Source organism: Rattus norvegicus, chromosome 8, assembly GCF_021556685.1.
Source record: "Rattus norvegicus strain SHRSP/BbbUtx chromosome 8, alternate assembly SHRSP_T2T, whole genome shotgun sequence".
NCBI classification, from domain to species: domain Eukaryota; kingdom Metazoa; phylum Chordata; class Mammalia; order Rodentia; family Muridae; genus Rattus; species Rattus norvegicus.
Genome location: NC_141541.1, coordinates 51,925,089 through 52,168,881, shown reverse-complemented (window position 1 = coordinate 52,168,881; position 243,793 = coordinate 51,925,089). Strand labels below are relative to the sequence as shown.

The window sequence follows — 243,793 nt, the reverse complement described above, 5'->3', positions numbered from 1 at the left end:
TTTTTTTTGGTTCTTTTTTTCGGAGCTGGGGACCGAACCCAGGGCCTTGCGCTTCCTAGGTAAGCGCTCTACCACTGAGCTAAATCCCCAGCCCCGAGTCATTTTTTTAAAAAAAACAATTGTAACAGAGTTCACCAGGTTGTGACTCCTTATATGTGTCAGTAGGAATTCATCAAGACCTATAGAATGTATGATACAATGGGGTTGGGTGAGTGGATAAACTCCGGTGTGTGTTATGGCTTTCAGTTACTAATAATGAATATTAACGTATCAGCATTGACTCATTAGATGGTGGGGGAAAAGCAAATGTAATTTTAGAGTTTGTTTTGCTTTTTTACACTTTAAAATTGTTCTTAAAATGTGCTTATTATTATTGCTTTTTTGCACTCTTTAACATATTTTATTTTTTTCTTTTCTTTTTTTCAGAGCTGGGGACCGAACCAGGACCTTGCGCTTGCTAGGCAAGCGCTCTACCACTGAGCTAAATCCTCAACCCCAACATATTTTTTATTAGATATATTTCTTTATTTACATTTCAAATGTTATTACTTTACCATATTTTTAAAAAATTTTGTTTATTGCTGTTATTTTGAGACAGGATCTCACTGTGTAGCTCTGGCTCTTCTGAAACTCACTCTGTTTTGCCTGAAAATATGCATGGGAACCATGTATGTGAAGAGGTCAGAAGAGGGTGTTGGATCCCCTGGAACCATCTATGGAATCACAGATTGTTGTGAGCGTCCATGCAGGTGCCTTTATTTTTTGAGACAAGGTCTCAAATTTCTTTTTTTTTTTTTAAAGATTTATTTATTCATTTATTATATATAAGTACACTGTAGCTGTCTTCAGATACACCAGAAGAGGGCATCGGATCTCTTTACGATGGTTGTGAGCCACCATGTGGTTGCTAGGAATTGCTAGGAATTGAACTCAGGACCTCTGGAAGAGCAGTTGGGTGCTCTTTTTTTTTTTTTTTTTTTTTTTTGGTTCTTTTTTTCGGAGCTGGGGACCGAACCCAGGGCCTTGCGCTTCCTAGGTAAGCGCTCTACCACTGAGCTAAATCCCCAGCCCCCAGTTGGGTGCTCTTAACCGCCGAGCCATCTCTCCAGCCCCTCAAATTTCTTTTTTTTTTTTTTTTTTTTTTTTGGTTCTTTTTTTCGGAGCTGGGGAGCTGGGGACCGAACCCAGGGCCTTGCGCTTCCTAGGCAAGCGCTCTGCCGCTGAGCCAAATCCCCAACCCCGCCCCTCAAATTTCTTATGTAGTCAAGAATAACCTAAAGCACTCGGATCTCCAGCTTCTGTCTCCTGAGTGTTAAGATTATAAGCAAACACCACCAAGCCAACATGAAGATTTATTTGGTGTTGTTTGGGGGTTTGTTTTAAGACAGGGTTTCTCTGTAGCCATGGCTGTCCTGGAACTCTCTCTGTAGGCCAGGCTGGCCTTGAACAAGTTTTTTTTTTTTTTGGAGCTGGGGACCGAACCCAGGGCCTTGCACTTGCTAGGCAAGCGCTCTACCACTGAGCTAAATCCCCAACCCCATTGAACAAGTTTTTTGTTTGTTTGTTTTTGTTTTAGAACTGGCAAGATAGCTTAGTGGGTAGAGAGGCCCTGAAAGACTATCAAAGTGTACTTACCTGGGAGGCTCATGCAGGAAGATTGCCTCAAATTTGAAGCCATTCTGGGGTACATAGTGAAACGCTGTCACAAGACAAAATGAACCAAAATATAAGTACTCAAAAGTCAATAGTGCTTTCAATAACACCCGAGGAACACTCTCACTTCATAACACTTCTCTTCAAATGCCCATGCATTGCTAGTCAGAGTGAGGAATCCAGTAATCCCAACACTCAGCAGGCAAGTCAGGAAGATCAACAGTGCAAGGCCAGCCAGGGCTACCTAGCGAGACCTGCTCTCAAAAAGAAAATACAGGAGCTGGAGAGATGGCTCAGCGGTTAAGAGCACTGACTGCTCTTCCAGAGGTCCTGAGTTCAAATCCCAGCAACCACACGGTGGCTCACAACCATCTGTAATGAGATCTTCTGGTGCGTCTGAAGACAACTACAGTGTACTTATATAGAGTAAATAAATAAATCTTTAAAAAAAAAAGAAAGAAAATACAATTAAAAATTTGAACATACATTTTAAAACAGAAAAAAACACATATATTTTTGTAAATTTAATTTTTTCAAATTTTATTTTTAATGATAGTTCTTAAATCCTTTGACTTCCCCTATAGCCCGCCCCCCACCAGAGGTAGTGGAAAAGAAAGGATATGAGGTGGGGGTGGGGGAGGAAAGGGGATCTGTTTAGAAAGGTTCTTTGGAGCAACGTCCATCTATGTCTGGAAACTGGCAGTTCAGTTCACAGGTTAGCAGCAGCAGCAGCTCGATCCACTGGCAAATACTTCATGGATTCACCAGCAGTCCAGTTCAACAGAGTCAGCATAAAACAGCAATGGCGGCACTACCTAGCAGAGACAGCCAGGCCTCAGTCTCAGCACAAGTCATCAGGAGGGAGCAGCAGGGACATCAGAAGTTCTCAGCTGTGCCTCTCCAGTCCCCATCCCTGTCTATTTTTGTACTCCCTCCAAACATCATGTCTGTGTCTTGCCTCAGCACATGCATCTCTCTGAGTTGACATCACTCTGTCAATCAACCCAAGTCTGAGCAGCACATCACTAGAAGTTGTTTTGTGTGTTTCTCTCTATAGGGTCCTTTCAAATGGAGCTCAGCTCTGCAGTGTAAGGCAGACCAAAGCATGTGTGTTGTTAGCAAAAGATCCTTCGTCCCAGGTGGATGCTTTCATGTGCTTGCTTTAGCAGAACATCTTTAAACTCATCTGTTTCAGTCAAACATTCCTTCAGGCCTGCCTTAGCCTTTCTCCTGTGTCCACCCCAGAAAACACTCCTTCACGTGTTTGCCCCAGCAAAACACCATCCAACAGACTTTCCAAAGAACCCTTAAGTTTCCACTTCATATTTTTGTGCATGTGTAGAACCCAGGCAGGCATCAAAATTCCTGACTCAGCCTCCAGTGCGAGTGCCTCCAATAGGAGACGAGAGGGACAGATAAAGGCTCTCATATTCTTTGAGGATACGTTTATACTTCCTTCTACAGAATGGCATCTGCAGGTGCATTTTGCAAATAGTTCAACAGGGAGACCACCAATGATTTGCCTATGAACCCCTAGACCAGGTGAAGGAGCAGGAAGAGGGACATGCCCCTGCCCCCTTGGGTGTATGCAAACCCAGCTGCACAGAGATGGGGAGAAGAGAGTGCCAATACTTCCCCAATCAGAGACGAGGCTGGGAACCTGACCTACAGGTGAATCTCTAGGATTTCTTTCTTTTTTTGAGATGGTTTCTCATTATTGAGCCTTGGTCACCTATAACTTGCTCTGTAGAACAGCCTGGCCTCAAACTCACAGACCTGCCTGCCGCTGTTTCCAAAGTGCTGGGTTGAAAGGCATGGATTGGTACATCTGGCCTGACTCAAGGAATCCTTTCTTCCCAGATTGCTGGCTCTCTGAAAAAGCATAGCTTAGAGTCATTTCCAATCTGGGCATATTAGCATCTGTGGTGGCAGGCAGTGACTTGTGCTTCTGCAACCACAGACTGGAGCAGAAGAACATCCAAGTGTCGCTCTTCCCACGCAACCGCAGACTTCTGTGGCCTTTGTATGCACTGACTTCATGTTTCAAGGACATGGGCTCTGAGTTGTGCTGTCAAGTAGAAAAACTTGAGCTCGTGGTGGTTCAACGAATACGCAGCCAGCCTGGGGCATGCAGAGCCAGCCACAAGTGCTTGCCCAGAGGGAAAGCTTCCTCAGGAGATGAGGCACTGCAAACAGAGCTGCCACCTTCCTGGCCTCCCTTCCTCTCATCTGTCACAATCCATGCTTTTCACCCAGAGATGACCCCACTCCAGCAAAGTGTCTTTTACATGTGCAGAATTAGGCCTATCTTTTAAAGAACAGACACAGACCCTTCCCCAGGTACAAGTCTGTTGAGGTTTTCCCCTAACGTACTGTAAAAACTCCTTGCCCTTTTGAAAATGAGGGTTTTGAGATGGAGAGTTTACATTTTCTGCTAGACCTAGGTTGGAATAGAGACTATCTTCTTAAACAAACATGCATAGGGGCTGGGGATTTAGCTCAGTGGTAGAGCGCTTGCCTAGGAAGCGCAAGGCCCTGGGTTCGGTCCCCAGCTCCAAAAAAGGAAAAAAAAAAAAAAAAAAAAAAAAAAAAAAAAAAAAAAAAAAAAAAAAACCACATGCATAAACTGGGAGCCTGAGGCAAGAGGATTGCCTTAAATTCATGGGTAATTCCTGCTTTAAAGTTTTTTGCTTTGTTTTTGGTTTTGTTTTGTTTTGTTTTGTTTTGTTGTTTTTGAGAGAGGGTTTCTCTGTGTGGTCCTAACTGCCCTAGAACTCACTCTGGAGAACAGGCTGGCCTCAAACTCAGAGAGCCATCTGCCTCTGCCTCCCAAGTGCTAAGATTATAGGCATGAACCATCACCACCTGGCTTGCTTTGGCTTTTTTTTTTTTTTTTTTTTAAGATTTATTCATTTATTAAATATAAGTACACTGTAGCTGTCTTCAGATACACCAGAAGAGGGCATCAGATCCCATTACAGATGGTTGTGAGCCACCATGTGGTTGCTGGGATTTGAACTCAGGACCTCTGGAAGAGCAGTCAGGTGCTCTTAACCGCTGAGCCATCTCTCCAGCCCCATTGTTTTCTAAATTACATTTATTTATCTATTTGGGGTGGTGGTGCTGTGTGTGTGTTTGCACACGCGCATGCATGTGTATGCAGTCACAGAAGACAGACTGCAACTTTTGGGAGAGCCAGGACCCATACTCCCACAGAAAGCTTTGTGGCTCCCAGGGATTGAAGTCACTAGGTTAGGCAGCAGGCCCCTTTTACAGGTGAGCCAAGTTGTTGATCCTAGCTGGCTCTTTAATTGCAACCAATGTAGGTGTGGCAGGTGTGATTTTGGGTATAGGGAACGGAGTCCTGGCTGTGGGTAATTCGGCCAATCCTAGAGAAAGTTTAAATTGCTCCAGGATCCACACCTGACTAATTGCAGGCTGAAGACACAGGTTCAAAAACAAAACAAGGGGCTGGGGATTTAGCTCAGTGGTAGAGCACTTGCCTAGCAAGCGCAAGGCCCTGGGTTCGGTCCCCAGCTCCGGAAAAAAAATAAAAAAATAAAAAATAAAACGAGCGAGTCCTTCAGGGATGGTTCAGGCACTTCCTGTGTGTGCAGTAAGAATACCGGAGTTTGAGTCTCCAGCAACAGGAACTGACTGGCCAGAGAACATAGTCAGAATAAGGTGGGAAGTGATGAAAACACCTGACATCCTCCTCTGGTCTCTAACATGTGCGCACTCAGGTCGGCATGTATCTGGGGAAGCCCGTCTCTCTTCTGCTGGGAATTGGGTGCAGGTCACCAGGCTCTCACACAGCAAGTGCTTTTACCTGTATAAGCAACGGCACAGAAAAACTACTGACCTAGATTGCTCCGTGGGCGGAAAGAAAGATTTTATTTGAAACCAGACTGTGAAGCCCACCTCTAGATGTGTTTGGGGGATGGGGAGACAGGCAGGGACAGGAGTAAAATGACTGAAAAGCAAGCAGACTTTACGTGACAGTGAGGTGGATATGGGGGTCTGGGCTGTCATGATTGAACTGGAACTAGCTGCCCTTGGCAGAGGTAGTTGACCTTTGGGAAGGTTAAGAGAACTTCCGGGTGAGCAGAAACTGCTTTGAGAAATCTGCGTTTCTAATAAACAGTAACCTTTAGGGTTGTTTACCGGGTATCAACCCTTCTGCTTACCTAGCCCTGTATCTGTCAACAGCTCTGCTACTCTGGACCGGACAACCTGCTCAGCCATCTCGCTGGTTCTTTTCTTTTCTTGAGACAGAGTCTCTATGGAGCGTTGGTCCTGGAACTTGATACATAGACCAGGAACTTGATACATGATTCAGACTAACCTCCAATTCACAGATCTGCCTGCCTCTGCCTCCTAGGTGCTGTCCTTAAAGGTATAGCTGTTATTTACTTACTTATATTTTGAAAGACAGGGTTTACAGTAAGCAAAACTGTCTTTTCTTTCTTTTTTTTTTCTTTCTTTTTTTTTTTGGAGTTGGGGACCGAACCCAGGGCCTTGCGCTTGCTAGGCAAGCGCTCTACCACTGAGCTAAATCCCCAACCCCCAAAAACTGTCTTTTCTTAAACGGACTAAATATCTAGGAAGCTGACCCTTCTGTCTGTACCTCCCAAGTGCCCCACAAAGCCTCATTTATGTACTGCTGAGGACTGTACTTCAGGTGATGCGGGGCAAGCGGCACGTCCTTCGTGGAGGAAACACAGGGCTTATGCACATTATGAGTTGGCAACAGAGATTTTGAATTCCAAACAAGCAGGAAATTGAAAAAACAAACAGCGCTGACCAGGGGAAGGATAAGTGTCCTGTTTACTTTCTGTTGCTGTGATAAAACACTTTGACCAAAAGCAACTTGGGGAGGAAAAGGTTTGTTTACCTTACTGTCAGGCTAGCTAGCGGGTACAATTATTGGTTCACTCTCTGCAAGCTTTCTTCTTACACAGTCCAGGACCCCTCCCTTCGCCTAGGGAATGTTGCTTCCCATGGTTGGCTGGGTCCGCCTATATCAATTAACAAAAGAATCCCTCACAGACAAGTTTACGGTCCAAACCCACCTGAGCAATTCTGTAAACTGAAGTTTCTCTCATGATTCTAGGCTGTGCCAATTTGACAATTAAGGCTAACAGAGACGATAGTCACGAGAGAGATGGGTAAGTAGAAAATACCAGTCTCTTGATGTATGGGGCACAGATGGCCTACAAGCTGATGGGGTCAAGGTAGAAATCAGAGCGCCTTCATTCTGTGGCTCCTTTTCTCAGTGACAAGGGATCCCCCCTAACAATCTTTTTCTCTTTGTGAATAGCTTGAGACAGATGATAATCTTAAAAAGGGTTGTATTTCCAAAGCATGGTACATGCTTAATAAGTGTTAAAAATAAATGATGAGGGCTGGAGAGATGGCTCAGCGGTTAAGAGCACCCGACTGCTCTTCCAGAGGTCCTGAGTTCAATTCCCAGCAACCACATGGTGGCTCACAACCATCTGTAAAGAGATTCGATGCCCTCTTCTGGTGTGTCTGAAGACAGCTACAGTGTACTTATATATAATAAATGAATAAATAAATCTTTAAAAAAAATGATGAATGAGATGAGGCAGCAGGTCCCAGGGGGACGTGGAGAAGGTACTAAACCAGAGTCCAGCCCAGACCTCGAAGAACGCATACTCCAAGACCGGGAGCAGGGTGGAGTTGGGGCTTCGGGGCGATACCACTTAAAGACAGTCTCATTAAATTGTGGCTCTGGCTCTTTAAGGGGCGGGGCGGGGCGGGGTGAGGAAATTATACCGACACGCTAACGGACCTATCACCACCTCAAAGAGGAGGAGCTTTATAAATATATTTCTATTCCTCTCATTGGAAATTATGTCTTTGGGCGCTGTTCAAAAACACCAATGGTTTGTCGACTTTTCTGCCATTGCCCCTCACTGATTGGCCATGGGCTATAGTCCCGCCCCCTGCTTGCCCCGTCCCTTAGCACACAAGATGGCGGCGCCCAGTGGAGTCGAGACCGCGCTTGGGGTTTGCTGAGGCTGACTTTCTGTCCTGCTTTCCCTTTGGGTGCCAGTCGCCACGAGCAGGAGGACAGGGGCCGGGCGGGGACAGGGGCACTTGCGTGGCTGGACCGCGAGCCCGCGCCCAGCCTGCGTCGCCCCCACCCGGCCCCGGCCCGGCCCTTCCCGATCCCGTCCTATCCTTCCCGGTCTTCTCCCGGTCAGACCCGTTGCCCGGCCTTGAATACCGCTCCAGGCTTCTAAAGCTGAGGTACTTCCTCCAGTCCGGGCTCCCTATCATTTTAGAGATGTTTTGCTTCTTCGCTCCCGAACAGCCCGCCTTCCAAACCGGGATTCCTTTCCCTCTTGTAAAAGTCTTCTCTCCAACCCACTTCTGTAGATCTTGGTTCTCCCTTGGTTAGACGTTCACATCCCTTCCAAATTAACTCCGAACTCTCCGCAGTATTGGCAACCTTGACACCATCTTCTCTGAGGAGCCAGCCTTTCTTTTTTTGTCCTGAACTCCACAGCCCTATCATGGAGGCTGTCTACCTGGTGGTGAATGGGGTGGGCCTGATGCTGGACTTGCTGACCTTGGTGTTGGATCTCAACTTCTTGCTCGTGTCCTCCCTCCTGGCTACCTTGGCCTGGCTTTTGGCCTTCATCTACAATCTGCCACATACAGTACTGACGAGTCTTCTGCACTTGGGTCGAGGATTCCTGCTCTATTTGGTGGCCTTAGTTGAAGCAGTGGTCCGATTTACCTTCGGGGGATTGCAGGCCTTGTGTACTCTTCTCTGCAGCTGCTACTCGGGCTTGGAGAGCTTAAAGCTGCTGGGGCACCTGGCTTCTCATGGAGCTCTGAAGAGCCGGGAATTACTGAACAGGGGTATCCTGAACATGATCTCTAACGGTCATGGTTTGCTACGCCAGGCCTGTGACATCTGTGCCATTGCCATGAGCTTGGTGGCCTATGTGGTCAATAGTCTGGTCAATATTTGCCTCATTGGCACTCAGAACTTCTTCTCCCTGGTGCTGGCCCTGTGGGATGCCGTGACAGGGCCTCTTTGGAGGATGACAGACGTGGTGGCTGGTTTCCTTGCTCACATTTCCAGCAGCGCTGTGGCCATGGCCATTCTCCTGTGGACCCCTTGCCAACTAGTCCTGGAGCTGTTGGCCTCGGCCGTCCGCGTCCTGGCCAGCTGTGTGCTTTTCCACCTCACCGGTTTGGTGTTGCTGGCTTGTGTGCTGGTGGTGATTCTGATTGCGTTGCACCCAGAACAAACCCTGAGGTTGGCCACCCGAGCTCTCAATCAGCTTCACGCCCGCCCATCCTACCACCGGCTTCGAGAGGATGTTGTACGGCTGTCTCGCCTTCCACTAGGTCTAGAGGCTTGGCGCAGAGTCTGGAGCCGAAGCCTACAGCTGGCCAGCTGGCCAAATCGGGGAGGAGCACCGGGAGCCCCCCAAGGTGGCCCCAGGAGGGTGTTCTCAGCCAGGATCCAGCCCCAGGATCCTCTACCTGAAGCAGATGAGGAGGTCATCAGAACAGCAGCTGCTAGAGGCCGGGAGAGACTCAATGAGGAGGAACCTACAGCTGGTCAAGACCCATGGAAGTTGCTGAAGGAGCAAGAAGAGCGGAAGAAGTGTGTCATTTGCCAGGACCAAAGCAAGACGGTGCTGCTTCTGCCCTGCCGGCACCTGTGCCTGTGCCAGGCTTGCACCGAGATCCTCATGCGCCACCCCGTTTACCACCGCAACTGCCCGCTCTGCCGCCGCAGCATCCTGCAGACCCTCAATGTCTACCTCTGAAGACTCCCTCCCTGCCTGCCCGTCCTTTGTGCTCCACACACCAGGACAGCATCAACATTTTGCCTCCGGGTTCTGGCCTGAGTCCTCTTTGCCCTGAAGGTGTCTCTGCCAAGCCTCAAGCCATATATCCAGGACCTGTAGCTGGAATACTCCGGAAGACTCCAGTCTGGGTGGGACAGAGTAACACTTTCTCTAAATGCTGTGTGGGGCCCTGAGATGCTGAGGGTGGTGAGTATGTCACTATGCAAGGGCCCTGAGACTCTGTGGTGGGCTCTTCTGCACCTGCCCACCCAGATGCCTGCCTCTAGGGCTGTCTTTCTCTGCTTCTGGCTTTTTTTTGTTGGGAGTTTTTGGTCCTATTCCCCCAAGGCCACGCCACATCAGTGTCATTTGAGGATTTTGGCAACTCATGGACCTTGGAGTGATCTTGATTTTCTCTCTCTCTCTCTCTCTCTCTCTCTCTCTCTCTCTCTCTCTCTTTCTTTCTTTTGTTTATTCTTGGTTTGGAATGATCTTGGGCCTTTATGTTCAGCCAGAACCTCTGCCCTGGTGGGTGTGGTACTAGAAACCCGCAGGTGTCCTTAGAGCCACTTCTGCCTGTCATTGTCTTTTAAAGACTCCCAACTTGACTAGAACCTGGGGTCAAGAGTTTATCCCTGGGTACAGGGGTGCAGCTACACCTGGCTTTGGGACCATTTACCCTCAGGCACCCCAGCTCTATGGGGAGCCTCAGAAAGAACAACCAGATGTCTACTCATTCCCTACTTGGCATAGAACATAGCATTCCTCCAGGGCTCTCTCCAACAGTGGAGAGGGCATTCTGCACTTTTCACTAGGGTCCGAACAAGGGGCTAGGCCTCAGGGGTCATAGCTCCAGTAAGTCGGAACGCCCAGTTTCTATGAATAAAGTTCTGTTGACAGCTCTAAGTGTGGTCCTTGCAAGTGCCGGCAGCTGGTCAGCTGGTCTTTGACACTGGCTGGAGTAAGAAGTGAGCATCTGGATTTTGAGCTCTAGGGGTGGGGATGAGGGGAGAGTGTGACAGGCGAGAGCAAAGCAAGCATGGCTGCTTAATGCTTACCCTTCTGATGTGCCCTGCACTCCGTGGTTCTGAATCACCTTCTCTGTACCGTACCACATTAAGTCCCTTTGAGCAGAATGTGAACTTGTCCTGTTCTTCCTTTGTTCCTACTGTGCTGATCTTTCCAGGGGACATAGTGGAGTCTGCTGCCTGGAGGCCAGTCTGTGTCCTCCAGTTCCTGGAGGGGCTGGTACTTGTCTGGTTTTTGTTTGTTTTTTTGAGACAGGGTTTGTCTGTGTAGCCCTGGCTGTCCTATAACTCACCAAGCTGGCCTTGAACTCAGAGATCACCAGCTTCTGCCACCCAAGTGCTGGGAGTAAAGGCATGTGCCACCATGCATCTTGGTACAGGGCCTGGTACTGTGATGGGCTGGAGTATAGGTGTGAGTTAGAGCCTAGAGCCTATGGGCCTATCTGGAAGACACGGGAAGCCTAGAACCCTCTGATACAGTTGCCCTCCCACTGCCAGCAGGAAATTAGGGCATCATCCCCATAATTTAATGTCACCTCTAGAAGCGCTGTGTCTGAGACCGTTTTCTGGATGAGGGAGAAGATGCTGGTCCTGAAAGAAGTCTCTCCACTCTGCATTGAGAAGTTGAGCAATTAGGATTGGCAAACCTGGGTGTGTTATCATCAGTCCCAGCCTGTTAAACTGAGTGTCACCAGAGCTGAGCCCTCAGGGGGCCTGTGGTCAGCCTCAGACTTAATGGCTTGGCCCACCCAGGCTGTGCCTAGCACAGCAGAGACCAGTTCTCCACCTCAGAACTGGAGGCCCTTGGCAGGGCTTGCCTTCCCCAAGGAGTTGAGTAGGGCGAAGCCTGGCTCCTTCCAGTCTCTGTTTAATGTGGAGGATAAACATTTTATTAGGGAAGATAAACTTCCTGAGCCGGGGCCAAGGACCTCCTTTTCTTTTACTCCCATCTGGAATTCTTTCTGCAGACCTTTAATATCCTTTCCCCTGACCACCTTGGAAGCCCAGACCTTGAACCATTGTTGCAGTCCAGAGCTTGGGCACCCCCTTGTGGCCATCTCAGGAACTACAGACCTCTAGATGGGGTGACAGCGATGGCTTTCTAGGTATCCAAGAAAGCAGGTGTCTCTCACTATCTGGCATGCAGCCATGATTGACAGTCCCTGGCTCTTTGTTACACAACAGTGGCTGTGAGTGGCCATAGCCCTAAATCAGAAGTTACCCCCTAGTCAGGCTGGGGTTCACCATCTACACATGTAGGTGGAGCCAATTACTCTACATCTGCTTGCTTGTCTCTCTGTATCATGGCCCCATCCCACCCAGGAACCCTCAGAAGAAAGAAACCAGTGGGAGGATTGTAGGTTTATTAAGTGACCTCTGAGAAAAAGGCCTGCCTTGGGAGCAGGAGAGATGGAGTCAAAGACCTAGAGGGGCACAGGACTAGGAAGGGAGCATCCCATCTTGGAGTCCTGAGCCAGGATTCCACAGCTGCCAGCCTGCTGCATTCTAAAGTCCTGGGCAGAAACCCAGCAACTGCTCCACGCTGTCTGTCCTGACCTCAGACAGCCTCTGACTATTCATTGCCAGGAGGGGGACCAGAGGTGGCTCCCTCTCTTCTTAGTCATTCACAATAGTCCAGGGGGCCAGCCCTCCTGGTATGCGCGCTGGTCAGTGTCACACCCTCCACTAGGAGCAAGTGCCAGCTCCGGGTTCACTGTATTTTAAGCGAAGACTGGGGAGCTGTGCCAGTCAGAATAGACGAGAAATCCAGAGAAGGTACTGTCTGTTTTGATGCTGGCATAGATGCCAATGTAATCACCCACACCCACCTGAACCCATACCTGGTCCTCAGGTTCTAGCCTCACCATTGCACCCCCTGAGAGCGAGGCTGGCTTTGGCCACCCCCCAAAAAACTGGAAGAAAGAAGCTATGGATTGGCCATTTTTGACAAGATCAAACTGTAGGCTGGCCCGGTAGACAGTGGCATGGACAGCAAAGTAGTAGACACCAGGCACTTGGCAGGTGAACTTGCCGGTAGTGGCATCGTAATGTCCCTGCTCATTGAGCAGCACACGGTCGAAGGGTAGGGGTGTGTCGGCTGGCGGAGGTACCCGGCTCTCTGATCGCTTGGCACTGAAGGCTGATCGTGGGGGCACCGAGCACTCCCCCGCAGGCCCGATAGCCCCCACAGGTCCTGCCTCTCCACGCGGCCCGGGCTCCCCACGTGGCCCAGGTAGTCCTGCAGGGGATGGAGAGGGGAAGGGGAGAAGTCAGAAGCCTCCCAGCCTCCCAGGCTGTTACCTCCTGCGGGGAGCAGATCTGAAGTGCTGAGTAGAGGGATCAGGGTTTCTGATTCCCTGGGGCTGACTCACCCCTCCACCCGCAGCCCACCTCGCCCCGCTCCTGCTGACTGGAATGGAGGGAGAGTAGCGCCCCCTGGCGGGACCCTTGACCCCCAAAGGATCCATCAGAGCAGGGGCTGTGTTCACCAGGATGCACCCATGCACTGCAACGAAAATGAGTTCTTACCCGGTCTCCCGCCCTCGCCTTTCTCTCCCGGAGCTCCGGGTGCACCGTCGCGGCCATCACGGCCGTCACGGCCAGGCAGGCCTTGGCTGCCGTGGTGGCCTGGTGTGCCTGGGAGGCCGGGCTGCCCGGGACACAGGCTGGGGATCTTGTTGTCGTCCAGAGGAGGAGAGCCTGATGCCAGACCCAGAAGCAGCAGGGCAAGAAGTGGCCTCATGGTGATGACCCAGGAGGCCCAGACGCCAGGATCCTCTCTTGTAGTCTGTAGGCTGGGCAGGACCAGAGTTGGAACCCAGAATCTTAGGACCAACCTCGCGCCCCACCCAGGTGGAACCCAGTAGTTCCCCGCCCTACAAGCATGCCTTTGGGGTTGAGCACTGCGATGGGATGAAGATGAAGGTGCCCCAAACCAAGAACTGGGAAAGGAGAGACAAGCCCTCCTCCGTCCCCTAGCTGAAGCCCAGGCTTTCTACAGTCCCCTCCCCCACTTACCCTCTTCCTCTGCCAAACTCACCCCTTCCCGGCTCCCCAGCTCTCCCAGCTGCTCGCTTTGAATGGCTTCCTCAGACCCTCCTGCTGGCCCTGCTCCCACTCCTACCCCAACCAGGCAGCCCCTGCCCTCGCTGACAGACTCCTAGCTTCGGGTTGCTTCTTGCCGGCTCCACAGCACTCCTCCCAGACTCCTAGAGGAAACCAGTTGTTCAGAGGCCAAGAACTCCGGAGCTGGGAAATAGCAGGGAAATAACTCGTGGTGTCGCCCGGCGGCCGGCCAAAGTTGTGGGGATGTAGGGGGTGTGGAGAAAGGAGGAGGAGAGAGTTGAGCCAGCATTACAGAGAGGCTGAACTGTAAGTCAGACACTTGGGGCTCCAGTTCCCAGGGGCCTGAGGGGGAGGGAGGAATGGGATAATGATGGAGTCCAAGGTCAAAACTCTTGTGTGGGGGTAGGGCAGGGGTGGAGAACTGGATTAGTAGTGGGCCCAGGGTAAAGGATTCCAAAAACAGCCAGTTGGACCCCCAGGCCTAAGGTCCCAGCACACCAGCCATCACTCAAAACAGTTTTATTGACTACATGAAAAAGCTTGAAGGTCAGCTGATGGTGAACTTAAATGAAAAGGGGGAAGGCAGAAGACAGGGAATCAGGGTCAGAGACTTGGATAGGAAGTCTGCTAGGCCGTCCAATGGTACCAGGGCTGTCTTGGCAAATAAGAGCTCGAGGACGGTAGGGGAAAGATGATGGGACAGTCCCGTTAGTCCTGGGCAGGATCAGAGTAATAACTGTTCTTTTTCCTCTTTGAGAAGCTCCAGAGAGGATGGGCAGAGTCCCATGTCCAGGCCACCCTTGTTTTCTGCCTGCCTTGCCCACCCATCTTGGGAGAGGAGGATGGGCAGACAGAGGGTGGGGGCTGGCTTGGGGTCAGGGCTGGGAGCAAGCTTCCAGGCTAGCCAGCACAGGCAGCCTGTTGCAGTTGAAAGGCCAGGGGATGCCCAGTAATGCCAGGCTAGACTGGCACTGTTGTTCTGCCTCCTGGCAGACAGAACGACAAGGGGGTAGGATAGTGCCCAGTGAGGTGCATCGAGGTTCAAGCAGCCCACAGAGGAACCTCCGGAAAGTCTGGTAGCAGGGTAGACTTGTCAGGCTCTGTTGGAGGAAAGACGGCCATCAGGTGTCCCGTTCTCCATGCGCCCACCCTTCCTAAGGTCTCCCTCCTCTCTGTCCCAGCACCTTGTAGCCTCTGAGGATATCTGTCACCTCCATCTGTGTGGCCAGGCCCACCCAGATGTTAGGGAAGGCTGTGGTATTGTAGCTTAGTCCAAGGCACATCTCCACCTGGACAGGTTCACAGGTCAGGTCTGTAGGGGAGAGGGCTGAGTCACTGTGCTGGATATGACACTGCCTGGCCATTGTTTCCACACTCATAATAAGCACTTCTGAGTCTCTCAAGAGGCAACCACACAATGGTTTCACACACTCCAAGGAGCTGCTTTCCAGAGGCTGTTTGCCAGCCTGTGCATCATGTAGGCCCTTCTGATCTTAGGGAATGTGGAGCACCCAACTGGGGACCACTTGGGACCACTCCTGTCATGTAGTCTGTGAAGTAGGCTGTGGAGAGGGACTCCGAGTGCCACAGGATACATCTCAAAGCTCCTACCATTGACTCCTACATTCCTGCGTCCCTCTCAGATGACACCAGTGTACAATGCTACCACCAGCTGAGAGTCCTATCAAGACTCCTTGAAGTGGTCACAGGATGAAGAGAGAGGGGCCCAGCTATGAACTATCAAGGAGGAAGGAAGGGGAGTTGAAGAAAGTGTGGTAGGGAACCCTGCCTGTTCTGACTGGCGGGACTTGCTCAGAAGTAAGGCTCCTTACCCAGTTGTGGGGACAAGTGGCTGTTGCAGTTGTCATTGCTGTCATTTGCACAGTCTTTCCATAAGTCACAAATCCGTTGCAGTTCTCTACGTACTCTGCTCTGGCAGAACTCTCTGGGTCCACAAAGGTCTGTGGGCACAGGGGCATGACTATACCTACCGCCCTCCAGGGTACCCTTTAATGTTCCTCGGAGGACCCTCTGTTGCTCACACCCACCTGCCCAGGGGCACCCACTCTCTGTCGTATTGATGGCCTGGTAGGTTGCTAAAAAGCCCCCACTGCTGATACCAAGATCAGTCTTGAAGATTACAGTCAGCTGGTGCTGCGAGGAGACGAGGTGGGATGGTGGCTCTGCTCCACAGAACCTGCCCAGAGCAGAAAAAAAAAAAAAAATCCTGGGCACAGGCCACTGGCCAGCCCTTGGGGCTCTGGGCTGGGCTCTTGGCTATGCCAGGGGCCATAGGGCCCAAGATGGCTGAGTCATGGAGCTTAGGGCCTGGGGACTCATGCTATATGTTACAAGAAGTATGAGACGACATCTTAAACTTAAGCCACTTTGAGAAGGGGAGAGTCGGGGAAGATACGGAAGGCAAAGGCCCTTCAAGTGGGAAGAGTGGACTAGGTGACTGCAGAAGTGAATGGGCTTGCGTTGAGGAAGTGTATGCTGTCTCAGGATGCCAGGAAAGAGATCTCTTGTCTATAGAGCGACTGAAGGCAGTGAAGCTGGGGACTCCCTTGAGCCTCGCACATGGAGCCCGGCCTGCCAGGTTGGCGATGGGTTGCCCACCACTCTTGCCCTGGTTAGTACCTGCCCAGGGAGCTGAATGTTCCTGAGTTGCTGGCCTCATACACCTCCACGTAGTCAAACTTGCATTCAGTTTGTTCTTCCAGGCTGAAGTTGTGGAACTCTAGTCTTATCCTGTATCCCACGGGCACTTTGATATACCAGGTACAAAGCTGGAGGACATACGTGACATAAGTCATGGGAACAGTCCCCTGCCGCAGCCTGGACATGTAGGGGCTGCTTTGCCCAGAGCAGACTAGGCAAGGTGTAAGTGGCTGTTGCCTACCTCACTCCCATCACTGGTGCCTCTTAAAATAGGAAATGCCCATGAGGCATGGTGCCGTACACCTGTATCCCAGAGCTGGAAGGCGAGTTCAAGGCCAGCCCAAGCTATGTGTCAAGTCCCGCAGCAGCCTCCTGAGCTACATATAGAGACTGTCTTAAGAAGCCAAGGACCAGCCAGGGGTATAGCTCAGTGGTAAAGAATTTCTGTGACCCTGGCATTGATTCTCACCGTGGAAACAAAACAAAACAAAACAAAAAAACAAACAAAAAAACCCAACCCAGCAGATGTGGGGTAGGGGTGCCGGCCCAGGGTCCCGCCGCACACCTTTTAGTTCCAGGCAGAAGCGGGTGGATCTCTGTGAGTTCCAGGCTAGCCATGGCTACACAGTGAGATCCTGTCTCAAGACAAACAAAAACCCAGGCCTGGCATAGTGGCTCATACTTAAGAATCCAAGTACCCAGGAGGCTGGGGCAGGATTCTCACCAGTGACAAGAACAGCAAGGGCTGTAGGGTATGACATTGTCTATCCGTAAATAAATGCCTTTTCAAATCGTCTGGTCTCAGAAATAGATGTGCTTACCCCACCTGGAAATGCCTGGTATACAGTCGGTACTTAACAATGTCTCCTTCTGGCCTGCATCAACTTGTTTTATCAAGTGCATTTCCAGGCCCACTGTTCCCAGGCACACTGACCTAGCCACTCTGGTGTCTCATGAGTACTACACCATCCTGAGGGCACCGTACTTACCTGTTGGTGAGGGTAGTGCTGTGGGTAGTTTGGGGTAGAGAACACCCCAGAGAGCTCAGTCAGGTTCCCTCCACACCCTGTAGAGAAGTCAAGTGGCTCATGAGTGGCGGGGAAGAAAGCTCTGGGCCAGTGCAGGGATCCCAACCTGAACCTGGGACAGAAGCCTGAAGATGTGCCTGCCCTGTCCCTCGCTGAGCCCGTACCCAACGTCTTGGCACTGCAGTTGGCCTCATCACTGCCATCGATGCAGTCCTTAATGCCGTCACACACAGAGTCTTGCTTCAGGCAGAGGAGCAGGTCACAGTGGAACTCGTAGTGGGTACAGCTCCCTGGAGACAGGCAAGAACCATCTGCAGTCAGAATTCCCAGAGTTCCCATCCCTTTTGCTGGGAGGAGCTGCAGGAGAGGTGGCTAGGGATATGGAGGGAAGCCACTTACAATGTCCAGGGGCCACTGCTTGGTACCAGGCCTGGAAACCAGACCCTTCTACATCGTTATCAGAGACGAAGGACACACGGAGGTGACTGGTGTTGGTGTTAACTGTGGCAGGAGGTGTTTTACCACACATTCTGTAAGAAAGCCAGGTAGGAATGATGCAGGCTCCGAACTCAGGTAAGAAACAGATCAGAGAAAGGGAAGTGAGTTTCCAGAGGCCACACAGCAAGGTGCTGGCAGGGGAAGAGTCCGTTCTGTTAATTTTTCTTCTAGTCCAGATTTTTGTTTCATTTCCCAGCTTCTGTACCCTTCAGACATGTGGGGTTCCCTGGAAGCAGAGGGACCCACCTGAGCAGAGGGCCTGTAGGCGCTGGGCTAATTTCCAAGCGATCAAAAAGACAGGCGAGCATGCTTTCTGTGCTGAGCACTTGAATCTTGAGCTGTATTGTCTGGCCTGTGGCTACCTGGATATGCCAGACGCAGTGGCTGTGGGGTGGGTAAAGGTCTGGGTAGTTGGGACTGCTGAAGAAACCACTGGGACCAGGAAGGAGGCCTCCACAGGCTGCAGGGGATGGAATGAGAGTTCAGAGGTCAATAGGGGAGAGGCCTTCCCCTACCTGCAAGGTTCCCCTTCTAGGCTTTCCTCCCCAACACCATCTCGGGGCTTCTCTAGAGTTCTCTTGGGACTTACTGGTTTGGTGTGTAGGGCTCATGGCTGCCTCTTGCCGCCCTGTGATTGCTGGGGTGGTGGTGGTGGTGGTGGTGGTGTTAGGGGTGGTGCTGGGAATGACACCTGTGGGGGTGAGGCCTCCTCGGGTGGGCAGTGGGTTCTTGGTAGTCCTGGGGAGAGATGTAGCCTGCAACTCTGGAGGCAGGCATAGAGGAGTGTCATTTAGAGGAGTGGGTTCCTGGGGGGCTGGCAGAATAACTCATGGGCTCTCCATGGAAAGCCCGTCCATTTACTTACGAGCCAGGATGACAGCCACCAGCAGCCCCAGCAGTAGTAGCAGCAGGCCGCTGAGCAGCAGGATACAGAGCCCGGAGAAGTGGCAGTCTGGTTGTAGCCCCCGGAGACGCTGGACTGCAAAGAGAACACAGTGGGCTTTTGAGAGGCACCACTGTGTGGGGTATCCCTCACTCCACCTTAGTTCCTGGGTTCCCTCTTATGTTCAAGCAACCCCTGATGGTTACCATGCCAGGGACCTTGGAGGCTGCTGCTGACATTTTTCTGTAATGCTGGTGGAGGGCAAGAAGGCCCGGCTTCCAGGTCGAAAGCAGGATTGCAGAACTCTGTCTGGAATGGAGGGCAGAACCTTAGGGGCTGGGACGTGTGGGTTCACTTAGGGACATCTGGGAGGTGGGTTCCATGTAGACCTTACCTTGCTCAGCTCAGCTGCCTCTGGACAGAGGGTGACATCGGCATAGTCCTTCATGGCTCAAGGCTCTGCATGGCTTTCTGGAGTTCCAGTGATAGCCTAAGACCCCCGAGGGTCCACTCCCCGGTCACAAGCCACCAATCAAAGAAGCGAACTTTGCTCTTGAGGGACCAGGCTGTCAGGAGACACTGGTTCTCTGGCTGCCTTTGGCAGAATGGCCAGGGCCCCAGGCTACTATGGTCCCATGTGGGGGAGGGAGCTGATGCGAGAAGGAATTCACAAAAGGCACGGAATGGTCCTTAATCCAACTCAGCTGAGGATGCTGAGGTCAAGACCCTGGCACTGACTACCAATCCTTAAAGGCACAGGCGGTGGCTGCAAACACCAGCAGAGAAAACCGGGTGTTCTGTGGAATGTGGCTAAGGGGGTGATCACCATGGCCTCCTTTTCACTCAAAGTATGGAGGGAGTTCCTGGGGGAGCTGAGCTTGGTGAATATGACTGAGGTGCAGGCATTGGAGCCTCAGGTAAACAGACAGAGGGAGCAAGTACTGGGGTAGAGGCAGGCTGCTTTCTAAGGGTCACAAAGTGAGCAGCCCACTACTCCCCATCCGAGTGGCAAAGTTATTAGCTTTTTCTTTTCTTTCTTTATTCTCCTCCTCTTCTTTTTTTTGGTGAGATGGTTTCATATTGTCCAGGTTAGCTTCAAACTCTTTATGTAGGCAAGATGACCTTGAACACTTTTTTGTTTGTCATTATATATACATACATATGTATACCATATACACACACACATATATACATATATATATACACACACATATATATACATATATATACACATATATGATTATATATCAAGACAAAGTCTATCACTTGAACTCAGAGCTTGCTTGATTTTGCTTGTCTAGTCAACTGGCCTACTCCAGGTATCACAGATGGAGCTGCTGTCTGACTGGCAAACACAGTGTTTCTGTGATTGCCGGACATCTGAATAGCAAGTGCTTTTTACCCGCTAAGCCATTTTCTCGATAGGTTCTGGAGCTTCTGAGCCTCCTGTCTGTAGTCCCCAGTGCTGTGTGAGCACCATGGAGGGGGGAGGGATGGGAGGGGGGATTGGACCCTTCCGTGTGGTGTGTGTGCGTGCTAGGTTAGCACAGCTACTGATGGATCTACAGCCCCAAGTCTATCTTTTGCTGTTTTTGTTGGCTAGCCTCAACCTTGGAGCCATCCTCTCACCTCAGCCTCCCTGGGAGTCGGGAGTGAGTCTTCACATGTGGTTGAGAAAGGCCTCTGCTACAGTCATCATCTCTGTTGGAACTGGCATGGGATCGAGGGCTTGGTTCCCACGTCTGGATCCCCAAGCCTGCAGGAGGGAGGACAGGTGGGAGAGGACTCCCTGTCATTGTGGCCAGGTCAGGTATGGCTCCCTCCATGCTGCATGTCCCAGGCTGGCACGGCTGTTCCAGGAATAAAGGCAAGGAACCACCAACCTGTCTTGTTTATCACAGTGCTGGGCAGGGCTGAGAGTCTGCAAACAACTTCCTATTCCCAGCTACTACTGTAGAATGTCTATAATGCGTTAGGCCCTGGGCAAGAGGTCTTACACATTGTTTACTCTCCTTTCACACAAAAATCAATGAAGTAGCCATTTTACAAAAGGAGGTATTAAAGCTCTGAGATGTTAAGTAACTTCCCCAAAGTCACACAGCCGAAAAACAAAGAGAAGAATTAAACAGCACGTTTCTGCCCTCAGGAAAGAGCCTTTCCCCAAATTCTCCATCTGCCCTCTCAGAGGCCTGGCTGCTTCTTCCTGGACTCTAAACACCAACCCAGCAGCCCTGGTCTTTAGAGAAGGCCAGCTTTGGTAGCTGCAGGGGCAAGTGTCTTAAAGAGGCTGTGGTCCCTTGGACCATTTAAACCCACAGGAAGAGTTTGCAATAGCTAAACACTGTGGTGCACAACTTTAATCCCAGCACTTGAGAGGCAGAGGAGGGAGATCTCTGTGAGTTTGAGGCAAGCCTGGTCTACAGAGTGAGTTCTAGGATAGCCAGGGCTACATAGAGAAGTCCTGTCTCAAAAATGAGGAAAGAAAAAAGAGGAGAGAGAGAGAGAGAGAGAGAGAGAGAGAGAGAGAGAGAGAGAGAGAAAGAAGAGGAGAAGAAGAAAGAAGAGGAGAAGAAGAGAAGAGAGGAGAGAAGAGGGAAGAGAGAGGGGAGAGGAGGGCGGGAGAGAGAGACTGAATTAGAACCTGTGGACTGCCCTGCACTGGTCTGTGGTGATTTGGGGAGTGGCTGAGCCCCTTGGTGTGATTATTTGCTGGAGTCTGCAGGTATCAGGCCTGGCTGGGTGATGAAGTATGCTGATGGAGCTAGTCACCCTCATCTTGGCATAGGACTTAGCAAGAGTAGTTTCAAAGTGGGGCTCAGAGGCTCCTTAGCCTCCCCCCACCCCCAACTCGGATTGGATAGAGTTTACTACAGTTATGACTTGGTGGGGAATGGGACAGAACAGTGGAAGCCCTCTGTGCACAGGACCCGTCATTCGTCTAGAGGACTGTGACCGACCCCAGAGCCATCAGGGATGAGCTACGTCTCAAGTTACCATGTCTTCGAATTCACCAGTGTTAGGCTCAATCAAGTCCCACTTCAGTAAGATAAGAGTCTTCTGGCAGCCAGGGGACTTGAACTTGGCTGCACGGATGGGCTCAGTGACTTGTTTCTTATCCTACTGGAGTAGGTTTCTTGTTCTATTGGTGTAGATGGGCTAGATGACCTGGCCACAGTCTGGGACTTCTATAAAACTTCCATGGACCTGTCTGGAGCTGAGGTGGGAGGCCATGAAGACCACTAGAAAACCATCTCTGAGGTCCTGCGGGCAAGCTGTGCAGTCTTCCAAGAGCGGTGCCATCTCTGTAGCCTTTGCCTCCTCTTTCTTCGCAACTTTTTTTTTTTTTTGAGACATGATCTTGGGGCTGGGGATTTAGCTCAGTGGTAGAGCGCTTACCTAGGAAGCGCAAGGCCCTGGGTTCAGTCCCCAGCTCCGAAAAAAAAAAAAAAAAAAAAAAGAGACATGATCTTTTCTTTTTTCTTCTTTTTAAAAAGATTTATTTCATGTATGTGAGTACACTGTCACTGTCTTCAGACACACCAGAAGAGGGCATCAGATCCCATTACAGACAGTTGTGAGCCGCTATGTGGTTGCTGGGAATTGAACTCAGGACCTCTGGAAGAGCAGTCAGTGCTCTTAACTGCTGAGCCATCTCCCCAGCCCCAAAACACGATCTTTTATTTATCTATATGTGTGCATGACCTGTATCATGTGTGTGTCCATGCCTATGGAGGCTGGAGGGAGCCTCTCCTTCAGTCTCGTGGGTTCCAGGGATTGAATTTAAGTTGCTAGGCTTGGTGGTAAGGGCCTTGACTTCCTAAGCTATCTTGCCAACCCAGTTCCAATAAAAGATTGCATTATTCTCTAAGAATGCATAATTAGGTAGTAACATTATCTAATAAAAGATGTTATGTGTCTCTGTGTATGAGTGGACATGCAGGTGTTAGTGTGGAAGTCACAGGTCAACTTCTGGGAACCAGATCTTTCTGCTGTGAGGACTGACCTCAAGTCCACTTGTACAGTGTGCGCTTTTAGGTGTCCATTGTGGACCTAGCCATAAGTTCTTCCTTGTCAGGTATTTGGTCACTGTGGGCCACACTTTTTTCTAAACAGCCTCATGATGAGTTGGAATCACTGTTAGCTCAGAGATGATGCTGGGCTCAGAGAGGTCTGGGGCTACGGTTGCTGGCCACTTCCCCCTGCCCTCTGCAGCTGACAGAGTTGTATCCACGAGTGTTGAAGGGTGGGGACTCTTGGAAACATCCAGCTCAAACAGACCTATCAGGGCTCAGCTATCGAGTGCTGGCTTTGCTGCTGGTTATGTGTATATGTTACATGGCTGCTCAGTTTGCTTCCTTTTTTTTTTTTTTTTTTCCTTCGGAGCTGGGAACCGAACCCAGGGCCGGGCCTTGCGCTTCCTAGGCAAGCGCTCTACCACTGAGCTAAATCCCCAACCCCTCAGTTTGCTTCCTAATGGAGTAGGAGAATTCTGCCAGAGTCCTGCCAAATGCTGTCACCAATTCAACCAACATCACTTCCGATGGAGCCAGAACTAGGTGAGATCCCCTGCTTTGGCCACAGCCAGGTGGTGCAGCCTTTGACAGGTCTTGAACTCTCACTGTCAAAACAACAGTAGTAGGGATGAGGCAGCCTCTAAAAACCCAAGTATAAACATTCAAGACATATGGATTGGGCTGAGCATTGATCAGTTAAAAGTTAATTCTGGGGATGGAGAGATGGCTAGTACTGTACCAAATCCCCAACCCAAGGTCTGTCCCTGCATTAAAAAAAAAATTATATGCATTGGTGCTCTGCCTGCCTGTCTCTCGTGTGAGGGTGTCAGATCTTGGAGTTAAGAGCTGTGAACTGCCATGTGGGTGCTGGGAATTGAACTCATGACCTCCGGAAGAGCAGTCAGTGCTCTTAACCGCTAAGCCATCTCTCCAGCCACTACATCTCTTTGTTACGGCTTTGGAAGGGAATTTGCTACAAAACACGTGACTTGAATTTCATCCTTGAAAATGGTGGGAGAAGAATTGACTTTCAAAAGTTCCCTACACGTCATGGTGTCCACATGCTGTCCTTCTAGAAAAATGTAAAAAAAAAAAAAAAACAAACAAACCCCAACAAAACAAACTATAAACCGGGTGAAGGAACCATGGGTGTGTAAGTCCCAATTCAAATCAAATGTGTGTTTGGAGGACATGAACAGGGACAGCACTTCGGTTCTACCAGGCCTTGGTGGAAGGTTCTTGTTCAAGGTCAACTGCAAAGGCAGCACCTTCTCTCAGTGAGGGCCTGCAGGAACACCAGCTAAGAACAGGCGAAATAATCCAAGTTGCTAGGAGGCGAGTCAGATCTCAAAGAAGTGCCTGCGACAGACCTGCTTGTGTTTGGGGTTTGGTGCACTGCTAGGGGCTGTTGCCATGGGGATGAGATGGAGCCACAGGCTCAGGAGGGAAAGGAAAGCCGCTAGCCAGGGCAAGGGCTTGACTTGCGTCTGTTCTCTGGAGAACAGAGTGCACAGGGCGGCACCTACCACCACTGAAAAGACAAGGCATCTCCAGCTTGGAAGTGAGCCAGTTCTACTTAGGAGAGAACATTGTTTATGCTGTCGCTGGCTGCCAGAAGCCACAAGCTTTGAGATATCTCATCCTTGGTCCTGCCATTCCTAGGGTGGGGAGGGAGAGTCCAAGTCCCTCGGAGAGAAGTCACAAGGTTTGTTTAAATCTTTCTTCTTATGTACAAGTGTGATTTGCTCCAGCCTAGCATACCAGAGGCCCTGGGTTCAATCCCAAGTACCAACTAAAACGGAATGGAGGCACATGGGCCTAAACTGGAATCCCAGCCTCTGCATAAGCTGGAGACTCGACTCACTTAGCCAGCTGGAGGGCCACCTGAACTATGTGAGATCTCGTCTAGAATAAAGGTTACCTTACTCCCCCACTCTCATGAAATTTCCAGCTTAGAAAGCTGTCTTCATGAGGTGGGCCACCCAAGCCCCAAGCGACAGCAGGTATCTGTGCCACAACAAGGATGGCTAGACAAGACTTTGCTGTTTCAGTGTCCACAGCACTGGAGCCAGCTACGCAGAAAAACCCTGCCGGTCTGAGCTACCACCAGACCTGTTTCCCCAGGTGTTGACTGTGCTCTTGGCAGGTTAATGTCTGTGGAAGACGCTGCTGAGGTCTTCGAAAGTGTGATGTGTGAACAAGTGGGTAATAAGCTTCTAGGACTCAGAATTTAGGGCAGAACTGTGAACTGTGTGGCCCTCACTTTGCTGGGAGCACTTCCTGAATTCAAGGCCCTCCCAAATCAAGACCATCACACCAGCTTCCTTCTCAAAGCTACTATTTATTCTGTACAAGGCTCCACTGTAACTAGACATTCTACTCTTGCTTACATAGTAAACAAGTGTACACCAGCCCTTGGGCTCACGTCACAGGTCTTCCCTAGAGAAGGGGATCAGGCCAGGCAAACTCGGGGTGTCTTTTCTAGGGTGCCTTGACCTGGGACACTCAAGCACTCCAGGTTCTGAGGGCATAAGCCAGGCCCACCAGTGGGTGTGCAAAATGCACTGTGCAAAATGCCGTAGTGCTGAGTAGCCTGACTCTTGGGACAGCATGGAGTTTTTTTTTTTTTTTTGTCTAATGTCAGGGCGAAATCAAGCCCACGGCAAAGAATTATGAGACATCCCCAGGCACCAGGCTCACACTCCCAGGGCAGGACCAAAGACTGATGCCTAGAGCGGGTAAGGGGTGTCGTGGGTGTCCCTGAGAAGCTCAGTCCAGAGGGCCTTTGTCTAAGAGACTCTGAGAAAGGGATGGGTGGCAGGAAGCTTGGGGAATAAGGGTATTAAGAAGAGAATAAATTAAAGGGGGGGCTTGAGGGACAAGGGGCCTGTGCTGTCCTTCAAACAGCTGGGAGCAGACCAGGGGTGGGAAAGAGGGTGGCGGGAAGAGCTTGATACACTATCTTAAGAAACACCGTTTACCCACTTCCCTCTTAACCACTGCAGTGCACAACGAGCCAGGGCACAGGGCAGGAGCCCACATGCCCCAGTGGCTTTCAACATGGCACGGGTATAAAGGGAAGCAGCTGAGGGATATCTCAGGAAGGGGAAGTTATCCCCTGGTCCCCAAATGCTATAAGGCACAATTCTTGGAGGCAACTAGATTCCATCCAAAATATTAAAGGAAAAAAAAAAAAACAACTTCAAAACAGAAAACTTTAGATCCCAGGTCTACTGTGACTTCGCTTGGGCCTGGTCAACACTCACCTAGCACCACAGGGGGCTAGCATTAGGAAAGTTGTATTTGGAGAAGAAACAAACAAAAACAGAAAACCTAACAAAAACAGAAACAGGGAGCCAGCCCCACGTCCCAGCTGTGACGAGAGGTGCGAAGGACCACATCTCCAGTCGGAACACGTTCCGTTAGTTAATTAAAAAAAAAAAAAGACTTGGGTTTTTGAAAACCCAAACCAGCTTTCTTCAAAGATGTCACCCTCATTTGTACCCCTGGGCTTAGCAGCGTTAAGAGGGCTCTTGGCTCATGGATGTTCCTCTCTGGACTGACTGGTGAGCAGGTCCAGGCAGGGCGGCCTCCGGGCAGGCTCCTCCCTAGCTCCATCCAGCAGCGACGCTCCCAGCAGGCTCCAGATGGCGCTGTCCTCCCAGAAGGAGTGGCACTGGGGGCAGCAGGTGAACTGAGGATCCTCGCCCCACAGACCGCGGCCGTTTTTTATTACACACAGGTAAAACCACAAGCTTAAAAATGCAAACAAGAGGAGCCGACCAGGGAGCTGAGGGACGCGGCTGACTCCATCCATCTCTGCACCAGTCGTCGTCCCCGACAGGCTCCTCACTCCAGACCCTGCCCAGGCCGCATCCACGTCTGCTCCGCAGCTTTATTTTACTTTATTTCTCTCACGTGTCAGGATTTTGTTGTGTTTTTGTTTTTTTTTTTTTTGTGGTGTTTTTTTTTCTGAATTTTTAAAAAAAAACTTAGGACGTGGGGCCACCACAGGGAAGAGGGAAGGGTTGTAGCTCCTCAATGCTACATACGGGAGGGTGGACTGGCCAGTTCATAGAAGAGCAAATAGGCGTCGCTGGTGCGCACTTGGCTGGAGGACATGGGTGTGACACTGTGGAAAGATCAGGGAAAAGTCAGAGCCTGTCAGGGAAGGCAGGGGACACAGTAGAGTACTCAGTTTGAAGAGATGTCCCTAACGTCTCTAGGCCAAGTTAACCTCTGCCTCTGTCCTCTGAGGAAGGGTTTTATTATTTTTAACATGTGTCTGTGCTGTGTGTGTCTGGTGGCCAATGGCAGTGAACCCCTGTTCTCTGCAACAGCAGTGGGAGCTCGTAACTGCTGAGCCATCTGCTCAGTGCCAAACCCTTTTTGGAAACGGGGTCTCCCATAATCAACGCTGACTTCCAACTTTCTAAGTAGCTGAGGATGACCTTGAAATCCTGACCTCCTCAGTATCTGGTTACAGTCATGTGCCATCATACCTATTTCTGACAGTCTGGGAAAGGGCAGCACACACACGTGTATGGTGGAGCTCTTGGCCCCGGCTTTTCCGTCCATTCAAGATGGAAGCCCTGTGAGGTGGGCTGTCCAGGAGCCCTGCCAGAATCCCATCTCACCTGGAGTCATTGAAAGTGTGCCATTCGCCCGTAACCGGACTTCGGCAGTAGGCTGTATAGTGACCTCCCATGGTGGTTCCGGAGTGATTGGACACAGCATACAGGTTGTAAACAGCATGGTCTGAGGCGGTAACACAGGTGTTAGGCATTCCTGCCCCAACATCCCTTCCCTTCCGCCCTTTTATTTCCCAATCTTTCCCCTGCCTTAAAACCATAGCTTCTACTAAGAGAGAAAAAAATTGGTTTATTTCCTCAGAGCGTATGTGTGTGTGTAGTGTGTAGGTCACAGGGACACCTTGACAGAGTCAATTCTCTCTCTGTGTGGGTTTTGGATCCATCTCAGGCCATCAGTACTTTACCTGCTCACATCCTCAATCTCTTGACCTTTTCCTAACTCTCTTGCTTCCTGCCCCTTTTCCTCCCGCCTTCCTTCTTCCGTCCTGCCCAAGTATACTCACTGGTGTTTTCTGAAGCAAATTCTCTCAAGTCCAGGTCTCTTAGTGGGAAATTCACAAATGTTGTGAGCTTGCTGGTTCGTATCCTGGATTCTGAGAACCGCTTCAGGTCTGTGATTGCTCTGAGTCAAGGACAGGAAGCATGAAGAGACTCCTTGGAGAAGCAGCTCTTCTCAGGAAGCAGGATCGCAAACAAAGAAGTCTATCGAGTTTTTTTTTTCCTTATGCTGCTTCCCTCCCCTTTTGGTCCCTTGTCATCAGTCACCCCAAAAAGTCAGCTCCCCACCCTGGGGGTTAAGGATACGGAGCACCAAGATCTTTGGGAACCTCTGGACAGAGAACTTCTTTATACATCGTTTTCTGGCCCGGCAGCGGCAGCATGTCTGAAAGACAAGACAAACAAGGATAGAAAGAGCTTAAAGCCTGAGGCGGTGAGACTTGTGGCCCTTCCCCACAAGGGGTACTTCTGTCACTGTGGAGTGACTTACTGGTTTCTCATCCCCATCCAACACATCCTCTTTGGTGAAGAGCCTCATACAATCCATTAACGTCACTTCAGGATAGCCTCTCTGCAAGGAAAAGATCCAGGTTAGTGGTCACAGCCTCACTCAGCCTGGAGAGAGGCTGGCGCAGGGCTACAGCTGAGCGTACCTTTGCAATGGGCAACGAGAGGTCCCAGAAGGGATCGAACACTGTAGAGCAGTAGCCGCAGTCGGTGCACGTCAGGGAGCTCTTTAGCTGCCCAACGAAGAGATCTGGGGAGAGGAAGCCAGGGCATGCTGAACATGTGAATGCCTGTCTTTCCCCACCCACTCTGGCCTTAGGTTTGAGAGCCACTGGCAGAAGCAGGGTCCCCTGGGATAAATGATCCCCACAGCTTCTCAAGCAAAAGCGGGTGAAGAAGCAGATGTTTTCTGTTCGGTATACTTACCCCCAATCCGACTGTCTTCCCTTTCTAGATACTTCCTCCACATCTGTCGCCCTTTCTCTTCATCACTGGGAACCACAGACAGGAAGACAGCTAGGTCAGAACTCAAGCCCTGGGAGGCTTACGGGGCTACCATCTAGCATCTTCGTATATTTACATGTATGACTTCTGTGGTGCTGGGCATGGAATCCCTGGCCTTGCTCCTGTTCACACAACCCTCCCAAGCTGCAAATCCTGAGTCGAGGTTCACCTGAGCCAGGATTAACCCAGGCTGCTCTCAAGTTCATCATCCTTCCTACCTCAGGCTATCTATCTATCTATCTATCTATCTATCTATCTATCTATCTATCTATCTATCCATCCATCCAACACATGTACAATGCCCAAATAAAAAGTCTGGGCTTAAAAACAAAGCAGGGGGTTGGGGATTTAGCTCAGTGGTAGAGCGCTTGCCTAGCAAGCACAAGGCCCTGGGTTTGGTCTTCAGCTCCGGGAAAAAAACAAAAACAAAAACAAAAACCAACAACAAAGCAAATCTGATTCTCCCCAAATCAGTACTTGAAGAGAAGTAGGTACAAATGCCAAGTTCACAGAGACGTCATAGCGGCAGCGCCTCTCTTACTTACGGGAGATGATCAAGGCTCTCAGGGCTGGGCTTAGGCCTTGCTGCCACCCGGTTCACCTCGTTGTGGAGGCCATCCAGAAGGAAACGGAGGAATTCCTGAGCATCCTGCTGACTGAACCCAAACAGAGTGAGTGAGTGGGTGAGCAGCACCCACCGGACCCCGCTTGTGTACCACACACCTTGGGAGGACATGCATGTCAGGCCCTTACTTATAGCCAACGAAGCGTGGTGCATATCTCTGGATCTGGGTCTTGAACTCAGATGGGCTCACCACATCATTGGGGGATGACGTCCATATGGTCTGGATTAGTTTTGCAAACTCTGTTGGAAGGAGCCATTAAAGAGGGTGGAGAACAGGTGAGAGAGGTCCTCTGTGTGGCACTGGCTGTCCTGTACTAGCTCTGTAGACCGTGTTGGCCTGGAATTCAGAGATCTGCCTGCCTCTGCTTTCCGAGTCCTGGGGTTAAAGTTGTGCATCACAACTACCCAGCTGAGATGTTTTCTTTTTTTAAAAAGTTATTTTAAATTGTGTTTGTGTGCATGTGCATGTGTAGGTGTATGTATATGCTTATGAGTGCCCAAAGAGGCCACAGGCGGGAGCTGGCTCTGGAAACCAAACTCTGGTCCTCTGTGAGCACACAGGCACTTTGGCAGTACATGCCTGTGATCTAGTTAAGGTAGGAACATCAGGCCAGCTTTGGCTACATGAGACTGTGTCTCAAAACCAACAAAACAGGTTGGGGATTTAGCTCAGTGGTAGAGCGCTTGCCTAGCAACCGCAAGGCCCTGGGTTCAGTCCCCAGCTCCGAAAAAAAAAAAAAAGTTAAAAAAAAAACCCCAACAAAACAGAAAAACAAAACCAAGACAACCAACTGAACCAAGCATCCCAAAGATCACCAACCAATGAACAAGTAAGAGGGAACACGGAAACGAGTCAGACATGATGTTGTACACCTTGATCCCAACGCCTGGGAGGCCAAAGCAGGAGAACCGCAGCTGTGGCTCCAACCATGCTTACACAGGAAGGCTGTGCTTCAACCACAGATTCTGACACTTGAGCCCCAACCAATAGGCAAAGAAAGAGAAATGGAGGGGTGGGGGTGGGGTGTCTACCACACAACATCAGTCCAGCCTGGTGGACCAGGAAGAGCTGAGAAGGGCAGCAGGATCCACGCCCATACGGGGCTCCTCACCTTCCATGAGAGCTGTGTGTGCACTGCTGGTATGGCCGAGGTCCCGCATGTACAGCCTCTGGAGGCAGTAATCTCTCAACTCGCGGGTGTTGCTCAGACACTGAAGAATTGAGTTCATGAAGCACTAAGAGAGATCATCCGGCAATAAGTGGGCGTGCACGGGTCTGGGTTTTTCCTAAGCTGTGTATTCCCAACTAATGGCACTATTGGGATGTGGTGGCAACTTGGAAGAGATGGGGCCCAGTGGGAGGCTTTCAGGTATCGGGGGCTTGCCCTGAAGAAGCCTGAAGGACCCCACTCTCTTCCTTTCCCTTGTATCCTGGCCACAAAATGGTTTTGCTTTGCTATACATGTGCTGTCTGCCTTGTCACAAGCCCAACCATACAAACTCAGTCTTCTTTAGGTGTGCTTCTCTCGTGTATCTATCGTAGGGGAAGCTGACTAACAACACTGTGATGGGGTACAGACCCTCACACAGCACCTCTATTACCTGCATCTAAAGGTTCTCTGTTTCTTCTACCCAAAAATGAACTCACTCACAGCTCCGGGTTCCTCCTTCCTGAGTGAAGGCAGGGCAGAGTGAGGCAAGGCCCCAGTATGTGGCAAGGCCATGTAATTGGCTATTTCCTATTAAGGTGTACAAAGGGGTGTGGGCACACACACTGGTCAGCAGTGGGGAGGGAGTGATGGGAACCAGGAGGAAGGTCCAGGAGAGCAGCAAGCTCGCAGTGACAAGGGCAACTTCCTTTTAGCTGTGCTTCCTGCTGGGGGCGGGTGAGACAGAGTCCTGCTATTCACTGAAACACCAGCCAGGAAGGGCAGGTGCTGACTGCCCTCTAGGATAGGAAGCTACCTTGTGGAGTCAGGGAGGCCTCTACTAGATTATCCCAGTCAGGAGAGGAGGGGAGGGCTTCAGGAAAGAGCTGAGTTGGGAAGAACTTACCGTGTTCCCAAGGTTTCGAAGACCAGCCAGACCCTGGGCACTCTTTGAATTCTGTAAGCAAAAAACAAGTCACATGAAGGTGAGGGTACAGCCCTGGGTCTGTACAGTTCTCACCCAGACTTTTCTTTCAGCCTCGGTCTGGGCCTTGGAGAAAAAAAGCATGGAGGAGTGCCTATTTTCAACACACAAACTTTTCTTCGGGGCTTTGCGGTTTTTATGTATTTCCCCATCTTTTTGTTGTTTTGAGAGAGGGTCTCACTAGGTAGCCTAGTGAACGTGTGGCAATCCTCCTGCCTCTGCCTCCTGAGTGCTGGGGTTACAGGTATGAGCTACTACACCTGGTTTCTTTATATTTTCTACTACACTGGAGACTAAAGATTAGAACTAGAGGCTAGGGGCTCATAATTTCAGGAATACAGTCAAGTCCTTGTTGAAAGAAAGTCCAGGTCAGACATGGTGATGAAGGTCTGCAATCCCAGCACCTGGGAAGCAGAGTCAGGACAATTAGGAATTCAAAGCCAGCCTCAGCTACATCATACATAGTGAACCCAAAGGCTAGCCTCAGCTATATGAAAAAAACAGGGGTTGGGGATTTAGCTCAGTGGTAGAGCGCTTGCCTAGGAAGCGCAAGGCCCTGGGTTCGGTCCCCAGCTCCGGAAAAAAAAGAACCAAAAAAAAAAAAAAAAAGAAAGAAAGAAAAAAACAAAGAGGTTTCATAGCTCAAATCCAGGTACTATTTCAAATGACCTACATTTATACCAGATGTTCAATATATAAAGGAACCACCATGATTTGCACTTTAAGAAGTTTAAATGACAAATCACTGAGTTTCCATCTTCAGCTGGGGAAAACTCAAGCTGCCTGCCACTCTCACTTGCCAGAGACAGGTGGAATTCTTTGCAGCTGAACTCAGCCTCTAAGGGCTGAGCCCAGGCGGGAGGGAGGATCCTCCCTGCCTGTCTCAGGTTTCAACATCCCGGACTAGCCACTGGCACCAAGCTGAGGAAGCACCTGGCTGAAGGTGCCACTCTTGTCTCTACTGTGGAGGCTGGTGAGGGGGTTGGAGAGAGAACAGGTGTGAGACTGCAGGCACTCAGTGTTATTTGTCAAGGTCTCTTAGGTAATCCTGGGCACACCTCCTGAGAATCAGAAAACCTTCAGGCTCAAAGGGTTAAAGAAGCAGTAGCTGAGTTTGTGGTGAGTCTGCCACCCCCTCTTGGAAAGGGGGCCTCGGAACAGGCAACTCTGGAGCAACACTGGCTGGGGCATGCGTGGGGCCGGCTCAACCCTGATCAGAACAGGAGCCTGAAATAACTCAGCTAAAATTACTCATGCCATGTGCTGACAGCCTATGAGGCTGTCAGCGGCTCAAAGCTCAGGAGACTGTCAGCTTGAAGGGAGGTGGGGAGAAGCAGGCCGAGGGAGGGCTTTTCTCAAGCAGAGCCAGGCCCCTCCCACAAGTAATAGGATCCCTCTCTTGGTCAGTTGTCAGCTCAGACTCTAGCAGGTAGAGAAAAGGTACCCAGAAGAGACATACTTTAAACCTTTCGCTGGAGGGAAAGCCCGGGGCAGCATACAGGGTGTAACATCCTCCACTGCCCTGGCCTGCAGTGCTAACCTGACTTGGCCCCCAAATAAACTGTGAGTCCCACCACTGGGTGTCCTAGTTCGGCAGTAGACGGCTTGGCTAGCATTTGTAAGGTCTTGGGTCTGACCCCTGGCAATGGCAAAACAGCAAAATGCTGACACCTGTGATGGGCCCTATAAGTGGGCTACCACAGAGATAGTCCCTGGGGTCAAAGACCTTATCAGAGATTTGGATGAAATGTTAAAAGTCTCCCTTTTCCCCAGAGCCCAGCAAGAAAGCACCACAGCAATCTTCTTCATGTTGCCCGCTTGGAGGCACCCATCGAGGTGTGCCCACACACGATGCCCACTCACACCTGGTTTCGGTAGCTCTTTACTAATCCTTACCCCCTGTGCCCGAGACGACATCGGTCTAAACAGGCTGTAGAGACAGAAAGCATCCTACCACCGGTGAGCATGTCCACATCCACCAAGGCGGGCTCTCAACTCAGGTACTTATCCCAGCACTAGTGAGGGTGGGGAAAGGGAGGGGTCACCAGTCCACAGAGGCACTCCTGCTTCCAGGTGGGAAGTGTATTCACCCTCCATGGTTAGTACTCTAGTCCCAACGCTTCTATTGGCTTGAGGGCAGAAAGGAGAGCCCCCCCCCCCAAACACCATAGGACCCTCTGCTTTGTGTGTGTGTGTGTGTGTGTGTGTGTGTGTGTGTGAGGAGTCATGTTCTTATCTTAAATTTCCTCAGCTCCAAAACACTTGGCAATTTCTTCCTTCCTTTCTTAGACATGGGGTCTCACCATACATCCCTGGCTAGCCTCAAAGTCACTATGTAGACCAGATGCCCTACCTCCCAAGGGATGAGATTATAGGCATTCAGCACCATGCCCGACCCTACTTCTCACCACCTTAGTTAGTGCTCTATGTAGGAGGTGGGGGTTTGCGGGGCTTGGGGGTGGGAGTGAGTGGGGGGAGCCGGGCTGCTTTAAAGGCCAGGCCAAATCTTCACCATGAATAGGAAATCAGGAGCTCCAGGGAAAGTCAGCACTTTCCATTCCAGAGAACAAAATGTCCCAGGAGTGACCTTTCTCACAGGGCAAACAATCCTACCTCTGGGCTGGCAGGGAAAGAGAGGCTAGGATTGAAAAGGTGGGCCAGGAACCCTGCACAGCCAGCCGCTCGCTCACAATGCCAGCTGTTTGGCTGGGACTCACGGGCAGAGGTGAGAAAGTTTGGACCTGGCGCTGCCTTACACCTAGCCATCAGCAAACCTAGCTTTGACTCAGTAGCAAGCACTGTTCTAGAGAGCAGATGCCACCTCCATAGCACTCCTCTGCCAGGGCAGGAGCGGGGGCTCAAGCAGCCTGCCACTGGATAATGTGGGTGGGCATCTGTGCATGGGCCTGTAAGAAAGGTGGGCTGAGATTGTGACTTCACACTGGAGACCCCAGCTGAGAGGCATTCTTGCTTTATCTGCATGGTAAGGGTCAGCCATGTGTCCTGGCGGCAAGCAAGGAGCCCGGTGTAGCCCTGGCACGGGGCAGGGCACGCACTGCCAACATGGGAGCTGGTGCCTGTTACATAAGACCTGTCAAGCTCAGGCCCCTTCTCTTTCCCAAAGGGACAGTGCCCAGCCTTAGCTCCAGAGCTACTCAGGGAGCCGCTTCAATCAAGGAATCCACTGCCCACTCTACACAGCTGAAGAGGACCAGGAAGAGAAGGGCTCATTCTCTCACCTGTCTACAACCTCTGCCCTTCACAGGGTCAAAGTGCTCTGGCAACTGACCCCTGGGAAACAACCCATTTGGGAACAGAGAAAGGGAGGCACCCTTTGATCCACCTTCCTTGTAGTTTGGTCTTGAGTCACCGCCCCACCCCCGCGCGCGCAACCCCCTCCCAAGTCCAGTGTGTTGCCCATTCCCTCTAGTCACACACCAGCCCTAGTCAAGGTTACTCTAGCCTGCACCTGTCTTGATATAGGTGACTGGGATTAAGAGGCCAAGAGCCACCAGGTGCCCGGGTCATCCAAGGAAGCGGGTGAGGAGGCCTTAGGGGCTTGGATATCAACAGGGGAGGGGTCTGCAACAAGCCTGCGATCTCTAGGGAAGGGGGCATCCCTTGCCCGGAGACTCTTGGAAAAGAGGGGAAAAAGCTGGCAAGGAACATCCCGAGGCTCAGAGACTCATGTTAGACTGGGGTTGATCCCGGGAGCAAGCAGGACCCCAGACCTTCAGCATGGGAGGTCCTAGAAAAGGGCCCGCGTACCTTGGCTTTGTTGAGCAGAAGCCCCACGAAGGTGGAGAGCAGCAGGGACGGGGACAGAGGGGAGCGCGGCCGCAGCTCCTTGGCGAGAGCGGGAAAGGGGGCGGCGGGGGGCTCTTCGGGCAGGGTCACGGTGTAGGAGGTACGCATGCTGCGGAGCGGGCGGTGGGCTATGCCCCAAACCCAACGCTGCTGGTCAAGGGGTTACGGGGAGTCCCCGCGCCTTGCTACAACCGTGACACCGAAGCCGGCGGAGATCCCACAGGACCCCGTCGGCGACGTGGGGCAGTAACCGCTACTGAGGGGCCCAGCGCGCGCTCCTCCGCCTCAACCTCCCCACCGCGCGCAGCCAACCGACCGGGCCCGGCGCTCGCGCTCCGGCGGACTGGCTGACCCGCCGAGCTTCCAGCTTTGCGACGTCAGCGCGGGGGAGGGGCGGGGCCGGACCGGGACCACGCCCCGCCCCGCCTTCGCCCCGCCCCGGGAGCCGGCACGCGGACGCCGGCGAGGTCTTTGGGCCCGCCCAAAGCCGATGACCCTGGGGCCACAGAGACGCGGGAACCCTACTGGGGCAAAGTGAGGGCGTGGTTTTACTGGCCGGCCCGGGGATTGAACTCCACAATCTTTGGGGTTATTGGGAGACTCCCCACTTAAGAACAAGCGTCAGTCAGCCTGGGGTGCCTCTGCCAGGGCAGCAGGCAATTGTGAACTTGGAGTTGTGGACCCTTTTGAGACCCTAGGGGCAGCTAATTATTTTTCAGGGCAAAATGCACAAGCTCACACACTTTCATCTAGTATGCGGGGAACCCCTGACTTCGTGACGGTCTGCAGGGGTCGAGGAGCCCTGGCTAGAAAAGATTTCTAACCGCTGCCGGGGCTAAGTTCCACTCTACCTCTAGACCTGGCCTAACCCATTATCAAGAGAGGCGGTGCTCATTTTATCAGGTACAATAGGTCACTGACCCTTTTGGCTCCAGAAAAGAACCATTTCTGGGTCCTCCTAACCAATTACCCAAATCCATCTCGTCTAGAATCTTAAATTTAACTTTTTATAAAGAGGATGGGAGGAAGACACTCGTCTTGTACATTGGGGGTGGTCTTGTGTGTGTTTGGTCTCTGGCCCCTACGTGGGCAATGATTAAAGGCAGGGGGTCTAGGGAGGGGGGTTTGTTTTTGATGCTCCGCCCCCTCACCTAACAGGGAAGCGCAGGAATCTGCGGAGAGAAAGTATCTTGTTTGGAGCTTGCAGGCTATTTTTAGCCAGTATTTTTAGCGTTTAAAAATACTCGGAGAGGCAGCAGTGTGCGCTGTTACTCATCTGTGGGCTGCTTCTGTTCCTCCTGGCATGCTCATCCCCTCATGCACACGCGTACCGCACACACGACCACAGCCACATGGGCATTGCGTCCGAGATACATGTGTGGGTTGTACCCTAGGCCGCCCACAAAATAGGCATTTGGTGCAAATAGGTGAGAGTACGGATAGTCTCTCACCATTACGTCCTCAGCAGTGGTGGCAGGAGGAGGAGGGAGCAGGAGCCACTGGGCAATGAGTGCTGTCGCGGTTGGAGGCATGATCTTCAGACTTTGACCCAACCTGGACCCTGGACACACTGCAACAGCTCTTTTCTCCAAGCTTCCGTGTTTGCAGCAACACCCTTTTCCAGGGGGCAGGTCCCACACTCGGTGCATCAATGCTTGCTCGCATTTGATCACAGCACTGCTGTGAGATAACCGGAACATCTTGCACGTGGTCCAGGAGGCTGTGAAGCTGTCTATCCATATAGCCTCTTTCCATTATCACTCCCTTTGTGTTTCTCTGATCCCTGCCACCAGCTACCTTGCTCCTGTTCTGCTCTTAAGAAATAGGACTAGAGCTGGACAGACAGCACAGTAAGCAAACATGCTTGCCTCCAAGACTGACTACCTGAGTTTGATCCCCACAACTCACATGGTTAAAGAAGAGACCCTGTTCGCACAAGTTGTCCTCTGACCTCTACATTTGCAAAGTAAAATAAATGCAATAATTTTATTTTAAGACAGGGTCTAACTATGTATCCCTGACTGGTCAGGAGCTTGCTATGTAGCTTCATGAAGATTCCCCTGCTTTTGCCCCCTAAATGCTGGGATTTAACAACAGAAGTAGGTTGCTGCTGGTGGTGGCAGCACATAGGCACGCAAGCCTTTAATCCAGCACTCAGGAGGCAGAGGCAGATGGATCTCTGAATACAAGGGCAGCCTGGTCTAAAGATAGAGTTTCAGGACAGCCAGAGCTACACAGAGAAATTCTGTCTTGACCAACCAACCAACCAACCAACTGGAAACAAAAACAAAAGAGAAAGAAAGAAAACAGACCTACCTGAGCATATTACCCTAGCATTCAGAAGGCTGAGGCAGTAGGATTGCTAGTTTGAGGCGAGCCTGGACTGCACAGTAAGACCCTGTCTTAACTCTTTTTCTCTAGCAGCTGGTGCTCATACCCCTGTAAATGACCTCTTATCCATGTTCCTGTAAGTGGCTCTAAGGAAACGCAGAGTCCCCAAAAGGGGGTGGGGGTAGAAGAAGGATTGCTTGGAAAAGGAAGGGAAGCAGCAGAAGTGAAAGCCAGATGAAAGAGGGTGGTGGGGAGACCTGGGGGGGTATCATCAAAAAACATTAGATGCATGTGTGAGGATGTCATAATGAACCCATTATTGTATATACTTTCACATGCTAACAGAAAACATGTGAGGGCTGTTGAGGTGGCTCATCTGGCACTAACGATCTGAGTTTGAACCCTGGGTTGCAACAGGTTGAAGGAGAGGAATGAATCTGGCAAGTTATTTGCCATGTGCTGAGGCAAGGGTGTGCCCGCACGCAATGAGTAAATGAATATAATAAGACATGCATGCTAGATGCAGTCCAGTTGGTAGAGTGTTTACCTAGCATGCACAAAGCCCTAGATTCATTCCCTAGCATTGCGTAGACTTACATATATGTAATCCTGTGAGATAAGAAGCTCAAGGTCATCCTTCACACACACACACACACACACACACACACACACACACACACACACACACACACGCACGCGCGCGCGCGCGCGCGCGCGCAGTCCCTTGAAAGACCAAGCACTGGGATATGGGCTTTATATAGGCTATAGGCTGGTTAGTTTCCATAAGTACCCCCATGAAACTTTAACTGTTACTTCCCATTTATAGGTGAAGGACTTTATGTGCCAGTGGGGTCAGTGTTCTGTCAGGACCTCAAAACTAATAAATGACTATCTAGGGCAGACCCAGACTTGTCTTATAGCCAAACTCACACTTTTAAAACAGGTACTAAGAAATTCTAGGATGTTCCTCCTTTTTTTTTGTCTACTTTTAAATTCTATTCAAAACTCGGGTTTTGACAGATGTGGCGCACACCTATAACCCTAGCGTTTGAGTGGCAGGGGTAGGAGGACTGTAAATTTGAAGCCAGGCTGGATTATGAAATAAGACCCGGTCTTAAAAGACACATAGACCTGAGCAGATGGAAGCCCCCGGGGGGCTCGATCCCTTGGACCATAAAAGCCAGACCGAATCAACTTCTGCTCATGATGGGGGAGGGGGCACAGTTCAGTGGAAGAGTTAAGCCTTGAACTTGATCCCCGGAGCTACAACAAACAAAACAACTCTACCCTTCTATAAAGCCTTCCCTAATTAACTCCACCCAGTTCCAAACACCCATTACTTCATCCCCTCAATTTGCACGCTGTTAATTTATCCCAATATATGTATCTTTGTTTTATAGCTGTAAAACTTGCAAACGGTCTGGGATGCTGTGTGGCTTGCCTTGGTTCCTCCAGCACCCTGGACTCTCCTCCAGGGCAGGGCTGGAGGTTCCTTAAGGAGGGCTTAGTGAAGAGGGCCAGACCAAGCTCTGCTGGGAATCCTGCAAGCTGCAGTTGTCCTCAAGGGGAAGGGGTGTGTCTGGTCTTACATGCCAAGCAAGTGTAGTGTACTGTGGGTGGGGGTTGCTGGCCAAGAGATGCTCACCTATTGGAGCATGACCTCTGCTCCCACGACTTAGACTTAATTACATGTGCACTCCCATCTTGGTGCTGTGCCAGCATGCTCTCCCTCTTTCCTGGGATGCAGGAGGTTGCCGGGGAGGTGTGGGTGTTTCTGGTAGCAGGGAGGGACAGATGGGGAAAGCTGCTGCATGGGTGTATTTTGAGAAATCTAGGGTGAGTGCAACAGATTCGCACAGCGTCCAGTCTTGTCCAGCAGGTCCTACTGCTGCTAAACGAAGCCAGGGAAGACCCATGGCTTATTCCTCAACTAGGCAAACTCCTGTGAGACCCGCTCTCTTCACAGCCATATCCTAAAGTAGGCTCCATAAAAAGGAGTCTGACCCCCTTGGGGTCTGAATCTGGCTAAGGTTCCATGACTTAAGTCTGAAATATACAGAGCCATATGGGTTAGGTTGAATCCTGCAGCCCAAAGCCACTATTTCTCTGAGCTATTTCCTGCCTCTGGTGTAGGGCAGGTCACTTTCTCTACCTCAGTGGGGGCTCGAACTACAAGATCAGGGACTGAAACTATTCTCCTGTTCTCAGATCCCAGTAGGCAGCTTTGTCCAGGGTTTGGTGATACTGCTTGGGTTCAGGAAGATGTCTCAGGGCCAGTGGTCCAGATCCTAGCAAGTGTCTATCTCCTGGCTTAATTGAGACCTGAAAAGGCAGGGGCTCTGAGTTTGGGGAAAGCTTTCGTGGGCTTCTAGCCCACGGTATCCTTTGCAGAGGAGAGTCGGTTTACCCTTCCCCCATCAGCGGTAGGAAACTATTTCCTTGTAGGAATTAGACCCCCACAGGTCAAATGTTCTGTGCTCTTTCAAGCCCCAGGAAATCTGGCCTGAACCAGCCTTATTCTAGAAGCCCACACACTTCCTTCTATTGCTTATAGCTCTGTCTCGGGTGCTAGTTTTATGTATCCATTGAGGTAAGAGGGGACGAGGGACCACGTGTGCAGCGCCGAGCTCTGAACATGATGTTTGTTTCTGAGGCTGATGGTCAGTGGAGCGGGTCCCCCAGGGGCAGGGAACATTTTGCTAGGCTTGGATTAACTTGTGTTGCTTTGCCCCACCCCAGCACTATATTAACTTAAAGTGACATCCTGGAGTGTGTGTGTGTGTGTGTGTGTGTGTGTGTGTGTGTGTGTGTGTGTGTGTGTCGGGGGGGTGGCTGAAGGGAAGAGAGGATAGATGGAGGGTTCTGGAAATCAATTGAAAAGTGGAGCTGGAAAGTCATGACAAGGACAGCTGCCAGGTCCCTCCCTGCCCAGGCGAGTCTTCGAGTGATGGAGAAATTAGCACTACGGTGATTCTGATAATCATGCCCAAATCCTCTGCTCTTCCTCCTTGATAACTAGGTCTTGTTCTGGTCATGGGGACTCACTTTATGTTTCTTCTGAGTGCCTTTTGCACAGGCTGAAACCCTCAGGAAGTTTGGTTTCCTTGGAGTGGTTGAGCCTGGCTGGGGTAGGCCAGGTAAGGATGGGCCCCAGGGTGTCAGGTTGTCAATATGGACAAGTAAGACAGGAGAGGTGCAGTCCAGTGAGGCTGAGTCAACAGAATGAGAAGGCAGGGAACAGGAGAGGAACGTCCGCTTTTTGTCCTGGAGTTCTTGGGCCCTCTCTGCCATCCTCCACTTGTTCAAGTCCAGAGTCCCACCCGAGAGGAGGATCACAGGACTCTGGCTTATATAATCTCCCTGTCACTGAACAGCTGGGACCCAAGGCTTCAGAACATGAGTCAGCAACCCCATCGGCAGACGGGACCCAGAGACTCACATTCCATCACTTCTAGAAACAGTTCCCCACCCCGAGCAGAGAGGAAGGGCGCATAAGATCCTGTGTGTCAGAGAGAACAGCCTCAGCCAGACCTGGTGCCTCAGTCCCTGCCTCCGTGTGGAAGAGGCAGGTTCCTAGCCTGCTGACTATGCTCGGAAGGGCCCTGGGCCAACCCGTGGCTCTTCTTGGGGAGAGGAGGCGAGGCCTGGGAGGGGCAAGTGCAAGGCCTGAGGCCAGAAGGCAGTGTGCCAGGGCTGGCCGGGGAGCAGCTGGGGGGGTGGATCACAGGAGGATTAGGAAGGATTGTAGGGTTAAAACACGGGCCTGGCAGTGCTCAGTGGGAACAGCTTGTCCTTCCATAGGCCCCAGGAACAGAAGAGGTGGGGCGGATCGGGGGGGGGGGGGGCTGACTGGGTTGGTGCTCTCTGGCTCTAGGCTCTCTGTGGGCTGAGCCACCTGCAATGCTCAGTGGGACAGTGACAATCCTTGGTGGTGGCTGGCTCACCACCCTGCATTTTCAGTGACAGTGGAGTCTCAGGGGGAGACCCTCAGAGACCCGGGGCTGGGTTGCATCCTCACTCACTGGCATGTTGGTGGTGCCTCCATTACTCATGCTCAGTGGAGCCTGTGAAGCGAGCTCCAAGCTCAGGTTGGCCGTTACTGTTTTATTGGCTGGAGATGACTCCACCTCCGTGGCTTGGTTTGGGCCTCGTGGCAACGCTGTGAGGTGGGCAGGGCAGGTGCCATCGTTCGCGTTTATAGAGGAGGAAATCCGTCTGAGCTGATAGGTATCCAAAGTTAAAGGGTCAGACCGTGCCTCTCAGAGGTCACGGGCAGCCTCTCTCAGCCCCAGATGACCTCTCCCTTCCCTACCGCTGGAGGAGGCACAAGCACCCAGGCCTGCCTCCTACTGTAGTCATATAAACATGGATTTCCTGAAGTGAACTGAAGGCAGGACTGGCTTGCACTTCTCTTGTGTCCTAAAGCCAGGAGCAAAGATGGCGGACCTTTATTGAGCACCTACTATGCGTCAGGCTCTTTCACAGTAATTTATGACGCAGAAACTATGAGCTCCTTTCATTTTACAGAAGAGCAAACAGACTTAGGAGTGAAGGAAACCTCCAGAGAAAGCCACACTCCTCAGTGCATGAGTGGTACAGAGAGTGCAGAGCTAGAAAACAGAGCACCGAGAGAAGAAGCCACGCTGTTTTTTTTTTGAAAGAAGCCATCCTGGGAGAACAGAGCTTACTGAGAAGCTTGTGACGGGGCAGGTTTCAAGGCACCAAAAAAGTTGCTCTCACTTCCTTAGGATACAATCAGCCCCAGGAAGTGAGCATCAAGAGGGCTGAGGTGAGGTGACGGTCTTAGGGTGGTGAGACCACAGAGCTCGCTCCTGATTGGTGGTATTGTACTGAGCAGAGCTCAGGATGAAATCCTAGCTTGGCTTTAGGGCACTCTTGACCACCTAACAGTGCTGTGCCTTGCTAGGTGGGAGGGATGCGGGTTCCGGTGACTGAGTTTGCTTGAGGTTCTTTCTGAAAACAACTCTTTTTGGCCCTGGGCTGGGGTAGGGCCAGGTGTCCAAGGAGAAAGGATGGGAAAGGGGACAGCAGGCTCCAGGAAGAGTCGTAAATAGTAGGCTTTGAGGAAGATGACAGATAAGAGCAGATCCAGTGGGAGTCTGGAGTGTATGTTGCCTTTGGCCCAGAAGGCTTCAGCCTTGGCTTAGACAACCTGAAAGGCTTCTAACAGGGCCAATTTTAAGGCACTGTCCTGGGAGCATTGGCTTCAGAGGGCCGAACTCTTAAGCCCATAGATGATTCGCCTGCGGACCCCACACACAAGCATGCCTATATGAGGAGAGTTCCTTTCTTCTGAGCAAAGGAAGAAGTCAGCAGAGGCTCCCTCCACCAAGAGGAGCCTTTCCCTTGCCCATCACCTCCGTGAACAACACTGGACATGTTCCGAATGGACTCTACAGCGTCCCAGGCTTGTAGCCAACCCTGACGGCTAGAGTCTGAATGTCCTGTGAGACATAGTTTTTGTATCTTCCATGGTACTTCCCAGGTGGCCCAGCAAAGCCAAAACACTTTAAGTAATACAATCAAAGCTGTCCCAAGGCCCTTCGTCATGACACACTTTAGCCTATGACCCAGCTATAGTCCCTAGTCCCGAACAAGCTCTCTAAAGCACTATCTCTTGCTGTGGCATACATAGCTCTCCATTACAAAGGACATATGCTCTATAAGGAGGGGTACATAAAGAAACAGACAACACAGCACTCTTACCACATGCTTGCCTACCCATGCGTTCTACTGCCCATCAATCCACCACCCCCACCCCCATCTATTCACCCATCCATCCATCCATCCATCCATGCAATCAGCAGGTCAGCTGAGCTCCGAGTTGCCAGAGGCACACGGGAGGGAGGTAGAGATACGATCATTTTAAATCTCGGAGAGCTCGCCACCTATTGGACACACCAATAACTACAGGAGAGGAGGAAAGTAGTCACTGCCCGAAGGGAGGCGTGTTCAGGGATTAGATGTGAGGGAGACCATGCCAGCCCTTGGTTAATCTCCAGCAGAGCCTCTCCCCTTATTCCAGTCCAGGCAGGCTGGAGCACCGAGGTATTAGATCATCCCTATCTCTAGACAAAAGACTCTACGCTATTTTCTCCAAAGATACAACCCTACTATCCGGATACCCTGACTCAAAGCCTGCTGGCATCAGGGGAAGAGCCTTGCTACTACTAATATCTCATGCCTGGACAGGAAGAGAATCATCCAGAGCAGGAATGGGGGTGGGAGGATGTCTCTCTTCACACAGGAAACATGCTGATCACTTCTACTATGACATCCAGCCCTGGCTGGACCAGAGCCCACAGAGCACAGAATGAGAAGAACAAAGTAGAGGGGTGCCTGGACATTCTAGAGCATCTTTGGACCATTCCCAAGTGTGTAGGTCTTTGAAGCATGGGACAGCCCTTCCCCATGGCTCTGTGTCATGGGGCCACCAAGTCATGCTTGATCATCATGGAGGACCTCCACTGCTTGTCCACCACCAATCATCAGTCAGATTGGGAGTTCTGTTCCTAACCTGGCTCTTTTTAACTGTCTTCCCAGCCCCTCACCGGATCCCCAAGAGTAAACTCACCATGGTGTCTCGCCCTGGAGAAGTGGAGCGGCTGGGCCCAGAAGCCTGGCCCTTGTTCTTCTCCCACAGTGTGTAGCGGCCACTTGGTCGGTAGGTGGGACTGAGGACTTCGGGGACTCGGGAGGGAGGGGCCTGTGTGAGCACCTGTGGTGCACTGCCCTTGCGGCCATAGTTCTCCAGATAGTCTGTTAGGTACTCAGAACGGCTGGCTGCTTGGTAGAGGCCCTGCAGGGCACAGAGCTCCTTACGTGTGCGGGCCAGCATGGGGCTGCGACCCAGGTTTCCGGGGTCTATCCTAAAGCCATCTGAGGCCCGGTAGCCATCTGAAGTCCTGTAGCTATCTGAGGTCCGGAGGCTGGAGAAATCCCGGGCCAGGTCTGATTGGCTGTTCGATTTCTTCTGGCCCAGGGTCACGCCCTGGTCTCTGGCATTCATGGGCAGGTAGCTGAGGGAGTTGCTGGTCACTCCATAAGGAAATCCACTGCCTCCGTTGAGTCCACTGCCTGAGGGCCTTTCATTGCCACGGGTCTGGCTCTCAGACCGCTTACTACCCCCAGTGATGTCAGATCTCAGCAGGGGGCGGCCCCTGTCACAGTCCAGGATGGAGGAGGGGCCGTAGGTGCGGGGCCGTGGGAGGAAGCTGGTGGGGGAGACCGGCTTGAAACCAAGTTTTTCCTTCTCCAGGAAGGAGGCGGCCAGGTTGGCCCCATAGGAAGAAGGGGTGTAGGTGCCATAGCCCGATTTGGCATAAGGGGCATCTGTGTAGCGGGACGATTCTGTATAGCGCTTCAGGGTGGAGGAGAGCTGGGACATCCTTCAGGGTGGTACTCAGTGGGTACTGGGAGCCTCATGGGCTGAAAGACAAGGAAAGCAGCTGTCAAAGAGCCCTGCAAGGTAGCAGGCCCACTCTGTGATTGTTTTTTTTATGCCAGGTGGGCCAGGACCTTAGGCTCAACAGGGGCCACTTGGGGCCTGTCTGTAACAGGCTGGCCAGCTTCAGAGAAACAAGCATGCAAAAAGGTCTGTCCATGGGCTTGGTGTACCTATCCGTGTACCCACAAGAAAAAAAAATTAGCCAAAGGCCCAGCCTCTCCTGTTTCCCAGCCCTCTGTGTCAGAGTCTCCAGCTGAATCCCATGTGGGTCTTTTCGTAAGTCTTGGCAGGAACTTTAGAGTTGGCAAGGGCTGGGGGGTAGGGGAGAGGAATCCCACCACCCTCAGTGCATAGACTGGGGGACAGTGAGCATTTCTGAGTTATAAATGCTCCCCTACCTTTGGCAAGCAATACTACCTTCAGGTATAAAAGACTCCCCCTTCCCCGCGGAGATGTCTGGAAGACTGAAGAAAAAGACGTCTCAGGAAAGAAAGGAAGTGGAGGTGGGAGGTGGGAGGGATTGTCTGGCAGAGGGGGCTGGACCTTGGACTCCAGTCCTCCCTTGTATTATTCTTGGACACAGGTACCTGCTGCTCTTTCACAAAGGGGACCACACCAGGGATAGGTAGAACCTATCTATTCTCTTCTGGGGTTTGGCCTTGTCTGTTTCGGGACTAATGTAGGTGACAAACTGATCCTGGAGTTACTTGACTTGTGTGAGTGGCGCCCCCTAGAGTCAAGATCCCGTACTGCAGACATTCCCAGACTTCAGGTTTTTGTAGATTAATCACGGAAAGTGTGGAGGTTGAACAGCTCTAGAGGCCGTGTATTTTTAAACCCATTGTACAGATACGAGCAGTGATGCTTGCTTGCCCAAGTTCACATGCTACAGAGAGTCAGGATTGGAACCCAGGACATGGCCCAGCAGCCTTTCCCATCAGCCCTGCTTTTACCTCATCTGGAGACTCCTAGAACCCCTCCACCATGTGGCAAGAGGGGAGAAGGTGCTTTGGAGAAAGAGGCTTGGAGGACCAGACTCCTTTCTTCAGGGACCCTTAAATAGAGGGCAGGCCTCAGGGTGGTGTTGGGGGAAGCGAACACACACGCACACACCCGACACACATATGAAAGTCAGAGGATAACTGGTAGGAGTCAGCTTCTCTTTCCACCATGCATGTTGTTTGGGGGTTTGTCTGTTGGTTGTCAGGTTTGGTGGCAAGGGCCTTTACTTGCTGAGCTATCTCACTGGCCCCAGGGCTGGTTTTGACTCCCCCTGTGTCAGACTCGTGGAGCAAAGTTACACTAGTTGTCAAACCTCTTCAAGCCCCGACTTCCTCCCGTGTAAAAGAGCATAATAACGATCAGGATTCCTATCTTGCAGGGTTGCTGTGAGGACCGAGAGATAATAACACGGGAAAGCACTTAACAATGACTGGCTATTATCTTCTCCCCAGCTAGCCCAGCTCCTCCCTTTGTAAGCTATAATAATGGCAGGGCTGGCCATCCCCTGGCCTGGCCGGCTCAACCTCAGCCCAGGCGCCAGGCTCCCCCTGCCACCCCCAGTGAGTTAAGTGGGTAGTGGGTAGACATCTAGCCATTCAGCAGACACTGGCTCAAGCAGCCCACAGCTTGTCCAGGCCAGCAGCCACACTCACTAGGGCAGGGAGGAGTTGGTGCCAAGCCCCAAATGCCGAGAGCTTGGCAGAAGGTTGTAGAAACTCAAGCCACTGAAGGCTGGGGATAGAGGCAGAGGTGGAAGGTGAGGAGGTGGCCGCGGAACAGAGTTCCTTAACTGTGCCAGAGACCTCTGGTAATTTTCAGTCCTGGTTGTCACCAGAAAGACTGTCCATCTGATTGTCTTCCTTGCCTGGCTCAGGGGACCCCAACACCCTGTGCATGGACACTTTCTTGTCCACTACACTCCCTCCTCCCATGGAACTTCCAGTCTGCTCTGGGAGATGGTAACTGGGTGAGAGTCTGAAGGACTGATAAGGGGAAATCACTGGGGTGTATGTGGGGGGCGGGACAGAGGCCTAGGGGTGGGGGCAGGGGACCTGTCCAGTTCTGTTCCATGTTGGAGAACTCCATCAATAATGCAAAGTCAAAGAGACTCCAGGCTTTGGGAGCTGGGCTCTGGGACACCCCACAGCCAATCAGATTGGCCCCCACCCTCCCTGTATGAGCTCATGGCTCCGCCCCACAGCTCTCCCTCCCTTCTCCCAGACTGAGGCTCCAAGCGAATTGGTATGCTGTGGGCACTGCCTCAAGCCTGTGACCTCTCTTAGCCCGGAGTATGACGCACAAGTGCTCAGGCCAAACAAGATACAGCCACAGGGACAGACAGCGCTGGCATTTTTAAGACCTGAACCTGAAGCCCCATCTTCTAGCTCATAGAACCCTGGGGAGAGCTCCCCAATCCCAGCTCTCTTGTCTGCTCCAATCTGGCAGGCAACCACCAGTTGCTCTATCACAGTCCCCTGGAAACTGTCAGTTCTAATGCCTACCTCACAGCTCCCAGGGTAGGAGAGGGTTTCTTTCTGGAGCCAGAACCTTGCACACATCTCTCCCCTCTACTAAGCAATACTTTTGTTGGACAAAAGTTCCAGCACCTCACAGGTGAGAAGACAGTTTACTACATTAGTATTTCTTGGCTTTACCTGGTCCTGCTGTCCCTGGAGGCTACTGAATGCACCATGGGCGGGAGCTTCAGTTGGGGAATCTGCCTATGGCCTTGCTGCGCAAGACGGGCAGCACTCTCATGGCTTTGAGTCTCCCTGTTGCCACAGGAACGCCTGGGACTGAATGGCTCTTTCATGGGGCAGTGGGAGGCCAGCCTATTGGCTGGGATTCCCCACACTCCTCCCTGTCCAGTGTGGGGCCCCTGCTGCCTGGCTTCTCTCATTGTTTTTCCAGAACTGGCAAGTTCAGGCATGTGGCTGCTGGCTGCACCTCCCCAGGGGCCTGCCACCTTGGACAACGGTGGCGGTGGTGGTGGTAGTTCCTACTCTTGCCTTTTTTTTTTTTTTTTAACAGAGATTTTGATGTCTCCCTTCTCTCTGAGAGTCTCCATCGCTTTGCAAAGTTTCCCCACAGAAACTGGCATGGTGGCATCATTTTGCACAGATGCACTTGGCTTCCTCTTGGGACAACGGAGCCATGCAGCTAAGGCTCCCAGCCAACTGGTCCCACACACCTACAGACCAGGCATAGAACTCACTGAGGACCTTGAACGCAGCTTTTGACTTTGTCTGCCAGATAGCCTCATCCTGTATGTACTTGGTCCTCCCTAGCCTTCCTGGCAGTGTCCTTAAGTGTAGAGGTCCTGAAAATCTCAAGGCAGACGAAAGCTTGAACTTTTTCAGATGCATACATTCTCAGGTTTAAGAAACATAATTGCAAAGGTTATATTGTTTGCGTTAAATGAAAACGAAAAAAAATTCGTATTTTTAAATGTACAAGAAATTTAAATAGTGCCTTGTTTTGCTTTTGTTTTTGTTTTTTTGGACGAGTCTAGGCTGACCTCAAAGTCTCTGTCTTGTCTCATATCCCAAGAGCTGGGATTGTTAAGTATGAGCCCCTAAGAGTGAAACTTAAGTAAAGTTTTATTGTCCATATTTCAGATCTTTTTTTTTTTTTTTTGCGTTCTTTTTTTCGGAGCTGGGGACCGAACCCAGGGCCTTGCGCTTCCTAGGTAAGCGCTCTACCACTGAGCTAAATCCCCAGCCCCCGATATTTCAGATCTTAACATTTAAAGATGCACCGACTAGGGCTCTAGCACACTAACTCAGTTCCCCCGGCAGCTTTAAGCGGTCATGCTATCAATGCGTCTATTTGTGGGTAAGGAAACAGTTCTTTTTTTTTTTTTTTTTTTTTTTCCGGAGCTGGGGACTGAACCCAGGGCCTTGTGCTTGCTAGGCAAGCGCGCTACCACTGAGCCAAATCCCCAACCCGAATCAGTTCTTTCTGCAAGTCATGTGGACCCTCTCCCGCTGTCAGGCTGCTGCAGTTGTCTCTGCTGGGTGGGAACTGAGCTCTGTCCACTGCAGCTACCCTGAAGCCATCCATCCCCTGTCCTGAAAGCAGGGCCATGGGCCTGTGAAGTCAAAGGAGGACCCCTCCAGGATGCCCACGCCTATTTATCCCGCTAGGAGAGAAGGCTGCTTGCGGGAGCAGCCCCTGGATTTTCCACTGTAAGTGAATGAAAATGAAGCCTGGTGTAACCTGAGCTGCAGCACAATACTGATCGAGGGAGAGATGGTGATCGAGGCCTCTATTTCATCCTCTCTGCCAAGCCCTGTGTGTCCCCTGGTACTGGCATCTACCCCAGCACAGGCTTCTGGGCCCCAGCTTGGTGGCAGACATATCCCTGAGCCTCCTTCCCACGGCTGCAGTTTAGCCCACTCCCCAAAGTACCCACACTAGGTGAGTCAGGGGTTGAAACGAACCCTGTTCCCTTGAGGCAACCAACCACCTGGCATCAAGTCACTGTCATCAGTCACTGTCATTTCCTGTAGCTCACGTGAAGGGCTCCCTAACCTGCCCAGCTGGAGGAGGGACTTAAGCCTCAAGAATCCCAGACACTCCTGGCCCTGGAGGCAGAGGACTGGTGATACACCACCTCTTAGCAGATTCATGCCCCTTTCTGTCCCGATGGGCTCATCTTTCTGAGGCATAGGCCTAGCCACATCTGTGGCTTTGTCACTGCCCTCACTTACGTCCTCTACCCTACAAGACACTTCATGGACACACCCAAAACACCACTAAGTCCCTTTCTTCCTACCCAGATGTTCAGGGCAGGTCAGCAGGGAGACCCAGTCAGTCTCACTAGGTGCTCGGGAACCTCCGCAGTAGTGACCTCAGAGCTTCCCAAAGCTGCCTGCTAATTGTATCAGAATGTGCTGACTGAGGACTAAGAGGGGGATAGACACCCTGTCACACCTATGACCCTTCCTCCTTGCTGCTTGGATCCCTTGCTAGACTCTCTGGCCACAAGTGTCCACCCTGACAGAGTGGAGAAAATGGCAAGAGCTGTACATTTACATTATACCATCGGCTCCTCTCAGGCCTCTTGAGCCCTGACCCTGACCCTCTGACCTGTTGCTAGCACTGCTCTCTATCAGATGCTTGCAGCAACCCACCTACTTTTATCACAGAATCCTCTCGCTTTGGGGAGGGGAGGTCCTGTAAAGGAATTTGTGCAGGTCTCCATTTCTCTTGCACTTTGGAGGTGCCCAGAACTTGGGGAGGGGATGGGAGTTGAAGAGGTAAAGTGAAGAGATCAGAGATGAGAGAGATCAGGACAAGTATCCTGGCTTGTGGAGAGGTGGGTGGGCCTAGGGGGGGATCACACAGGGTGTTTTTCGATTTGGGGTTGGGATGGATAGATATCTCTACAAGTCCAAGAAAAGGCAAAGAAACAGGCTTCCTAGAAGCAGAAGGTATCTTGTGATTTTCTTCTTCACCCCCCTTTGCTCAAGTACCCCTCCTAGTGCTCCCTGCCCTGGAGAGAGTCTCACCCCCCCACCTTTAGGGCTTCAGTTGTCCTCTGTCCCCATATCTTGAGGAGCATTTGGGTTTGGTTACAACGCTCACCAAGTCCAGCGGGCAGCCTCTCAAATGCTCTCCCGAACTCAATGAGGCTTTACTTAGCCATACTTGAAGCTCTGACACCAAAGAGAGGGCTACTGACCTGTGTCCGGGGGCACTGGATGGGATCTGGGGGCTTCTTTCCTCGCAGGGAAAAGACGGCTGTTGTAGAGTCTAGAAGCTGGAGTCTGACTGGGGCTGGGTAATCCGGAGCTCAGGTTACGCTAGCTAGATATATATAGTATCTTATCTGACCTCGCCGAGATGGCAACTCACTTGCATTCCAGGCCCCAGGAGAATTAAAGGGGCAGTGACAAGCCCACCTTCCACCCAATGCCTAGTGACTGGGTGGAAGCAGAGAATGAGCCAGAATCCTGGGAATACTTGGAAATAACAGGAAGGATCAGGGGTCAGAGCAGAGGGCTGGGGATGAGTCTGAGTCCCAGACATGGAGAAGGTGGATTCTCTAGTGCTGTCCGTCACAAGTTGAGCGAACACGAAGAGGCCAAACTGCTAACCCAGCTGCTGGTGTTTTAAGATAGGGAGGACCTAGCTCCTCTCTGGACACGGGCAGAGAAGAGTGGCTGGGACCAGCCCTTGGTTTTCAGTCCACTACTGTTTTTACAGTGGACTTCTAGGTCTAGGCCTGAATTCTTATTCTTTCCCTTCATGGATCTAAGATAACTTCTGAGGATACTTAAGTCTCTGAATCTTAGCTATGTAGTTTGTAAAACTGAATCATAGAGCTAGTATGGTGGCGCATGCCTTTTATCCCCAGCACTTGGGAGACAGAAGCAGGCAGATCTCTGAGTTCAAGGACAGCCTGGTCTACAAAGCAGACAGCCAGGGCAACACAATGAAACTCTGTCTCAAAACCAAACCAAACCAAACCAAACCAAACCAAACCAAACCAAACCAAAGGAAACCAAAAAAACCCAACCAAACAAATGCACACAAAGGAGAAACTCAAAGGAACAAATAAACAAAAACCATGAATAATAAGGTGTGATTACATCTCACAAGGATAAGGATAAAACAATAGTTTTAAGCTTCCTCAAACAGAGCCAGGGTTCAATAACGCCAGGCTTATTGGCCATGTCCATTCATCTATTCATTACTAATGGCAGTTGTAGCAGACAACCCTTAATAGAAGATAAAGGCTTTGGGCTACCCCCCGGGATTGCGACACCAGACACCAGCCCTGTGGTTTTCTGAACTAGTCCACATCTCCCAAATGGAAAAGTCAGACAGATTTTGCCACTTTCCCAAGGCGACAGGCCACACTCCTTTCCCCTTTGTTCAGAAAAAAAAATTATATATATATATATATATATATATATATATATATATATATATATATATATATATATATATATAAATCAAGTGTGGCTTCTCTGGGCTGCCAGGAGAATGCTTGGCTCCAGAGGGGCAGTTCCAGTCTACCTGTTGGAGGGCTCAGGCTTCCGGGGTATCAAGGGCAGGCTGGCCAGGGTCATGACAGGAGGGCCTCTCTGGCCTCGGTGCACCTGTCTGCTCCCAAGATGATTTCTTCTGTTTCTTGATGGCTCTCCCTGGAGACTGGAAGGCCCCGGGGCTGGTGCCTCCACCCTGTCTCAGCACACGGTACTGACTCAGACTGGGTCCTGGTGATGCACTTTAGAGGACGCCCTCATTCCAATCCTCATTCCAGAGCAGCATGCATCTACAGCATCAAAGAGTAGGGGACACCCCCACCCCAGCTCTTCCACCAGTTCTCCATGCCTCTTGTTTTGTGGTTGGGAAGCCCTACTAGGATCTTCAACTCTATTCTCAAAAGCTCTGGAGTTAAGAGCTAGGAGCTCTCTCTCCTCAGAAGAGCTAGAAGCAGTTGACCAGGACTCCTCTTGGTAAGTTGCATTTCAGAGAATATTGCATGGCTGTTTTTGCTTTGGGATTGGTGAGAATTTCAAAGTTGCCTCTTTCTGATTTGGGATTGGTGGAAAAATTTTCCCTTCCGCTTAACTGCTGGCTTCCCCCTAACCCCCTTCCCCCGCCTTGGAAAACTGACCAAGAGACAGCCCCAGGAGGTTTAACAACAGGGAGGGTGGTAGCTGCCCACACACGTGGGGAGAGGGGATGTCAGGGTCCAGACGTCATTCTCAGGCCACACAACACACAGGGCGGGGAGACCTGTACCCGCGGTTACAGTGTTTCCTCAGAACACACTGATCAGCACACAGATGGCTCTTCCTGGCACTCGGAGCTGTCAGCTGGCAGCCCCTCTCACACACTGGCACCCTCGGCTGGAGTTACCCCCTCCGCACAGCTGGCCCTCGTCCTACATTCCTCATGTCCAGACTGCCCAAGATGTCTTTGATACCCTACTTTCCGAGTCTCAAAGCTGGTACTGACCCTGGCTTTTCCCTTCCCCGACCTGCGACAGGTGGCACGTACCTGCCTCTTCTCGGAGGATGGACGAGTCGAACCGGGCACAAGCATGGAGCTGCGGATGAGTCCTGGCTGGTACTGGCGCGGCGCAGCGAGCAGTGGCTGACGCAGAGGGCTCCCTGGCCTCGCTCGGTGCCTGCCCGCCTCTCCCCCACCTCCGCCGGGGGCCCAGAAAGGACCTCCCCGGGAAATCGGCGCCACCCAGCGGGCAGCAGCCTCATCGCGCCCGGGCTGGCCAAGCCACACCCCGCGTTTGCGTCACTGATATACGTCACGGCTATTGGCTTGTTCCTATTGTTGCATCAGTAGAGCCCCGCCCGGCGTGGATCTCCAAGACAACCGGGTATATACAGAGAACCACGTGGAGCAAAAGCACGCCTGTTTGGAGCCGGTGGCGCAAGGAAAGAAGTGGACTGGAATCTGATAGGTCCTGGCGCTGGAAATACTGAGACAGAGGGTCGCATCACGGGAAAAGGCAGCATATCAGTTTTCAGATTTTAGGGAAGGCTTAATGTTCCTCCACGTTTTCCTACCGGGCTGGGAATATTCTATTCCATAGACTCTTATTCTGCCTACCTTTTAATTTTATTTATTTATATTTAAGAATGCATTTATTTAAACGAACAGCCAAGTATATCTCTTAGCAATATTTAGAGAGCCCCATCAATCAGGTAAAGAAGATTATGTCCGTTCAACATGATAATATTACTATTCGAATGATCCATTCATGGGCTACTTATTAAGTATGTTACTAGACGTGTGATAAGTACTTTGCATATATTAGTTTTCTCATTTAAACTTCTTAATTGTCCTGTAAAAGAACCACTATTATAGTCATCTATTGCACAATGTAGCTGAGGCCTAGAGAGACCATGCTCAGGTAGTAAAAGTCAAGCGTCTTTTACATTTCTACCAATGCAGGTCATTTAGGTGACTACTGGGAGGCTCTTATCCCAAGAAAGGATAGAATTTTATCTAAGCCGTCAGGTTTAGAATAAAAAAGAAGGGGCAATTTGTGTTTTCATTTTAAGCAAATGACTTTATTTTTAATGAACTAATTATTGTGTGCAATGGTGCTTTGCTTGCATATATGCCTGCGTGAGGATGTTAGATGACCTGGAATTGAAGTTTCAAACAGTAGCGAGCTGCCATTTAGATGCTGGGAGTTGAACCTCAGTCCTTTAGGAAGAGCTGACAGTGCTCTTAACTGCAGAGGCATCTCTCCAGCCTGCAAACCTGACTTCTTCTTCTTTTTTTTTTTTCTTTTTTTTTTTTCTGGAGCTGGGGACCGAACCCAGGGCCTTGCGCTTCCTAGGCAAGCGCTCTACCACTGAGCTAAATCCCCAACCCCATCAGTCACTCTTTTAACAAAATAATTTATTTTTATTTTATGTGCATTGATATTTTGCCTGCATGTATGTCTGTGTGAAGGTGTCAGATGTTGGAGCTGCAGACAGTTGTGAGCTGCCATGTGGTTGCTGGGAACCGAACCCAGGTCCTCTGGAAGAGCAGCCAGTGAGTGCCATCTCTTTAGCCTCTCTTCTTTATTTCCCCAAGACAAGGTTTTTCTATGTAGTCCAGGCTATCCTTGAACTCCCAGAGATCCACCTGCCTCTGCACCCACTCACATGGTCTGAGCTCCAAAAGTGCATGTGCACTCAAACACATAAACAAAAACCATAAAAACAAAATAAAACAAAGATGCAATGCTAACCCTGCTAGGTTTCCTTTAAAAAAAAAAAAAAAAAAAAGGCCGAGGCATATCTTGATATATTTCCTCCCCTCTTGATTATTTTTTAAAATTTTATTTAAAAAATTTTTTAAAAGGTTTAGTTTTATGTATATGAGTACTCTATCTACATATAGATTCCAGAAGAGGGTATCAGGTCCCACTACAGATGAGGTTGTTGGGAATTGAACTCAGAACTTCTGGAAAAGTAGCCAGTGCCCTTAACCACTGAGCCATCTCTCCAGCCTGCTCCCACTTGATTCTTTTTTTTTTTTTCTTTCCGAATTGATTCTTTTTTCTTTTTTCTTTTCTTTTCTTTTTTTTTCCAGAGCTGGGGACCAAACCCAGGGCCTTGCGCTTGCTAGGCAAGCGCTCTACCACTGAGCTAAATCCCCAACCCCTTCCCAATTGATTCTTATACCCCACCCTTCCTCCTCACTGATGAGGAAAACTGCCCAACCAAGTAGGCGGGTGTCAAGATAAGTCCCAAGACTTCAGTTTTGCCTGGATCATTAATTCTAAGCCCTTAGCTCCTCCCCCGCATTTCTCCACCAATATCACTATGTGTCCCCACTTTCTCCCCCAAACCCCTCTTCCTTCCCAGGTTACTTTTGGTCCTGGTGTTTCATCACAACAATATCAATCCTAACTAGGACACCCAGAAAAAAGATAAAACCATTAGAGTCATATAGGGGGCTTTATAGTCAGACCCTGCCTCCAGCCAGGCATGCACCTCCCTATGTCATGACCCTTAGGTAAATCAGGGATATTCCAGCTTATATCCTAGTCCACTAATATGCTCCTCTTTTGGTCAGTTCTCCATTCACTGAGATGGGAGACCTGGATCTGAATTCTTAATGGAGAATGGATCCAAAGACAGCCAGAGCAGAACAAGGTTAGCTTGGAGACATGAGTACTCGCTGGGTTTTTGGAAGCAGGAGAATTGATGAGAGGTGGCTGTAACCTGTGCTTTGACGTCAGCGTGAACAGGGTTTTGTGATGGGTTAGGTAGTAAAAGGGAAAGGCAGGAGTTAAGGAAGAGGGAAGCTGGAGGAAGGGAGCGGGTGGGGAGGAGCAGATAGATTAGGCCTGTCAAAGGACAGTTGATTATGGTACATAGAAAACCTAATTATTAGCAGAACATGAAAGCCTTGTTAGATACGACATTCGTCATTTGCAGTTAGGTGCGTCCTGAAGAGATGCAGTGTGGGTGTGCCTTTAAAAGCCAGGGTAGATAAGGACGCTAAAGAATGGAAAGCTCTTGCCTATGTAAGGGCAGATTGCTTGGGAGAGCTCTTGTGGTCTTTGCTCTATGATCCCAGGCAAAGACAGGTGGATGGCCTTGAGCTGCCCCACTGTTTAGGTACAATGGTTCTGCCTGGTCTAAAGCCCTCCGCCATGAAGCGATGTTGCTCAGGTGTGGGGGACGAACTAGAGACTTTTTTTTTTTTTTTGGTTCTTTTTTTTCGGAGCTGGGGACCGAACCCAGGGCCTTGCGCTTCCTAGGTAAGCGCTCTACCACTGAGCTAAATCCCCAGCCCCGAGACTTTTTTTTTTAAAGAATCAATTGGCTCCCTTTGGGGCGCTATCTTTTGGGCTGGCTCTGGATTTGGGTGCTCTTTTGGCTTGGAAGAGCTTCATGGAAGAAGCTCCTGGTCAGAGATAAGGATTCTCTTTCTGGCTCATAGGCTTCACAGAGAAGACAGCAGGCAGGACAGCGGTGAAACAGGATTCTAGGAAAGAGCGCTAAGGAGCCTTCTTGGGTTTGGAGGAGCTCAAGAGAAAGGTGGACTAGCTTGGTGGAATGACACAGAAAGATTTCTGAAGAGCTAGCAGTTTAGTGGTAGGATCAGGCCTGTAAATAGATACTTTGTATAGAGTTAAGAAAAGAAAGTTGCCTTGCTGAGTGAGCAGATTTTTTTTTTTTTTTTTTTTTAAATCCTGGGCTCCTGAGTCGCATGTCTTTATTGGGCACAAATATTAGTTAATTTAAAAAGACCAACGTTACATAGCCTGGTTTGTTATAGCACTTAAGGTGACTTTTAGGAATCCTGCTGAGTTATGGACAGAGCAGATGTTGAAGACTGGTATGATCTGGGTTGGGGGTTATAAATTTGAGAGCCCTCAGGTTATTTAAAACCATGATATGAAAAGAGATTGGCAAATGTAGACAGAGAAGGGTGTGAGGCCTGAAATCTGGGGTTCTCTTACATTAAGTAGCTTCAAAGATGCTTGGAACCACCCGAAAGACTGAAGAATGGCCGATGTGCTGGGAGAGAGTCCCAGGAGACAGCAGCAAGTAGGTTGGATGCTCAGGAAACTTACCAAGGAGAAGGGAGAGAGCAGATGTGTCAAATGTCAGTAGGTTAAGTGAGATGAGTTTCAGATTGATCTAGAGGGTTGATGAAATGCTGACTCAAGTTGGAGAAGCATTGATCTAGGCTTGCTTTCTTTCTTTCTTTCTTTCTTTCTTTCTTTCTTCTGTTCTTTCTTTCTCCTCCTCCTCCTTTTCTTCCTCCTCCTCCTTTGTCCTCCTCTTTTTCTCCTTCTTCCTCCTCCCTCCCCCCCTCTCCCTCTCTTTCTTTCTGGCCAGAATATATTTGATGGACTTTGGTAGAGATCAGGTGAAAATCTGAGTTTGCATGAGCTCAAGAAAGAATGGGGAGAGAGGGATGGAAACATTCCCTCCCCTTCAAGGTGTGTGTGTGTGTGTGTGTGTGTGTGTGTGTGTGTGTGTGTGTGTGTGTGTGTGTTAGGTGAACAAGAATGAGGGCCCACTGTGCCACAGTGCATATGTAGAGATCAGAGGACAACTTTTGAGAATTCTTCCTTTCCACCTTCTTTTAAGGCAGAATCTCTCTGGTTTCTGCATACTCCTGACTAACTGGCCTACTTTTTGGCTCCCATCTTGCTGTTGAAACAATGGGAGCACAGAGTACAGTGGCCTTCACTTCTTACTTGGTTCCAGAGATGGGGACTCAGGGTGTCAGGTTTGTACCACAAGTGCTTTCACCCACTCTTTGTTTATCCACTCTTGGCTCCTCCTCCTTTACAAAATTAATTAATTAACTAACTAACTAAATTTGAGACAAAGTCTCAACTATATAGAGTGCCCAGAGCAGTATCCTGATTAGATGAGGAGATGGGGTTGTTTAGTAGCAGAGGGACTGGCCTGGCTTAGGGGAGTGAATGGGTCACTTAAAGTGAGGGGAGAGAGGCATAGAACCTGGGGCCAGGCATAGGAGGTGGATGGATGTGGGGATCCAGGATGGAGGCTACTAAGGCTGGCTGAGGGAAGGCTAGGGATTTGCTGAACTAAGAGAAGTTAGAAGAAAATAGTTAAGTCGGAAGTGGGAGGTGCAGACCTCAGGTTTCAGCCACTCAGGGTTGAGTTATTCAAGTTCTTCTTGAACTTGCTAGAGTCTTGCAAGTTCAAGGCCTTCCCAGGCTACAGAGTGAAGTCAAGAACAGACTGGATAACCTAGAAAGATACTGTGTTAAAAATATGAAGTACCTATAAAAAATGCCAGAGATGTATCTCAGTGGTAGAATGCTTGCTTGAGGCCCTGGGTTTAAACCCTAGTTTAAAAAAAGGAAAAAGGAAAACGTAGTTACCTACATCAGTGGTTATTCAACTTGAGCCAGAACCCTCTAGAGAGGCGGATAGAACCCTCTCTCTGACTCAGGAGGTCTAAAATGACTTTGAACATTTGCATTTTCTATGATTTTGTGGCCACTGTAGCATCTGCTGGCCTGGGGACAAATGTCTGAGAAAATTTGGGCTGCGGGGGTACAGGGAGCAGGCTATGAAAAGACCTTGTGAATGGCAGATATTATCGAAGTTATGACCCCAAGGTGTCCCTGTTCTTTGTGCTTCATTGTTATGTAGATTTGGAGTCCTATAGCTTTGCAAACACTTTTTTTTTTTTTAGTGTATGAGTAAGATGTGTGTGTATGGGGCAAAGGTGCTATATTGGCACAACATGCATTTAGAGGTCGGTAGGCAGCTTCCTAGAGCTGGCTCTCTCCTACCAGGTGGGTGGAAGTTAAGGGCAGTGTACAGGAGTCATTCCTGCTAGTCTGCTTTTCTTATCACATTTTCGTGTGTGTGTGTGTGTGTGTGTGTGTGTGTGTGTGTGTGTAGGGGGAGGGGGCAGGTGCATATGTGTATAGATACATGTGTGTGGAAATCAGAAGGGAGCATCAAATGTCCTCCTCCTCCTCTCTCATCCTCTGCCTTATTCCTTTGAGATAGGATTACTCCCTGAACCCTGAACTTACATTTTTCTGCTAGGCTGATAGCCATCAAGCCCCAAGCTATCTCCCTGTCCCTGCACAGGGACGAGGTTACAAACTTTCTGAACACCATGCCTGGGTTGGTATATGGGTGCTGAGATCCTAATTGAGGTCTCATGGTGGTATAAGTGTTTGTAGCCACTGAGCCAGCTTTCCAGCCTCTTACCCTCACTGTGCACCCTTGAAAAGGGGGTGGCTGTTTGTTAGGGCCACCTTAAAAAGCAACCGTGGGGGCTGGGGATTTAGCTCAGTGGTAGAGCGCTTACCTAGGAAGCGCAAGGCCCTGGATTCGGTCCCCAGCTCTGGAAAAAAAAAAAAAAGAACCAAAAAAAAAAAAAAAAAAAAAAAAAGCAACCGTGACTGAGGGGAGGGGCTTAAGGTGACAGATGTATATTCTCTGGAGTATAAAAGTCCCAGTCAAAGTGTGAGCATCAGCGTGCTGTCTCCAAAGCTTGAGAGGAGGGGTCTTCCTCACCCTTCCCAGCTTCTGATGGCCCCAGGTGACACTATTGTTCAGTCTCTCTGCCCATTTTCCCATGACTGGTTTTCCCATTTCTCTTTGTCTTGGTTCCTCTGATTTTATGAGGCTGGGGGGTGGGGGATAATCTAAATGATCTGGTTGCAGTTGTTGAGAACATGTATCCAAAGATGGCCACACTGAGAAAGAGTGAGGATCAAGACTTGAATGTATCTTTTCGGGGGACACAATTTAACCCACTTTGGACAGTGTAAATTCTGCCCTCTCTCTCTCTTTTTTTTTTTCCTTTTCTTTTTTTTCAGAGCTGGGGACCGAACCCAGGGCCTTGCACTTGCTAGGCAAGCGCTCTACCACTGAGCGAAATCTCCAAACCCCTGCCCTCTCTTCTTTAAGACCCCCCTCTCCCCAGGCTGCGAACCTCTTGCCTCTGGGATGCTCTGCTAGGCCCGGCTGTTGCCTCCGGGACACTGGGTGTCTTATCCACAGCTAGCTCCTGGCCATTGTCTCCCACTGCACTCCTCTCCAACTTTCTTGCTGATATTAGCCTCCCTGTCAGCCTGTGGGCTTCTTGACCCCCACTGTCTCACCGTGCGTCATCTGCCCACCCACAGGCTTCTTCATATCCGTGCCCAGTTTAGTCGCTGACATCTTGCTATATACGTTTCTTGCCAGCTTCCTTGATTCTCCTGCCCCCTCCTGTGTTGCTCGTGTCTAGAGGCACCTGACCCTTGCTAAGCTGCCCTGCCCACCTCCTCAGTTCTCTTTCAGAAGAGTAAAAGGGACAGAAGACGATGAACTGATTAGGGCCACTCCAGGTTCAGGATCACACATCTCAGTGCTGTCCGGCATTTCTACCGTGTTTCCGGGCTTTGATGCCTTTCCACTGAATTAATTTTCTACTGCCGAATAACACACCCACACATAAAACAACACCATTCATTGCCGCTGGCTAAAGGTCAGAAGCCCTGGCTGGGGTTTTACAAGGCCGGGGTCTCATAAGGTCCAAATCAAGAATAGGACTGGGTTGGGCTCCTGCCAGGATGCTCAGGACAGACCCCCCCTCATACTTGGCCAGGTTGTTGGCAGAATTTAGCTCCTCAGATGCTGGTATGAGGTCCTTAGTTCCTCTTTGGGTCTTCCCTCTGTTCCTAGACACTGCCCATCTTCCTCTTGCTGGGACCAGATGTAGCCATGGCAACCCCTTGGTCCTTCCATTGTTTTTTCCCCCTTAGACCACTGGCCAGAGAAATTTCTCTGCCTTTTAAGCCCAGGTACGAGGTGACTGAAACTCATTCATGGGTTCTAAGGATTGGGGGTCTGTGCGACATCAGGAAGCTACCTTCAGAATTTTGCTACTGTTTCCGCTTTCTGATTACTGTGATTTTATCATTTCTTTTGTTTCTTCCCAACACAGTTGTGGCAGCATTGAGCTTTAACAAGTTACGGTAACATGGCAAGAAAAAAAAAAAGAGTTAAAACTTGGTCTCTTGAACTTCTGGGGACAGTGTTTAGACTCACTAGGTAGCCAAGGACCACCTTGAGTTTATTTGTTTATTTATTTAAGATTTATTTGTTTGTTCTATGTATATAATGAATACCCTATAGCTGTCTTCAGACACACCAGAAGAGGGCATCAGATCCCATTACAGATGGTTATAAGCTACTATGTGGATACTGGGAATTGAACTCAGGATTCTGGAAGAGCAGTCAGTTTTCTTAACCACTGAGCCATCTCTCCAGCCCCACCTTGAACTTCTGATTCTCTTGTCTCCCCATCACAGCTACTTGGATTATAGGATTATAAGTGCACTCCACAATACCCAGTTGGTGTGTGCCAGGACCGGACCCAGGCTTTGTGCTTGTCAAGTGAGCATGCTACCAACTAATCAGTGTCCCCAGCCCATCATGTAAGCTCTCTGCCACACTGCTGACTTTTCTTTTTCAAACTTCTCCATTTCCCTTCCACCTCTTCAAACTCCCACTCCTCAGCTTGACCATACCTTGTATTTGAGAAGCAGAGACCTCTTGCATGGAAAACCCCGTTGTAGTCCCTTTACTGTTGCTATAACTGAATCCCAGAGGCTGAGAAATTTATAAAGAAAATCTACTTATCTCAAAGTTCTAAGGCCAGAATGGTCCAAGAGTATGCTATTGGCATCTGCTTAGCATTTGCTCAGCATCTGGTGAGGACATTTTTTTTGTTGTTGTTGTTTTTAAAGAGAAGTTCTCATGTAGCTCTGACTGTCCTGGAACTCACTATGTAGACCAGGCTGGCCTCAAACTCATAGAGATCTGCCTGCCTCTACCTTCCGACTGCTGGGATTAAAGGCATGAGCCACCATTGCTTATCTAGGACTTTCTTGTATCACAATGGGGCAGAAGGCTCTAATGGCAGGAGAGGCAAATGTGCCACCCGAGTCTCTTTCCTCTGATTTAATTATTTTTATGATGTTAGGGATGGAATCCAGGGCTATTTTTGTACCACTGATCCACACCCAAGCTTCTTACATAAAGGCATTAATACCATCATAGGGACCCCATCCTCGTAGCCTTCTTTTTTTTTTTTTTTTTGGTTCTTTTTTTCGGAGCTGGGGACCGAACCCAGGGCCTTGCGCTTCCTAGGTAAGCGCTCTACCACTGAGCTAAATCCCCAGCCCCCCTCGTAGCCTTCTTAACCTTAATTAAACACACAGAAGTCTGTCTTATTAGTTTTATTACAGTTTTAGCAGCTGGTCACATCCACAGTCAACAGCAGAGGAAGAGTGAACGTATGCATGCCTAGTGCTCAGCTGCCTTTCTGCTTTTTATCCAGGACCCCAAGCCTAGGGAATGGTGTTGCCCATAGTGGGTGTGTCTTTCCATCTCAATTAATATTATCAAGATAATCCTGCATGGACATGCTTACAGGCCGGCCTAATGTAGACAGTCCTTCACTGAGACTTCCTTCCTAGGTGATTCTAGATTATATCAAGCTGATAATTAAAACTAATCAGTACAAGTCTTGCTTCCAAATACCATTATTTTGTGAATTTGGAGATTAAGCTTCTAATATATGAACTTTAGAGGACACATTCAAATCATTATGTTATGGCAGGTACCTTGAACCTTCCCATTCACAAGCCTATGCTTGCGTGCCATCTTTTTTGTGGGTATGGCTGGGTCTCATGTAGCCCAGGCTGTCACCAAGCTAGCTCTGTCTACATGAGATCCTTGAACTCTTGGTCTTCCTGCCTCTGTATCCCAAGTGTTGGGATTGTATGTAGATCACACCCAGCCCACACCTATCTTCCTCATCTTTATTTGACAAGGTCTAGATATCTCCTCTATTGCCTTTCCTAAGACTCCATTTTCTTCATTTTTTTCTCTTCAGTCTTCCCTGTCTTTAGGATCTTCAGTAACCAGAACATCAAAGGACAGTCATGATATAGTACTTATTACTTTTCTTTCTTTTTTCTTTCTCTCTCTCTCTCTCTCTCTCTCTCTCTCTCTCTCTCTCTCTCTCTCTCTCTCTCTCTCTCTCTCTTTTTTTTGAGCCAGGGTTTCTCTGTGTAGCGCTGGCTGTCCTGGAACTAACTCTGTAGACCATGCTGGCTTCAAGCTCAGAGATCCATCTGCCTCTGCCTCTCAAGTGCTGGCACTAAAGACGTGTGTCACCACTACCACCTGGCAGTATTGCCTATTTTTAAAGCTTTGCATGGGGGGGCAGTAAGGGAGATGTATGGGGGGAATACCCATATGGGGGAGGGGGATGAGAGGGGGATGGGAGCTTATGGACAGGAAACCGGGAAGGGGAATAACATTTGAAATGTAAGTAAAGAAATATATCTAATAAAAAATTGAAAAAAAAAGAAAGTTAAACTCCATAAAAAAAAAAATAAAGGTTTGCATGTGTTCCAGAGTGTGTACTTGGTTTCTACAGAGGTCAGAAGAGGGCAATAGACCCCTGGAGCTAGACTGACAGATGATTATGAGCCACCATGTGGGTTCCTCTGTAATAGCAACAAGTGTTCTTAATCACTTAGCCATCTCTCCAGCCCCATGACCGCCTGTCTTTAAAACACACCAAACCTCCGGACCCCACCTCTGACTCCACTCACAGCAACACTCCCTGAAAAACAAGAGAACAATCTCCGACTCACTTTTGCTCACCACTTCAGGAAGGCTGCTGCTACTACAGTTCCCAAGGTGACTCTTGCAAGATCATAAGGTTGTTGGAAGCTGGGCCTTTGGGCATCTCATGGCTCATGAGACCCAGATATCCAGGCGGCTCCCTGGAATGGCTGGCCGGTGATGGTGGCTGCTTAAGTTAGCTGCTAGTGGTGAGTGGAGTGCTACACATCTGTGTGACTGGGCTTCTCCATATGGAACCTAGGTTCCAAGAGGGAGTGTTCCTGGAGCTGGCATTCCTGGAGAACCAGTTGCAGGTGTCTCATGCTCCAGCTTTGGAAGGCAGAGCGTATGACCGTAGGCACTGTAGGTGAGACACCAGGCCATGCTGCAACTGAAGCCTATACACAGGTGAGCTGATTTAGGAGCTGTCTTTGGAGAATTACCTCTCCAGCCACAAACAACCTGGTCCACATATTGCTTCATTACTATTAGTAGTATTGTTTTGAATCAAGGTCTCACTATGTAGCCCAGGCTGGCCTGAAGCAGAGATCCACCTGCCTCTGCTTCCCTAGGATTGGAATTAAAGATATGCACACTGGTATGCCTGCCCTTCCTTCCTTCTTCCTTCCTTCCTTCCCTCCTTCCCTTTCTTCTTTCCTTCCTTTCCTTCCTTTCCTTCCTTCCTTCTTTCCTTTCTCTCCTTCCTTCCATGACAGGATCTTACTATGTAGCCCAGGCTGTCCTTGAACTTGGAACTCTGCTTTGGTCTTCCAAATGTTCCACCAAGCCTGGCCACAAGTCCTAGTTATGGACTCCATCTTTGTCTTTGGCCTCTCTCTTTTCTTCTTTCCAACTTATTCAGCTCAGGGTGACCTTGAACTCACGGCAGTCTTCCTGTCAGAGCTTGAAATGCTGGACTACAGGCATGAGCCAACACTTTTTTTTTTTTTTAAGATTTATTTATTTATTATATATAAGTACACTGTAGCTGTCTTCAGATACACCAGAAGAGGGCATCGGATCTCTTTACAGATGGTTGTGAGCCACCATGTGGTTGCTGGGAATTGAACTCAGGACCTCTGGAAGAGCAGTCAGGTGCTCTTAACCGCTGAGCCATCTCTCCAGCCCGAGCCAACACTTCTAACTCTTACTTTAATCTTCATAGCACTTAATCTAGTTGGTCCTTTTTGAAAGGTGGGGTTTCATGTATCCCAAATAGGCCTCCTACTTGCTATGCAGTTGAAGATGACTCTAAACTGACTCACCTTTCTTCACCTCCCCAGCGCTGGGATTATAGCCATGTGTCACCATGCTCGATCGATTTACGTAATGCCGGGGATGAAACCCTGGGCTTTATGCATGCTAGGCAAGCAGTCTGGGGAACCACACCCACATCCAGTTTTCCTCTCCATACTTGCACAAGAATGTCCAATGATGTAACAAACAGCCCATATCTGGTTCTCTACCTCAACACTTCCTTGGCCTTTTCTATCTTAACAAATATGATGATGATGTTGAAGGTTGAGATTCCTTCTCACTTCCTCTCAACCCCTCCCCCACAAAAGTGGCCATCCATAGGCAAATCCTCAAATAGAACTGATGGGGCATGAATAGAATTCTTTAAACAACGGGGTTGGGGATTTGGCTCAGTGGTAGAGTGCTTGCCTAGCATGCGCAAGGCCCTGGGTTCGGTCCCCAGCTCCGAAAAAAAAAAAAAAGAATTCTTTAAACATATTACTTTTTATAGAGATGAGAGTTATTAGGTTTAAAGCACTCCATTTCTCCATCCTATGGTCTTATTCCCCTAAGTAGCCAACCTGAACGACTCAGTTCTCTCTGCTTGTTTTATATATAATCTTTATATCAGAATTTAGTAAGCCAGCTTTTAGAAAACAGTGGGGGTCACACCTGAGAGCTGAGTATCTGGTAGTTACTTGGTCCTCGAGGCTGGAGCCTTGACAGTCAGAGTAGTGCTAGAATAGCTCTTTCTCACTGTAGGGGGATGACAATTAGTAGTTACTGCGTCTGCAAGGCAGGGTGCCTCAGTGGTCCCGGTTTGGTATCAGACCTGGAAGTTTCCTGGAAAGCGGCTATTGCTCAATGAAAGCTTGGGAGCAATGGCTCCGCTCTCAAGGGTGGAATCAACATCGTCGTCGTTATCATCATCATCGTCGTCATCACTATCATCATCGCCATCATCGTCCTCATTGTTATCGTCATCATCAGTCATCATCATCGTCATCATCATCATGGTCATCATTGTTGTCATCATCGGCCTCTTCATCCTCTTCCTCTTCCTCCTCACCATCATCGTCAGTGCAGCAGCTGCAGGGCAAGTCAACTCAGAAGCAGGCAGGAGGCTTCCTTCTGCAATATGCCTTTTACCTGGGCTGCAACCAGAAGGTGCCACCCACACTCCCAGTGGATCTCCCCACATCAATTAAGGGGATCAGGACAGTTCTTCAGGTGCGGCTTCCCACTCAGATGACTAATTTGTGGCAAGTTGACATGAAAACCAACCATGATGCTCATGTATTTAAATTTTCTGGGATGTACAAACATTAAACACTTGATGTGTTATCTATTGCTTTCAGCTTGTTTATTTGTTATGTGTGTGAGTGTCTCTGGAGATGGGACCCAGGTTACCAGGCAGTGTGGCGAGCACCTTTTCCTACTGAGTTATCTTTTGGTCTCAGCTTTAAGTTCTTTTATAGGCTCACTTCCTGCCTAACCAAATACATTTCCTTTTTTTTTTTTCCAGAGTCTCACATAGCCCAGCCGGGCCTTGAAGTCATTACATAGCTAGGGATGACATTGAACTCCTGATTTTATCACTAAGATTATATTTAGCTCATTTATTTATTCCCTAAAAATTCCTAAAAAATTTATTATCTGTATTATCTATCTATCTATCTTTATCATCTTATCTATCATCTATCTATCTATCATCCTATCTATCTATCTATCTATCTATCAATCATCTATCTACTTATCTATCATCTATCTATCAATCATCTATCTACTTATCTATCATCTATCTATCATCTATCATCTTATCTATCTACCTACTTATCTATCTACCTATTATCTATCTATCATCTATCTATCATCTTATCTATCTACCTACTTATCTATCTACCTATCATCTATCTATCATCTATCTATCATCTTATCTATCTATCTACCTACTTATCTATCTACCTATCATCTATCTATCTATCTATCTACCTACCTATCGTGTGTGCTCACATCCACATGGAAGCCAGAAGAAGATGTTCAGTGTCTTTCTCTATTTCTCTATTTTCATTATATTTTTAGACAAGTTGTTTTTTTTTTAACCAAACCCGATTCTAGCCATTTCAGCGAGGCTGGCTACATACTAGGTATTGGGATTTGCTTTCTCTGCTCCCCAACACTGGGGTCATAGGCATGGGAGCTGTACTTGGCCTTTACATGGGTGCTGGGAATTTGAACTCAAGACCTCTTGCTTTCACAGCAAGCACTCCAACCTACTGATGATTTACCTCTCCTCCTCCTCCTCTCCCTCCTCCTCCTCCTCCGCCTCCCCCCTCCTCCTCCTTCTCTGCCTCCTCCTCCTTCCTCTTCTCTTTTTCCTTATTATTATTCTTGAGACAGGGTCTTACTCTATATCCCTGGCTGCCCTAGAACTCACTACGTAGACTAAGGTGGACTCAAACGCCCAGTGATCTGGAGTGCTGGGATTAAAGCTGTGCCCACTGTGCCTGCCGCTTATTCATGCTCCCGTCTTTGCCAGACAACCTTGCTGTGACTTTTGGTTAAGACCATATTTAGTGTTATCTTAGTCCATTCTCTCTGCTGTAACAAATACCATAGACAAGATGGCTTACAAACACGCTCCAGCCACTATGCTAGTGTGTGTGTGTGTATGTGTGTGTGTGTGTGTGTGTGTGAGTGTGTGAGTGTGATTGTGTTTGAGTGTGTGAGTGTATGTGTGTGTTTTCATGAAATCTCTGTAGCAATTTAAAGAATGAATATAATGGAAAAGAAAAGATTACTCTGACCCCAAGAAAGTGAAATTATAAAGACAGTACAAGGGAGGCTGCAGAGATGCTTTCTGTCCAAGGATGAGGAAAGATTTGGGGCCATATAGTCTCTTGAGAGCAAGAGTGGTGGGCCTTGGTGAGGAGAGCTGTACCATTGTTAGCCTGAGTACTCTTGCACTGAGCAAGAGGGGGCTAGAGATGCTCTAGCCCATGCTAGCACTCGGAAGGAGCTCGCCTGGTGTTCCATCAGGAGTGTGCGTGGAAAGATGTACCTGCCCCACATCGCAAAAGCTATAGGCTCAGGCAGGAGTTATATTTTGTGCCAAGGAGGCAGGAAGACGCATGTCACCGCTCCCCTGTTGGTCAGTGAAACTCCCCACATTTAATAGTAATCTCCTTGGCTTTCCCAAAGGAGCTCCGGATGTCAGGGAGATGGCTAGTGATGGCCTGTGCAGTCTGTCTCAGTGGTGATCCCATTCAGATGTAGGGTACACAGAGGGGTGGTAGTAAAATACATTTTAAACAAACTTTCTGAAAAACGTGTGTGTGTGTGTGTGTGTGTGTGTGTGTGTGTGTGTGTGTGTGTGTGTATTCACAGGCATGAATACAAGTGTGCCATGGTCTAAGCGAAGAGCTCAGGACAGCTTTTAGTGTTTGGTTCTCTCTTTCCACCAATGTGCGTGCTGGGGATTGAACTCAGGCCATCCGACTTGGTAGCAAGTGATTTGCCCACTGAGCCACCCCACCAGCCCAAGGCAGGGGCATTGGATGCTCTTGAGCAAGAATTCTAGGAGTTAAGGTAGGGAACAAAGTGGCTGAAGGTAGAGGTTAAGCACACTGAGCAAGTGGGGGTTGGGGTGGGGCTGGGACATATGGGCAGGGGCCCCAGGCCTTTCTAAGTGATACCTCACAGCCTCTCTAAGACTTGCTGACTTGGCCAGAGAGACTGATGGGTGTCATGGTCAGCTGCTGAAAGCCTTTAACATTCCTGTTGGCATTATGGTTGTCTTGGGTTGGTTTAGATTGAAAGGCCTGCCTGATGGCTTTTCCTCCCTTACCCTCTTCTGCCCTTCTGGTCCATGGTCCTCTGTGACTTCTTAGGTTCACGATCTACTCTAGGCCTCAGAATCTGCAACTCTGAAACAGCCTCAGAGGACAGCTGCAGCTCCCTAACAACCGAGAGTGTGGCCACAAAGATATACAGGGAAGAGTACCAAGTGCGGCAAAGGCCACGTGCGGAACATTACCCGGGTGTGGGTGTCTCACACTGATCTCTTACCTGAGGCTTTCTATCTAGCTTCTCACCGCTCGAAGGGTGGGGCTCCCCAAACTTGCCTGGTGTTGTCACCCCTTCTCCCCTGGAAAGGTTTTCTTACAGTTTTCTCTGGCATGACACTTGAATCTCCCAGTTAGTGCTGAGCAGGGAGCCTGGGTCTTGAGAGTGTCCCTTTCCCGGACAGCTCAGACTTGGCTGCACCTGCCAAATGGCTGGCAGCCTCACGACCTGAGGTGGGTGGCTTCTCTAGCCTTCTTCAGGCGTGGTCAGGCAGGAGGCCAGTGCAAAGGCAGAGAGACTGGGAGCGAGTGGTGTTAATTTAGATATGGGTATTTAAGAAAAGTGTTCAGAGAATTAGTCTATTCATGCTAAACACCAAGTGATTCAGTCTCCTCCCCTGCATTGTCTGTCAAAGAACAACTGGGCTGTCTCCACAGTTCCTTGCAAATGGAACCCAATTACAACCCAAACCCAGGATGGCCTTTGGTGTCTGTTCATATTTTTACCCATTACTTTTTGAGGAGGGATCCAGGGATGGGACCCCGTGTTTCCTACTCCAGCCCATTCTCAGGTTGTTGCTTTTGGATTGAAGGCCTGATGCCTGTCATCCTCCGTTGCTCCTCCCCCAATCCCGGACTGTCCCTGCTTCAGGTCTCCAGGGTGTATCCTTTCAGCAGACAGGTCTTAAGGCTGCATTTCTCTAGAACTAGGACTATGAAGAAAGGGTGAGTTACATACTTCAGCCCCAAATCCCTGGCGCTTCCAGAGCCAGGGTTGGCTGCATGGCTGGGCCCATGTGTTGGCGGGCGAACTCAACTGCTGTCGCAGATGAGTCAGCAGAGAGAACACATATCGATTTGGGCAAAGATTTTGTGTCAGAGTCACTCTCAAGAGAAGCCCAGCTTAGGGAGCTAAAAAAAAAAAAAAAAAAGTGGGAGGCAGGAGGCAAGGGAATAGCGTGGGCTGGGGTACCCCAGAGTCCCGTTGGACCTTCTGCACACAGAAGCACTCAGTCAAACCATCCAGTTTGGGGACCTTGGAAGAGCGTAGGAGAGACAGACACTAGGACAGACTCCAGAGGCTTTGTTTTATTGTGCAGTTCTCTTCCTTGGTGAGGTGCCGTAAGCTGTGGTGGTATTACACATGGTGATGGGAGAGGTAGAGCTGCCCGTGGGGAAGAAGATGCTTGGAAAAACTATCTTCCAAAAAGTGTGCACACTAGACCTGCCCCTGAGACTAGGAGGTCCTGTAAGGGGCAGGTTGCAAGACTCTGGTTGTCTGGGGAATCAGGGACAGCAAGAGGGGCTGGCAGAGAGGGGCAAGGGAAAGAACAAAAAATCTCCATTAGCAAGTTGGGTCCAACTGGTTGGTTCTTGGACCCCCCTTTCCTGCACTGATTTAGATCCTGGAGTCAGAGTTCTGGCTCCTTGGAGGCAGAGAAGGGGGACTGGTCTGCTACCCTCACTGTAGGCAGTGTGGCCTTTGGAAACAGCAGGATCATGTTTTAGAGGGGGGGGGGTGATCTGTCCCTGACCTCCTACCCCTTTCCCCAACATTCCCTGGCTGGACCTGCATCTTTATTGAGTGTGCCCTGGCCCTTCTTCGGTGATAGAAGGGGGCTGAGAATGACCTGGTACAATCTAAGTTCTCATCCTTATTGTTTGGTCCACAAAGGCTCAGCAGCGCTCTCCTATCTTGAGGCCCCTCCCCCTCCCTGCCTACTGGGCGATACTTTCAACAGAGTATCACTATACCAGGCACAGACACAGTCCAACTTCCCTCATCCATATCTCTTTCAGGCATCTGGCTTAGAAGGCAAAGAGGAACTCACCCGGGGGGGTGATATCCTGCCTCTTCACTGCCCATCATACACCCTGGTGTTCCATCGGGTCTCCAGGACAAACTAATCAGAAGCAGCCCCGGAATACAGAGTACAAAATGGCAGCTCGTGGTGTGCACTGAGGGTGAAGTGGCGGGGGTGAGGGTGGGGGTGATGGCATGCAGCACTGGGGTTCCCTAGGAGGGACAGGGTCCCCATTTCTCCCCGCGTTTTGAGATATTTGAAGGTCTTGGGGAGGGAGTCAGCTGACCGGGAGAAGCAAGACCTCTTCAGCAGACCTTGAGGTTTCCTGTTTCTCCTTGGGCCCAACCAGTCACAGAGAAATGAAGTCCGTGGCTTGGAGGAAGGAGAGGGAAAGCAGGAGCAGCAGCAGCCAGGAAGTGTTTTGAACCAGCAGGCTTATGCCACCACACTTGACCAGCTTGTCTGTGGAGAGAAGGGGTACCAAACGGGAGGCAGGGAGATCAGACTCAGGCTGGCAAAGACTGTTCAAGGGAGAGAGCTGGTGCTTTTTGATGTCTTAGCAGCTCCACCTGATGGTGTAACAGAACCTCTACACTGCAAGAGCCGCCATGCTACCACCTTTCCCATTTGCAGTGTCCTCAGCTGTGTTTTTTACTGCAAGCTCTCTCTATCTGGCCCTTGATCCCCCCCACCCCACCCGCTCACACAGAGGGCAGCGGTTCCCCAGGGGACCAGCAGTTATGGCTAGAGCATTCCTCTACCCTCAGGCCTGGCTATCGGGAGCTGCCTGTTGTTTTACAGGCCCATTGGCTACCCCGGACTGGCTAACCTGGACCTTCCATTTTTCTGAGGACCAGTCTCACCTCTGATCACATTGATAGTTTTATTGGAGCTTGTGGGATTCTGGCCCGAGACTCGAAGTTCACACATGTAGTCGCCCTCATCCTTGGTGGTGAAGTTGGCTAGAGTAAGGACCTTGATAAAGCGGTCACTGAAAAGGTTGACGCGGGAGCGGTAAGTGTGCTCGGGAACCCCCAGGGTGCCTGACAGCACGTGCTTCTTCTTCTCTCGGGTCAGGCTGAACTCATGCTGGATGGGCAAGTTGGTGTTATTCTCATGACGGCAGTCCAGGCGAAGGTTCTGGTTCACCAGGCAGGCTGTCAGGCTGATCACCCTCTGTCCTCGGGACATCTGCAAGACTGGCACAGCAGTGCCTTCTCTGAATTGGGGGAGAGACAGACTAGGGGCCTCCCACCTGCAGGAAAGTAAACTTGACCTGGGAGGATTCAAGCTTTGCACTCATCCCTGGGGTATTGGTGGGATGTTCTACCACCTTCAATTTCCATCTAATCTACTGAAGTTCTGGGCCCCAACAATGTGTTTCAAGAACAGGAGAGCAAGAGAGGAGAGAGAGAGAGAGAGAGAGAGAGAGAGAGAGAGAGAGAGAATGTGTGTGTGTGTGTGTGTGTGTGTGTGTGTGTGTGTGTGTGTGTGTTTGTGTTTAAATGGTTTTTCAAGAAAGGGTTTCTTTGTCTTGCAAACAGTTCTGGATATCCTGGAACTCACTCTGTAGACCAGGTTGGCCTCAAACTTACAGACCCACCTGACTCTGCCTCCTAAGTGCTGGGATTAAAGGTGTGCACCACCACCACCACCCAGCAAGAGGAGTTCTTAGATCCAGTATGGAATTTCCAATATGTCAAAGACCACCACCAGCAGGTGATCAGTGAGGTTGAGGCTCGCCCCCACACTCCCAGTCACCCGAGTGTCTGAGACTATTGCAAAGAGGCTACTTCCCCAGACGGGAGGAAGCCAGATGCCCTAGAATGCCAGCCCTGACCCTTGCCCAGTACCTGAAAGCAGGAGAGTGATGCTGATGACTGGGTTCATGGTGCCAATAGCTCCGTCCTGGGTCTGCAGTGGGGAAAGCTGCATGTCAGCCCCGTGATAGGATGGATGGGTCCCCATTTACTGTGAGGGCTTGAGATCCAAGGATCACACAATGGACACCTCAGCCCCTCCCCTTCTCTTGGAGGGACACTTGCCACTCAGAGAAAGCCAAGGAGGTGGGAGCCCATGTCCTGGGTGTGTTGCTGTGTTGTCCCTGAGGACTTCCCTGCTGGGTGACTTCATTACTGGAACTTAAGACCTACAGGGCTCACACTTTTGATCCCAGCACTCACGAGGCAGAAGCAGATGGATTTCTAGCCCAGCCTGGTCTACAGAGTGAGTTTTAGGACTATACAGAGAGACACTCTTTTGGGGGAAAAAAGCCCCCCAAAATAATTTTTTTTTGATTTGGTAAGCTATACGTACCTTTAACTGTCCTAATCGGTCTGACTGTATGCTTCAGGGGTGTTAAGCTCAGCCACACTGCTGTGGAGCAAGTCTCCAGAACGCAATCAATCTTTCCAAGTGAAAACTTCCATATCCATTAAACAAACAAACAAAACCCCAAATACTTCCTTGTTCAGAAAGTGATCCTTCGGGGTTGGGGATTTAGCTCAGTGGTAGAGCGCTTACCTAGGAAGCGCAAGGCCCTGGGTTCGGTCCCCAGCTCCAAAAAAAAAAAAAAAAAAAAAAAAAAAAAAGAACCAAGAAAGTGATCCTTCATGTCCAGGTCAGCCCTAACATATAGTGGGTGCTCAAATACTTATTTATTTACTGACAGGGTTTAATTATGTAGCTTGGGCTGGCCTAAAACTCATTACACTACCCCCACCCCACTCCCATCTCCTGAGTGCTGGTCTTATAGGCATGTACCACCACCTGGCCTTTTGTTTTATTGAAATTGTATCTCCCCTTCCAATGCATCTCAGGATGTCCTGCCTTGGTTCCCTGAGCACAGGATGAAAGATATTTACTGAATAAATATTTACACTCAAATAGGATTGCGACTGGAGTCTAAGAAAATGATAAATACCCAGTAACTATGCGCCAAGTGATAAGTGATCCAGAAAGCTTAATGGTTAGGGATGGGATCAGGCAAGTGCCACAGAGGCCTGTACAGGACACAGGACACGAGTGAGAAGCCACAGCCCTCTGACTGCACATAAGCCAGAGATGCTTGCATATGGCCAGCTCTGAAGTGTTCCTAGGGCTGCAGTTTTCCGGTCTAGTGTTCATAGCTGCCCTGCACAGGTTTTCTGCCTTCCCTGCAGTGCCCCAGCTCAACACATTGGCAGGTAGTCTAGCCTGTCCTTGCCCAAGACAGGCACAGTCTGCTAGAGTTCTCGAGCTCCACCTAGGTTAGAAACAGCCATTGCGCAGGGTGGGCCATTCTGCTATTCTCGAAGTTCAAGGTCCATGGGGAAAGAGACTAGGGTCCCCAGGATGGGTTATGACAGCGAATGTCATCTCAGCCAGGGGAGGAGCTGCGGCCAGGAGCCGGATCCCAAGGCACTAGGGCAGAGAAAAGGGACTATTTATTTATTTATTTATTTATTTATTTTAGAGACAAGGTCTCCTTAAGAAGCCCTGGTGAGCTTGGAACTCGTGAGGTAGCCCAAGTTGATCCGTCTGCTTCCACCTCCTGAGGGTTGCCGGGCAGCTTAGGGCTTGGATCTGATAACACTGGGTTATGGAGGAGGGAGTGCGGATTTGGGATTCAGGGGAGGGAAGAGGGAACACTAGAGGAGAGATATGGGGCTGGGGCTGCAAAAGCCTGGCAGAACTAGATGGAGGGGTCGACGTCTGGCAGAGGCTCAGTTTGTTTCTGGCGCTCCTATCTTATACCCAGCCCACCTAAGCCCACATCTAGCCAAACTTTGCGCCCCTTTTCTGAGGGCCGCCTGGCTGACCCCACCCTGATGCTATTTCCGCATTTTAATTTTCCCTACCAGTTGAGGTTCTCCTCCCCCACCCCCGCTCGCTCGCATCCTTTCTAGCTTTCCCCTCCTCCGCGCCTGCCACCCAGTCCCCTCCCGCAACATTGCGGTTTCCTTACCTGCGGTGCCCCGCACCCAGCCAGCCACGAGGTCACCCGGCGGAGACTCCCTCCAGCCTGCCACCCACCTCCTCCCTCTATTCTCACCACTAAGGCGATCTGAGCTTGGGGACCTCTGGGTGGAAAGCAGAACCAAAGGCTGTCCTCGATGTCCTTCATCACGGTTCTCCTCCAACACCCACTCTTAGAAAGCGCCCATCAGCAGGAAAAAGCCCGTGACCCTGCACAGCCTCCCACTCCAGCCCCAGCCTGGGAGCAGGTCTGTTCCCCAGTACCCGTGTCCCCATACAGGAGCGCCCTGGTATCCTTTCCCAAAGCTGTCGCTGGGGAAGGCTTGCATCCTCGCCTTGCGGCTGTCCCTGCTTGCGCGGGTCCCCCCCTGGCTCCAGCTCTCACCTGGGCTCCCCTAGCTTGCAGCCTCCTCTTGGTGCACCAACGCCTCTGGTTGCTGCACCCAGCGCGAAGCCCGCAGTTTTCACCAGGGGTGGGGAGAGAGGGGGGGAGCAGGGAGGGACTCTAGATTCAGCCAATCGGAGGCTAAGGAAAAAGATGGAGGGGGTGGGGTGGTCGGTGAGGGCTGACTGGAGGTGTTCCATTGGAGAGTCCGAAGTGACTTGCTGCTACCAAAGAGGCACTTCTGAGCCCTGTGGTTGGGCTGGCTTGCTCAGGGAAAAGACCGTTAGGGACTCTGGGGATTGGGGTGGGGCAGCCTCCTTCTCATACCCCGGGATGCTCTTCTTTTAAGGTTGTAACTCTCTCTTTGCTAGAACCTTTAGAAGCCTGGATAACCAACTGGAGGGTAAAGAATGCTGTGGGGAGGCCGGCAAGCTTCCCCCTCCCTTTGCTTCTAGGCTGGAGACCTGCTCTTGAGCCTCCAGTGACAAGTTTTGGCTTTGGAGCCTGGTTTTTGAGCAAAGGAAATGGACTGGTTGTTTTCTATACTAGAGCAGCCCTTCGGAGGCAAGGCAAGGGGTGCGCACCTTCCTGGTCTGTCTCTGCTTCCCGACATGCCCACCTCCAAGTCCTCAAAACACTTAGCTCTGCGGGGGAAACATTGCTTTTTCTGCTTATGACTGCAGATCTTGAAGTCCTTCCTTCCTTCCTTCCTTCCTTCCTTCCTTCCTTCCTTCCTTCCTTCCTTCCTTCCTTCCTTCGGATTTTCCAGACAGGGTTTTTCTGTGTAACCCTGGCTGTCCCAAAACTCTCTCCACAGAGCAGGCTGCCTTTGAACTCACAGAGATCCACCTGCCCCTGCCTCCGGAGTACTGGAGTTAAAAGTATGTACCACCCCTGCTAGCTGAACTTGCACTTTCTGGTCCAACCAGCTAGAATGCTCTCACTTCCGTGAGTACTCTCCCATTTGGTCTTTAGACAAGGAAAGGAGACATGCTTTCTATCCACCATTGCCGGGGTCATTGCATCCTTGGTCACTTACTAACCCCACTCTCATCCCAACAGACTCATCCGACCCACTTCTTGTTACTTCATGGCTGGCGAGTAGCCAGGCTGACCAATTGTAGGACTTTGGAACTCAAGTGTCCAGTGTTGAGCCACTCCGCCCCTCAGCTAGTGGAAGAGAAAAGAGACTCTCACAATGGGGTTATATGACTAACCAGAAAGACCGAGATCCAGTTTCTAGTCCTCAGGGACACCCCATCTATACCATCAACTTGGTGTCACCAAGAGGCTCTTTCTAAAACCTGTGGTAATGATTTGTTTACATATTATTTTTAAATGAAATCTAAAATTGTTTATAGTGTGTGTGTCTGTGTGTGTGTCTGTGTGCGTACATGTTTGGAAGACAGAGGATAGATTTCCAGAGTCAAGTGGCTCCTTCCTTCTACCATGTAGTTTGTGGGGACTGAACCTTGGCCGTCAGGCTTGCTGGCAAGCACCTTTACCCACTGAACCTTCCTGCTGGTCCCTGTATTTATGGTTTCTAAAATTCTAAAAGGCTAGTTTGATTCCCGGGCTCTGAATTCTGGTTGGGGAGTCTTGTGGCCTGGCTCTGCCTCTCAGCCGTCTGCCTGCTTGTTCTCCTAGTTCTTCATAGACGTTGGCCCTGGCACAGTCACTGAAGCTTTCAATACAGTAATGGCACTGTTGAAGCCATCCCTGAGCCTGCAGATGCAATTTCAGTCCCCACCCTTGGGGAGCAAGGTGGTTCTTCAGTGTTGGAGATATTGGGGTATTCTAACAGGAGTCAGGGTTATTTTTTTCTGGTAAACCACTGAACTCCTGGGGTATATATGTAAAATTCCCCAGGGCTTGGGTGCTAAGGAACAGGGACCCTGAAAACCACCCCCTTCACCCAGCTTTCCTGGGTGGGCTCTTAAAAATTCATAGGGGGATTTCCGAGGATTCCCCGTGCCCTGGCCTCAGCCGCTCACCCACACTGTTCTTCCTCATTCACTCAGCCTCTTGTTTTTCTCACTCCACACATGCTGTATTCTCCTGTCCCTGAACTGCTGTGTGTTCCTTCCGGGTTAGTGGCTTCTGAGTCATGTTTAGGGATCTTTCTTATCAGATAACTATTGCTTTAGTTTGACACTTTCTCTTCCCACAGCTTGGGGCTGGAGCTGATTGGTTCTTTTATTTTGGGGCGTGTGGTGAACTACTCAGAAGGCTGTTAGGCTTGTAAGGGCCCAGGCTGCCTGAGGCCCTGGATGCTATTCTGCACGCCCATCAAGGCCTAGCTGCACTACTTTGCCAAGGTTTCCAGGCCCTGGCCTACTTTCTGGGTCCCCAGGCATTCTGCCTTCAGGAAGGGGAGGGGAGGGGAGAGTGGCTTGTGGAGAGCTTGCAACTTTGTATCTGCTTGAACAACCTCTCCAGTCGGATGAATCAAAGGCTTAAAGACAGCCCAGGATTCGGAGAGGGATGATGGATGGAGATGGGAGGAGACTAAAAATCTCCCATTTCCTAATGGACAAGTCAGACGCTGAAAGCTGGAAGGAATTGAATCAAGGTAAGATGTCCTCTTGTTGGTCACCTGGGTCCCTCTCCTTTGTCTCCAGTAGTTCCAGCTTGGGACACATTGGCAACAGACTCCTCAAGATTAAAACAACAGCAAAATACTTTGCTTTAGAACAGCCTAGGGGCAGTCACCCTATATAGTCATATAAAGGTAACCATGTAGGATTTTTGTCTTAAGGTCTTATTGCAGTGCTGAGACACCATGACCACAGCAACTCTTAGAAAGGAAAACATTTTATTGGGCCTGACTTATAGTTCAGAGGTCTAGGCCATTATCATGGCAGAAAGCATGGTGGCACAAAGGCAGACATAGTGCTGGAGAGGTAACTGAGAGTCTACATCTGGATCCACAGGCAGCAGGAAGAGAGAGTGAGCCCCTGGGCCTGGCTCGAGTTTCTGAAACCTTAAAGCCTGCACCCCCAGTGACACACTTCCTCCAGCAAGGCCACTCCAACAAGGTCAGGCCTCCAACAATGCCATTCCTTGTGACTCTACGGGGGTCATTTTCATTCAAACCACCACATTTTATAGATAGTATCAGACTGTTGACAGAGTAATTTATTCCCTTTCTTCTTCCAGAAGTGGTGAGAGCAGGAGGTGTGCACTGTGTCTTTAAAGATGAACCAGAGTTGCTCATGGGTGCTAGGTTGCCACATTTGTAGCCCCCAATGAATTAAGCCTTCAACATCTTTACCAACTCTGGGTGTGGCCATGTGACAAGCTTTGTGTGAGGCAAAGAAATGCCTAGGCACTGCTTTTGTGTTGCCAGTTGCTTTCTTGGAAATTAGTTTCTGTGTGAAGAAGTCTGAGCTACATATGTGGAGAGCTGATTATGAGTCACCCTTTGGGGTTGCCTAGCTCAGACAGCTCCCAGCTGACGTGCTTTTTGTGTATACTTGACCACAAAAGTACGTGTAATTGCAAGCGATCCAGTATACAATAGAAGGGAGGCCGGGGATGTAGCCCAGTGGCATGTTTGCCCAGAATGCATGAATTTCAGGGTTAAACCAGCTATGGTGCTACACGTCTGTCATCCCAGAACCCAGGAATTGGAGGCAGGAGGGTCAGGAGTTCAAAGCATTGTTTGTCTACATAGAGAGCTTGAGGCCAGACTGGTATATATGAGACCTTGTCTCAAAACAAACAAACAAACAAACAAACAATGAAAACCCCAAAAAGCAAAAACAAAAACAAAAAAAGAATGAATGAATGAATTTCTCAAAACAACAAACTACTCCAGACAAGCCCATGTTGATTCTAAAATATAGATGTAAATTGTTGTATATTTTTTCAATAAGAAATGAAGACTGGGGCTGGCTCAGCGGTTAAGAGCACTGACTGATCTTCCAGAGGTCCTGAGTTCAATTCCCAGCAACCACATGGTGCCTCACAACCATCTCTAATGGGATTAGATACTCTCTTCTGGTGTGTCTGAAGGCAGCTACAGTGTACTCATATACATAAAACAAATAAATAAATCTTAAAAAAAAAGAAATGAAAGTCTGGGGGCTACAGTTCAACTCTCAGCAATCACGTAGTGGCTCACAACCATCTGTAGTGGGATCTGATGTCCTCTTCTGGCCTGTAGGTATACATGCAGATAGAGCACTCATATATAAAATAAATAAATTTTAAAACAAAACAAAAAACCAAACCAACCAACCAAACAGAAATGAAGTCTGGACATAGGGAGACCTTGGTGTAAGAGAGAGAGAGAGAGAGAGAGAGAGAGAGAGAGAGAGAGAGAGAGAGAGAGAGAAGAGAGAGAGAGAGAGAGAGAGAAGAGAGCGAGAGAAGAGAGAGAGACAGAGACAGAGACAGAGACAGAGAGACAGAGAGAGACAGAGAGAGACAGAGACACAAGAGACACACAGACACACACACAGAGAGAGAGACAGAGACAGAGAGACAGAGAGAGAGAGAGAGAGAGAGAGAGAGAGAGAGAGAGGGAGAGAGAGAGAGAGAACGTCTCTCTGTCTCCAACTTGCTATCTAGCTAAGGATGGCTTTGAAATTCTGACTTTCTTGTTCATACCTCCCAAGTGCTGAGTATGCAGTGTGTACCACCACAGCCCTGTGTCCTCTTCTAGGCTTGTCAGGGGTTTCTGACAAGCCCTCAACAGATCCTGTAGAAGTGATGCTAAGAGATTCCTGCATATGATTATTAGAGAGCTATGTATTGTGTCCCTGATTTGCCAGAACATTCTCTCCTGGTGCCCACAAGGAAAAAGTCTGCCTGTTCTGTAGGTGAATGGTCCCAAGCTTTCTTACTGAGGAAACGGCATGGCATCTGGAATAAGAGTGCTTGTGCTAAGTCGTGGTTAAACAGTTGGGAAGACATCGAGTGTGGTGACCTAGAGGACAGGAAATAGTCTTGCTGTGTTTCAGATATGTGTGAGTCCCCCAGGCACTCATGCTAGAAGCTTGGTCCCCAGTACAGCTGTATGAATCTAGTGGTACTTTTAAGAGGTGGGGCCTTCAGGTAATTAGGCCACAGCGTTTCCATCTTCACGCGTGGATTATGAGGGACTGGGTGACTCTCATCTCATTTTTGGTTCCACTCTGCATGATCTCTTTTTTCTTCTACAAACTCCCCAGAAGCAGCTGGAAGGAAAGATCCTACCAGATGCTGACCAGATGGGTCTACAATCTTGGGCTTCATTTCCAAATCAGTGGGATGAACACATCTCTTTCCTTCTGCTTCTTCTTTTTTACTAAACCAAAACCAAACCAACCAACCAACGAAACAACCAAACAATCAAACAACCAAAACCCTTGTATTTAAGTATGTGGTGGTATGAATAGGAATGGTCCGGTCCCATAGACTCATATATTTGAATGCTTGGTCATCAGGGAGTGGTACTACTTAGGAAGAGGTTTCAAAAGCCCAAGTCAGGCCTAGCGTTTCTCTCTTCCTGCCGCTTGGGGTTCCAGATGTTCAACTCTCACTTCTCCAGCTCTATATCTGCCTGCATCTGCCAGGCTCCCTGTCAGGATGGTAATGGACTGAACCTCCAAAACAGCAAACTGGCTCCGATGGGAAATGCTCTCTGTTGTAAGACTTGCTTTGATCATGATGTCTCTTCACAGCAATAGAACACAGACTAAAACAAAGTTTTTTTTGTTGTTTTTTGTTTTTTTTTTTTACATTTTAATTTTTTATTGCAAGTGTTTGTCCTTTTGCATGCCGTGGCCCACATGTGGAGATGAGAGGACAATTTGCAGGAGTTGATTCTCTCCTTCTACCACATGGCACCAGGGATTAAACTCAGGTCATCAAGCTTTGTGGCAAGCTTTGAGTCAAAGACCCACCTCAAGAACCCTCTTTTCCTTTTTTGAACCGTGCAACCCAGGCTGGCTGTCCTGGCTAGTTTTAAGTCAGACACAAGCTAGAGTCATCAGAGAAGACAGAAAGGCAACCGAGAAAGATGCCTCTGTAAAAGCAGGCTGTAGGTAAGCCTGTAAGGCATTTTATTAATGAGTGATTGATGTGAAGGGCCCAGTCCACTGTGGGCGGTGCCACCCCTAGGCTGCTGGTCCCAGGTTCTATAAGAAAGCAGGCTGAGCAAGCCACGGGGAGCAATTCTGTAAGCAGCATCCTTCCATCGGCTCCTGCCTCTGGGTTCCTATTCTGCATGGGTTCCTGCCCTCACTGCGTTTGAAGATGAACAGATATAGGAAATTGTGAGTGAGAACAACAACATTAAAATGATGAGACACCATGACCGAGGCAGCTCTTATAGAGGAAAACATTAGATTGGGACTGGCTTGCGGTTTCAGAGTTTCAGTCCAGTATCATCATGGTTGGGAACATGGCAGGATGAAGAAGACATGGTGCTGGAGAAGGAGCTGAGAGTTCTGCATCTAGATCTACAGGCGGCAGGAAGAGAGGCCTGACTTGAGCTTCTGAAACCCCCAAAGCCTATCCCCAGAGGTACACTTCCCCTAACAAGGTCACACCTCATAATGGTGCTACTCCCTATGGGCCCATGAGAGACATTTTTATTCAAACCACCACATTGGCCTTGAACTTACTTTGTAGTCCATGCTTCCTTGCACTTCCAATCTCCTCCTCCTCCTCCTCCTCCTCCTCCTTCTCCTCTTCCTCCTCTTCCTCTCCCACCTCTTCTTCCGCCTCCTTCCTTTTGTTGTTTTTCAAGACAGGGTCTCTCTGTGTGGCCCTGGCTGTCCTGGAACCCATTCTATAGATCAGGTTGGTCTTGAACTCAAAGTTCTATCTGCCTTTGCAGTGGATCCCGCGTGCTGGGATTAAAGGTGTGCACCACCACCACCTGGTAAGACAGTGCTTTAATGAAGTTGTGAGTTCTAAAGGGATCTAGAAAGAGTGCTGAAAGTGTCATTTATATGCTTCTAGCTGTGTGATTATTGGAAGGGAGGGAGGCACTAGTTGAATAGGTCCTGCCCAGTTTATGCTTTGGAAAAGAAAACTGCTCCTCACTCTCAGTCTGTGAGGGAATGGATTTTTAAAGTAAGGAAATGGCCTAAGGAAAAGATTAAATCAAGAGTGTGGCTGTGGGGCCTTTGTGAAGACCCCAGGAAGTCTTGCATGGCATTTTTGCAGAATCTTTGAGCTCAACAGAAGGGTTTCTGAGAATATTAAAGATGTGTACAGCAGCCTAAGTAGAAGTCTTTTTGAAATTAATCCTGGGTGTGGCGTTTAGTGCACATATGGATTCAAGTTACAGTCACAGAAAGCCCACACGGTTTTAAAGAATATTATATTAGATGAAGCTGCAGAAATTTGGACCGCAAAGGACTGGAAATAGTTCAGGGTGAAAGTGGACCCCAGCTTTCTTCAGACAGGAAGCAGGTCTAAGGACATGTGAGTTTTTCCTCAGGGAAAAGAAGGGGAGTCTGGGAGATGACAGTGGACGTAAAGGAAGGGCCTGAGTTTGATTGACAGTACCCATTTAAAAAGTTGGGTGTGGCCTATGCCTGTACTTCCAACACTGAAGGGGTAGGTGGTCATGAGAGGACAGAGACAGGTAGATCTTGCGAGCTCAGTTTAGCCTAAATGAGCTCAAAGTTCAGCGAGAGACTCTGTCTCAAAACATAAGGGTGAGGCAGCTGGAGAGATGACTTAACTAAGACCTCCTGGCTACTCTTGACGAAGACGAGAGCTAGTCCCCAGTACCCGTGTCAGGTTACTTAGAATCACCCATACTTCCAGCTCCAGCAGAACTGACGTCCACACACGCACACACTTGAATACAAGTCTTTGAGAGCAATATGGTTGAGTGTAATTGAGGAAGACATCTGGACTCTACCTTTGGCCTCCGCATGTGAATGAATACCCAGGGGGAGCGTGTCCACACATACTCACATACACCACGGAAGAAGAGGGGAAGAAGAGGAACAGGAGGAAGGAATGGTTAGGAGGTAGGACCAAGAGCCAGGGTGTGACTAAGAGTTAAGAAACATGGAGATTTCTTTAGCTGCAGTACTGCCTCTGGAGTGTGATTCTGACTCCATGTTCCCAGCTCAAGTTCAGAATTACCTTGGACAACTCTCTGTGCTTATCTCTCCCCTTTTATTAGGAGCATCTATATCTATTGAGCTATTCCACCCTTGCTTCATATGGGGGTAGATTATTTGTGGTTTTGGTTCACGGACCTTTAAATTCAGAGGAGCCACCTCTAAGGGGTACACTGGAGGAAGCCCAGCCGCCCGGAGGTTAGATGCACAGTAGAGGCAGTACTAGGGACTTGATAGCACTGTCAGCGTTATGGGTGATTGCGATTATGGACAAACCTACTGTACTTGTGAAGGCTTATGATGCTTTAGGAGGGGACTGATCCCTACACTGATGATGTTCCAGACCCACGCACCCTTCACATTGACTATGGGTATGACCTTGGTTGCTTTGGCTGATGGTTTCCCTTAAACACAGTGTGTAAGTGTCACCTGGCTGCCACCTGAGGAAGACCTGCCATGCCGTGTTCTGACACTCGTGCCTGATAATGTCCGATGTGAAGTGAACCGGTCCACGGTCACCAGGTCAGCCCAAGTGTCAGCTGGTGATGAGCTCAGTCAACTCCATGAGGGCAGAGGTGAGTTTTACAGCTGGTCCAGGGCCACTCTGCTGACCCACAGAACTCCTGGCTTTGGTTGCTAGCAGAAGCTAGCTACTCTGAATGAATAAGCAGAAGAGGAGAGGGAAGAGGGGGTTAAGGCAGAAGAGGCAGCATGAGCAAAGGCCTAGGATCAAAGTAGAGCAAAGTGGAGTGGCAGCAAACGCTGAAGGGGGACTAGAGTAGCGGGGCCCTTGTCTGTTTGGACTTGGCAGCAGGGAGCCATGGAAGGTTCAGAGAGAGAGGCTGTGACACAGGGAGATTTTTTTTTTTTGAGACAGGATTTCACTCTGTACCACAGGCTAGCCTTGAGTACTTAATTCTGCTTCTACCTTTGTTGTGCTGGGGTTATAGGTGTATTCTTTGATAAGAGTCCCCGGCATGGGGGCTGGGCGTGACTGGATGCCCACATGGACCCTGTTCTCCCTTGGTGGTTCTTTTATACTTGTCTGTCAACATGGAGGAAGGAGGCAGGAAGGGGTTTCTGGGGAGGAGGAATATGTGATAGACAGTGCCTTGAGGTCACAGTCTATTAACAAACAGTCCATGTTTGTCTTCTTTACTGCAATGCTTTTAGGACTTTGGGTCCTGACACAAAGTGGATTCTTAAGACACACACACACACACACACACACACACACACACACACACACAGACACACACACACACACACACACACACACACACACACACACACACGGCAGACTGGAGCTCACTAGGTGTTAGGGTTTAAATCTCGGCCGGTGCCCGGACAAAGCACACCAAGCCAACATGTTTCCACTTGGAGAGGTTTATTGATAGAAGAAGAGGAGAGGAGAGGAAAGGCTGGCCATGAGCACATGGAGGGAAAGGGGGCAGGGGATAAGGGAGAGAAGGGACAGGGACAAAGAAGGCACGAGAAGAGGAAGAGCAAGAGAGGAGGAAGAAGGAGAGGAGGGGGCATGCAGCCCCCTTTATAGTTGAGCACAGCTGGCTGTTGCCAGGCAACTGTGGGGCGGAGCATACCTGGCTGTTGCCAGCTAGCTGTGGGGGTGGAGCTTAGACAGAATACCAACACTAGGTAGCCCAGGTTGGCCTCAAAATAGAAATCCCTCTGCTTTGGCATGGTCACTGCTGGTATTATAGGCATGCGCCACTCTACCTGGCTGTGATGGTTTGAATGACAATGGCTGCACATATAGGCTCGTGTATTTGAATGTTTGGCTGCAGGAACTATTTGGGAAGAATGAGGAGGTAATATTGTTGGGGGAGGGGTGTTACTGGGCATGGGCTTTGAGGCTTAAAAAGCCCACACCATTCCCAGTGTACCCTCCCCTCCCCCTCCCCATCCCTCTCCACCTTCCCCTCCTCTCCCTCCCCCTCCCCATCCCTCTCCACCTTCCCCTCCTCTCCCTCCCCCTCCCCAGTCTCTCACTTGTTCTCTCTTTCTCTCCTCTCCATCTTCTGCTTTGTTTGTTGGTTGAGACAGGGTCTCTTTATGTAGCCCTTGCTGTCCCGTAACTCCATATGTAGAGCAGGCTAGCCTTGAACTCACAGAGACCCACCTGTCTCTGCCACACAGGTGCTGAAACTAAAGGTGAGAGGCACTATGCCCTGTTTTTCGTTTATGGATCAGGATGTGAGCTCTCAGGTACTGCTGTAGCACCATGCCTGCCTGTCTGCTGCCATGTTCCTTGCCATGATGCTCATCGACTCACCCTTTGAAACTGTAGGTGCCAATAAATTCTTCTATAAGTTGCCTTGGTCATGGTGTTTTATCAGAGCGATAGGAAAGTATCTAAGACACTGGTTCTCAAGAATGTTGTTTCTGATTTCTGAAAGGACATTTAAGATGTATTACTATTATTGTGTGGAATGCATGATAACAGGTGCAAACCAACTCTAAGGAGTTGGTTCCCTCCTGCCAGTATGGGTTGTGGGGATTTGAACTCAGATCACCAGGCTTGTGTTTTATTCACTGAATTTTTTTTTACCAGGTCCTGGTTCTCCACTGCCCCCAGGTCTAGCCTGGCTTGGAATTTACTATGTACTTGGGGCTAGCCTTGAAGTCCTGGCAGTCTTGAGTGTTGGGATGGCAGGTATATACCACCATACCTGGGAAGACATAGCTTTGAATAAACACGAGTAGAAACAAAAGCAATCTAAGACTACAAGGATCCCATGAGGACAAAAGGAAGCATTTGGAGAAGGCATGGGAGAGAGCAGTGGCTTATGGACAGGTATTTTCAAGGGAGCGTCAGAGGCAAGAGGAGGAATGAAGTAACAGAAGTGTGTCTGGGTACCGCACTGCATTCTGGAGTGAGTGCTGCTGGGGCATAGGGTGGGAGGAGGAGCAGGCTAGAGCTGTGTGTGAAAGTGAAGCCATTCCACAAAGACTGCATTTAGTAGGTCAAAGGTTTCAGACTTTCCTGTGAGTAATAGAGTGATAGGGAACTGTGGAAGGTCCTAAATCAGGGGAGAAGTCTGATGAAGCATCAGGGATGGATAAATGGAAAAGGGCTTGGGGGGGTATGCACAGGGGTGACAAAGGGGTCCATCAAAGGACTGGAATCCAGCTGAGCAGAGAGGGGCTGTCATGGGGGTGGGCAATGGCCACGGACTGAAAGAAGTGGGGTAGAAGGTATACACTACCTAGGCATTCCTGAGAGGTTTTGGTGAGGGCCACAGAGCCTCCCAGGTTTCCAGTGAGCTTCTCTGAAGGAATAACAGAGAGAAGACAAAGGCTATGAGTTGAACACAGAGCTCGAGGTGCCTGGAGACATATGCCTGGAACAGGGAGCAGGTTAGAATCCCAGTGAAGGTCTCTAGCGGGTATTGCAAATAGGGGCAATTGGCACCAGAAGTGGTTCTGGACGAGCACAGCGCTTCAGGGCCCTATAGAACGCTTATGGGGAGCAGCGACAACAGAGGAGTCTAGGGCCAGCAGCACTGAACCCAGACACAGTGACCTGCAAAAACAGCATGTTCCAAAGAGGAAGTGGTGAGTAGTAAGTGGTAAGGTTGTGGCAAGAAGGAGATTGGAAAACAGGGGGGAGCGAGGGAGTGCAGAAGAGGGTGGAGCTGAAAACCTGAGAGGCTGTTGCTTCAAAATGGTTACAATTTGTTATAGTCAAGGTGCTATTTATTATTTAGTATAAATAGTATAAATAATATACCATAGCACTGTAGCAGATGACAAATTGCGCCTATAATATATTTGTTAGTATTAGGCTGGCGAGATGGCTCGGTGGTTAGAGGTGCTTGCTGTTAAACCTGATGACCCAAGTTTGATCCTCAGGAACCACACGGTAGAAAGAACGAACTTCCGTAAGTTGTCCTCTGACCTCCACATGTACAAGGGGGTATACAAGTGAGCACACACACACACACACACACACACACACACACACACACACACGCACAATGAATGAATGGATGAACAAATAAACATAAAGAGGACTGTTCTTTAAGTATGGCAAACCAGGGGAGTTATAACTAGCCACCTTTGGAAGTTTGTCAGACTATTTTCACCTCCAAGCAGGGATGACACATCACACTGGGGGTGGGGAAGGGCAGGGACACGGGAAGAATTAGGTCTGGCTGGGGGATGTAGGCTGGATCCTCCCTGTTTCTGAAGTAGGAAGGGTGAGGCTAGGTGAGCAGTCTTTGGCTTGGCTAGTATGAAAAATTGCAGTGGCCTCTGCTATGGGGAGGAGCACTGCTCCTAGTGGTTTGATAATGGGTCCTGGGGTGATTATGTCTAGCAATTGTCACTCAGAGTGTGATGGCCCCACAGAAGATGTGGGTAGGGTGTGGGCCCTGAATTGCTTGCCCTAGAGAGCTGTTTCCAGCTCTAGGAAATAGCTAAACTTGAAGGGGCAGTAACTTTATGTCAAAGTGTTAACACAGGGATGAGTGACTGGAGGGATGGCTTAGCCAGTGAGGTGCTTGCCTTGTAAGCAGTAGGACTTGAGTTTGAACCCTGGAATCTATCTAAAAAAAGGCAGGAATGTGCTTGTGATCCTAGCACTGAGGAGGAACTCACAGAGCAGATCCCTGGGGCTGACTAGCGAACTCAACGCATTTGTGGTGTTTCAGGTCTGTGAAAGGCTTGTGTCGGGAAACTCTGTGTGTGTGTGTGTGTGTGTGTGTGTGTGTGTGTGTGTGTGTGTGTGTGTGTAAGGACTGGAGAGATGGATCAGTGGTTAAGGTTATTCTCCCAGAGGACCTGGGGGTTTGAGTCCCAGGCGATCCACTGCCCTCTTCTGGCCACCACAGCCACTTGCTCTCACACGTATATATACAGGAACAAATGTATACAAATAGGCCCTGGGTTGAGGAGTGTGTAGACAGGGTTGAGGTTGTCATGTGAAGGGAACCCTGTCTGCATGACCAAGGTGGGTTGGTAGTTACCATAGCTCAGGTGCCGAGAGATGTATAAGGTCACCGAGAAAGCCAGGATAGGCGTGATAGTAAGGTCTTCCCCAGGCTTTGCTGGCCAGTGCCTCCTGGCTGGGATCTTGGAGGATATAGGTTGGGTTTTTGGATTGGCTGAGCTCAGCTCTTCTCAGTCTGTACCAAGCCACAGAAGCCAGGAAGGGCCATGTGAGGGCGGGAAGAGCTGAGTCCTGACCCTCCTGCACAGGGAAAATGAATTAGCAGATTTTTTGGCAGTCAGCTGAGCTAAGGAACGAACAAGACTCATCTATGTGGAATGCAGGTGGCTACTTAAAATATTGTAAAAAAGCTTTTTTTGAGAGGAGGTGGGAGACAGATTCTCTCAGGTCAACTCTACCTGAACTTCCCACGGACTCCATTAAAGCTATCATTCTTAGTAAGTGAGCTCTTGTCCCTGGATTTATAGGTGCATGATACCCCTAACTCCTTGGGGAGAGGCCATTTCTTACTCGATAGCCAGCTGGCTTCTCCTAGTAGTGTGGCAGTATGCAAACGGACTCTGGGCTGCTTGGCCACATTGAGGGGACTTAACACTTGGACAGGCAACTGGAGAAAACTGGAGATATTTTTTTCTATGGTGAAGACAATTTCTGTGCTCCTTGACCGGGAGAAAGGAAGCATAGTATTGACAGGTATTTCTTCTGTACAAGGTGTACACACAGGCACAAGTGGAAAACTATTTTGAAAGAAAAGAAGAGGGAGAGAGGGGGAGGGGGGAAGAGAGCACATATGAAGTCCTTTTCTTGGTGACAGCATAAAGAACAACCCCAGAGGTCACGTGGTAACAGGGCTGGGGGTGGTGCCTGTATGGCACAGGTGGTCAGAGATCTTTGTTTATTTTCAGGGTTAGATACTTTTTCTTTAGTTTTTCTGCCCCATCCTCGTGTGTGTGTGTGTGTGTGTGTGTGTGTGTGTGTGTGTGTGTGCGCGCGCGTGTGTGCGCGCGCGCGCGCGCACCTCTTGTGGGAGTCAAGAATTCTACCCCACTGGTTTTAAGTTAGACCTCAAGTTATCAGATTTGTGAGCAGGTGTCCTTATCTGTTGAGCTATCTCCCTGGTCCCATATCTTTTTTCTTTCTTTTTTTTTCTCCCTTTGTTTTGGGGATTGTACCCAGGTCCTGTGCATATGAGGCAAGTGCTGTTCCCCTAAGCTACAACTCCAGCCTTGCACCCTACTCTGTAGCTCACTTACATCCTTTGAGCTTTCCAGGAGGTTTGAGAAGTTTGGATCCTGTTTGGTTTCGAGGCAGGGTCTTTTTTTCTTTTTTTCTTTTTTTTTCCCCCAGAGCTGGGGACCGAACCCAGGGCCTTGTGCTTGCTAGGCAAGCGCTCTACCGCTGAGCTAAATCCCCAAACCTGTTTGTAAGATGCTTTCTGGAGTCTCTTCATCCTTCCTGATACAGCTTTAACCTAGTTCTCCTCCTCCCCCTCCTCCTCTTCCTCTTCTCTCCCTCCTGCTCCTCCCCCTCTCCGCTTCCTCTTCCCCCTCCTCTTCTTTTCTGCATTGCTGGAGATCAAACCCAGGGCTCTCTACAGTTAGGCGGGTTTGCTACAGCTGAGGCAGTCTCGCTTGGACTGTAGGGATAGTCTGCTAGTTGCTATTCCATCTGTAGTAGCTTTGGCCTCAGGAACGTTACAAGAACGACTTTTTTCATTTCAAAAACTTTTAAAAATTTAATGTGTGTGTGTGCGCGTGTGTGCATGCGCGCACATGCATGCGTGCGTGCTCGCGCTTTGTCTGCCTGTGTGTCCATGCACTTATGTGTGTGCTTGGTGCCCTTGGAGGCCAGAAAAGGGCATCAGATCCTCTGGAGCTGGAGTTACAGACAGTTGGGAGCTGGGAGTTGTATCTGGGTCTTCTGGAAGAGCAGCCAGTGCTCAGCCATTGCTCTGACTCTTCCAAACAGGTTTTCTCTTCTAATTGCATGGGAGTACATGTCTACAATCTCTGTTACTAGGAAGGAAGAGTCAAGGAATTGCTTGGTTTTAGAAATGTGAGGTCAGCCACCTCAAAAACATATCTCTTAGTCTCTGATCTCCTCCCCCCCCCCCTCTCGTCTCTTAGTATCTGATGTTTCAGGACCTGTGTGGTTATTAAACTAGATGCTGCACTCCTTCCTATTAGGTCATGGCATTCTGCATATTTTACTTACCATAATTGAAACAATGGAAATACCAGGACAACAGTTTTTGGAACATATTGTTTATAAAATGACAAGAGAAAAAATCTTCCTGTTATTTAGTAAGATACATTTCTTTCCACAAATGTTTCCATTCCAAACATAGTTGACTTCATGGAAACAGAAGGCTGAGGGCCTTAGAAACATTGTGACATAGTGGCATACTCCTGTAATGCCATCCACTCAGGAGGCAGAAGCAAGTAGGTTGCTAGTCCCAGGCCAGCCTGGGCTACATAGTGACAGTCTATCTAAGAACAAAAGTTATAGATGTGTGCTGTCCCAAATATTAAAATGTCATGAAAGACCACAGAGTAAACAGAACATTTAAGTCCTAGCTTTTCACTTTTGATGCGTACTACTGCAACAGCCCCCAGCCTCAGCAAGTTGTTATGTGAATACAGCATGGGAAGGGGGGTCTCCTCACCTCTCAGAGGTCTCCAAAGGGGAGTAATCTCTGCTATAAACAACTGGAGGAGGATCTTGTGGTAGATGCGTTCTGTACGCACTGCCAATATTCCCACAGACGAAAGCTCTGCTAATTCCCCTGAGTCTGAGGTGTTGGGGTCCTTGATGTGGTTGTGGCCTTGTCAACAACACAGTCACTTAAGGTTCCATCCACTCCCCACAGTGGGTCGTAAAGGCCTTGGAGTCCCTGCCTGCTCAGTGGTGCAGTCCTGCCTCATTGGTCCAGAAGATCTCATGGTATAGTATCAGGGAGGTGGGCTGGAGTCTTATATCACTCAAGGCTGAGGGAGCCATTTCAGGAAGACCCTTTCTCTGACAAGGAGGAACCCTGTGTGTTTCTATTTCTGCATCTTTCTCTGAGGTTGGAGCCAACGAGAGGAAGATGAGCACCCACCCCACTGTGGCTGCTTTGATTCCAGCTGTGTTGCCTTTCACAGTGAATATTTAGGACTGGGACTCAGGGGAGGGCAAGTAAGGCCCTTGAGGGGAACAAGGGAGGGCAAAGTTGAAAGGTGCTTCTTGTCATCTGGGTGTGAGTTGAGCCCCATATCTCCATTTGCTGACAGTTGGGAATGAAAAGGGATTTATTTAGGCCCAGTTCTTGAGATGCAAGACCAGGGAGTACATGTGGCATCAGTTGGAGGTCACATGGTAAGTGGGGTGTGTGTGTGTGTGTGTGTGTGTGTGTGTGTGTGTGTGGTGCGTGTGTGTACATTTCCAACAGTGAGGTGTTGAGAGATGGAAACTCACCCCGCCCCTGGATTTAGAAGTGGGGCTTTGGGAGGGAGGCAGTTAGGGTTAGATAAGGTTGATTTGGGGCTGCATGGCCTCCATTTCCAGTCCTAGTATTAAATAATGCTATCAGGGTGGAGCCCCTGTGATTGAATCCTGGTGGTGGCTTTACATGGAGGCAGGACACACACACACACACACACACACACACACACACACACACACACACCACCTCTTGCCATGGGACACTACAAGCAAGAGGGCTAATCCTACTTGTTACTCCCTGGTCTTGTATCTCAAGAACTGGGCCTAAATAAATCTCTTTTCATTGTAAAACATCATGTCTCAGATAGTTGATTATAGTCAAATAAATAAAGAGATAAACCAATACAATGCCTTAGTCTATTTGGGTTGCTATAACCAAATATCAGGGCATGATAGTACATATTTTAGCCCTAGTCCAGGAGACACAGAGGCAAGTGCATCTCTGTGAGTTCAAGGCCAACTTGGTGTACATATTGAGTTCTAGGACAGCGGAGCTACAAAGTGAGATCATGTCTCAAAATAAAATTTAAACAAGAAATTTGTAAATAACAGAATTTTATTGCTCACCATTTTAGAATTGGGGAAGTCCAAGGTCAAGGAGCCTGAAAATTTGGTTTCACTCCAAATCATCTCCTGGTAGAATGGGAGGCAAACTTTCTCAGGCCCCCTTTATAGGGCACTAGTTCTGTTCATAAGGGTGAATTTTGTGACCTCATCACCTCTCAAAGGCCCCACTGCTCATTATCATGGAATAGTGAACTCCAGACCAGCCTAGCTACTGTGTCTTTGGCAATCACCTTGGCTAAGGTCTGACTTCATATGGCCTCTGAAAACTCAGACGCCTAAGCCTAATCTCCATGCCTCAATGCTGCTGTGCTTCCTGACATAATGATAATGAACTGAACCTCTGAGCCTGTAAGCCAGCCCCAGCTAAATGTTTTCCGTTATGAGAGTTGCTGTGGTGGTGGTGTCTCTTCACAGCGATGAAACCCTGTCAAAGACACTGTCCCAGAGCCCACTCTGTAGACTAGGTAGACCTTGAACTCACAGAGACCCAATTGCCTCTGTGCATTGAAGTGAAAGGGTTGTACTGCCGTGACCAGCACTTAGTTTTGTTACCACATTTCCTTACTTTTAATAATGTGTTGTCCGTGCGTCTGCTTGTGCCACAGTGCACATGTGGGAGGCAGAGGACAGCTTTCACAGTGCCTTCCTGCTACAGTGTAGGTCCCGGGAATCACACTCACATCACCAGGCTTTGAAGGCAAATGCCTCCACTCGCTGGGCCATCTCGCCAGCCCTCTTCTCTTATTGAGGTGAAATTCTCTCCGCATAAAATCAGACTAAGGTGTACAATTCGGGGGCATTCTGTACGCCCAAGATGTTGTGCAGCCAACCGCTTCTATCAGATTTCAACCACAGCTCCATCTCCTGCTCAGGAGACTGTTTCCTGTGAAATTATCATTTCCTTCTTCCCTCCCTGGCCTCCAGCAAGCATCATGTGGCCTTTTATATCCAACTCTTGTTTAGCACCAGGCTTCCAAGTTTATCACTCAGCAGCCTGGACCGGCATTCTATTCCTTCTTTAGGGCTGAACAATATTCCACTCTATGCGTTAGTTATGTTCATTTACTCATCGGCTGCTAGGCACTACTGACTTCACTTTTGGATATTTATGTGTTACGAGTGTTCACAGAAGGACACCTGCCTGACCGTTTCTTTTCCGTTCTTCTGCATGTGTTTCTAGATGGAGAATTGTGCTATTTGGAAAGTCCGTGTGACAGCGTGGTTGCATGCGCCCAGCACTTGAAAGCTTGAGATGGGAGGATGTTGTCTTTGAGGCCAGCCTGGGCTACAGTACGAGACTGTCTCAACAACTGAAACAGAACAAAAGAATTCAAACAAACAAAATCAGAAACAAAATTGGGGCTTATGGTCCTCTTTTTTTTTTTTTTTGAGGAAACACCCGTATTTTGCACTGAGGACATAGTCATTTATACTCCACTTACACCATATGCAGCCTCTGGGGATCCTTGCCAGCAGCACTTCATTTCTTATGTAAAACCTTCTTAGACACAGGGTCTCGCGCATTCCAGTTAACCCTACACTTATGCTATAGCTGGGGATGACCTTGGATTTCTGATCCTTCTGCTTCCAACATCCAAAGCCTGGCATCACAGACTTTGTAATGACCATGCCTGGTTTGGGAGGTGTGTAGGCTGGGCAAGCATCTACCAACTGGGCAAGCATCTACCAACTGGGCAAGCATCTACCAACTGGGCAAGCATCTACCAACTGAATTACATCCCCAGCCCTATTTCTTTTTTATTTCTCTCGCCCTCCCTCCTTCCTTCTCGCCTACCTTTAGTGTATGTGCATGATGTGTGTATGGAGCATCCGTGTGCCTGTGCATGTATTTGCAAAGGTCAGAAGAGGATGTTATGTGCTCTGTTCTGTTGTTCCCTTGAGACAGGATCGCTCACCAAAGCTGTTGCTAGGGTGGTGCCAGCAACCCCCAAAGATCTTCCTCTTTCCACCTCCCTCCCAGAACTGGGGTTGCAGGTGTGAAACTATGTCTAGTTGTTTTATGTGGGTCATGACAACTTGTTTTCTCTGAACCATCTCCCCAATACCTCCCTGTCTCGTCTTGAAAAACTGTAACCATGCCAGTGGCTGGGAGGTGGAATCTCTTTGTGAGTTTTTATGCTTTTAAAAATAATTTTATTTATTTATTATATGTGTGTAGGGGTGAGTGTGGGTTCTTGTTCTGAGGTCAACGGACAGCTTTGTAAAGTTACTTCTCTCTTTCCACCTTCATGCTGGCTCTGGGGATTGAACTCAAGTCATCAGCCTTGCACACACACACCTTTACCCACTGAGCCCTATCACCACCTCTCTCCTTACAGTTTTGATTGGCATTTTATAAATAGCTAATTATGCTAAGCATCCTTTCGTGTGTTCGTTGACCATTTATGAATGATCTTTTGAGAAATGACTATTTAAGATTCTGGTCCAGTCAGGGGCGGTGGTGCATGCCTTTAGTCCCAGCACTTAGGAGTTAGAGGCAGGCAGATCTCTGTGAGTTCTAGGCCAGCTAGGGGAAAAGAGGAAAACCTTTCCCTTCCCTCCACCAACCAACTAAACAAACAAAAGAAGTAAAAAAGACTTTTCCCATTTAAAACTCTGTACTGCTAGTCTCTTTGCTTTTGAATTCTAAGAGTTCTGTCCACTAGAACTGCAGACTTTTGTCTGTTATTGGAACTCCGATCCTGGGGCAGAAAGGTGCAACGGTAAAGGTGCCTTCCTCCAAGCCTTAGGACCCGAGTTTGATCCCTGGGACCCATGTGGAACAATGAGAGAACTGATTCCTATAGGTTCTCTTCTGACCCCCACCCCTCACCATATATACACTCAAATGAATAAATTAATTGCGAAGGGCATTGATTCTATCCTTTACTCAATCTTACGACCTCACCCAATTTTAGTTACTTCTTTATGTTGTTACTCTGGGAGTTAGCACATCTTTAACATGTGCCTTTGGGGAGCCACAAATGTTTAGTGTGTAGAAGTTCATTTTTCACTTTTAATTTTCCAGTCTGTCTTTTTGGGATTAAGTAATGGGTTTTTTTTTTTTTAAAGATTTATTAATTATATATGAGTACACTGTAGCTGTCTTCAGACACACCAGAAGAGGGCATCAGATCTCATTACAGATGGTTGTGAGCCACCATGTGGTTGCTGGGAATTGAACTCAGGACCTCTGGAAGAGCAGTCAATGCTCTTAACCTCTGAGCCATCTCTCCAGCCCAAGTAATGGGTTTTGATATGGCACTTCCGTGTACATGGGTAGCTTTGTTCTTTAAAATTATTCTTTAAATGTTTTGTTGTGTTATTAATTCTGTCTGTCTGTCTGTCTGTCTGTCTGTCTGTCTCTCTGTGTTCATGTGTGCATGTGTATGGATACTTGTGTGCCTCCATCCTTATCCCCACACCCAGACCTCTCCTGTGCCTCCTGTCCACTGCTGGATTGTTCCTTTCCTTCCCCCAGCTAGCCCCACTCTGTGTTCCATTAGCTTCCTTCAAGCTCTTCTCCTCCCTCGTGCTCCTCCTAGTTTCACACTCGGTGGCTTTTGATGCACTTAGTTTTGGTGGAATCCAACTTGTCTATTTCTACTCTGTCTACTTTGCCTTTTATGTCATATCTAAGAGATCCCGTTTTAATCCGAGTTTGTGAAGACTCCTGGTTATCTTTTCTCGTATGCCTGGCTGTTTTAGCTTGTTGGTCCATTTTGAGTTGGTGTGTGTGGACACTGTCTGACACTCAGGGTTCGGTTTCCTCTGTACACGTGGCTACCTGGTCTCCTGGCATCATCCGCCATGAATTGTTTTCCCTATTGAATGCTATCACCACTTACACTAAGAGTTAACTGGCTGTGGATGCACGGTTTCTGGAGTCCCCACTTTTAGTCCATTCACCCACGTGACTTTATGGCCACACTTCCTTGGTTACTGTAGCTCTGAAGTAAGCTTTGAAATTAGGACACTTGATTTCCCTAGGCTGACTTTATTACAGTACATTAATGTCAGGTCCATTCATTTCTGCAGGTGGATCCATGCAGCCTGGGCTTTAGGTGTCTGCTTTCTTTTGTTTAATATTCGGTTGGGAAGCGCCCTTCAAGTTAAGTTAATTAAGTAATGCATTTACATGATTTAGAAGAAGCACACAGAGCGAAAGGATGAATGTGATGAGCGGAAACACCACTCCATTGAGCCCTCCCCGAGAGAAAGGCATAAACAGCCCTCTGATGCTGATCCTATTTCCTGCTCTGGGGATGGCAGGCTTCTAGAGCCAGCAGTCTAGATTTGATTTTGAATTGAAGTTCTAGATCCTGACTAGTGATGGTTTCTCAACTGGATTGAAAGATACATAGTAAACGGATGGGACATGCTCTGTGCCCTCCTGTGAGGGCACTTCTGGAGATGGTTGGCATGGGAGTGCGCAGTCTGAAGGAAGGAGACCCACCCTGAGTGTGGACAGTGTCATCCAACAGGCTGGGACCAGAGTGCAACAGGAGGCCATGTGCACATGTGGGCAGCTCACTTACCAGTGAGTGGTCCTTCCTCTGCACCCATGCCTGGCAACATTACATTCCCAGATTCTTCAGTCTTTGAACATGGACTCACACCAGCAGCTCTCCAGGGAGGTTCTGGGCCTGACAGGCTGGCATCATTGTGCTCTCTCGCTCTCTCTCTCTCTCTCTCTCTCTCTCTCTCTCTCTCTCTCCTCTCTCCTCTCTCCTCTCTCCTCTCTCCTCTCTCTATGTACATGTATGTGTGTACATGAGGTAATATGTACATGTGGGTGAGTGATATATAGGCTGGAAGACAATTTCGATGTCATTCTTCAGGTCTCCCTCACCTGTTAGGATCTTCTACTGGCCTAGAACTCACCAAGTAAGTTAGGCTGACTGGCCAACAAGCCCCAGAGATCCACTTGTCTCCACCACACCACAATGCTGACTTTTTTTTTAACCTCAATTTCAAGTTTATTTTGATGTGTGTTGTTTTGCCTGTGTGTATGTCTGTACTCTACATGCATGTGGTGTCCTTTACAGGCCAGAACAGAGCACTGGATCCTTAAAAAGAGTGTGAGCTACAATGTGGGTGCTGGTAGGAGAACCCAGTTCCTCTGCAAGAGAAACTGGCACTCTTAACCACAGCCCTCTGAGACGTTTATACTTTTTCCTGGGGTGGGTGGTTTGAACTCAGGTCCTTGTGTTTGTTAAGGCAAGTACTTTATCAATGAACTATCGCCCAGCCCCCATTGTTCCCCATTGTCTTAAGGTTTCCAGCAGCTTAGACTGGTTCCTCAGCCTCCACATGGCCATGGTGGGATTGTTCAGCCTCTGACCCTGTATACCGGTCTGTTAAGTCCCCTTTTATAACTATATACATTCTGTTGGGTCTGGTCCCCTACAGAACCCTAATATTCCAGCCCAGAAAAAGATGTTCTGACATCTCAGAGCAAAACTCAGAAGCCTGGTTTGGTAGCACAGCCTGTGACCTTGGCCCTTGGGAGGCTGAGCGGGGAGGATCATGAGTTCAAACCTAAGCGATATAATGACTGGGATATAATATCTAGTGAGTTACAGATCACGTGGGATACAAAATGAGAACCTCTTCCTGGATCTTCACCATGGCCTGGAGCAGCACGCTGAGCCTCCGGTAATGGCAAAGTGGGTTTCAAGAGGGCAGCACATGTGAGCTTGGTCCTGGAGTCCAGTAGAACCTTTAAGGACTCTATATATACGAACACAAACAGCTCTGCTCACGTCACAGTCAAAACTGATGTTAATCCCACTGGGCAAGAAGACGACCACTACCACAATGCTGAGGCAAATTTGGAGTAAGCATTACTAAATACTTGCCAGGACAATGGACACTGGCCAGGGCCATCCATACCCAGGACTCCCGGAGAATGGCTTTGAATGATGTCAGTCAGATGCTTCTAAAGGCAAACCCCGCAAGGCTACGCACTTCCTGCCTTCGTCCAATTGGGGGCAAGTGTACTATGTATGTCCTGATGTATTTTCTGCTTATACCCCCACCCCCCCAACCCCTGCCTATTTGTGATTAAACATGTCCTGTGCAGTTGGGGCAACCAATCTTGTTTACTGAAGTGAAAACACGTGACTTGTTATCTTACTTGAACAACAGTTCCCAGTGTTTCAGCATTTCAGGAAGTTATCTGTCTTGGGGCAAGTGGGGTTTACGGGTAAGAGGCATTTTGTTTTATAGATCTCTCTCTCTCTCTCTCTCTCTCTCTCTCTCTCTCTCTCTCTCTCTAATATTTTGTAGTCCTGGCTGTCCTGGAACTCACAGACATCTGATTCTGCCTTCTGAGTACGGGACTAAAGGGGTAACATAACTTTGGCCCTCACACTGGTGTGGCCGAAAGTTCCTGTGGACATGTTTGATTAGAAACAAGCAGATGATATTCAGAGGCTCTCCCACAGATTCCTTAATAGTTCCAAAAAAACCCCAAAACCAAACCAAACCAAACCAAAACAACAACAACAACAACAACAACAAAACCAAAACAACCTGTGGACAGTTGTGCAGTTGGTAAGCCTGACTGATGCAACTTTGACAAAATACAGAATTTACTTCACCAGGAATCGTACAAACTGACATGGGTTGCCAGCCGTGGGATGGATGGAGAGGGACGCCTCTTCAGCAGGATTTACCGACTGTCTCGAAAGTCCGCTGAACGTTATTTTGAGGATTGCCAAGTACTCCCGAGCCAACCGCCCTGCGCTCTTAAAAACCTAGAGTAAAGGCAGGGATGGAGTGATGGTAGCCAGCTGAGCACTATTTAGAAAATACGTCTAACCACCCAGCTGCTGTAGCACACGCCTTTTATCCCAGTAGAACTAAGAAGGCCGAGGCGGGTGGGTCCCAGCAAGTGTGAGGCCAGTGTAACCTTTCTCATGAGCTCCGGGGTAGCCAGCTAAAGCCACATATTGAGAAACTGTCTCCCTCCCACCCCACCCCACAAAAGGAGTAAGGCAGACATCGGGCAAAAAGTGTTCTTCTCTGTATACACATATACATGTAGGCAAAACACTCATACACATAAAGATAAAAATCTCAAAAGAGAAAAAGGCTTCCATGGGACAAGTCCATGGGGAGAAAGCGAGACCCCTATGACATCATCTGACTTCTCCATCTTGATTTTTGTCTACGGCCTTGGCTTGGTTTAAAGCCTTCATACATTCTGCTTTTCTCCAGATTAAGCCCCAACATCTTTGATTTTGAAGCCATATTTGGCTTTTAGACTCTACCTTTAAAAAAAAAAACCTGTCGGTGGCAGGTGGGGATGTCCACACTTTGGAGGTCAGAGGTCAACCGGTGAGGGTGTGTTCTCTCTGTCCCGTGGGTTCCAGGGTCAGCTCAGGTCAGTGGGCTTGGTAACAAGTACCTTTACCTGCTGAGCCCTCTTATCAGCCTTCCTGAGTTGCTTTCTAAAACAAGTTTCTGTTTGAAAGGAGAGCTGGGTTAAGTGTTTTGGTTGGCTGTCAAATACCAATTTTCCATGGATCCTCTGAATTGGGTACAGCTGTTCCTGGCTGTCCTGTGGTCAGAAGCATTGTCCAGTCCCAGGGAGGTGGGGAGAGAATCCTGGCATTCATCCTAGGCTATAGTGGGCCAGAGTGTTCTTGTTGAAATGCAAATCTGAGCCATCCTGCGCCCAGCTGAACAGGCCTAGCCAGCTGCCCAGTTCCTACAGCGTCTGCAACACTGGGTCACACTCTGAATTCATGGGTTTGGCAGGCACCGTTATTTCCATCTTTATTTAGCATCTAAAATTTGAGATGTGAATAGTTTATGTGGAGATCATGGACGTTAACATTTCAATCTGTGGATTCTGTGCACATGATTGTTAAATTGAGATTTTTTTTTAAAAAAAAAGGTGTGTGTGTGTGTTTGTGTGTGTGTGTGTGTGTGTGTGTGTGTGTTTCTGGGGGTCAACTCTAGAACCTTGTAAGGGCTGGGTAACTGAGTATTTAGCATTGGGCTAAAGCCTTAGCTCTTGTGTTATCAGATGGGGTCTGATCGGTTCCTATCGTGGCTCTGCAGATTGAACCAGGGCCTGCACGGACTAAAGGCAAACACTTTAACATTGAACTGTGTCCCAGACATTGGCCTTGAACTCTTGATTCTCCTGTCTCTCCCCAAGTACTAGCTAAAATGATTCTCAGGATGGGGAAATACTTCTTCTTCAGTGGTGTAGCCATTAATACTTGCTCATGCTCCAAAAAATAAGCCCTCCCTTCATGCTAGTGGGAAAAAGTCCTAATTAAACTCAGTAGCCCCCTCTCTTACATGCACAGGCACAGCACACATGCACACTCTCGATCACACAGGACATGATGGTTTGTTAAAGAGAGAAGGGTTTCATCGGGAGAGGGAGGGGGATGAGAGAGGGTAACAGAAGTTTGGATGACCAAAAGATCAAAATTCACTATACAGAGAGGCATAAAATTATAAAGGAATAAAAAAATATATTCTTACCCAGACAATGGAATAATTTAGAATTAAGAAATGAGTTGTCAAGTCATGAAAAGAACCTCACGTGGGTCTTAACTCAAGAAGCCAGAGGAACAAAAAGGCTACATACCATTTTATTCCAACCAGAGGATGCTCTGGACAAATAATGAAGACAGCAAAAAGATCAGTGGTCCTGGAGCTGAGGGATGAGAGGTGGAGGCACTCAGGACTGTCAGGACGTGGAGATTAAGTGTCTCTGTGTGAACTAAATCCTTACAGTAAACCCTAATGTAAACTATGGTCTTTGGATGAGAACGCTGTGCCAATGTAGGGTCACCAGGTACAAGAAGTGGGCGTCTTTTAAAATTAAAATAGTTTACACTTAATTTTCTCTGTGTTAGTGTATGTATGGGGTTGTGTCTAGGGAGGTCAGTGGATCTCTTGTAGGGCTTGGGTCTTTCTACCATATGGGTTCTGGGCATTGAACTAGGGTCCTCAGGCTTGGTGGCAAAGACTTTTATCCACTAAGCATCTCACTTGCCTCAAAATGTTGGGAACGCTAGTGGAGGAGGGATTTTGGTTCCCAGGAAAGGGGTCTTGTGGGAGCTGCTTTCTGCTCAGAAAGCCCAGACTGTCTGAGCAGGCATGTTTAGGAGTGCCAGCCAGGGAATCTGAGTGGAAAGGATACCCAGTTCTAGACTCTTGCAGTCCAGTGATGCCTGATACACAAACAGCTTATTTAAGAAAGAGAAGGGCAAAGGCTGGAGCGGCGGGCGGTTAGCGAGCTGAGGAAAGGGCTCCCATGATGCTTCACGAAACATTACTCGACACCGACCTTGATCGCCGGTTTGTGTAAATTAAGCTCATTTTAAAATAGGGATTTTTACTTTCAGATAACATCAGGAAACCTCTAGGTGGGACCTTGGCGCACACTGGTCATTTTGCTGTGTTCCTCCTCCTGTCATGCCTCCGCCATTCCCCGTCTGCCTCTTCCGGTGAAGAGATGGCTCGGTGCAGCCAGTGATGGACGTTCCTGGAGTTTTACCTCCAGAAGCTTTTTCATCCGTGCTGTTTAAGGCGGTGCCCTCTTGAGTAGAAACAAGTGGGCTGAAGAGTCATTTCTCATTCATTATCTATGACCTAGGGCTTTCCCACAGCGGCACCGTTCTTACATTTAAAGGGTAATGGCTGGAAAACAGGGGGAGGGTAAGAGTGAGTTCCTCAACCGCCGGAGTCCAGGCAGTCTCTGGGGTTTTACACAGCATCCGACCTGTCTCTTCAGCAGCCCTTCCTCACAGCCCCATATCACAGATGAAGGGAAACAGCCTCCCAGTCTAAAAAGGTTTACCCAAGTCCCTGTTTCTAACGGCTGCAGACTGTCAGGTGGTTTTGTGAAGCGGGCACATTACAAAGTCTATATTGAGTTGAGGACATGATGGCCCAGAGGGTTCGCACTTGCCTTTTTGGCTCTTGAGCATGCAGGGGTAGGATGAGGTTGGGGGGCGGGGTTGAGGTCGGTGGGGACTCAAGAGCCTTGGCTTCCCCTTGGGGGCTGCTTTCTTTCAGCTTGGGCCTGGGTCTCCTCACTCAGACCCTGCCTCTCTCTCAGAGAGCTGGGCTAGCAGGTACAGGTTTGAGTTCTTGAGGCCTAGGGCACTGTGGTCTCTCTGTTGTCCTGGCTGAGAGGACATGTTTTCTTTCTCTAGATCTAGTTCAGCCTTCCTTCTCTCTTCTTCATGAACTCTTGGCCTTGCAGGAGCCTGGTGAGATCTGTTGCTTTCCCAGCCTCAGTATCTCTAACTGTGAACCAGGCTGGCCGGTGTCTGTCTAATCTGTCCGCCTCAGGGCTCTATTAGGAGGCTTCGCTCTGTGCCCTCCCACATCCTGGCCCTGCGGAAAATAAGCCACCTGCCGAGGATATTTTCAGACACAGCTTAATTGAATAAATCATGACAGGAAAGAGACCGCATGGCGACGGTTCCCCTGGTTTCTTGGAAGGCCTGGAGCTGGTTTCTGAGAGACCTGGGGGATGTTGCAAGCTCTGTGCTGGCCCCTCCCCCTCTGCCTGGCCAACGTGAGCTCCAGACCATGGCTTCCCTCTGTCCCCGAGGGAGCCCTGCTGCAGGACACTGTCCCCATTTACTTCATCTTTGAGCAGCTCTGGGCTTCTTTTGCATCTATGTATGTTGACCAGTTTTTAAAGAATACCAGTTGGGTTCCTGCCTGGATTAGGGTGGGTTGGAGGCCCTGGGGGACTAGCAGGGCATAGTCAGCCCTTGGCTGTGAGCCGTTCATCCTCTTTAACAACTTTAAGGTAGGAACACACTTGTGAGGGCAAGTATGTGCCTGTGATAAGATCAGTGTCTGCTGCTGGGGACAGGGAACCTCAAGGCTAGGAGCTTTACCAAGCTCCTCTGCTCCCATTTCCTTCTCCTCCTCTGTTGGCCTTTCTCAAACAGGCTCTCAGGTACTAGTGTCTATATCAGGAACCAGAGCACAGAAATGTTCTCATTTTAGTTCATAAGCTCACGTATGCAAGAAGTAATTCTCTTTGATGGTCTCTCTCTCTCTCTCTCTCTCTCTCTCTCTCTCTCACACACACACACACACACACACACACACACACACACACACACACACAGAGCTTCATGTCATATATTCCAGGCCTACTTGGAACTCACCTTGTAGCCAAGAATGACCTTGGATTTCTGACCTTCCCTTTAAACACTGAGATTACAGGTGTTAGTGAACAGGCAATTCCGCTGGCCTGCCCCCAGGGACCTAGTTACTGCTTACATCATCATCTGCCACCTTCCAGGTGCATGCGGTTGGATAAAAGGACCCCACCCCACCCCCACCCCTCTGTCCTCAGCATCCTCTCCCTCTCTGCCCCCCTTTTCTCTGCCCTCATGACTGCTCCTGCCCACCCACCTGCCTATACCCCTTCCCCAGGTCCTCCTTCCTCCCTCCTTCCCTCAATAAACCCCTTTGACAGATCTGTTGAATGGTGTAATTTCTCAGGGGCATACCTTGGCATGGGCCCACCGTGGTACCCCCTTGTCACATTATATTTCATAAAAACAGGCGTGTGCTACCATGCCTGGTTTATATGGCGCTTAGGTTGAACCTAGGGCTTCTTGCGTGCCAGACAAATACTTTTCAGTTGAACTACATCCACAGTCCTAATTACCATTGTTTTAAAGCTATATGGGAAGGGCGAGTAAACAGTAGTAAAACCTGACTTGGAAGGTGGAGGCAGGTGGATTGGGTCTTCAAAGCAGTCCTCAGCTACACTCCACGTTGATGCCAGCCTGCTTAAAACAAACCCCACCTCAGACAAGCCTGTGTGGTTCTAAAAACCTGATAAGAATTCTTTTTTTTTTCTTTCAAGTCTGTGTGTGAATGTGCGTGCACGTGCGTGCATGTGCGAATGTAAGAGGACACCTTTCAGGGGTTGGTTTTCTTTTCCTACCACGAATTCCAGGGACTAAACTCAGGTCGCTGGGCTTCCACAGCAAGCACCTTCACTTGCGGAGCTATCTCCCCATCTGTCTTGTCAGGGTTTCTATTCCTGCACAAACATCATGACCAAGAAGCAAGTTGGGGAGGAAAGGGTTTATTCAGCTTACACTTCCACATTGCTGCTCATCACCAAAGGAAGTCAGGACTGGAACTCACACAGGGCAGGAACTTGGAGGCAGGAGCTAATGTGGAGGCCAAGGAGGGGTGCAGCTTACTGGCTTGCTTCCCCTGCCTTGCTCAGCTTGCTTTCTTATAGAACCCAGGACTACCAGACCAGCGACCACACCACCCAAAATGGGCCCTCCCCCTTTGATCACTAATTGAGAAAATGTCTTACTGCCTTACAGCTGGATCTCACGGAGGCATTTCCTCAAGGGAGGCTCCTTTCTCTGTGAGGACTCTAGCTTGTGTCAAGGTGACACACAAAACCAGCCAGTATACCATCCTAAACACTCTGTCTGCCTGTTTGTCTGCCTTCCTGCCTTCCCTCCTCTCCTGTTCCTTCTTTCTTTTATATCCACTGCAGGGCCCCCATTCTTCTCTCAGTCCGCCCCCTCTCCCCTTTCCCCCTTCCCCGATCTACTCCACTTCAATTTCCCTTCAGAAAAGGATAGGCCTCCCACGGATGTCAACCAGCTGTGGCATATCAAGCTGCAGTGACACTAGTCACCTCCTTTTCTATTAAGACTGGACAAGGCAGCCCTATATGAGGAAAGGGGTCCCAAAAGCAGGCAACAGAGTCAGACACAGCCCCTGTTCCCACTGTTAGGAGTCCCACAAGAAGACCAAGTTATATAACTGTAACATATGTAGTTAGTCCCATGCAGGCTGCCTGGTTGGTGGTTCAGTCTCTGTGAGCTCCTAGAAACCCAGGTCAGTTGATTCTGTGGGTTTTCCTGGTGTGTCTCTGATCCCCCTCTGTCTCAGAATTCCTCAAGCTCATGTTCCTCATGTTTGGCTGTGGTCTCTGCGTCTGTTTCCATCAGCTGCTGGGTGACGCCTTCTGATAACAATTGGGTTAGGCTCTGGTCTGTGAGTATAGCACAGCGTCATTAGGAATCATTTCATTGACTTTTTTTTTTCTAGTCATGTTTGATTCTATCCTAGGTCTCTGGGCTATCTGACCTCAAGGTCCTGGCTCTCCAGGCAGTGTCTGGTGGTTTCCTCTCATGTGTGGGTCTCAAGCTGGACCAGTCATTGGTTGGCCACTCCCACAATTTCTGTATCATCTTTACCCTGGCATGTAGTGTAGGCGTAGGTCAAAGATTTTGTGGTTGAGTTGGTGTCTCAGTCCCTTCACTAGAAGTCTTGCCTGGTTATGGGATACGGCTGGTGGTTCGGGGTCCATATTCCCCGATGGCTGAGAGTCTTAGCTAGGGTCACCCTCATAGATTCCTGGCAGCTTCCATTGCGTTAGGTTTCTAGCTTTTCTTTCCTTGATCAAGCTCTCTGCAAAGACCCTCACAGACACAGCAGAGAGGAATCTCCTAGGTGATTCCAAATTCGGCAGCCCACATCCTGCAAACAGAAGTTTAAGGTCGTCCTTAGGTACATAGCTAGCTAGTTCCCGGCCTGCCTGGGATGTGTGAGATCCTGTCTCAAAGAAAGAACAGAACAGAACAAACCCATAACAGTGGGAAATGCATCTTTGTGCTTCTGAGGCCACCCAACTGTAGGCGATGGATGTAGAGTTCCAGGCCACAGCAAGGCCACAGCTGTGCCCAGGCTGCCCCCCTTATTTTCTGCAGGGGTTCATACCAGCTCTTTGTGGCTCAGGCTCAGGCTCGGGGCAGAAGAATCCCACACTGAGCTGACAGTGCTGTGTCTACTTCTCTATGAGTCTGGCCATCCACTGGAGACTACAGGACACAGGGACAAACTGTGGACCACATGGCAACCTTGCCTCTCTGGCTGTACGGCTACTTTCTTCCTCAAAGACATAGTGTATTTACTCAGGACCAGCTCTAAGACAAAGTGTGCCATTACCGCTGCGGTTGAACCATCCTCATCCACCCCCCCAATTTGCGTGTCGGAGGTTTAACTCTCATTATCTCAGAATGTGGTAGAATTGGGAGATAAAGGCTTTAGAGGGGTAATGAAATCCATAATGAGGTCTTTGGGGTAGGCTCTGATATAATACAACTGATGTCCCAATAGGAAGAAGAGAGCAGAGCACAGATATGTATGTGCACAGAGGAAAGACCAGGCGAAGATACCAGACGACGGCCCTCAACGAACCGAGCACAGAGACCTTAGAGGGAAAGAAAAGCTCTTTAAAAAATGAATTAATTAAAAATTGATTATTCTTGTGTGTATGATGTTGGTCGTGTGAGTACATATGTGGAGGTCAGAGGACAATTCTCAGAAGTCAGCTCTCTTCTCCACCATGGCATCTAGAGATGGAGTTTGATGCCATTATGCAGGTAAGGGCTGGCACAAGTTAGATCAAGGCTATAATTGGACAGTAAAAGAATAAGGCGGGGACAAGTTTTTGTAGGGAGGGAGAGAAGAAGAAGGAGGGAGAATTGAGATGGAGAATGAGAAGGAGGACCCAGATCTGGGTGGTCCTGAACTGTCAAGGTAGCTGGGATGGATTTCTGTAGGCAATTTTATTTTATCTAGGTGGGCAGTTTATATACTTATCAATTGGTTATAAGTTTATTGTGTGGATGTATAGTGGATTGAGAATTTAACATATGAATCTGATTATTGGGTTACAGTTTGTTGAGGCTTGATTTCACTGGGTTTTTGGGAGTGTGAGCAGAGTCTGTGACAGGAAGCTGGGCTAAGCTATAGAATGCTTGGGGCTAGCCTGGCGTGGGACCACGCTAGCACGGCCTGTGGAATGCGGTGTGTGTGTCAGGTGTGGTAAAAACCCACCAAGGGGACAGTGTGTGAAAGCGGCTGACAGAGAGACAGCTAGAGCGCATGGCTCCCGTGGATCCATGCGGAGTGGGAACTCGCAGGAACCATTTCTGCCCACTTTTTAAATTATACCGCAACAGATACCAGGTCATGAGTCCAGTGATTTTACCCACTGCGTCATCTTGCTACCCCCAGAAGAAAACTGTGCTGTGACCTTGTGTTTGAGGTCCCAGGTTCTGGAACTGAGAGAGATACCATTTCTTCTGTTCAAGCTACCCTGCCCAAGGTATTGTAATGTATATATTGCTGCCATGGCAAGAGTCATTTGTTCTCAAGAGCTCAACTGGTTATGACTCCATTAAGGGACTGTCCATTACAAAAAAACATCTTATGATCAGAATGATCTTATGATGCAGAATCAACCAAGGCTGATAGCAGGCATCTATGAGTAGACACATGACATCTAGAAGGCAGCCTGACAGGATATATAAGAGAAATCAGACTGGGACTGAACATCTACGTAACAAATGCTAGCCATGACCTCCCCTCTGAGACTTATGACCTCTCTAAGCCCTGGGATTTTGCTCTGGCTTACGGTACCAGATATGAGTTCCCGTCTATGGAGTGGGCCTTAACTATAGTCAGAAATGTACCGGTAACAATTGTGTCACCTCTGCTTCAGTAGGCATGTCTTGGTACTGCAGCATTCAGTTTCCATAGTTGTCAGTGACATTTTTTCCCCCAGAATTCCATGCAGTGACTTATGACACTGTCAAAACTAGCCAGCAGGAAGGGAGATTCTGGTTCAGACCTAGTCCAATTTCTTTATGTCTTCTAGCCAAAATGTGCCGTGCCTTTGGTGATGTGATCTTACCATCTAGTTCTACCGTGCAACCAATAGCAATGGCAATAGCTTTTATGGTGTGGGAGACCCAAGGGTCTTTTTGGCCATCAACTCCTGGTGAGGCAGTCCCATTGGCACCAGGACTTTCTATAGACAACCATACGACTTCTGGGCAATACCTTTCCCACTCACACAGGGTACTTGCACTTAAATTTTATAATTGTTACCTTTGCCATTCTTCCAGATGTTTTTACGAACCTGCAAGACACTCGAGTGTTACCATTACACAAAGGAGCCTTTTTAGAAAGGGTGGGAAGGGTTTGAGGCTCATCATCATCCATTCTAAGTGCCTGCTGGTTGGTCATAAGTGGTGAAGGGGATACAAAAAGGTAGTAAGGGTCAACGCAGTGCAAAATGGTCTCTTTTCTGGTATCGACTGTTTCGTCAAAGAGCAATGTTTGGCACTGCAGCATTGACAGAGGATACACTACTCCAGGTAGGTCTTGACAATCCAGTCATTCACTATGAGCCATCCCTCCTCCCTTTTCTTCCTTATCCTGACCTGGGGTCCTTCGCATATCTGTCTACTCAGGAGAGAAATGTTCGCAACACACCGCCCATCCCGAGCTTAAGCTTAATCTTTTACCTGGAACTTATTCCTGAGGCTTCGAGCTTCTGAGAAACTATGGTAACAATTTGGTTTTCTGTTAATTTTCCTCCCTTAGGAACTCTAGCCTGTCACATTTGCCTTCGAGCAGCCCAGATGTCTGCTTTGTCCTTCTCTGTCCCCTCTTGATTACTTTAGCACCTTACAGATGTGACAAGCAAGTCTACCTCATAAACATCTCATCTCAACCCGGGTTCAGCAAAGCCAGCGGAGTTCCATGTCATTACTGCAGGCCCTGCGAAATCAACCAACGCTTTCTTAACTCTCCCCCATCACAGAACACGCTCTAGCAGGTCCTGTGACCTGAGCATCACTCTGACCGACCCTCACGTTTTCAGTTCCTTCAGTAAAACTTGCCATTGTTCTTTGGTCTTTCAGTTCTGCTCTTCATAGAGATCTCTGAACAAAGGACCATCAAGTGTCCTCAAAGGTTCCTATGAGCTACAGCAGCGGGGGTGGGGGGCTTCCTATTAGCCAGTCTATGGTGGGGGGAGCTTCCTAAGAGCCAGTATATGGTATGGGGAGGCTTCCTATGAGCCAGTCTATGGGGGAGCTTCCTATGAGCTGGTCTATGGGGAGCTTCCTATGAGCTGGTCTATGGGGGTGGGGGGCTTCCTATGAGCCGGTCCATGGAGGGAGTGGGAGGGCTGATATCCCTCATATTGCCTTAGGCTGTGAAGCTTTGTTTCAAGGAAGGATGGGAAATTACATTAGTTCCTCTGCTTTCAACACACTCAGCCCCATCTAGTCCACCTTCACCTCCCAGAACTTCACCCTCAGGTTGTCAGAGGCTGCTTTTTCCTTCTTCAATTCTTTCTCTGTTCAACTGGTTCAGATTCTGAATGTCCCCTGATCCTCACACTATTTTGTATTGGACCGTTATAAGGTGCCCCCCACCATCTGCATGCCAAATCATAGATTCCCCTCTTTGGCTGAAAGGTTGGATTGTAGGGGCTCCTTCTGTCACTTTTATCCTCTTTCCTGCCTCTTCACTGTCCAGGTCTTCCCATGAATTTCAAGTTGTTCTGAAATAGAGCATGGCATGAGTGCGTGGGGGTGGGGTGTGCCTGGTGGGCCCACGCCAAGGTGTCTCCCTGAGAAATCACGACGTGCGACAGACCTGGTATAAAGGACATTTATTTTCCATGTTATAAGGGACATTTATTTGGGGGAAGGGGAGGGAGAGAAGGGGTAGAGGCAGATAGACTGGGGCAGAGCCATGAGGGCAGAGAAATGGGGACAGAAAAGGACAGAAAGGTGGATAAAAAGGGGGAAAGAGAGAGACCACTGGGCATGTGGGAATAGAGAAAGGAGAGAGAGAGAGAGAGAGAGAGAGAGAGAAAGAGAAAGAGAGAGAGATAGATAGATAGATATGAGAGTATGTGACCATAGAGAAAGGAGAGAGAAAAAGAGAGGGGGTGGGGACTGGGTGACAGCAGTCTTTATACCTCACACCCGGCAGTGGCAAGTAATGGTGGTGGAGGATGTTGTAGGCTGATGGCTATGCCCCTTGGAGGAGCCTGGTGGGACCGCCTGTAAGCTAACACAAATCTTTGGATCCAGGAAGGACTGTTTAGCACAGATCTCACTTGTACTCTCATTCTCTTGGATCTTGCCGACTGTAAGAATCAGCAAGCCATCTCATCTCCCCACAACCCTCCCCTGAAAAGGATCTTCTGCCAAATCAGAGGCTAATGCAGCAGACAACGTCCAGTGTCTTTCTCGCTCTGTCATTCTTCCCTTGGGCAAGTTCTTTCTGGAAAGAGAGCTGAATTAGAATTGCATGTGGGTGACCACAGGGAAGGCCACATAACTGACACCACCGCCTGGTTACCACATCCTGCGAGTGCTACTTTCAGAGAGGGTGACGCAGTCTCCAGCTCAGAGTAGTGTGAGGGCATCTCACAGTGACGTGGTGACATCATTCATCATGGCACCTCAAACCAAGTAGAAGTAGATGGTCAGTGACACTGTGCTCTCAGATGGTTTAGACTTGGTGGCATGTCTAATAGTTTACTGCACAGAGCATGGCAAGGAGGCACGCCATCCCACGCCACACGGAGAAAGGCAGCCCTGCTATTGCCCACTCCCAGATGCTCCACACCTCCGTGGATCAGCCTAAACTGCATGTCCCAGAAGCCAGTGCAGGAGCCATACAGCTGCCCCTCCCCTCCTCATCTCTGGTTTTCTTGGGCTCTGTTCAGGTACCAGCTGTTTAGTGGGCCTTTTCCTGGGAAGACCTGAACATCTTTTCCCTCCAGGCTGGGCACCAATGACAGATAAAAGAGACAGTTTCACCCAGGTCTATGTTAGTGACCCAGGGAGTTCCTCAGAGTGTCTGAATCAAAGAGAGCAGTGTTACCAAAGAGCCTCGTCATGGCTCAAGAGCCACAAGCCTGGAGTAGTCTGTACAGCTTGCAGGTAGCCTGACTAGCCAGCAGTAGTTACTGTCACTATAGACCCTTGAATCTTAGAACTTTCCAGAGGTCCCCTATCCTATGCTTGTGAATAATGTTTCCTGAGTTTTCTTCATTTTCTGAGACTTAAGAGTCTCTCCAGCCCCTCCAGAAAAGAGCGCTCAACTGTGGAAGAAGGGATTGTGCTGCCTTCCCCAGGCCATGTCCCCATCCTTTCATGTTGGAGATGAGTTTAGAGCTTGCAGCTCTCAATCGAGATGAAGACTATTTGACAGAACAGACGCAATGGAATTGAACACGCTACCAGAGCACATGGCATGTGGTGAGCCGGGGGTCCTGTCAGCAATTTTTATTTCGTATCTGTTTGTATCAAGTTGTTAAATGTAGTGTATGTCACTATGACTTATGGTTTTTTTTTTTTTTTTTTAAAAGTGTGATCTCCCACTTTTTTTTTTTTTTTTGGTTCTTTTTTTTTCCGGAGCTGGGGACCGAACCCAGGGCCTTGCGCTTCCAAGGTAAGTGCTCTACCACTGAGCTAAATCCCCAGCCCCGGTTTTTTTTTTTTTTTAAAGAAGTGAGGGGTGGTGAGATGGCTAGGTGAGTAAAAGGACTTGCTGCCAAGTCTGATGACTTGAATTTTATCTCCAGAACCCACATTATACAAAGAGAGAACTGACTCTGGCAAGTTGTCCTCTGTCCTCCACATACCCTCACACGCATAAATGATAGATTTAAAACAACAACCAACCAACCAAACAAACAAAAAACTTGAATAACTTGGAAATCAGTGTGGTGGGTCCTCAGAAAGATGGTATCAATCTACCTCGAAATCCAGCTACACCACTCTTGGGCGTATACCCAAAGGACGTATCATCCTACCTCAGAGACACGGCTCAACTATGTTCATCACTGCTCTATTCATTATAGGCAGACATTGAAAACAGCCTAGATGTCTGTCAGGGGATAAAGAAAATGTGGCACAATTACACAATTTACTCAGATGTTTCAAAAGAAATGACATTATGTAATTCGCAGGGGAATGGATGAAACTAGAAAAAAAAAATCAAACCAAATGAGGTAATTCAGACCCAGAAAGGCAAGTATGGTATGTATTTACTTCTATGAGGATGCTAGCTGGCATTATAAGCAAGCTATATATAACCATTTAGCTGTAACCACAGAGGTTATATAGAGAGTAAGGGACTGGGGGGAGGGAAAGGGATCTCCCAAGAAAGGGGAAATAGAATAAACGGTTATGGAAGGACATGTATGTGCGTGCACATTTGCCATAGTTGAGCGTTGGTGGCTCTCTACAAGCTAAAGACAACATCTGCACAACTCAGTGAACACAGAGAAATTGGGCTGGCACTTGCTTAGAGCCTTCGCCTCTCTGAACTGTAATGTTAATGGTGTCGGAAGGTAATCAGCACACCACCGAAGGAGAAAGGTAAACGCCAGCCCGGCTACAAACCCTTCGATTTACAACAGTGACCTGCTTGCATGATACGCCAGTGCCGTTGTGGTGCAAGGCCCACTCCATGAGGTAGAAGCCACACCTGGCACTGCTTGGGTGGCCGAAAACTTGAGACCAGATAGGGCAGGGACCTATGGGAAAACCAACTACTATTTTACTGCTAAAGGGACATAGAAATAAGATGACTCCTGATGGCATGCTGGTATACTCCTTGGTCCGTGCCTCACCCAGCCATCATCGGAGAAGTTTTCTCTTGCAGCAGATGGGAACAAACACAGACACAGACAGACAGTGTGCAGACACCGACCTTGGGACACATAGCCCTAAAAGTTATGTCTCCATCAATCTCTCCCCTCTGGGCTCAGGGAACTCCTCAGAAGAGGAGGCAGAAAGGTTTTAAGAGCCAGAGGGGATGGAGGACACCAAGGAGCAAGGCTTTCTAATACAGCAGGACCAACACATGCGTGAACAAGCTCACAGAGACTATCTCTAATTGATAACCACTTACAAATGAAAATACTGTTTTATTTTTCCCCGCAAGGGAGTCCCACTGCAGAAACAAACCATTCTTAAGCGTAGGCCTTATGGCCTGCAGTAGATGGCCAACAGAAAATGACTCACCAGCATCTTCGGAGATCTTTTGTCTTAGGTTAAACTGACATTGAGGAAATGGCTCCCGGCTTTGGGTTCTTACGGGATTCCTGTGTGTGAGAACATATGTGTCTCTGCATCTATATGTGTTCCACGTGTTTTTTCTTTGGCTCTTTTGGTTGTTTTGTTCTATTCTGACTTGTTTTTTGCTTTATTTTATTTTGTTTTGTTTTGTTTTATCATTATTCCTTAGATGCCTGTAGAAGTTGGATCTGGTTCTTCCTCCCAGCCCCATGCTTCCATAAATAAGACTCAGACTCGAAATATATTCACAAATACCTTGGCCATATAGCTATGCTCTTCCTGACTAGATCATAACTTAATGTAACCCATTTAATCTGAGCTACACTCTGCCACTGGCTGGTTACCTGTGCTCAAGTACCACGCATCTGACTCATAACATCTTCTTGGATGAATATCACATGCCTGGCTCTATCCCAAAATCCTTTCTGCCTCCTGGATGTCCCATCTCCTATATCCTGCCTAAGCCATGGGCTGTCAGATTTATTATTGGACAGGTGCCACATCCATATAGACATTAAATATTCCCTCTACGGTTTCCCTTTTAGTCCAATAGGAGGCTCTTTTTCTTTCAAATATAAATTGGACAAAATATTATCAATTATGAGACAGTTATGAAAACCATTAGGTTAGATTTATATTTACACTGTCCAGTCCGTTTATATTTGGCAACTTAGAGAAAGTATTCTATCATCTATCCCATCTTGGTGAGTTCAGAGTTCTATATCCAAATCATTTTCTATCTTAACTTGTATTACCTTTCTAAAAACATTATTTTAGACTTAAAACATCTCTGCAAACTGTAAACAACTTAAGCTTATAGTAAGACTATAACTGTCTAGTCTTTAACCCCATCAGAAATCTGAGGAGGAATAAATATTACCTTTGTATACAAGAAGCACAGGACACAGCTTCCAAAAATTATGGAAATGACAGAGACAGCTGACTGCCTAGACAGTATCCCTAATGTTCTCTAAATGTTGGAGCATTATCTTCAGCCTTCTGGCCTAGAATATCTGAGAGACCTTTTGTGAAGCAGGAATTATGAAGGACTTGCTTACCCTGTCTTGGCAGAGCTTGGCAACCAACTTCCCTGAATCCATTTGTCCTTTTTGGACAGCATTCTGTCTGCAGGTGAAGTTAGGGCATTTTCTTTGCTTGGTGGCTGGCTTGCTACAATTGAAGTCATCACCAAATGGAGGTCCTTCATTGCTCATCATCTTCTTCCAACTCCAATGAGACGCTGCCAGGAGCTGATATGTCTTGATGTCAAAAAAGATCTTAAATTAATAAAAACATGTTTAAATGCCATACTCTGTGAGTCTCTGAGGTTTTTGAAGACCATATATTTATAGCATATTTGAACAAGCAAACATTGCTTTTTTTCTAGCTGCTTATTATCTGTTCAACCCAGGATGTATATTGTTGTGATAATCTAGATTAGTATCTGACAAGACCATGAGTTTGATTGACTGTTAACTTGCATTACTTAATTATCCTAGATGGTTTGTAATAGCAGCTATTAAAAGGACTGGGACTAAACCTTGCATTTTAAAATGAGTTGCAGAGGCACAATACCTATTTTGTTGAAGCATATATACATTGTATGTTTTGTATCAATATTCAAAGATCTATACCAACGAGAACCTTAAACCTGTATCAATATACAATAATCCATATCCATGTAAACAAAAATAACCTTATTTGAAAATAGCAAAAGTTCTATATTGAAGAGTAGATTCAATAATCTACCCTTTTATTCTATTACTTTTTTTAAAGATTTATTTATTTTATGTATATGAGTACACTGTTGCTGTCTTCAGATACACCAGAAGAGGGCATCTGATCCCATTACAGATGGTTGTGAGCCACCATGTATTGCTGGGAATTGAACTCAGGATCTCTGGAAGAGCAGTCAGTGCTCTTAACCACTGAGCCATCTCTCTAGCCCTATTCTATTACTTCTATAAAATAATCCTATATTATCTATTTTTTCTTCACAACCCCCTTCTCTTTATCTAAGAAAGAACGACAGAGAGAAGGAAAGGAAAGAAAATATAGAAATTCTTCAGTCTAAACTCCCTATTTTGTTTCCTCCCTGTCCAAGGCCATTATTATATGTGATCATCCCCTAAAATGATAATGTATCTATAACTCATAAATGACCAAAACCACCCACCCCAACTTAAGGGACTAAGATGACAGTCTTCTGATAATTGCTTCCTGCTGAATTGGGGTGAAGAATTCCTTTTTGAGGGCCCAGAAGGGAAGGGAAAATGGTTAAGTTAAAAGAAAGCTAGCTGGCATCGTTTGTTGTCTAGTCTCTATATGCTGAGAAAGTTCAGGGAAGTCCTGAGTAGATCAGTCTGTACAGCTGGACGAATTGAGATCATCTGGGGTCAGCAGCTTTCTGAAGCTGTTCTGGAAGCAAGTCTCTTGAGGAAACAGCATCAGAACAGGCTGAGGCAGGATCAGGTGTCCTAGCATCCTTGGGGTGGATCTTGTCAGGGCTGCTTTCTTGGCTTTCCATTCTGCAACATACAGACTTTTACAAGCAGTATACGGTTTTGTAAAGACATCTGTATGGAATGTATAGCATACACAGATCAAATAAAGATGATTTTTTTCTACTCATCTTTTGAGTAGGTGAAAGGTAACTGTCTCTCTTTAGAAGTTAGTGTGGTTCCTTATAAGTTAGTGTGGTCAGTAACCACATTGCAATGTAAATCTCCATTCACGCCATATAAAAGGATGGCATGCAATAAGTTATGAAAACTCTGTAGCCAACAAGACTTATTGGCCATACGAGCTGACGTTTTGGTTAGAGACATTTTTGTCTCAGCCAGTCTTCAAGCTGTTCCCAAGTACAGGGTCATCATATACAAATTATCTGTTTCGTTTGATCTTGATTTGTTTCTTCTTGTCTGTAGCCAACATCTTCAGGGGGTCTCTCTCTGTCAAATCTGATTTTTATCAGCTTGGATGGAATCCACGGGTTTTTCTTTTCTGCTGAAAGAAATGCAAAATTTCCTCCCCAACGTAACATACCTCCCTTCTTCCCTTTTGGAATTTGGGCTTCTATAGGCTGGCCTAGTTCAGCAGTCCTTTCTAGAGTCCAGTGTATCTTAGCGGTTGTGCTATTTGTCTCGTTGACTTTCTAAAAATTTAAAGTCAGCAAAGCACATTTTAAACCATCTTTGGGAGATACCATATCTTCTTTCTATTCTATGAGCATTTCCTTCCAAATCTTGTTAGAACATTTTATAATGGCTTGACCTGTATAAGGTATATCTGTAATGGATTTTTATGTCATAGTCTCTAAAATATTGTCATGTTCTAACAGATGTGTATGCCTGAGCATCATCAGATTTAAGTCGCAAAGTCATTTTAAGGCAGTCATTATCTCTAACAAGTGTGCAATCTCAGAATCACCCCCCCTTAGAACTCAAGGCAAAAGCCCATTGGAACTACAAACATGTATCAACTGTATGGTGTATCAACAAGTGTATGTATTTCGATTCTCCAAGTCTATCAAATGAAAAACAGTCCATTGTGTGTCATTGCTTTAAGTTAGCATCAATAAGCAGAATCTAGAATCTTAATTCAATAGATTGTATCTCTATGGGCTGTCATCCTAATTTCTCAAGCCCCTGTGGAAACTTCCCATCTGGAACTGTGGGGGTTTTTTTATGTTATTATAATTTCCAGATTGGATTACTCTGTTTCCTATTTTGATTTAAAGGTTATTTCAACCTCTGTTTTATGGTCTCTAATCTATTATCTAATTTCTCAGTCTCTTCTTTTCTTTAAGTCTGTGTTATTCCGATCTCTCCTAAAGAGGACATACAAAACGGTAATCATTGAAAAAACAGCCATTCTCATGGTGATAAGCGAAGGAAGATCATATGGAATCCAGATACATTGTGTCACTGGGCTTCCTTCCATACCGAATACAGAAAACATTTTTTAAATCTCAAAATTTCCCCCTAAGGACTTTATTTTCTTACATTCAAATCAAATATTTCTTTCTGCGATTTTTTTTTAATACCAAGTTTTCCTTCCCTTTTATTGTTCTTTAACTTTAGTACCTTATCTGTTTAGATACTTGGGACTTTTTATTTTGTATCTTGTGCTGAGCTAGCCCAGTCCTGGCCATTCAGATAGCTCAGGGCTCTTGGTTCCACCTTATGCTGGCCCTGTCCAGGCCTTTCCAACATGCAGTGCCTCTGCTAGCGTCAGGCCTAGTCTAGCAAGCTTTTAACTGTGCCACCCTGGGGACAAGTTGCAGCCATTGCGCCCTCGGGCTTTGGTTTGCTTTTGTTCTTTTCTAAATGTACCAGGCCTTTTGTCTGGCCAGCCTGACTTTTCCCTGCCTTTCACCCGGGCCTTCTCAGGATGTAATCGTGGGTTCTGATTGCATTAAGTTGGTGCCAATTATAGAAGCTAGGTCTGGTTCTTCCTCCCAGATCCAGGCTCCCAGAAATAAGACTCAGAATAGATTTATAAATACCTTGGCCATATAGCTAGGCTCTTAACTGACGAGATCATAACTTGGTCTAACACATTTATTCTGGTCTACGTTCGACCATGTGGCTGGTTACCTGTGCTCAGGTGCCACACTCCTGACTCATCACATCTTCCTCAGCAACTCAACTGTGCCTGGTTCCATCCCAGAATCCTTTCTACCTCCTGGATGTCCCTCCTATTTCTTACCTAAGCCATTGGCCATCAGATTATTATTGACAGGCGCCACATCCACACAGACATAAGGTATTCTCTCTACAGATGCCTGCTTTGTTTTGTTTTGTTTTTCTATCGAGAAACAGAAAGGATGTTGATCTAGATGGAAGGGGAAATTTTTTTTTTTTGAGACAGGGCTTTTCGGGGTCATCTTGGCTGTCCTGGAACTCACTCTGTGGACCAGGCTGGCCTTGAACTCAGAGGTCCACCTGCCTCTGCCTCCTCAGTGCTGGGAACAAAGGTCTGCCCCATCATGCCCAGCAACAAGTTCTATTTTTAATACTAATAATAAAAATAAATTTTTCAAAAAAAGAAAAAAAAACTTGGAAAACTTGACTTTCCTCATTGAGTAGGATGAAGGGTCAATTCATGACTCTTCCTTAAAGGAATGCATTCAATGGATGTGTTGTTGGCATATTTCGTTCTGTCCTGGATAACGGAGTCTCTGTGCATGGCTGGGGACAGCTTCACGCTGCAGCATCTCCACTACTCTTTGTGATCTCTACTTGGGTGAAGAGGATATTCTTATTTTCCTCATTTATTTATGTTGTGAGTGTGTGTGTGTGTGTGTGTGTGTGTGTGTGTGTGTGTGTGTATGTGAGTGTAGACACCATGGCACGTGTGTGGAGGTCAGAGGACAACACATGGGAGTCAGTTCTTTCCACCACGTAGGTTCTTGGTTTTGACCTCAGGCTCTTAGGCTTCAAGACAAGCACGGCTGAGCTACCTGTCAGCCCGAAGATGGCCTTCGTGACTTTGTTGCAAAGAAGAGTTTTAAGATGAGCCAGTTTGAAGCATAGTTAGAGTTTATTAAGAAGAAACTTTAATATAGATTTAAACACAGCATTCATAGAAGGAGAGACACTTGGGGAAAGATACTCCAGTGTGGGCGTGGGCTTCTCAAAAGAGAGGCGCCTAGTTATCTTAGCAGTTAGCTGTTAGCCATGCACGTGATTTTCTTGGCTTCCAAGTTACATGTCAAAGGGTAGCCAAGAAAAAATTTGCTCCTTTTTTTTTTTTTTTTAAATAAATGAGATTATAGGATGGTCCTGGAGACACCGTGGATGGGATTGTAGTAAGACTTCTGATGCCAATGTGAGCAGTCAACATTCCAGCAGGCAAGCAGTACTAATTGAACTCGGTGGGTTACAAAGTGGGGGTTGGGAGGATGGGGGTTTGAGGGTTGGGGAATGTGTTAAGAGGTGTGGGATGGGGGTTGGGGATTTAGCTCAGTGGTAGAGCGCTTGCCTAGCAAGCACAAGGCCCTGGGTTCTGTCCCCAGCTCTGAAAAAAAGAAAAAAAGAAAGAGGTGTGGGATGGATGTGAGCAAATATACTGTATACATGTATGATATTGTCAGAAAATTAACTAAAGGTAATCTGGGCTGGAGGATGACTCAGAATTAATAAAGAGTGATTTACTGCTTCTGTAGAGACCCTGAGTTCAGTTCCCAGCACCTACAGGTAGACAGTGTACACCTTCCTGTGACGTCAGCTTTAGGGGATCCAGTGACCCCTTCTGGCCTTCATGGGCACCAGGACTCATGGTGTACACACGCCTGCCCATAAACATAACAACAAGTGATAAACGGAGCTGGCTAGTTTCATGTCAGTGGGGGAGGGGGGCAGCCAATTGTGGCGGCGAACAAGCCAGTAAACAACACTCCTCCACCATGACCTCTGCATCCTGTTCCTGCCACCAGGTTCCTGCCCTGCATGAGTTCCTGCCCTCTCTGCTTTTAGTCAGGACCATTTATAAGGGACTGTGAGTGAAATTAACAATTTCCTTTCTGGGTTGCTTTCGTTCGTGGTGTTTCATTGTAGTCGTAGAAACCCTAACAAAGATATAGATTCGATCTTTAAAAAAAAATGGAATAAGATAAATAAAAGATATTCTTGGAGAGAGAGAAGGGGGGTGGAGGACAACTGTGGGTCTCTGGAGTTGCACCAAGTGTCGAGATGTGCTTTTACTGTAAATGGGGCTTTTTGCTTTCTTCTGAGATTGCTAGGAAATTGCAGGCTTATAACTGGGAAACTAGAAAGGCTATATGTGCTTAGGCCAGAAGCGTGGTTTGTTGCTATTAATATTTCACCATTCTTATTTGGAGCAACTCTGTATAAAAGGCTTATTATCTCTGTGTAGGCAGCCTTCACAGCAAATGTTAACTGCGCTAGAATTCTTGATTCTCAGCAAGCGAGAGGCTTCAACCAGGGTGGGGGCTCCTTTCCCTTCCCATGGTCCCTTAATGTCTCTGTCTTTCTGTGTCCCATGTCAAAGCCTAGGCCTTAACTGCTCTAAACAAGTGAGACTTGGTCACCTGTCCTTGATACACCAAACACAGGAGCAGTACTAGAGAAGAGAAAGACTTATCCATTGTGCCCACAAGTGAAGAGGCCCAGTGAGTCCCCCATGTCTGCCTTCAGGGTGCTGATACGGTAGTGAGTAGAAAGCAAGCATGATTCTGACAGAGCAGTACTGGTCTGGTATGGCCAGACCATCCCTGACCTGTTACTGACACAACGCACCTTCAGTTCCTGGCTCCCTGGCTATGCAGGTAACAACACTGTGTTCCTCTTCTGGCTGGCAACAGGCTTTGGGCTTTCTCTTTCCCCCAGCGTGAGACTTCTTTGGGGGACACTTCAGTCCCTTAGAGTGCGTAGTGACAATGGCCTGATAAGTCTGTAGGGAGGGGACCAGGATCTCTTTAATCTGTCTTTGCTCCTGCAAGAGGGTTACAGGAACAGTTAAAGGAGAACAAGGGAGGGGCAAAGAGGAGGGCACTTAAGGCTCAAAACAACAAACAGGTCACCCCCCCATTCCTCCCCTCTTCTCCAGCCAGCGAGCAGCGAGCGCACTCCCCACCTCCCTCAGCCCACCTGCGAGACTATGGCCTGGGAGCTTTATCCGGAATACCATCTCTCTGAAGCAGTCCCAGCGCAAGGTTAAACCGGCACAACTCAGTCTTCATGGGTCCACACTGCAGCCTGAGCAGGAACTCAAGATCCTTTGAAGTACTGGTTCTCTGTCTTCCCTGTGTCTCCAGTTACCGTGATTAATGTTAACAATAACAACTACAATAACATCAACATTATTGTAAATCCCACTCCTTTCTGGCTTGCAAAGGGTTTTTTGGTCCTGACTTAATTCTACACTCCTGGGAGTAATCAGTCAGGGCCCATCGGGGTCAGCCTTGCTGGTTCCCGGTTATTTACAGCTGTGACTTTTGGAGTGTGGAGGGGGGCCCAAGAAACGATATTTCTTTCCATGCCTGCAGCCAGGGTTTATTGAGAGACAGAAGCACAGATTCCTTTGATCTTGGCGAATCTTGAAGCAGACCAGGCCTCCTTGCTGCCTGGGTGGCTGGGAGCAGGAAGTTAGAGTAGAACGGAGGGAAGCCATAGCAGGAAGGGCTAGCCAGAATCAGCAGTGGGAGAGAGCAGGCCGGACCGATGCAATGTTATAGGGTTATTGACATGTGGAACAGGGCTAAGAAACGGATGCTCAGCGGGGATCTGCATTCTAAGAGCGACTTTCAGTACAGGCTGGGCTGGGGTGCTCCTGATTGGCAGTCCCTTCAGCAAACTTCTGGGAGAAAGTTTTCTCAATTCAAAAGACCCTCACAGGTCTAAACACCTCTTGACAGTTAGTCAGTGAATGACACAGAACAGCAGATTCTGAGGGCTGTAGATGCCAGACTATTATATATCACCCATAGAATAGTTACAAACAAAAAATTAAAACAACGTATAAGAGTACAGAACCTAAAGAAATACAATTACAAAGAGACATGGACCCCAGGAGGTCATCAGAAAAGGAGAGATTTTGAAAAAAAGATGAAATGGTTTTACAGCACTGTGAATGCACTAATTAAAACTTATATAAACTTCATGCAAATAAAAAAGCAATAGTCCAAATTAAGTACACAATTAAAAATATGATTCTCCCAATTAAAATTCTGTGGTGCTCAATATGGTGACTGGAACTTGTAATCTCAGCACTGCAGGCTGAGGAAGGAGGGTCATGAGCCCATGAGGAGGCTAGATCAGGACTAACCTGAACTATCTGATGAGTTCTGGCTAGTCAGGGCAGTGTAGCAAAACCTCCTGTCAGAAAACACTGAATTCATTAAAAGCAGTTTAGACCTGGTTGTAGAGAGGATTAGTAAATGGGAAGACATATCTGAGAAAGTTAACCCTGGGAGTGTGGGGGGGGGTGAGGTTGAAATAGGAGAAATAAAAGAATATTGATAAAGACGGTCTAATAGCCATGGCTTGGGTGTGATTTGTTTCCACTGAGTGAAACTTCATTTCTAACTCAGCGGAGTTGAGTTAGTAGAAGCTTTAAGAGGTGAGCTGGCCATTGAGAAGGATCAACGTGCTTCTCGAGGGAGTGAGTTCTTGGGCTGGATGAGCAGTTGGGAACTGGGCTTGCTACCAAGCAAGGCTGTTCCTCCTGTCTTCCACAAGCAGCTGCTTACCCTTCTGTGCTCTGCCATGAATTGAAGCAGTTGACCAACACCACGTTCTTGGGCTTCCAAGTCTCCAGAGCAGTGGTCCAAGATAAACTTTTCCCCATATCAGCCTTGGGTATTTTGTTATAGCAACTGAAAACAGATTACCTAATGAACATTTAGGAGAAGAAAGCGAGAGAGATAGGCAGTATGGGAACAGATATGGAAGTCACTTTTTAAAATTCGTGTATAATCATGGAAACTAGTGGAGAAGGTTTCAATAGACCTTTTGGGTTTTGCTAAGTCAAATAAAGACCAGCAATGACAAAAGGAATATTGGAGTGGGATGGAGATGGGACTTTGAGGTAGCGTGCTTGCTTGGCACACATGAGATGCTGAGTTTCATGGCCAGCGCCAGAAAGGAACAGAAGAGGCACTGCACTGATCCCACACACGTGGAGGAGGGCAGGGTTAGTGTTGAGGGATGGACCCCAGGGGTTGCCATGGAGACTGGTCACAGCCCCTTTCTTTCCTCTTTGCTTAGTTCTCAGGTCGGGGGACCACTGCCCAGTGTCCTGAAGTGAGAATGGAGAAGTACATTTTATATAATTCCAAGCTACAGAAGCCCGCCCTGCTGCATGGGCCTTGGCTATCTTTGAATCCATAGTTCACTTGGCCTTCACTGGAGTCTGCTAGCATCAGAACTCGTGTGAATGCCAGGCAGCTGGGCCTGGCTTTGAGCGCTTGCGGAAAGCTCTTAGAAATCAGAGCTCTCAGAGGCAAGCAAGTCTGGAATGGGCTCCTGAGTGCTGAGGTATTGATCGTCAAAGCCCATGGTACCTGGGGGAGTATTAATTTCCAGGCCTTTTACCTCCAGCTCTAAGTAACCCCAGGTTCTCTAGAAGTGGCTTTTATTTTTTTGACAAGGGTCAGTCCTGTTCTATTGGTTGAATAGTAAGTGTGGCATTCCTTCAGGCCGCCCTGGTAGGGATCAATGGTCCACTGTTGGGCTAGGTCAGAATTTCTCCAGTTACTCTGCTAAGAATGGGTGGAGAGTTTATTTCAGGCTCGGATCCCCAGACCTGGTTCTGAGTCTGCCATGGGCAGAACCACCGTCTGCTGATCTGAAACCCGACTGGTCAAAGTTCTTGTTCTGAGTTTTGGCTTCTACTGAGGGTCACTTTGATATACTTAGGGACTGCGTCGGGCCCCAAAGCTAAAAGGCCAAGAAATATCAAATGAAACAATGATGCACATCAAACCCTAGCATGTCCAGTGTTTCCTGGGAGCAGCACAGAGATTGGAGGTCTCTGAAGGGACGGACACTGTTGGTGGGTCTCAAGAGAGAGGAGGACAAAGCTATCCTAAGCCAAGGAGGTTGCTTGTGCTAAAAGGGTAGCAAAGGTCTCCACTGGTGAGGATGATCTGAGCCCTTCCTTAAGGCTAGGGAGGGAGCAGGAGCTGGGATAGCTTTGGACACACGTTAGGGGTCAGGTTGCCATGAGGGAATGTATTCGGTCAGGTCTGCACTCTTGGGGAACAGATAAGAGTTGAATCAGGCTGCGTCTGACCTGAGCTCCAAATGCACTGCCCTGCCCCTGGTGACCTTCAGACTGGAGCAGGTCACTTACCTTCTCTGATCCTTAACTGAGGCCCATAAGTAAGATGGCATACACCCAGAGCCAAAGCACTTAGGAGGCTGAGACAGGAGGATTGGGTGTTCAAAGTCAGCCTGGGCTACCTTAAGCAAAGAGTAAAATAGGTGAGCTGTGTATCTAGTACACAAGGTCATTGGAAACAAGAAGGCATACAAGCAAGCTGTTGGCCCCGTGCTGGGAGCCTAATGACTCAATAAAATAATGCCCTTTGTTCCTCTGGTTTGTGATTGGCAGCTGGTGGGTAACGCTGAGGGGCAAGGCTGTGGGCTGGAGCTGGTGTGTGGCAACTTTTCACATCTGGAGGATTGCAGGGGTGTGGGAAGAGGGTGTATGGACGATTGGAGTGCCTATGGGTAAGACTGGCACATCAGACAAATATCAGCAAATGAAAACCTGGACAGCCTCCCTCCTTACATGGGTGGCAGATTCCAGGCCGCCCCATGGAGATCGTAGTAATTTGGAATAAAGGGGGTTCCAGGTCAAACTCTGAAAAACATCGCATTGAGAGGCTGACCGGGGAGAGAATCTGGAGGGAAGTTAGGAAAGGGGTGTGGAGGAGTAGAAGAGCTCCAGCCACTTCAGGGATAGGCAGAGGGTATGGCCATGCTGCGGACGGTGAGACACCAGTGGGCTAGACTGCAGAAGGCCAAGGTGCCCTTCATACTGCAGTAGGGAACGGAAGGGTTTAGAGAGCACTGGGCAAGCCGTTGAGAGGACTCAAGGCCAAGGGAACGGTGGAAGGGAGCGAGCTCTGGCTTGAGAGAAACTTCCATGCCTGGAAGAAGGAGCAGGCAGGGGCCACAGGTTTCATGTGGTCCAGGGGTGCAAAGCGGGAAGCTGGAGGGTTCTGATGCTGAGTGAGGGAAACACACACGGAGGGGAGTGCTCTAGATTAGGACAAGGAGGGAAAAGGAGGGAAGGAGGCCGTGAGGAAGACCTTTGGTTAGAAGGAGAGGGGCTGCATTACAGAGAGGGCTGAGCAGTTGAGGACATGCTTGCATCGATGAAGGGGGACACGAAGGGGGTGGGGGCATATCCTGTCCCTCCCACAGGGCCTGCACTCTGGGGCAGTGTATGTGTGTGTCTTGAAGTGACGCTCATCAGACAGCCTTCCTTGAGCTCACAGGAGTGGGCCGTTTAACATGGGTGCTGACTCTGCTTTCTTCCCGGGTTTGTGGTCCATCTGCCTCTTCCCCCACCCCCAATCTCTGGAGCCTGAGTCCATCGTGCAATTACATCTTGTGTTTTTGATTTGGTTCCCTTAATAAATGGTGCAGAGGGAGTGGCTGGGAGAGGAGAATGGAATTCAAACCACATCCTGGAGCAGTGAACTCTCCAAGGGGCCCCTCTTCCTTTTTCCCACTGCTAGAGCCTGCTCTCATGCCCTCCTCCTTAGAGAGACACGCATCTCTGACTTCCTGATGGAATCCAGTTCCCTCGCCACATATAAGTCAGCTGGTACAATCCCAGCAGCACTGTGCAAGCTTTGAAGGAGGGGAAGAGAGTCTCTTGTGACGGAATGGCCGCAGGCTGTATCTTGGGGACAGTGTGGTCAGGCTGGAAAGAAAGAGGGAGGATTTTCCTGGAAAACCTGGTGGATTGGGATGCAGGCCTCTTGGTTTTCATCCTGGAGTGTGCAGAAGGCTCAGAGGCAATAGCCTTTGAGGGCTCCTGCTGGGTGGGGAAGGTCAGGGAGCAGGGACACCCTGTCTAGGAAGCAAGTCAGAGTCCTGCTCTGGGGGCAGGGGTGGAGAGTGGGGTGTACTGGTGGAGGGTGGGGTGGGGGGCAGTCTGAACTCCAGGTTACATTCTCCTTACATATGCTCACAGAAGTTCATACACACAGACAGACAGACAGACAGACAGACAGACAGACAGACACACACACACACACACACACATACACAAAGAAAAACATTTTTGAGAACCTCTGTTAGGACAAGATCCCTATTCTTGTATCTTAGTGGAAATCTATCTGTCTATCTGTCTATCTCTCTCTCTCTCTCCACATATAGGCACACACAGAGTTTATTTTGTCAATTACATGTATGCTGTGTCTGTGTTAGAGTGTGTCCATGTGGAGCTGGTGTTACAGGCAGCTGTGAGCTGTCTGACACGAGTTCTGGGAACAGAATTCAAGTCTTTCGGAAGAGCAATACTTTCCCGTAACCACCGAGTCATGTCTCAGGCCCATTGTTTTATCTCATTCTTGTTTTATATTATTTTGTTTTTGGTTTTTGAGACAGAGTTTCTCTGTGTATCTTTGGCTGCCCACCCTGCCACCTTGAGGTATCCTCCCTGTCCCAGGACTGGGGTTGTGTTGAGTGAGAGCCTCAGTAAAGAATCTCTGAGGCCTTTAGGCCCATGGATCTCCTGCCTGCCTGACATGCCCCCAGGACAGCTCACAGGGCTCTGAACTCAGGTATCCAACCAAGGTTCCTGGTTTTTCTCCCTCCCTCTCCAAGGAATCACCCTGGGTATGTTGTTGGCCCACGGTTTCTGCTCTGCCACTGGTCACAGTCACTCGGGGAGGCAGAACTCAGGGAGTTCAACTGCACTTATTCCACACAGCCACTGGGGCGGGTGCTGGGCTGTAGGGAAGCACCAAGACACTGCTCCATGGGGGTGGGAAAACTTAGTCTGTGATGTGGGAAAGCAGGAGCCGCTCAGTCCCCAGGCCTGTGACAAGGCCGGGGCATGGGGCTCTCAGACTCTTGGACATTCAGGTGCTGCTAGGAGTCACCAAAGAGCTGAGAATGGAGTTGGGGCTGTGGAGTGGAGACAGCATCTAGCTAGATCTAGGGACGGGGGGGTGGGGTGGGGTGGAGGTAGGAGTGGGAGATTTTCCTTGGCTTGGTGGCAGTGTGGCTGGGAGAGGGAGATTAGGCTGCAGCTCTGTAGGTGAAGGCCTTCTTCATGGCTTCCCCACAGAGGATCTTGATGAAAAGAGACAGTCCGTGGTTCCAAACAGTTTATTGTCACGGTGGAAAATGGATGTGTAAAACCGTACTCCACTTCTCAGGCTGGGGCCTTTTGCAGGGAGGGGTGTCTGGGAAGGAAAGCTTATTGGCTAAGTCTGCCAGGTCTCTAGGTACCTCATAAGCATGGAGTACTCTGTTTTGGAACTCCCTGACCACAGGACACATTTCTTTCATGTGAGGAGCATGGCACATGTTCCAGACCAGGAATCTGTCAGGGAGCTGGGAGTCACCGGCTCTCCACCTGCTCTGCCTCACCAAATTTCCCGGCACGGTTCTACACCCCAGTCTTCCTCCCTGTCTCATGCCTTCAGTCACCCTGTGCTGTGGATGTATTTCCCTCCTTGGGGCCTCACTGTCTCCCCCATTGTCCCTATCTTGTCTCACCCCCAACTCTTCACCTGGACACTTCCCCTGGTGCAGGCCCTCTGCCCTGTCCTTGGTGCTCCCCACCCTATCCTGACTCCACCGAGGAGCTTGTCTGATTACACTCAGCCTGTGAAAACCCCACATCGCATTCCCTGTTTTCGGGGAAATTTCCAGAATCTTCGACACCCCAAAGTCCCCCCTTGATGCTCTGTACCATGTCATCCCCCCTCTCTCTGACTTTGTGTTCTTCCTTTCACACATCCCTACAGTGAGAAGTCAGCAGTGAGATTCCCCTTCCCCCCAAATCTGTCTTTGGTACAGTGAGTAAGTTACAAGGAAGCCAAGGCCATGCTCAGGCACATCTCCCCATCAGGGGCATAGGACACACTCCTGCTGGATGGCAGGATTGGATGGGGTGCAGAGCCAGTGGGCGGGGTGGGGGGCGGGGGACTGTGATGCTTCCCCTTGGGCCAGTGGTCCGGAGAAATGGCTTCCATTCCGCTTACTTCCTTGGTGGCAGCAGTAGTCAGGGTGGCCTTAGATGGTCACAGCTGTGGTGTGCTGGCTTTGTGTGGCTAGGAAAGCATGCGCTTTGAACACATTGGGTGAAGTTTCCCTGCTTCCCCAAGGCTGAGCAATGGTAATGGCAGTGCCTGCCTGGGGTCCTTAATGAACTGCATTGTGTTCTCTCCACAAATGCTCTACCAGCCCCTGCTATACCAACCAGCACTTGGCTGTACTTGGAGGTTGGGCTTTGAAAGGGAAATCAAGGCAAACTGAGGACAGATGGACGGCCCCTACCAATATGACTGATGTCTAACCCTGGAGTTCATCTTGGGATCCTGACATGAAACTAAACTTTCAGTCCTGGCCAAGGTGTGGTCCTGCCCATCATGAACTCTTTGTCTCAGCATGGACATCTCTAAGAGGCAGGATCCTCCTCTGGCTAGCCCCAGGGCCCCAGTCTTTACCTTCTTCTAGCACAGCTTCTGGGTCGAAATTCTAACTGATTGGGGACCATTGTTTCATTAGTCAGATGGCCAAAGAAGGAGCAAGAGTGTCCCTTTAGAAAGGATCTTTGGTCATGCCACTCTAGCTGCAGTGTCCCCAGGCTCTCGGTAGCAACCGGGAGCAGCTTGGCGTTTGCACAGAGGAGAGGACAGATGAGGGCACTGTGGTCCTGGGCTGAGGTATGGACTTCAGGGCAGGGATGGAAGGCTAGAATCAGGGAGACAGAGGGGACAGGATGAGGTGTCTGGTTGAAGGCCACTGGGTCATGCCATGGCCACACACTACACACATATTAGTGACAAGATCAAAATCACCTTGGGTGCCTCGAACTTTAGGTGCCTGAAGCCATTGAACTTAGCAGAGGTTTGGGGACTGCAGTAGTCAGGGTTCTCTAGAGGAACAGAAGGTCTCTCTCTCTCTCTCTCTCTCTCTCTTCTCTCCCTCTCTCTCTGTCTGTCTGTCTCTCTGTCTCTGTGTCTCTGTCTCTCTCTGTTTCTGTCTGTCTCTCTCTGTCTGTCTCTCTGTCTGTCTGTATCTCTCTGTCTCTGTCTCTGTCTCTGTCTGTCTCTCTCTCTCTCTCCCCCATATATGGAATTTATTAGCAGGCCTTACAGGCTGTGGTCCAGCTAGTCTAACCATGGCTACAGACCAACAGAAATCCAAGAACTCTAACACCAGTGAAGGAAGACATACTTGCCAGTGAGGGTCTGAACAGACAGGCAAAGAGCAAAAGCTTCCTTTTTCCTGTGTCTTTTATATAGGCTGCCAGCGGGAGGTGTGGCCCAGATTTAGAGTGGATTTTCTGACCTCAAATGATCTGGATTTAGGGTGGGCCTTCCGAACTCAAATGATTCTAATGATTCAATCAAGAAAAATCCCTCACAGATGTACCCAGCCACACGGGCTTTAGTTAATCCCAGATGTAGTCAAGTTGACAACAAAGAATGGCCACCACAGGGCTATACCTCAGTGGTAGGACAATTACCTAGATGTGCAAAATCCTGGTTACATCCCTAGGACTCAGGGAACAGAACCAGCAGAAGGACTGGCTAAGGGCCAGGAGGACGCTCAAGGCCATTTGGGAATTAAGGCCAGGCTGTGGGCATGGCTGTGGCTCAGGGGGAAGAGAAGACTCATGGGAGGGAGTCTGTCCAAGTTTTTCCATCTGCAAAATGGGTACGTTTGCAAACAATGCCTCACTTGGAGACAACAAAGTGTGTTTAACAGTATTGCTGTGTCACTGCTGTAACAAGGCCAGTTCCATGGGGGCTCTTCCTTCTGCTTCTACAAGGTTTATTAACAGCCCATTTCAAAGATGTGACCACATTACTGCCTGCATCCTGCAGCCACTTGGTTCTGTGAATGCAGCCCTGGGTGGCACTGTTTTTAGCCCTGTAGACTGCAGCTGAACATGGGGTCAGCTGAGATTCTGGATCTGTGTGGGGCATGCTTTTAGGCAAAGGCAGGGGCCATGCCCGATTCCTCCATCTTCTGCCTTAGTGCTCAGACGGTAATCGTGAGCAAGGCTGGGGGCGGGAAATGTGGATGCAAGGAGCTTGTTTGAGGACATCCTGGGGCAAGGAAAGACACTCTTCAGCTTAGAGTGTGGATGTTCTTGGTCCTTAGCCTCCAACAGACTTCAGCGAGTCGATGTCTACTCGCCAAAACCTGACCCACTAGGCTTGTGAGCTTTCTTGGAGCAATGTCGCCCTCTTGTGGTCATCTGTGCATTGCAAGGCAGTGAGTGGGACAGCTCAGCGCTGCAGGAGAGTCCACCCCACTATTTCCAGGGTGGCACTCCAGTCTGTTTTCTATCCTTGGATGCCCTAGTACTGTCTTTCGTTGCCTTGGCATGTCCTTATTCTTCGTTTGTGTCATAATTGTCCTTGGCATGTCTGTCTGCCATACTGGTATGTGCTGTCTGTCAAATATCTCTTCCCATCAGTCTGTCTGGGTGTCAAATTTTTTCCTGCTGTCTCTGGCCCTCCCTGCCCCGCTCTCTTGCGTCTGTGTCCCTAAGCTGAGGTCATGCCTGTTCTCCTCTGGTTGGATCTGGTTCTTGAGAATGCAGGCTTAGCTGCCCTCTCCAGAATGAGTCAGGAGCTCCTGGAGGGATGAGGGCTCAATTCCCACCTCTTGGTGACCTCAGAGAGGGTGCACAAGGGCACAGGAACTGGCTCAGCTGGGGACTGTGACAAGATATTTTCCAAATCATGTTTATGGGGTGGGTGGAGACATCGGGCGTCTGGGGAGAGGAATGAGCAAGCTGGATATGGCCTGCGTGGCACTGTGCCTGTCCCCCTCCTCCTCTGGGGAGGAACCATCATGTGCTACCTACCCACTGGAAGGGGTTGAGCCCTGCTGCCTGTGTTGGGTTCCCTACCTACTTAATTGCTAACTGGGTCTTCTGTAGCCTCAGGACCTTTGCACAAACCCCTTCCTCACAGTTTCTATCTGATGCCTTACCTTTGAAATCACCTCTTCTGTGAAGCCTTCCCTGATTTACAGTGTCTGAGATGGGCAGTGCTGTACACCTGGCTAGTGTCACCTGGTCATAGCTCTGTCTTCCCTATTTGTGTATCAAATGCTGTATTAGCAAGATCTGTCCCTCAGTAAATACTTGCTAAGAGAATGTCTTGGAGTCTCTATTGGTCCTACCCTTCCCTCTCTGTGGACATATGTGTATATATATTTCATATATATGTGTATATATAATATATGCATATATGTGTATATGTACATGCACATGCATTAATTCATATGTATATATGTGTGTGTGTGTGCACATGTACACAAGGGTGGATGATGCTCTCACATCTGGTCCAAGGGCTGTTCTTCCCCATCGTATATGGCTTATGTGTAAGTTCCTTACAACTGTACTAAGAGGAGAAATTCGGTTCTTCTGTCCCAATAGCCACACTTCAGATGCTCAGTGTCTATGTGTGGCTAGAGATGGTGGCGCCCAGGGGACAGTACAGATACAGAACACCACAGGAAGTTCCATCAGTCAGCGCTACCAAGGAACAAGCTTTGGAAAGCATCCTCCCCCTGGATTCTTTCCCACTTTGACAAGGAGGGGGAGGAGATCTCAATGTGTCCAACTCAGGGTGTGAGGGACCAGGACATCCGGTAATGTGCATTGTTGGATGGCTAGATGCATGGCGTGCACATGTATATATGGGTGGATATACATATACAGAACATACAGAATATATGGTGGTACGTATGTTTATATGCATGTGTATATGACATATGTATGTATACAGATGTATGTATCTATGTATCTATGTATGAATATGTGTTTCTGAATTCCTGTACTCCTGAAACTCCTATCTGTGACTGCCCCGGGGGTTGGGGGCTGGGGGTTGGGGAGTTGGGGGGTTGGGGGGTTGGGGGATTGGGGGCTGGGGAGTTGGGGGGTTGGGGGCTGGGGGTTAGGGATTGGGGGGTTGGGGGCTGGGGGTGGGAGGAGCAGCGTTGCTTCTGAGCTAGTCAGTTTTGTCATCTGTACACAAATTAGAGTCACCTGGGAAGAGGGTCGCTCGCCTGAAGAACCACCTCCATTAGATTGGTCTGCGGGCATGTCTGTAAGGCGTTTTCTTAATATCTTTTTTTTTTTTTTTTTTTTTTTGGTTCTTTTTTTTCAGAGCTGGGGATCGAACCCAGGGCCTTGCGCTTCCTAGGCAAGTGCTCTACCACTGAGCTAAATCCCCAACCCCCTTAATTTCTAACTATTACAGGAGGGCCCGGACCAGTGGGAGTGGCCCTTCCCTAGAAGGGCCATATAAGCCATCGCCCCCTCTAGACCCTCATCATCTGAGGCAGTGTGGAGATGAGAGCAGTGAGCTGGCCCTGCCCCTTGCCAGCCACAGCCCCTGGGAGAGTGGGCCCTGCCTTGCTACTGGGCAGCCCAGTGGAGATGACTCCAGAGGCATGGGTGTGGGTGTGGGTGTGGGTGAACCGGCCTGGAGGGCATGAGAGTGGGAGAGCTGACCCTGCCTCCTGCCAGAGGCTGTGTGGCCCAGCTAGTGCTGGGAACTCCCTGGTGGCTGGCGCTCGGTTAAGGGAGAGCTGCCACCCAGGCCCAGATCCAGGGCTCCATGTTGGCTCACCCTAAAATCTACATCATCTGTGAACTGCTGGGACATGTGAAAGGGCCAGCCCTGCTGATCCAAAGCTGCGGGATCTCATGTCACAGGGCAACACAGGACAACTGGGCGGAGTCGCGGTGAGGATCCAGTACTGACAGTGTGGCAGAAGCCAGCGATCTCGAACCAGACCAGTGACTCACTGCAATGAACATTCGCAAGTGAAGCTGTGTGGACAGAGGGATACACTGTGGGACACACTGACACACTGTGGGGAGATGTTTTCTATGCTTTGTTTAGTTTTTTTTGGGAGGGTGGTTGCAAGGGCAGAGGGCAGATACAGGGGGATGGGGGGGATGAGTGGGACTGGGGTGCATGATGTGAAAAAGAATAACTAAAAAGTCAAAAATAATAAACTGGTAAGTTTTAGAGGAAGACTAAAAAGGAAAGGAAGATTAAAAAAGAAAGAAGGGAAGGAAGGAAGAAAAAGAAAAAAGGTGAGGGGGGAGGGGGAGGGGGAGGGGGAGGGGGAGGGGGGAGAGGTAGCCCAGCAAGCCAGACAGGCATGGCTGCTCCAGGTCTTTACTACTCTAGTTCCGTCTCGGCTCCCCTTTGTGATGGACTGTCATTGGGAAGTGCACGATGAAATAAACCCTTCCCCCTGCAGCTTGCTTTGGGTTAGTGTGTTTTGTTTTGTTGTTTGTTTTGTTCTGTTGTTTGCCTGTGGGCTGGCAGGTGAGCGGTCCTCTGCTCTCTGCAGATGCTGCCCTGCTCTTGGTTCTGCAGAGGAGCAGAGGTTCCGCTCATGGCCTTCACTTGAAATTGCTTGACTTTGGATGGCTGTCGGTGCATTTGGGGATGTCATGCTTGCGGGAGGGGTGTGTGTCCCTGCAGTTAATGACTGCAGGGCAGCATTAGAGACTCCAAGCTTCGGGTGGAAAAGCTAAGCGGTGTCACAGGTGGAAGTAGCCAAGGTGGCTGCCATGGAGGAGCTTTCTCTGCAGACCTGAACCCAAGAGAGGCACTGAGATACTCGGAGAAGGATGGGGGTAGAGCCTCGAGGCCAGAATCCAGTCCAGGTCGGGGAAGAAAGGAGTTGAGGCAGGCCTAGGGGAGCCCCTAGCCCTAGCAAAGCCTTCCTAGCAAGTGGGTCTGGACATCCTGGGCCTGACGCAGAGGAGGTGGGAGCTGAGCAATGCTCTGACCAGACCATCCCTGGAGGCTGCTCTGCTCTCAGGCCCAGAAGGCTTCTGGGTAACCTCGGCCTGCTTTGGCTGTCATGGAGAGAAGAGCAATGCCTAGGAGGGGAAACTCTGGGTTCACCATACATATTTATTCAGGAACCTGTTTATAAAGACACACCTACATCCACCCCATCACAAACACACCCCTAGACACACACAGGACGATGTGTACACATGCTCTCACATGCATTCACAAATGCACACACATGCAGGTGCAGGCACACGTATCTCCCTCCTAAAACTGCAGTTGCTCCTTGGCTAACCTGAGGTGGTGTTGGAAAGTGGCCTCAAGGAGACTAAATGGGGCGTGTGTGTGTGTGTGTGTGTGGGGGGGAGGGGCTGTGCTTCAGGTGAGCCACACCCAGGTGAAGAGCCAGTGGGTTGGAGTGGCAATTCCAGGAAGAAAAGAGACCTCCTCACGTGCCATGGGCCCAGGAACTGGGAGGAGAGGGTGGCAGGGAACCAGGTTTGGAACTGGGTGGCTTCCGGGAGTTTGGTGAGTGGGCATTGCCAGGTCAGTGACGTGGAGAGATGGGGGACATGGGCAGGCCTCTCCCAGACTTTTCTGTTCTGTCTTTGGTTCCTCAGCATCATTGTGCCAGGGGTCCCCCAAAATCTCTGGAAAAATTTCTAGATCCAGAGACAGGTCCTGGGAGGTGTGGGGAGAAGGGCTGGAGGGCTGGTTGTTCATCATTGGTCTGTACCATCTGGTGACCAACCCCAAACTAGAAATAGGGGCCAGGAGTGCTGGTAGTGAATGTGTTTCCTGGGACGGGGCAGTGGCAGCCTCCGGGTTCTGGGTCTGCTGGCTGTTCTAGGGAACACGTGATGCTCTAGCTCTCAGATGGGGCCCTGGTACTCTAGGGATTGCACAAGAAGCCATGGCATACAGAGGGGAAAGGTGCATCCTCTGTGCTGCCTGAGTCATGTGCTTCTCTCCTTCTAAGACGGATTGTGTGGTCTGGTCTGTGACCTGTGTGAGCTGCTGGGGGACACGCAGAGGCTGCATCAGTGAGTAGTGACATTGGGGATGGACACTTAGGAGCTGATGGTGAACCTGTCGTCCCAGGGACCCCGAGGTCGCAGACTTTAGGCAGGCTAGAAAGCCAGGAAATGGGACAGAGAAAGGCTGGTGGCTCGTGGAGTCTCCATCAAGGATCCTGGTACCTCAGTCGGAGGAAGGTGAAGCAGAGGGGCATGGACTGTGGGCTTAGGGAGGGAGGTCAGGTCCTGGGTCCTGCTGCTGGCCTCTTTGGGCCTCAGACGTCTCAAAGGTGAAGAATGGAGATCACAATGCCTTGTGGGCCCTTCTGAGGGTGGGGTGAGTCTGTATGTAAGTTTGCTTCACACAAGGCAATCTTGGGAGAGGAGAGGGGACATCCCTTGACTTCTCTTTGTTCTCCATCTTCCTACTAACTCTTTTGTCCCCTGACTGACCTGGAACTTTCCCGGCTTAGCAAACAAGAAATGAAGGCTGACTGAATAATCGAGGCCTGGATATCCAGATTCCCAGGACTCGGCTCAGGGCTTTCTCTGACTCTTCTGGTCAACCACACCTGACAAAGCCACACTGCAGCCACATGGGTGCCACCTACCTTCCAAAGGCTGTGTTGAGACCAGTGGACAGGGCTGGGGAGGATGCTGGTTACACCCGGCTCTGTGATCCAGGGAAGGCTGGAGCTGAGGAGGGTTCGACAGTTTTTCCTTATGACTGATGTGTTATCTGCCCCATGTTACCCGCTCAAGGACTGCAACTCCATAGCACGCACGGCTTGTGGGCCTTTAGCCCGCCTCCACCTCTTCTGTGGAATTAAACCGTTAATAATTTAAACTGCATTCTATCTAGAGCTTTGGCATACAGGGTTTTAATAACTTAATATTGTATTCTTTACTGTTCTTGTTGTGGTGACCAAATACCCAGTAAAAGCAGTTTGAAAGGAGAGGCACAGTTTAAGGACAGCTGAGGAGGCTTGGTGGCAGGTGACTCCAGGGTGGCAGGGGACTTCCCAGCACGGCAGGGAGCATGGCAGGGAGCACGGCAGGGAGCAGGGAGTGTTGGCACTCGGCTTCCCCCTCCCTCTGGAGGGGCCGGGACCACCTGTGTTTAGGGCGGGCTTTCCCTCCCGGCTAATGCTCTCCAGGAGAGTCCTCTTGGGGCTTGTACAAAAACCAGCCTCATGGAATACCCCGTGGGCTCTTAAACCAATCACGGTGACAATTGAAATTAAGCACTGCACACGTCTATGTCACTTTTGTATAAGAACCGAAGAAAAATTATATAATATGGCATTTTGCATTTTCTCAGCCTTGGATTGTGGAAGTTTCCCTAGTCAGTGTACACCAGCTAGCGCACTAATGTAAGGCTAGCTCACCTTCTTTTGTTGTTTGTGTTTTGTTTGAGGCAGAGTGGCGTGTGTCAGGCTACACACGCCGTGCGTCATTGCAGATGACCCCTGCCTCGACCTCCTGAGAACTGAGATTGTAGGGATGAACCACCACATCCTGTTTACTCAGCGCTGGGGATCAAGATGGGGGCTTTGTGTGGGTCAGGCAAATCCTCTACCAGCTAGACATCCCCATCCCATTTTTCATTGTGTGTGTGTGTGTGTGTGTGTGTGCGCGCCAGAGACAATCCCTGGTTTTATTTTCCAGAACTCTCCACCTTGGTTTTTGAGTCATGGTCTCTCACTGGCCCAGCGCTTGCTTGCTGATTGGGCCAGGCCACTGGCTGTCAACCCTCAGGGACCCATTCATCTCAGTCTCCAGCACTGTGATGTCACGTGTGCATGTGACTGTGCCTGGCTCACTTATGTGATGTTGTGTATGGTCTGGAGAATGTTCTATAATAACCCCATTTTTAGTTGTGAATGAATGAGCCTGTTTATTATAAGGCAAGCTGAAGTTAAAGGTTATATGGCAAATGATAGGTAGATATAGATAGATGATAGATAAACAGATATAGAGTTAGATAGTTAGCTAGATAGACGGACAAATATCAGCCAATTGGTCAGCTGGAGTTCCCGATAGAGTTCTGGGTAGAGCAGAAAGTCCCCTTGGGTGAGACTTCGAAGTAAAAGAAGAAAAAGCAACAGAGAGAGATGTCGTCATTCAACTGAGTGCTGACACCTAGCAGGAACAGACTGGGGAAGTCAAGGCAGTCCGCTAGAGTTCGGAATGCCCTTTCTTCCGTGACTTCTCTTTGCTCAGGCTCAGGCACTCTTATCTGGGGGATAAACACTGCTAACATCTGTTGGGAAGGGCCTGCCTGCCAGCCGTTCTTACGGGTTGCTTTACTATTCTGTCACAGTTAGAGGAGCCAGGACCGTCCAGGTCATCTGAAGCCAAAGGTTCACAGAGGACACTTGGCTAAACACAGGCAGTAAGTGTGTGTGTGTGTGGCAACTCTGTTTCCAGAGCCTGCTGCCCAGTGAGCTCACACAGCATAGGACAATTTACCATCGTGACATACATTCCATGAGGGTCTTGGAGGCATGTGTCAAACTTAGGTCTTTATACTTCTATGCAGGCACCTTACTGAACAAGCCATCCCTCCAGTTCAGTTTCTTTTCTTTTAGAAAGGATTTGTGTCTGTCTGTCTGCCTGTCATGTGGGTGTCTGTCTGCCTGAAGAGGTCAGAAGGCACCAGATGAAGCTAGAGCTATAGGCTGTTGTGAGCTACCCCACATGGATGTCAGCAGGAACTCAGGTCCTTTGGAAGAGCAGCATGTGCTCTTAGCTACCGAGCCATCTCTTCAGTCCACAGTTTGGGCGTTTTACTTTCATGACACAGATGTCCATGTGTGTAGTTGTATGTTCAGGGAGCAGTCAGGTGGTGTGTGCGTATGGACCACAGCACCTGGGATTAGGGTCTCCACCTGATCAAGGTGTTTGGGACCATTTGATGTGAGGCCCTTGGTCCTCCTTCACGTGGCTACAGGGCCACCTTCCCCTTTGCTGCCTGACCTTGCATCTTTGCTCTTTCCTAGAGGCCTTGTCTTCTCCCTCAGCTGAGGACTTTACGTCCTGTCTCATTGAAGATATAGAAGCCACCAGGAGGGAATGTTCGAGGTTCCCCCACCACACCTGCCCCATCTTCAACAGTGTCTGTGTCCTCTGCTGTGGTCTCTGTGACCTCCACAGACCTGCAGAGAGGTGATCTTCGGGAGGAAAAAGGCAGTTCACTTGATTCAGGGAGACTCAGCAGCTGATGCTGGCTCAAATTTCAGGAGTGCGGTGGTTTGAATAGAGACAGCCCCATAGACTCGTGTATTGAATGCTTGGTCCATAGGTGGCACTATTAGGAAGTGTGGCCTTATTGTAGGAGATGTGGCCTTGTTAGAGCAAGTTTGTCACTGTGGAGGTAGGCTTTGAGGTCTTAAATGCTCAAGCTTCACCCAGTGTGAAAAAAAAAAATCTAGTCTCCTTCTAACTGCCTGCAGATCAAGATGTAGATCTCTCAGCTCTTTCCCAAGCATAATAATGGACTAAACCTCTGAAACTGTAAACCAGCCCCAATTAAATATTTTCCTTTATTAGTGTTACCATGATCATTGTGTCCCTTCACAGCAATGAAACCCTAAGACACGGAGTCTGACCTGAGTGTTTTATTTTAAGCACAGCACAGTTTGATAAAAGTTACTGTGGTGATTAAGTCAATTCTGCAAGCACGACAAAGCATACATGAATCTCCCCGAGGACAAAGTAAGCTAAATACAGATCAGACATACTACAGTGAACTGCGCTGCCAAGTCCATAAAGATAGTGTGGTGGTTTGAATAAAAATGGTCCCCAGAGCCCCTTAGGGAGTAGCACTAAAGGAGGTGAACTTTGTTGGAGGAAGTGTGTGACTGGGGGGCGGAGCTTTGAGGCCTCAGAAGCTCAGGTCAGTTGTTCTTCAGCAGCCTGTGGAAGCGGATGTAGAACTCTCAGCTCCTTCTCCACCGCCATATCTGTCTGCACACTGCCCTGCTTCCCACCATAGTGAGAATGAACTAAACCTCCGAAACTGTGAGCCCTCCTCAGTGAAATGCTTTCTTGTATACGGATTGCTGTGGTCATGGTGTCTAATAAGCGTGCCTGCTCCAGCCTTCTGGGAGGATATCAGACATTGCATTTCTTCCCTTAAAGGGACAACCCCATGTGCTTAACAGTCTGGGTTCCCTAGAGCTTGTGGGTGAGCACAGAGAGCTCTGTGCCTCCTTTATTCTGCCCCCTCCCTGTGCTGAGACTACCCTCCCAGTCCAACCAAAGCCTTAAAATATAGGTAATAATGAGATACGGAATACTACATAAAGTGTGCATTTGAAAGCCTACAATTCAGTGGTGTGGAGCATAGACACGGAGTTATTCAACCCTCAACCATCCCTGATTCCTGAATATTTTCCCTGATCTTGATGAAATCCTGATCCCTTAATAGCCACTCTGCTTCCAGCCCTGCCACCATCTATGTGCTGTCTGTGGAGAAATCTAGTATTTTAGATTCATGTCTTCTCAGCACTTCTTATCAACAGACTCACGTGATCTGGGGTCCATTGTGACTGGTTTCTTCCTCTTGGGCTGTTGTCCCTCTTGTAACTTGAAGCCCTGGCACTTTGTGCCTTTTTACGGTTGAGTAACATTCCCCTGTATGGAGCAAGCACATGTTGTTTAGTGGTGATGGACATTTGGGTTGTTTCTATTACTAACCCAGTCGTGTGTGTAGCAACCTTGGAAAAAGAAAAAGAAAATCAACCAAAGGTGAGGAGGCAGGAGGCCCACGTCTCAAATTCCTGTCTCCAAGGACGGTGTCTGAGAAGGTGAGCAGAGGCGTTATCTCTGGTTAAGTAACATCAGAGAATCAAGCGCAGGTGGCGTCTGGAAGGCAGGGAGAAGGAGCTGTTGGTTCTTTGTTTCAGTGTTTGGGACAATGTGTGCTCTCATCTTTTGCTCCTGTATCTGGGAGTGACTGCTGAGCTGTGGGTTAAACCCTGTGTTTAACATTCTGAGGAATTATCGTCCTTTTCCCCAAAGTGGCTGCTTCTTTCCCACTCTCACCAACAGTTCACCACAGAGGGGTCTGTGTCTCTGTGTCTCTGTGTTTGTGGGCACTTGTTTATTTCTTGCAGTTTTAGTTGGGGCCACTTGGGTGACCCTGTCCAGTGAGCCCTGGACATCTCTTAGCAAGGATCAGTGACCCTTCTCCTTCCTGACTTGGGGTCCAGGTACCGATCCCCCTCTCCCCCTGGCTTCCTCTCACCACTGTCTGGCCTTTCCTTCCCTGTTTCTCCAGTATTCTGACCTTGCGATGTCAGAGGGTCCTGGTGTCCAGACCATCGTCCCTCAGGCACGGGATCTTTTTTAGTGCCAGGATTTAATCGACACCCAAGTGCTATCGTTCAGCTCTAGACAGGCTCTTTCCTATAATTCCAGGTTCCGCTCCCATAGACATCTGACAAGCAACTCTGACCCCACAAATCCCAAATGGGGGTCCCCATTGATCTCCCTGAGTCCGTCAGTCTGTGTTTCAGTGTAGTACAGCGCATTCCTTCTGTAGCTTTGACCTCAAAGTCACTTCTGAGTCCTTCTCTCATGTCCCAGAAAGCCCTTTGCCTCTCCCCCTGCCTGGGCTCCTGATCAGAAGTTGCTTTGGTTTACTAACTGGTCTCCCTGCATCTTGACCTACAGGCCGCTCTCAATAGAACAATATAGCCCTGTAAAAAGGCAAGCTGGTAGACCAGTGATATGGCCTAGTGGTAACCTCCTATATAGTTTGCCCAAGTTCCTGGGTCCTCTCTCCACCAGCGCTGGATAATGCTGTTTTTCTCCATTGAGCCCAGCAATAAAGCACCAGGTTTTTGAAGTCACCTTTTGGGATCTGCCCCTCCCAACTGTGTCCCCAGATCTACCAGGTGGAATTGATTCCTACTTCAGTCTGAGATGAGCCAGGTCAGAAATCAACACGGCTCTTTCCTCACCTCCTGGATATTCCTCAATGTCCCTGGCTTTGTGAGGTCATGTCTGACCGCTTGGATTAGATCACAGTGTCCCAGGCTCTCCCTGTCTTCTTTAGATTCCTCCTTAGTGCTCAAACCTCCTATGCCCCTTCCTGCATATAGTACATGTCAGCTCCACTCGTTATAACTCTCTCCCGTCTATCTGTAACCTCCATCAAGGCTGGACTTGGGTCTTTTGGTTCATTCCTGTGTACCCAGCCTTCAAATGCTGAATTTGAATGGATTCGAATGAATCCATGCCCACATCCAGTTGTAGTGCTATTCCCTAAATGGCCAGCAGGTGGCAATATAACCACAGCGATGCTAGTCTCCTGACTCCCAGCTAGCTACTTTTTGCAGAAGTTCACCTCAGTACCCCTAGTTCAGAGGTGACATTTTTGGATGGGCATGTGACAGTATATGTGCCTCTTGGGCCAAGCTTCTTCCTGTTTCTCTCCTGATTGGACTCAGAGAACCTACCATTACCACTGGTTGGTAGAGGACTACCAATATCTTGCCTCCCAGGAGGCTCTGGGCCCAAGTAGGATACCAGGCAGCATGTGATGGATGAGCCCAAGAAATCGTTACGAGCCCCACAGCAGCCTAGGCAGTCTCCCTGGCCTTCAGTCACATCTCTGTCCTTCCTTCTGGGATGGGGGCAGGTACAGGGAGAGGGTGCTGCTTTGAGTTCTCGGGTTAAGACTAGAGAGACCTTGAAGATCTTTCTTCCCCGACATCCCTTGTTCCTCAGCAGGCGAGGAATGCTAAGGACCCTCTTGCATCTTGCAATCATCAGAACTCTAAGCCTAGATTAGGGCCCGTTCCCAGCTTTGTTGATTGCCAGCTGCATGACCTTGGTTAAGCGTGCAGCTGGGTTTTGCCATCTGGCTACTGGGAGAGACTTGCCTGTCCAGAAGGTTGTAAGGAAGGTGAGAGAGTCCCGGGGAGCATTCACAGGAGGTGTGAGGACTAGCGTCCCTTCACAGTCACCTAAGCAAACATGAATGAATGCGTTGCTTCGTGTACTCACGGCTGTGCACGGCTTCGGGAGGACTGGAGGGACCAAAGTGACCTTGCCTCTGCATTGACAGAGTCAGGAATGAATGGAAGAGATGGGCTCAAACCCACAGGAAGCCACGTTCAATAACTGACAGGAGAAGGTGTCAGCAAACTGCTCACGATGAATACCTGCTGATTGGGAGAGCTGGGGAAGGCCATAGGCTGGCCAGAGAGGCTGGGCTGTGGGAACAGGGAAGCCATGGTACACATGGGAACGGAAGGTTGGAGGTCATGGCTGTGGCCATGGAAGGAAGCAGCTGCATGGCCCCATCCCCAGCAGCACCCACGGTTGGTCTCGGGCTGGATTCTAGGCGCTGTTTTCAATCATGATCAATGTTACCAGATGGGGGGAAGAGAGACCATCTGGAGGTGTCCTGTCACTTGTGTGGGGCTGTGGCTGGCATCAGCTGTGGCCACCTGGCATCTGACCTGATCCGTCCCAGAGAACAGTTTGTGGGTGGACAGAGGGGTGAACAGGGTGGCACGCTGACACACTGAGCAGAGGGTCCCTGTGTCACACGGAATGGCTGGTAGGATCTAGTACCGACAGCTTGAGCGTTGACCCCAGGGGTCCATTAGGACAATGCAGAGCCTGGGGCTGATCCAGCAGGATCCTGTGGATGGAAGACAGATGACTGTCACCGCCCTGTCCTAATGTCACCTTTGGGAAGCGTAAAACTGCCGAGAGCTCGTGAGAGCCGCCACAGCCAGCGGATGACAGATGAACACTAGGTTGTGAGCTCTGTGTCCTGCTGAGCCTGCTGTCACCATGTCCAGGAATCCCGTGCCTTGCACCACACGCCAGCATTTCCATATTGTCCTACAGCGAAGGACCTGAGGCTGTCATGGGATGAAGGGCAGGGAGGGCCACCCCTGCTTTACCCTTCCCCCTTTCAGAACTAAAGCTCGAACTACATCAAAGGTGTGCCCAGGGTGGCCAGCTTTCCACGTTAGTTAGTCCCGTGTCCCCATGCGTCCTGGCTCTCGAAGACTCCCCGAGAGAAGGCTTGAGGTGGCAGGAAAGGATATCGGAGACTGGTGCTCAGAACAGCAGCGCCATTTTCTGAAGCAGCTGACCTCTGTGGCCCTCCTCTGCCACGGGAGCTGCCATCCTGGATAGTCTGTCAGGCATGTTCCTGATTCTGGTCCTAGAGACCTGGATAGCCCTGCCCCTCTCCCTGTCTGCCCAGGCTCAGTGATGCTACCCTGCCTAGCGGTCTTCCTAGAACATAGAGCCTTGGCTGGTCCCTTGGGACCCCGGGGTTGGGACAGCCTGTCTGCTCTACCCTGCCCATCCCCCACAGCACAGAGCAAGGCTCACTCAGATTAATTAATCTGCTGCCCAGCCCGCTCCTCCGGCTTATCTTTTATTCATGGACAAGCAGCGTTCTTCGCTTTACGAGGACGGGCATCAATATTTCATCTCGCTTAGCCTGCCAGCTCCTGGCTCCTCTCCACCCCCACTCTGCTTCCCACTGGCTTTAGGACCTAGAGGGCTGGGTATGCTGGCCAGCCCAGAGTCATCAGATGGCAGGCTGCCTTCTCGGGCCTCTGACCTGTTCTCCACACCATCCCTGGCAGAGCAGGGATCTGCCTGGATACCTGTCTTCGTAAGTAAACGAGAGAGGCATGGGAGGTGGGGCTACAGGGCACGGGATGGGGTGCAGTGCCTTGAGGGATGTTGGAACATTCTGGGCCAGGTGTGGCTGATACAAGCGTGTCTTTGCCAGGTTGCTAGGATTCAAGATGAGGTTTTTTTTTTGTTTTTTTGTTTTTTGTATGTTTGTTTGTTTTAAGTGCCCAGCGCTAGTCCTGGCACGATGTAAGTGACCCTTTAGGCCAGAAATCTTACTAATTCCCCTGACTCGTGTGCCTAAGTGGGACGAGTGAAGCAGGAGCACTGACTGACCCAAGAGCACCTGGACCATCTCATCAGATTAGCTTCCAGACCCTCAGCCTTGCCAGTAGGTGCTCAGAACTCTAGGGGCTGAACTTCCTGTCTGCTGGGGCTCAGAGCTGCCCACAGGGACCTTCTGGAAGGGAACAAATTTCGATGTGACATGCTTGAGTGGGTGGCTGTGTGAGTATCGGGGTACATATGCATATGAGAGAAAGAATGGGTTTTTTTTTTAACTGGGGTTGGGGTGTCCCTAGCTTTCAGCTGATGCTCCAGAAAGTTACCAAGATTGTAAAGCAGGTTGAGTCGAGGGGGCGGGCAGTCCTGGGTGCCACTGGTGTGAAGTGTGAGTGTGAATACGGACAGTATTGCTGCACGAGTGCGCACAGTCTTCAAGAGCGTGGGAATGTACAGCCTTTTGAGGCCACTGAGGACACCGAGGAGCCTGGTGTCGTGGTTCTTTCTTGGAGGCTCTCCTGGGACCTGGTCCCCTCGGTTCACATGGAAGCAGTAATGTCCAAGTGACAATGGCAATGGTCAGCAGCCTTTTCTGGGCTCGTGGTCCCATTGTCCGTGTGCTGGGCCTGTGGCCATTGTGCGTGTGCATGTGAGTGTGTGTGCGTGTGCGTGTGCATGTGAGTGTGTGTGCATGTGCATGTGAGTGTGAGTGTGCGTGTGTGTGCGTGTGTGCGCGTGCGTGTGCGTGCGTGCGTGTGTGCATGTGAGTGTGTGTGCGTGTGTGCATGTGCGTGTGTGTGCGTGTGTGCGCGTGCGTGTGCGTGCGTGCGTGTGTGCATGTGAGTGTGTGTGCGTGTGTGCATGTGCGTGTGTGTGCATGTGAGTGTGTGTGCGCGTGTGTGTGTGTTTGTTTAGCCTCTGGCCCTGGCTTTGATGAGGTACAGGGTGGTGGACTGCCCCCTGACACAAGTCTTACAGGCTTCAAGAGGGTACCACGAGGGAGGCATCCACTTGCCGCCTCTCTCAGACCTTATACTCAGCCTTTCAAGAAAGCCACTGAACACGAAATACTCTCGGAACCCAACCACATCTCCCATCTGTGCAACATAATCTCTGGCCCCTCTGTGACCCCGAGGTTCGTGCCTGGCACTACAGAGCAGCTTGGAGAAACAGTCTAGGTCTCGAAGCCATGTTGCCTGACCCGCCTCCTGGGTACTGCTCCAGCTGTCTCCCTACCTCAGGTGCACCAGACACCCCTGCCAGAAACCCATACCTGGGGCCGTGAAGCCCTTTTCTCCTCCAGATGTTGCCTGGCGCACTCTCTAGCCTCCTCCTTCAGGTCTCTGCTGAAATGCTACCTCCTGTTTGAGACCCAGCTCTATTCTCTGTGCTGTTTCTGTGATTTCTTTCACAATATACACAGACTCCTCACAAGGCACCCAAGCACTTGCCCGTGTTTACTGAGCGGCAGCTTGTCTCCAGCCAGCGCAGTGAACACTCCGGGAACTTGGAGATCACGTTCACCAATTCATCCGTGGCAGGGATGGCTGTGAAAGGGCGGACCGGCATTATAGAGCGAATGCGTGAATTAATGTGAGTGCATGGATGAACGAATTGCTGTTACTTTTCCCTAAGGTCAAATGCTAGAAAATCCTTAGTATGCGTTAAAGACCTGTGTGGTCATTGATTCCTAATCTGGTCATTCTTTCATTTATCAGATATGCCTAATAAGTTCCTGCTACGCCCTAGACATGGCTTGCTGATGGTGAGTGTGTCTCCCCTTGGGTCCCGAGGCCTTTGTCCTGTTTTCTCTTCTGCTTTGGCCATCCCCATGCCAAGAGTCAGTTTAGTGAGACTTTCTGCATCTGAAGACCTCTCCTCTGAGTTCTTCTCATCTCTTCACTTCCCTCTTCACTGTCCTGGTGGATTTTAATGATGAGAGAATTCATTAAACAGACTCACAGTGACTGGCAACATGGAGGCTTGGATGGTCTCTCTCCGAGCTCTCTTGGCCGTGATCTCTGTATCTCATCTTTGTCTCTGGGTCTCTGTCTCCTGCTCTCTTCTTCTTTCACTGGTTGAATTGCTTTCTCAGACAAGGTCCCATCACTGTTACTGTGACAAAGTTATCCACCTTGATAACCAATCTTAGGTACTATTCTCATCCTTATTCTCTCTCTCTCTCTCTCTCTCTCTCTCTCTCTCTCTCTCTCTCTCTCTCTAATGTGCATGTGCATGTCTGTGTGTACGTGCTTGTGTGTATGGAAGCCAGAGGTGACCTCTGGGTGTCTTCCTGAATTTTCACCTTAGTTTTTGAGACAGGGTCACTTTCTATCCTTTCTGGTTTAAGTAGCCTGACTGGCCAGCAAGTGAGAATCCTCCAATCAGCACCTCCCCAGTGTTGAGATTGCACACACAGACTGCCACACTTGGCTTTGTTACTGTGGATGCTGAGGATCCAACTTAAGTCCTTGTGCGTGTACACCAAGGGCTTTACAGAGTGATCTGTCTCTGTAACTCATTATGGTATTATATGTACTCTTTTCAACAATTTCAAGTCTTTTGGCAGAAAAATGTATGTAAATTATTGTTGTAGTTGTGTGTGCCTGTGTGTGTGCCTGTGTATGTGCATGTATGTGTATGTGTGAATACATGTGTGTGCATGTGTATGTGCCTGTGTGTGTGCATGTGTATGTGCATGTATGTGTATGTGTGAATACATGTGTGTGCATGTGTATGTGCCTGTGTGTGTGCATGTGTGTGTGCATGTGTGGGTACAAGTGTGTACCTGTGTGTGCACCTATGATTACATGTGTGTGAGTGTGTGCGTCTGAATGCACACATGTGTGTATGTGTGTGCATGTATGTGTGCTTGCTTGTGTTCCTATGTACCTATGTGTGTGCTTGAGTATGAGTGTATGTGTATGTGTGTGCATGTGTGTGAGTGTCTGTGTATATGTGCACATCTGTGTATATTTATGTGTGTCTGTGTAGATGTGCCCATGTACATATGCATGTATGTGAATGAATGGTTGTAAGTGTGTGCATGTGTGTGTATGTCTATGTACACACATGCGTGTACATATGTGTGTGCACATGTGAGTGTGACATGTGTGTGGCTGTGCGTGTGTGTGTGTGTGTGTGTGTGTGTGGCAGGGTTGGTTCTGGAGAGTGAAGCCAAGTTCAGATGACAGACTTGAGAGAGATGGGCTGGTCAGATGTCTTGCATGAGAAGACACAGCCTTTTGCTGCTGCCATTTCTTTGGTTAGGCTCCTTGGCTAAGAGTCAGTGTGGCCTGGCAGTGGCTTGGTGGGAACATCCTTGGATCCCTGCACTATTGAGGCTAGGGTGACTTTTGTCATCTGAAGTTTGGTGTTAGCAAAAGGAGTGATTGATGGGAATGGGGAGGCAGCAGTGATTGGCGGAGTAGGGGGGTGGCCAGGATTTATGGGCATCCCCCTACTCTTCTCCTGGGAGGGACATCCCTCTCATCAGCACCACAAGCTTAACCACTAGACCAACCTCTGGAGAAGAGAGTGATAGAGATGGAGAAAGCTTTTCTGGAGAATCAGAGGGGCCCAGGCGCTTTCGGCCCTGGGTTCAGGAGTTTTACTCTGACGCACAGCCCCTTCTTGTTCCTGAGATGATTAATCTTCACCGTCAACCTTCATGCATCTAGAATCACCCAGCAGACACACTTTTGGGTGTGCCCATGAGGATGCTCCCAGAGAGGTGTAACTGCGGATGGCAGAGAGCACGTATAGTGAAAGAGAAAGGGGGAGAGGGTGCAGACCACCGGCATTTCCTGCATGCTGCATCCTGACTGTGGGTGCAGTGTGGTCTGCCACCTTAGACTTCTGTGCCACAACTCCCATGCCTCGATAGTTTGCACCTTAAAACCAGGAGTCAAAGCAAGCTCTTCCTTCCTCAGTTGCTTTGGTCACAACATTGAGAAAAGTAGATAATACAGTAGCTTGTCTCTCTGTTCCCTGCTTAGGACGAAAGGTCATGGGGAGCAGTGGCGGCTGCTCCGTGCCAGGGCCAAGGCACCCTGGCTAATTGGCCCATGCCCTTGAACAAGCTAAGGAACTTTCCTGTTTGGCTTCTCTACCATGCACACTGAAGATAGTAACAGTGCCTTGCCTGGGGGCTTGTGTGAGGATTTAATGAATTAATATGATAAGGAACTAATTCTGCAGAACAGTTGCTTAGAGTGCTGCTCAATAAGGTCCAGCCACTATTATCGTCTGAGGAATTTGGAAAGCCGCCCCAGCAACTCCTCCTGGCTTGCACAGCCTGAGTGAGACTTCCCCTTCAGCTGGGCATAGCAGGAGACTCCTGTAATCCCAACGCTCAATAAGCTGAGGCAGGAGGATGGAGAGCTTGAAGTCAGATGGGGTTACATAGTGAGAACCTATCTCGAAGCCCAAAAAGACAAGTGAGAAATCCTTCTTCCCCTTATTTTGGGGGCTATAACTCCCCCACAAAACCTCTTTTTAAAACATACAGAAGAGTATCTGATAGGAATACAGTGTGAATATACTCGGGGGTTTTAAGTCTGGCTAAAGATATGCTTTCTCAGCTGTGAGATGTAAGGTCACTCCTCAGCCTCTCTGAGTTAAGGACGACCTTGAATTTCTGTCCCTCCTGCCCCATGATTTCTGTAGCATTAGGGATCTAACACAGCACCGTAAACTAGCACTCTACCAAACTCGGTCACACTCCAGGCCCCCTTTTCTTTGTTTGTTCACACAGTCTCTCAATTTGTAGTCCAGGATGGCTGCGGATCCTTGGCAATGTTCTTGACTCAGTTTCCCAAGTGTGAGCTACCGATCTGGTCTAATCTCTTTTCTTTAGATGAAATGACAGAAGACGTCTGCAGAGAGGAAAGGAAACAAGACGTTCGAAGGACTCAGGTGCAAACGGAAGCATTACTGTGCTCAGTCAGCAAACAGGCAACCTCCGGGCATCCCCAAGTCCTGTCCCAGGTTTGTGATAGACCCTGGTCTCACCCCAGGGGGCGATGTGGAGCCATCTCACCTCTTCCTGAGAGGACTGGAGAGACCAGTTGGGACTCAGCTGGGCTGGCTGTCTCTGCAGTAGGTGGTCTCAGAGGTTGATGACTATTCCATGGCTATGGTAGCGAGGCCCTTAGCTCCTGACCTGAGAGCTGGACGTACCTGGTGGGACATTCCTGGAAGGATGATTAAGATCCTTAGTGGAGACCCCTGCGGCCAGGTTGTCCCGGTCTGCTTTCTTCTCTCCACCTGCAGGCTGTCCTTACCTGTCCACTCTGAGCAACTCCCAGGCCTGGCATCTGTGCCCAAGGCCTCTGTGTAGTGCCAACTGCAGGAAAAGCACTATAGTGTCACCCCTGGCCCTTCTGGTACAGGTTTCTTGGAAGCCATTAGACCTCTGCAGACCTCAGGAGGGATAAAGTCTGGTCCAAACTAGGGGTTAAGCTTTGGACATGTCCTCATGTTTTACCGAGATTGCAAGGAAGAAGGGGGAAAAACCAAGTGAAAAATAGCCCCGTCTGGATTGTGCAGGGAGAAAGCAATTTCCTCTCCAAATCTCTTTTTCTGATTCTCAGAAGATGCAATTCGGAAATGTCCTAGTGGCTCTGACCAGAGTGTGGACCAGCTCACCTACAAGGCCTAGGGAAGGGGTTGGCAGGAACCATGGTGAGATACAAGGAAGGTCTTGGCAGACAGGAAGGGTGTGCTGGGGAGAATTCCAAGGGGAATGTCATGGGGGCTAGCACCCACAGGAAACCCTGTCCTGGGGTCTGTAACTTGGGAAATTGTGTGAGCAGAAGAACAAGCCTCCATGATAGGCCAGTACTTTGCAAGTTTCCTTAACTGGCAGGTTTTCTGGGTGCTGGGTAGTAGTATCTTGGGGGGCATTGTCAGACATCTAGGGTCCTGGCATGGAGTATCAGAGGCATCTGGACAGGCTCCGAACCCTCCCTGGTGTGTGCTGTGTGTACTGCGGTCAGTCAGCAGTGCTGTTCTTTCATAGCTCTCAAGAAGTGACTATGAGAGTCCGTCCTGGAGAGCCACAGGCTTCCTCAGGAGAGGCAGGAAGCGATGACTGAGACCCCCAGAGTCCTCTCAGGAGCCTTCCCCTTCCTTTGACAAGATGCTGACCCTGTAACCTGAATCCATCACCCATCCTCCAACTAGCCCAGAAGCAGCTACTGCCTCCAAGCAGCTAAACCATCACCTTGCTATCCATCCATCCACACCGCCACAACCAGTCTATTTCCCTACACCCTGCCATATTGCCAAGCCACAGTTTTCTAAGCTATAGAGCAAACTGCTCATCAAACAGGAAACCCACCTGCTCGTTTACTCCTCCTCATCTTCCACCCTAGTTTACCATCCGATCCATCCATCACCGTTTCCTCACTGTCCAGTCAGGAGTCAGCCTCTACCAGGTGATAGCAACGGAAAGGTTGAATGTAAAGAACTGAAGGCCGGAGAGATGACAGTTGGTAGAGTGCCTGCCAGGTGTGCTGGAGCCTGGGATTCAATTCCCAACACCTCCTGAACTGGGAGCGGTAGGGACATCTGTAGTCCTGGCGCTCGTGATTGGGAGGCTGGATGACCAGAGGTTCAGAGTCATCCTTGGCTACATATTGAATCTGAGGCCAACCTGAGATACATGAGACCCCACCTTAAAATTAAAACAAAAGCCAAACTACCACCCAGATCTCCAAAGAACTACTGATTATAGATTTTCTACCATAGTAAAGGATCGTAGGTCTTCTCTCAAAAATACAGAAATGGCTGGACCAGGACCAGTAGGAGAACACATCCCTAGAGTCTGGAAAGTTGGAGCTAAGCAGAGCATTGAAGGTTGGATTAATCAGGAGGAAGTCCTCCCATCCCAGCACTCCTAGGGCAGAGACCCGAGCCTTGTCTGAGAAGGGACAGCCAGCCATCTGGGTGGCTGCAGTTTGATGGGGTCCCACATTGCTGCTGGAGGAATGGGATGTTATTTGCTGTGGCTCATGGGCACTGGTAGAAATATCTTTCCTTCAACAGAGTCCTTCCAGCCCCACGTCCCACACAGCTGAACAAAGGAGGAGCAAGGAGGTAAGGGAAAAAATGGGCCGTCTGCCCAGCAGCCTCCTCCCAGTCTGTTATTAGGTGCTCCCTGTGCAAGCTGGTTTTCCCAGCATACATCTGTTTTGGCCTCTGTGCTCTGAGCAGTGGAGGGCCCAGCAGCAAAAACTTGGGTCCAAACTTGAAGAGGGGACCCCTGGGAGTCTATCCAAAGAGTTAGATATGGTCTGGGGTGTTGTTTAGAGGTCAAGTGTTGGCCCAGCGTGTATAGGCTCCTTTCAAGTGCAGAAAGACAAGCAAACAAACAAACAACTGAAGTAAACACCATGAGTACACGGGGGCTAAGCTGATAACTAGCTGTGGTCAACAAGGACTTGCCACAGGGGCTGTCTGCAAGCTCTGATGTTGACCGGGAGGGGACCACTATGGCCTGACTAAGAAACAGCTCCATGGATTTGGAAAGGGAATGGGCATGGGAGTTGGAGGGAAGAGGCTCTTCTGATACCTCAGGTGTCAGGAAGGACCAGGCACCAGCAAGACACAAATGAGAAAGACACAAATGAGAGTTGAGAGAGTCCAGGATATAGTAGCTGCTTGGGGACTGCAAGGTGTGGGTATGTATCTTGTCACTCTGCGCCATTGTGAGGAGGGGCTAATCATACAGTCAGCTTCTTCCCCAGGTAATAAACCAGGCTTCTGTGTGGTAGATGCCCTTATCAACAAGGAAGAAAATGACTTTTTCTTTTTAAGGTTTGTTCCACATCAGGCAGACAACAGAAAGGACTTCCAGTCCAGTCCAAATCAGGAGACTCATGAATCTAATTGTCTGTGGGCCGTCAGAAAGAGATTCACACACATCTGTGCTGGATGACAGATTGACCAGGGAAGAGTCAGGGGCATAACTGTAATGACCCTTCCTAACCTTGTTAAAGTGTTCCTTGTGGCCCAGGTCTACCTGCTCTTAGGTTCCCATGGATGGCTCAAGCACCATTAAGCATCTTGGAATAAAAATCTGACTTCAGAATCAATTGATGGAGAAAGGTTCCTCAAACATTTCCCATAGAAGGTAATTAAATTCCAATAGGAGAAGATGGAGCGGCTGGTGACGGGCGGTGGGGGCCCCCGCGCTGGCGCCGGGCTGCTGAGCAATGAAATCACGGGCGTGCGCAGCTCAGAGCTGGCAGCCGCACAGAGGAAACGGGAGCAGTCAAATATCTCCCTCCTTGTTGAGTTCCATTTACATGTTTATAATAGAGGTTCTTAAGGCCCTAATGAGAAGGCTGCTCATTGCAGGGAAGAGGATGATTAAGGTTCTGCCAGACGAGATCAGGGACGGGAACAAAGGACTGTTAATTACTACAGAGGGACCAGGGAGAGCCAGGCCCAGGCTCACCCAAAAGCCTTGCCAGACTGGTGCCGCTCTGCTTTCCCAACATCCCCTGCGCAGATGACTCCTGAGGAGTGGGCGGGGCAGCTCTGGGGGCTACATTCTCTGTCTCTGGGGCCACATTCAAAGACTCTCCCAAGGGAGTAATTCCAGGCTGGACCGTGGAGCATGCTGCTGTCTAATCTGAAGATGCCCCTTGGGGATCGAGGGAGCAGAAGACACCACACTGCTTGCTTGGTCACTGTGTGGCTCACTCGAAAGCGTCTTACTTGAACTTTGGGCCTTATAAAGGGACATCACCGGAGACAGATGAAAAATCTCCTCTGCCCAGCCTGGCGGATGCCCAAGAGACTTAGATCCAGGTCAGAATCATGTCTCCTGATGCCAAAGTGGGGCCTTGTTGGCAACTAGAGTTCATGGTATGTGAGAAAATGACAGATGTACTTGTCATGTTCTGAGAACTATCCCATATTACTAAACATCGACTGCGTTCATGCACTGAGTGCCTGTACCGACGTGAACTATATGGCCATGTTCTGAGCACCTGTACCAGCATCCTGCACTGGGCACCTACAGCTCTGTGCACGAAGAACCTACACCATTGTTCACCAAGCAAATATACAGTTGCGTGCACTGAGCGCCCGTGGTGTCCTAGACTTTGTTGATATTACATCATCAAGCTTTCAAACCCACCCAGAGTGTAGATGAGTTATCCATTTATCCGCTCAGCCTGAAAAGGCAGAGGTCCCAAGAAGTTAATGATCTACACGGGGCACCTCACTAGTCAAGGTAGTCACCTCACTAGCAGACATGGGCTTTGAACCCTGGTCTGACCCTAAGCCTGTTGATCCCAATCAGTACATGATAGTGGATGCTCAGGAGACAGTGGTACACCATGTATGGTGGTGTAGACCATCAGTGCATGGTGGTGTGGATGCTCAGTGCGTGGTGGTGTAGATACTCAGTGCATGGTGGTGTAGACAGTCTGTGGTGGTGTAGATGATCAGTGCATGGTGGTGTAGACAGTGCATGGTGCTCAGTATACAATGTGGATGCCCAGTTCAGAGTGGTGTACATGCCTAGCACACAGTAGCATAGGTGCTCAGTATACAATGCAGGCGTTCAGTACAGTAGTATAGGCTCTCAATATACTACAGTAGATGTGCTCAGTGCAGAATAGTAACCTCCCCATTCTTTGGGTATGAATTGGGGGGGTCTGAGGCTGAAGACATTGGAAATCTCCCTATGCCTCCTGTAGATACTAAGGGCTAACTGAATGTATGCATAGGCCAGTGTTCTAAAGCTTGGCTCTGATTCCAGTTCCTCTTCTTGTGAAGGGAGTGTTGGGCAATATCAAGGATGAAGAGGAATTCTTAGTCTGGCTGGGAGGAGGTAGAGACAAGAAGGGTATTTCTATTACTATTTTTATTTATTTTTGTTACCCAACCCCAAGGCTCTGGGGCTCAGGTTCAACCTGGGGTTAGGGTATTGATGTCAGTACTAGGATTAAGGCTGGGAATAATGAGCAGGGTTAAAGGAAGGCACGAGGTTTCCGCTTCAAGTGTGAGGTCTGGGTGGAGTCCTGGATAGAGCAAGCTCTAAGACCCAGGGTGGCTAAGGACTCGGTTACTGTCAGCAGCCTGTTCTACCTGAGCTAGAACTCTCCTTAGCACTGGTTATGCCAGGCAGTCCTGGGGTTTGCAGCAAGGGTCACAGCTGTGGGCTGGGTCAGGAGCTTGGCAGGGAACGGGCCTGGGAGACAGGGAGCGACACCGTGGGAAGTGGGCAGCTATGCAGCGGCAGGCAGGATCTGAAGCCAGCACCAAGGACAGCTCCAGGAGGGCGTCAATAAGGAAGCTGCTGGCATTTCCCACCTGCTTCCCCTCAAGCCATGACATCACAGTCACAGATCCCCAAGAAGACCAAGGTAACGACAGATCTTCCAGGACCCTGGTCTCTCGATGTGGGTACCAGTTCGAAAGCTCAGGTTTGGATAATTGTTTTTCTAACAATGCACTGCCATTTCCATGTAATCCCCAGGTTCACTTGCCTCAGCATGACTTTCTCCTCCTCTGATCCCCCCCTTCCCATAGGGAAATTAGAAGTCTCCTTATCTTTTTTTATTCCCCTCATCTTGTTGTCTGAGCCCTCGGAATGAGTCCTGGATGACTGGGTTTTTGTGGCAGGCACTCAGGGTAGACAGGTCTGTTCCTGTACCATTGTCAGTATGAACAGCAGACTCTCAAGAGAAGAAGCCTTGGAGAAAGCAACACTGTCATCATTTCCCAAAGGAACGGCTAGGGCTTGGTGATGGGGTTCTTTCATGGAGCAGGATTCTGTCCTCCTGGAATCTCACCGTGAGTGCCGGTGTAGATGGGAAGAGAAAGGGGAAGTCTATTTGACCTAGGTGTAAATGCTGGGGTATCCCGGTCCATCTGCAGCACAAGGCTCAGCATGCCAGCTCCTCATTGATCTCCATGGCACTCACTGAGTGGAGCTAAGGAAGTTAAAGGTCCAGAGAGGTTAGGTCACAAGTCAGTCCCCTCAGGTCACAGAAATAAAAGGTCCAGAAGTCAAATAAAGCCCTCTGGATGCAAGTCCTAGAATCTTGGAAGGGATTCAGAAAAGTCTTTCTGCAGGATATGAGTTCAGGGCTGCTGGAATTGGGGACTGGGTATTGGGGCGGGGGGAGGAGCTGAAATGGAAGGAGAAGGTATAGAAGAGAGACTGGCTGATTGAGACAATGGAATGAAGCCGACATGTCTCTATGGGCTAGCCTGCGCTAGGCCTTTGCCCACTGTAGAGGGGCAGAGAACTTTCAAAGGGGGAATTTCAGCTCTTCTCTCCAGCAGATGAACTCATGCTTGGAGTCTGCTCTCCTGTGAGATATAGGGGATGGGGAGAACAGCAGCCAGAAGAAACCCCACTGACATTGCTACGAGAGGCACAGTGAAGATCACCTGTCTCTGTCAAGGGGCCTTCTACCAGCTCCTCCTATGCCTTGTTCCCCTCTCCCCGCAGCCAGACTATGATCCTTGGTCACAATTCTAATCTCCTTCATCCTCCATCCTCTTCTTGCAATTGGAGGATCCTTCCTGGGATCCTTATGGGACTCCCTTCCCCGTATTTCATTTTCCATGTCAAACTCCACCTCATTGGGTCTGTGGGTTCCTTGGAAATGGGTTGACAGATGCTTAGCTCTACAGGGATGCCACCAAAATTCAAGGAAGCCAGTGCTAACATTGATTATGCCTGGGCATCAGGTGCCATGCCAAGGTTCCCATGGATCCTCAGGGCTACCCCTCACCACCCTCAGCTCCTCAGCACCCATTGCTTCTTGGTTTTGGAACAAGAGTGAAAGAGGTCCAGCCCAGCTTTCTGCCCCCTACCCTGAGGCCCTGTCCTAGTGCCTCTCCCTTTCCTGTCCGTAGGAAGCTCAATCCTGCTCTTCTCATCTCCCAGATAGCATGTGGTGAGCACATGACCTCTAAATTAGAGGCCCACTGGTGTCGTGACCCCGTTTCCTGCTTGTATTTTGACTTCTATTGTTTTTGTGTTGTCAGTTTTCATGGAGGACTCATTGTCTGCCTGCCTTTCACAGCTCCTCCTCCCGGGGGCTTCTAGCATTCTCAGGCTGAGCCTGCATCCTGGGGCAGATCCCCAGCCCCAGCCCATGTCAATCATGTCGCTGGTAGGCCTCATGTGACAGAGGTGGCATCTTCCAGCATATCCCTGGGCCCAGAGGACTACCATCACATTGAAGCCATTCGATGAGACCGTCTTCAGTTCACTGGTTGTTCAAATGAAGCACATCCCAGAGCAGCCTGCTGGGCTTATTAAAACCCGATGTTAGCCCAGATCTGCCCCCATGCTTGGTTTCCGACTCAGTAAATAAGGTCTGGGGCCCGAGAGTCTGCATTTCTAGTAAGTTCTCAAGTGGTACGGATGCTGCTGGCTGGGGAGACCATACTTTAAGAACCACTGCTGGTCTCAGAAGACTTACTTGCTCTTTTGATTTAAGGGCATTGACTGGAACACCCTCATCCTGGGAGGCTGGGGCTGGTGAGCAGGAACTGACCCCCCCTCCCCATCATGGAGACCCAAGCATTGATGCCTACAACTCTCACTGCCACCTCCTAATTGAATCTGTGTGGAGAAATTAGGGGGAGGAGCTGAGAGGGGTGGGAGTTGGGAAGACGGCTGCATATTGAATGCTATTCCCAGATTTGAATGTCCTGGGTTGGCAGGTCTGTGCCACTGTGAGACAGCTTCACCCTAGTGATTAGGGGGATGGACCCAGCTGGGGTGGGGGTGCAGAATGAGGGGCTCCTGGGAAGTGTGGAGAGATAGGTAGAGTGTGGTGGGGCCATGGAGGAGAGGATGGGGATGCCTGGGAGAGGGAGGCTCTGCAGTGTGGGCCCTCCTCTCATTTCAGCTCTCCAACATGGAGGTGCTCTGCGATCCCGGGCCTGCCTAAGACCTGGGCTATGACTGTCCTTCAAGGGACTTTATACCTCAGAGTGTACAGAGGACACTAGGAGGCAGAGAGGAGGAGTAGCAGGGCTGTCTGGCTTGTAGTAGAATAGATCCTGGGTCTGATTCTGCTTCCTAGTTTCTAAGGGTGTGACCTTGGGCAAGTCACAGGGGCTTTCAAAGTTTGTTTGCTCATCTTGAAGATGGGGATAATTATAGCAGTTTTGTGGAGCACCAGGCCCAGCATCTGGCACCAAGAACAGCACATTCAAGATCACAGGAGAGGGGATCTGAAAGCTGATCTGGACCTCTCTTCACCCTAGGGTCTCTGCTCTCCAATCCAAAAGAGTGGGACCAAGGACCAGACATCGAGTTCCCTCCCTCGGAGTGGTTGGAGTGAACATTCCATCCTGATTAGCTCCACCGGGCTCCCTCGTGACCTTTTCATTAGGAAATTATGTTTAATAGAAATTGTTCTGACACCTCTCAGCGGTGTTCCCTTGCAATTCATTACCGAAGGGAGGGGCCCAGGGCTCAGCTCCTGGGGGAGGGGCTGTGCCTCTCCACACCTCTTCAACCTGATCTGATATTGCTGCAGCTCTGTGGGTAGAGGGATATGGGGCAGAGGTGTTCCGGCTTGGTGTCCTCATGTAGAGAGAGGCTAGCTCTTGGGGTACATCTGGATGAGCCAGTCCCATGCACCCTCCAACGTGGCTGCTTTGGAACCTGCAAGTTCACAAGCTATTGTCAGTGATAATGCTAGTGTGTGGATGGCACACCCGAGTCTTGTCCTGTCCCTATACTTTGTCCAGAAGGTAAAACACAGCTCAGGATCTGTAGTTCAACCTATTTAATTGTATCCCAGTCTAGCTTACAGATAAATTAGACTCAGACACAGATTAGCATTCTTCCAACTTTAGAGATGGGCTGTAAGGAAGAAGGTGTTTCTGATTAAAAATAAATAAATCAAATGATGTCATAAGAGACGGTTGCAGACTGTCCGGGCTATCCACAGACAGAATACAGCAGAGACTAACTCTTCAACCGAGCCACTGCTGATAAAACACCAACAGCCTTGCCATTAAGGTGACCAACCTATTTGGATTGAGCAATGCTCGGTAGGGCCCAGGTAACAGGTTCGTGTCCCACATTGGACACTAGGATACTAATATAATAAGGATAGAAAAACAAACATTAGAGGAAATTTTAGAGAAAATTATAAGCAAAATTGAGGGGGAGATTAAGATAATGAAGATATAAGAAAAGGGAAATAATAAAAACTGGAGAGAAGTCTTAGGAGAAAATTTACAAAAGATTTTAAGTACAATTGAGGTATATGCTAAGACAGGGAGAGAGGAGGAAGCCGCCATGAGGGGAGAGACAGCAAGTATCTGGGGTACACCACTGGAGAGGTAGCCAGGCCAGCAGTTAGAAGAGTAGATGAGGGGTGACCCACCAGTAATTGACAAAACCAAACAAAATATCCATAGTCTGAGTCTCATTTATTTGTTACCTAGTCCGGGACAAGCTTAAATTGGTTCTGCTGCAAGGATCCCCCAGTTGTGCAGCAAAGAAATTGGGGGAGCTCTGTGGTCTTCCCTCAGCCTCAGAGTCTATGCTCTTTGCTGCTCCTCCCTTGGAGAAATACTTTGTGGTTGCTCCAGCTGAACCTCCCCTCCAGGCAGGGAGGATGTGCACGTCACTGTGTGACCTGAACCAGGGACCTATTTTACCCTCTCCCTTGGCTGGGCCTGTCTCAGGCTCTTTCTAATCCACCCATTCATCCGGGAGTCTTGGTATTTGGTTCTGAGAAATATTAGACACACCAACCCAAGGATCTTTAAAACTTTTGTTTTATTACATTTATTTACCTAATTGGTACGTGTGTGCATCTGTGCACACATGCAGAGACCAGAGGACACCTTGTGAGAGTTGGTGCTCTCCCTCCGCTATGCGAGTCCTAGGGCTCAAACTCAGGTGGTCAGGCTGCGCCATCTTGCTGTTTTGGTTTTGCGCCGTCTTCCAGAATCTTCCTTAACTCCCGTGTGGCGCACAAACGCTTGGGCGGAGGGGTTGCTGAGGGAAAGTCAGCGTGCCTTTTCTCTGTGTCATCTTCCAGATCTTTTCCTGATGGGTCCCAGGCTCCTTATGCAGTTGGGACCTCAGATACAAGAACATCTGTGCAACATTGTCTGCATGTGTGTGGATCGATGGCACACACATACAAGTATCCTCAGAGGCAAGAAGAGTGCGTCAGATCCCATAGGACTGGAGTCACAGGCAGTTATAAGCCACTCTACATGGGTCGTGGGAGCTGAACTCTGGTCTTCTGGAAGAGCAGCAAGTGTTCTTAACCCAGCCCTGATGACTTTGAGTTTTTGTTTTCTCTATGAAGAGTCTTGGCGACTTATTTTGCTCTTCTCTGAATAAAGGAGGGTGTAGGTAGCCAGGCAACTGGACAGTGCTTGCTCCCCAGGGCGTTGGGATCTAGGGCCATCTCTGATAGTCTTTGTGCCTTTCTTATCCAATAACCCCCGCCCTTACCACCTCACCATTCAGCGCCTGAGACTAGAGGCCTAATCTCTCTCTGCCATATCACTCAGTGGTGTAATTGTGCAGAAAAAATGTATTAAAATGCAAAACACCCCATTGTACTTCTTTATGTTAAACCCCGTCTCCACTCTATCTCCCTTTTAATTTTACAAGGGTTCCTCTCCCCCCCCCCTTTATAGAGAGATGAGGCGGACATGCAGGGAATCATTTCAACTCCCCTATAAATCTCCAAAATGAATACTTAAATTTGAGGCAAAAAATACATTCTTACACCTTTAATTTCCACGCTATGAAGTGTAGTGAAAAAAAGCCTGATTATTTTTAATTCTCCCCTTTAATAATTCAGCGGCGGAGTGATTTAAGGCTAGGGCTCGTAATTACCTCTTCACTTTCTTGGCAAATGGAGTTTTAATAGAAACAAGAGCTCTGGCGACTGAAATGAATCTCAACAGGTTATGGGAGTCAGACTGAACACTAGTTTGGTGACCCTCAGGATGAAAAGTCTGGGCTTCCAAGACCAAGTAGATGGAGAGGAAGCACATTGCCTGTGGTGGCTTGGGTCAGCCGTGGTCACATGGTAGCGGAAGGGCACACACTGGGTAATGAGGGACCTGCTCATCTTGGAATTGGTGAAAAGTTGGCCAGGAAAGTCTTGGTTGCCAAAGAGGGGAGTGGGCATAAACTGAACAAATCCTGCTTGTCAGACACAGGGATACAGATGCCAAAGTCAAAGAAACCGACAGAGCTGGAGGTTGGACTCAGTCCTGCCTCGCTCTAAAGCCACCACTGCCCTCTATTGACTAAAAGTCCACACGAAGCCAGAGTCCACTGCCCAGGCCCAGTGCTCGCTCAGATACACCGGTGAGTTGTGCAGAGGGCTTTGCGTTAGGACAGAGAGCCGCCCTGAGCCTTTCAGGCACTCCACAGACTCGGATCCCAGTCCTCATCTATAAAACAGCTGGTGAAGTGTCTCATCAGAGAAAGACACTTGCTAACACGTCGTCTGATGGCCTGAGTTTGACCCCTGGATCACACTCATATCCACTCGTACACGTACATGCACGCACACACACACACACACACATGCATGAAAACATACACACCCACCCACACAGAGAAGATAGAAAACACGAAAAAAAAGTAAAGTGGGAATAATTAAGAGTGATCTGTCAGGCAGTGATGCAGCAAGTCTTTAACCCCAGCATTTGGGAGGAATGCAGAGGAAGGTGGATCTCCAGGGCAGACAGGGCTACACAGAGAACTCCTGTCTCAAAAAACCAAAACAAACAAAACCTAAACAAACAGACAAACCCCCCTCCCCATCTGCCTAGTGTAAGTGAGGGTCATGAGATATACCCACAGGAAAGCCTTGACAATCCCAGATTGCTCTACAAGGGCAAAGTAGAATTGCCGTTGTTGGACCAGGGAAGTTCGAATGGACCCATCTCTGTCCCCTATGCTCCCCTTCCTCCCTTACGTTCTGTCCCCGACACTGCCATTTCTCCTACTGCTTGTATGCTCAGGCTTCTAAAACTCAACTCAGACCTTGCCTCCTTGCCTGGCGAACCTCCTGTGACCTTTCTTGAAGACATCATTGGTGGCTTTTCACTTGCCACTTTCTCTGTCTCTCACATTTGGTCGTTTAAGTCTTTAAATTCATTGATAGAGTACATGTGTACATGTGTATGTCTATCTATACATGCTTGTGTGTGTGTGTGTGTGTGTGTGTGTGTGTGTGTGTGTGTGTGTGTTTTAGAAAAGACTTGCAGGCTAGGACAAAGCCTGTTTCTCCTTCTTTTCTTCCCTCCTTCCCTCTTGATTCCTTTCTCCTTTCATGTAGTACTGGGTCTTGAACCCAGGACCTTGCACAGCCTGGAATCACTCTACCACTCAGCCACACTTCCAGACATTGCTTTTTTTTTTCCAGACATTGCTTTTAAAACACTTTTTTTCTTTCATAAGTGCAGAACTGCCTCTGCATTCACGCTGAAGCCATCAATACAGCTGATTCACTGCCTGAACAGAGACAGGGGTGGTGAAATATCGCAGATAATTCTAAACCAAGAAATATGGCTATTAGGTTGCTGCGGCAGGAAATGAGATGCTGGTATGGACCTGGACACATACGTATGCACACACACACACACACACACACACACACACACACACACACACACACACACACAATATCAGGTTCATGACTGGCTCAACCGAGCTTGCCTGCCTTGTATCTGCTTGCAGACACTTACGAAGTACCTTCCCATAAATTAAAAAGTACGTGTTTTTTTCCCTCAGCAGCTCCAAACAGAGAAGCAGAGGCTAAAGGCACCCCTGTGCTTTTTTCAGAGGGAGACGGAGAGAGGTGAGCTGACCTGTGGCTCACTCTCTGGGGAGTAGGGAAAGCTCAAGCAGCAAAGGCATCTAAACAGCAGTCTCCTATTATGGCTGCTCAGTGACAGGAAGGACTTCTGGTGTGTGTCAGGGAGAACATGAAGAAGAAGCTTCCCAGGGGCCCACAGACCCTGGAGTTGTGAGTCTGGGAGGCAGAGCCCTTCCCAGGACCAGCTGGGGTCTGATTCTGACCCCAGCACAGGTTGTGGAGAACCAGGCTTAAGGTCCACTGGCCTGCTGCTGCCTGTGGAGCCACTGGGGGCTTGGGCCCGAGAGCCTCCACTGGAGAGAAGGCATTAGAGTCCAAAGAGAGGGTTCCAAGGACCTCTGCCCAGCCTGTGGGGACACCTCTCGGCTCCCAGCCATCCTCTGAAATGAGGCAGGCGAGGCTGCAGTGGAGGGGCCCTCAGAGGCACTTGAGGCCTGATTGGGAATAAGTGTCTGATAATGACTCCTATCAAATGTCAAGCGGCCTGCGGTTCCTAAGGCTGATTGCTTTCTCTGGGTGGGGGTGTCTGGCCCCGGATGCGTCTCCACTGTGGAGATCCCACCCTAGGTTTTGTCTGCAAAGAGACTCTTCTCTGCTGTGGGCAGCTCAGGCCCAGAGAAGCACATAACCTGGCTTTTCCTAGCCAGAGACTTCACCAAGCAGGGTGGATACAGCCGGGGCCAATGAACCTGAAAGGCTAGGACTGAGGCTGGCCCAGGCCAAGAAAAGGGACTGAGAAGCCCTGTAGAAAAGGGCAGCTCCCTCAAGGCCCCCACGGAACACAGACCCACCCTTCTCCAGCCCCATGATCCTCACCCTTCTCTCTCTCCTTTCTTTCTTTAAAACATTTGTTTGTTTGTTTGTTTGTTTATACACATTTGTGTGTAAGCCATGGCACCCATGTAGAGATCAGAAGACAAGTTACTGGAATTAATTCTTTCCTTCTGACATGAAGGTCTCAGGTATTGAACTCAGGTAACCAGGAGTGATGGCAAGCACCTTTACCTGCTTGCTATGACTCATCTGCCTGCTTGACTTCTTTCCTTATTTATTTATTTATTTATTTATTTATTTATTTATTTATTTTTTGAGACATGGTTTCTCTGTTTATCCCTGGTTATCCTGGAACTCACTCTGTAGACCAGGTTGGCCTCAAGCTCAGAAATCTGCCTGCCTCTGCCTCGCCGGTGCTGGGATTGAAGGTGAGTGCCACGACCGCCCAGCATTTCAGGCCTCTTTTTAGGAGCTGCTTTTCCTCGGACTTGGGAACAGATCCTCCCAACTGTGGTTCACGATTACTTCAGAGACTCTGGCCTCCTGAACCACTCTCTGGTTCTTGATTGAAGTCCATTGTTGAACCGAGGTTGGTTATGGTTTGAGCAGCACCTGCATTGGTGTACATTTGGGTGTGGGGGCGGTCTAAGTTTTGGGGATGAAGTGGTTACAGGTTAGTGCAAGGAGAGCTCATCTGAGACAACCGGGCCTTGTCTGTTTGTCTCTCCTCATGCCAGTCTGCTGTGGGCTTCTAGGAATGAATAGAAAGCTTTGTGGTCTCTAGCATCCTGGCCTTGGAACTGGCCTGCTGTCGTCTCTGTTGAGTTTTATGAACCCTATTTGAGTTTCTTTGTGAAGACAAGTTCTTGTTCCTATCACCACTGCCATTATCATCCACGCCGGGTTCGGGAGAGGGAGAAGAGAGGTGGGTCAAGAAAAGGAGGTGCTGAGCCAAATTGTACTCCAGACAAAGATGGCAGTCATCCCAGTGGGGAGAGGTTCTCAGTGAGTGCCTTCAATCCCTCCAGACGCAAGGTGTCTGTTTCCTCTTAGAGGTTTCTGTGGGAGGGAGAGGACCTCCATCAAGGGTGAAGAACCAGGCTGAGTTTATTCGTAACCTAGGTACTTGACAGAGGTGGGCAGAGGGGCACACATTATGTAGGCTCTGTGACAAGGGTCACAGTTTCATAGATGGGGGTGGGGCTGGGTTGATATAGGACTTGTAGGACTTGAAGGCAGCAGGAAGCCTGAATGTGTTTCTCTCCTGCTTGTGGTGGGGCTGGCCAACCTTCCCTAGCAGCTGTGAGGAAGAGGAGAGCCCAGTGCCACTCACGGCCATAGTCACCATCACGGCACATCTAAGGTTACTAAGGGCTTTCAATGTGTCAGGTCCATTTTGAAACCCCATGCACACAACAGCAAAAGTGATCTACAGGAGACCCGTCCGTAGTCGATGGTACTTTGGACAACAATGGGTTCGGATCCAGATGGTCTGACTCCATTTGAGGTCCGACCCTCACTGCTTAGGCCACGTGGACAGCTGTAGTCTGCCCTGTGCCTGTCTAAGGCCCCCTGGAAGCGTGAGGCAGTGTGCTACAGTGGTGTGGGAAGACACTGGATATTCCTGGGAAGGGGTAGAGGGATGTGTGAAGCTGTGAGGCAAATAGGGTATGGAGGAAAGATGCACGAGCGGAGAGCCTCTGGGTCGGGCCTCCCTTCCCAGGAAGTGATGCATCATCTAGCTACCCAACAGCCATTAACTCTCTCACAGGGCTTCTTTCGGCTGGGCTGTTTATCATGCCCAAGGGCGTGAAATTGATTCCAGAAAGCTTGTCCGTTTCCTCCTGCTCTTCCTGCAGAGGGGATAGAGTGGGGTTTATGTGCACAAGGGCTGGCCAGGCTGAGGGACACGCCTGGGTTATCCACATGTGGGCATATCTCTCCAGAGACCCCCGAAACACGATCACCATCCCCATGTCCAAGGACGCACACTGTGCTCGTCCTGGGGCTGGGGGTGGGTGAGCAGACAGAGCTGCCTCCACTCTTACTCACTCTTCTCATTGCTGTGATAAAATGCTTGCAAGATGCGACTTAAAGGGGGGAGGAATCATTCTGGCTCGGGATTAGAAGGGATGTAGTTCATCATGGCGGGGAAGTCATAGACGAGGGAATGGGTTGCAGCTGTGGTCACAGCAGCTTGCTCACATCAAAATGAATCCGGAGGTAGAAAGAGGGCCAGAGGCAGGGCCAGTTATAACCTTGAGGTCTGTCCCCCAGTCCCCAGTGACTCACTTCCTCTTGCCAGGCCCCACCAGGTTGCATAGATCCCAAAAAAACCAGCTGAGGATCCATATTCAGATATGTGGGCCTATAGGGGACATGCATTTATGAATTTACAGACCACAGTGGCCAGCGGCACGGAAGGAGCTGCTATAAGGATTTCTGACAGGCAGAGGCGGGGAACCAGTGAGGGGATAGGAGGCGTACCTGTGGTATTTTAGGGGACATTCTTGATGGAGGCTACAGTGCTTGGAGCCATGAATGAGGACCTGGTGGCTGATGTTGGGAAAGGTAACAAAGTGTCAATCATATCTATATACATAGCTTTGAGCAAAGCCCAGAGTAGTCTGTCTGTCTGTCTGTCTGTCTGTCTCTCTTTCTTTCTCACTTTCCCCTCCCTCCCCGCCTCTCTCTCTCTCTCTCTCTCTCTGTGTGTGTGTGTGTGTGGGGTCTCCTGTGGCCCAGGCTGGCCTCAAACTTGGTAAGTAGCTAAGGATGATAAGATGATCTTAAACTCTCGATCTTCCTGTTTCCAACTGCAAGTGCTGGACTTGAAGGGACACACCGCCATCTTGACTCAAGCCTGGACTTTCTGATGTCACTTCATCAGCAACAAATGCTGGGCAACCTACTGTTAGGCTGGGGTTCTGTAGGAGACACGAGATGTAAGGATAGAGAAAATGTGGCCTAAGTCTCAGAGATCTCAGAGTGCTGCATGTGTGCGTGTGTGTGTGCGTGTGTGTGTGCGTGTGTGTGTATGTGTGTGTGTGTGTGTGTGTGTGTTGGGGGATGGGATATCAGAGACTTAAATAGTCTATTCTCCAGTGAAGACTGCCAAAAGGGAGGCATAAGCAAAGTCCTCAGGCTCCAGAGTGAGGTGACTGTTAAAAGCAAGGGCTGTCCAGCTTGGGTCATCAGGATGAAGAGTTCCTTAGGGAAAGAGCAGCCCCATGTGTCAGTCAGTGCCGTGGTCTTGATGCATCCCAAGTCTGCAAGGTGAAATTCTAATGCCCTCACGGATGGGATTAACACCCTTATAGAAGAGACTAACAGAGACCCTTTGCGCCCAGTTGATGACATGGGGACACAGAAGATGCTGTGACCCCTTCCAACCCCTCACTAGTCATCAAATCTGCCAAGCTCTTCATTTTGTGCTTCCCAACCTCCAGAGCTATGAGACATAAATTTCTGATGTCTGTAAGCCTCCCAGCTCATGGTATTTTGTTACCGCAGCCTGAATAGGTTTGGAGCTGTGGCAATAGGAGCCAATTCTAACTGCCAAAGCAGAAGAGGACTTTATTTGACAGATTCTGGGTGTCTTGTATGCTTGCAGGGAAAGCTTGAGAGGCTGGAGAACCAGTGTAGAGGTTAAGCTTGCAGGCACAGTGCCCACTATGCACAGAGCCAGACCGTAGGGAGCCTACAAAGGCCACTGCTGTCCCTCCAGGCGCCAGTGGAGCCTCTGTCCTGCTGTCAGCCCCCTGCTGACTAACTTCCAGGCCAAGAGCTTAATCTTGACATAACATCTACCTCAACAGCCAGAAACTTCCATTACTACCCCTGCCAAGCATGATGGATTCTGGGCATTGTCTCCTTGCTCACATTCCTTCCTTCTGGAGCCAGGCCTCTGATGAGTCAATTTGAGCAGTGGAGTCTAAATCACATGTCTGAACTGCAGCTGAAACGGAGACTGGGTAGTCAAGCTTCCGCTTTCTATCTTGGGAAGGCGTGAGTCATGAGGTAGATTCGACTCTTAAACCTCGGAAAGACGTTTGCATCTCGACCAGGAAGTGCAGTGTGGTCCACTGCAAGGATGCTGAGTCCTTAGAGAGACAAGTCCCCTTTCTACCAGTGACTTCAGCTATGCCTGGGACAAAGCCGGCAGCCATTCTGTACTGTACAATAATAGGGAGGTTGGTGATGACCGCACTGCTTGGCCAGGCAGTCTTTCTATTTTTGTATCTCTGTGGAAGCTTTCTGGCCACTGGACAGCTCTTTGTGGTATGTGTGGGCCGGTCTTGCCACACAGCCTGCCATCTGAGCCATCCGTCTGACTCTCTGCTCTTTGGAGGTCAGGCGACATCCTGGCTCTTAGAATTGAGCGGAAAGGAACTATGCTGGCCCAAGAGGGGAAGTTTGAAACCAATGTGGCCAATGACTAAAAGACGCATTGATTTCAGCAGTGCCTAGGCTCCAAGTCCGCTGTGGTGACAGCAAGGAGTGTCCAACCAGTGCCTCGCCCCATTTGCTCCTCTCCAGCTTTGTTCTGATGTCTCCTCAGGATGCAGGCTGTGTGCACATGGCTGGCTCTATCCCCAGGACCTGAACAACCGATGGGATTGAGTCAAGTCCCTCTCCTCACCAGCGTTTTGGTTAAGATGTGAAGGGTGAAGGCAGTGTAAGCGAGCAGTTTTATGGTGGGGTGAAAGCAGACTTTTCTGCTCCTCGAAAAAGGCCTCAGAGTTGTAATCTTCCAGGTTTATTGTTCTTGATGGATCCAAGACCCTAACTTACCCCAACTGTCTCATGGTGTAGCAATAGGATGTCATATGTACGTAAGAGAGCCATAGAAGAAACACACACAGACACACACACACACACACACACACACACAGGAGCCTGCCTTTGAAGTATTTCTATTCCTAGCAGACCTCATAATCTGGATAAGGCTTCTCAATGAGTAGGTGTCCCATGCCCTTTTACTGTCTCAGAGCACAGACACCTTCAGGGAAATGTGAAGCTGGCTACCAACACTTGGGATTCAGCTGGAAAGAGACCCAGAGTAGAACAGGAGAATGGCAGGGCATGCTGCCCCAGATGGGTGAGACAGGCTTTCCGTACTCTTGTCGGCCAGGCTGAAGTCCTCCTGAGGCTGGGTGTCAGTGAACTCTTGCACGTCTGTGATTCCAAATGAGACACTGGTTGTTCAGGACATCGCTGTGTCTCAAAACACCATTTCCCCACTTCCGCATTATTTAAAGAGGAGGGAGGGCCTTGTGCTCCAGAGGGCTCCAAACTGCTCCCTGTTTCCCTGGGAGGGGAGCTGGGAGGAACATAAATAAGACAATTTATTCAGAGGAACCATCTCCCCTATTTACATTTAAATTGAATAATTTAAAACACCTTTACCCATTTCCATAAATTATCCCCTTTGGACGGGCAGCCCAACTGTGCGGAGGGGTTGCCATCCTGGGAAAGGCCTAATTACATTCCTGCTACAAGGGAGGGGCAGCATGGAGAGAGGCAGGGGCTAGTGATTTGAGGAGGGAGCTGCCTGTGCAGACACATGTTGGTCTTGGAGCTGGTAGGGTGGAGGTGGCCAGGGGACATGAAAATGGGGTCCTTTTAAGAGCTTATAAACAGAAAGATCAGTCATTTTGGTTTATCTGGTCAAGGTCCTGTGGCCAAGTCTGGCAACCTGAATTCAATCCCATGGAGAAGGGGAGACCAGACTCTTACAAGCTGTCCTCTGACCTCCACAGCTGTCCTGCCTCCCATATAAATAAACGAAAAAAGTAAACAGAATGGGGAAAAAAAACCTCCGAATTTTCCTCTTCCCAGGAACAATGATACCACCCCAAAGTATGGCCCTGGGTCATCTGTGGTGTCTTGACAACTCGCACAGACACAGCCTCCGGCGCCCTGTGAAGAAGGAAGATCTGAGTTTCTTTAGGGCTTTTCCTAAGGACCAGTTACTTGCCGGTCTCTGGGCTGAATGCTGGGGACCCAGGTGTCACTCTGTCCTGAGCTTTGGGGTCTCCAGGGCTGTGTGCTTAGAGCAGAGGTGAGACGGACAGGGCAGCAGAGCAGCACAGATGCACGGATGCACTGGTTCAGCATAGATGCAACACAGATACAGCATGGATGCACTAATGCCTGGATACAGCATGGATGCACTAATGCCTGGATACAGCATGGATGCACTAATGCATGGATACAGCATGGATGCACTAATGCCTGGATACAGCATGGATGCACGAATGCATGGATGGAGCATAGATGCATGGACACACAGATGCAGATGCAGCATGGATGCATGGATACAGCACAGATGCACAGGTGCAGCTCAGGTACAGCATAGATGCAACACAGATACAGCACGGATGCAACACAGATGCATAGATGCAGCACAGACGCATGGGTGCATGGGAACACTCGGACTTCAGAAAGGCGATGGCTTTTGAAATGACTGCTCAACCCCAGGAGGTTCTGACACGTATGCCCCAGGAAAGGCTACCATGAGGCACGGAGCCTCTTAACCTAAGAAAAAGGGGAATGGGGTGACATTTAAAGAAGGACTGTGACAGACTGGGGAGGTACAAGGGCCTGTAGGGGGCAGGTGGCTGGTTTATCTCTTAGGAAGAACTGGAGGGGTTAGGAAACAGAGCTGAAGCATTGCTGTAGAGCTTTCTTCAGAGTAGCATGAGGTAGCGCTTGTGTGCGCACAGCGTGGGCACTGGACCTCTGTCACTGACCCCTTTTGGGTCCTTTAGAGCTGAAGTCCCCCTGGCTTCCCACCACCAACAGTCTCATGGGGCCTGAGGGTCTTCCCAGGCCCTGTGGATGCAGAGGGCATTGTCTTTTGGCATGTGACAATTTAAGTCACAAACTCTGGGGGTCCTCCTGCTTTTAGAATCTCTTGGGTGACATCCCCTGTCCCTTCTGCCTGACTAGATATGAGAACCACCCACTGGTTCCATGGATCCCCTGGCATGTCCTCCCCTTGGCTTTCCCAGAGCCCCATGGGATGCTGCTCTCTCCCAGATTAAGGCTCTGGGATGGAGGGCGAGCTGTGATGACTTGGCTTGAAGAAGAGGACAGTGTGGGCCAGCGAGCGTCACGGGGAGGCTGGTGACAGGCTTTTCCATGCTGTGGCAGTTCTATATGTTGTTTAACAGATGTGGAAACCGAGGCTCCTCCCTGGGGACCACTCGGCCAGGACAGTGCTGGCAGCTGAGGGGTGTGTGGCCATCAAGGATGCTAATGGTGGTCACTGGTGTGCAGTCCTGTGCTGGGAGCTATGTGAGTGGATGGGAGTGAAAACCTTTCTGGGGAAAATGGATTAGCAAGACTGTTTTGGTGCCTAAAATCTCTTCAGCCTACTCACACGTTAGGGGACTCTTATCTATCTATGCGTTTCTTCGCCATTTCATGATCCTCCTGGGGAACGAGGAACAGTCTGGCAGGTGGGGGAAGTGTCTATGGACCAAGAAACTCCTCTCTCCCCTTTCCTGCCTTTTCAAAGCCCTCTGTTGAGAACAAAGGTCTCCTGTGGTGGCCTCTGAACTCTTTTCTGCAGTGTCCCCAGCATGTACTGTTCCTTCCAGTGAAGTCAGTGACTTTACCTTTCCCTCCTGGAGCTGGGTTCAGATCTCCTGTCTATCATTTTCTAGCTGTGTGACTTTGGGCAAGCTGCTTGCTGTCTCTGATCCTAGGTCTCTCTGGGATGGTAATGTTGACCTCAGAAGCTTGTGAAACTTGGATGAGGTTGCATAGCAAGTGGGTATGTGCCATTGAGTTTGGCACCCAGAGGGTGGTCACCAAACACCAGCATCTTTCCTGATTGGTTTGTCCCTTCTTAATGAGAGCCCCCCAGCTATTCCCTGACTTTCTGACTTTCTCCAAGGTCCCAGGAAAATCCCCTATCCTGAATTCCCAGTGCTTGTGGTCCCTTAGACACAAAGATGTGCTGTTTACAGATGCCAAGTATGGCCAGTGAGCTTCATGGGAAGACCTGTTGCCTGGCTTTCCCAGTTTCTTGCTGTGTTACCTTGGGTAACTGTCTTGAGATGTCTGTGTCTCCCTCCATTTATGTCTTGCTCTACACTGTTAAAAGAAACAAAATAATACACTCTGTGTGTGTGTGTGTGTGTGTGTGTGTGTGTGTGTGTGTGTTACACCACACTCACTCAACACCTACAAATTTATTTTTGAACTCATAACGTGTACAAGGGTAGCCTTGAACTCCTGTCTTGCTGCATCTACGTTCTGGGTGCTGGGTAGGATCACGGGATCCACCATGTCTAGTTCATACTGGGCTATGGATTAAAACCAAAGCTTTGCATGTGTGAGACAGGCACTCTGTCAACTGAGCCACATCTCCAGCCTGTGTCCGTAATGCTGTGCGTAAACACATGGCCTCCCAGGCAGGCATTGACTCCTCTCTCTTCCAGACCTGCCCATGTTCCATGCAAAGACAACCACCATCTTGGAGGGATCTGTGAGAACCTTCCCCACACCCACTCCACAGGTTCCACATTATTTGCCAAGAGTCTGGTAAGTCTATGTGAGCTATGGATGTGCCTGGATGGCGGGGTCAACCAGAGAGCTTTTGGAGGACAGTTGTGATCCTTCTGTTGAGGTTTCCTATGTGAGGGGGTCAATGACCTGTAAGATTGAATTTTATCCAGTGAGCTGATTGACATCTGGGACATGCGAGGGAAAAATCTATGCGATGCTCCTGGCTTATATAGGCTTCCTCTAGATTCCAGCCCTGAAGGACCTCTGGATGCCATTTTTCTCTAGCCCCAAGCTGGTTCATTAGCTAGATTTTACAGGCCTGGGAGAGGGAGACTAACAAGATCCAAAGGGAGAAGTCACACAGAGTGAGACCCAGGAAATCCTAGACTATGGTACAGCCACACCAGCTGCTTGGGTTTTGATAAGTTCCTAACTTTTCATAAATCAGGGGGTTTCATTAGAAGGCAAATCATCAACAAGTGCCCAAGTGCTTGAGGTCAGCTAGTAGGTCGGTCAGCTAGTAGGTCTGATCTGATCTGATCTGAAAATTTGAAGCCACCAATTTTCCTGGTGATGGGGGACACCACTGGGTGAGGTGAGTCACCCCTTCCTCAGCCTAGAGGGCTGCACAGTGTTAGTCTCTTGAGGGGAGAGTGCTCTGACCTGATTTCTTGCTAATTAAATATCTAATGGGAAGAATCTGTCTGTTAGAATCACACCATCACCTTGGGGATGTCTCTTCTTTGGTTTTTGTTTTGTTTTTAATCTGTAGCTTGCCTACAATTTTCAGAGCTTCACCAGCCATCTCTATGTGAAGTGTAGGGTCCAGAGAGCTGAGAAGGAGTTGTGAGCTGGAATCTCCGAGCCTGGCCTTCTTCCCTCACTTCTCTGAGCCCACGTTGCCCCTCAAGCAGGATCTAGAAATGGGTCCGGCCTGCAGTCGAGGAAGCTTTCTATTGCCTGCTTCCCAAGAGCGGGAGGAAGGGGGAAAAAAGAGTGTGTGCTTTTTCTCTGCGTTAATAAAACCCAAAATGAGTCTTCATTAAGGGCTCCATTAGGAAGCCACTGTTATTCTTGGCACTCATTAGTGTTGCTGCTCACCACTAAATTGCCACACTGGCATTTTCCCAGGGCTTTGTGGAGCCCCCTCCAGATGCTGGGGGGCAGTGCTTAAGATAGCTCTTATGCGCTGCTTCTCAGGAACGAGGAAGTAGGGCTTCACCTCACCCATTCAGCTCCCCCACTCCCCATCTCTATGGCCTTGCTGGCTCCTTTCGAGGATTCCAAGGACTCCTTGCTTCTTCTTTAAGGATCTAGGGGACCTTGCATGGAAGTTCCTCCTCTTGTCTACCTTCTCCATTCCCTGCAACATGAGTCATTTGGGCCTTTCACAATGGGACTGAAGAATAACTTTCTAAGAACATTTTGCTGATATTTTTTCTGCTGAATTCAGCTCCTAAGTTATTTATTTGCTTACAGGTGTGTTCGTGTGTGAGTGGTGGGCATGCATGTGTGTGCGTGCGTGTGTGTGTGCGTGCGTGCGTGCGTGTGTGTGTGTGTGTGTGTGTGTGTGTGTGAGTATAGCTACCAGAGGTTAACATTGGGTGTCTTTCTCAGTTGCTCTCCACCTAACATATTGAGGTGGGAGTGGAGGGGCTCTTGGTGAACATGGAGCCATTTTATTAGTATGACTATCTGGGCTTGCTCCAGGGATTCCCCGTCTGTGTCTTATTTATAGGCAGGCCACCACATCTACTTGGCTCTCTGTGGACCCTGGGATCTAGACTCTGGTCTTTGTATTGGCATGGCAAGTCCTTTACCTGATGAGTCATCTCTGCATCCCTTCTAAGTTGGTTTGGATGACTAGAAAGCCTGCCTCCTTCATTATCCCAATGGTGATGTAAGTCTGCCTCCTTCATGTGTCCCCACGGAAAGATGCAAGTCTACATGATGTGTGCCCCTAGAGCCAGTTTGTTCCTCAGGGCCACGCTGTTTCTCCTCATGCATTCTTCTCTGTCTCATCAAACCCCACCTTTCCTTGGCTCTCAAAGGCTCTGTAGCACCAGAGGAAAAAGCCAGGCCCAGAGGTGTCGGGCTATGATCCTAGATACTTTCAAGATGGAGTCAAGAACAAAGTTCAAGGCAGCCTGGGCAGTGGAGTGAGACACTGTTTCAAACTGAAGAGTCAAAGGGAGCTAGGGATGTAGGTCAGGGGCAACATGCCTGCTTAGCAAACAGGAGGTCTAGGTTCCATCCTCAGCACTGCAAAAAGAAAACATTATGACAAAGATCTGAAAACAAAACACTAACAAACGAACAGCCTTCTGCATAGTCTTACAGCACATTCTTAGCCAGAACATCAGTCCCACAGGTGAGGAATTTGGGTCCTGTGGTTTTAAAATGAAACAAAGTATCCACACAGGAGTATAGGTCTTTGTCATGTTATCATAGAAAAATCAAATGTTAGGATTAAAACAGGGAGTTTGGGATCACTGGAGAAGGTAATGAGAGGGCTTGCAGCTGGACATGCAGTGGCTAGGCTGACTACATGAGAGGAAGGGCAGGGCTCTAGAAAAACAACCAAGGCCATCTCAGAAGGCTCTGGCTTGCTCCCATAACTCTCTAAGGGGCACATATGGGACACCATTGCCTTTTTCCTTAGTAAACTTCTCGACATTAGGGGTATTTCTACCTTTAGACACATTGTTCCTGTATCTAACACACCTAATTGTAACAGACTGATTTATGGGTAAGAATGCTTCAGAGAAAACCTTCACTTATTTCAGGAAAGGATCACCCCAGATTGCCCTAAAGGTGGGAAGGGGTGAAATGGGAGACTAGAGAAGTCCAGGTCCCAAAGGCAACCTTAGCTCTTGTGGTCCCGCTCAGTCTGCCCTCTACCCCGGAAAAAGTACTTAGTTTTGATTTCACACCTGCTAAAATAAACCTTGAGGGCTGCGAGATGGCTCTCTGGGCAAAGGATCTTGCTGCCAAGTCTGACTACTTGAGTTCTTGACACACATAATGGAAAGGCAGAACTAACCTTGGAAAGTTGTCCTCTGACCTCCACGCATGCTTCCTGGCACATGACCATGTACCCTCTCAAAGTTAGTAATGCAATTTTAAAAACAATAAAATAAACCTTGGTCACTTGCTGGCTCTACTCCAGTAGGATGTCTTTTCCTTAGGGAGCCTAAGAACTGACATTATTGCTGTAGTTGGGAAGGGAAGGGATGTGGGAAAAGGCTCGCCCACACCAGTCAGAGGTGGTATACGGCTAAGACAGACTCAAACTCAGTCCCCTGGCTTCAAATAAAGTGCACTTCCCCAGCCATCTTGGTCCCTTTGTTCCTTTCAAAGACTTCATGGCTAACATCAGAAAGTGCGCAGAGACTCCAGGAATTGGCTACCTACAGACGTGACGGGAAATAAGTAGGCGGGCTTTTCTTACTTGTTGGAACCTTCATATATAAGTCGCTGTGTTCCTTCCATGTAGTCTGTTGGAAAGCTTAGTACCTACTACATTGCCAAGGCATGCTGGGAGCTTTCCTTTGTAAGTCTGTGGTGCGTGCCGATGCTTTCTGGGTGTGCTGGGTCTTCAGGAAATTCTCCCAAAGTGTCTGGATTCAAGCCGGGAGGGTAAGATGAGGCACCAGAATAGGACATTCTCTTCGGAGTAAAGTGATCCCTTTAAGGCTTGGTGGTGGTGGCGGGAAGAGCTCCAGTTCAAGGCCAACCTGAGCCTTGTATCATTAGAATTTGATATGAGCCCTGGCTGCCTGGGGAGACCCTGTCTCAACCCCCTATCCCCTCCAAAGGACTCTAAAATAGTACTGCCGATCTCGGCTCCACGTGGTATAGACTCATTCTTCAGACGTTGAGCTCTTAGGAAGTGAAGGAAACGCAGCCTGACTGGCAGCTGCACTGGAAGGGGCTCTGGTGCTCAAGACCAGAGGACTTAGGATCTTTGCTAATGTTCTGAGCTGCTTTGGGGCCTGGGGAGTTGCAGCTCCTCTGGCAGAGATTGGCTGCTGACTCCGGGGTATCTGGGGGCATCGGTGGTCCATGGATTACCATCTGTTTGCCAAGGCACTGTGAGTCGTGACTTTAGCTGGAAGGCACAGTGAGTGGAAACTCTCTCTTGTCCACTGTGACAAGGGTGGGAGTCTAGCCCTGTTATTGTTATCAGCATTATTCATTAAAAAAACAAAAACAATCAAATCCCCCCCAAAACCCCAAAAACTATCAAACAAAAGCCAAACGCTAACTCTCTTGCCTTCCTCGGTATTTTTATGGGTCCCAGGGAGGGAAGTGGGACACACTGCTTCCGACTATCCTGTCCTTGGAACTGGTGACTATAAATATGGTCATGTGTTGTCTTTGATAAGTTTCTCCTGTGTTACATCTTTTTCCCTGTTGTTTTCCCTTGGCAGAGCCCCATTTCTTTGGCTATACTAGACCTTGATCTTCAGGTTTCAGAAATACTCACGTTTTGGAGGACCAACCCAGCACTCACTCACTCATCTGGTTCTCGCAGCCCCTGGAGGTGTGGCTGGAGGTAGGAAGTGTGTGGTAGGCGGGGGTGGAGGAAATGCTGTGGACATGTCTGTTTCTCTGCCTTTTAGGGTGGTCGGGGAGTATCTCGTGACCTCATATGCATGTGGCAGTGGCTCCTGGAACTGTGCACTCAGGGAGACCGTCGGTGGGAAGTGGTGTCGCCTCTTCTCGTCACCTGGAGAGTGGAGGGTGATAACACCTCCTTCGAGCTGTGCTGAAATGAGGTGATTCAGAGTAAGAGTTTGGCTCATGACCAGTGCATAATAGACATGCAAAAATGAGAGCCAGGCTCGGGAGAAGGCTCGCTGGGGTAAAGTGCTTGATGCATAACCCTAACAACAAAATTCTGGATTCCTGGAACCCACATAAAAAGCCAGATGTGGTAGCGTGCATCTGCAGTCCCAGCACTCCCATGGAAGGAAGGGAGACAAAAACAGGATAATAACCCGGAAGCTCAAGGGACAGCGGGCCTGGGATACACAGCACAATGGCAGACACAAGAGAAGCGACATGGAAGGAGAGGACTGGCTGCTGAAAAATTGTCCTCTGTCCTCCACATGTGGCCCATGGCACACGTGTACCTGTACCCACACAAGAAAGGAAGGAAAGAGGAGGGGAGGAGGGGAGGGAAGAAGGAAGGAGAAAAAGAAAAGAGGAGGGAAGGAAGGAGGGAAGGAAGGAAGGAGGGAAGGAAGGAAGGAGGGAGGGAAGGGAGAGAGGAAGGAAAGAGGGAGGGAAGGAAGGAGGGAAGGAGGAGGAAGAAGGGAAGAAGGAAGGAGAAAAAGAAAAGAGGAGGGAAGGAAGGAAGGAGGGAAGGAAGGAAGGAGAGAAGGAAGGAAGGAGAGAAGGAAGGAAGGAGGGAGGGAAAGGAGAGAAGGAAGGAGGGAAGGAGGGAGGGAGGGAGGGAAAGAAGGAGGGAAGGAGGGAGGGAGAGAAGGAGGGAAGGAGGGAGGGGAGGAAGAAGGGAAGGAAGAAGGGAAGGAAGGAGGGAAGGAAGAAGGGAAGGAAGGAAGGAGGGAAGGAAGGAGGGAGGGAGGGAAGAATGAAGTGAAAGCTATGGTGGGTGTGTAGTTCAATGATAAGGCATTTAACTTCCTAAGGAAGATTGTCAGTTGACCCCTGGCATTATAAAGTCATTGTTGTGACTCCAGCTCCCAGGCAGGTCTGGGTTGAACTAGAAAAGGCCCCGGAGGGAGCTGTCCATGGTTCCAAATTCATCTACCACCAGGAGGACCCCTTGATCCCATAACCGTGAGTCAGACCGGGTTCAAGGCACCAGCTTTCTCAGGCAAAAAGACCACTCTGACCTGGAGTCTCAGAACTTCTCCGAGCACACAGATGAGCGTATATGCCACGCCCCATCAATGACATGTATGGGGGCAGGAATATTCTCCCCACACTGTGTATGGTGGGGGCCGAGTGGGAAGGCATGAAGAAAGGGCACTGCTCACAAGGTAGCTTATAGCCACATGCACTGGTTTGGCCAGGTGGTGACAAAGGCTCCTAGAACTCCCATAGACATGGACTGACCTGCTGCTCCCGCCCCTTTCCTCATCCCCACCCATCAGTGCAGAGTAAATCTGAGCTCAGAGCAGCGCTGGTCCCCTGCCGGGCACTCCAAACTAATTTTCTGGTACATTATACACTTGGCCTTTTGAACAATCAATGTCCTTAAATGCTGTTTGGTTCCTGCAGCCAAATCCATGAGAAATAAGACATAATCCATCTGGCTGATATGACCGAAGCAAGGCGGGAAGGAGAGAGAAAGACAGGGCCTGGAGCTGCCAAGGGGGTCTTTGCTTGGCTCCGAGGGCGGGAAGCTGGAGGGAGCTGCCAGCTCTGGAGAGAATGGGCCTTTAAGAGATATTGATGGCCGGCTAATCACAGTGCCGTTCGTCTCAATGCCGCCTGCCCACTCTAGCTGTCACTCTCTGAGGGCCGAACTCTGTGGGGGGGAAGCTGGAACTGGGCTCAGGATTCTGATTTGGTACAGATGTCTCTCAAGCCTAAGCTGGCTTAGGTCTCAGTCTAAGACAAGAAGTGTGGGGCAGAGCTGGAGAGCAGGGTCTGGTCCTAAAGTAAGCTTGGGGCTGTGTGGAGGGGTCAATCCTTGCTCATCAGTTAGTGCGACCCCTGGGGGTCTCACCTGGGGGCCTAGGCAGGCAGGGCTTAAAGTGTAGGAAGCTACCTTTAGAGGGAGGGGCTCCGTTCCCCCTCTAAGAAGTGAGAGGGAAAGAAGAACTTATCTCTCTCTCTTTACAAGGCCGAGACAGGTGAGCAGCTCAGACCGTGCCTGCTGCTGCAGAGAGCCAGCTAGGCCTGTTGCCCTAGGGATTCCCAAAGCTCCTCTCACAGCCTCTGGTTCACAGGGCACCATATGATGAGATGTGGGAGTCAGGCGCCTGACCCAAGGGCAGCTCTTCCCACCTACCTCTCAAAGGGGTCACTGTCTGGAGACAGATAGGAGGCAAGGTGAAATCTGTAGTGGGATGAAGGCATTTGGCCATTTTCCAGTGAGAAAGAGCATGGAAGGAGAGAAGTGATGTCTGCTGGTGGGCATGGCATCCCTGGTAACTGTGGCCTGTTGAGATGAGGGGCAGGAAAGTCCACCTCACCTTTGGGAGGGTTTTCCTGAGTGAGCAGGTGACAGGGCTGAGGTGGTGAGGGGTGTGACAGGGAGTCCTTCTCTGCACCTACTCTCACGGCCCCATCTCTCTGCTGCTGTGCATTTCTAAGGGAAACCTCATACCCAGGTTGCTGCCTGTGACACATTTGAGACTCAAATGCCACCCCAGTTGGCCCCCGGGGACAGAGTAGCATAGGAAGTGGCATTGAGGCTATCAAGGACCCAAGTAGGTGTCAAGGTGGATGAGTCAGAGGCAAGGGACACAGAGCCCAGGCTGGAGGCACTGCTACGAGAGTTAGCCTCAGGATGGTGAGCTCTGAGGGATGGGGAAGCAGGACTAGGAGTCTATTTGGGCTGTCGATTTCCCATCTCCACCCTTGCTATCACTGTCACAATGGCAGCCATTCCTAATATTCAAATGGTATTTGTGCTTTCCAAAGTAACTGTCATGGACTGAGGCGAAGGCTCAGTTGGTAAGGTGGCTGCATCACAAGCCTGAGGACCTATGCCCAGATCCCTACAAGGTATGGACAGAGCTGGGCTTAATGGTGCACACCTCTAATCTTAGCACTTGGGGAGGTAGAGGAAGGCAGATGGATATCCTAGGCTTTTTCCTTGTAGATCTGAGTCTTCTCCTTCCTCTTAACCTCCTCTCAGTTCAGTTCTAGAAAGGTTGCCAGGTCCCAATTCCCTAAGGCCTTGGGCCTCACCTTCTGAAACACACAAACACCTTCATGTGTTGAATGTTCCACTCAGAGCACACTGGTCCTTCTGAGGGCATTGCTTTCCCACCACGTACACTGTGGCAGCTGCCCTCTCTTCTTGGCTCCTTCCTTCCTTAGCCTAGGACTGGCGGCTGAACTACCCAATGACGCTTCCAGCCTAACACTTATGATCTCTTGAAGGCCTCCCTCTCGGACTCTGGGGATAAGATCTTTTCCTTCTCACCCCCTTCCCAATGTGGCCGCAATTCTTCCTTCTGTGAAGTTTTGATACTTTAATTAATTTGTTATTTCATTTATTCATTTTTTTTGTGCATGTGTGTGTGTGTGTGCGCGTGCCACGCCTTAACACAAACTCAAGAACGCCCAACCCCTGAGACCCCATGAGCAGACTACAGGGAAGATTATTGTGGATGTAGCTTAGAAAGATGAATGCGGCTCTCACTGTTTGCTCACAGAGGTGCAGAGAAGAGGAGACCCCAACTGACTGAGGCCTTTGTCCTTGGACAGAAGATACACCAGATAACCTCATCAGACGATGAGCCAATCAGAGGATGACTCAATCAGGGAGTGACCCAACTGGTGGCTAATCTACTCAGTGGCCGATCTCGCCAAAAGCCAATCCAATCTAATTGGTAGTTGATTTGATCAGTGGCTGATGTCCTCTGTGCTGATCCATCATTGACTAATCTAATTTGCTGCTTACCCAATCAGAGGCCAACCTAATCAAGTGCAGGGCCCGTATGTGTCCTCCTAATCGAGGCCTGATCCGATCAGTAGTGGATCTGCTCAGGAGTTGATCCAAACATTGAGATCTAAAGGGACACAAGCTGAGATAGAGAACCAGTTTTTTTCCAAAGGGAGACTCTAAATGAGACACCCCCTCACGTTGTCTCTTTCCCTCCCTGTGTCCCTCCCTCTCTCCCTTCTCCCCTCCCTCCCTTTCTGGCAAGTGTTATGCTAAGCTACATTCTCAGTTCTTTCACCTTTAATTTGTTTTTAGTTTTTGGAAAGAGAGTCAGTGTTGCCCAAGCTGGCCGGCCTGGGACTTGTTGTGCAACCCAGACCAACTTCAAACTTGTGATCCTCCTGCCTCAGCCTCCTGAGTGCTGAGATTACAGGCACGCACCCGTGCGTCCATCAGGAAGGTGATATTTTGCTGTCGAATTTCTTGGTTTATCAAAGCATCCCTAAGGTCTTGCTTGCTGGGCAGCAGAGCTTGCTACTGTCTTCCATGGGACACCAAGGCTCGGGGAAGAGCCAGGAAGGCTTCCGTTTCCTCTTCCTTTTCTGAAACAGTGTTTCGATGATTTTTGCTGGCCTGGAATTCCTGGGTTTCTTTCCTCCCCTGTAGTTGGGATAATAGGTGCGTTGCAGTGCCCAGCTAATTCTGCCTAGCGTGTAGGTTGTGCACGCTGCTTAATTTCTTTGTTCAGACACTTCCCCTCTGCTGGGTCTCCTACTGTAGGGGTCACCTCACTCCCCTCCTCCCTCTTGTCTCCCTCTGCCTGGCCTTGCATTTTAAAGGGACAGCTCTGTCAGCAGGATTGAGGGTAGAGGGAACTCAGGAGCCACAAACACCTGTAAAACCAATTTAAAAATCAGTCTAGCCAACCAGCCCCCAAAGGAGCCAAAGAGAACTACAGAGTAACTCAAAAGCAGACACTAATGGAGGAGAAAAGAAATGTAGTTACATATTCATCAGCTTTTAAATATTCATGAGAACCGTAAAGCAGATTAATTTTCATGCCTCATTTCTCCCATGGTTCTCGCCGTCCATATTTTACTGCAGCAGCAGAAGGAAAAGAAGCTATGGATCACCTGACCATGGCTCTGACCGACCCAGCACAGGCAGGGGACCGTGTGTGTGTGTGTGTGTGTGTGTGTGTGTGTGTGTGTGTGTGTGTGTGACTTTGGGTGAGCCATTAGTCTCCTGAGGGGCCAGGGTCCTTTCTGCTGGGTTGGGACAGTGTGAAGAAATCAGGGAGCCTGCAAGGGTGGGGGAAGGAACGAGATGTCTGAGGGCAGAAGGGCCTCCCCCAGGGGAAAAGAGAAAGGACCCTCCCCAGCCAGGCCGAGTTTCATCTCAACTCTCTGAAGCCAATTAATTGCCCATGACACGAGAGCGGGGGAGGGGGCAGGGAGGGGAAGGGAGGAGAAGAGACCAAGGGATAAAGAGAAGCAAGGAGAAGCAGCACAGTGAGGGGAGCAACAGAAAGAGCGATTGGTCCAGTTGGAGAGTCATTAGCATGAAACCACAGAAGGCAAAAACAGTATGGGTTGAGGCCAGCTATCTAGCAGGACTTTCTGATTCTAGGGCTTTTGAACCTTCTCTGGATGTAGACCAAGCGTGAGGAGAGAGAGCAGTTGTCCTGGTCTGAGGGGGCAAGGTAGAGTCAGAGCAGATAGATGGGGTGTCAGCTACAGAGCCTGAAGGTGAGCTACCCCACAGCGGCAAATCTAGGTCACCAGCGGGGAATTTGCAAGCCACAGGCCCCTGGGGACAATTGCTGATGCAGCTCCTTGGAGTTCCTGAATGAGGTCTCTGGGTGGTGACACATCTGTTTAAATAAGGCCTGGGTGCCCCCCCCCCCCGCTGGGGTTTGGACTCCGTTCCTTGGAAGGAAAGGGCGGTATTAGCCCCTGTAAGACCCAGCAGCATCTTCTGCAGATCCTGCTGCCTCTGCAGAGGTCAGTGGAGGCTCCACCATGGAGATGGCTGCTCAATGTGCTCTCCAGATGTCACCAACAGAAACAGCATCCGTATAGAGGTTCTTCCTTCTACGCTCTGACTGATCTATCAACTGCTAGCTTACTTGCCCCTCTTGAATCTACAGTAGACATCTCAAGCCTGAGTGTACAGTCAGTCCGTCTCCACAGTCAACCTGTCTCCACTGAAGCTCTCTGGACGTCAATCACATTAATGGTGACTTTGTTTTTTTAGGCTACTCAGTTTAGTGATGTCCTTGGCCCTGGCCCCATTGGTCTTTCAGCACAACACTCATAATTCCGCCCCTTCTCAAAATCCCACCCCATTTCAGAATCCCACCCCTTCTCAAAATCCCACTTTTCACAATCTTGTCTCTTTCGGAATCCCACTCCTTTCTCAGAATCCCGCCCCCTTCTTGGAATCCCACCCCTTTCTCAGAACCCCGCCCCTTTCTCAGAATCCCGCCCCTTTCTTATTCCCTCAGGAGCTGACACTCAGTCCAGGTGCTCTCATCTTAGACATCTCCCTTGGACCTTCTTCAACCCAGTACACTGAACACTAAAGCCAAATGAAGGCCTTTACCGTGGCAAGTTGTATCCTGTCTGTGAGGAAGAGTCCGACGGCTTTCCCTTAACCACTTACTGAGGCAGGAGAACTGCTACAAGTCTGATGTCAGCCTGAGCTACTTAGCCAGACCTTGCCTCAAAAATAAGTAAGTAAATATTACCACTCTGATGACTAATATTAGTTACATATGGAATTAACTAAAACACATGCAGCTGAGCACACCGTGAGGGATTTTCTTGACTGGATCATTTGAGGTAGGAAGGCGTACCCTAAATCTGGCCCACACCTTCTGGCGGCAAGCTGCAGAAAAAGACATGGAAGAAGGAAGCGCTTGCTTTTCTGCCTACCTTGTCCTTCCAAGTTCTCCACCCTTTGCCGGTATTAGTACCTGCGCTTTCAGGATTCTGATGTCGATGGAGACCAGCAGCTCCCTGAGACCTCCCAGGTCTTCAGCACCAGAGTGAGTCTGCTGAGAAATCCAATCTCATGATCTGAACAACAACCAGATCCTTAGTTTTTCTTGAACTATTTGGTCCACAGCTTGTAAGGCACGCTAATAAATCCTTTTAAAAATACCATTCTATATAACTATAACTCTGTTCCTTTTCCCCCCACATGTTCTCTCTCTCTCTCTCTCTCTCTCTCTCTCTCTCTCTCTCTCTCTCTCTCTCTCTCTCGTTTTTCCCAGAGTTCCTTTCACCTTCTAACATAAAGCAGACTTACTTACCTGCTTGTTGTTATTGTTCATCTGCATTGACTGGGATCCCGCTGCCTCTCTGCCCATGGATTAATTTACTGTTGAAAATGCTCACTTGGAGAAACAATCGAAGGCTGGATGCAGAAAACAACCACTTTTAGATGGCGGTCCCCAGGAGAAGGGGACTGTGATGTGCTCTGAAGAGCTGTCTGACTTGACTGCCTGGAGGAAGTTGTTGGACATAGCAACAGAGCTCGGATCCCAGAGGGAGTCTGGTGGTGGAGCTGGTGAGACCGCATTATTTCGGGAGGATAGACTTGTCTGGAAGAATTAGAAGAGTTCTACACATACAGTTCTACACATACAGAGTTCTGAAGATCTGTGGAAGCCTTTAAAACCTATTAAGGGCTAGAGAGGTGACTTAGTGGTTAGGACCACTGGCTGCTTTTCCAGAGGACCCATGTCTGATTCCTAGCATCCGTATAACAGCTCCCAACTGTTTGAAACTCAAGTCCCAGGGGATTCAACACCCTCTTCTCATGCACAGACTTACATGTAGGCAAAACACTGATATTCATAAAATCAAAACAACAGCATCTTGCTGAATATAGATAGGCACATGTTTGAGGAGATAATAAAAAACATACAAGCAAGTCTTAAACCAGGTGGGGCAGTGCACTCCCTTAATGCTAGCATTGAGGAGGCGGGGGCGGGGGCGGGGGCGGGGGCGGGGGCGGGGGCGGGGGCGGGGGCGGGGGCGGGGGCGGGGGCGGAGGCAGGAGGCAGGAGGATTTCTGTGAGTTCATTTCTGTAGCCTGGTCTACAGAATGAGTTCCAAACCAGCCACACTTATATAATCACTCCCACCCTGAAAAAGTAAGTCTTAAAAAGGAATAAAGGGGGTGGGGATTTAGCTCAGTGGTAGAGCGCTTGTCTAGCAAGCGCAAGGCCCTGGGTTCGGTCCTTAGCTCGCCAGACAAAAAAGAAAAAAAAAAAAAAAAGGACAAAAGCATGATGGCACATTCCTGTACTCCAGCACTTTGGAGGAAGAGGAGGAAGATCGTGAGTAGGAGGCCAGCTTGGGCTATCTAGCAAGCTCTTGTCCCAAAACAACAACAGCAACATCAATAAATCAAAGCTATCCCAAATAACCTTGAGCCAGACGCCCAGCACTCTTTTTAAAAAATAAATTGCACTATATATAAAAATTTTTGCAAAAAAAAAAATGCCATCACCCTTTAAGGGAATCCAGAGCTTGACAAAGTAAAAATTTCAACATATGTCATCTAATAAAAATTAATACTTATGTAAAGAAGCAGAAAAGTATTACTCATTGCCACAAGAAAAATCTGCCAGCAGAAAAAGAACAAAGGAGAGAAACTGGACAGCGTTGGCAGACGTCGCTGAAGCAGTCACAGTAAATATACTCCACATGCTCAAAATGCAGACGGAAGCATGAACATGAGGAGATAAGTGGAATATTAAGAAAAACACGATTTATAAAAACGAAAACAGAGTATCTGAAATAAAAAAAAACGTTGTTAAAGAAATCATTCTGTCCCTGCTGCTGCTAGCTAAACCACAGGGGGCCGCACTCCAACAGCTCTCATGGCCAGTGACGCCCACCACCGGCCCGACCCTTCCCTGGGTGATTACATTTTTTTTTCTTCATTTCTCGGCATTCTGAGGATATTTCTTTTCTATTTGGTCCCCAAATGCAAGCTGGCTTCGGGTGGTAGATATCTGTTCTCTGGAGACCTCTGTCGGCTGGTGTCTCCTGAGCCTCTCTGTGGCCTTTGATAGGAGCCCAGGATTCTTTTCCACCCCATTATCAACCCTGCTTCATTAGCCTTCCTCCCACAATTACCTGGGTCTTCTGCAAGGGGAGCAATGTTGAGCCATGTTTCCAGCTCCGACTTTCTCCGATTTATTCAGTCTAGAACCCCAGGTGATGGGATGGCGTTGCCCACATTCGGAGTGGATCTTCTCTCTTTAGTTAAACATTTCTGGGAACACCCTCACAGGCACGCCATGGTGATTCTAAATCAAATCAAAATCTAAATGGAGATTAACCATCCCAAAACTCTCATGATGACAGCAAGACCTGGCCTCTTCCTCGTGGAACCGCAGATCCAGTCATGTTTACCCAGGGCAAAATTTTGTTGCCCTGTGTGGAGAAAGTCCACAGGGAGAAGGAAAACTCCATTCGGAGGTCATCAAAGATTCCACGGGAGAGGCAGAGTTTCTGCTGAGGTTTGAGGATAGCTGAGGCCTGGGCTGTGAAGATGTCAGAGACAGGCATTCCCAAACAGAACTACTTCCTCTTGTGAATTCCCTGGCTTCATTTCTATTTGTCACTTCTGTTCCCCTACAAACACTCCCTTTCCCTCAGAGCCCTTGTCTGCCAGTGCCCACATTGCCACGAAGCCACTGTGCCCCGTCTAGGCCCCAAGTGGGCCACATCCCACCTCATCTGTACCCCCCTCAGTGTGACAGAGGTCTACCAACCTCTGGAGATAGCTCTGGGGCCTGGAGGTGATGTGAGAAGCGCTGGCTTGGATAGGTAAGGACGAGTTAATGATGTTGATAAAGCCTGGGGAGAGAGGACTGGGAGTGTACCCAAAGATGGGGTCCTCAGAAACAGACTTGGGGTAGCACCGCTCCTCAACTTTTACCTTCCTGGGCCTGCCCCTCCTCTGGGAAATCCTCACGTGTCTGCCGGGCGTCTCTTCCCAATCTCAGGAGGGGGAACCTGGAGATGGTTGCTGTGGAGTCAAGGTGGGCTCTTGATCCCTCAGGAGTCTTCTAGCCCAAGCTGGGTGGTCCAGCCTGGGGCTCTGACAATGCAGAGAACCCACCCGGGGATACACCTCAGGAGAAGGCACACAGTGGGTAGCCGTGAGTCCTAACTGGGCACCTAATGGAGCGGCTCAGTTTGAGTTCACCTCCACTGTCTTGGAGGTTGAGTCAAGTCATTTAACCTCCAGCTCCGTTTCCTTGTCTCATTAGTGAGATCCTTAGTGAGCATGCTTAGCTTGAACAGGCAGCAGGGGCTGAAGTGACAGACTTTCTGAGAGGACAAAGGCTGCTTGCCCCCGAGCCCCCATCTTGGTCCTTCTGTAGGTTCCGCCAAGCTGCTTAGACACCATTTTCCCAGCTCCCTGACCCTTGTTCTGAATCTTGTCTGACAGCCCCCAGAGGGGACCATTGTGTCTTTAATTGCAAGTCTCTTGCTCCACAAAACCATCAACACCTAATGTCCCGTGTCATTGCTGGTTCTCTGTCTGCAGACACCTCGCTCCTTGGCGCTGCTCAGCCACCCAGGGCAGCTCCATCTGGTCAGGAATTACCACAGTCAGTGTCAAGATAAGACCTTCAGGGATGTGAGGGTAGCGACTGGTTTAGCAATAAATTAATATCAGAGAGTTAAGGACCCTGTGACTCTACCACAGGTTATTTCTACCACTTCAGACTTTCCCCAAACCTCCATGGTTTCTCTAACCACATGCTTAGAGCCTTTCGGCTGATCCCTGCTGGCTTGACTCTGAGACTTCATTTTTGAGGTAGGACCCAGTGACGAGTTAGGGTTGGGGATAGTGAACTTGGAGACAGACTAGGACCAATAGAGAAATTGTCTCAGGTGTCTACCTTCTGACATCCTGGCCTTGGGGCCAGGACTGTTTCTGTGGGTGTCATTGGGGGTTGAACGACCCTTTCACAAGGGTTGAATATCAGATATTTACATTGGGATTCACAACAGTAGCAGAATTACAGAGGTGAAATAGCAACGAAAATAACTTTATGGTTTGGGGTCATGAAGACAGGACAAACTGCGTTAAAGGGTCACAGCATCAAGAAGGTTGAGAACCACTGATCGAGTGGGATCCCTCTGGCTTCTATTCCTGTCCTCTGTACACAAGAGCATCTGACTTCCTCAGTAGTGCACAGGAAGCTTGGCTTGGTGCCAGTGGCTTTGGCTGCTCGATGGGGAGGGCCACAAGAACGAGCTTCGAGAGTTCAGCATGGCAAATTTTGTTCAGTGGAGCCCTGAGCCAGAATGGGGGGAGGGAACTTAAAGACAGGCCCTGGGGGATATCCCCACATCTGTAATCCAGAGCCTTCCAACCTCCCTGCCTCATTCTTGCCACCTTCACTCCTGGGCTGCAGGGATTGGGTCTTCTACCGTGAGCCCAGGAGAAACATAAACCATGTTCTTGCTTCCTCTCTGTGCTGCTGAGATTTGCGGCATTTCCATCGAGGGTTTCCATAAATACTGAGGGAGAACAAAAGGGAGGGTAATTACCGTAATACAAACAGCATGCAAATTGTCACACTCCCTGAGTGTGGGTCTCCCCGCCTCATACAACCACCCTGGAGCCAGAAGGCTGCCAAAACCAGGTTCCCAGACCTGCCTGCCTGCCACCTGGCGTGGCTCAGCGAAGGCTGTGTCCAGGGTTGCAGCCAGGTGAAAGCCCCTTAGTTCTAGCTTTCTGTTTGAAGGGAGTGCCTCAGCTACAGCTGGCCATCTGCACTGTGGTGTCTGACACACCGAGGAACATAACTTGCTACTTGGGTGTGGGCTGAGGTCTTCCCTTCTCACTAGCATCTCAGGTAACACACCCGTGTCCACCCCAGAGCCTTGCCCCTGCAAGCCCCCCTGTGTCTTCACTGCTGTGATGGATATTTGTGGACTGGTCATGTGACTGCCCTTGACCTCTGACCCCGTTCATAGTGTCAGGCTTGTGGCAGCCATTCAATTCAGGAGGGTCTCAACCTCTCTCCTCTGAGGTTGATTGGACTAGAAACTGGCAGCTGAACCAAGGCTAACCAAAATCCAGTCTTAGGTCACACGCATTCGTGGTCACGTAGACTTTCGTGGCTGCTCACCGGATCAAACCAGGGTGGGTTCATGGAGCAGTAGAAGGGATACCCGATGTTCTGGATGCCAGCCCTCCCCACTTAGGTTCCAGGAGACATTCCTATGTTTTTAAAAAGAAAACTGCCTCCTTATTACTGAAAGGGTAGTTTGAGTGGGTCTCTATTTCCCCACTCTATTTCCCCACCCTTGTGGCCAGGACAAACAAGATAGGATCGTTAGGGTCTCAGGAGGACCACATTGGGCACTTGCTGGGAATTCGCAGGAGCAACTGAAATGTCCCTTGGAAGATGAGGAGACATCCAAGGGGTGGCACATTCAGTTCTTCTCTGTAGAGAACCTACAGTCCCCTACAGCCCCAGACTCCCCCCACCCCCAGCTCAGGCGCATGGAGGTCAAAGGTCCTCTTCTAGAATAGTGTTCGCCCTACCCTTACCAGCTACCACCTCAGACAACCAACTCCTGATGTAGTGGGATCCTTCAGCCTGAGGCTTAGCTGTCTTCTAGTTTCTACCTCTGGCCAGCTGCCCACCCCACTCCCCTCCATCCTGTCCAGTTGAGAACTAAAGCCTGGGTCAGAGGCCTTGCTTGGCCTCTGAAGAGCTGTCTGAGTGTAGACAGTAGCTTCAACTCCCCAGGTCTTTGTTTCCCTTGTCTAAACAACGCTCACCCATAATCCCTTTGGACTTCAACCTGGTTTGCAATCCTGGGACTCCTTGACATAGCCCAAGACCATGGTCTCTGCAGGGCTCTGGTGTTTGTGGGGTCTTTGTATCTCATTCCTTCCCATCCCTTTTTCTGGCCATTTTTGGGGGGAGGTCTGGTCAGAGGGAGACATCCTGAAATCTGGTGTAATGCCCTGTCCCCTCTTTTTAGTTCTAGATCTTTCCATATACCCAGTGGAGCAGGGCTGAACCCAGAGGAACCACTCCCTGACTGGTCTCCAAAACTCATGACCATCCCTCTTCAGGCAGATGGGAGAGTCCAGAGCTGCCCTCTTCGCTAAGTCAGAAGTATGGGTCGCCCATGCACTTCCCTGCTCCTACACTTTCGCAGAGGGTAGATGGGTACCACACCTGAGCCAATGTTCACAGCCTCATTGCAGTGGCTCTTTCCCTCCGTCTCCCACTCCTGGCACAGGGCAGGAACCTGGTTCTCCCTCCCCTCGTTGCAGTTTGTATCAGGGCCCCTCGCCTCTCTGTTCCCAGACTGGCTCGTCTCCCCCAGGCAGCTGGAGCAGGGCGCCTTCGATTTCTCTATTCAGTCTGAGGCATAGCAATTTTCTGCTCTCCCGTAATTAGGGGAATTTTAAGCAAACTCCCCAGCGGATGATTACAGCAGGTTCAATCCCGGCTCCTTTGATCAGCGAAGAATGAGGACGTTGTTGGAATATTCCTCGACCTGCTGGCCAGATAAACTGGAGCGCACGGCTGGCTCTCGGGCGCCCCCTGGAGGACTCCGAGCTTTTGTCCCGTGTGGCACCAGCGTCTCTCTGAGGACTGGCCCAAATGAATTTAACTTCTTATGGCTTCCCAGATGTGTTTTCTCTGGCTTTGGGCCAAGATCTGGGCTCAGAACCAAGGCTAGAGGTGGCAGCTTGGGTTTTTGTGAAAGGCTGTGCAGGCAGCACGCTGTGCTCACTGCAGACTTTGTGAATGGGTCCACTCTTCCAGGAGGCCCTTCTCAGCTTGAATAACTCCAGTTTTCTGGCACGTCAGAGGAGGTGGTGCCTCCTTGCAGTAAAAAGACCCTTTTCCGGGTTAAGTGGGTTCCCTTAGCTTGTTGGGCCCGGTAAAGACAGTGTGGAATTACAGGAAAAGCGGGGTCTTTAACTGTTTCCTGACTGTGTGACGTTGTGTTGATGGATGAACCTCTCTGAACTTGAATAGTCACGCTGTAGGATTATCTTGAGAATTACACGAGAAACGGAGCAGAATCCCGCCTGGCCTCTGGTAGTGCTCAGTAACTATCATTCTGGGCTTCCCTTCTCTGCTACTTATTAATATTTGCTCTTTAAGCACGGACACCCTGCAGAGTCAGCCCCATTCTCCTGTTTGTCACCAGACCTGTGTCCCCACACAAAGTTGTGCCCAAGAGTAGATGGTGTACATTAAGAGGCTAAGATCTTCAGCGTTGCTGAGTGGTGGCCCTGGTTTTTCCATAGGTTAATTAGGCCATTTTTCAGGATAATTGTGGCTGTATATCCCTACACTAATTAAGTGGCTTTAAACCATCTCCATGCCGCAGTTCTGTGAATCATAATTAAGCTTTTCTACAAAGTGCCTTCACCAGCCCCATAGCCTACTCCTAGCCAGTCCTGGCTGCTACCAGGCTCGGGAGAGACTGCTCTGGAATCGTGGGCTCAGAAAAGACTTATTTTCCCTGGATTGTGTCAGGATGCTTCCTGATGAATATTGGATGAGGCGTTTGTTGTTTTCTTTGTTTTCACGGGGAGAGGGAGAGAATTACGGCTGGATGTGGCTGGATGTGGGGTTTATCTTCCTCTCCTCTCTTTCTGCTGGGTAGATTTGAATGGATTCCCAGGGGATGCAAGAAGGGAGGGAGCGAGCAAGGTAACACGTGCATGCTCTGGCATATGGGTGCTCTCGTGCCGGTCTATTGTGAATACCAGGCTGTGCGTGCTGTCACTGTTGCTCACCGGGGACCATGTCTAACATCAGCCGGCACTGCTCATCCTCACCCACCAGTGATGACAAGAGCAGACACCTGTTCAAGGGGCCGAATCTGTCTTTTCATTCCTGATGTAGTAAATCTCTTGCTCCCCTCCCCTCCCCTGCAATAGTGGGGGAGAAGCCCAAAGCACCATGAACGGTAGGCAGGTGCTCTATCAGCAAGCCACCCCCACACCCTCTGACAGCTTAGCTTTTATACGTTTATGTGTCTGCAGATGCACATGTGTATGGATGTATGTGCACACATGTGTGCATGAGGACTACCTGGCTGTTGTGCCTCGGTTGTCTCTTCTTGAGTCCACCACAATCAGCCGAGGCTGGCCAGTAAGCCTCAGGGATCCTTCTGTTTCCATCTCCCCAGGGCTGGGAGCAAAAACATTTACTCTCATGATTAACATCTAAACTGTGAACTCAGGCGTGGGGTGGGGATTGAACTTGCATCCTCGTGCTTGCAAGTCTGGCAATTTATGCTCTGACTCTCACGCCAGTCACACAGCTTTGTTCTTCGTAGACTTTGTAAGTTAGTTCCTCACAGGACAGTCAGCCAGTCCCACTAGCAACATCAGGACCCAGCTTGAGTCAAGGGAGCAGTATCGAAGTCTTCAGGGCATCCAATTTAGGGACTTGGCTCTGCCACTTGCTGGCTCCCTGAGCCTCAGCTCCCTCATAACCAGGGGTGTTGTTTAGGCTGCTGAGAACATTAATGGAAGCAGAAGAAGGTTTGGAACAAGTGGGGGTCACGTGTGGAGGTGCTGTTCTTTCTGTCATGTCATCTGTGAATAGAGCCTACACCCTTCCAGCATCTTCTGTGCAGGGATGCACCCTTGGGCTCACTGTATTATATATGCATAAATGAGACCCTAAGGTGGGGTGTCATAACCTAGGATCCCCTCATCAGTGCCACTGGACTCAGGGTGCCTGTTCTCCTCAGTCTACAAAGTCCCTCCCACATCCTCCAGCACAGGAGCTTGGAGAGGCCACAGTGGATGGATGGGGGAGGGCAGATGTGTTGGACCCCACCAAGTTAGGACCTTTCAAACCTCTGATCTTATTGGTGCCTTTCTTTGACCTCCCGGACTTACCCTGTTACCCTCCTTCTTCCTCCTTCCACACTGTCCTGCCCACTTTCCTGTCACTTTCCCAGGGAGTAGCAAAGGAAAAGGGGACATATCCATTCTGTGCTCTTGCTGGGCAGAGATGGCCTCAGGCATTTTGAGTGCGACACTAATCAAATGAGGACAGGTGACAATACACCGGTGTCTGCGGAAGCTTGGAAAGACACTCACTGTCCTCGGCCACAGGACAGGAATTGGGGGAATGGAAGGAGGCAGCATTTATTTAACCTGGCTGTCACATGCAGCCCCCGGCTCCTTTGACAAGTGAGCGTGGTGTGAAGGCACAGATAAGCCCCACTGGAGAACTGACAGCAGCTCAGGAGGCCAGCACGCCTCTCTCACTGCTAGGCCTGTGTTTTACAGCTTTATTGAAACAGAAGGAGCAGGGCTGGAGAGATGGTTCAGTGGGCAAGCTAACGTGAGCATGAGGACCTAAGTTTGGAACTTCAGCATTCAGATAGGAGCTGAGTCGTGGTGGTGTGTGCTGAGAGGAAGGCGGGGACATGAGGATCTCTGGGGCTCCTTGAGCAGTCAGTCTAGCTGATGCAGTGAGCTCCAGGTTCAGCAAGAGACCCTACCTCAAAAAAAAAATAGAGAAGTGATTAAGGAAACAGTTTGACACCCAACAGCTAAAGAAGCTGCAACCCTGAGGACACGCCCACAGTGATACGCTTCTTCTGGCTAGGCTCCACCTCCTGCCTTTCCTCACTTCCCAATAATGTCATCGTATTTTGAATCCATTAAGGGCTCAATCCATTGATTAGGTCAGAGCCCTCACAATCTAATCATCTCTGTCAAAAACACCCAGAGGTGTGCTTCATTATTGCCTAGAGACTTCTTTAATCCAATCACATCGACAATCAGAATTACCATCACAGTGGGATTCTGGAGGCTGCCAGCCTAGATGGGGGGTCTTAGCCTGGCCAAATCCAGGCCAGGGCTCTCTTCCTCGCTTGCAAATAGCCGCTTCCTTGCTGTAAACTGACACAGGCCTTCTATGTGCGTTTACAAGGAACTAGGGCAGGGACAAGGAGAGGAGAAGTTAGGCCTCTGGGGTCTCTCCTTATAAGGGTACTAATCCTGTCATGAAGGTCTTAATCTCATGACCTCAGCTAACCCTTAATTACCTCCCAAAGGTCCTGCCCCAAATACCACTCTATTATAGGCTGGGGCTTCAACCCAGGGTGTGTGTGTGTGTGTGTGTGTGTGTGTGTGTGTGTCCTTGTGCAAGGAAATCTGTTTCCTTCTACTTCAGTGCCACACTGCAGACTATTTTCTAGAAACACTGTCCTTCCTCATGGTCCACTATCCCTGCTCCAGTACACTGCCTACCTCTGCTCAGCTTTCCACTCTGGTAGCATCTACCATGCTATGTGAACCTTAGATGTCTGGCCCACCATTGCTGCCTTGGCTGCCCTGTTCTCTGAACCTCTGCTCTCTGCTCCACCCTTCCTCATTTTCTTCAACGAAAGTAGCAGGAAGTGCACCCTGGGACTCATCTGTCTCTGTTAGGAATGCAGCTTCCTGTCTCTGTCTAAATGAAGTTAGGTGTCTCTCCTGCTTGTCCATCTCTTGTGAGCCCAGATGTCTTTCTCCTGACACCAGGGGGTGAATATCTCACTCCCCTGTGCTTACAGGTCACGGGATGAGTGCTCCCTTGGTTCAACATGTCTGCTCTCTCCTGTCCACTGTGGCCTCTCCAAGCTCCTGTGCTGGAGGATGTGGGAGGGGTTTTGTGGTTTTCCTCACTGAGGAGAATAGGCACCCTGAGCCCAGTGGCACTGATTAGGGGATTCTAGGTTATGACACCCTGCCTTAGGGTCTCATTTATGCATATATAATACAGCGAGCCCAAGGGTGAGTCCATGCACAGAAGATGCTGAAAGAGTGTAGGCTCTGACCCAATCAATGGACTGAGCCTTTAGTGAATTTAAAATACAATGACATTATTGGGAAGTGAGGAAAGGAGGAGGTGGAGCCTAGGCAGAAGAAGCGTATCACCGTGGGCGTGTCCTTGGGGGTTGCAGCTTCTTTAGCCTCTCCCGTCTTTGCTCTCTCTGTTTCCTGTCTATTTAATAAGAATAGCTGTCCTGTGCAGATATTTGCCACCATGATGTTCTGCCCAAGCGCACAGGGTCAAGCAACCACAGACTAAACTCAATGAGACTGAGGAAAAAAAAAACCCACCAAAAACACTTCAGCCGTGCTTGCCTGCCTGCTATCATGCTCCCCACCACGAAGGCCATGGATTCTAATCTTATAAGCTATAAGCCCCGAGTGGAGTGAACTCTTTCTTCTGTAAGTTGCCCTGCCCTGGCCATGGTGTTTGGTCACAACAATAGTAAAGTAAGTTAGACAGCTCGATGTGGGGGAGGAGGAGAAGAACAATGGGAGCTCCCTTTGCTCTGTCCCTTCTTGCTGGGTCAGTGCCAGGGCCAGGGATGAGGGGCTTCAGGTCTAAGCTGTACTTCCATTTAGTCTAGCACCCAAAGGATCACAGTCAATGCCTCTCCACCACAGCTGTGGCTCTCTCAGGCATGGCATGTTGGTCTTCTCTGTCTGAAGGGCTTTGAGGATAAGGGAGGGGCAGTTGGGAGGACCAAGAGCTCCCTACCCGAAGGGAGCAGTCAAGACAAGTTGTAGGTATTGGGAATGGTTCTGTCTGTGCATGGCCTGACAGCCAACCTTGTCCAGGAACCAGGTACCCTTTACATGTAAGGTTAGAGGGCCATGGCACCAAGAGATCATGGTAGACAAAGGGGGCTCTGTTTGCCCCTGTGTGTTGAGCTGGTGGAACTGGGAGACTGGGTCTGAGTAACCGAGTAACATCAAGGCTCCTATGGACAGACAGGGTCTTGAGATTCTCTAAATACCTGATGGAAGGTGGTCCTTTAGACAGCTTTCTTCACTGCTCAAGGCTGTGAGAGGGAGCTGGAGTGGAAAGGCAGAGAACAAACACCTAGGAGGGAGCCACTCAGCATCTCCTTTGCTAGAAGACAGCATGGTTGGGGCTGAGTGAACAGGCCAGTCTGGAGGCAGAGCTGAGGACCTAGTGCCTCCAGGACCGAGGACAGCTCCCACGGAGTGGAAAGAGCAATGTTCATTTTGTTGAGGCGAAAATCTCATGTACACATATTCCAGGCTGTCCTCGAACTTGATATGTAGCCAAGGATAACCATGAATTTCAGATCCTCTTTGCACGTGGAAGACAGGATGGTGTATATTCAGCACTTTCAAGGTCTTGTCGTAGACTTGCTGTGTAGCTCAAGATGGCCTCAAATGCAAGCTCCTCCTGCTTCAGTGTACCAAGTGCTGAGATTGCATGTGAGAGATACCATTTGAAAAACCAGTGACTTTAAACTTTACACAAATATGGGCCGTGGAGAGGGCTCAGTGTGGGTCAAATCTTTGCTATGCAAGCATGAGGACCTGAGTTGGGATCGCTAGCCTATGCACAAAACTAGGCGTGGTGTTGTATACCTGTAACCCCAGTGCATGGTGGGATAGAGACAGGGGCATCCCGGGGCTTTGACTAGCCAGTCTAGCTGAAATAGTCAACTCAGACCATGTCTCTGAGAAAGATACCTTCAATGCCAGTGTCTATACATACACACAGGGGCTGTCACACTTGTACATATGTGCAACACACACACACACACACACAGACTTTTATTTACAGAAAGCAGAAAGAAATAAGACTGGAAAGATAGCTTAGTAGATAAAGGGATTGCTGCACAGACATGAAGAGCTGAGTTCAAATACCCAGCACTCACATTTTAATAGCACGCACATTTTAATAAAAGTCCAGGCATGGACATTCAGTGAAAGGCTCTGTCTCAAAAGATAAGGTAGAGAATAAGGGAGGAATGTCACCCAACATTGATCTTTGGCCTTTATAAGCATGCAGGTACATGTATGCACACACCTGTACACACACACACATTTACCCCGGCACATGCCATACACACAATACGCAAAATACAAAAATAAACATATAAGACAGAGAAATAAGAAAAATTAATCTGTGGACTTTTATATAAATTCGGGCTTGCAGCAGAAGCTAGAGGAAGGCACATGCCCTCTGCCCCGCCTCTTCCCCAGCGTCACCATCCCGCACTGGATTGACACCATTCTACAGCAGCATGCACTGACATGTCATTATCATGGTTTACGCTTGACTTCAGCACTGCTGTTTTTCGACCTGTGGGTGTTCACAAATGTGTAATGTAAGTGCCCACCACTATAATGCAATGCAGGACAATTTCACTGTTCTAACTATCCTGCATATTCTGCCCCGATCATCCCCACCTCCCTTCTGGCAGCCACCGATAGATCTTTTCACTGTCTCTACTGTTTTTGTCTTTTCCAGAATGTCTCGGCAGGAGTCATTCTGTGTGTAGCCTTTCAGAAGGGCTTTGTTCACTGGGCAGTATGCTTTGAAGGTCCCTCCACGTCTTTTTGTGGGTAAATGCTCATTACTTTTGGGCACAAATAATATTCCATTGTCTGTACATAGCACCGTTTCTCCATTCATCTACTGAAGGACGATCTCGATTTCCTCTGAGTGTTGGCGATTATGAATAGAGATGCCATATTAGTTACTTTTTTTCCACTGCTGTGACAAAACAGCTGATAAAGAAACTTAAGGATGAGGTGATTTTGGCTCTCGGTTCATGGAGGGAAATCATAGTTTGGGAGGCGAGGCAGCTGGTCACACATGCTGTCAGGACAAGAGGTGAGCTCTGGTGCTCAGCTCTCTTTTCCTTTTTGTTCACTCTGGGGCACCAGTGCATGGAACAGTGCCATATATATTTTCCCATCTCAGTTAACCCAGTCAACATAACCCCCACAGGCATTCCCAGAGGCCTGTCTCCTTGGTCATTTTAGATCCTGTTCAGGTTGACAATCCACGTTAACCCTCACAGGAAGATCCCCATGGGGTTTGGATGAGAAGCTAAGTTTATAGCACATGGGTAGACACCAAGAAGTGGGACTGTTGGGTTCCATATTTAGTTTCATGACGGTCAAACTGTGTTGGAAGTGGTTGGACCGTGCAAGGATCATGGGAGCAATGGACGAGATTATCTGATACAAGAAACATGAGAACAATAAAGAAGTGGATGCATAGAGATTACGGACAGAGCGTTCCTGTAGCTCCATGCTCTCATCAGCTTCTGGTGATGTCAGTTCTGGATTTTGACCATTCGCATAAGTAGGTATCTAATGTCTCCTTTTATATACTCATTCCCCTCTTGATAAACAATTTGGCATTTCCTTAATATATTTACTTTCTTTTCTATGTATCTGTTAATGTCTTATTACTTTTTTTGTCTGCTTTTTGAGTCAGGGTTTCTCTGTGTAACAGCCTTGGCTGTCTTAGAACTCGCTCTGTAGACCAGGTTGGCCTTGAACTCACAGAGATCTGCCTGTCTTTGCTTCCCAAGCACTGGGACTAAAGGTGTGTGCCAGTACCCACCTGGCTTTGTTATTTTTTTAAATCTAGGCTGTCTTGTTATTGTTGAATTTTAAGAGTTCTTAGTGCATTGAAGTTCTTTATGAAATCTATATTTTGCAGATTTTTTTCTCACTCCATAACAAATCATCTCATTTGTTGACATTGTCCTTTGAGGAACTGAAGGTTTTCCTTTTCTCCCGACATTCCTCCTCCTTCTTGTCCTTTTTTTCTTTGACAAGATGTTGCTTTGTGGCTCAGGCTGACCTTAAACTTACAATTCCCCTGCCTCAGCACCCTGAGTGCTGGGGTTATAGACATGTTCAGTTAGAAGTTTTAAATTTTCATAATGTCTTAGTTTAATTTTAATAAAGTTTAGTATCTCAGTTCACTTTCTTCCTACAACATAATACTGTAGAGTGAATAACATTATTATTTTAATGATTTATGCATGAAGTGATTAAGCAAAGAGGAATGTGTGTTATCTTATAAGGAACTTATTTCTTTGTATTCTTTTTTATGTGTTCTGTCTGTGAGTAGGTTTATACGGACACCATGTGCCTCAGTGCTTACAGAGGCTAGAAGAGGTCACTGGACTGACACTTATGATCTGCCATGTGGGTGCTCTTAACCATTAAACCATCTCTCCAGCCCTGTGACTTGCTGCTTTTATTTTTGAAGCTATGTAGCCCTTGTTGATGTAATACTATGTAGCTCATGGTGGCCTTGAACTCACAGTAACCCTTGTGTTTTAGTCTGGCACAAGCTGGGATTTCAGGTGTGGGCCACTATGCTCAGCTTTAAAGTGGGTAATTTGTATGAACAGATGCTTATTTGACTCAGGTTCTAGAGGCGAAGAGGCCCAAGGTTAGGGGGCTACCTCTGGTCAGGGATTTCACCTGCATTGCTGCATGATGGGTATCACATGACCACATGATTTGAGAGAAGGTGGTAGAAAGAAAGAAGGGAGGGAAGGAGAAAGGGAGAGGGGAAGGGGAGGGGGAGGGATGTGGTGGGAGGGAGGGAGAGAGGGAGGGGGAGGGGAAGGGAAAAGGGGGGGAAGAGAAAGAGGGAGGGAGAGAGAAGCAACCTCTGGTGACTTTAACCCATTAGATCTATTTCCCTACCATGTTGTCCTGGGGATTCTAATTCTACCACAGGATGAGTCAAATCACAGCATGAAGTTTACTGAGTTACTCTTGTTTTCAAAGAGTACTGCTTTCTCCTGTATTTAAAGCCAAAGTAATCTAGATTTTCTCCTGTGCCGTCTTTTCAGGGTTTTATAGTTTTGTGTCTTACCTCTAAACTCGGGGATTTTTGAGTTACTATCCATGAAGTCCTGTCTGGGTCTAGCTGCATTGTTTTCTATTTGTGTTGGATTCCGGTTAAAGACAGGACTATGCTTTCCAGGGTCACTGGCTCTTTACCAGACGGCCGTATGCTCATCACTATTGCTGAGCAGTTTATGTCTGAGACCTGTTCCACCCACTTGTCTATTCTTCCTCCAGTACCACACTGCCACGACGACTTTCCTGAGGTCTACAGACTCCAGACTGTTTCTCCTTCCATGTTGTGCTGGTTGCCTTGGGCCTTTTGTCTTTTTTTTTAACTTAAACTTTAGGATCAGTTTATCAATATACACAAAATAACTCCCTTGGATTTTGTTTGAGATTGATGATGGGGATAAAATCCTGGTTGTCGGCTTGATGGCAAGCGTCTTTACCTCCTGGGCCTTCTCATGGCCCACGATTTACTGGGTTGGGAAGAATTGACAGCCCGCCCATCCATGATCAAGGGTATCTCTCCAATCTTTTATTTTCCTGATTTCTTTCATAAGACTTTTATAATTTCCCTCATATAAGTCTTATGTATATTTATATCTAAGTATATTTTGTATATCTGTATATCTACAAATATATATTATATATTATTTATATATATTATATAGAGTATCTATATCTAAGTATGTTTTTAGGGTAGGATCTCATGTAGTTCGGGCTGCCCTCAGCCTTGCTATGTAGCTGAAGATAACCTTGAACTCCCGAACCTCCTGCTTCCGTCTCCTGAGTGCTGTGACCACAGCTGTGCACCTCGTTTCTATGCTGGGTTCAGATCCAGCCCAGGGCTTCGAGTAAGCTAGGCAAGTGCTCTACAAACTGAGCTGCACCCCCCTCCCCTAAGTACGTCATTCTCGATGGGTTCTGATATAAATGGTACTGAGTTTAATTTCAAATTAAATCTGCTCATCACTGGTAGGATCGAAAACAAAGATGCAAAGTTTCTAGAGAGAAAGAGAAGATCACCTCAAACAAGGACCATGAGGAGGAGTTGAAATGACTCGCAGAAACTCCTGGGGGGTGGAACTTGCAGTCCCAAATGTTGTCTAACTATAAAGGCTAACAAAAGTGTCCCTAATTGCAAAGGGCACACAAAATATCTCTCAGCAATTAATAAAGTAAATCCGGTGGCCAGTGAGATGGTTCAATGGGTAGGAACTCTTTCTCCTAAGCCTGACAACCTGAGTTCAATCCCACATGGTGGAAGGAGAAAATCACTCCAGGAGCTGTCATCTGACCTACCTCTACTCACATGTTGTGACGCGCGCACGCGTGCGCACACACACACACACATACACACAATCATCATTATCATCTAAGGGACAGACTATGATAAGAAAAGACAAGATTGGAAATAAGCTTATCAAACGCCACTTATATTTGACTAGATGGACTATCATTGGTCAAGCAAAATGCAGATGTGTCAGAGAGACAGGAGCTAGGAAACAGCTAAAGAGTCACACAGGCTACTCTACATGTCGGGAAAAAACCAAAAAAACCAAAACCATACTATGAGGTGGCTCTTAGATCCAAGGGAAAGCTTAAAGCAGTGTGTTGATTACTTACGCTGAATGTTAAGGAGAGCTCTCTTAATTAATGTGTAATGGTTGTGCAATGGTTAAAGCAGCTCAAGGAGGAGGGCCTCTGTCAGGAAGCAAGAACAGAGAACAAACAAACGATGTGTTTCAATCTAGATGGCAGGAAAAGCGTCAGAGAAAGTCCCGGGAAACAAGAACAGTGGAAACAATAAAACAAAGGAGAGAGTGCTACTCAACACAGTAATGACAAGCCTGCCTTGGAAAGACAAACATCTTTATCTTATTATTAAGATTAGTGTGTGTGTGTGTGTGTGTGTGTGTGTGTGTGTGTGTGTGCGTGTGTGTGTGTGTGTATGTGTGTATGTGTGTGCGTGTGCATGTGTGTATGTGTGTGTGTATGTGTGTGTGCGTGTGTGTGTGTGCGTGTATGTGTATATGTGTGTGTGTGTGTGTGTTGTGTAGTAGAACTGGTACAAGACAAACATATGTGCTCTGATTTTGTCAACTTGACACAAACTAATGCTACCTTGGAGGAAGGGACTACAACTGGAGAATTACCTCCATCAGACTGGCCTATGGACATGCCTGAAGATGTTTTTGGAGGGTCCAGCCCACTGTGGGCGGTGCCATTTCTGGGGAAGCAGTTCTAGGCTGCATAAGAAAGCAGGCTGAGCAAGCCATGGAGAGCAGGTCGGTAAGCAGTGTTTCTCTAAGATCTGCCTCACTTCCTGTCTCTGGGTTCTTTCTTTGAGTTCTTGCCTGACTCTCCTCCATGATGGACTGCGGCCTGGGGGTTTTGAGATGAAACGCTCTCCTCCAAACTGTTTTTGCTCAGAATTTTATCACAGCAACAGATAATTAGTAACAGATTATTAGAATAAACTCTTCCTGACATGCCAACTCTCTAACACTCAGGATATTTTATAGGTTTTTAAAAGTGAGTTACTAAATGTCAAGAAAAGGCCAAAACAACAAAACATACACAATTCCTGTATCACAGTTCATTTCTGGGAAGAGACACCATGACCAAGGCAACTCTTATAAAGGAAAACATTTAATTGGGGCTGTCTTACAGTTTCAGAGACTTAGTCTATTATTTTCATGGCAGGAAGCGTGACAGTGTATTGGTGGTGCATGCATGCACGTGTGTGCATGTGTGTGTGTGTCTCACTTGTGTATATGTGTGGTGTGTGTGTGGTGGTGGTGGTGGTGATGTTGTACATCTTGATCGTCAGGCAGCAGGGACTGTGTGCCACACTGGGCATAGCTTGATCAAAACCTGCCCCCCAGTGACACACTTCCTCCAACAAGGCCACACCCACTCCAACAAAGCCACACCTCCTAATAGTGCCACTCCCTATGGGCCAAACTTTCAAATCCATGAGTCCATGGGGGGCATTCCTATTCAAACCACCCATTTTGGGCTGGGTGTGAAGCTCAGTGGTAGGGCACACATTTAGCATGTGTGAGAGGTGCTTTCTGTTCCTAATTGGTATCTAACACCAATATTTCCAAAAATAGAAGAGAGAGAACACTATTCGAGCCACTTCATGAATTTGATATGCTTTACACGTTATAGCAAATATTCTGAAGGAGAAGGAGAAAGAGAAGGAAGAGGGGAAGAGGTTATAATACGAAAGGAGAATTTATGCTACTTTTATTTATAAATACAAGCATAAACCACTCCAGGAAATCAGTTGAATGTGATACTATATGAAGAACAATACATAGTTTTCCAAGTAATATAATGGCGAGTAACATTAAAATTTTAACTACTGCTGTGCATAGTATAATTGGACCTATATTCCAGAGTGAAAAGGTCAGACTCATAATACTAAGTACTAGATGATTCTGTTCCTGAGACTGTTAGCAAGGGCGGCAGGAGCCAAGAGTTCAGAATTGCTACCTTGGGAGTAAGGGCACTGGTGATGCTTACTCACCAGTAGAGGATTAGGAAAGCTTACTGTGGTGGTGGAGAATCCATGACCTTGGTCAGAATAGCACTTAGCATGTGTCTAGATGTAAAACTTCGCTAGTCTGTGAACTTAAGATTTATGTACCTTAGTGCAGGCTGCCATATGAGAATGAAAAAAATATTCTAAGTGAGAAGGGGTCATGTGAGGCAGGCGAGGGTTCCCGATCATAGGGTGTATTGTTATAATTAATCCCTTTAAAGTAGAATTGGCAGGCCAGGCATGGTGTCCTATGCTTGTAACCCTAGCCCCTGGAAGGTAGAGGCAGGGGGATCAGGAGTTTGACAGCCTTCTCCTCTCCATAGCAAGTTCAAGGCCAGTCTTGTGCACCGGAGACCCTGTCTCAATAAAACAACAAAATAAACAAAAGGTAGATATTAGCAAAGTTTTTCTTGTCAAAGAGCAGATAGGAAAGCTTTTCAGATCGGTGGGCTGTGGTATAAACAAACACATTCAATATGAATGAATGCACGGGGCTCTTTCTAGTTAAACAACTTAAAAAACAAATCCGATTTAGCCTATAGCCTATGTTTTGACAAAAACAAAAACAAAAAGAAAAGAATCAAAACCGGAGAGCCCTTTAAATGATTGTACGGGCATGCACGTGCGCGCGCGCGCGCACACACACACACACACACACACACACACACACACACACACACACACATATATATATATATAGAGAGAGAGAGTTCTAAGAAAGTTCAACACAAATAAATGATTTTTTTTTTAGATCCAGGTTTTGAGGGGTGGCTATTTATGTGTTAGGGAGAATGAGTGGGTTCAATTCCCAACACCCACATGGCGGCTCAAAACTGTCTTAACTCTAGTTTCAGGTGATCTGATGCCCTCTTCTAAAGCACCAGGCACTTGCATGGTATACCAATATACATTGAGGCAAAACACTCACACTCAAAAACAAACAAACAAATAAACCCCCCAAAAAAACCCCAAACAAAAAAAGCTAAAAACCCCAAATAAATAAAATTGTAAAATACATGTACTTAGAGTGAGAACTCAAAATAGCTATATTTTTTAATTGCAAAATCTAATGAACATGAAAAGTGTTTGGGGGGGCTGGAGGTGTGTCTCATTAGCTAAGAGCATTTATTTTTGCAGAAGACTCCACTTTCAAGGGTTCTGATGCCCCCTTCTGGTCTCCACAGACACTGCATGCAAGTCGTGCACATAAAGGCTGACAGGCACTCACACCTGCACATAAATACATATAAACAAACAACAGTGCTTTTTTTCTTACTAATTTTAGATATTTAAATACTTATTTATTTATTTATTTATTTATTTATTTATTTATTTATTGGTTCTTTTTTTCGGAGCTGGAACCCAGGGCCTTGCGCTTCCTAGGTAAGTGCTCTACCACTGAGCTAAATCCCCAGCCCCAAGACTTATTTATTTTATGTGTTTTGTTTGCATGTGTCCACACGTAGGTATAGGAAATCTAAACCAGATTCTCTGCAAAAACAAGTACTCTTAACTGCTGAATCATCCCTTCAGCCTCTTACTAATCAGCCCTTGATTTATTTCTGTCTTTGTACCTCTGCATCTACATCTTTAGTTCAAAGGAAGCTTGGGAGAAATCCTGTAATTCTCAGAGGGCATTCATACACCAGGACACTAGGCAATGACCTTATCTATTCAGAGTTAAGCCATACACCCATGACTCCGGCTAGACATGTCTCCAGCTCAAATTCCCATCTCCTGGAGCCTAGTACCTGTGGGCTCTCGGTGCTAGTCAACATTGAGGCTGGTGGGATGGAAAGAGAGCAGTCTTCAGTGGTTATGGTGAGGACACCCTGCCTTTCAACTTTTCAATTACCTCCGCTTACTCTGGGCCCTACCAGGGTTCTGAATCAGAGCAAAACCAACTTCTCATAGTAAGAAAGAAAACCACAAGGGTCCAAGGGATTATTAGCTAACAAAGAAGGCCCAAGACCACAGAAGAAAACAAAATCCAGGAAAGGCCATTAACCCGAGGCCCCAAGTAAAAAGAAACACTGTATCTATCTTTGAGATGATTTCATCTTGTAAAGATACCTATTAACCCGAAATTAATTTCTACATTCAATTAAACTCCAGCAGGAATTTTAGGGAATTAAATTGATTATAAGCTCTACATAGGAGAATGGAGAACTGCAAACAACTAATTCCAATTTCAACAGAACAAAGAAACAACACTTATGCCGTGCATCTTCAAGATGGTTACAAAGTCAAAATAATAAACACGGGGCATTATTGTCAAAGGACTAGACAGACTAGCTGGAGAAACAGAGTAGGAGACCAGAAGCAGATGTAGACACACACAGATAAACACATCTAATAAACAGAAAGAAGGCTGAGTAAACGAGACGGTGAAGGAACTCGGCAGACGACGGGGGACGCATTCAGAGTAGCCAGAAGGCTAAGTTCCAGAGGGAAACGTCTCAGAGAAAACGGCCCACTTCTTTGGGAAGAAGTTAAATTGGGTTCATGCTTTATTTTTTTTTTAAAACTCCAAATGAATAAAGACTTAAATGTGAAATGCAAAATTATAAATCAAATAGAGGAAAATGAATTGGAAAGAACTCTGAACCTCAGAGAGAGAGAGAGAGAGTGTGTGTTCCTTTGAAAAGATTTGAAAAAAAAAATACATGGAGTGTAAGGCACAAAATAAATGGATTTGATCATGCCAACATTATAGATTGCTGTTAAAGGACGCAAACCATAAACCCCAAAACCAAGAAACGACCACACAGAACCCAACTAGTGGAGGTCACAGTGGTATGGCCTTTAACTCCAGCACTTTGGAGGCAGAGAGGCAGGTAAATGTCTGTGAGTTCAAGGCCAACCTGGACTACAGAGTGACTTCCAGTTATATATTGAGTTATATAGTGAGTCTCAAAAACAAACAAACAAAAACCCCACACTGTACCCACAGTTAACAAGGGGTGGTGGATGGAGTGGAGTGGGGATGGTTTTTCAAACTTTAAGGCTGTCAAAGATTAATATCCAGCATTTATTTTTAAGACCTGTAAGTCAAAAATTCACACACACACACACACACACACACACACACACACACACACACACACAACACCAGTGAGGGCAGGCCATTCACAGAAGCAGACATATGAACAAATGATAACTATACCATTATTGCTCGATTTCTTTAACACAATTAAAGAAAGAAGGTGGAGTTTAAAAACCCCTTGGATTGTCAAAAATTAGAAAAGTGAAGTCCTCTTAGGTGATAACGAGGACCTGAGCCAGCTTATGTCCTCCTCCAGGAATGGGAAGGTAAAAATGGCGATCGAGGTTAAGATGTGGCTCATGGGGCAGAATACCTAGCAGGCAACAAGCCTTGGGTTTGACACCAACCCTTAGAGGAAGTTCAAGGTCGTTATCAGCTGCTGATGGAGTTTGAGACTGACATGAGCTTCCCGAGATCTGGCCCTGAGAACAGGAAACAAGTCCTGGCTTCTGCAGCCTATGTGACAAAAACCAGAACAATCCAGAGAACATTAGCCGGGTCCCTGTGCACGGATGACACACAGATCTATAAAACGTCCTGTATTTTTAAACAAAGCACAGCTCGAGCGCGTGATGGAATACCGGGCTGCAAACAAAAGCTGCGAGCAATTACTACATCTTCCTCCCGAAATAGGGAAGTTGCCTCACGCAACCCAGAGGCGGGAAATGTCAGAGACGGAGTGGCACAGAAACCATTTACATACATTTCCAAGAAGCAGGGGACACCATGCTTCTGCACATTGCCCATGTGTCTGAATAGGCAAACTCCATGCGATGGGATAGAAGGATAGCCCTGTCCTCTGGGGTGACACAGGGCACACATTAGATGTAGCTACGTTAGAGTGGCATAGGCTGGTTGCTTGTTGTCTAGAATCGCCCCCACCCCGTGTGGATTTCTGCTTCTAACTGTGCCTTAGGCTTGGGGTGGGGTAAAAATCCTGCTTCTCTTATGGCTGGGTAGAGAGAGCCAGCAGAGGGTGTAATGGCTGCTTTTAGAACACAGAGGCCATATCAGGTATCCACCTGTCAAAGCAGCTTCAACAGAATGTCACTTAGCCGCCCACAAATAAGTTAAAAGTCCCAGTTCTGGTAAGTCCTCTGGGCTGTGAGGGCTAATCTTATCTTCTCCGCGAGAGCCGTTCACCCTGGGTCTCCATATGCCTGAAATGAGTAATTTTTAATGGGAGCACCAGCTTTGCTGGAAGACTGTCTGGGCCCCGAGTTTATTACCCTTGTTTCCCAAGCCTCTAGGAGGGAGGGACCCTGCTGGCCTCCCTCTGCAATACTGCTGTCTCTGCATTCAGAAGCGAAAGGGGAAAAAGTGAAATAAATAAGAATAAGGCCCCAAATTTTCTTAAGAGCCAAAGGATTACTTAATAAAAACAGTCGAGCTCGAACCTGTAAAATCAGACAGCGAAAAGATGAAAGTCTGTTCGGAGGAGACCAGAAAGGGCTAAGCAAAGTCTTCTGTCTGGATTAAAAATGACTGAAGTGATGAAGCAGGGGAGCCTGAGGAACAGTGTGTGAAGCTCTTGGATGCCCACACCAAAGGGAGGCCCCCTGGAGCCGCAGGATAGAGCCTGGGACAGGGTGCTTTGGTCTTTCTCCTCGGCTTTGGGCCTGGGCTGGAGCCCCCCAGGCCACATATGATGTCCAGTGAAGACTCTTCTCCCTGGGGCTGCAGAGCCTCAGTTCCTTCACTCCTGGCACTCTGTTTCCTCTTGGATGCCTCAGTGTCCCTTCCACCCTCTTCTTTCCTGTGTCTGCTTCTTCAGCTGAATGGGGAAGAGTTCTGTAAACTCTGCCATCCCCTCAGTACTTCAAGATCTGGGCAAACAGCAGAGTGGCGGCTTCCTTATCTCCCGCAAAGGTCCGATTCCCTGGAGCCCTGGGCCCCAGGGAGAGGTGAGGGATGTCTGCTAACCAAGGCTCAGCTCGGGACTTCCTCTAGCAAGTTCCAGGAGAGCTTCTAGGAGTCTTTCCTCACCCCAGTCCCCAGCTGGGCTCTGGATCACAGAGAGATCATGCATCAATTAATCCTTTAACTACAGCCTTAACAGCCAAGACATCCCGCTCCAGGCGCCGCGTGTGGAGGCCATCGGTCGGTGATTAACTGATATTGATTAATTGACAGACGGAAAGGTCTTTCGTTCTGTTTTCCTTCCTCTCAGTCTATACTGCAAGCTCTTTGGAAGGGGTGTCTCTCTCCCTCTCTGTCTCCCATGTGTTCTATTTATTAGTCAAGAAGTACTTGACTATTTTAGGCCTCAGAAATACCAGTCCTGTCCTCCCAAAGCCTGCTATCTGGATGGGGGTGTGATGCAAAGGAGAAAGGGAGAGAGGGAGAGAGAAAAGTGGGGGAACTTAGCTCCAGGGAAACAGACAAGAGAAAGTAACCATTCATTTTGAGACACCCAATGGATACTAAAGAGTGACTGAGAAAGACATCTGAAGACAACCTACACACACAGGTACACACACATGAACACACACACACAGGCACATGCATGCACACACATATATACACATACACATACATATACACACATATACACACACACATAGGCACACACACAGACACACACAAAGACACACACATGAACATACACACATAGGCACACACATATACACATGTACACATACATACACACACATACACACATATACACATATACACACACATACATACACACATGCACACACATACATACGCACATATACACACACACAGGCACACACACAGACACACACACACAGAGGCACATGCACACACACATATACACATGTACACATACATACATACACATACACACATATACACATACACACATACACACATGCACACACATACATATGCACATATACACACACACACTCACACACATGAGGGTGTACATACCTATGAATGTCCATGTGCCCATGAAAGTCCACACACATACACATAACCTCCCAACATTAATAAAAACAAACAGTGTTGGGGTTGGGGATTTAGCTCAGTGGTAGAACGCTTGCCTAGCAAGCGCAAGGCCGTGGGTTCGGTCCCCAGCTCTGAAAAAAAGAAAAGAAAAAAAAAAACAGTGTTGTAAGTTGGAATGTGGTACCTCCCCGAGGGACACCCATGCCTGGAGCTTGTAGCTGGTGAAGGGGGCAGGATGCAGTGGATTGGGAGACTCAGCAGATGCCACCCAAGTGCAGGCCTGTTTGGATCTAGATCTGAACGAGACAACTGTCCAAAGCCCCGGCTGACTCGACTGAGGAGACATAAAGGTGCCATGAGAATTTCATAGCCTTCGGAGTCGGGGCTCATTTTGTTGCTGGTAATGGTATTGTAATTAGGTGTTTGGAAGAGAAGCCCTGGTCTGACAGAGATGCTCGAGAAGTATTTACAGGTGGAGTGAACGGATGGCGGAGATTTGCTTTAAAATCTTCGGGAAGGAAAGAAGCAGCGCGTGGGAGGGAACAGAAGAAACAGACAGCCAAATGTTGTTAGTGTTCTGAAGCTGGGTGATGGGCACACGGGCCTTACACCAGGTCCTGAATCTTCCGGCTAAAAAGTGAAGATGGTATATAAGGGGTTTTTAAACGTTCCCTATCTTGTTGAGGATGCTGGCCATGGTGTTACCAAATGTAGCTCTGGAACACTTAGTAGGATGACGGGTCTGTATTTGAAGAGGCCATGTGTGGGCCCAGCTTGCTCTAGACAGACTGTCCGTGAACTGGGGGCTCAAATGGAACTGGGCAGCCCGTATGTTGGCCAACTGCTTCCTGCTACCTGAGACTGGGCCCCAGCTGCTTACCTGTCAAGTGGGATGGCTGCAGCTGCTTTTGGCAGGGTCAATACAAGCATTAAGTAAAGCAGTGTCTGTAGGGTTAGGGAGCTGGCCCAAGCGGGTAACAAGACAACCTGGGTTTGAATCCCCGGTACTTACATAGAAAGCAAGGCATGGCTGTGTGCACCTGAATGCCAGCATGGGAGGAAGACGGAGACAGACACAGGAGGGTCCTGAGAGCTTGCTGGTCAGTCAGCCTAGCTCTGCCCCAAGATAATAAGGTGGAAATAGATGGAGGAAGATACCCAACATTCTGTCTGGCTTCCACGTGCAGCCTAACACTCATGTGCACACACCACATGCATTTACCACACACACGCATACATGCATATACACATACACACATACACACACGCATACATGCATACACACACATACACATACACACATACATGCATACACACACACACACACACGCATACATGCATACACACATACACACACATCTCTAAAGCACTATCTCATTCCCAGTACCGTTGGAGGCAAAGGCAAAGTGATGCAGACGGGGCTGAGGACGATCATGGCTGGGTTCTAATGGTTGGCAACTAGACACTCGAGTTGTAATTATGTGTTACAGACACCTCAGCTTGATTGCATGCAAGCACGTGCTCATGATCTGGCTGTGCAGACAAGAATTTGAACTCCAAGAGAGGCTAGGCAAGGTCTTTCCATGGATATCCAGGGAGGAAGTGAACAAGCAGCCGGTCAGAGGAAAGGCGTAGTCACATGGACCGTGGAGAAGCTCATGTGGTGGGCCTGGGATGAGGTAGGGAGATAGAGCTAAAGGTGGGGGGCAGCACCCAATAGTTATAAACAAGGGGTTGAGGTAGCATTGTCAACAAGAGGGGAGGGACTGAAAGCTGTTGGCAAACAATCTAAAACTCTGTACAACAGGCCTGGAACTGAGAAGCCTGCACCCCCAGCGGGCTGGCTGGTTCACAGGTCTCTGCTGCTCCCCAAGTCCCCTCTGTCTCCAGCTGGCACCAAGCTCTTGCTTTATGGATGAGCCAGAGAAATTCAAGCTGACTAGGACTCTGGAGACCCTTTCTCTCTAAAGAAGCTTCTGGAACTCAACTTGGATGGGGCAGGGAAGTGGTCAGAGCATTTACAAATGGGACTCCCAGTAGTCAAGAGACCAGGAGGCAGGCTCCAGAGGGCAGGGTGTCTCACTTGGCTAGCTTACAGAAAACCTGAAGGCACAGGGACAAGAGGCTGCTAATTCAATTCTGTCTCCTTCCCTGATTTCGTCAAACCCTATACTGAGTAGAGGGAGAGGGGAGGGGTCCCTCCTTCACATGCTATATTCCACGATCACATGGGGAGCCATTAATTCTGCCTGTGTCACATTAACACCAATGAAATACCCGGCAGCTCCCACTTTCCCAAAGTCAACATTGATTACCTCTGGAGCCCTGCATCACCTCAGAGGAGCCTTTCATCCTATGAGCCTGCCTGCTGTGGGGGCTCAGAGATACCAAAGGCATATCCTCCCTACAGAAAGTTAGGAGGCCCTATGTTGGGGGAAGGGCTTCTCTTGCTTCTCTCAACTCAGAGGTGCCCTCACCTCACTGTCTGCCTCCTCTGAGGAAAGGATGTGTTCCCTCAGGCCTAGGCTTCTTGCTGGGATCTGAACCTGTGAAGGCTGACAGGGAACTTCAGAGAGGTACCTGAGAAGCCTCCGGTCAACCAGAGAGGTGAGGTTGGGGCCTCACTGCAAACCGGGAAGCCAGGATCCAAAAGTTGAAGGGTCTGAGGAACACAGGCTTCAGGCCTGAAATAAAACAAGTATCCTATGGATAGCTGCCTCCTGCTATCCATGGGATTCCATGAGCCTCCAGCTGAAGTGCATTATGGGAGGCTCAGTATTTCCCTCAGTCTGGCCTGATATTACCTCCTACCATGTTCGGTTTTCCTTCTTAGAACCCTGCATCTAACCAGGTGAAGGTGAGCATTTCAAAGTTGGAGAGCTGGGTTGGGGTGCCTAGGGGGGCACTACCCCAACAACCACAGCTTATCTTTGAACTTGCTTTCTTGTCTGAGGAAAACACAAAAAGTAAAGTTGGTATCTTCTTTGTTGCAAGTTACTTATGGGTGACGGTACCTAGCCTCCCTTCTTCTCAGGGTCTTCGAGTTACTTCTGCATCAACGGAGCTCACCAGAACATTGGCACCTGTGAGCCTGGCCTGAGAGCCCGGACCACACCTGTACGCCTTCCTCCTGGGTCTTGCAATGCTCCGGGTAGAACGTGCTCTGTGGGAACGTCTTCATAAACTACTAGCAACGGTTGCCTAGGGCTGGTGTAATTAAAAACAAAAACCAAACCAAACCTTGCACCGGGGGCTAGAAACAAGTTCTATCGTAATCACAGGGTGCAGAGTCTGCCATTCAAGTGTCCACAGGGCCACACCCACTCTGAAGCTCAGGGAGGAGCCCCGCTCCTCCCTCCCCCCCACACCATTCCCCTTTCCCCGAATGTGGCTCTCCTGATATTCACACATATGAGGGGTTGAGGCTTTGGGGGCCTGTCTAGGAGCTAAATGTAGCAACAAGGAGAGAGTCAGTAAAGCTAATGAAGCAAAACCCACATGTCCCAATCTACTAAAAATAGATCTGTCATCTGATCCGGCCTTCCACTTCAGGTTACATATCTGAAGGAGATGGGAAACGAACCTAGCATGCTAAAGGGATCTCTGTGCAGCTATGTTTGCTGTGATAGTACAATAAGTATTACAATGACTAAAGCATGGAGCCGTCTCGATACCCATCAGCACAGGAACTGGTGAGGGAAACGTAGCACATGCACGTAGGGGAGCCTTGTCTGGTCAGTTCCAGGGCATCCTTAGGTACACAGTGAGTTTGAAGCCAGCCCTGTCTTGAGAAATGGAGGAAAAGGAAAGGGTGAAAAGCTGAGCCGTGTAGCTCAGTTGCTGAGGGTTTGTGCAGCGCCCATACCGCCCTGGGTCTATCTACTGCATTACATTAGCTGAGCATGGTGGTGTCCACCTGGAATCCCAATGTGCTTGGGAAGTGGATGCAGGAGGACCAGGAATTCAAGGTCATCCTTGGCTCCATAGCAGATTTGAGACCGGCTTGGGATATAAGAGACTCTGCCGTAAGAACAGAGTAGTCTAGAACCCCATCCTCCATCCCTTGTCTGCTCTCGCCAGTCGAGGGAGGGAGCTGTCGTCAGCTGCTGAGCTCCTGTAATTTGCTGGAGAACAGCACGGACTCTGGCTTCACCCAGGAGGAACTGGCTGAGGGGAGGCTTCAGTCCAGGACACAGGGTGAGGGCCACTCTAGCTACATCATCCTCTTCATTCTGCCTTGCCCCCACCCCACCCCCACAAATCTACTTCTGTGAGTTCACACTGGCAGTGCTGCCATGACCCAAGTACCTCTCGTACTCCCTATGGATATAGCTGTCAGTCACTTTACAGTAATCAGATGCCTTGCTTCCCAGTCACTCCTCACTGTTGACCCAAAACAGCAGCCTGCAGCCTGATAATTCCCCGAGTGCCGAGCTTGGCTCAGAAAGATTCCTATTTAAAGGGGGGAAAAAAGTCCACATCTGGTATATTCAAGTAAGCTGTGTTAGCCTTCTGCTGTGGTAACGTATGCCCGAGATAAATCAACTAAGAAGAGTGTGGGCTGATTTGGGCTCGGGCTTTTGGAAGCTTTGGTCTGGTTTGGCTCCCTGCTTTGACTGTGTTGAGGCAGCGTGTCATGGTGGGAGCATGCGCTGGAGGAGGCCGGGTCAGCTGTAGAGCTCACGTGATCTGCTAGAGATCCCTGGGGATCCCCAGATGCACCCAGGAAGGACTGGCTGGGGAGAGGGACTTCCTCTAGGTTAGAAGCAAAATCAGAGGAGAGTGAGTGACTGTTGGCTGCAGAGAGGACTTGCTGTTTAGGGGTACTTCCTGCTCTTCTGGAGGACCTAAGCGGGGTTCCCAACACCCATGATGAGTGACTCACAACCACCTGTAACTCCAACTCCAGGAGACCTTACACCCCCTCTTCTGGCCTCAAACATGAGTGCGTGCGCATACACACACACACACACACACACACACACACACACACACACACACACTTTAATTACCTCAGGCTCACTGAATACACCAGCTGTGTACCGTGTGCATTTGGCATGGCTCCTCTGCGATTCCTTGGCAGCACTGAGCTTCAGAGGCCTTCAGTGGCCTTCCTTCCGGTTGGAAAAGCTTGAAATGGACCTCCCCCTCCTTTGTTTTATGCTTCTCATCCCCTCCTGCTGCTGACATTCCTTGTGCTCTCTTCCCTAAATACAATACCTGAAGGAGAGGGTTGCATTTTGAAGAACCTAGGCCCCGATGGCTGCCCTGTTGGCTTTCTTTACAGGCTTCTAGATAAACTCAAGGACTACTTCAATGCAGTTTGCAGGCTGAAGTTAGGAGTTGATCGCTGGGACACTAGGTCATGGGTGGTTGTAGTATCTATGGGCATTACACACACACACACACACACACACATACACACACACACATATACACACACACACATACACACACACATACACACACAACGCATAAATACATATACGTGTGTGTGTGTGTGTGTGTGTGTGTGTATTTATATCTGAGTATTTAAATAGGTGGGTAGATGGTTGAAGAGTTACGTAAACAAGACCCGGAATTGGAATATATACCTGGGTCATTTATTTTGCTCTTTATTTTTTAAGTACAGCTTTGCAAAGCATTGTGGTTGTACTGGCTAGTTTTGTGTGTCAACTTGACACAAGCTGGGATTATCACAGAAAAGGAGCCTCAGTTGTGGAAATGCCTTTATGAGACCCAGGTGGTCAACTAGTGGTCAAGGGGGGAGGAGCCAGCCCATTGTGGGTGGTGCCATCCCTGGGCTGGAGTCCTGGGTTCTATAAGAGAGCAAGCTGAGCAAACCAGGGGGAGCAAGCCAGTAAGTGACATCCCTCTGTGGCCTCTGCATCAGCTCCTGCTTCCTGACCTGCTTGAGTTCCAGTCCTGACTTCCTTTGGTGATGAACAGCAATGTGGAAGTGTAAGCTGAATAAACCCTTTCCTCCCCAACTTGCTTCTTGGTCATGATGTTTGTGCAGGAATAGAAACCTTGACTAAGACAAATTGGTACCAGCATAGTGGGGTATTCCTGTGACAACTTGATCTTTGGGGAGGACTGTGGGGGGACTTTGGAACTTTGAGCTAGAAGAGCTATTGGAATGTTAAGAGCTTCTAGGAGCTTGGAAGATAATGTTGAGAACAGTGCAGAAGATGGAGGCCTGGCTTGTGAAGTTTCAGAGGGAATATTAAAGACTCTTGTCAGGGTCATGTTGCTTTGTTTGTGAAGATTCTGTAGCTTTGGTTAGCTGGGGCTGAAAAATCAGCTGTGATTAACAAGATACCAGAACTACTAAAGTGAACCTTTGAGTTACTGGGACAATTGATACTGCTTAGCTGGAGCTAAGAAATTAGCGGTGATTAAGAAGAGACCAACATCATTGAAGTGAAATCTTCCGGCAAGTGTTTGAGAGCACAAAGAGGCTGTGTTCCAGAGATAGCCAAGGTTGTACTTTGTGCTATGGCTGGACTTGGTAATGTGTAAGTCACCCAGGTGGTGCTAGTTTTGAAGTCATGAAGAGCAGCTGAGGCTGGGCACTGTGAGAGGCCATGGAAGGCCATTGGTGAAGGTGAACCCTCCGTTGCAATTGATGGCCCAGGTCTGAAGGGGTCATGCAAAGGAGTTGAGGCCTGCCACCATGAAGAGAACCTGTGAGAGGTTATTGGTGAAGCCTAGCTGCAATGGAAGACAGCAGCATTTTGGAGATGCCAGTGCCATGAGATGACCACCAAGAGCAGCAGCAGCAGTGGAGAACTGGCATTTGGAGCCTAGAAGACAAGGTGTGTGCTACAAAGGGCAAAGCTGGAGAAGTCACCCAAGACCTTGGAGGAGCCCAGAAGATTGTTGGTGGATCCCAGACATCGAAGGGTTAAGAGTTTGACTTCATTTTTGATTGTGACTGTGCCCTGATATTTTTCCCTCTTGAAGTAAGACAGTATCTTAGTGGAGTCCTTAGTTAAGAAACTTTGAATTTTAAAAAGACTTTGAATTTTAAAGATATTGGACATTTTAAATGGATTGAATTTTTAATATGTAAAGACTGTGGGACTCTTAAAGTTATTTAGATCTTGGGGATGAATAAGAAAATAAGGGTCGAGGCTTAATAGTGATGTCAAGTTGACAAGGGGTCAATTGTACACAAACTGGAGTTAGTACAGAAAAGGAGCCTCAGTTGTGGAAATGCCTTTATGAGACCCGGGTGTAAGGCATTTTCTCAACTAATGCTCACGGTGGGAGGACCCAGCCCATTGTGGGTGGTGCCATCCCTGGGCTGGTGGTCTTGGGTTCTATAAGAAAACAAGCTAAGCAAGCCAGGGGAAGCAAGCCAGTAAGAAACATTCCTCCATGGCCTCTGCATCAGCTCCTGCTTCCTGACCTGCTTGAGTTCCAGTCCTGACTTCCTTTGGTGATAAACAGCAATGTGGAAGTGTAAGCTGAATTAACCCTTTCCTCCCCAACTTGCTTCTTGGTCATGATGTTTGTGCAGGAATAGAAACCCTGACTAAGACAGTGGTCCATTCTTTTAATTCCAGAACCTGAAAGGTAGAGGCTGGTGGATCTTTGTTGGCTCAAGGACAGACTAGTCTACATAGAGGGTTCCAGGACAGTGAGAGCTACATAGTGAGGCCCTGTCTCAAAAACAAACAAAAATCAAAACAAAACCAGAGGGACAAGCAAGCATTCCCAGAGAGCCGCTGGTCTTCAGTCTACACTGGAATCTGGGAGAAGGGGCTTCTAACACCAGTCAAAGAGTCCCTCAGCTGCTAGCTGCGTGTGGCAGTGCAGGTTAGGGCAAGCAGACAAAAGGCAAAAGCTTCCTTCTCCATGTGCTTTCCTATTAATTGGCTGCCAAGATTTAGGGTGGGTCTTCCCGACTCAAATGATCCAATCAAGAAAATCCCTCACAGCATGGCCAGCTGCATGGGTTTTAGTTAACAGTAGATGTAGTCAAGTCAACAGCCATGTTAGCCATCACAGATTTGGTCTCTCACCCCTCTCTCCTCTCTCCTCTCTCCTCTCTCCTCTCTCCTCTCTCCTCTCTCCTCTCTCCTCTCTCCTCTCTCCTCTCTCCTCTCTCCTCTCTCCTCTCTCCTCTCTCCTCTCTCCTCTCTCCTCTCTCTCTCTCTCTCTCTCTCTCTCTCTCTCTCTCTGTTTCTGTCTCTGTCTCCTCTCTCTCTCTCTCTCTCTCTCTGTCTCTCTCTCTCTCTGTCTGTCTCTCTCTCACACACACACAAATTGACTTCATTTTTTTATCTTTATTTTTTAAGATGTATTTATTCTCTCGTATATTGCATTTCCTCTCTCCACTCCTCGAGCCCCCCCACCTCCCCACTTACCCAGATCCACTCCTCCTCCTCTGTTTCCCTTCAGAAAAGAGCAGGCCTCCCAGGGATATCAACTGAACACGGCATAACAGGTTACAATAAGACCAGGCACACATCCTCACATCAAGGCTGGGTGAGGCAACCCAGTAGGGGGAAAAGGATTCTAAAAACAGGCAACAGAGCCAGAGACATCCCCACTCCCACTGTTAGGATTCCCACAAGATCACTAAGCTACAAAAACAGCATAGGCACAGAAGGCCTAACTCAGATCTATACAAGCTCTATGAGTGCTGCTTCAGTCTCTGTGAGCTCCTATGAGTCCTGCTTAGTTGATTCTGTGGGCTGTGTTCTTGATGTTCTCCACCCCTCTGGTTCCTACAATCCTTCCTCCCCCTCTTCCATGGAGTTCCCTGAGCTCTGCCTAGTGTTTGGCTGTGGTCTTGTTATATGTTCCTATCAGTTACTGGATGAAGCCTCTCTGATGACAATATGCTAGGCTCTGGTATAGCAGAATATCATTAGAAATCATTTCAATGACTTTTTCTTTGCTTCTATCCTAGGTTTCTGGGCCATGACCAGCTTCTGGTTCCCAGCCATGCAAGCAGTGTCTGGCATGGGCTCCCCTTCGTGGTGTGGGCCTCAAGTTGGACCAGTCATTGGTTGGCCACGCTCACAAGTTTTGTATCATCGTTACCACAGCAGATCTTGCAAGCAGGACAAATTGTAGGTTGAAGGTTTTGTGGATGGTTTTGTGGATGTCCCGGTCCCGCCACTGGAAGCTTTGCCTGGTTACAGAAGATGACTGGTTCAGGCTCTGTGAACTCCATTACTATGAGGGTCACCCTCGTAGATTCCAGGGAGGTTTTCTGCACTAGGTTTCCACATCAGCCCTGTAATGCCTCACAATTCCAGTAGTCTCTCCAGTCTGCCAGCACTCTCTCCCTCCACCCACCCCATGCCCTGATTCCTCTCATCTTAGCTTTTTAAGGATTTATTATGTCTCTACGTGTGTGTTCATGAATGTGCACCGAAGGCATGCAGAGATGCCCGTCGAGCCCAGAAGTGGGTGTCAGATACCCTCAGACTGGAGTTATAGGTGGTTGTGGGCTACATAGGGATGTTGAGTACAGAACCCAGGTCCTCTGCAAGAGCAGTAAGAACCCTTAACTGTTGAGCCATCGCCCCAGCCCTTTTTATCTTAAAATAAAAAAAACTTTTATTTTATTTTAGCGTGTGTGTGTGTGTATGTATGTATGTATGTATGTATGTATGTATGGTCTGACTCACTTGTCCTGTGCATATGGTGGCCAGAGGTTGATGTTAGGTACCCTCCTCAATCGTTTCTACACTTTATCATTATTATTTAAGAGAGGGTTCCTCACTGATTCTGGAATTTTATGTTTTGGGTAGACTGACAGGCCAATGGATCCCTGGAATCCCCCTGTCTTTGCTCTCCCAGCATGGTGTTGACAGGTGTACCACCATGCCTGACTTTTTTTTTTTTCTATTCTTTTTTTTCGGAGCTGGGGACCGAACCCAGGGCCTTGCGCTTGCTAGGCAAGCGCTCTACCACTGAGCCAAATCCCCAGCCCCCATGCCTGACTTTTATGTGGGTGCTGGGGAACCAAACTCAGGTCTTCATGCTTACAAAGCACGCACTGCATCCACCGAGCCGCTGCCTCGGCCTCCCATCCTGTTTTTTTATTTTATTTTGAATCAACTGTGCACATTTATGGGGTAGAACGTAATGTTTTCGTCCTTATACACCTCGTATAATCGAGGCAGGGTAATTAACATACCTCTCATTTTAAACCACTTATCGTTTCTTTGTAGTGAGGCATCCGCAGTCCTTTTTCTGCTCTCTGGAGATGTATTGCACATTATTCCGTAGCGTGCCACCCTACTGTGCAGCAGAATACCAAGGCTTGTTCCTAGCCAGCTCCACACCATTGACCAGCCTCCCTGCCTAAAACCCCCAGCTCACAATTTAAAAGGTAACCAAAGGGAGAATTCTTCTCTCCTCAATGCCAACCAATATTTTCTGCTTCAGATGTATTTTTGGAGATGTTTCGGCATATCTAAAGAGCAGTGTCTGGGCCCCTCCTTTTAGACAGATGGGGATAAACAATTCTCACCCCTCCTTGTTCCTTTCTTTCTTCATTTAGAATTAAATCTTAGAGATCGCCGCACTTCATTTCAAGGAGGCATTGCGTTCCTTTCATATCTGTGTGGTAATCTCCTGAATAGAAGGAAATAATTTAGATAATTTAAACAGTCCTCAATTAAAAGGCATTAAGTGGTTTCTAATCCTTTGTTATTACAAATGATAATGCAAAGGGAAAACCTTGAGCAAATATCATTTCCCACTCATATAAGATACATTTCCCCGGAACCCGAGAGCATCATAAGATATTCCTCAGAATACGCTGAAGTAAAGAATCTTATCAAAAGGTATTTTGTCAAAGTTTTTCTAAGATAAGGTCCCACATAGCCCAGGTTGGCCTTGAACTCACTGAGCACTGGAGGATGACTTTGAACTCCTGATTGTTCTGCCTCCACCTCTCAAGCCCTAGGATTGCAAGCATGTATCATATCACCGGACTTGGCTTTGAACTTTAAATCTTGACACACATGCCAACTGCCTGGTGCAGTTATGCCAGTTTACAGCCTGGCTGTCGTATCCAGACATGGCTTCCTGCACTTACCCTCGCCAAGTCCATGGCTGAAAACGGTATCTTAGAACAATCTGAATGTGCAATATTCCTATGATGGCTGAGTGAAGGGCTTCCTTCGTTTCCCTTTCTGTAAATGTCTGCTCATATCTCTTTGTGTTTTTTTTTTCCCAGACAGGATCTTATATAGACCCCAATGCCATATCTGGTACAAGATGTTTGTAATATTTCCTTTCTTTTTAGGGGTTTGGGGTGGTGCAGGGAATTGAAGCTAGAGGTTTGTGCATATCTAGCAGTATTCTACCTCCTCCAAGCTACAACCCCCAGCCCTGTTCACCTCTGTGGCTGTTTCCTTGTTTACAGTTATTATTCTTCTGACAGTTGTTTTTAATTGTGTGTGCATGCATGCATGTGTGCATGTGCATGTGTGCATGTGATGTGTGTGTGTGTGTGTGCACATAGAGACCAGAAGACACTGAGTCCTGTCCCCCCCTTACGACCTTGCAACATTGTCTCTCACTGAATCTGGAGCTAGGCTGGTGGCCAACAAGCCCAAGACATCTTCCTGTCTCAAACCCCCTTCCCCACAACACCAGGGTGGAGGGTGGGTAAAAGAACACACTCAGCACTTTGACAAGTTTGAGCTCCGGTCTCATGTGTGTACAGCAAGTGTTCTTACCCATTGAACAATTTCCCCAGGTCCTCGTCGTTTTTAATCAAAGTCTCATGTAGCCCAGGTTAGCCTGGAACTTGTTATGTAGCCAAGGATGACCATTAACTTCTGATTCTTCTGCTCCCAACTCCATGTGCTAAGAGTGCATAGCCACACTTGGTTTCTGTGGTACGGAGGATCAAACCCAGGGCCTCCTTCATCCTAAGCAGGCTCTCTATCACTGGAGCTACAGTCACAGCCACCCTGATGATTCGTGAGTACTTTTTATTAAAGAAGTTGGTTTTTTGTCTATTATAGGATTGTTGGTGTCTCAAACCTTTTCCTGTGAGTTAAGCCTTTTGCTTTTGTGAATGTTTAGTGACCTCCCTGAGAAGGCATCATCTTGACTTGTTGAACTAGGTGTAGCTGTCCCTGAGATGTGAGCAGAAGCCTATGCATCCCTTTGGCTGAAGCCTGCCTTGATGTGTGCTCTGCCTTGCACAGAACCTGGAGTCACCAGATGACATCTATGCCTTTAAGTTGACAATCCAAAATGGAGGAGATGGTCCTGACAGTGCCAGCATAGAAGCCTCAGCTAGTCTGCAACAGAGGCTGTTGTAAGTGCAGAGAAACATCCCATTGTTATTTAATAGCACCAAGAGTGTGAATGGTCTTCTCAATGCAACATGAACGTCGTGTCCTGACTGATACAGTCACAGAAAGGGAGTTTTGTCCCAAAGGGAATTCATTTTCAACACAAAGATAGAATCTAGAATCTCACACACACTAAGCAAGCATTCTACCACCGAGTGACATCTGCAGACCTTTCTTTTTTCTTCTTTCTTTTCGAGAGGAGATAATTGTATTGTCCATAATTACATTATAAAAAAATAATCTAGAGACAATAGACTGGTATGGGGAGGGGAGGGCCATAGATGAATAGCAAATGAGCTATAAGAGCAATCATTTAAATTTACTCTTTTTGCCTGTGATATTAGGATGACTGTTTCAAAGCCCGAGTCGGGTGTGAGGGCAGGTATTGTTCGTGGGCCAAAACCTGCAGCAAAATTAAGGCTTTCTGTGTCTCTCAGCTCTGCTTTCCTGGGTAAGACTTCTGAGCCCTCAGTAAAGGTGATGTCCCTGCACCTCAGACTCCAGTAGTGAAAGCGGCATTCGTGCTTGGATCCCATTGGGTGGACATAGAGGCCAAGTGTTTAGTGCATAATGAGAATCTAATGAATCCCTTCCGTTTAGTCACAGCAGCCCAACAGCTAACCTCCTGGGTGAAGAATGTGCCGCCCTCAGCCTCCTCTTCCCGTCTAGCCTCATTGGCCTTCTTGCCATCATGCTATAACTTTAACAGGAAATTGGGAGTTGGTGTATCAAGTTCACCATCAGTTATATAGAGAATTATGATCAAGCCTTGGCTACATAAAACCCTGTGTCAAAAGCCAGCTCCCAACTAAATGCTTCCTTGTATAAGTTGCGTTGGTCATGGTGTCTTGTTTCAGAAATAGAATAGTAACAGAGAAGAGGAGGAGAAAGAAAAAGAGGAGGAAGAAGAGAAAAGAGGAGAAGAGAAGAGAGGAGAAGTGAAGAGTCCTTACAAACGCGTATCCTTTCACCAAGAGGCCAGAAATCCAGAACTGTGGCACCGGTAAGGCCATGCTTCAGTGAAAGGCTCTCAGGGAGCAATGTTTTCTCAGTTCTTCCCAGTGTGGGTAGCTCCCAGCATCCCTTGGGGCTCTTGGGTGTAGCAGCAACACTCTGGTCTTCGCCTTCATGTTTATATGATTCATTATTTCTCTGTGTTTGTCTGTCTCTGTCTCCTCCTTTCTTCTTATAAAGACATCAGTCACTGGGTAGAGTTTACCCTAATCCAGCATGAGCACATCATAATTACATCTGTAAAGCCGAGACAGGGAAGCAAGCCTCAGGTTTGATGTAGATTTTTGGCGAATACTTATTCACTCACTGTGGCTGCCTCGGCAGAGCAGTGGGAGAGTGAGATGCTTGGGTCCATGTCCAGGGTACAGCGAGTGCCAGTCAGTGTTGGTCATTTTGAGGACAGCAAATCATCACAATTATTTCACTTGCAAGAAACCCCACTGTGTTCTCAACTTGGTGGTTTAAGGGAGGCTATAAAGAGTCACTTCCCGGCTGGAGGGATGGCTCAAAGGTTAAGAGCACTCACTGCTCTTCCAGAGGTCCTGAGTTCAATTCCCAGCAACCACATGGTGGCTCACAACCATCTGTAATGGGATCTGGTGCCCTCTTCTGGTGTGCGGGCATCTGTGCAGGCAGAACACTGTACATAATAAATAAATCTTTTTAAAGAAATCGCTTCCTGGCAATCTCTCGTCATGGGTTTCTTTTTTGCAAGGATATCCCTTGGCAGATCCCGGGCTCCATCGGACGAGCGACCTTAGTGAAGAAGCATCAATCTGTGTTCCACAGATTTCCCAGGGCTGACTTCCTCAGAACCAAACTTCATTATGAACCCAGCCCTGAGCAGCTGTTGGTAACTCTGAGGATGGAGTGTCCTGAACTGGGAGATGGGATGCAGGGTCAGCTATAGATGAGCCACCTGACTGACAGGTGAGGGAGGAGCGATTGCCAAAAGAGAGATCAGCATACCGGAGCACCAGACACCAAAAAGGAAAAACCCCAGAGATCACTGTTGACCATGTCTACTGCGTGCGTGATGCCTGGTACGGAGTGGGAGGTCAGGAAGGGGTGATGACATCAGAGGAGCTGGACAGAGGTCAGGTACAAGGCTTTTAACCGCTCCCCAAACCGGCACTGCACAGAGGACCTTATTTGTTCAGCACAACATCTGTGCAATTGAGACTCGAGTTGTTGATCCGTTCTCTAAGGCAACAGAATGGAGGGGGGCGCTGGGGCTCAAGGCCAGGTGTTTGACTGCAGGGCCTCAGTCCCTGTTTATTTCGCCACGCTGCCTTCATTCACCCAACCTACGGCCAGAGAAGAAAGCGTCCGAATGCACACCAATGTCAGGTGCAACAACAAAGTCGGTTTGTTGACAGAGACACAGAGGAGAGGGCTAGGGAAGGAGTCATCCTGAGAATCTCGAGTCTGAACGTGGGACTGGAGGAGGAGCGCATTCCTGGGCTTTCTGAGAGCTGTAGGAGTGGGTGAACTTGGTGCCTGAGCCATGAGCAGCACGGGGGAAGGGACACAGGTTTGCCAGGGTTACCACCTCTCAGTAGTTTTCTCAGTTACAGATGACACGCTCTTTCTACCGTCTGGTTCCACTATGTAATACCCCACAATTGGGACTCTTCTGTAATCCCAGCACATTGGAAGCTGAGGCCGGAGGATCGTAGCGAGTTCCAGGTCTGAGAAGAGGGCTCGGTAGGTAAACTGACTGATGTGCAAGCTGAAGGACCTGACTTTGGGTCTTCAGCACGCACCTTAAAAGGCGGGTGCAGTGACCTGTGCCTGCAACTCCACTGCTGGGAAGGCAGAAGCAGAAAGATCCTTGTGCCTTGCTGGTCTAGATGAATTGATGAACTCCAGGTCAGAGACTCTGTCCCCAAAACAAGGTGGAAGAGCAGACACCCACTATTGACTTCTGGTTTCTACACACACACACACACACACATGAAAGACAGGGAGAGAGAGAGAGAGAGAGAGAGAGAGAGAGAGAGAGAGAGAGAGAGAGAGAGAGAGAAAGAGACTGTTCTTCACTCTGTTGTGGATAACTCAGCTACTATGAATATTCTGGAGCAGCTCCCCTTTGGTGACTGTAGCCCACATTTCTGTTGGGTGGATTTGCAGGAGGTCTTTGTCCCAGCGATGGCTGCTCCCTGTTGAAACCCCTCATAAAATGCAGAATCCTACCTGTCCTGAGTGCTCTAAGCCTAGAAGTAAGGAGTTGGACAGGATGATCCTCTAAGGCCCTGCCCAGAGTCCCTCTGAAGGACCTGGCCAAGGGTTCTTTTGGCTTCAGCTCCCACCAGCGTCACTGTTTGTCCATGAAAACGTTTCCTATGATTAGCTGAGTAATGACCTCTTAAAACTGCAGAGCTCATATATAAAGTAATAAAACACAGGAGCAAATCTCTCTGACACATACTGGTGATTTACTCTGCCAGCCATAAAGATAATTGTAGTTCGGTTGATATATAAAAGGCGGCAAACCGAGCGTGTGAAGAATTAGCGAGGGTCGCACCTCACCATCCACGTGGGCCTCGTCACCAGTCCGGCAAACAGCCTACAAACACGACTCAGTAGCAACTGGCTGCTACTGCCGCTGAACACGGCTGGCAGCCCTGAAGGTACAGGTGATGGTGGCCATTCTTGGGGTTGAACTTGTTCATTTCCACAGGTAACTTTGTGATGTTGTAGGAGAAAGTTCCGGTCTGGGCAATTTTTTATCACCAGCTTTAAGTATCTTCTCAACTCTTTAGGAGTTTATACTTGTTTCTTTTCTCATTGCGGTAACCAAATACTGGGCATGAAGCAATTTAGGACAGGAAATATTTAATCCGGCTCATAAAGGTGTGAGGGCACAATTCACTGTGATGGGAAAAGGCATGGTGGTGGGAATGGCTCCAGTCTATGGTGGTAGAAGTGTGGGATGGCTTGATCACCTCTGAGTGGACCGGAATCACGGGATGAAGCCGCCGAATCTTTGTTGGCTCGCTCTCTCTCTCTCTCTCTCTCTCTCTCTCTCTCTCTCTCTCTCTCTCTCTCTCTCTCTCTCTGCCTCCCTGCCTTTCCTTTTCCTTTTTTCCTTGTTTTGGGACCCCTGTGCATGGGAGAATGCTGCCCACACTTAGTGCCAGTTGTTCCTCCTTGATTAAATATGGAGGTGTGTCTTCTAGGTGATTCCCAAGCCTGTCAAGTCGACAGAGATGAACCAACACCAGTCCACACCTGTCTCAGGGACAGAAAGCTCTCTAAGTCCTGGTTTTGTCACCAGGAGAGTGACAGGGAATGCGCTGAATTTTAGAGCCAATTTTTCGAAGCAAAAGTCAAGTTGCTCCATGTCCAAGCACCGGGACAATGAAAAGACCAAGGGAAAGGCTTATTTGCATTGAGGCTTGGAAAACGGTGTCCCAAAGGATGGTGGTGTGCTGAGACGATGTTACTTTAAATGGAAAAGCCTTAGAAAGAGTAGGAACAGTGGCTAGAAAGGTGGCTCCGTGGTTAATAGCACTGAGAGGATCAGGGTTCGATTCCCAGCATCCACATTGGGCAGCTCACTCGAAATTAAACATCTCTGCACACACTAGAACTGGCATGCAGATATCCACACACACATACAAGTAATTAAAAGTAAAATCTTAAAAAATAAACAGGTGCAGGGACAGACTTTCTGTGAAGCTTCTCTGTCTATCTAGCTGTGAAATCCTCAGATCCTCAACAGATGGGACTCCCTTCCCCACATGTCACCCCAATACCCTCACCCCAGTGCCAGTGATTAAACTGGGCAAATGGTCTCCCACTGAGCTCCTTCCCAGACCTTTTATTTATGAAATGTGGTTTCACTAAGTTGCCCAGCCTGGCTTTGAACTTGCAGTCCTCTTGCTCTGGCCTCCTGAATAGCTGGGATTGTAGAGGTGGACTACCACACTGGCTTACATCTTCCCTTTCTGTAAAGGAGGAGAATAATGGGGAAAAGTAGATAATGTTGAGTGGGGGGCAAATACTTTTTAGATGAATCTAATGGGGTTGAAGACTATACCGTGGTCTGGGGTAAAGCCTGGCCCATAGGTCAGACAATAGTTAGAAATGGCTCTCTCTATGGGGCCAAACGAGGGCCTTCTTTGCTTCTACTGTGTGAGTCCCAGGGATTGAACTCTGGTCTTCGTGTTTGGTGGCAAGGGACTTTGCCCACTGAGTCACTCCTCCAGCCCCCTCCACTAGAAATTTAGTGAGAGCTTGAGGAGAGAGCCAGAAAGCATTAGGTTTTTGTTTGTTTGTTTGTTTGTTTGTTTGTTTTTGTACAGATTAGGGCTTTGGGGGGTCTGGGCTTTTGGTGGATGAGAGAATATTGCAGGAAAGCTGCTCCCTGCACTGAGAAGGAAGAAATGGCAGGCGAGGCAGCTAGATTCTGGTGTAGGCAATAAGGCTTCTCTGTGCACCAAAGCATTTGGTCTTTGGGGTGCTGCTTCCTGAACCCTGACAGATATGCATCATAGGAGGACTAGAGTTGTTACCACCCCCACAGCTGAGGTAGACTATCACAACTCTTGGTAATTCAGCAGGTCTGTCTGTCGTCCTGAAAAAGCATTAACTCTTTCTCTAAATTACCCACCTTTCCTCTTCCTTCTATCTGCTACCAAAGGACAAAACATTTCTATATCTCACTGGATTACTGCCCTCCCATGATGCTTTGCTCTTGCCTCTCTCTCTCTCTCTCTCTCTCTCTCTCTCTCTCTCTCTCTCTCTCTCTCTCTCTGCTTCTTGTTCATTCCTTTGTTTCCCCTTCCTCCCTTTCTTCCTTCCTTGTGGCAGGATCACATGTTGACCAAATTGTCCTCAGAGTCACTATGTGGTAGAGGATGGTCTCGAACTCTTGATTCTCCTACTTCTCCCTCCCAACTGTTAGGATTACAGGTGAGTGCTATGGTGTCTAAAGAAACCCCATTTTATGCTGGGTACCCACTAGTCATTTGTCCTTGACTTCAGGCCCTGGAAGGTAACTTCTCAGTAAACCTGATTCAGTGACACCCCCCACCACACACCCAGAAATCTACAGCCATGGCCATCTACTTGTTATGATATGACTAACTGCTTTCTTGGCTTCTGTAGCCCGCTTGTGCAGACAGTAAAGGACTATTTTGACGTCTCCCTGACTACCTAGTCTTGGCAAAACAGAACGGCCTTGGCTTGCTTATGCAGATACTCTAAGTCTTTTTGTGGTTTTCCCCTTTAAGAGTCCTTTCCTCACCCCACTTCACACAGCAATCTCCAGTTTGTCCTGCTAACAGTATTCAATAAATCCTTTAATTATAATTGAAGTGGGTCTATAGTCTTTGCCCAAGGGTCAAGAACTCAATAACAGTGCCACTACACCTGGCTGTCCATTCATAGATTCAAATACTGACTACTCACAGTGTGAAAGAATAATTCCCTTCATCCTCTGCCCTTGCAACTGGGGCTGCCCTGATGCCACAGACTCCTGGGACTCCCCTGACATTCATCACTGTTCAAGAAAGGAACCAGGGATCTGGGAGGACCCTCAGGCATGAAAATCCACACACCCTGCCTGGTTAGAAACTGAGGAAGAAAGAGAGAGGTGTTATTCTCCAGGTTCTGCACATAGAGGAAAACCAGTCTTTTCCTTCTAGGTTCATTGGCTGGGACCCAGGAGACAAAAGACAAACAAGAGGAAAATATAACAAAATACCTTGGATAAGTAATTTACGAAGAGAAAGGGCTTGCTTTGACTTATAATTGGAAGGTTCCAATTCATGATTGCTTGATTGGCCCTGTTGTTCTGAGTCTGTTGAAAGCACCGAGTGACAGAGCAAAGCACTCTATGGCTAGGAAACGAGAGAGACAGACAGAGAGAGAAAGAGAGAGAGAGAGAGAGAGAGAGAGAGAGAGAGAGAGAGTTAGTGATCGTAAGGGCATCCTCCCAATGGCCCAAAACTTCCCAGTAAGCTCCATGTTTTAAAGATTCCACTGCCTCCCAATAGTCCCATGGTGTGTGTGTGTGTGTGTGTGTGTGTGTGTGTGTGTGTGTGTGTGTGTGTGTATGCATGCATGCATGCATGCATGCAAGCTAGCTTTCATTTAACACATTGGCCTGAAGGGGAATGGTTCAATTTCTAGGGGCTGAAGGAATGGTTCAGTGGTTAAGAATGCTTCCTGCTTTTGCCGAGAACCAGAGTTTAGCTCCCAGCACCTACTTGGGGAGGCTCACAATTGTCAATAAGTCCAGCTCAGAGGGACTTGATGCCTTCCTTGGGCATCAACAGCATTATGTGAGCATGCACCTGAGCATGGACACATGCACACAAATTCAAAAAAACCTCAAAAATCCATATTATAGTAGACACCCAGGGAAAGGTTAGGAAATCTTTAAAAAGTGGCTGAGAATTCAGATCAACACACCATTTTCAACTGAAACAGAGGAATAAAGGTGCGTGGATCTCAGTAAAGATGAGGTGGATCTGGGAAATCACAGCCCACACTCAGTGCCTTGCCCATTGGAAAGCATTCAGAGATGCCCTCACGAGTGGGGGATTTCCACACAAAAGGGCAGCATGTCCCCAGAGGCACTCCGCACCCCCAGTGTCTGCTGCTGTCGCTCAGAATAATCCTTCCGCTGAAGAGGCATATTTTGGGGTAGTTATTCTGGTCTGCTACAGGCTTATTCTGGGGTGGCATATTTTGTTGTTTTATAATTGACAGAGAGGATCAGTGTCAGATCTGAGATGGCGGAGCTGTGGGTGAAGGGCCAGAATCTAATGAGCAGTGCATTCATTCTTTTACCACGGTACAACTGGAATTTATCTCCTTCCTTCCCTTCTTCCCTCCTCCTCCTTTCCCTCCTTCCCCTACCCCCTCTCTCTCTTATTTCCTTCTCTCTTTCTGCCCTGCCTTTCATGCGTACCCTATGCATGTGTACTTTTGCACCTGCGTGAGGGGCCAGAGCCTGATGTTGAGCCTCTTCCGAAGTTTCCACCTTAGTTTTTGAGACAAGGTTCCTCATTGAACTTGAAGCTCTCTGATTCAGCTAGACTGACTGGACAGTAAGTCCACTACCAGAATCTACCTTCTCTGCGTTGAGATTATTGGCACCCACTGCTGTGTGTATGTGTGTGTGTGTGTGTGTGTGTGTGTGTGTGTTTTACATGAGTTCTGAGGGATCGAACCCGGGTCTTCATATATGAGGAAAGTCCTCACCGTTGTCTGACAAGTGCTTTACCAGTACAGCCATACCCTCCCCCTCAATATATACATTGCTCTGGGCCTTGTACCTAGGGCTTTGTGTATAACCAGGCAAGCGCTCTACCACTGAGCTGTACACCTCGGGTCTATTTGTACTTTTTATTTTGAAAAAAAAGAGTCCTTCTACGTTGCCTAGGCTTGTCTTGAACTTTGGGTCCTCCTGCCTTAGACTCCGCACAAAACAAAACAAAACAAAACAGAAACAAACAAACAAACAAACAAAAAAACCCAGTATTTTAAAGGAAACTCTGGCCAGCTGTTTCCCTTTTCTTTAATCCTCTCCTGCGGTCCAGTTGGAGGAAGCTTGTCTAGAGATAGGGGATCTGGATGTTTATGATAGCAGTGGAATTTCTGCGAATACTGGGCTATGGGTCTCAAGTGACAGTGGCCTAGGAGGTTAGATGCAGCTGCAGGTGCCTCCTGAGCACCCCAGGCGGGAGGCCAGAACATCTGGGGTCTTCTGTCCCCCCCCCCCCATCCCTCTCTTCTGATCTTCCCAGGCAGGCACCATTTTTTGTTTGTTTGTTTTGGTTTTTGCCTTTCCAAACCAAGGCAGGGTGCCCCCTACTGGCTGGATGAGGAAATTTTCCAGTGAGTCCCAGGACCTAGGTAGCTTGGGAGAAACTTTGCAACAGACTAGGCAATCAGAAAGCCTTTCCCTAATATTAAGAGGCATCCTCCAAGCCTCTGAGCTCCGCCTCTTAGTCGTGAATAGAGGAAGGGCCGGTCAGCGGGGCTAAAGGAAGACACCAACTCCCTTCAAGCGCACAGCAGGTCGAAAGGTAGTGGTGGAGTCCCCTGTGGACTCCGGAATGTGTAAACTTGGGACAGCCACAAACTGCTCCCTCTGCTTCAAGCTCAGGCCCCTGCTGGGTTATGGTAGCAGACCTTGGAAGTTGAAAGCGGGTCTCTAGTGTACCCCAAGCCCCTCCTGTCGTTGTAGAAGGCTGGAATCCCTCAGTCTGGGAGGCCGTTTTGCAAACTGCGGAGCGCAGATGCTCTGAGGCTCTTTGAATGACAACGGGGAATGACAACGGGGCGGGGGCACCGCGGGCGTCCATTTGTTCTGCTTAGCGGAGGAGGCCGCTAAACAGCGTTGCTAAAGACCGCATCTCCACGTCCACAGGCTTCTGGGAGCCGTCCCAGCGGGGAGCTCGGGAGAAGATGAATCGTGTTGAATGACACAGGACATGGCAGATTGGATGTTTAATTTGGGTATCTCTTTAGAACACCCCCACACCCACCCCCTCGGTTCCCACTTAGCATCGTACCGGAGGGAGAGAGAGAGCCTAGCGCCTCGCAAATTGCCTTGTCAGGCACAGAGAAAAAAAATCCCAACGTGACTGATGTCTAGGTGGATGCCTCAAAGAGCGCGGGAATGGACCTGCATAAAGACAAGTCGTGTGTCAGAGCCAGAGATTTGAGCCAGAAGTCGGGAAGGACTGCCCGCGGAGGAGGGTTGTGAGACCCTTGTTGGAGTCTGGCGTCTCTGGGGGAGGGGAATCTTGTGAGCCAAGAAGAGGGGGCTAGCTGGGTCGGCCAGAGCACAATGACGACATCCCGGCTCCCAGGCAGTAGCCTTTCCTGGCCGATCTAGCACGATGCCTGACCTCACAAATCACAACCTGTCACTACCGCTCTCCCCGCAGCCTCACCTGCCTCCAGATCTTTCCAAACAAGGAAAGAAGCTGCAAACATGGCAATCAGCTTTCTGGGCGGTGGTAGACAGATGCCAGGACGCAGCAGGAGTCAGAGCCCATGTAGCCCACAGAGGAAGGAGTGACCGGTCTGTGGCAGCTCCCACCCTCAGGCTCCTGACATTGGTGCATTTGGGAAGCCTCCTCCACCCTGAAGCCAGCCTGCAGGGTCTCCCTGAGCCATGGCAGAAGAACTTTCAGGGTCAGAGCTGGGACCTCTCAGGTTGTGTTTCTGAGACCAGCCACGGTTCCCTTTTCCTGAAGACAGATGAAGTGGGTGCACTTAGGATCTGAATGCATATGGACGGTCTCCACTGATGCCACACTGTGCGTCATTCCTCTGCATCAAACAATGGAGAACTGCCCCCATAGTTGAAGGGCATCAGAAAACAAAAACAGAAGCTAGACAGCCCTCAGTATTCAATCCCTTCCCCCAACACCCATCCCCTGGTAACCAAGTCCCCCAGTATGCATACATGACATTCGATGGGTGGACATTTCAAGTTTTAACCACACAACAGGCACAGAATTGTAGAACAGAAGCTGGGTGGCACAATTGGAAAGTGGAGGCAGTAGGATCAGGAGTTCAATGCTACCATGGTGAGTTCGAGGCTTGCCTGGGCTATATGACATCATGTGTGTATGTGTGTGTGTGTGAGAGAAAGAGAGGGGGGAGGGGGAGGGGAGAGGGAGAGGAAGAGAGGGAGAGATGGGGAGAGGGGGAGGGAGGAAGAAAGGGAGAGGGAGAGGGGGAGGGAGGGAGAGAGAGGGAGAGAGAGAGAAAGAGAGAGAGAAAGAGAGAGAGATTTTCACTTTGTAGCTGTTGTCTGGCTTTCTTTAGCCTCCATCTATATACTGGGGGTACACTCCTACCCAACAGGAAGCGGGGCACGTGGCCAGGCCACTTTATCTCAGGAGTGTGTGTCACTCTGTACAGCATGTTACCTGGTAAAGGCCAAGTAACTCCCATCACCACCACAACCAAAAAGCCAACCATAAGCTCTGAGCATGTCTGTTTCTCCTTGTGTAACAGGAGGCTTAGCTTCTAGGAGCCCTGCCAGGTAAGGGACCCTGAGGGCTGGGAGCCTTCCTGAAGGGCTAATACCTTCCTGAAGAGACTCTGCTGAATCTCTGCTCTCTGAGGGTCTCCTATCTTAAAGATTGTCTCTATGAAGAAATAGATTCTGAGGAATCTATTCTTTTTTTTTTCTTTTTTTATTAACTTGAGTATTTCTTATTTATATTTCGAGTGTTATTCCCTTTCCCGGTTTCCGGGCCAACATCCCCCAAACCCTTCCCCCTCCCCTTCTTTATGTGTGTTCCCCTCCCCATCCTCTCCTCATTGCCACCCTCCCCCCAATAATCACGTTCACTGGGGGTTCAGTCTTAGCAGGACCCAGGGCTTCCCCTTACACTGGTGCTCTTACTAGGATATTCAATGCTACCTATGAGGTCAGAGTCCATGTATAGTCTTTAGGTAGTGGCTTAGTCCCTGGAATGCTTGGCATTGTTGTTCATATGGGGTCTCGAGCCCCTTCAAGCTGAGGAATCTATTCTTAAAAAGGTAAAAGGGCCAGGCATGGTGGTGATATCTTCTTACCATCCAGCACTTGAGAGACACGAGCAAAAGAAATTATTGCAGTTTCCAGCGAGCCAGGGCTACATAGTGAGAGCGTCTCTAACATACTGAAGTGCCGTGCTCGAGGGGTTCATCCTTCAAACAGGCAATATAGAATGCATGTTCCATACTTGTTGGCAGGAGGATTGTTCTCCTTGGGGTATAATGTCTACCTGCTATAGTCGGGTTCTGGAGCGTCCCTGAAATCTCAGACGTTAAATCCATGAACCCCAGACTGGCACTACTGATAGATGACGGAACCTCTAAGAGGTGGGTCTGATAGAAGGTGTTGGCTCACTGGAGACTTAACTTTGAAGGGCATCGTGGAACCTTGGTGTAGGTTGATGTCTTTATGCAGGTAAAGGCTGGTACCAGTTAGGTCAAGACCATGATTGGACAGTAAAAATATAAGGCGGGGACAAAGCTTTTGTAAGGTGAGAGAAAAAGAGAAGGAAGGAGAATCAAGATGGATACAGAGAAGGATGACCCAGATCCGGGTGGTCTTGAATTGCCAAGGTAGCAGCTGGGATGGATTTCTGTAGGCAAATTTATCTTATCTAGGTGGGAGGTTTATATCCTTATCAATTGGTTGTAAGTTTATCCTGTGGATGTATTGTGGAATGAGAATTTAACATATAAATCTGATTGTTGGGTTACGGTTGGTTGAGTCTTGATTTTAACGGGTTGTTGGGAGTTTATATCATAACTATTAGGGGGCGGATGTTGGGAATGGGAACAGGGCAGCGGCAGAGAGTTACAAGAGGGTAGCGGCCGCTGGGCCAGGGGGTGGATGCTGGAAATGTGAACAGAGTCCACAGTAAGAGAGCTGTGAGATAGGCAGTCTCTGAATGAAACTAGTGTGGCAGTGATGGCCGTAGTCAGAGAGTACTTGGGGGCAGCGTGGAGCCGCTGAGATAAACCAGCGCTAGTTCAAGTGGCGGGCTGGAGTCGGAACTAGCACCCGACCTCGAGGAAGTGGTTTAGCACCCCCCCCTTTTTTTAACCAGAACACCTTGGTGACTTTCTCTTTCTCCCTGCTTTGAGTTCTAACCATGTGCCTCGCCATGAAGTACCCACCTTGACACAGACCCAAGACAGCATGATCCCAAACCACAGACTGAAATCCCCCAAGTCACAAACCCAAATCCACCTTTTGTCTCTGCAAGTTGAAGTCCTGGAAAGCTGCCTCAAACTCCATCCCAGGAGACAGTGATACTCTGAGGGGAAACAGAGCCTGCTTCAGATGGTAATGCTAGGCATTCTAACAGATTCACCTTATAGTGCCATCCCACAGACACCATGTGGGAATCCTGCAATCCAGTTCACTTCTAATATCAACTACACAAAAGTAGCGCAAATTCTGTAGGTTAAGTGGGTTGACCCCACAAGATGCTACCCCTTAGTCCTACCTGTTTCTAAGGCTCTGTACTTCTGCATGGCCAGTTACAAAAAGGAATCCCCAGGTCTGGCCTCAAGTTCAGACTGCATAATTCAATAGAGCAATTTACAGAAATCACTGGATACATTGAATCCTTTATGTTTGGTTTAGCTTTTGTTTCTTTGTTTTGAAACAGAGTCTCACAGTAGCTTATGCTGGCTCCACTCTCTTGGCAGTTGAAGATTATGTTGAAGCCCTGGCCTCTGACCTCGCAGATCTCCCCAGTGCTGCAATTACAGGTAGGTAGCACCACACTTGGTTTTATGTGACGCTAGGGTTTGAACCCTGGGCTTTGAGCACGCTAGGCAAGCACTCTATTAACTGAGCCATACCTCTAGTCCTGATTGCCATTCTATTCAAATGAACAGTCAGATGATACACAGTGCATGAGCTGGAAGAGTTCCAGGTTCAAGAACATTTGTCCTAACCAGGTTCTAATCAGAGAGGGTGTCCCACCTCCTGGTATGTGAAGACCAATAGGGCTCACTACCTAGGCACCTGTCCAAACCTCATTACTGAGAGCTTTTTATTGAAGTTTCATTGTGTGGGCATGATTGATGAAATCATTGGTCACATGACTGAACAGAGGCTCCGGCCCCTGGACTCTCTTTGGAGCTGAGAGGGAAAGTTCCCACACTGGCAATCAGTTGGCTGTTTTTCCTGAGCATCAGCCCAGCTCTGTTACAGTCTTCTCCTGTGATTCACCTCCTTCGCACAAACCTGCAAGTAGCTGGGAGGGGCTCGTTACAAACACCTCACAACACTGCTGCCACCGGTACATTCCAAAGAGCTTGAAACCCTGTGTCCGGAATCAGGGATTAAAAAATTTAAAGATGTGTGTTTTTATTTTACTGGACCCTCCTGCTCACAGCAACGGTCCGAAGCCTGGCTTGCCCAGGAGAGAACAGAACTTGGTCAGATTAATTGGAAGAAGGCAATGATTTGGGTAAGGAAGAGTGCCCCAGGAAGGCAGGGTCACAGGTAGCCTTTAACTGGATGGATGCCTGTCCTGTGGCAGGAAGTTCTGTGGGAGGAAGTGGGACCCTTGGGCGAAAGGGAGCTTCCTCCAGAGCGAAGCAGCAGTGGGCAGGCTGCCTGGAGGCTCCCAGCGCTCGCTACCTTCACTTGGATGCAAGGTCCACGTGAGCAGTGACTCAGTCCCTTGGATCTCTGCTTCATGCCTAGAACCTGAGTATTGCCTGGCAAAAAGATCCTTAATAAATATTTGGTAAATATTTATTTGATTGTGTGCCTGTTTGTCAAGGCAAGTAAAGGGAAGTTAGAGTAAACAGCATGAAGGCACCACACTAGCCATAAATCACAAGCTTTAGACTTATCCAGCCATTTCAAAATAATAATAATAATGATGATGATGATGATGATGATGATGATGATGATGATGATATTTTTAAGCTGCTTATAGCTAACAGAGGGATAGACATTTAACACTTTATCAATAAAACACAGACCGAACCACTTCAGTTAAATATATCAGGCGGCACCCATCCATTAGTTGATGTCTTCCCCAAAGCCTGTGGAAAGGAAGGCAAAAAGCTATTTAAAGAGCACAAGCCCATCACTTCAAAGGTGATACACAGATGGAGATTTTGAGGTAAAGAGAGTGGACTGAAAGCACGCGATTAATCCTGACTGGGCATGTGCACCATGACATATGAACACCTACACATTCTCTCTCTCTCTCTCTCTCTCTCTCTCTCTCTCTCCCCCCTCCCTCCCTCCCCTTCCCTCCCCTCTCACTGTGGCCCTGTTGGAGGAAGTGGGCTTTGAGGTATCCTATGCTAAAGCTCCACCCAGTGTGGAGGACGATCTCCTCCTTGCTGCAGGAGGATCAGATGTAGAACTCTAGCTCCGTCTCTAGCACCATGTCTGTCTGGACGCTGCCATGCTTCCCGCCATGATGGTAATGAACTATGTAAGCCAGCGCCAAATAAATGTTTTCCTGTATAAGAGTTGCTGTGGTCATGATGTCTCTTCATAGCAATAGAAACCCAAACTAAGACACAGACGCTGTTCCCTTCTGCATCTGCTCTCGAGATGTGTTTCCCTTCCACATGAACTTATGTGTACTGAATGCTAAGGTCCCCACCTCCTCCCTCTTCTCAGGTGCTCACAGGGAGGCTGGAACGTAGACAGGCTTTCTCTGGGGATTCCTAACCAGCCAGGGTAAAAAGATTTCAAGGTGCAGATGGTGGACACTACGTAACTCAGAAGCCTATTGCTCTACAGTGTTCTCAGACAATAGTGTCTGTTGTCTACTGAGAGCTTCCTATGAGCATGATACCCAAGTCTCAGTTTAAAATATTATTGCCATCATTACTTGTTGGCATGATATGTGTGTGGGATGCATATGCTGCAGCATGCCCGCAGAAGTCAGAGGCAACTTTGTGGAGTCTCTTCTTTCCTCCCAGGGGTCAAGCTCAAGATGCTGGGCTTGCATGGTAAACACCTTTATTTGCTGAGCCATCTGAACTTCTTTCTGGCCCCTCAGATTCTTTTCAAATAACAAATAAGATCTCGTTGTATAGCCCAGGCTAGCCTCCAGCTTGCAATCCACTTGCCTCAGCTTTCATAGTCCTGTGATTATTAGCATGCCCTGACACACACAACCCTGGTGCACAAGTCTTAAAAATAAAATCCCAGCACTGGTTTATCATGCCTATGAGGAAGGACAGGGACATAAAGGGACAAAACAAACAGGAAAAGCAATTTAGCAGAACTAAGTGCTGTACAGAAAGAAGAAAGCTTCCGAACTATACCTAATGTCCTTAGAGAGACAGGCGAAGATAATCACATGAAACTAGAAACGCGTGCCACAGGAAAGAACAACGGCAACAAAGGAGCCCTTGGAAATTAAAGGTGTGACAAACGAGAAATGAAAAGTGAGATTCTCAACAGACGTCTTAGAGGGTAAAGTTTAGGAAATCTCCCGGAAATCAGAACAAGGGAGACAAGAGAGGGGAAATAGAAGAGATTCTAGAGGAGCAATCGGGAGTGAAAGGGTTAAAAAGAAGAGGCAGAGGGGACTCCTAAGTCTGGGCTGGGGGTGCAGCTCCAGGCAGAGTGCTTGTCTTGCATGCCTGGGGTCCTGGATCCACCCCTATCCCCCAAACAAAACGAACAACCAAATCCTGGGCCTGAAGACCATGAGATTTGGGGATGACCTGTGGCCTCTGTAATTCTAGTATTTGGGGGTTGGGGGTGGGGCAGGATGATCAGGAATTCAAGGATAGCCTTGGCTACATGGTGAGTTCTAGACAAATGTTGGCTACACTGTCTCAAACCCCCAAAAGGTCCATAATGTGTTCACACACGGAGAAGCCAGTCCATAGCAAGACCCACTGTCAAATTCCACCCTGCTGGGTATAGAGAGGAACTCGCAACCTTCCAGAGAAATTGGTTAGGGCACCATTAACAAAGGACTAGGTATTAAAATGGTACCTTTACAGTCTTTATAGTAAATATTGATTTAAAAAAAAACCCAATATAATCAAGGGGAGGTGTGAGGAGTATTGGTTTTGTTTGTTTGTTTGTTTGTTTTTGTATGTGTTAGTGTGTGTGTGTGTGTGTGTGTGTGTGTTTGTGAGATAGTTGGAGCTTTAAAAAGCTGAATGCTCATTCTACATAGTTGAAAGTCAATAGATAATGTCCACAAATGTGGCAATATAAGCACATTTTTAAAGATATGTGAAAGTGAATATCATAGACTTTTCTAGAAGTATTGCCTCGTCTGTCTTCTAGGAACCTGCTGCCTCTCTCGGTTGGGGGTGGAAATCATTGAAGATTGCCTTTTGTTTGTTTGTTTGTTTGTTTGTTTGTGGTATCAAATGAAATAGAATTGCATGACCTTAAAGTCATATCCATATGTAGCGTTGCAAAGGTGAAAGAGGGCAATCACAGAAACGGGTGTGTGTGTGTGTGTGTGTGTGTGTGTGTGTGTGTGTGTATCTCTGTTACACTGTATGTATTTGTGCATCTTTATTCTTCCTAATGGTTCTCCTAACAAACAAACAAACAAACAGTCCAGCTGCCAGGGACACTTCCAGGAATGGGTGTGTCCTCTGTGGATGATTGAGCGTGGACAGGAGTTTGAGGGAGACATTTGAAGAGGTGAGGGCTGGCCAGAACCGTCCAAGAGATTATCTAACACGGGAGTTTGGTGTATTCTTTGTCCTGATTGGTTAATAACCACCTGAACTTTGCTGTTATCGGGGAGAAAAAGTGGCTCTTGGGCCAACAGAAGAGTATAGGTGTCTTCACCTGGGGACTGGAGTGCCTGGGGGAAGTGACCAGCCAATAGCTTTGTGGGAAGCCATCAAGAGCCAGGCCCTGGCTGTGGAGTCGTGAATGATAAAGGATGGTTCAAAGGCGCAGGAAGAGAGCATGCTGGTGCAGCCAGCAGGGAGGCCTGGTGGCTAAAAGCATAACCAACTCTAAAACGTTATTAAAAAGGCTTGTTTAAATATTGTTCTGTGTGTGCACATATGATGAGTGTGCATGCTAGTTTAGGCATGAGTGTTCCACAGCACAGGCGTGTGTAGAGAAAGGAGGAAAACTTAAGAGTCAATTCTTTCTTCCCTCCATGTGGGCTCTGGGGATTAAACTCAGGCGATCAGGTTTGATAGCAAGTGTCTTTACCCAGTGAGAAATTTTGCTGGCCAGAAAGCATTTTTTTTTTAAATTTATATGTTTGTCAGGCATAATCGTGTATGCCTGTTATCCCAGCACTCAGGAGGCAACGGCAGGTGGATCTCAGTGAGGGGAGCTTGGGATAGCTAGATAGAGACCCTGTCTCAAAACAACAAGCAGTAACACTCCCCCAGTCAAATGTATATGCTTTATCATGTACTAAAATGGTGGCACTTATCATTAACCAAAACAAGGAAACTCAGTAAAACCTCCACCAAGAGAAAATCTCCAGTACTGAGACAAGAAGATTTGCTCCTGTTCCGCTGCTCCCAGGGATCAGTGCGTGTCCCCAGGGCTGTCTGGGGGTGCGGATGAAGGGACTTAAGCTTGGAGCCTGGGTGGATTAGGAAAAGAACACAGCCCTTGGCATGACATGACAGCATGTGTAACTGTGGCAGCAGGAGCAGCCCTCTAACTTGGGTTCTGCCAAAGTGGGAACATTCCTGATAACCTGTGACCTGGCCTGTCCTCAGGTGAATGCTCTGCCTGTGAGGAGGTGTGTATGTGGGTGTTTGCCTGAGCACATGTGTGTATGCATATGTATGAGTACATGTGTGTATGTGTATACATGTATGTAAACATGTGTGTGTGTATGAGTGTATGTGTGTATGTTTGGGTATGTGTGTATGTGTGTGTATATATGTGCACTGGCTGTTTCATCATGTGACTTTGTGGGGCCGGGGAGATGGCTCAGTGATTAAGCGAAGAACTCTTTGGTTCCTAGCACTCACATTGGTTAGCTCACAACTATCTGTTATGCACCTTCCATGATATCTGATGCCCTCTTCTGGCCTCCACAGATACCTGAATCAACGTAACCCTCTCCCAGTTAAAAAATAAAACAAATCTCATCCATGGCTTTCTAGATACGGCTCATGTGTCTGTGAACCCAGAGTTGTGTATGGATCTGTAAACAATGTGTGTAATAGATGTGTGCTCTCTCACGTGGATCAATCTGTGTTTGTGTGAGCGTGGTGATGAGTGTGGTCTATGAAGACAGGTACATTTGGGTGTGAGAGTGCCTGTGTCTGCATATGAATGCCTACACGTGAGTCTAATATATATGTATATGTGTGTGTGTGTGAACTTACACACATGCAGAGAGAGAGAGAGAGAGAGAGAGAGAGAGAGAGAGAGAGAGAGAGAGAGAGAGAATGTGTTTCACATAGCCCAGAGAAACCTTAAACTCACTACATAGCCAGATGACTTGGAACTCCTGATCCTATTCTCTACCTCCTGGGTGTGAGGATTACAGATGTGTGCCATTGCACTGGGTTTTATGTGATACTGGGGATTAACCCCAGGTCTTCCAATATGCTAGGCAAGCATTCTACCAGCTGCATTCCATGTGTATAAAATCACATGCAAATTACTTGGTATGTGTAAATGTGTGTGTGTGTGTGTGTGTGTGTGTGTCGCGCTTACTGGAAAGGAGAGGCCTTCCCTCCATCCCAGCTCCCACACCCTGGGTCCTGCTCCCATTTGAGTCGAGCACGGTGAGTTTGGGAGAGAGAAGAGCGTCCTTTCAGCTGCCTGTCACAGGTTCTAGGAGCTGTGACAAGAAAATGTGCTTGTTTATACCTAAATACCTTGATAACCCTCAATTTCACATGTGCGTCCAGGGAGGGGCGGGGACGGGAAGCATTCAACTTGAAGGACACACAGATATTACACTCGGTATGAAAGTTAATTTGAGAGCGCAGGTAGTGCGCAGGGCTGGAGACACACTTCCGAAGCTCCAGAGATCCGGGCCCCGTTCCCTTTTCACTCTCTCTGCCTCGCACGTCTTTTAGCAGAGCCTTGGAATAACATTAATTTATCTAATGCGTGCATACCATAAGTTACTTTTTTAATTATTATGATCAAAATATTGCTTAAAATTGACGCCAGCTGCATGTGTTTCTGTCGGAGTTCATAATTGCCATTGTAAATTGGGGAGCAGCTCAGTGCTCGGAGCCTCCCTGAGTAACGGCCCTGATACCATTATGGAGAGGTGGATAAAAATAAACCAGAAGATCGCGTGGCAAAAATACACCAGCCCCAGTTAAAAGGATAATTAGCGGAGCAGAAAGGGAAGCGTAGATACTTTTGCGAGGACTGAGGGGGCGGGAGCTGCGCCGCACCATGATGGGGTGCCGGGAGGGGGCGCTGCGGAGCGCAGGTCGGCCTCCCTTTGGGGATTTTCTCTGTAAAGGAGAGATAAAGAAACTCTTGGGGTCGCCTCAGTGCGGATGCGTTCTGAGAAAGTTTCCAAAGTTTTCGGTCTAAGGAGGCCAGTGTTAATTAGCTCAGGGAAGGCTAGATGGGCGGTCTTTCTCCACCTACTCCATTCGGATTGTTTGTCTATTGTCCTTTGAACCCAGGACTAGGGCCTAGGACATGCTACACTGAACTGTATCTCCAGACCTCTTTTCGAATTTTAATTTTGAGACAGGGTTTCATTAACTTATCTAAGCTGGCCTTGAATTCACCTGTAGCCTAGGACTCCTTGCTCTTTCAATTCTCCTGCCTCAGTCTCCCAAATGATTGGGATTGCAGACAGAAACCCCGGGACCCTGCCTTCCTTTCCCTTTCTGCCTCCCTTTCTTCCCCAGAGATTGAGCCCAGGACAATGCACAATGCTAGACAGTTGCTTCACCCCAGCGGCTGCCTCCAGCCGAGGTCTAGACTGACAGTCCCAAGAACCTAGAACGGAAAGCTGCTTTACAGCCCGGGGCTTAGAAGCCCAAGTCTCTGTGTGCTTGTGTTTGAGAGAGGGTGTCACTATGTAGCTATGTGACTGGCCTCAAACTCCATATGTAGCCCTGGCTAGCCTCAAACTCTATGCAGATCAAGCTGGCCTCAATTTCCCAGAGACACACCTGCCTCTGTCTCATGAGTTCTGGGAATTCTTTAATTTCTTCATAACCCAGGACCCATCTGGGCATTTCAGACCCCTCAGTGCACAGTAGAGACTGCAATCCCTGAGGAGCATATAGTCTTATGGAGCTAATAAAGAAAGAACAGGCTAACGCAGGCACGGAACATACAGCTGTCAAAAGCACACACATTTAAGTTGTGACTTTGGCTGAATGACTTGACCCAACCCTGCCGAACTTTTTGGCCATACAAACACCGACGTGGCAACAGTCCTACAAAGAGCTGACACTTATGTGTCAGTTGCCACTCGTGGGCAGTGTCCTCAGTGATTGTGTGGATGTCATCTTGTTTAGCCCCTGAGAAATCTCAGGTCAGGAGAGAATGATGACGGTCTCCCATAATTATTGTGCGTGCTTGTTTGTGTGTATGTACATGTGCACAGGGTCCATGTGTCCACTGATCCCTTTCCACCTGTATGGTTTTGAGACAGGGTCTCTCTGAACTGCAGCTCAGTTCAGCTAGGTTGGCTGACTAATGAGCTGCAGGCTTTGCCTGTCTCTAGTCCCCCACATGATCTTCTGCTAGGGTTATAGGGACATAACTATAGGGTTATGGCTCCCAGGGGTTAAAACTCCAAGGTCCTCATTGTGAAATAGGTACTCCACTGACTGAGCCATCTCTCCAGCTGGAAAAATGGTATATCAAAGCTTGTGGAATAGATCCATGAGGCTGTCACCCCCTGCTCCACACTCATAAGCAGAATCATCCAGTCCTTACCTCAGTCACCTCTGCCACATGTGTCTCAGAGTGTAGGTTTCCATACCCCGGGGGTTGACAACAGCTCACAAGGGTTGAGGGAAAAAAAAATGTGTGTGAATTAGTTAGTATGGTTTCTGTGACTGACCAGTTAGCCTTTGATGGGGGCAGAAAGGAAGCCCCGCCCAGTCTGAACCTCATCCGAACCTGCAGAACTGAGTGTGCATGCAAGGTACCATTTGGAGCTCACGGAGGGACGCTGCCTGTGAGAGGACCTATGCTCCTGGTCAGACAATGGAATTGGGACTTAAATGAGGATCGGATGTTTCAAGACAGTTGGAAGTCCAGATATAAGGCTCCCTTTGGACCGCTAATAGAAGGAAAGAAACAGAGAGCAAACAACAAAGTCTCCACCAGACTGAACCCAGATCACCAAATGTTATTAAACCACCAAGCCTTAAAACAACAACAAAAGGCTAGAAGGAATCAAATGTGTGTTGGGTGGGGGCTGTGAGCAGGGGACCGGAAGGTACAGGGTTTTCCTTGGAGGAGGGCACTATGGGAGGACAAGGCTGTCTGAGTTCTAAGGCTGGCCTGAGCGAAGAGTAGGTCAAAATCCCAGGGAGAGAAGCCTAACTAGACGAGGCAGGTTCGGCCAGCTGGCATTTTGTGCAACCTGGCCAAGGATTCTGCTAAATGTCTATGAGACAAATAACAGTGTTGGAGGGTCTTTGGCCTTGACAAGGTGGGGGTGGGGTGGGGGTAGGATGGGAGGTAGGGGGTGTCATTCGGAAATCTGTTAGTCACCTGAGGATGGTTGCCTGGGACTGGAGGGCACGACTGTGAGGCACACCCACTTGTCTGCTGTCTAGAGACTCAAGTGACAGCCTCCTGGTGACCCTGCCCAAGGCTTGCTATGCACCAGGCCGGCGTGGGCTTTTGGTGGATGGAAGCCTCGTGTGGGAACAGGGCAGCAGAGTGGCTCAACCCCTGCTCCTGCCAGCTCTGTTCTCCAGCCTGAGCGGCGTTTGCCTCACCCTGCAGCCATCAGGCTCCACCCTCCTGTCTTCCTGTCGCTCAGGGTGACTCCCTAATGACTATAATCAGAATGTGTGCGGAGAGGCGAGGGAGGGAGGTGCAGTGAGTGGAGAGAGCTTCCCTAGTTACCCAGTCCATTAGTGGGGCAGTGGCCTGTCACAGCTGTCCTCGGGTAGATGGGGCCTGGACTGGCCACGAGGACTGGGACGTGGGAGGAGAGCTGGTGCCTTCCCCACCCCTTCCACCCTTTCTCGATTCCTGGGTACTCTGGCTTAGGAGCTCTGCTCTAATTATAAATGGTTGGCCAGGGCCTGTAATTAAAAATAAAGCAGAAGACAGGCAGTATTGTCTCCTAACATGCTTTTAATTGGTGGAGTTAATTTTAACAGAGCCTAGCTGGTGCTGTAGACGTGGGAATTCCAGAATGGGGGCCTTTGCTGGCATCCCCTAGAGTGCCTGCCTGGTGTTCATCTACCCAGCTGCCTCCCCATCAGCTCGGGGAGTACTCCCTGGGCCCTGGCCTTTGTGTTTGTAGCTGCTGTGCCTGGCACATGGCAGCCAGCGGTAGGATGAACAGAGTGAGAGGCAGGCTGTGAGCAAGGGCGGGGGCCCGGGAGCCTCTCTTTTGCTGGATTCTCATTCTTAGGATCCCTTAGCCATTCCTCTAGTCCGGAGCCCGGAACCTTCAAGGAAGAGGAAGAGGCTCTCAGGCTGGCTCAAGTGGCTGGGTAAGGCTCTTGGGACATCCAGGGACAGGACAGGAAAAAGTACACGCCACTTAGAAGGTATAATAGGAAAAAAAAAAGTAGAATAGGAAATCAGGGCAAAAGGAGCTCGCTCTCTCTCTCCAGCACCCCAGACCTCCCGCTCCCACTCCTCTCCCTGGAAACCCCCAACCCCAGGGGACTTGACCTCCAGAAGTAGAGGCAATTTTCTCTTTTAATTTCAGCTTAAGCTGTGTGTGTGTGTGTGTGTGTGTGTGTGTGCGTGTGCGTGTGTGTGTGTGTGTGTGTGTGTGTGTGTGTGTCTGTGTATAGAGCCCAGGCTGACCGCTATGTAGACCAGGGTGGGCTCAAATTTACAGAGATCAGCCTGCTTCTGCCTCCTCAGTGCTGGGATTAAAGATGTACGTCCTGATGCCTGGGCAGTTTAGGCATTTTAATTCCACTAACAGTTTCAAGGTAGGCAGATATGTTCAAATTTAGTTAATTTTTAAAAGATAGACCAGGATGGCTCATCTGCTAAAGGTGGTTTACCTCCCTGCCTGAGTTCAATCCCTTCCCTGGGACCTAGCTTCTTAGAATGCTAAAAGTCCTGGCCTACCTGTAAAGAAATATCAGATCATGGGGCTGGGGAGATGGCTCAGAGGTTAAGAGCACTGGCTGCTCTTGCAGAGGGCCCACGTTTGGTTCCCAGTACCCATGTC

The 243,793-nt window shown here is 48.9% G+C and overlaps 5 protein-coding genes, 2 long non-coding RNA genes and 1 other non-coding gene across 26 annotated transcripts; 4 read left to right on the top strand and 4 right to left on the bottom strand.

Annotated features, from left to right (window-relative positions):
* Nucleotides 1-8,195: 8,195 nt before the first annotated feature.
* On the top strand, nt 8,196-10,394 carry Rnf26 (ring finger protein 26). The gene has a single exon (NM_001113748.1). It carries the CDS (start codon nt 8,196-8,198, stop codon nt 9,468-9,470), a length of 1,275 nt encoding a protein of 424 aa, NP_001107220.1. The 3' UTR covers nt 9,471-10,394.
* A 1,474-nt stretch (nt 10,395-11,868) lies between these two features.
* C1qtnf5 (C1q and TNF related 5) lies at nt 11,869-13,748 on the bottom strand. 3 transcript variants are annotated; one of them, NM_001012123.1, is given in 3 exon segments: nt 11,869-12,758; nt 13,049-13,314; nt 13,560-13,742. In NM_001012123.1, coding segments are annotated over 2 exon segments (732 nt in total). In that variant the 5' UTR covers nt 13,263-13,314; nt 13,560-13,742; the 3' UTR covers nt 11,869-12,240.
* Nucleotides 13,749-14,087: 339 nt separating this feature from the next.
* Mfrp (membrane frizzled-related protein) lies at nt 14,088-19,271 on the bottom strand. Of its 3 annotated transcripts, none has more exon segments than NM_001108137.2 (13): nt 14,088-14,685; nt 14,770-14,897; nt 15,418-15,546; nt 15,634-15,782; nt 16,226-16,374; nt 17,236-17,312; nt 17,439-17,564; nt 17,674-17,804; nt 18,019-18,232; nt 18,362-18,535; nt 18,638-18,751; nt 18,862-18,964; nt 19,050-19,253. In NM_001108137.2, coding segments are annotated over 13 exon segments (1,773 nt in total). In that variant the 5' UTR covers nt 19,104-19,253; the 3' UTR covers nt 14,088-14,460.
* A 7,286-nt stretch (nt 19,272-26,557) lies between these two features.
* On the bottom strand, nt 26,558-53,295 carry Usp2 (ubiquitin specific peptidase 2). 10 transcript variants are annotated; one of them, XM_087560152.1, is made up of 13 exons: nt 53,153-53,295; nt 44,261-45,114; nt 31,450-31,500; nt 30,507-30,630; nt 29,523-29,634; nt 29,315-29,425; nt 28,692-28,756; nt 28,412-28,515; nt 28,249-28,329; nt 28,065-28,143; nt 27,764-27,871; nt 27,306-27,426; nt 26,558-26,800 (listed from the first exon to the last, which is right to left on the bottom strand). In XM_087560152.1, exons 2-13 carry the CDS (start codon nt 45,071-45,073, stop codon nt 26,713-26,715), a joined length of 1,857 nt encoding a protein of 618 aa, XP_087416278.1. In that variant the 5' UTR covers nt 45,074-45,114; nt 53,153-53,295; the 3' UTR covers nt 26,558-26,712. The 10 variants fall into 10 exon arrangements, with proteins under 10 accessions (XP_087416278.1, XP_087416280.1, XP_087416279.1 ...); XM_087560154.1 differs by lacking the exon at nt 53,153-53,295 and adding an exon at nt 52,163-52,592; XM_087560153.1 differs by lacking the exon at nt 53,153-53,295 and adding an exon at nt 47,791-48,023.
* A 16,838-nt stretch (nt 53,296-70,133) lies between these two features.
* On the bottom strand, nt 70,134-75,276 carry Thy1 (Thy-1 cell surface antigen). 2 transcript variants are annotated; one of them, XM_087560491.1, is made up of 4 exons: nt 74,811-75,257; nt 72,718-72,778; nt 71,728-72,063; nt 70,134-71,326 (listed from the first exon to the last, which is right to left on the bottom strand). In XM_087560491.1, the coding sequence occupies exons 1-4, from the start codon at nt 74,967-74,969 to the stop codon at nt 71,214-71,216; spliced, it is 669 nt and encodes a 222-aa protein (XP_087416617.1). In that variant the 5' UTR covers nt 74,970-75,257; the 3' UTR covers nt 70,134-71,213.
* A 123-nt stretch (nt 75,277-75,399) lies between these two features.
* LOC108351689 (uncharacterized) lies at nt 75,400-154,116 on the top strand. Of its 3 annotated transcripts, XR_015627611.1 has the most exons (6): nt 75,400-76,087; nt 76,269-76,515; nt 77,646-77,778; nt 148,530-148,660; nt 150,722-150,772; nt 151,493-152,768. It is a non-coding gene; the product is annotated as an uncharacterized LOC108351689 (long non-coding RNA). The 3 variants fall into 3 exon arrangements; XR_015627610.1 differs by lacking the exons at nt 75,400-76,087; nt 76,269-76,515; nt 77,646-77,778 and adding an exon at nt 143,333-143,426 and having other exon boundaries at nt 151,493-154,116; XR_015627612.1 differs by lacking the exons at nt 75,400-76,087; nt 76,269-76,515; nt 77,646-77,778 and adding an exon at nt 145,390-145,436.
* On the top strand, nt 110,052-122,247 carry LOC148004097 (uncharacterized). Of its 3 annotated transcripts, none has more exons than XR_015627615.1 (5): nt 110,052-111,424; nt 119,031-119,129; nt 119,691-119,752; nt 120,271-120,542; nt 120,824-122,247. It is a non-coding gene; the product is annotated as an uncharacterized LOC148004097 (long non-coding RNA). The 3 variants fall into 3 exon arrangements; XR_015627613.1 differs by having other exon boundaries at nt 110,060-111,424; nt 119,024-119,106; nt 120,266-120,542; nt 120,824-122,236; XR_015627614.1 differs by having other exon boundaries at nt 111,376-111,424; nt 119,024-119,129.
* A 51,047-nt stretch (nt 154,117-205,163) lies between the features above and the next one.
* LOC120094415 (U6 spliceosomal RNA) lies at nt 205,164-205,267 on the top strand. Its single transcript, XR_015628362.1, has one exon. It is a non-coding gene; the product is annotated as a U6 spliceosomal RNA (small nuclear RNA).
* Nucleotides 205,268-243,793: the final 38,526 nt, after the last annotated feature.

Excerpts from the sequence above, each read along its gene's own strand:
- Rnf26 (NM_001113748.1), top strand. The coding sequence starts at position 8,196 with ATGGAGGCTGTCTACCTGGTGGTGAATGGGGTGGGCCTGATGCTGGAC.
- C1qtnf5 (XM_087561872.1), bottom strand. The coding sequence starts at position 13,262 with ATGAGGCCACTTCTTGCCCTGCTGCTTCTGGGTCTGGCATCAGGCTCT. Across the intron at positions 12,759-13,048 it reads AGGCGAGGGCGGGAGACCGG|GACTACCTGGGCCACGTGGG; the intron begins GTAAGAACTCAT and ends CATCCCCTGCAG.
- Mfrp (XM_087561870.1), bottom strand. The coding sequence starts at position 19,103 with ATGAAGGACTATGCCGATGTCACCCTCTGTCCAGAGGCAGCTGAGCTG. Across the intron at positions 18,752-18,861 it reads CCTCCAAGGTCCCTGGCATG|TCCAGCGTCTCCGGGGGCTA; the intron begins GTAACCATCAGG and ends TTCTCTTTGCAG. Across the intron at positions 18,536-18,637 it reads GGTGGCTGTCATCCTGGCTC|AGTTGCAGGCTACATCTCTC; the intron begins GTAAGTAAATGG and ends GCCTGCCTCCAG.
- Usp2 (XM_087560152.1), bottom strand. The coding sequence starts at position 45,073 with ATGTCCCAGCTCTCCTCCACCCTGAAGCGCTATACAGAATCGTCCCGC. Across the intron at positions 28,144-28,248 it reads TGGATGGGGATGAGAAACCA|ACATGCTGCCGCTGCCGGGC; the intron begins GTAAGTCACTCC and ends CTTGTCTTTCAG. Across the intron at positions 27,427-27,763 it reads ATTTGCTTCAGAAAACACCA|ACCATGCTGTTTACAACCTG; the intron begins GTGAGTATACTT and ends TTACCGCCTCAG.
- Thy1 (XM_087560491.1), bottom strand. The coding sequence starts at position 74,969 with ATGAAGGACATCGAGGACAGCCTTTGGTTCTGCTTTCCACCCAGAGGT. Across the intron at positions 72,779-74,810 it reads CTGGGTGCGGGGCACCGCAG|ACCCAGGACGGAGCTATTGG; the intron begins GTAAGGAAACCG and ends TCCCCACTGCAG. Across the intron at positions 72,064-72,717 it reads CATCACTCTCCTGCTTTCAG|TCTTGCAGATGTCCCGAGGA; the intron begins GTACTGGGCAAG and ends CTGCTGTGCCAG.